This window comes from Sus scrofa, chromosome 11, assembly GCF_054392235.1.
Source record: "Sus scrofa isolate SSC_HxYL_T2T_F1_AM1 chromosome 11, Sscrofa_HxYL_maternal_Yorkshire_Landrace_v2.0, whole genome shotgun sequence".
NCBI lineage: Eukaryota > Metazoa > Chordata > Mammalia > Artiodactyla > Suidae > Sus > Sus scrofa.
Window position 1 is genome coordinate 56667405 of NC_139393.1, and position 288358 is coordinate 56955762.

Consider the following 288358-nt stretch of genomic DNA (forward strand, 5'->3'; position numbering starts at 1 on the left):
ATTTTGCTGTGAACCTAAAACTGTTCTAAAAAGAGTCATTTTAAAAGATAAAAAGACTGGAATTCTAGACACATCCAATTCGCAGTTGTGTGGTCTTAGGTTTTGTTTTGTTTTGTTTTTTGCCCCCTGTGATGTCAAAACAGCAGTTCCTATAATTTCTGTAGTTTGGGGTTTTTTTGAGGATCAAATAACACATGAAAAGCACTTAGCAAGGATTGGCACATACTTACACTATTGTTGTTACTTTTGTTATTGTTATTATCATCATTGGAATCATTATCAGCCTTGCCTAATCTCTGCTGGTTTCTTTGGGCAAGGGTAGCTGCCTATTTGGAGCATGAGGAAGAGTCAGAAGGCCTCTGAACTCAGGCTGAGTCCCCCCGATATTGTCTAGAAGGTGCAGGTACAGGAGTCCTGATGAAATAAAACTCATCTCTTCATCATAACTTGTCCAGGCAGTAGAGATTGATCCCATTAGTCTCTCTGCACCAACAAAGACGTGGACCTGAGGGTAAAGTGGGATTTGCCCATAGTGAGCAGTGGGTCTGCCCAGGTGATGGAACCCAGGTTCCTCTGGGGTCTCTGCTGGGCTCTCCATGGGTCTGGATTATGTGGGCACTTCAAAGTATATGAAGCAACCACCAGCTCTTGCAGCACCGGCAGTAATTCATTACTTCTGGCATCTGTCTACTCCCAGCCAAAGAGAAATGGTTGTGTAATTATCACGCTAATGATCGCTTGCTTTTGTTTCAACATGTACATAACATTTATTTTCTCCATCTGGGAGGAGAGTGGGAAGCCCTCTGGCTCTCAACTCGTCAAGGTCCCGGTATAACAGATTAGAAACTGTTAAGATGGCCTGTTGGTCTTTTTTGCATTGTCAGCATCGCTTTTCACAACTCTCTGGGGTGAGGCAATATCTTAGTCCATTCGGGATGCTATAATAAAATACCACAGATGGAGCAGCTTATAAACAACAGGAATTTGATTCTCCCAGTTCTGTAGGCTGGGAGTTCTGAGATCAGGGTGCCAGCATGGTTGGCTGAGGCTCCTCTTCCTGGTTTGTACTGTGTCTTACTATGTCTTTATGGTCCTTACAGGGTAGAAGGGGCTAGAGAACTCTAGGGGGGGTGTCTTTTTTATAAGAACAATAATCCCATTCATGAAGGTCAACCCTCATGAGCTAAGCACCTCCCAAAGGCCCTACCTCTCGACACTATTATCTCTGCAGGGTAGGATATCAACATATAAATTGGGGGAGCGGGGAACAAAAACGTTTAGACCATAGCAGAAGGGGAAAGTTTTCTGGGGGGTTTTTTGTGTGTCTTTTGTCTTTTCAGGGCTGCACCCGCAGCATATGGAGGTCCCCAGGCTAGGGGTCCCATCGGAGCTACAGCTGCCAACCTACACCATGGCCACAGCAACGTGGAATCTGAGCCTCCTCTGTGACCTACACCACAGCTCATGGCAACGCCGGATCCTTAACCCACTGGGCAAGGCCAGGGATGCAACCTGCAACCTTATGGTTCCTAGTCAGATTCATTAACCTTTGAGCCACTATGGGAACTCCTAATAGCAATTATTAAATGTATGTATGAGAAGTTCTTAGAACAGTGCCTGGCATATAGACAATGCTATATAATTATTTGCTATTTTCATTATTATACTCATTTTTGGTCATTTGTTTCATTGGTGACCACACATAGATAAGGCACAGTCCTTGTGGTTGCCAAAGGGGAAGGAGGAAGGAGTGGGAGGGACTGGGAACCTGGGGTTAATAGATGTAAACTATCGCCTTTGGAATGGATAAGCAATGGGATCCTGCTGTATAGCACTGGGAACCAAATCTAGTTACTTGTGATGGAGCATGATGGAGGATAATATGAGAAAAAGGAATGTATGTATGTATGTGTGACTGGGTCACCTTGCTGTACGGTAGAAAATGGACAGAACACTGTAAACCAGCTATAATGGAAAATATAACGATCATCAAAAAAAAAAAAAAAGTGCAGTCCAATGTTGGGAGGTAGGTTCAGCCAACACTCCCCCCATTAGAGACATGGGGCAGGCATCGCTAACCCTTCATGGCTGTCTCTATAAGTTCAAAGCTGCCTTACCTCATCAGATTCCCCCCAGTCAGCCAGCACCAAGCAATCATCGTTGGCACCCATGGTAAAACGTTTGCCACCTCAGCCTGGGAGCTCACATTCTAAAGGGACCTCAAGAACTATGACACAGTGAAACGGGTGTGGTAAAGCCAAGTTATTTGAAGCATCCTCAAAACTTCCCCGTTCAAAGTGTGAGTGAAACTAAGGCCAAACCTATTTGGCCACCTCCACCTCCCTGCATTCTTAATTGACCTCTTCAAATGTCAAGATCCTTAATTTTCAGCAGTCCTTGGCTGAATGTCTATTCAGAAATAAGGAGGCCTGAGTTTTGCCCAAGCATTTAGAATTAGTCCTTTTTTGAAGCAAAGATTTGGTTCTAAATAGAAAGATGCTGATGTGGCTTAGGGGTATGGGCTCGTGGTATGTAAAATAAAAGAAACTCTCAATTCCATGCAGATATAATTGCTTGGAAGCTCAAAAAGCCTTCAATATACCTTGGGCAATGTACTTCATTGCAAAGTAAAAAAATATATATTTTTCTGGTTCTATATTTTATGAATGATAAAAACATGCCTTCAAGCATTCTGTAACATAAGTTACTATCTGTCCCTACGAGCTGGCTCTGAAACTGTTTTAACCCTTCATTTTGGCTAAATGAATGCTGAATGATGCTGAATATATTACTTCTGTTTTGGGTTGAGTCAAAGTCATGTCTTGATTTTTCAACTTTCTCATCTATAGTATTAATATCCCGCTTCAATCCAATTAGCATTTGGGGGACATCACAGGCATTTAAAACATATTTTTAAATTTCTTGCACACAAAAGTCTATGAAAGCACTGAATAAACATGCACGTATATGCGACTTTTAAAGAACATTTTCTGTTTCAGATTTTCACATTCCTCAGTGCAGAGCTGGAGCACATGCAAAGAAGGGATGTCCCAGTTCCGGTCGTGGCATAGCGGAAATGAACCTAACATCCGTGAGGACGCAGGTTCGATCCCTGGCCTCGTTCACTGGGTTAAGGGTCTAGCATTGCTACAAGCTGCAGCATAGGTTGCAGATGCGGCTCCGATCTGGCCTTGCTGTGGCTGTGGTGTAGGCCAGTGGCTGCAGCTCCAATTTGACTCCTAGCCTGGGAACCTCCATATGCCACAGATGCGGCCCTAAAAAGACAAAAAAAAAAAAAGATGTCCCAGTTCATAGGGACATCCCACCATCGCCCATGCCGTCTAATCCAAATGTTTCATATCTCCTTATGGTCCCTTCTGTGACTAGAGCTTAGCTGGACTGTGCCTTTCAGGAGCTGTCTTGACACTGGGAGGATTTGGTTAATTATTGGTGTGACAGATGAGTAAGATGACCCAGGAAGCTCTAATAACTAGCTGCTCCCAGCAGTGTTCCAGATTCACTGAGCTTCTTAAAGCCTCACTGGCTGTCATGGAAGGGGAAGGTGCATTTCCGAACTTGTAAAAGGAGTCCCCACCTATCTGACTCTTCTGCACTCTTCCTTCTTCCCCAGGAGCAGGTATTGACGCCAGAGTCCACAGCTGCCCTCAGATATGAAAGAAGTTTCAAGGGTCGTTGTCACATTTTGGTATGTGGTGAAATCAGAAAAAGATCAGAGTTCTATTTCGGGATCCATTTTTCCTCTGAGAGTTTTACCAAAATTCCATGTGTAGAATTTGTGTAATGGATTCCTTTCATAGTTCTGGTCCTCTGGGTTCCAAAGGCATTTTCTCTCCTAAAAGATCTTGATTCCTACCCGCAGAATATTTCCTCTGTGTGGATCTGGTCCCCAGCCTTCTGGGTACCATGGGCTGATAAATATTCCTCCTACCTTGTTTTGTTTTGGTTTTTTTGTACTTTGATACTTTATTTTATTTTTCATTTTATAATGATTTTTATTTTTTCCATTATAGCTGGTTTACAGGGTTCTGTCAATTTTCTACTGTACAGCAAGGTGACCCAGTTACTCATACATGTATACGTTCTTTTTTCTCACATGATCCTGCTCCATCATAAGTGACTAGATAGAGTTCCCAGTGCTGTACAGCAGGACCTCCTACCTTGCTTTTTTTTTGCTTTGTTTTTAAGAAGAGAATTCAAAATAGGTTGGACACGTGGCACCTTGTGGGGGATAGAGCTGTGTGTATTGTTGATATCAATGAAAGGGGTGATAACAGGAGCACATATTTTTGGTCTACCAAGGTCATAAATTATAAGAAGAATTCGCCAAAGACAGCAGGTCTGTGAGTGAGCTGTTTTAATTGAAATGGTATTTATACCAGGTGACACCCTCTTCCTCACCACCCACCTCCTCCCTGGGTGACTCATCCACAGAGGGAGAAGCCTCTGATCTGTTCATTAACACAGGCAGGTGGAGGTGGAAACTACACTCAGTAAACTCCAGGTGCCCCGTCGTTTCAGCCGGATCCACCTGGGGGAATCACTGCAGGCTGTTTAGACCAAAAGTTCAGTTTTCTGCTCGAGAGAGGTAAGATGATTTATATTTGCAACCGTAACTACATCGGCTTTACTTGCATAACTTTCCCTGCCTTCTTTGCAAATGATTAAAATTAGAACTTCCTGTCTTAACTTTTTTTCCAGTTACATTTTAACAGCTTCCAAGGGGCGGGCTTTGCTGCTCCTTGACAGTCCCACTGTCTCTTGTTGTGAGTTTAGACGGTGATACTTTTAACTTTGCAATTGTACACATTTCTGGGCAGCAGAGAAATTAAAAGCTTATTTGAATTTTCTTGTGGGAGCTGTCAGCTGGTGAATCCCGTCACAGATAAGGATAGTATTTCTTTAAGGGACCAGCACCCACTGGTCTGTTTTGTCAAGTGCCCATAGAAACATTTTTTTAAAGGGAGCGCCCTGTTTGCACATATGATGCTTTTCCTAAAATGGTGAAGTCTATGGTTTTATAGATAAGAAGTCACATTTGTTTTTCTGGACTGCTGAAAACATTGCAGGCCCCTGAGCTGCAGGAGAGAGATGCCCAACCTTCCACCCTATCGTCCCCAAATAAGAAAATCAGGGAGTTCCCATTGTGGCTCAGAGGTAATGAACCTGACTAGTTCATGAGTAGATGGGTTCGATCCCTGGCCTCACTCAGTGGGTTAAGGAACCGGCATTGCCATGAGCTGTGGTGTAGTCACAGATGCAGCTCGGATCCTGTGTTGCTGTGTCTGTGGTGTAGGCTGGCAGCTGCAGCTCCGATTTGACCCCTAGCCTGGGAACCTCCATATGCCACAGGTGCAGCACTAAAAAGACAAAGAAAAAAAAAAAGAAAATCATATTTCTTGCATGAATGTACCAAGGAATCAAGCAGGGCAGGGTTGACTGGGCTTGTGCAGTTTTCCCACAGGGATCATGTGCTTTTTGATCAGCTTTGCTGTGTTGTATCTTGAGTTCTAACCCACAAGTTAACTGATGTCTTTGGGGGCACTTTTCAACCTCTATTCATATCCTGGTCCTGAAGAACCAGTTTTGGAAGCCCTTTGAGAAGAAGAGAAAAGTTATTTTAACCTGGCTTTCTTTTATAATTAAAAACGAAGTTGACTTGTCCAACCTGTGTTTTCTCCTCCACTGTTTCCATCCATGACTCAAAGCTGGGGGATTCAAACCCAGGGGATGCTCACACCTTGTGACCAGCCACCCTCTGTCCCCTGAGGGGCGCTTCCCACCCCATGTCTGGCTCTGTCTTCAATTCTAGAACTTTCCTTGCTTCCCATTGCTGAGCAGATTATGTGTCATCTCAGAGGAGTTTAGAGCTCAGTTCCCAAAGGTTACTAAAGACTTTTATAATAATTTGGCTTTCAAGCATTTATAGGAATTAGAAAGCCAAAGTATAGCATTTGTGGATTATAATTTTACTTTTCATGAAATGTGACCAAATTTTAAACTGCCTTGCTCTTCCACAGTTCGTTATGTGGAACTCCAATACTTGAGAATATTAGCACAGCATGTATGGAATGACTTTGACTTGATGAGAACCATTTATAATTTGTGGTTTGTGGGCTCGGTCTTGTTATTTATTGTATTGCTGGGTTTTAACCTCAGGAGCGCTCAGCCCCTGGATAGGAAAGCCATCAGGTGTGTGTGTGTGTGTGTGTGTGTGTGTGTGTGTGTGTGTGTGTGTGTGTGTGTGTGTGTGTGTAGGTTGTAGGTTGTGATGCACTCTGTCTGGGACAGCCTCACCTGGGCTGTCCATAGGTGCTGCTTACCTGGCTGTGTCCTCTAAACACTGGAATTGTGACTGAAGTAACCAAGCGGTTCATTTACCTGGGGACTTTGAACAAAGCTAAGAGCTGTTGTTCTGAATGGCTGAACGCAGACCATGGAATGAACTGCATATAATTCACTAAGCCATCAACTTAAGCAAACATGGTTTAACTGACAGCATCCCTGTGATTTGGATGTTAACACCAGGCATTCTTTAAGAGGGACGTGATACACCCCTTGGGCAGCCAGCAGTCCAGGGGAACCCTTTGTTCCTCCCACACAGCTTGTCTCCTGACCTCTTTCTGCTTCTAGGCTATGTGTTGATTCTTTGTCCTTTATTCTTACTGACAACTTTGAAATAAGCGTTTTATGTATTAATTGCTGTATGCTTTTCTGCACCTGCTCGAAGCTTACTTTCAAATCAAAAGTATGTTTCTTGGAGTTCCCATCATGGCGCAGTGATTAACAAATCTGACTAGGAACCATGAGGGTTCGGGTTCAATCCCTGCCCTTGCTCAGTGGGTTAAGGATCCGACATTGCCATGAGCTGTGGTGTAGGTCGCAGACGTGGCTCGGATCCCACGTTGCTGTGGCTCTGGTGTAGGCTGGTGGCTACAGCTCCAATTAGACCCCTCGCCTGGGAAGCTCCATATGCCCGGGAGCGGCCCTAGAAAAGGCAAAAAGATGACGACAACAACAGCAAAAAAAGTATACTTCTTAACCTGAATTGGGGAAATTCTTCTTCAAATGGATGCTTTGTCAAAGGACAGCTACATTTATTAGATTTGCATTTTATGTTAGTTGCTAAACTTTTTAGGGATATGAATCATCATTTTTATTGTGATTGTTAATTGGAAGAGTGCTTTTTATAACTATCCGCTAAATACAACTGGCTTTCTTCCAGTGCTGAATATTCATTGTAGTTGTATGCTCGTGAGCTCTAAGTATCTAAATAATTTATTCTGTGTTTCTAGACCCAAGTTGCCCTGGCCTAAAATGTGATTAAGTCTCCTTTGTATGGAACCTTCAGGGAGAAAGTAGTGACCTGTGCAGATTATGTTATATAGACCGTGCTTTATTTTATTTTATTTTATTTTATTTTATTTTATTCTATTTTTTTATGTTTGCTTTTTTGGGCCACACCCATGGCATATGGAAGTTCCCAGGCTAGGGGTCTAATCAGAGCTACAGCTGCCAGCCTACCCCACAGCCACAGCAACGTGGGATCCGAGCCACATCTACAACCTACACTGCAGCTCTTGGCAACACCAGATTTTTAACCCACTGAACAAGGCCAGGGATCAAACCTGTGTCCTCATGGATCCTAGTTGGGTGCATTACCACTGAACCACAACGGGAACTCCAAGACCGTGCTTTTTAAACTAGAATATACACATCCCAGGAGCCTGTGACAGTATTCCCCAAAGTGCACAGATGCCACAGGATATGCATGGTTCATCTGCATTGAAGGCTAATTTTCAATATTTTGGAGAAAACTGCCCTGCCTTCCATCCTACTCTCTTCCCTCCTCCTTCCCACTGTTCTCTCTTTTGTCACTTGGTAAACATGTGAAAGGAATTCATATAGAAAAAACTGTAGGAGGCTGGAATCCAGATAGACTTGGATATAATTATGACCCCCCCCCCGATCAAGTGTCCCTTGTATGATCATACTTATCTCACAGCACCTGCAAATAAAAAGAAAATTTAGGATTCCTCCTGAATTGTACATATGTATGTATAATCACATAAAAGGACATATTATATTACTATTTCTTCCACAATAGCACAAAGAAATGTAAAACATCAAGAAAATCTCCACAAAAAAAATGTGGGACCTAGATTAAGAACATAACCAAGATTTTCCTGCTGTGTAGCACTGGGAACTATGTCTGGTCACTTGTGATGGAACATGATACTGTGAGAAAAAAAGAATGAATACATGTATGTGTGACTGGGTCACCTTGCTGTACAGCAGAAAATTGACAGAACACCGTAAATTAGCTATAATGGAAAAAAATAAAAATCATTATAAAAAAAAGAATAAAATCACCAAGATTTACTACAAGACATAAAGACTTTTTTTGCATATGGGAAAAGAATCTGAAAAAAAAATAGATTTTTTTGAATAAAAGCTTCTTTGCATACCATTCCTGGATGGACAGATTGAATACCATCAATGTCAGCTCTTCTCAAACCACTTTACGGGATTCATGCAATTCCAGTCAAAAGTTCCAATAGAAAATTGGTTTGAAACCAGAGAAAATAATTTTAACATTTATCTGAAAGAAATGAATAAGTGAGAAGAGCTGATAGAAATTCTACAAGGGAAATTAAGGAGGAGTACTGCATTGGATGTTAAAATATCAAGACAATAACTAAAATAGTTTGTTTCTGTTGCAAGAAACTAAAGGCAGATTTCTGAGATAGAACAGTTAACCATGAAATACATTCTAGAATAAATAAGAATTTTACATGTAACAAAGTAAAAATAATCATATATCAATGGAAAAGGGATTCGTTCCACCGTTACTAAAGTAGATCCATGTGGATTAGAGCTTCCATGTAACAATAAGATTTTTTTAAAAATTAGGTGAAGATGAAAATAATTATTAATCTCATTTGTCCAACAAATATTCCTTTAGAATTGATTATATGCCATATACAATAATATTTGGAAATACAACTGCGGAGGAGGCAGTCTTAGTTACAGTTCTCAAGATTTATGTGTGCGTGTGCATGCGTGCGCGCGCGTGCGCGCGTGTGTGTGTGTGTGTGTGTGTGTGAGTATTGGAGGTGGAGGAAAACTTGCAGCCACCAAGGAAGTAACCTGTATGGTAATGCTGTTATGGAGACATACTCTTTGCTATTTGAAAACTTACCTGGGTCCTTAACTCAGCCTGTGGTGGTGGGGACATTGCAAGATGTCACTGAATGGTTATGGGAAGATATGTGATGTGTGACCTGACAAAAATGAATACGTCTTTCCTGAAAGGAGAGTAGGGGTGAAGAGAGGCTTAGAGAGAAGAACGCTTTAGGCATAAAGCACAGAGTGAGCAGTGGCCTAAAGGTGATGAAAGGATGGAGCTCTCGGGGATTGGAATGACTTAGTACAGCTGAAGCTGGAGTTGAGTGAGGGAGATGGGGGGTTAAATGAGGCCAAAGGTTTTGGACGTGTAAGCTTGGCTAAAAAGGCTTGGATTTTATCCTGACATTGTCCAACATTGAGGGGTTCTAGGCAAGGTGGAGACTACTTTGGCACTTGTGAGAATGGATTCAAAGAGAGGAGGTCTAGAGATTGCGAATACAGATAGGAAGCTGTTGGAATAGTAGGCAGATTATGGCAACTTGAATTGGCAGCTCAGATATAGAAAGAAAGACAGTCAATCATGTAGGAGGAAAGTTGTAGGACTTGGTGATCACTTGGATTTTGAGGTCAGAAGGAAGTTTCACAGATGGTCTACACAGATGTTTAAGGAATGAAAGAATTAATAAGGGGAAAGATAGAGAATTACAAAATTGGAAGCTTCTGATCACAGAAGACTCAGAATGAGAAGCTAAGTGAAAACTGGGAAAGTAAAAAACAAATATTTCTGCTACATAAAGAAAATAAAGCAGTAAGAAATCCATAATATTCATCAATGGATCATTCATAAAACAAGAAATAAAATAACCAATAAAATTATGAAAATATGCATTTGAGCCAAAATGATTCCACTTTCATCATTAAATCATTAAAAAGACTGACAAATGATAATTCTCAATCCTGGCAAATGTATGGACATTCATATGCTGCTGGTGGGTTATAAATTGGCATAAGGTTTATGGGAAGAGATTTGACAATAGGGATCAAGAACATTTTAGGACTTAGACCCCTTAGCAAGTAATTTCATTTCTAAGGACCCATCAGAAATGGATAAAAATAATTAGGGATGTGGTCAAAAAAGATTTGTATGGTTTTGTTAAAAAAAAAAAGTAATTATGTCACATTGATAGGTGGACTCAGGAGATGAAATATTTTACAGTTGCAAATTTAAATATTTTCAAATGGCATTGAAAAATGTGTACCAATATGCTCTAATGGGCAAAATAATAATAATGATGACAACAAAAACAACTTGGAAGAAAATAACGATTGATCAAAGTGTCTTACTTTTTCCTTCTTTGTGCTCTCTTATATTTTCCACATTTTCTATTGAGCATGTATTACTAATATAACAAGAAAGATTTTACTGTGTAAGTAAGATTGGGATAAAGAGTGACCACATGACAGAGCTACAGTAAATAGGAACTATGATTAAGAACTCAAGGTAACAGCATTTTGGTTCATGGTCTGTGATCAAAACGTGGATTTTTTACTCATTTAACAAACATTTTCAGCAAGAACTGAAAATAGTTCATCAGGGGTTCAGGTAATAGATAACTTTTATCAGACGGCGTTTTTATGAATGGATGTTAGACAAGTGTCTTTTATAAAATGAAGTTGATCATTATCCAAGAGAGTAGGATTCTTAATGCTAAAAGTTGATGTTCTCTATAATTCTGCAAAAAGCTTGGTGCAGAAACAAGGGCAGGCAAGGGCTCATGATAAGACCAAGAACAACAGTAAGAACATTTTATGGTCGATGGTTATCAGACTCAAAATTCGAGCATATAGACAACCGGCTGGCTGCAGGGTTTCCTTTGTGCTGCATTCTGAACTGCTTCGCCATCAGCAAGCAGGTGTCCTCATGCTAAGTGTAGCCTCTGAGGCTGTGTGACTAAAGAAATAGTACATTTCTAACCATCAGCTGGCTAAGTGAGTCTTTCCCAGGCTGATAATTATTGGATTTCCTTCTACGCTGTGTGCGAAGGCTAAACATAGTCCATTAATTTAAATCGATTTGTTAACATTTACACTTGGTAAAGCCCTGTTTATTTGCTCCTTACATAATATTTCATGTTCTTTTAGGTGATAATTAGTTCTTTGATGGTTTGTTGTATTTATCTTCCAGAAGCTAATGCTGCTGTTTATTGGTTTGTAATTATCAGGCCTCTCTTATTTTTCTGTTGAAAATGGTTTAATAGCATTTATTCTTTTTCAGTTTCTAGGGGTTTTTCCTGTTACCAGTAATTTCTGGGAAACAAGTACTAGTGGATATTATTAGGCATGAAACCCTCAAGACTCTTTTGTACGGAAGGTGAATATCACCAAGCTACATAGGCTATTCTAGATATTTTTGCTATATTTATTTCCTTATTCTCTCTTTGCTTTTATATACTTCCCATCCCTATAGAGACTTCTCTTTGGCAACTATTCATATTTGGTCTTTTCCATAAAGGTATCAATTTACATAAGTATATTAGCAGCTTGATACTTGGGGAGATTTGGAGCCATTTGAATACCCAGCTATCAGGAGTTCCCATTATAGCTCATCAGTAATAAACCCCACCAGTATCTATGAGGCCATGGGCTCGATGCCTGGCCCTGCTCAGTGGGTCGAGGATCCGCATTTCTGTGAGTTGTGGTGTAGGTCACAGACACAGCTCGGATCTGGCATTGCTGTGCCTGTAGCAGAGGCCGGCAGCTATAGCTCTGATTTGACCCCTAGCCTGGGAACTTCCATATGCTGTGGGCGAGGCCCTAAAGAGCATAAACAAACAAACAAATACCCAACTATCACTCTATGCTGATCTCATGATATTTTGGTAAAATGATAATGCTCCAAATCTCACTCTTGGTTGAGGTCCATCTCAGATCTCTATGGCAATTGAGACATTATTCTTCTCACCCTTTCTTTTAGCCAGTGACTTTCCACCTGTGGCCCCTTTTTGTTTCCTGGGCTTCTGGGACAGGAACTTGGGTATCAGGCCCATGTAGGCTGGAATCCCAGTTGTGCACTAGCCTTAGTGTGTAGCCTCAGGCAAACTACTGACCCTCAAACCTCTTTCCACAAATAACTAGTTTCATCCACTGCCTACATTTCCAACTCCTGCCCTCCCTTCTGCATAAAGACTCTGACTTCACTGGAATCATTCATCATAAAGCTTCACTTAGATATAGAATGAAGACAATCATAGTACCAGCTTTCAAGCTCTCTGTGGGTCATAAATGAGATAATACACACAAGATCTAAACTCAATATAGCTAACACTATCATGTGACCAAATACCAGCAGTGATTTCTTTTTTGCTCTTTGGTTTTTTCCTCTTTTCTTCTCTCATTCTTTCTCTCTCTCTTTTTTTTAGGGCCACACCCAAGGCATATGGAAGTTCCCAGGCTAGGGGTCGAATTGGAGCTGTAGCTGCTGGCCCACACCACAGCCACAGCAATGCCAGATCTGAGCCACATCCGCGACCTACACCACAGCTCATGGCAATGGCAGACCCACTGAGCGAGGCCAAGGATCGAAGCTGCATCCTCATGGATGCTGGTCAGGTTCATTAACTGCTGAGCCACAATGGGAACTCTCATCCTCTATTTTGTTATCCTATTTTCTACCCTGCATTTTTTTTTCTTTTCTGTCTCACTCTGCCTATTCTCTTTCATGTCTGTACCACCTCATTCCAGTTTCTTTGCTCACACAATCTTTCTTAAGGAGAGTTAGCAGGGAGTGGTAATACGTGGCAATTATTAGGTAAGTCAAGAGGCATCTTGTCTTTGGGTGAGAAAAGGAAGGGTGAGATCCACAAAGTCTTTTTGTCAAGAGGACACAAAAGATGGAGCACACTGCAGCCTGGCTGGGAGGTAGCCCAGGGAATTCTTAGACTTGGGACAAGAAGAGTTGGGACCATGGGCTAGGGGAGCACTGGACTACCTAATGGACCTAAATGCTCTCAGGGAAGTGCTATTATTCACAATAGAATTTGAAAAGACCACAGAGAGATGAAGAGGATCTGAAAAGGGACTAAGTTAAGAAAGAGGGAATGTTTAATGGTTTTAAATGCATCCAAAGAAAGCTACAAAACTTGATCGGTTTTGTGATTCAGAATTAAAACCTGAAAGAGAGAAGTCTTTGGGCAGAAGCTGTAGGTATTGGGTAAAAACTAGTATTTTCTAGTATTTGGCCACAAAGAAGGAAATGAAAGAGGGTCCAGAAGTTAAGTTTTTTTTTTTTTTTTGTCTTCTATATTTATTGACTTTGGGCGTCATGATTTCACATCATGAGTTTTCAACTCATGCATTCAGGTGCTTTAAAGGGAAAAGTTTTGGTAGTTCCCAGCATAATACAGATACATGTGTTCATACATCGCTTCCCAAATTTCGAATTTAAAGTACAGTTGCTGGTGTTTGCCATTGTTAGGTGTATGTATGGGTAATAGCATTTCGAAGAGCCAAGATGAGAATTTCATCTTTCTCGTGAGAAGTTAAAAACTTAATTGGAATGAAACTGAAGGACAGAACTTAAAAATAAATCTAACTGGCAGGACTGAGGCTATTAAAGTATCATTATTGGGGTGTTGAGTAAATTCCAAACAGGATCAACTCAATCTCTGAGATAGTAATTTCTTTAAAAAATAATATAGGGAGTTCCCATTGTGGCTCAGCAGGTTAACCTGACATAATGTCTGTGAGGATGCGGATTCAATCCTTGGCCTCTCTCAGTGGGTTAAGGATTGCCGCAAGTTGCGGTGTAGGTTATAGATGCGGCTTAGATCCAGTTTGCTATAGCTGTGGTATAGGCGAGCAGCTACAGCTCCAATTCCACCCCTGGCCCAGAAACTTCCATATGCCTCCAGTGTGGCTCTAAAAAGAAAAAGAAATATGTATATATATAAAATGTAATGCAATTTTGTTGCATGTATTTCTTGATATTACCAGTTTGGAAGGTTTGTAAATTCTAATCAACTCTACAAAAGGCTATTTTTTAACAAGAGTGTTATTCACAAGGACGTATATTGTTGATCCGTTTTTAATAACAGTACAGAAGATTATCTGTATATAAAAAATGTGGCTTTATATTCTGGTCAAGAAGGGAAATTGTTCTATTGCACTAAAATTTCTGCGGAATTAGAGGCTTGCACCTTCAGAGCTTTACATTGGAGCTTCTAGAAATGGTCTGGGGCCACCAAACGGGCTGACCTAAAGAGATGGTTAGGGTGACATGACCTAAGAAAAAAGGCGCAGGTAGCATTGAAGGAGGTTATGGAGGAAATGAAAGAGAAACATAGATTTTAAGGAAAAAAATTTGTTTTCCTATAATGTTAGTCATTTTCAATTAAAAAACTCCTGCTTACTTATTAAACTATAATCATCTAAAAATCAGGAGTTCCCACTGTGGCTTAGGGGAAACGAATCTGACTAGCATCCATGAGGACGCAGGTTCAATCCCTGGCCCTGCTCAGTGGGCTAAGGATCTGGCATTGCTCTGAGCTCTGGTGTAGGTCGCAGATGCGGCTCAGATCTGGCGTTGCTGTGGCTGTGGCGTAGGCTGGCAGCTACGGCTCTGATTCGACCCCTAGCCTGGGAACCTCCAAATGCCATGGGTGTGACCTTAAAAAGCAAAAAAATAAAAATTAAAAATAAATTAAAAAATAAAAAGATAATATATTTATATGTATGACTGATTCACTTTGCTGTATATCTGAAATGAATATGACAGTGTCAGTCAACTTTATACCAATAAAAATTAAGTTTAAAAAATAAAAATAATATGGAGTTCCCGTTGTGGCTCAGTGATTAATGAATCTGACTAGGAACCATGAGGTTGCGGGTTCGGTCCCTGCCCTTGCTCAGTGGGTTAACCATCCGGCGTTGCCGTGAGCTGTGGTGTAGGTTGCAGACGTGGCTCGGATCACGTGTTGCTGTGGCTCTGGCGTAGGCCGGTGGCTACAGCTCCGATTCGACCCCTAGCCTGGGAACCTCCATATGCCACGGGAGATGCCCAAGAAATGGCAAAAGACCCAAAAAAAATAAATAAAATAAAATAAAATAAAATAAAATAAAAATAATAAAAGTAGAATACATTATATTTTCCTGGCCCATTTACCTTGTGTCAATGGGCCGCATGGAGCTAGGAAGGAGTCTAACACATTATCTAGCCATCCAGCAGAGAGATAGATTCAGAGAAGGAATCCAGTCCGGGATAATTCCAAGCCACTCAGTGTGGCCACAGGAGAGGTGAGGCTCCAGGCTGGGCTGCCCAGGGCTGACAGAGCAGCTATTCACTACTGCTGCTCCTCCCACCTCCCCTCCCATTATTTTCCGAACCCCAGGGCATCGCCCTTTGAGTCTAAAGTTGGCTATGTCACATGGCACTCTGAGCAACATAAAGTATCTTCTACTGAAAAGACCCTGGCATTGCAGTCACATAGACCCAATTACGGTTCCTGGCTGGCACTTCCTGTGTGACCTTAGCCAGGTTCTTTAACCTCTCTGAGGTTTGAGTTCCTATAATTAGAGATCATAATACTCACCTGGAAAGATTAAATAAGATAATGTGCACGAAGCATGTGGCACAATCTGAAGCAATAGTGGAACTAAACTATTAGGAACTAAACACGTGATCCTTCTTGCTGGGAACATAGAACACACAGACATGCTGCAAGAAATAGCATTTTACTAATTTTAAAAAAAGTTTCTAATAGCTTATATTTTGCAGACTACTATGGGCTTTTAGACCTATTTGTTTCACAGTGGTCTTGTAACAGGTCAGAAGAGCATTAAGCTTGAGTAACAAAAATATAAAAGAGCAATATCCTGAACAAACTAGGAGGTTTATTTTTCTTTCACCAGAAGGTAAAAGAGAGACCATCCATCCAGGCCTATTTGGCAGCTCCTTGAGGAGCCAGGCTCCTGCTAACTTTCTGCTCTGCCATTCCTAGTGTGTGACTTCAATCCAGGGCTTGGTCCATGGGTCCAAGATGCTGCTCCTACCTTCTGCCTGCCAGCCTAGTTTCAGAGGCGGGAAGGGTGAAGCCCAAAAGGCCAGGTTCTTCCCAGGGACATTCATGAAAGAGGCAACAAGATAAGACTGGGGTGTCCCAGAGGAAACCAGTGAGTTCATTGGAAACTATGGCTAGAAATTATCCCGGAGACTGGGGTGGAGCCAGTGAGTGTGTATAGGACTCCCGAGGCTAGTTATTGGCAGGGAGAGAGCAGCAAGGGCTCTGAGCTTGTTTGGATGTCTTATCTCACGTGATTCCACTTAGCTAGGCCTCCTAGAGAGTACCTGGCTACCAAAGGCGTGAGAATACTGGACTCCTTGGGATCTGGATTGGAGCCAGCCCTAAATATAAGGAGAAGGGAGATAATTGCAATTCCCTTGGCAACTGCAAGAGGTGCTAACAATCTGGAAGTCCCCTGTAGAGAGGAAAAAATGATGAGCCTTGAGCTAGAAAGCCACCGGTGGAGTCCCAGCTCTGCCACTTAGCAGCTGCTCAAGCCAAGTCTCTGCTAGGTAGGGATTATATTACTCTTAGAACATGGTTGTGGAAATGATATGAGATACATTATAAATGACTATGAAATCATTCAAAGTATTATTATTGTTTGAACTCTTCCCCTTACCCAGAGGAGCCTAAAGGGGCCGCAGAAGCCTGGCTTGGAGGAGAATTGAGGAGGGATGTGAGCGGGATACCAGGAGAATCTAAAACAAGGAGTTCCTGTTGTGGCTCAGCAGGTTAAGGACCCAACTAGTATCCATGACGAAATGGTTTTGTTCCCTGGCCTTGCTCAGTGGGTTAAGGATCCAGCGTTGCCGTGAGCTGCAGTGTAGGCTGCAGATGTGGAATGGATCCCATGTTGCTATCTCTGTGGTGTAGGCCGGCAGTTGCAGCTCTGATTCCACCCCTGGCCTGGGAGCTTCCATATGCCATAGGTGCAGCCATAAAAAGAAAAAAAATTAAATTAAAAAATAAAAACCAATATCCATATAGAATCCTTCATATGTCATATTTTATGTCTGGCTTCTTTCATTTAGCATGTTTCAAGCTTCATCCATGTTGTGATATGTACTAGCACTTCATTCCTTTTTATTGCCAAGTAATATTCCATTGTATAGATATATGGTATGCCATGTATCCATTCATCTGTTGATGGACATTTGGGTTGTTTCCACTTTGGGGCTATTTTGAATAATGCTTCTATGACCACTCGTCTGCATGTTTTTGTAAGGACATATATTTATTCTCAAGGAAATATCAGGGAGTACACTAGAAGTCTGCTCCAAGAGGGTTTATCTGCTGCAATGATTCCTTGAGAAGCTGTCCTGGTTCTCCTGCCGTCACCTAGGGGTCGGGGGAGGTGGGTGGTCAGGCAGAGGTCATAGGACTTCCATAGAGATGTCAAGGGTCGGGCAGGGGCCCTGCTGTGTCTCTTCCCTTCCTCACTCGAATGCCAGTCTGCCAGCCCCATCTTGCAATGACTCGTGATGAGCATTATTGCTGGTTGCTGAGAAAGGAGCTGACTTTGGTTGAGAAGCCAGATCCTGCTTATTACCACCTTCGGCAAGTTACCCACTCTCCCTGAGCTATAGTTGTCTTCTCTGGGAGATGGAGGTAATAATAGCTGCCATGCAGAGTTTATGTGAGCAGGAGACGATGCCTGTGAGGTATCCTGTTGAGAGCAGGTGCCACTGCTATTGGCAGTTGCCCTGTGCTGTAGGACCATTAAAGACACGAAGGGCACAGCTCAGAGACAGGGTGGCACAGAGCTCTTTGAATGATTTAGCTGTTTTAAAAATGTTTACGTCAACCAACTATAATAGAAAAAATGAAAATCATTTTTAAAAAAGAAGTTTAAGTCACCTTTCCTATAAGTACTCTATTAGTTTGCCAGGGCTGCCATAACAAGCTACCACAGGCTAGTTGCTTAAACAACAGCAATTTGTTGTCTCTTCGTTCTGGAGGCTGGAAGTCCAAGATCAAGGTGTCAGCAGGTGTGGTTTCTCCTGGGATCTCTCTGCTCAGCTTGCAGATGAGACGGCCACCCTTCTTTCTGTCTGCATCTTCTCTCGGGCTTTTCTCTGTGCAGACACATCTCTGGTGTGTCTTTGTGTATCTGAATTCTTCCTCTCATAAGATCACTGGACAGATTGGATTAGACCTTACCCTAATGGCCTCAATTTAATTTAAACATGTCTTCAAGGGCCCTACCTCCAAGCATGGTCACATCTGAGGTACTAGGATATTAGGGCTTCAGCATATGAATTTTGGGAGGGGTTCATTTCAACCCATAATAAGCACCCAGAGAGCATCACGGTTTTTCAGATACTGCAAATAGAGAAGGCAAAGTCTTAGGTAAAAAACACCTGGAAGCATCTACTCTGTTCCAGACACAAAGAAGCCAAAGCCTTAGTCCTGGCTCATGGAACACTTAACTTTTGTGAGAGATAAATAAGCTAATAATTGCAGAATACTTTTTCTCCATTGATTCCACCTCGTGTTTCACAATTGAGTTTGCAATCTCTGCAAATGTATCACCAGATAGACATTCAGTTCTCTGACCACCTCAGAACCCCAGTTCAGTCATCTGGGAACCCTCCAGGTCTGTACCAGCTCAGGAAAAAAAGTTATCAGAGGCCATTTAGAAACAGGAAATAGGAGTTCCCATTGTGGTTCAGCAGGTTAAGAACCCGATGTTATCTCTCTGAGGATGCAGGTTGGATCCCTGGCCCTGCTCAGTGGGTTAAGGGTCTGGCATTGCCATGAGCTGTGGTGTAGGTCACAGAGGCGGCTCGGATCTGGCGTTGCTGTGGCTGTGGTGTAGGCCAGTAGCTGTAGCTCTGATTCGACCCCTGGCCTGGGAAGCTCCATATGCCACAGATGCAACCCTAAAAATAAAAAGTAAGAAGGAAACAGGAACTATATTAGCTAAGCACCCACAGAAATGAGGCCAGACAGAGGTGAAGTGAACAAATAGTTGAGATTGAAGCTTGTCCTTACATGCCTCTTTTCCTCCCCTTTCTGCTAAAGTTTTAGAGGCCACCAATCACAGCCAGCCAGGGGCTGCCCCACACTCATGCCCAGCAGCCCCAAATACAAGGCTGTTCCATCTCTTCCCCACACCCAACCACACCTCCTCTGTGTCTTTGCTTTACATTTTCCAAGGTGATAGAAGCATGAAATTAAGAATTATTGAGCACCTACTGTGTGTTGTGCAATAATTATATACCTTATCTCTGTCATCAGATTTGATCCTCCAAACAGCCACAATTCCCCTTCTTTTGTGGATAGGGGAGCTGAACTCTAACGTCCCCAAGGTGACACAGTCATAAATAGCACACTTTGCATGCAGATCTTTCTCATTTCACCAAGACCTTCAGACCCAGTGCAATGAACAGCTGCAGGTCTTCTGCTCGTTGTTAGTCTTAGGCTGGGCTCCCTAGAGGCAGAGCCTGGGAGGTTTTTAGGTGCTTGTGACTTGGGAAGTGTACATGCTCGGGAGAAGGGAGAAAGGGAAGTGTGAGGGGAAGACAGGGAAGATGCTGAACAAAGATATGCTCTCTGCTAGTCTAGCTTCTGCATTCCCAGGGTGGGCTGCAGCACCCATCACCTGCAGAACTGGCTTTATGTTGAGGCAGGGGCGACTCACCTTTTTCTTCCAAGTCAGTCAGTCGCTGGCATCGGGTATAATGGATAAGGAGGGTGTGGAACTGGCAGCCCCGCCAGCTAAGGACAGTTCCCCAGAGGAGACGCAGCCATGAGCCCATAGTACCAAGCCCCAGGCTGGCAATGTCACTGTAGCTTCCACTTCTTACCTCCTCTAGGGCCATTGATATTCTAAGTGAAGATCCTGGGGAAACCATGCCTTAATCCAAAGGAATGTATCTTTTCTACTTCAAGCCCCATGATAAGTTATTGTAGGAGATAATTTTGGACCAGAGGATGGGAGATAGGGGCTTTAGAATCCCCAGGTTATACCTTTATACTGCTATCTGATGAGACAGCCCTAAGTCCCAGTAGCATTTGTCGTTTAAAAGTGATTTTTCTATCCATAATTCTTGTGATCATCACAACTTTATGAAGAGGATGGCAGGTTCCATTAGCCCATTTTACAGGGACACTAAGTGGTTCAGTGACAGGACTCAGATGTCATAAAGCTGGACCTAGGACTTGCCTCTAACCTGTGATGGGGGCCCCTCCAACATCTAGTGGGATGCACTCTGCAAAAAACATAGTGCTCCACTTGGGTTGACCAGCCGTCACTGTTTGCCAAGAACTTTTCTGGATTAAACATGGAAAGTCTACACTCAGGGAAACTCAGGGCTGACTTCTCCAGTAAGCAGAAAAATCTACATCTGGGACTCATGATACCTTTAGGGACCTAGAAAAGGGTCCAAATTTTAACTCCTTTTACAACAGAAGAAAAAAAATGAATATAATAATAATAATGAATATGTGTTAATGAAGCCAGCTGGGAGTGTTAGCCATCTTTATATTAACACCATCATAAAGTATAGTGTCTACTTGTGCATATGCGTGCATGTGTATACGTGTGTGTGTGTGTGTGTGTGTGAAGGAAGAGGCCCACCAAGCAAAAAGCCTAAGGCTTATGAAATCCTAATGCAGCCCTGAATGCACCACCAGTCCCAGGAAAACTGGGGCCAAGCATCGCCTTCATCCCTTAGCAGTGTGGCAGGAGTGATTGGTCACAGCTAAGATCCTTAGGGCTTTCCCTGGTACTGATTGTCTGAAATCACCAGTGTTTGACCAGCTCTGTCATTTCCATGCTCTGGCTGCTTCTCTGCTATTCACACCTTGGTTGCCTGCATTCACTTTGGCTTCCCCCAGAGAAGGAGCTGATGATCCCTTCTGCATATTGTGCTGTGAATTCTGTGTCTTCATTTCCCTGTTGACCTGACCAGACACTGACCTACTTATCTTTTCGGTCCCCAGCTCCTGGCTTAGTGCCAGGCACACCCTAGGCACTCAATATATATTTATCCACTGAATAAGTGAATTAATTGGCAGCCTAATTTACCCAATTGCATGGCCAATAACATAGGGGACACTAAATACCTCTGGCCTCAACTTCTTCACCTATACAATAAATACATGGGAAGAGATGAACTCTCTCTCTCAGGTTCTTAGGGGGCACTTTATATTGTGTATTCCCTATACCAGATTATATGACTGTCAGTGTTATTGAAAAACCTGTCTCATGAGCAATGCGTCTCTTGCGGATTCTACATCAAGTCAATTGTTGTTCTTCCCATCCTCTTGTTTCTTTTAGGTCCTTACTGGAAGGCAGCATGTCCAATTTTACCTTGAGAAAAACATCTCCCACAGGAAATGGTAATGTAGATGATGTTTTCCTTACTCAGAAAACTTAAACATTTGGGAAAAACAATTCACAGGTCCTCATTCTTTTCTATAAAGATATAATGGTTAGAAGCAAAAGTCTGATTTAATTAGCATGGCCAAAGTTAGGCCTAAAGGGACAAAAAAAAAGAGTGTTACAGCTTTGACTCATCTAACTGCGATTCAGAGATTTCTTTAAAAAACCACAAAAATATCCTTTTGGGGTGTATGACTTTCTGTGCTTCTGGCTCCCATGGGATCAAAGACATTATTTGTTATCCAAAGCACAGGACTTACTGACAATTATTTAGTAGGTACTTTTAAAACAGTCCTCTGTGTCCTTCCGAGGCACATTTCTTTTTGCTCAAAACCCACGAAACCTTGTCTTGGTTTATGCTGGACCTGTGGTTCTACATTCCCAGGCGCCTGGCAGGGCTTCATGATGTGCACAGGCAGTTTCAGTTGGCACCTGAGCAGTTTTATATGTTATCTTCGATGATGGGGTGTGGGATCTGTTCTTTCTTGCTTGCGCATCCTACTTTGAAATAGTATTGGACGTGCCAGCCTGGAAGATTGATGCTGGCCAATCGGATGCGCCTCTCCAGGGTTCCAGATCGACAAACACACACTCAACTCCATGCAGCTACATCTCTCAATTCTTCATTTGTCCATTGCTAGATATGAAGAGTACCACTCAGGAGACCACACTGAGACAACAGGGTTTTCACGAGGTGAATAAGAGGAGGACTTTGTTACAGGACAACAGTTGGATAAAGAAACGTCCCGAAGAGGAAAGGTAAGAGGGCGTGGGGACTGGGGGTGAGTGGTTGTGTGTAAAGAGCCCTTCTCTGTTTGCAAAGCTAATGGAAAGTGACTGCTTTCCTTCTCAAGCACTTTGTTGCATGGCCTAATTTGTGGTAAGATTTAGTCAGCGCAAATTGGTTACATCCGATTTTCAAGAATACCTCTGCCCTTTGTAATATCCACGTGCCTAAGAGAATGGGAGTCATTAATGAGAGAAAGCAGGGTTTCCGTTGTTAGAACTAGATTAGACAGTGGTGCCAACTTGATAAACTAAAAAAGAAAACATGGCATTTCAGTTTCCAAAAAGGTAATAATATTTAATCCACAGTAGGGAGATTCCTGGTGTGTGATGATCACAGTTAAAAAAATGCATACGTGGAGTTCCCGTCGTGGCGCAGTGGTTAACGAATCCGACTAGGAACCATGAGGTTGCGGGTTCGGTCCCTGCCCTTGCTCAGTGGGTTAACGATCCGGCATTGCCGTGAGCTGTGGTGTAGGTTGCAGACGCGGCTCGGATCCCGAGTTGCTGTGGCTCTGGCGTAGGCCGGTGGCTACAGCTCCGATTCGACCCCTAGCCTGGGAACCTCCATATGCCGTGGGAGCGGCCCAAGAAATAGCAACAATAACAACAACAACAAAAAAGACAAAAGACAAAAAAAAAAATGCATACGATTAGGATTCCAAATTAATAAATTTATTAATAATGTATCTAAAATTTCCTCATGCACGAGCAAAATTGATAAATTCTCAACTCATCTGAGTCCTCACTGGGCATATACCTCTAGGTACAAAACGGTGGTAAATGCAATATCACTGTGTAAGGGAAAATACTTACAACCAAGAAAGCGTTGTCTGCTTTGAGCATTGCTTCTGTTAGCAATACGTTTAAAGATCTGGAAGACTATGACCAATGGCATATTGCCTCATTGCTCACATAGATTTATAGCAGACGTTTGTCTAGCCCATATGTATTTATTAGAAGTTATCTCTTTCTGTCATCTACACACATGGATACATTCTTAGATTCCCTCTTATATGTCAGGCTAGATACTAGGCACTTTATATTAAAGCATCACTAAATCTTACAACAATCATATCATGTATGTATGACATCCTCATTTTACGGAAGAGAAATCTGAGGCTCGGAGGAGTTAGCTGACTTGTCCAGTGACATGTGGCTCCTAAGTGGTGACGTTGAGGGAACACGAGCCATTGTCTTTCCATTACACCAACAGTTCATAAGTCAGGGGATGTTTAGCAAGGTCAGGAGTTTTTTTTTTTTTTTTAAGCTTTTTTAGGGCGGAACCCATGGCATATGGAAGTTCATGGGTTAGGGGTTGAATCGGAGCTGTAGCTACCAGCCTACATCACAGCCACAGCAATGCCAGATCCGAGCTGTGTCTGCGACCTACACCACAGCTCATGGCAACGCCAAATCCTTAACCCACTGAATGAGGCCAGGGATCAAACCTGTGTCCTCATAGATACTAGTCAGGTGTGTTACCACTGAGCCTCGACGGGAACTCCCAGGAGACATTTGTAGATGTCAAAACTGGAGCGTGCTCCTGACATCTAGTTGGTAGAGACCAGGAATGCTGCTAAACATGCTACAATGCACAGGACACTCCCTACAACAACAACAAAACAATCAAACCTATAATGTCAGCAGCACTGAGGTTAGAAGCCCTGCATTACAGGAAACTTACTTTAAATTTTTGACTAAACTGGCCATAGATGGTTATTTGAAGGGCAGACTTACTAAGTTTTAAGACAAAATTGTCCATTAAACTCTGCTATTAAATCTTATTATGTTAAGGAACTATAAGTGTATTTGGAGACTCACACTAAGTTTTGGAGTTTACACTCTTAAGCAACAATCTTTTCCTTCTGTAAAGCAACATTTACTGCTTCTGTTGGAGCCAAAAATGGCATTTCTCTTATTCCAAGGGAGTAGAGTGGTATCAAAGGTAGATCATAAATTTGGGGTTGCTGGAGTTCCCTTTGTGGCTCGGTGGTTAAAGAACCCGACTAGGAACCATGAGGAGGCGGGTTCAATCCCTGGCCTTGCTCAGTGGGTTAAGGGTCTGGTATTGACTTGAGTTGTGGGGTAGGCTGCAGACAGGGCTCAGATCCCACGTTGCTGTGGCTGTGGCATAGGCTGCCAGCCGCAGTTTCAATTCCACCCCTAGCCTGGGAACTTCCATATGTCGTGAGTATGGCCCTAAAAAGCAAAAAAAATAAAATAAAAATAAATAAATAAATTTGGGGTTGCTGATATTGGTACAGATGCATGGATATAAAGATGTCTAAGACAATTGACAGTTGGTAAGAGTGATGGTTTTATGCCAGACATGCCTCCTTCACAAGACCCAGGAATGCCAGCTTGGATGGTATGGCAGTGGATGAATGAAAGAGAAATAGGCTCTGATGCTTCTCCACACCTGCTGGCCCAGTTCCGGGCTCTGTGTTATGATTTTCCATCAGGCAAAAACATGTTTGGTGCCCACTGCTCTGCGAATTTAGAGAAGGGATGCCAGGGAGATGGAAAAGTTTAGGTTCTCTGGATCTTCCAGGGTATACCTTTGTTGGAATTGTTTCCATTTCACTGTTCATCTTTCTTTTTAATTATCTCCTGCAATTCTTTTATAGCTTTACGGTAAGTGCTTCCAGAGTGTTGAGTAACAGGTTAGTGGAGCAGAACTAGGAGAAATGTGGTATTTCAGGTTTGGCTGGGTTGGATTGAAAAAGATACAGAGAGTTACTCTCAGCCTTGGCTCAAAGTCAAAGTCTCTACTACCTGTTTTGACATTTCCTAACATTGCCAGGATTTTCAGGTCCACTGTACAAAGAAAGAAAGACATGGCTTGGGGATCTTATGTATGAAGTTCTATCACAAGGTCGACCAGGAGGAAGAGCAAAATTTGGAATAAAAAGATCTGGGTTCTAGACCCACCCCGTTGCTTGCTCACCTTTTAGCTTAAGGAAAGCCACAGATTCCTGGATCAATTTTCTCATCGGTGAGTTAGATATGACAGTGTCTTCCCTTCCTAATTTATAGGATTGTTTTAAGGACCAAATGCAACAAGCTATATAATCCCGTGGTTCAAAAACAGGCTAAGTCTCCCAGGAATGATCAATCCTCTGCCCCACAAATATTGGTACTTATTTTCCTACATTTTGGCAAGGAAAACTATCAAGGCCATCAAATGAAAAATTTTCAGATATAATGGGCTTAATAAATTTAAAACATGTTTGAAAAAACTTTCACCTTCCTGCAAGGGGGAAAAAAAAAACCTAAAATAATGAACAACAAGCACTCATTTTATTGTTGAATCACATGGAAATCCTCTAGGATAAATTAGAATAATGGTCCTTTGTACTGACAAACTTGTTTCTTTTCACCAGAATCTTTCAAGGAGTGACTCATTAAAATAAATACAGAGTTGTGTTCTGATGCCTGAAGTAAAATGAATTAACCTTGCCAAAGCATGTGGGCTCTTTCCTCTCTCCCTTACCTAATGCTTCCTAAATGCTGTGATAACTTTTCATGTGACTTGATTTTGTTCTGTCTCTGCAGAGATGAAAATTACGGTAGGGCAGTGCTTCACAGACATAACTCCCATGATGCCTTGGACAGGTGGGTGTTTGTTTCAGATGGGTTACCTCATTAGCAGAAACACAAAGACGGTCGTTTCTGAGAGTAGACATGTTCAAGACAGGTTGAGTGTTTGTGGCTAAGCCTCAGGCTCTCCCCTGACATTCTGGGCACGTGAAAGAGAATCTGTGATACTCTCAGAGGGTTTCACAGGGCCCGCTGTGCTTTTCTAGCTTTATGCTTCTGGAGTACAGCGTAGAGGTACAGAAGAATCAATTCTCTCTGCCCAGGTGGCCCCCCCGATGGGAAAGGGCTCCCACAGAAACAAGACGAGATGAAATGTCTCTGAGCCTTAGAGAAAAGAACCTGAAAAGGGAAATAACAGCGGAGTTCACTTGCTTTATGAGTTCACGTGCGTTTCTTTTAGCAACTCCTAGGCTTTGGAGTTTATCACTCCAATATCACTCAGTGATATTCAGTGGCAAATAGACTGCCCAAATGCAAATTGGTAGGAAAAGTCACACAAAACTTGTAATCACGGTGATGTAAATAATCCAAGATTGATCCAATAGACAGATCCTATTCTTATTAAAACGCATTCACACTCACATACATGCAAACAACCACGTCCTTTAGAAAAACCCAAGTATTTATCAGGCACAAGTTTTATCTGGTCCAGTAGCCAGTGTCTGCCACCAAGAGGTACTTTAGTGAAGACTGTGATTGTCTTTCATGGTGGAGCTTTAAAAAGTTAAGGAGACCCCTTGAGTATATCTATTTTGGATAATTGTATCTGTGAATTTTTCTAAACCATTTAAAACCTTTTCATAATTTTGGTCTGTTCTAGGGTTCTGAGTTCATCATCCCCCCACAAAGCATCTGATAGTTTTGGGGTTTCCAACCTTAGCTGTTCTGTGATTCAGCAGACTCTCCCCATGCTCTCTCCTTGGGTCTCCATGATTTTTTTTTTTCTTTTATGCCTCCCCTCTCCTGGGACATATGGGGTTTCCCAGCCAAGGATCAGAGCCACAGCTGTGACCTTCACTGCCACAGCCATGGCAATACCAATCCTTTAACCCACTGTCTCTGGATCAAAGCAGTGTCCTGGCGCTGCAGAGATGACTCCAATCCTGTTCACAATTTGGAAGATTACAGCCTTGTGCTCCATTGGCCCTCATCTATCCAATGAGGAGCCTGATCATTTGAGTCCAGGCACCAGTGGAAAATGCCCCCTCTATTTTATCCTTCTCTGTCTGGAACTGTTAAATAACAAACATACTTGTTTTGAAGTGTGACTGGGAAAATTAAGCTTATTGTTATTAATATGTTTTAAGACAATAGGATCTTAATGCCTTCTATGCTTATTTTATTTTATTTTATTTTATTTTATTTTATTTTATTTTATTTTATTTTATTTTATTTTATTTTATTTTGCTTTTTTTAGGGCTGCACCCATGGCATATGCAAGTTCCCAGACTAGGGATCGAATCGAAGTTGCAGCTGCCAGCCACAGCAACACCAGATCCGAGCCGTGTCTGTGACCTACACCACAGCTCACTGCAATACTGGATCCTTAACCCACTGAGTGAAGCCAAGGTTTGAACCCACATCCTCAAGGTGACTAGTTGGGTTCATTACTGCTGAGCCACATGGGAACTCCTATGCTTCTTTTGTATTTTAAACTATATGGGTTACCCAGACCCTTCCTGTTGGTGGACAGCATTTTGGCTAAAGCAGCACACTGAGCTTCTATCTTCAGTTACAAAAATCTGTGAGCCCGAGGCATTTCCCCCAGAACTATAACTGATGTCTCAGATGACATCTTCCTAAAAGATAGTGTGGGTTATTTTTCTCCTTGCATTTGCTCAAACAGATGCCCACGTGACACCTTTCTGCCCCTTTGCAGAGAGCGTGTCCACACTGGTGTTCACCCAACATGACTTTGGAGCACCTACTGTGTGCTGACATTGTGCCAGGTGCCAGGAATACAAGGATGCATTTGACATAGGCCTTAACCTTGAGGAATGCTCACAGTTCATGGAAATAGGTGGATCCCTAAGCATAAATACTCAAATTTACCGAGGAAAGTGCTTGTAGCAGTGCGTGCCAGTGCTACGGGAATGAGCAGAGGCAGTGACAAACTCTGCCTGAACGAGTGGGAGACCCCACCGAGGAGTTATCATTGATGTTGGTGCTGTGGCTTGAAGGACCAGGAGGGGAGTTTCCAAGTAGGAAAAGGTGGCTGGTGGATGTGAGGCAGGAAAAGAGGCATTTTCAGCAGAAGTGGTAATATGTCCAAGACTTCCATGTGAACGGAGACTGAAAATAAAGGAAAAGGAAAAGGAAAATAAATTATATATTCTAAGCACCCTAGAAAACAAGCTTTGTCCGTATGCACCAACTAGGAAATTTTGTGTCCTTCCTCTGCCAGATTATTAAAACATGTCAAATAAAGCTGAAAGGGTAAACAGTGGAGGTGCCCTTTGTGAGCCAGACATAATCCTAAAGTCTGGGAAACAGACAAAATCCCTCCTTCATAGAGCTTGCTTCCAAGTTGAAGGTGAAAAAGGGGAAGACTGCAAATAAATAAGCACAAATAACATGTTGTGTGGTGATAAATGCCTGGAAGAATAAAGCTGCAAAATGATAACGTCTACAAAGAGACTGTTCTTTGGAAGGGGGTCAGATGGTCCTGCAGCACTTATTTGCATTCATCCATTGTACACATCATGATTTCATTACAAGTTTCTTTAAAAACGTGGGGTATTGCATTAGACTTTTTTTTATTTATTTTATTTTTTTATTTTTTTCTTTCGTCTTTTTAAACTTTTTTTTTAAACCTCATTCTTGCCTTAACTAACACTACTCCCTCTACTTCTGTGTAAAAATATTCATGTCAATTAATCCTCCAAGATCCAATTCGACCTGCATCTCATCCAGAAAACCTTCTCTGATTCCTGCTTCTACAAATAAGCTTTCTTAACTTTGAAATTCCTTGCACTTGACTTGAACTTCTTTTATGACACTGACCACTTCCTATGCTTAGACATACATGTCTAATTTGTCCCTCCAGCTCTGAGCGTGTGTGTGTGTAGGGTCCATAGTTACTCATTCTCAACTTCCTCACAGTCATCAGCACAGTGCACTGTATTTTGTTTACCTCCAAATTTTTTTTTCTTTTTAGGGCTGCACCCGAGGCACATGGAAGTTCCCAGGCTAGGGATCTAATCAGAGCTGAAGCTGCCAGCCACAGCCACAGCATTGTGGGATCTGAGCTGTTTCTATGACCTATATCATAACTCACAGCAATGCCAGATCCTTAACCCACTGAGCAAAGCCAGAGATCGAACCCGCATCCTCGTGGATACTAGTCAGGTTTGTTTCTGCTGCACCACAATGGGAACTTCCTACCTCCAAATATTTGCTTTAAAAAAAAAAAACACTGCTTCAAGTTAAAAATCACATCTTAAATAGTATACTGTTTTGGTACTTTTTCTGATACCATTGACTTTGATGTGTCAGCTTCAAATGATGCTTTGAAATGCAAATATAGTAAATCATGGTATAATTCTCCAAAGAGCTTGCTTTTCCCCTGTTTTATAGGGTTATATAAAGTACTGAACGGGCTTCTGTTGCTGATTGATTAGTCTGATCAAGGTGTCACCACTGCTTTGATGATATGGTTCCTGCTACTGAAGCTCCCATCCTCTCTTTCCTTATTTTCTTGTCTAATCCATCTCCCTTAACTTTTTCCAGCTTCTCTGTCTTCCCCAGCTCTCTCTGCCTGTCTCTCCTCCCCCTTCTTCTCCCAGGAGCCCCCTCATCTTTTCTCTTCCCATCCATCTTTTCTCTCTTCTCCCACTTTCTTCTTTTCATTTCTTTCCAGAATCTCCTATTTCTCTTTTCCTTTTTTTCCTTCTCTCCCTCCCTCTCTTGGGCCAGCAAGCTGTCTTCTTTCAACCCTGTCCACGGTGCTGAACTTTTAATAAAGCAGTTTGTACATGGCCGTTGTGCTGGCATATGGTACTGCTGAAACTCTGCAAACAAAACGTAACTGATTATAAGGGAATGCGTCCCTGTTATGTAAAAATCGACAATGTTGATAAAAGTATATATTATTTATTAACCATTTTGCATGTTGTGTTGCTTGTTTTACGTATCCTTATCCCCAAAGTGAATATGTTACATGGTAGTTAGAATAATTGGGCCTAGAGGAGAATTCTTTTATTAGCATGGGGAATTGGGTCTGCTCTAATTTATCCTATCAAATCAAAGCCTGGAAAGATTTCAGTACTCCAAACATGTCTTTTCTTGGTAACATGTACATCTCCTACCTGCTTAGGCAGGTGTTTCCCAAATCTGTGATAGGTCATATCAACAATTTTTTGGTAATTGATTTGATCTTTCTGTAATTATTTTTTGCTACAGGAAAGCAAACGAGAGAGATGAGCCCAAAGCCACAATCAGTCGGTACAGATCTGATGACACTTTGGACAGGTAAGGTGTTTTGTACCATGCCAGCAGAATCCATCACATTTATTAAATCCTGTTTCTTATAGAGCATGAGGTATTCAAATGTTTACCAAAGTAAGTTTTGAACCATATTCTATCTCCGGGGACAAAAGAACTATAAAGATTGAAATCATCTTCTTCTTCAAAACTCACAAAACCTTGACCTGAGATACTGTCTTCCTAAAATCCCACTAATAGTAGATCAATAGGAAAAGTTCTGCAAAAACTGGTTTGAGTAGAAGTGGGGTGGCCCCTGCGTGGGACTATTCAATTGAAAATGGGGAGTATGGTTTTTTTGTGTGTGTGAATAGCCAGTTCTTGTTCTAACTTTGGTCTTTCCACCCCAAAGGCAGAGAAACAACAGTTTCAGTATAACTACCTTACAGAGAGACTGTAAATTTTAAAACGACAGTAGTTTTGAGCCCCTCTGGGATAAAGGCATTGGCTCTTTCCTTTAGAAAGTGAAATTGCTCTTTCACAGTGGAGTCACCACATGGCTGTAGAATGAATCCACAGCATTGTGCCTGTCATTGGCTCACTCTTAGATGGAAAGAGAAGAAGAGCTCATCCCTGTATCAAAAATTGAGGACTCTCTATTCAGGTTGAAGTGTAAATGCTCCAAGTCACATTTTAATCTTATATTTGATAGAGTGCTTAGTAGGCACCAGAACAAAGCTAACATCTTTATTTGGAGTCTAGACACAGTGAATCTCTGAGGCCATTAATAGCTGATGCCACTCCCTGTAGCTAAAGATGAGCTGTTCTTATAGACAGAAATGGCACCTGCTGTACTGGGCGCACATATACTGAAACTTACGGTATCTCATAGAGTCTGTATTCAGACCATGCCAGTTGTTAGTTATAGAGCAAATGAATGTGTTCCTGAAGTCTTTGTGGGTTTTCAAGGCAACCTCCCTAACAGCGGACAGATAGTTGACATCTCTCTTATCGTTAATGACCTTCACAAACATCAGTGTGTGAAAGTGTATATGCAGAATGCCATCTCCACAGCGCTGGGTGGAGAAAGGAGTCGCAGGACCTCTGTCCGTTCAGCTCGGCCTCGCAGACTGTCCTATTGCACTGTGAATTGAAGAAGGAAATCCTACTCCTAGGAATGAATTTGCAAATGAGATAATTATGTCCCAAGAAATGTGGGAGACCTAAGCCTTTGTCGGCAGTGTGTCTGAAAGTTTATATCAGACCAGTCAAGGTAGAGCCTTGGAACATTAGCAATGGACGAGACCAGACCTCACAGGCAAGCCAGTTGAGTCATTTTCAGACCCAGCAGCAAATGAGAATCACCTAGAGAGCTTTTCAACTTGACTGATAACTTGGTGCCACTGCCTCTCATTCCTTCAGTTCCATTTAATAAGTCTGCACTGGGACTCAGGCATCTTTTTTTTGGAGGGGGCGCACCTGAGGCATATGGAAGTTCCCAAGCTAGGGGTCCAATTGGAGCAGTAGCTGCTGACCACAGCCACATCAACGCCAGATCCTTAACCTGCTGAGCAAGGCCAGGGATCGAACCTGCATCCTCATGGATGCTAGTCAGGTTCGTTTCTACTGGGCCACGATGGAGACTCCTGGACTCGGGCATCTTTTGCAGCTTATGAAATGATTTTGAATTATGGCCGAAGCTCAGAACCACCAACCTGGCCCAAACCCTTCATTTTATACACTGGAAAATGAGACCAGAGATGTCCTGTTTGTTTACACAGAGGTTTGGCAGCATGTTTGGAAGAGTATCCTGGTCTGCTTACTCCCTGGACAGTGCCATCTGGCTTCCAGCAGGGAGCTCCATTTCTGTAAGGGCGGCAACAGATGTGAGGGAGAGAACACAGGAGTCAGTAAATAAAGCCATTCCCTGAAAACAGCAGTCAGACTCCCATCATCCAGGCCACTCCAAAATGTGAAATAATCTCAGGAGGAAGATGATCAAATATATCAGGCATGTGTGGGCCATTTCAATAATAATGCGTATGGTAAATGAATATGAGAAAAGTGTTTACATTTGACGAGTTCCTATTGATTGATTGATTGTCTTTTTAAGGCCACCATGGCATATGGAAGTTCCCAGGCTAGGGGTTGAATCCAAGCTAGAGTTGCTGGCCTACACCACAGCCACAGCAAGGCCAGATCCCATTGAGCAAGGCCAGGGATCAAACCCACATCCTCACAGATACTAGTCAGGTTTGCTATTGCCGAGCCACGACAGGAACTCAGAAGAGTTTCCTTTTAAAGTACACATCTGTGGGTAAAATATGACATGTTCTAAAGAAACATAAGTAAATAATAGTGTACATAGCATGCAATCTGGCCCAGTCCCTGAAAGTGGGCTCCTGATGTGGAAAACCTAGGTTATGGAGCCCTCTAGTGTTCTGTTGTGGAAGTGTAACTTTTCCTTTGGTTCTTTTGATCATGTTGTTAACTACGTAGCTTAGGTATTTCCTGTTCCCAAGACTGACTCCTATTAAAACAACCTATTTTATATCACACATTGGCAGAAAATTAGTTTCTAAGAGAATTACCAAGGTAATCTCTCAAAGTAATAAGAAATTGATGATTGCATTTGAATGACGGTTTGAGTTCTTTCCGTTATTGGTTATAGACATCCCCCTAGTGGCCTGGGAGAGATTGTGGATGCAAAAAAATAATAACTGAAGGAGGACGTGTTGATCATGAGTGTTGGAATAATTACACTACAGAATCAGGTTTACAACACTGGACCCTGCTGGAAAGACTTTGGAAATAGATGACATCCTGATTATGTAGCCAAGAGAAAGCGAGACACCTTCTCTGAGACTCCATCTCTTTATCTATAATGTGGAAATAACTATGCCTACCTTGTAGGGATGTTCTGAAGAGTAGAGAAAATTGTATAAGTGACAAAGAGTCCTAGGTAGCTCTTTTTATTATTGCAAGAATTATTTCCCACATAGATTTACACTGTAGAATTTTTACAAACTTCATTTGACTTTAACACCAGAACTCTCCTTTATTTAAACCTTGAGGATGTTTGAAATTGAGGTGCTGTTTGCTTTAGACAGATTGTTATTTTCAGTGTATCAGAGTAGCAATTTCCCAAGATTGTTTTTATTTTCTATGAGGATCTCATAGACAGCTAGAAACTTGGAGTAGTTTCTAGAAACATTTCAGATTTAGGATTACCTGAATCTTATTTATGGTATTCACAGTGGTTTCCTGCAGAGCGCTTTAAATATAAACATCAGGGGAGTTCCCGTCATGGCTCAGTGGTTAACGAATCTGATTAGGAACCATGAGGTTGTGGGTTCGATCCCTGGCCTTGCTCAGTGGGTTAACGATCTGGCATTGCCGTGAGCTGTGGTGTAGGTTGCAGATGCGGCTCGGATCCCTTGTTGCTGTGGCTCTGGCGTAGGCCGGCGTCTACAGCTCTGATTAGACCCCTAGCCTGGGAACCTCCATATGCCGTAGGAGCAGCCCTAGAAAAGGCAAAAAGACAAAATATATATATATATATATACACACACACATCAGGGGCTCAGGAGCTATTAGTGCAGGCAATATATTTATAGTCTTTGGCCTTATGACCATGATGTTGAGTGATCATCATGAGTTTTTAATACATGGATTCTCAGATTCTGTACAAGTTAAAACCTATTGAGAATATGGAGCTCTGGGAGAATTCCAACTTTCCTTCCTTTTTGCATTCAAGAGTTATCAGTTTGGGGCATTGTGTCCCAGGAAGAGCTTATATAAAACTGAACTAAAATTTATGATAAAAGTGAAAGTTTAGAGAAAGTTATAGTAGACCCATAGTACAAGATCTACAGAAGAATCTTGCTGACCTTTTGTTTTCCTGAGCATAATTTTGCCCCATCCTAGTTTTGTGCAAGGCTGCAGAATGCTCCGGAAGACCAGTCCCAGATCGTGGGAAGCACTTTCCTACCTGGAGGGCAGGAAAAGAACAAGGGTTGCAGTCGTGAGAGCCCCCCATTGGCATGCAGATTACAGGATCCCTAATTTGTCTTATGTCCTGAAGGACAGACAAACACCCCTTATCCAGACCCGCTCTCCTCGAGCAGACCTGAGGTTAGATAGATTAAAACCTCTGATGGCCTATAGAGCCTATTAACTAAATGACTGATCAAAGCAAACAAATTCACTAGGGTGGAGTAACTCTTGTACCAAGGCCCCTCTCCTGTCCCCCCAAATCTGTGGCTAAGCACGAAGATGACTGCTCGCTCTCATCAGAGTCCAGTGTGTTTGGCTAGAAAATTAGAGGATGTCTCAGCTCCATGAAAAGACTCAGGGACCTAAGTTCTTTTCATGTTTTAATGCTGTCACCTGCAACCTGTAGGCAGCATAGCCATGGTAGAAGAGAAAGAGCATGGCAGATCACATAAGATGTTTTATGATGAGTTTGGGAGTCACAAACTAACCACACTCCAACCACACTCCTTAGTTTAGAACTCAATCATACTGCAACTTAATTGCAGTAAAGATTGGGAAATACAGCTTTCCTGTGTGCTCAGAAGGAAAATAAACTGTTTGGCAAACATATAGCATTGTCTATGCCACAAAACATTTTTAAAAATTGTTAAGTCTTACAATGATCCCTTTTACTGATACAAGAAGTAGTCCTTGGCTAGATATGTTATTAAGCAGTATATATGAAAGTGTTAATGAGTTAAATGCTTCATGTCAGAGAGGCTTTAAAATTTAAATTTTAAGCGTTCCTTTCGTGGCTCAGCAGTTAACGAACCCGACTAGGATCCATGAGGATTCGGGTTCGATCCCTGGCCTGGCTCAGTGGGTTAAGGATCCAGCATTGCCATGAGCTGTGGTGTAGGTCGCAGACACAGCTTAGATCCTGCATTGCTGTGGCTGTGGCGTAGGCTGGCAGCTGTAGTTCTGATGTGACCCCTACCCTGGGAACTTTCATGCGGCTCACATGGAGCCCTAAAAAGACAACAAACAAACAAAACTAATAAAATTTAAACTTTAAAATTTGCATGGAGTTCCCAGGTGGTTTAGCAGATTAAGGATCTGGTGTAGCCACTGCTGTAGCTCAGGTTGCTGCTGTGGCAAAAGTTCAATCCCTGGTCCTGGAAATTCCGCATTCCACAGACCTGGCCAAAAAAAAGTTGCAAAACGTATCAAAATAGCCTCATAAATAGATTTTGTCATAAGTAGCTTTTTTTAATTATAAAAATTTCTAAAACATTAACACCGGAAAAGCCATTGTTTTTACTAGAGAAAGGTAATCTAGTGAACTGATTCTAGTTTGCAAGAGGTCTGAAAGGAGTTTAATAATCTAAATGTTCATCCAGACTTTTGTCTTGTTTCTTTATAAAGGATCTCAGACAGAAGCGATGCTGCTAAAACACATAAGGCCAATTCCTTGGATAACCGACTAACCAATAGGTACCGGTATCTACTAACTTTGGGAAAGGCTCAAGTACAATCTTTTTTTAATCATTACTTATTTATTTACCATTCTTCAATCCTACTTAATATCCTTCTGTAAATTTCTATCCTCTATTTTTTAAACAAAAAATAGTTCTGGCATTAAAAGCTTTACTCCTGCTCATAAAGAAAAGAAAAATAAAGAGAAATAAAATCTTGGAGTTCCCATCATGGCTCAGTGGTTAACAAATCTGACTAGGAACCATGAGGTTTTGGGTTTGATCCCTGGCCTCGCTCAGTGGGTTAAAGATCTGGCATTGCCGTGAGCTGTGGTGTAGGTCAAAGACGCAGCTCGGATCCCACATTACTGGGGCTGTGGTATAGGCTGGCGGCTGCAGCTCTGATTCGACCACTAGCCTGGGAACCTCCGTATGTTGCAGGTGCAACCCTAGAAAAAGACAAAAAAAAAAAGAAAGAAAGAAAATCTTTTTCCTGGTTTCAAAATCCAGAGAGTTCATTGCTTCAGGCCATCATTCTTGCCACTTTTATGTTTTTAGTGGCAAGATTTTGAAATACACATAAATGCTAATTTTATTGTATGGCAGAAATTATCACAACATTATAAATCAACTATAGTTCAATAAAACTTTTTAAACAATGCCAATTTTAAATTCCTATTGTTAAAGGAAATGACTGAGCCCAGCAAACAAAAACACTCTGCTTAAAAACTAATAAATTTTCTGAAGGAAAAAAACTCTTTTACAGTCTAATACACAAAGGTAAAAAATCCTGAAATCAACTTTTCATTTTAATTCAAATACTGTGCTTTCTTTTTCTTTCTTGCAAATAATGTCTAAACTTTTAGTAATAATAACTCTCAAGTCATGGACTCAAATTGATGCAAGAATTTTTTGCCACTAATGCTTCGCCTTCTTTTTTTCTTATCAGAAACGTGTCTACCTTCCAATCACTAGAAGCACGAAAGACGTATGTACTTTTCTAACTGACATTACATTTTAAGAATAAAGTGTATTTCTTCTTATGCATCCAAGAAAAATCAGGGTAGACTGTCCTCAGGTCAAAATTTCTTTGTAATACAGCCATGCCCCATAGCTTTGGCAGAGTTGAATAGTAGAAATACTGCAAAACTTCAAGTATTTTCTATCTGGGCTTCAATATAGAAAGTTTGCTGACTTCTATTCTAACTAAATACCAAAGCTTAAATCATTTTTTTTTCTTTTTTAAAAATCTAGATTCTTAACTTTTTTGCCCACAGAATTTCCTTTTTGGTTTTTTTCTTTTCTTTTCTTTTTTTCTTTTTTTTTGTGTGTGTGTGTGTGTGTGTCTTTTTGTCTTTTCTAGGGCTGCCCCCGTGGCATACAGAGGTTCCCAGGCTAGGGGTCTAATTGGAGCTGTAGCTGCTGGCCTATGCCAGAGCCACATCTGCAACCTTCACCACAGCTCACAGCAACCTCGGATCCTTAACCCATGAGCAAGGCCAGGGATCAAACCTGCAACCTCATGGTTCCTAGTCGGATTCGTTAACCATTGAGCCACGACGGGAACTCTCCCACAGAATTTCTTAATTTTTTTCCCTACTCCTCGAGTAACCCTTTCTTCCCATATAGTTCATTTGTCTCCCAAAACACCCATTGCATCTACAACTCAACAGAGTCATGAAACCATGGCTTTGCTAATAATCTATGTAGATGAAAGAGATTTCCCTTGGGATATGCTCATAGTGGTTATAAACAGCCAAACTAGGTAGATTTTTGAAAACTTAGTTGGTTTTTAAATTCGTATCTACAAATAAAGTAATTTTTGTACCAGACCACACCTCTCAGTACTTGAAGCAGTCCTGAGTGACTTCCTTTTTTTTTTTTTTGAGGGTCTGCATATATGCATAAATGCTAAATACAGATTTTTTTTAATGGTGTAATTCTTTTTTTTTTTATTTTTTTATTTTTTGGTCTTTTACCTTTTCTAGGGCCACTCCCGAGGCATATGGAGGCTCCCAGGCTAGGGGTCTATTTGGAGCTGTTGCCGCCAGCCTACGCCAGAGACACAGCAACGCAGGATCCAAGCCACGTCTGCAACCTACACCACAGCTCACGGCAACGCAGGTTCCTTAACCCACTGAGCAAGGCCAGGGATCGAACCCGAAGCCTCATGCTTCCTAGTCAGATTTGTTAACCAATGAGCCATGACGGGAACTCCTAATGGTGTAATTCTTAAATGTTTTCCTCAACAGGCTCATGCTTTTTATGCAAAAACTGCAAGATAATTCTGGTAGTCACAACATATACAGGATCAAAAAATATATGTAGGAATCCATAGCACATCGGAACTGATATAGTCTGGGTTTCGGACACACAATTCATGTCATATACGGAATGACTTCTTCATTCAGTTCCTTCAGTTTTAGCTATTTGGATGAAAGCTGGGCAATTTGTATAGTAAACTAAGGAAGAACTTTTTCTGTTGTTCTTTCCTCCTCAAGTGAAACATTTTGTGATGGGTTCAGAACCAGTGGGAATATGAATAGATCCTAAGACCTTTCAAAGGTGGGGTGGAATGGGAGAATTTCAGGAATGTGATCATTGTTTGTTCTTGTGATGAAACAGGCAACCTGGAGGCTTGTTCAGTGCAAATGCCACCTACACTCCAGCTTCCACCTCAGCTACGACTCCTGTAAAGAAAAAGAGGTATGATGGGCTCGTTGGGACTGCCTCTTGCTGCTCTTCTGACAGGGATTCTTCTTCTTCTTCTTTTTTTTTTGTCTTTTTGTCTTTTTAGGGCCGCACCCACGGCGTATGGAGGTTCCCAGCCTAGGAGTCGAATCGGAGCTGTAGCCTCCAGCCTACACCAGAGGCACAGCAACACCAGATCTGAGCCACATCTGCGACCTACACCATAGCTCACGGCAACACCAGATCAGGCCAGGGATCGAACCCGCAACCTCATGTTTCTTGGTTGGATTCGTTTCCACTGTGCCACGATGAGAACTCCCCAAGGATTATTCTTTATTATTTTCTGAACCACATCATCCACCAAGACCCCCAGGGAAGCATCCAGAAGTTGCTCTGCCCTTCCTCCCTATGCCCTCCTCCCCTGTCCAGGGATCAGGTGCCTGCTGGCTTCTGTTGTCCTCCGACCTCTGTCCTTTCCACCCCCACCCCCATCTCCTTTCCAAATAGGCCATCTTCCTCCCTGCTCCAGGTTAATTGAGAAATAATGGACATACCTTACTGTATAAGTTTAAGGGTATACTGTGTGATGGTTTGATTGACATATATTGTGCAGTGATCACCCCAATAGGTTTAATGAACATCCATCATCTCATATTAGCATCCGTCATCTCACATAACAACCATCATCTCTGTGAAAAGACCAAAAATTGGTAACACCCATTATCTCCATGAGAAGGGAAGAATAAAAATTTTCCTTTTGGGTGTTCTCGTAGTGGTGCAGTGGTTAACGAATCCGACTAGGAACCATGAGGTTGCAGGTTTGATCCCTGGCCTTGCTCAGTAGGTTAGGGATCCGGCGTAGCTGTGAGCTGTGGTGTAGGTTGCAGACGCAGCTCAGATCTGGTGTTGCTGTGGCTGTGGCATAGGCCGGCGGCTCCAGCTCTGATTAGACCCCTAGCTTGGGGATCTCCATATGCCACAGGAGTGGCCCTAGAAAAGGGAAAAAGACCAAAAAAAAAAAAAAATTCTCCTTTCGCTGAGGACTTTGCTATAAGTAACACAGCAGCGTCAGCTACAGTCATCATGTCGTACATTATATCCCTAGAACTTACTTATGTTAGAACTGGGACTTTGCTCCTTTTGGCCACCTCTCTTCACTCTTCCTTCCCCACCCCCTGCCACAAATCTGATCTGTCTTTTTTGTTTGTTTGTTTGTTTGTTTGTTTTTCAAATATGCCATCCTAGGGCCTTGCCTAACTAGGTAACGATGGTAGAACTCAGATATTAAGGGGCAAGCTACTTGGGGTCATGCATCTCAGCAGAGTCCCGTGGCAGGGAATGCCTCACGCTGCACAATGACTGCAGGGTGGCCAGATGTCACCTCGCTCCTGAAACCAGCCTGCACGACTGCCACCCCCTCTGCTCTGCAGATCAGGCTCCTTCCAAGCACAGGGTCAAAGGCTCTCCCTCACGGTTGTATGGCTATTACGTCTCCCTTCCACTTTCCCTGCATGGCCTCCCATTTTGGCCGGGGCTAAGTTTCAGTTATTTAGTGGGCACAGAGGAGTGGCTAGATCTTTGGTGTCAGAATAGTCTTCTTGTGACAAAACATAATGGTGGGGAGTTCCCGTCGTGGCTGAACAAAAAGGAATCTGACTAGTATCCATGAGGATTCAGGTTCGATCCCTGTGTTCTATTATTATTTTTTATTTTTTAATTTTTTTTGTCTTTTTGCCATTTCTTGGGCTGCTCCCACAGCATATGAAGGTTCCCAGGCTAGGGGTCGAATTGGAGCTGGAGCTACCGGCCTACATCACAGCCACAGCAACGCAGGATCCAGAGCCGCGTCTGCAACCTACACCATAGCTCACGGCAACGCTGGATCCTTAACCCACTGAGCAAGGCCAGGGACCGAACCCGCAACCTCATGGTTCCTAGTTGGATTCATTAACCACTGTGACACAACGGGAACTCCTATTATTTTTTTTAATAATGCCTGTGTTCTATTATTGATAAACAGTTCACAATCCCTTCTTAAACAAACAAAAAGAAGGTATTTTTCCCCCCAAACCCTCATATTTTTGGAGCAAGCTTTATAAACTCTTTGTTTCTTATTCCCATGACACTTCCAAAAACACGTAAGTATAAACAAAATTAAAAACCCATTTAAAAAAATGTGCTTGTGTTCCCATCATGGATCAGCGGAAGGGAATCTGACCAGTATCCATGAGGACACAGGTTAGATCCCTGGCCTCGTTCAGTAGGTTAAGGATCTGGCGTTGCCGTGAGCTATGGTATCTGTTACAGACACAGCTCAGATCCTGGCATTGCTGTGGCTGTGGTGTAGGCCTGCAGCTGCAGCTCCAATTTGACCCCTAGCCTGGGAACCTCCATAGGCCGTGGGAGTGGCTCTAAAAAGACAAAAATTACAAAAAAAAAAAAAAAAAAAAAAAAAGTGATGGTGGAAGTGATTTCCAGTGCCGGTAAATCATGATTCCAGTGGAAAACAAGCTTTCACAAACCTCAGTGCTTTTGAAATGCTCTGATTTTCTTTGCCTGCACCTTGGTCTCTGCTTGGTAGAGGGTGGGTGCTCCATGTTTGCCGATGGGCTGGCTGACTGTCTTGGTGCTGCTGAAGTCCTCCTGGAGAGAAATAGCTGCTTCTCTCTGTGTCCCCCTGCAGTCAGAATTTTGGTTTTATCTACAGAGTCTCAGAAAATGTGATCACTTTTCTCTTAGAACCAAATTTCCTATCCTCCTGATCCTTTGTCTGTTAGGAAAGGTTGGAAGGGGCATTTAAGGACAGTTAGCTCAGTCTCCTACCCAGTGCAAGAATCTTTCCTGCAACAAATTAGGTATAATTCAGGACTCCAGAAGCCCGCAATGCGATGCCCACTTTGGTGATATGGCTTGACTAGCTCTCAGGGGTAACATCTACCACTTACACAGCTGAAATCTGCTTTGATTTACTCCTATCCCATCTTATCTCTGTCCTGTGATGCCTCAGAGAATAGGCCTGCTTCAAGAATTTAAAGGGCTCTCCTGGGAGTTCCTGTTGTGGTTCAGTGGGTTATGAACCCGAGTAGTGTCCATACAGATGCAGGTTCAGTCTCTGGCATCGCTCAGTGGGTCAAGGATCTGGTGTTGTAGTGAGCTGTGGTGCAGATCAAAGATGCTGCTGTGATCTGGCTTGGCTGTGGCTGTGGCATAGACCAGTAGTTGCAGCTCCAATTCAACTCCTATCCCAGGGTCACAGGGGCAGCCCTGAAAAGCAAAAAAAAAAAAAAAAAAAAAAAAAAAAAAGGCTCTCTTGTCTTTATCCCTGACTTTCTCTAGGCTACATTACTTTCTTCTGAACATCTTCATTTAAATAAAATTTTTTGGAATATAGTTGACAAATAATGTTGCGTTAGTTTCAGGTGTACAGCAAAGGGTTCAGCTACACATATACATACATCCATTCCTTCAGATCCTTTTCCCATAGAGCTTATTACACAGTATTGAGTGGATTTCCCTGTGCTATACAGTGGGTTCTTATTACATATCTAGTTTATATCAGTAGTGTATATGCTAAGCCCAACCTGCTCATTTATCCATCCCTTCCACCCTTCCCCTTGGGTAACCATAAGTTTGACCTCAAAATCTGTGAGTCTGTTTCTGTTTTATAAATAAGTTCTCTTGCATCAATTTTAATTAATTCCAGATAAGTGATATCATATGATATTTGTCTTTCTCTGTCTGGCTTACTGAATATCTTCCTTTTTGAGCCCTACCTTAGTCTTGGTGACAGAGCCCTTAGCTCTCTCTACCAATTGAAATTATGTCCTGGTAACACGAAGACCTCTTTCCAATTGGATATATGTGTATTTGTATATATACATGTGCATCTTTCTATATAAAACATGGAGGTTAGTATTACTGTGGTGTTTATTTGTATTTTCAATATTCTTACTTTTCAGAGTTTCCTGTCATACAGTTTTTTTTAAAACTATATTTTGAATCGAGCCTAAGATTGTTATTATTTTTATTACGAATTGTTTTCAGAAATGCAAAAGCATAGAGAGGCGTGTTGATAACAAACATCCATGAACCTACCATCTAGATCTAACAAATGTTATTATTTTCCAGATTTCCTTCAGATGACTTTTCAAAGAAATGTCCACACTGTTTGGTGTCAAAGAAAGTGGGCTAAGGGGTTTACTTGGGGGACCAGGTAGCCTGGAATACAGACAGTTACTTCCTATGGCAGAGAATAAATAGTTTTCATTTTCTTTCCAAGACCTGGTAGGAAGGTCATCCATTGCCTCTTTAACTGTCAATCTATTTTCAGCTTTCGCTGGTAGATATGTGGGTGGGCTCAGACCTTTCAAACACCGCGTTTATCACCGATGTCATTTCCTTACAGGCAGTCCTGGTTTCCACCGCCCCCTCCAGGTTACAGTGCCGCCCCAAGCACAGGAGCAAGCAGCAGGTAAGAGAAAAGTGTCAGATATAATTGCTATGTAATTTGATGGAAGATTGTATTAGATATTGACAACGTATAGTTGTGGATGTGCTGGAATAAACCAGAGGAATTTTGTGCTGAATAAGACAGTGCCCAGAGGGAGTGAGGTCGGCTGCTGGCACCCCTGGTAGGAAATCTGACAAGCTTTGGGGAATAAGTACCTGTATCTATAGTTTCCTAAAGGTTGCTGTAACATTAAAAAAGAAAAAAAAAAAAAAAGTGTGTGGGGGGAGCTACTTAACAAGAATGTATTGTCCCACAGTTCCAGAGGCTAGAAGGCCAAGGTCAAGGTGTTAGCAGGGTTAGTTCCTCCTCAGGGTTGTGAGAGGGAACCTGTTCCACCCTCTCTCCTGGCTTTTGGTGTTTTCCTTGCAATTTCTGGCATTCCCTAGCTTGTAGAAGCACCACAACCTCGGCATATGGAGGTTCCCAGGCTAGGGGTCGAATCAGAGCTGCAGCTGCCGCCTTATGCCATGGCCACAGCAACACAGGTTGCAAGCCACATCTGCAACCTACACCACAGTTTGCAGCACAGCTGGATCTTTAACCTACTGGATAGGGCCAGAGACTGAACCTGCATCCTCGTGGATGCTAATCAGATTCATTTCTGCCGCACCACAAGGGGAACTCCACGCCCTCCTCTTTACATGGAGTTCTTCCCATGTGCGTGTCTCTGTCCAAATTTCCCCTTCTTAGAAGGGCATGAGTCGTATGGGACGTGGGGCTCATCCAGCTCCAGTGCGATTTCATCCTAACTTAACTGCTTGTGTTGGCAATGACCTAATGTCCAATTAAGGTCACATTCTGGGGCACTGAGGGTTAGGACTCCAGGCTACAAGTTCGGAGAGGACATAATTCAACCTGTAAGACTGGCAGAGACAAGACCAGAGGCAGGCACGAGGTGGGGCTCCAGCGTGGGCTTCTGGGGCATAACCAGTTGTGGCTGAGACAAGATCAGGTGCCCAGGTGGGAATATGCATGGCAAGTTCTTTGTAAACTTTAAGTGACAGATGGGTGTTTTTGTTTGTCTTTTCCTTTTTGGGTGTTGAGAGCAATAATTATACCCCAAATTATAGAGCATATGGAGAACGCCTTGTTCTCTAATTTCCATGCTGGGAATGTCAACAGCTACGTAACTTCATAAATATTTAGTATTTGATTTCTGTGTGCTAGGATCTAAGGATATATCAGTGAACAAAACCTGGAGCCTGAACTTGAGCTTCAAAGAAGCCAACACAAGTGTCTGCTTCCCCTAACCTATGTCCTCAGTAACACAGGAGGAAAACTAAGCCCTCTGAGTTTGCGTGGCTTTAGGGTATCCAACATCGTTTTCATGCCATCAAGCCCTAGAATATCTTCACCAAGTACTTCCTTGTTAAAATGGGATTTATTTTCCCAGTTCAGCAATTGGAAGAGAATTGCCAGTGTGCCTGTTTCATATTAGACTGTTTTATTTCCCCAAATTTTCATCTGTTGCACAGGCTTGTAATGTTTCTTTTATTTCCAAATAATAGGAATTTTTTTTTTTTTGTCTTTTTTGGGCTGCACTCACGGCATATGGAGGTTCCCAGGCTAGGGGTCCAAGCAGAGCTGAACCCTCTGGCCTACACCACAGTCACAGCAACTCAGGATCCGAGCCACCTCTGCGACCTATACCACAGCTCACGGCAACACCAGATTCTTAACCCACTGATCGAGGCCAGGGATTGAACCCACATCCTCATGGATGCTAGGCAGGTTCGCTAACCACTGAGTCACAATGGGAACATCCAAATAATAGGAAAATTTGTCATATTACATTTAGGTTGAATCGATAATGACATAAATAAAACTTTAGTTGACCAATAGACACGAAGAGCTCAAGTGGTCTTTTTCACACCTTTGACTGCATCTGTATGTATATGTGTATATATGTATTATATGTGTATAATACGTATATAATATTGAACCTGTGGGGCAATCTCCACTCGGAATTGCATCCACCTCTGTTCAAATATTTTGTCTTTAAACCTGTTCAGTTGGTGATTTCCGATCATATGAACTGCCAAGTATGGACCATATTTCTGGTTTAAAATCTTCTTTCCCTTCAGGATGTGTTTAGCTATTTCTCTATGAGTGATACCTCTTGCGGAACTATCTAAATGGAGAAAATAGTAACTATGGGTTTTGCTAGTTACTACTGTTTCCTTATGCCTGTAAGATCCATCCAATTTTGTCTTGATCAACAATAACTGATACATAGAAACATGTATTAATTCCAAAATAACTTCTTGTTTTTATCTTCTAGTCATTATTCCATGATTAACGTATATTATCATTATAATAAGCAACTGGTTATGTAACTGTAAAGAGACAGAAGGATGATTCATGAGTTAACATCTCAGGCATACTGTGCCCGTTGAGCTGCGAATCTCTGCACAGAACTGATGGTGCTTGGCTATATGCCCTGACAATTTATGCATGGCTGGATGTGATTTACATGGAAGATAAAATAAATTACAGTACTTCTATTTATGATTCCTGAGTCAGATCCATAGCACCAGAACTAAGGGAGAGAGAAGATTACTGGGCAAGGTTGATGCATTTAGATATCCATCCCTTTTTTTCAGTCACAGATTATTAATATAATGACTAAATGGAAAGTCTTCCCTTTGAGAATCAAAACTAATGTCACACCAAGCTTTCAGAGGAAGGAGAGAATAATAAAATATAGCAATGCCTTTGATTTCTAAGGTGCTTTCCTTTGGAAGAGCTCAAAGTACAGCTTCTGTTTCTTACCTTTCATGCCAGTGCATCTCTCAGGGCTGAGAAATAGTCTTTTTAGTAAAAGCTGGGAAATAGAAGTAATGATTAAATGATGAAGGGAGGCAAAGTCTTCACAAAGAGATCTTTGTCCCCAGAAGAACAAAAAGAAAATGAAAATAGGTCAAAAACAGGCAAAAATGGAGGACTGGGATTTTTAATACTAGCTAATAGCACAATACTAACGTTGTTTTCCCTTCATCCTTTACTTATCACTGGTCTCCTTCTCCCTTACTCTCCCCCCGCCCCCATCTTCTGCCAAAGAATTTCCCCTTAATACTAACTTTCTCACTTCTACTGCTGTTCTTCCTTTTATGAACCTTCATTTTCCTACCACCTAGTCTTTCCCAGAGATTTCATTTTCTCCCTCACCCCTCTGTTTGTGGAGCACATTTGAAAAGACCACTGGAGGTGTCCCCATCATGGCTCAGTGAACACAAATCTGACTAGCATCCATGAGGACACAGGTTCGATCCCTGGCCTCATTCCGTGGATTAAGGATCTGGTGTAGGTTGCAGACGTGGCTCGGATCCCGAGTTGCTGTGGCTGTGCCACTGGACTTCCCAGTCATTACAAGAATGAATCATTTTCCAAGCTTTTTCCTCCTTTGTCTCTCCTTGGTCTTTGATAACTGTCGACCATTCCATCCCTCAGTTGTTTCTTTCTTGACTTACATAGTGTGGAAGATCCAAACTCGGTTGTGTTTGGATTGAAAACTTGTGTCGGTGTTGTGTTTGGATTAAAATCTATTACCAGAATGGTGTAAGCTGTACCCAAAGAGTCTCACACTTTTTTTTAATCAACAGAATAACCCATGCTATTATACTTTTATCTATATTTATATGCATATCTATATCTATGACCCTGCAAGTCTGTGTTTATGTCTATATCTCTTCCAATATTTACATCTACAACTATAGCCACATGTATTTCTCTCTGTATAATTGATAAAAGGTTGGTGAGTTCAACTGGAGCTTAAATGAGCAAATTTAATTCTCTACAATAACTATACCTTAGGGCTAAAGAAAAAAAGCAATTTCTTCTTACTTTTTCTTTTTTCCTTTTATAGCTGCAATTGCAGCATATGGAAGTTCCCAAGCTAGGGTTCAAATTGGAGCTGCAGCTGCCAGCCTACACCAGAGCCACAGCCACACCAACACCAAATCCAAGCTGTACCTGCAACCTGTACCACAGCTTGCAGCAATGCCAGATCCTTAACCCATTGAGCAAGACCAGGGATTGAACCCACATCGTCATGGACACTAGACTGGGTTCTTAACCTGCTGAGCCACAATGGGATCTCCCTGCCAAAAGCAATTTCTTAAGATAGGTATTATTTTCTGGATGATATACATTGGTCTTGCAAAGAGAGGGTGAGGACCTGGGTGATCAAACAAAATTTTGGAGTTAAAGAGTTAAATATCTTCAAAAGCCTCCTGTGCCCTTTTTGATAAAACAAGATTAAAGAGAGAAGCTATGATTCATCATAGCCAGACATAGCAGGTAAATTCTGAAATTAAAACATTTTTGAGCCAATTTCTAAGGTAGCTGCTTGGTCCCTGGATATGCATGTTCTCTGATCTCTTGCTGAGAAGGGAAACCACCAGCATAGTGTTTTGAATGACCAACCCATGTCAGCAAGATTCTTTCCTCTGAAATCTTATTTTCTTCTCTTTTTTGTATTTTTAATTAAAGTATAGTTGATTTACAATGTTGTGCCAATTTCTACTGTAGAGCAAACTAGCCCAGTCATATATATATATATATATATATATATATATATACACATTCATTTTCTTATATTATCTTCCATCATGTTCTATCCCAAGTGATTGGATATAGTTCTCTGTGCTATGCAGTAGGAACTCATTGCTTATCCCTTCTAAATGTAATAGTTTGCATCTACTAACCCCAAACTCCCAGTCCATCCCATTCTCTTTCCCCTTCCCCCTTGGCAACCACTACGCTGTTGAAACCTTTTCAAATGCCATCAGAAACTGTAAGTTTGGAGTTCCCGTCATGGCTTAGTGGAAATGAATCTGACTAACATCCATGAGGATGCAGGTTCAATCCCTGGCCTTGCTCAGTGGGTTAAGAATCTGGCATTGCGTGAGTTATGGTGCAGGTCGCAGCCGTGGCTTGGGTCTGGTGTTGCTCTTGCTGTGGTGTAGGCCAGCAGCTACAGCTCCAATTCGACCCCTAGCCTGGGAACTTCCATATGCCATGGGTGTGGCCCTAAAAAAGACAAAGAAAAAAGACTTGTAATTTATTTTTATTTTAGTCAGGACCGAAATCAAGTTTTAGCTTTATAATTGCTCTTCCTCATTGCAGTGATCTATCTCTTCTCCTACCTCTATGATCAAACCCCTGCTTCACTGGTTCCCCCACTCTTTTCCATGTTCAAATCCCTTTCATCTTAAAAAAAAAAAAGCCTCCAAAACATCAATAGCCTAATCTTACAAATCTGTTTAACTGCTGCCCTGTCTCTCTCTCACAGCCACAGTTCTTGGAAGAGTTGATGGCACTGACCATCTCATTTTCTGGGTGATTCATGAAAACAGCTCTCCTCAAGGTCACTAGTGATCTTGCTGACAAGTTCCTGTTGCCATATCAGTCCCAATGACTAATCGACCTTTCCAAAGGCCACTATTCATGTCTTTAAAACTCTCTCTCTTATTGTCCTTTTTTTTTTTTCCTTTTTGGTCCTTTTAGGCATATGGAGGTTCCCAGGCTAGGGGTCAAATCAGAGCTACAGCAGTTGACCTACACCAGAGCCACAGCCACGCCAGATCCAAGCCACGTCTGTGACCTACAGCACAGCTCACAGCAACACCAGATCCTTAACCTACTGAGCAAGGCCAGGGATCAAACCCACAGCCTCATGGTTCCTAGTTGGATTCATTTCCACGGCGCCACAACAGGAATTCCTCTCTTACTGTCTTTTGAACCTCACCTCCCCGCCCCCACCCCAACATGCTCCTGAGTTTTCTTTTATAGGCATTAACTTGTTTAATCACAATTTGCTTTATCGTATTTTGCAGATACTGTGTTTTTTACAAACTGAAGTGTTGTGGCAACCCTGTGTATTGGTGCCATTTTCCCAACAGCATTGGCTCACTTCATGTCTCTCTGTCACATTTCGATAATTCTCACAATATTTCAATCTTTTTTGTTGTTATTGTATTTGTTACCATGATCTGTGAGCAGTGATTTTTTTTTTTTTTTTTTAGCAAGCAAAGTCTTTTATTACAGGAAAGCAAATAGCTCCCAGAACAGCTGGGAGGGGGGAGAAGAGCCCCCCTCTCTATTGTCTTATAAGGGTTTTTAATTCCTTAAAGATGGAGAGGTACCAGTGTGGGGTCCAGAAAGATGTGGTTTTCTCCCATTGGCCTTGTTCCATTACCTATATCAGTTCTTATCCAATAGGAGTTTTAGGGGTGGAAATGTCCAGTAAGGCTCACGGTTTCTTTGCCCTTTTCTTCCCATAAACCGAGTCACAGAGGATTAGAGATTAATATCCATCTGGGTATAGGTACACTCTCTATAGTCAACTAGGCCTGTGAGGCTGTAACTCCCTGGAGCCCTTAAGCCACAAATGTTCATCAATAGGCATCTCAAAGAATGCATTAAAGCCCTTGTTCCTACACTGACTGCCTGAGCTATGATTCTGCCTCAATCCCCCCTTCTAGAGTTGGAGACTCTAACTGCGGGGGAAAGGGGGCAACAACCACTCTGACTGCTTCATACTAAAAAGGGGTGTCGTTAGGGGAAAGCAGTTAGGTCTCCACTCATGGGACGGTCAAGTGGGCTTCAATACATTACATTGGGTACCCCTTCTACGTGAGCAGTGATCTTTATTGTCACTGTTGCAAAAAGATTACACCTTGTTGCAGGCTCAGATGATGGTTAGCATTTTTTAGCCATAAAGTATTTTTTTAAATTAAGGTATATATGTTTTTTTAGACATAATACTATTGAACACTTAAGAGACTACAGTATAATATAAACATAACTTGTATATGCACTGGGAAACCGAGAAAATTAGTGTGACTTGCTTTATTGAGATACTTTATTGGGGGTGGTCTGGAATTGAACCCACAGTATCTCTAAGGTGAGCCTGTGTTTCTCTAGCCGTTTTATCTCAGCTCCTTGGCTACCTCCCCATCCTCCAACAAGCCACTAAATGTTGATGATCCTAAAGCCTCAAAGTCCCTTTTCTCTGCTTGTTGTGTGCTCTGTCTTTTGACAAGCCATTCCTGCCCGTGGTTTCTGTGGCCATTTGTATGTTCCTGGCTCCTTCATTTCTATCCATGCCACCACTTCTCTGAGTTACCTTTGGATACTCAACTGCTTACGTGACATCTTTGCTTAACTGTCTCAAAAACATTACAGATGCAACAGGTTCAAAATGAAATTCCTAATTCTCTACACTTAACTTGCCCTCTAGCTCAATACTACTGTCCTCCAGCCAATCAACATCCTTGCAGTCTTGTTTTGTTTTGTTTTGGTTTGGTTTTTTGTCTTTTTGCCTTTTCTAGGGCCGCTCCCATGGCATATGGAGGTTCCCAGGCTAGGGGTCTAATCAGAGCTGTAGCCACCGGCCTACGCCAGAGCCACAGCAATGCGGGATCTGAGCCGCATCTGCAACCTACACCACAGCTCACGGCAACGCCGGATCCTTAAGCCACTGAGCAAGGCCAGGGATCGAACCTGCAACCTCATATCCTTGCAATCTTGAAGGTATATTTTATACCTTTCTCTCCTTACCCACCAGTCCCCAATCCATCAGCAAATCCTGGCAATTTACCTCCCAACTGCCTCTTAAATCTGTCTACCTCTCTCCATTTCTCTTATTTTATCTCCCCTGGACTATAACAATAGCGACCTAAGTATTCTCCCTTCATTCACCCTGATATCCACTCCCCTAATCTTTTCTCTGCACAGTTGCCAGACTGATTTTTCTGTCTTTTTTGTCCACAGCCTCAACATATGGACGTCCCAGGGCTAGGGATCCAATCCAAGCCACAGCTGCAACCTACACCACAGCTGTGGCAATGCCGAATCCTTAACCCACTGTGCCACAGTGGGAACTCTTGGACTGATATTTTCAAAAGGATAATGGAAACATAATACCCTCCTAAGAGAAAATATGACTTTTCATGATGCTTAGAATAAAGACCCAAATCCTTAGCACTGACTGCCTGCCCATTCTTCCCTTCCATGCCTTATAACTTCCCTTTGCCCTCTCTTCAGCTCACTTAATCTGTTTTGAATGTCCTGTCCTCCCAGCATCTACAGACCCTTGGCATATAAGGGTCTACCTGCGACCGTTTCTCCTCCCCAATCTGGGGCACTTATGTTCTTGTGGCCATGAGCAAATTGTCTTCAAATTTCTCTTCAGACTGACACTACTGATTGATCACTGTTCTGTTCTCTCCGCTCCACGCAAACTCAGACATGGAAGCTTCTTTTCCTTGGTTGGTCCAAATACCACTTGCATAAGGTTTTAATAAAGATATGGGATGAGAGGAGTGATAGCCATACATGGTAGAAGCCCAGACCAAACGATGTAAAGCATCCTATTAGAACTTCCTGCTTCTAAGTTCTTTGGCCACTCCTATTCTTTTTTTTTTTTTTTTTTGTCTTTTTTTTTTGCCATTTCTAGGGCTGCTCCAACAGCATATGGAGGTTCCCAGGCTAGGGGTTGAATCGGAGCTGTAGCTGCCAGCCTACACCAGAACTACAGCAACTCGGGGTCCGAGCCGCATCTGCGACCTACACCACAGCTCACGGCAATGCCGGATCCTTAAGCCACTGAGCAAGGCCAGGGATCAAACCCAAAACTTCATGGTTCCTAGTCAGATTTGTTAACCACTGAGCCACGATGGGAACTCCTGGCCACTCCTATTCTTGACCATGTCTCCTTGGTTGACGTTTTCTCTCTATGCCTGAGCTTATTGCTATTTTTCTCAGCAATATCCTCCTCCTTCTTTCTTCTCTCTCTCTCTTTCTCTTTTTCACTGTCTTTCTTCTCTCCTCCCCTCTGACCCCCACCCTAAGTTTTTATTATTTATGCCTCGCAATTTAGTTCTCTTTTGCTGTCCCGAGCTATCCTCAAAGAATCTCCTCCTCATGACCAAACATGATGACACAGTCACTCTTTGGGAAGTACTCTATGCTGCCTTTTAAAATAAAATTATTTTTATCATCCCCATTGTGGTGCAGCAGAAACGAATCCGATGAGGAACCATGAGGTTGCGGGTTCGATCCCTGGCCTTGCTCAGTGAGTTAAGGATCCGGCATTGCCGTGAGCTGTGGTGTGGGTTGCAGACATGGATCCTGTGTTGCTGTGGCTGTGGTGTAGGCCAGTAGCTGTAGCTCGGATTCAACCCCTAGCCTGGGAACTTCCACATGCTGTGGGTGCGGCCCTAAAAAGAAAAAAATAAAATAAAATTATTTTCTTGTGTCACAATAATGTAAGCATTCCATCACCCACACTTAAAACATCAAAACTGTCATCTACCTTTGTCTATCCTACTCCCCTAATTCAGTAGTCATTGTAGTGAGCAAGGCACTTGGGTGCTGATCAAGGAAAAAGATATGACCTCTGGGGGGGCAGTAGCAAGCTAAGAGCATTATTTTGGTAATGCTTGGCCAGCTTTGCCTGGGGAGGAAGTCACTCCCTGCATGAAATCTTCCCAAGGCAACAGCACAGGGGTCATGACCCACAAGAGGAGAGAGGCAAGGGAACTCTTTAGGGGGAGGAGGATCGGAGAGGGAGCTCACCTGTCTAAGTGGTGACACTCAGCAATGTGGTAGGCAGTTTCTGGGGCAGAGGGCTCTGAAGGGCAGCAGTAGTTTGGGGGCTTTTAGAGCCCCAGAAGTTGGGTAATATGGATGCACAAGTGACCCTCACACAAGATCAGCTCTGTCAACTTGAGAAAAGATCAGCGTTCTCCAGGAGCTCTGGTGTGATGGGGAGAAGCTTCAGGGGATTCAGGGGAAAAGAGACCCTGAAGGAGATGTGGGCTTGGAGCGAAGGAGAGGAGTTCCACAATGCCAGGTCTTCAAGCCCAGGACGAGTTTCAGCATAGTGATGCCACCAACCAATGTAGGAAGAAATAGGAGCAGAATAGAGATACACCATTGGCCGGAAGCTGAGTGTGCATTGATTTGGACAGGTAGCCTGGGATGCTGAAAGGATGTAGGTGTGGAGGCTAAGCTCCAAGCAATGAAACATGGACATGACCCTTAGGCAAAAGGTTGGTGCCTAAGATCCAGATTTGGGAATGATCCCCAAGACTTTAAATGGTGTGTCTTCAGAATGACGTTACCTTTGGAGAAAATATTAAATGAGAAGAGATGCAAAGTTGAAGCATGATGTGTCTACACATACAGGGGTAGAGGAGGAACTAGAAAACAACCAGTGCAATGAGTGGTGAGAGGAGGTGTAATGAGAGGTAGGCAGGGTGGAGGCAGAGTAGGTGGATGGATTCTCCCATCCCAAACCAGCCCGTCCTTCAGAGTCGGGTATGAATCTTTCTTCCACCCACACAGGGGTCTCAGCCCAGCAGGTTGTTTTTGTCCTTGAACTCAGGAAGTCAGTTTGTTGTCTGCAGTCCTCCCTCGAAACGTTACTTTTTTGGGGTACACTCCTCACCAGTGGGCATCATCTTATAACCCTTTAATCCATCGTAGAAATGTATCTGTAAGTACATATTAATTAATTGATTTTACTATTTCTTAGTGTTTACAGGATAGGGAATTTTCCTGTTACCTGTTATTGTATTTGCCTCTTTGTAATTAGGCTTTATTCTAGGTGCTTAAGATAATAATGACTGTTTAAACCTCTCTCTTTCTCTTTACCTCTTTCCAAAGCATTTGTTGAGCTCTGACTATGTGCTAGGAAAGGACTTTGCCAGACACCAGGAATACAAAGATGTGGAAGACACAGTTCCTATTTCAAGAGACTCAGAGTCCATCAGGGAGTCATTCTGAGCTAAATGTGAAGGCTGACCCTGACTAAAAGTGGGTCCTTGAGGGTAAGATAAACACTACGGTTGAGAGAGTCACAAGATATGGAACATGGAGAAGGAGGCAATAGAGGATGTGTTTGGGGTATAGTGGGGCCAAAAGGGGAGATGCCAGAGGTGAACCTCACAGATTGATATACCAGAAAGCCAGGTGCAGAGGTGAAGTTGGGATGGAGCCGTTCCAGACAGAAAGGAGAGGAGGAGCAAAGGTTCAGGGTGGGTGTGTGTGCACACACACGTGTGTGTATGCATGCGAGCTTGCATGTGCTTATGTCTATTTGTGTGTGTAGAACTATGGGATTTCTAAGAGCCAATCTCCACCCTCATCCTTTATCAGTGATGTTTAGAGGACGTAGCAAATCCAGTAATTGCCTTTTTCTTCTTTTTTCTTTTTTTGCTCTTTTATGGCCGCTCCCACGGCATATGGAGGTTCCCAGGCTAGGGATTGAATCAGAGCTCTAGCCTCTGGCCTACATCAGAGCCACAGCAACACAGGATCCGAGCCGCGTCTGCGACATACGCGACAGCTCACAGCAATGCTGGATCCTTAACCCACAGAGCTAGGCCAGGGATTCAACCCAGGTCCTCATGGATCCTAGTCAGATTCATTTCCACTGCGCCACTGCGGGACGCCCCCCGTAATTCCAAATTTGATTCCATGTAGAAAAATGCCTTTTCTCATAAGACGTTATAGATAGATATTTGTAATTTATGAAAAGTGTAGGTACTTTTTCAGAATATCACTTCTATTTTAAGAGTTGATGCTATGTAATTTGAGGTTGAGGTACTAAAGATTCTGAAATAGCTATGAAGGAACATATATATATGGAAAATCATTAGAAGATCAGAGCCAGTGAAAGTCTTCCCTTTCCCACTTCTTTAAGATTATCAGAAAGCCTGATGCCAAGCAGTGTGTAGCCACCACTAGTGTATGTCTTCAATTTTCAAGTCTTTAACCTTTTTCTCATCTTTGGGTCTTTCATAAGAGTGATAACATTTGCCAGGGCTTGAGCCAATCACATGACTAGTAGGTGTCATTCATGAGAAATGTTCGATCGAGTCACAATAAAATATAGACACAGCATTTCTAGGAAGTTGATATTAAAGTGGCTTCTGATTTCAGAACCCGCCTTTACATCTTGGTGTTCTGCTTCTTATAAATTCAAGTGCTTCTGACTCTAAATTTAGGTGACTTAGAGATGCTGTGCTCACATGACATGTGAAGCTCATTTAAGAAACTCACTGAAACCCAATTTAGGGAGTTATTTAAGAGACATTATGAACATTTATGATGGTACCCACGCTATGTTCAGGAGCAACAATGAAGCCACCACCACCAACAACAACAAACCAATATGTTTTTTTCTAATATCATTTCTAAAGACAGAATTACAACATCTGATAAAATGAAAATAGTGGAGCCACCTAGGAAATTATCACATTTTTAGTGCTTGCTATGTACTTGCATAGTTTCTCATCCATATTTGTTTCAACCTCTTTTCTTTCAGTGGTTTTTTCGCTTCCGCTCAGATGATTGGTAAATTTGAAGGAGAACAAAAAAAATCCTGATTGAGAAGTGGGTTGCCATGGCAACCCTGCACTACAGTTATATTTTTCTGTCTGTAACTATAAATGGTAAAATGTAGCTTTTCTAATTATGCTGCCACATTTTTAACTCTATTGGTACCAAACTCTCTGCTAAGTTTGCTCTCATCCTAAAATAAATCAATGTGTTTCATTTTTATCTCAACAAAAATCTTCTTACATAAACCAGAATCTCTTTTGAAAGATTAAGAGTCTGACTCTCAGTAAAATGTCCAAGTAGAGTGATTTTAAAATCTTATCGGAATGCCTGGAATACCCAACCTAGACATTCCCAGTAATTAGAACATTAACGTGAGTCAAGGTTTATTATTTTTGAAGTGTTTGAATAGAATGAGGAGAAAGCTAATTCAGAGTGTGGAGATGAAGGTCTTGACCTTTGGCAGTGAGTTGCTATTTTCTCAGTCCTACGAGGTCAACAGAGACAGTCTCTGATTTCCTAACACTAGTTTTAAGTTACTTATACATTCAAACAACAACCAAGAAAAACCATTCCTGCCCTACTCCTCTGTCTATCCCGAGGCCCCTGCCCCTCCCCCCCCTTGAGCCCCCGTTGCTGCCAAGGGAGCCCCCTGAAGTATGATGAAGTAGGGGGATCTTCAGGTTCAGAAGCAGGGGGAGCAGAAAAAGCTGTTAGAGTCAGGATGCCTAGTGTGTGGGCTCTGCCAAAAACATCACCCTCCAAGTTACAACTCTGCCCCAACCATACAAAACAAAGGGTTTGATTAAAATTTTATTTTGTTTCATCATTGAGTAGTACTGCCTGAAGGTCTGTCAACCAAGATGACACATCTCACCTCACTTAACAGCATGAAAGCTCTAACAGGTGAAAAGGGTTGTCTGTGATCATTCACGACTTAGAATCTATCACCTAAGTTAGATTTCCTTCCTGCCAGAACTGGGCAGGGTTGGAGCACTGAAAGGATGCTATTTGGATTCTGTGGGGAGGAGGAGGTGTTGGAGCAACAAGACTCTGGGAAGCAGGGAGGTTCCGGGGTCATGCAGTGTGTGTGACAGGAGCATACTGTGACATAGGGATTGGGCTTCCAAAAGCCTGGGTGGGGGATGCAAGGACCAATATTTTACTTAGAACTGTCTGAATACTCTTTGCTCCCTAACCACCTTCTTCTCTCAGACGTATACAGAATATTATACAAGTGGAGTCACACGGTAGATATGGACATACCCCCCTATTATTGCCCTTTTGTTTGTTGTACTTTGCAAATACTGTATTTTTTTTTTTTACAAGTTGAAAGTTTGTGGCAACCTTGTATCAAGCAAATCTCTTGGCACCATCTTTTCCAACAGCCTTTGCTCATTTTTGTGTCTCAGTATCACATATTCTTGCAATATTTCAAATACTTTGCCAGGAAAAAAAAATAATGGACTGAAGGCTTAGGTGATGGTTAGCATTTTTGTAGCAATAAAGTATTTCTAAATTAAGGTATGTGCATTTTTTAAACATAATGCTATTACACACTTCGTAGACTATAGTATAGTGTAAATACAAATTTTTAGATGTGCTGGGAAACCAAAAAATTCATGTGACTTGTTTTATTGCAATGTTTGCTCTAATGTGAAGATCTGGAACTGAATCTGCAATATCTCATCGGTCTGCTTGGGTAGCTCTTGAATCTGCTTCTTGTACTTAGCATAAAGCATGTGCAACTCATCCATACTGTTGCATGTGTTAATAGTTGATTCCTTTCCATTGCTGAGTAGGACTTCCATGTGTGGAGGCGCACAGGTCATCTTTCCATTTACCAGTTGAAGGACATTTGACTTGTCTCCAAAGATACTTTAAATCTTCACGTACAGGTTTTTGTGTGAACATTTTGTGTGTACATTTCTTTTCAGGTAATCACTTCTCTTGAAGAAATGCCTACAAGTGGGGTCGCTTTAGATCATGTGATAAGTGTATGTTTATAAGAAACTGCCAAATAGTTTTTAAAGTGGCTGTACCATTTGGCATTCCTGCCAGCAATGGATGACAGAGTTCAGGTTGCTTTATTTCCTCAGCATCACTTGGTATTGTCAGTTGTTTTGTTTGTTTGTTTGTTTGTTTGTTTGAATTTTAGCTGTTCTAATGGGTGTGTAAGGTATCTCATCCTGGTTTTAATGTGCCTTTCCCTTGAGACTAAGGATGTTGAGCATCTTTTCATATGATTATGTGTCATCTGTACATCTTCTATAGTGATGTATCTGTTGAAATCATTTGCCTTTTTTTTTTTTGATTGGTGGATTGTTGCTTGTTTTGAGAGTTTAAAAATATGTTCTGCTTACAAGTCCTTTATCAGTTATACAATTTGCAAATATTTTTTTCCCAATGTGTGGCTTGTACTTTCATTCTCTTAACAGTGTATTTTGAAGGGCAAAGTTTTTTTAATTTAATGAAGTCAAGTTTATCAAGTATAATTACTGTTATTACAAATTGTACTGTCATACCTAAAAACTCCTTGCTCAACCCATGATCACAAAGAGTTTTCTTCTGTATTTTCTTCTGAAAGTTTTAGAGAAGGATGATTTACATATAGAACTGTGATCTATTTTAGGTAGACTCCTTTCGAATGCTGAAAATTTTTACAATTTCATCTAATGATAGTTGTAGTAGTCTTATTATCTCTTTGAGAAAACATGTAAGGACCAAAGCTGCTATGAATTCTGCAAAACTGGAAAATTTCTATCCCAGGTTTATTTGTCCTCTTACAGAGCCAATCTGAATTATACCAATGTAAATGTTATTAGCGGCAACTGAGTTTACATACATTTAGAAAGTTTACATACATGAACACGCAAGGTACTTAATCAATATCAAGTGCTCAGGGCCCTGTGGAATTGAGGATTCCTTGCAATCACTCTGACTCCCATGGTCATGCGGTGGTTTGCCAGCTACCGATCTGGACCAACCTCATCCTTTTACAAATGAAGAAGCAGATTCTTCAGAGGGGATCAGTGCTTTTTCCAGGATCAAACTGAAAGTTAGTGGCAAACAACTCTAAAGCCCAGGCATCTGGGATTTTGGTCCAGTGCTTGCTCCACTGATGTGGTGTAGTTCAGAAACGGTCCCTGGCCAGGGAAAGAAAGATATTGGTACAGCAGTGGTTCTTTTGAACAAAGAATCCAGATTCTTTTGAATCTTTAGAATGCCTTATGCTCTGTAAGCTCTTTGAGACCATGGCCCACGCCACACCTTTTCTGGTCTCTGAATACACAGTTTCGCCTCGTATTGTTATGTATCCTGACGTTGTAAGTAGGGCAGTTGTAGAATAAGTGCTTTTTCTTTTTCTTTTTTTTTTTTTTTGCTTTTTTTTTTAGAGCTGCACCTGCAGCATATGGAGGTTCCCAGGCTAGGGATCTAATCAGAGCTGTTGCTGCTAGCCTATGCCACAGCTACAGCAACACAGGATCCGAGCTGTGTTTGTGACCTACACCACAGCTCACAGCAACACCAGATCCTTGACCCACTGAGCGCAAGGCCAGGGATTGAACCCGCAACGTCATGGTTCTTAGTCAGATTCGTTTCCACTGCGCCATGACAGGAACTCCATAGGTGCTTTCTAAACTAATGATGCCTTCCTTGAACAAGGCCATAAAGCAGGACAACCTATTGTTCTTAAATTTTCATTGGAAGTGCCTGGAAGGGTATTGATTTGATGGTCTGATATACAGGAAAAAGCATGAGATTTGACATACAAAAAAAGACAAGGTTAAAACTTTGGCTGGGTCACTTACTAGCCATGTGACTAGTAAAAAAAAAAGTACTCATGTCTTTCAGAATCAGTGAAAAGAAACAATATATATTCTACAGCATAGATACATAGATTGAATTAAATAAAGTCTGTGAGAACTTGGCCAAGTTGGCATGTTATTGAAGCTCAAAGAATATATAGGTTCTATCTTCTTTGCCATTGTTGGAATAAAAATTCTATCTGTGAGATGCAAAAGCTAAGCATTATGGAAAGTGAAAACAAAACTCACCATCAACTGTTAGAGTCCATTATTCTTTCAACCTTGACCTGTGCTGAGTAATAGAAACATTCTTCACAAAGTCAAGCTTGAGCAGAAGTCACAGAGCCAAGCTCGTTTTCCAAAAAAGAAAAAAAGGAAAAAAAAAAAAAAAAGCCCTAATGCAAAGATGTGATCTTTGTAGCAGCACAAGCACATGAAGAACTATAGACAGCTTGGCTGTGTTGTTTCTATTAGCTCTGCCCTTTGGGCTACAGTCTGCGAGTTTTCACATGTTGCCCGTGAAAGCTGTCTTTTGATTCCTAAAAGTTATTCTCTGTAATTATAGCCACTAGTGTGATATCACCAACCTGGCAGCAATCTTATAGGATTGAGGGAAAGAGAGAGGGGAGTCCCGGGGTCAACTCATCCACGCTTAAACGGTGTGTCTCGAAGTGGTGCTCAAATAGGATCATTCCACATGAATGTCTCTTGTTTTTGTCTCTTCAAAACATTCCAAGCCACAGCTTCCTGCCTCCCTCTGGCATTTTAATCCCCCTGCCTGGCATGGCTGAGAGCTCCTGGCGCAGCATGAATGACTTTTCTCACTGCCCACCCCAGGGCCAGGGGCTCTGTCCTCTGTGACTGTCACTGCAGAGATGCAAATTAAAGCTCCTCTGACAGTGTGACCTTGCAGGGGCTCAGCCCAGCAGGGGTATAAATGCATCACACTGGGAAATAAATATGCTCTTGGCTTTCCTTAGCCTTCTCAACTGCATGCCTACCTTTTCTTTCCCCCAAACCATAGCCTTACTATGCACCCAGATCCTCTTCTCTACTCGCCTCTGCCTCACAGGCACATCCAGACAATAATTCCCCACCTCTCTGGGGACTTAGCCCTTCTACATGGCAGAAATTTCGCTTTTCATCCGTGTGATTCTGGCATAAGCAAACTTGGACGCCATCCCACATCTCCTTTTTTGTAATCTTCCGTCCTATCTTGTTACCTCTCTCCTGCCTCTTTTCAGATATCCAGGGCCAGTGCAGACCCATTGTTACCCAGGCTAACCACCTTCTTACCCCTTGTCTCTATCCCCGGAAGAAAAGCATATCAATCAGCCAATCAACAGATGCATGAAATACACATTATCACTTGAATGACAGTGCATCATCCCCAACACAGGAGTATGTTCTGAGAAGAGAAGATAGTGGCAATACAAATAAAATAATATCTAATTGTACAATTTAACAGTCAGTCAATTTTTGTTTGGGGAGACTATTTTTGTGGTAATTTCTTTTTCCAGGTAACTCACATAACAACACAACTCACCCGAGCTCCCAGCACCTACTAGGTATTTGGCAGTAGAATCAACAATGAACTTGTATAGGACAGCTAATCTTGAATAGATTTTTTTTTTTTTAAGTTTTAGGTCTCTCTTCTGTGCCCATTTCCTTCCTCACCAAATAGAAATTCATCCAGTCCCTTCTCCTTTCAACACATCTTTATTGGCACCAACATCATGTATAATCCTAGTACTTAACTGTAACTATCCTGGTAGGGCTTTCAATCCAGCCAGGGTGGGGCCAAAAATGCTGTGTAATTCAGGAAGGCGTGGTACATGCTGTGAAGAGGGGGTGCTATGGGGAGACACAGGAATTATTCAGCACCGTGTTGGGTACTGTTATAGATGGTAACCCCCAAACCAGAATCTAAAGGGCAAGGAGGAGTATCAGATGAAAGAGAAAAGGAGGAACACCAGGGGGTACAGAGAATGTGGTATTGGGTGGGATGGGTTAGGAAGTACAAATGGTTTGGGCCAGCTTCAGCATTGGGATCCTGTGGGATGAAAACAGTGACAGCCAAAAGCACTTGCATTGAGCCAGACCCTGCTCCCATGCTCTGCATGCCCTTCCACTGGCTTCAGTGCCACCATCAACATAAGATCTAGGAGACCCACCATGCCCTGTGCCCACTGCTCCACTGCCTTGCACCCAGGAACTCACTACCACGCTCTACCTAAAAAGCTTCAGGATGAATTCCATCTTGTCCTCCAGTTCTGGGGCCATGAATCCCCATGAGAACCCTGGTCAGATCATCTCTTATCACCTGGACCACGCCCGCTCCCCAGTTCTGTGTATCACTGAAACAGACCCAACCTAATAGCATTCCATCCCTACAGACCCGTCCACTGAACCTCCCTGGATGTGTCATCTGTTATCATCGAAACACACCTCTTCACTCTCTGACTGATCACTCTGTTCTTTGCGGCGTTCTCCCAGAGGTCCCTGCTCCCACCGCCTCCTTCTCAGTAAGAGCTGTTTTTCTTCCAATCCCTTGTACCACAGGGTCTGGAGGAAGAGGAGGGGTCCTGTTTGCCCCTTATTGCAGCTTCCTATCAGTTTTAACCCTCTCCTCCCTGAAAGTCCGCATCCTCTTTGAAGCTGTCACGCCTTCCCTTTCTCACTGGAGTCATCCGAAGGTCTCTGAGTCACTCACCCTCACCCTGTGGCAACTCTGGCATGGGGCTCCTCATGTCTCACAAACACCCCTCCTGTCATAATGCCTGGTGGTTTCCAAATCCGTGTAGGTAACTACCCGTTTTTCTCTTCCCGCTTCACTGAAAGATGCCTTGAAAGTATCTACATCCATGCTTCTGCCTCCCATTTTCTCTGAAATCCACTCCTAGGTGTTTTTAACCCCTCCTCCATCACAACTGCTCTTATCAGAGTTATCAGTGGCCACTCTATTGCCAACACCATAGTACTTCCCCATCCCTGTTTTATTTGATCTGTCAGTAGCATTTTGGCATGGCCAATTTCTCTTTCTTGAGACACTTTCCTCTCGTGACTTCCTGGAGCCACACCTTCATATCTTTCTTCTTTTCTGCATGACCACTTCTCTTCAGACACTTCTGCTGTTCCCTTCTCATATTCTTGATGTCTAAATATTGCAGAGTTCAAGGTTCACCCTTGGCCCTCTTTTCCTCTCTACCCACAATGACTTCCTTGGTGTTTCAAGTATTCGATGCCATTATGAGGCTGATGATGCTGTGTTTGCATGCTCATCCTCCGATATCCTCACGGTTCATTGAGCCCCTCCTTCAGTGGCTCACATTTCATATCACCAACAAGTGTTCCAACACCATTACTCTGTATTCTCTTACTCTTCTTTTCTTAGTACTTCGCTTTTTTTTAGTACTTTTCTTTATCTGTCATGCACTTATTTGTGTATTGAAAGCCTTTTGAGGGAAATTACCACTTGGTAGAGTGCCTTGTGCCTAGAAAGTGACCAATAAATGTTTGTTAAATAAAAGCACGACTTCAGGAGTTGCCATTGTGGCTCAGCAGGTTAAGAACCTGACACTGTCTCTTGGAGGATGCGGGTTCAATCCCTGGCCTTGCTCAGTGGGTTAAGGATCTGGTATTGCTGCAAGCTGTGGCATAGGTCACAGATGTGGCTTGGATCCAGTGTTGCCATGGTTGCGGTCTCTAGCTCTGATTCAACCCCTAGTCTGAGAACTTCCATATGCCATAGGTGCTGCTGTAAAAAGCCCCAGCCATCCTCTTGGAAGGGTTATTACAGTCTAGGAGATGGAATCAGTTTAGGCCATTGTCACACAGCTGGCAATTCAGGCAGGTGGCCTCTGGAGGCTCCATCCTCCCCAGCAGACTGCAGAAGCTAGAGGGGTACAAAGAGTCTAGTTCACAGGGGTATTTGATGGAATTGATCTTGAGGATGATGAGGAACCACAGGGGTGGGAGTGTCGGGACAGGAGAATGTCATGCCCCAGATAAGTGCCAATTCCGTCACCAGCATGCCCGTCATTGCCCATCTACAGTTCCTGGGTGATCAAATCCTGCCAGCTCAGAGGATGCTTTGGCGCCTTGCTGGAGAGTGTAGGCTAACAGTGTATGTATGCTTTGCCAGCCTCAGACTGGTCTGTGCTGACAACATTTAAGTCAGATTCAGTGAAGAGCTTCACATCAACTTCACTTGCGGTCTGGTGGAATTGAAAACCTTTCTCGCTGTTTCCGAGCAGCTTGATAGCTGACATAATTCCTAAAGAAGCTTATATGTTAATGCCCAAGAACCATTTACTCCGCTCATGTGCTGCTGGCCCCGAATGTCACAACTTGAGTGTAATGGTCTAGTAAAATATTAAGCTGTTTAAAGAACCCATTATGTTTCCAATGATAGTTTTGGAACGAAATAACAGCATTTTTAGCAATGTGGATGCACCTAGAAATTATCATGCTAAGTGAAGTCAGTCAGACAATGAGACACAAACATCAAGTGCTATCAATTACATGTGGAATCTGAAACAAGGACACCATGAACTTCTTTGCAGAACAGATACTGACTCACAGACTTTGAAAAACGTATGGTTTCCAAAGGAGGCAGTTTGGGGGGGTGGAGGGATGTGCTGGGGGTGTGGGATGGAAATTGTATAAAACTGGATTGTGATGATCATTGTACAACTATAAATGTAATAAATTCATTGAGTAATAAAAAATAAATGATAATTTGAAAAAACAATGATAGAGAGGACAGGGTTTCCCCAAAAAATCTGATTAAATTAACCTGATTTAATCTGATTAAAAATACCTTTAATTTAAGTATTTGACTTCTTTAAAGTATAGAGCTCAAAGATCCTGGCCCTTGATGTAGCTCCTGCTTGGGGGTTATAAGATACATGAGATATTTCCATATAGACAATAAATCCATTTGGTGAATAGATGCTAAAATTGACCATGTTTCCATGGCGAAATGAACCGCTATTTTCTGTTTTAAAGGGAACCAACTGTTCACCCTCCGATACTTCCGAAGCCTAGCCTTCCTGTTCCATCTCCTAACCAGCTGAGGCAGGATAATAGGTAAGACGTAGCCCTCCAGAATTTCTTGCAAAATGAAGATGTTCGAGAGAAATGAAAGCAAATGAATTGTGACGTTTTGTGCAAAGCATGGAGATGTCTTGCATGCACATTCACTGAAAAAGTACTTGGAAAGCTTTTCTAATTCTCTTTGACCACACAAATGTGTACATATGTTTGCCTTAGAATACTTACGGCTATTACCTGTCTTATGGAAATATACCTTCAAGCTAGAGACCGAACAATAATTATGTCCTGAAAGTGTTCATACTCAGGCTTCCTCTCATTTGTGTACTAGGTACCAAAATGTATAGGGAAACTCTGTGTGTGTGTGAGTGTGTGTGTGTGTGTGTGTGTGTATACAAACATGTACATACTTGACATATACATACTTGACATATGTTATAGGTCATATAAATAGAAATGATATAGTTTTATTTATATAGCTATAGATTTATATTTACCCCTTGTTAAGATTCCCATTAAGAGCTACACTGTCTAACAAAAGATGTTCTTGAAACTGTCTTACTCTCAAACCTCCTTTATGTTAGAAACACCTTTGGATAGTTCTTCAGTCTTGAGAACGATCTTCAATTGAGGTATTTGTCAGTTATTTCAAAACTAACACAAGTTTTGAAAAATGTTGTCATTCACTTGTCTCCAAATCAAGAAAAAAGTACAGACTTGCTTTTCTACTTTGATTTCCAATGCGCTGTAACTAGTAATTAGAAACAGATTCAGAGATCTGAGGAGTTCCCGCTGTGGCTCAGCAGTAACGAGCACGACTAGTATCCATGAGCATGAGGGTTCAAACCCTGGTCTTGCTCAGTGGGTCAAGATTCCAGCATCGCCATGAGCCATGGTGGAGGTCACAGATGCATCTGCGACCCTGCATTGCCGTAGCTTTGATGTAGGCTGGCAGCTACAGCTCCGAGTTGACTTCTAGCCTGCAAACTTCCATATACTGCAGGTGTGCCCCCCCCAAAAAAAATTTAAAGCTCTGAAAATATTCCCATGTGTTCCTGTTATACCATTTAATAATTTCAAATTGTTTTTCAAGACCTACATGGCACATTTCCATTATTATTTAGGGATTTTCAAAATGGTGTCTCAATGAAGACTGAATAGATTAGATTCGCTTGATGGCCTGCCTTTGATTCTTTTGTGGTTTTACTTTTTGTTGGTGATTTTTTCGACAACATGTAAGACAACTCTAGCCCTATTCTTCTTTAAGAGGGTAACTTCAGCCAGAAAATGCTGACTGGGAGGCAGGGCTATCTGTATACATTTAGATGGTCAACGTAAGCAGTTAAAAACCCAGGTCTGAATTTCTATTCAGTGAAATTTCATAATATCTTTGAAATTTTGTCCTTAGGAAGAGAGGATAAATTTTTTTAATGTTAAGAAAACACTCCTTCACTGAATTAATTAAAAATATAGGTCAGATTTAGGACTTTTCATTTGTGCAATGGTTATAATTATACTCTTAAAAATAACTTCCCTGGCTTTCTATCTTACTTTATTTTTCTTTTTACTTTGATAGTTTTGGGGCATTAAATCTTAATTTGAATAGTATTTTTAAGGGGCTAAAAAAAATTGGTGTTTGTAACCACCTAAATTCTAATCTAAAACAAGGGACTCTAGAGCAGTGAGCTTGTATAGATTCAAAAGAAGCTAAATTTCATGGGAATTGGTTTAATCCATTTTTACTACTTTAATTTTGTTCTTCCATGAATGATCTTAAATATAAAATGAGGACAACTTGCATGTTTTAAACCCTGATTACTTTAATCACAGCAAGATGATGTTAATGAAAGAATATGAAAGGGAAGTGTTTCCTGTGTAATTAACACATGTCCTCAGGAGTACAAAAAAATAGTTGAATATAGTTTCTTGAGAACAAGCAAGAATGTCTAAGTAGGTCAATCAGATTCTTAGAAAAAGAGCAGAGAAAAGCTTTATGTCACAAATTGCAGCAGATCCTAACATTGTAACATTTAATTCTATCAACTCAATGCAGTCATTCTCTATGTGGTGTATTAGAAATATGACAGTGTTTCACATCTTATCTGAGCAAGTCTGTTTCCTGATGGTATTCAAGTGGGATAAGTCTTTCAGAAAAAAAAAAAAATCCCTCTGATACCTAGCAAAAAAAAAAGAAAAAAGAAAAAAACAGATTCCTATTATTTACAAAGATTGTGTTATTATCTATTGGAGATAAGTATAAAACTGCTTTATGATAACTGAAAAAGTAAATGAATACGAACATACAGAGATGTTTATTTCAAGTAAACACTTCAATCTTAACACTTTGATCTTAAACATAAGTGTTTTCTTGTTTAAATTTAACTGAGAAGTATTTTCTTACAGACACTATCTTTAACTAAAAATATAGGCAGATATGTCCACCTAAATCAAGTGTATATACAGAAACCAACAGATCTGCTGAAAGAAATATAAGGTACAATGATCTGTATCTATATATCTATCTATGTAATTATAGAAATGATAAAGTATGGTTTATTAGAACACTTAAAATACATAAATTTAATAATAAAATAGATAAAATCAATTATCCAGCTGACTTGAGTAGTAGGTGATACATAATTTTATATGTACCTACAGAACTTCATTCCTTTCATTTCTGTTCTAAGCATTACATCAAGAACAACCAAAACTGTCTGAACATAATAACAAAATAAGACAGGAAAACCCCTTAAGACAGGAAAATGCCTCTTTTTTTTCTTTTTTTTCTTTTTTTTTTTTTTTGTCTTTTTAGGGCTGCACCCATGGCATGTGGAGGTTCCCAGGCTAAGGGTCCAATCGGAGCTGTAGCCACAGGCCTACACCACAGCCACAGCAACACCAGATCCGAGCTGCATCTGTGACCTACACCACAGTTCACAACAACGCCAGATCCTTAACCCACTGATCGAGGCCAGGGATTGAACCTGCATCCTCATGGATGCTAGTTGGGTCTGTTAACCACTGAGCCACGATGGGAACCCCATGGAAAATGCCTCTTTATTCATAGAACTTGTCTTAAGGTCTTTTATATAATTAGTGTTGGATACAAATGAACAGGTAGAACTATAGTCATTTGATAGAACTTCTACAAAAGCTTTGCGTAGAATTGACTTCATACTAAGGTCACATTCAGCTCCACCTGCATCATCAGAAAAAGGCTTACAAATTGTCTGGATGTTTTTGAGCAAGAATCCCCTATGACAGACCTAATGTATGCTGTTGGCTTGCATTTCCCATCTAGGATATATTTGTTTTGAGTTTCCCTTTCTACCTTCCTTCCTCTCTCCCTCCCTCCTTGCTTCCGTCCTTCACTCCTTCCTCTTTCTCTGAAAAAAAAAAAAAAAACAAAAAAACACTCTTTTTGAAGTTAGCTCTTAAACAATGTTATTTTATAGGTCTATCAATATGATAAACCATTTTTATTACGGTAAAAAATTTTCCATCTTATAATACCACTATAATCAATTTTTAGACAAATTTTTTTACTGAAAGCATTTTTACAGTGCAGAATTTACATGCTTTTCATTTTCTTTATTATCTTCCTTAACTCTGAGACATACACCACACAGATACCTTACCTTTGGAGATGGTCATTTTTCCCTCGTACCTAGTAACTTAAGGTACAGTTCCGTCTCAGCATTTCCCAACCCGTGTCCCATGTGCCATAAGATGTCCATGCATGTTCTGAGAAAGAAGCGTTTAATGACTAACACATTTAGGAAACACAATGAAACAGAATTCTCTACCATGAACTTTATATATATTCTGAATCTCTGAAAGTCGGTTATGTTTCTCAGATGTATTTGACTATAAAAGTCTTATTTCATGGAACCCAATTAACCTTCTATAAGATATTGTTTATGAAGCACAGGTCTTTTGTTGTTGTGGCGGTTGTCTTTTTAGGGCTGCACCTGTGGCATATGGAGGTTCCCAGTCTAGGGGTCAAATTGGAGCTGTAGCCACTGGCCTACACCACAGCCACAGCCACAGCAACGCCAGATCCGAGCCACATCTGCAACCTACACCACAGCTGACAGCAATGCCGGATCCTTAACCCACTGAGCAAGGCCAGGGATCAAACCCTAGTCCTCATGGATGCTAGTTGGGTTCGTTAATCACTGAGCCACGACGGGAACTCCAAAACACAGGTCTTAATTGCACGTAAAGCTATGAGGATTTCCCCAATTATTCCTTTTCATGATCCAGGGAGATCAGTGAGGATTCAAACCCTCTATATGTCAGGTCCTTCCACATATCCTACAGTTTCAAATATGCTTGCTTTCTTTTGGAAGCCTAAGAAAACAGATACTTTTACCTCCTATAAGGGACTAATTGATCATCTGAATATGTTGTTTAATGCTCCTTGAATGACAGAAAAATTCCTGAACACATTCTGTGTTTATTTGTGCAGTTAATTGAATTTTCTTTTCTATATCGTTTTTCAAGTATATAACTAGGGAGCAGCCAATAGAAGTCTTTGGAAGATACTGTAGTTATTTCTGTGAACACTAGATGGCAGAGCCAACGCCCAGTTGGACTGACTGGGATGTGTGTGTGTGTGTGTGTGTGTCTGTGTGTGTGTGAGTGTCAAAGAGAGAATGGATGCCCTAAGCTTATAGGATAGTCTGTTTTATTTCTCAGTTTAAGTCATTAATTCCTGAACAACACATGGGCTTCTGCTTTCTTCTCTAAACACAGATAACATTTTAGCTCCTTCTAAGAGAGCTTTACGGTCATTAACTTGAGTTTATTTTTCATCATTTGAAGGAGTCAGGACCTCGAGAACATCATCCAAGTGGCCACTTCACTTCAGAAAACTGACAAGGGGTGAGAGCTCAGAGCTTTTGAACTTGTGTTTTTCTTCTCTTTTTGTTTCAAAAATTCTTAGTCAGTACCTTTCAATGCTCTAAATCTGAACAAAACTCCAATGCTGTTGGTTATATATACTTTGAAAGAAGAAAGACTCAGTCCCTCTGGATCAGTGTCCCTGAGAAATGGGTGGTACTGACATTCTGGACACTCTGCTTCCTCTGCTTCCTCTTCTGGTGACTAGTGCTCATCCAAGTCACCTCAGTTGTCCATGGTGTTGACCTTGTCTCAGACCCCCAGGCCCTTATTCATGCTACTGGCCGAGACCTCTGTTTATCCATCTCCCAGCACCCCCATTTAGAATGTCCTAGGCTATTTGCAACTTCCTTCCCACAGGTGCTATTTCCTGCCTTCTCTTTGTTCTTTCATTCAAGCAAGCTCACCTTTCTAGAATTTTTTTTTTTCTTTAGGACCACATCCACGGCATATGGAGGTTTCCAGGCTAGGGGTTAAATCAGGGCTGTAGCTGCTGGCCTATGCCACAGCCACAGCAATGCCAGATCCAAGCCAATTCTGGGACCTACACCACAGCTCATGGGAAACTCTGGATCCTTAACCCACTGATCGAGGCCAGGGATCGAACCTGCATCCTCGTGGATGCCAGTCAGATTCATTTCCTCTCGGCCACGACAGGAACTCCTCTAGAATCATTTCTGATTCTTCATATCTTGTCCTGTCTGTGTCGTATCAGGCACATGTGGATTAAATATATAAAATGCTCAGCACATGTATGTTCCCTCAATCCACTTCAAACCCTCATTGGTTCCATCACAGGTTATCAGAGTGGCCGCCCAGATTGACTTACAGTCCAGCCTCCCCCCCAACTAGAACATCACTACCCAGCACTGCCTGACTTTTCTTTCTATGATTCTGCTCAAAAAATCACTCCACCTGCCTCCCCATTACCTATGTAATTACTTATAACCTCATTCAAGGCCTTTGTTAATTTGGCTCCAACCTAACCCTCCTTAGCTATTTCTGACTTCCCCCTTACATTTACTCTACACGCAGTACCAAATGAAACCACTTCCTTTCTGTCGTTTCCAGAGCCTCTGCATTTATTTACACCATTCCATCCACATGGTGGCCTTTTCCAGCCTCCAGGCCACCACATCAATCCATCCAACTTCAACCCATTTTTGAAGATCCAGGTCAGAGACCATCTCCTCTGTGAACTCTTCCCTGAGTGATCCAGGGAGATGTGACGTCTGCCTCTCTAAGCTTTTAGAGCCCCATTATTCATGTTATATAACAACTAATGATATTGAGTATTGTTTCATGGTATTTACGTAAATGTCTCAATCTTCTTTGTTATCTCTTTAATCACTTAGAGCAGATATTTTGTCTTATTCACCATCTGTCATCTGCAGAGTCTGACACAATGCTTTGTGCAAAGTAGAAGTGTTTATATAGTACATTATTGTACACTAATGATGAACAGTGAGAAACCCTTGAGTACAAACGTTCCATGGTTTAAATCCTGTGCCTCCAAAAATTGTTCCTGGCTTAATGGAATTTAGCAGTGCTAAGAGTATTGTTAGGGACTGCAGTCTCCATCCAAAGAACTGAAGAGAGGGAACAGCAGTGATGCTTAGCTCTTCTCTGCACACTCATGGACAGACCAGAAGCTCTAAACCCAGATGGAGGTGGTTGAATGTATCCTGAACATCTCATTTTCATCTCTTCTATTGCCTACGTGCCTCGATCTCTAATTTTATCTAGTGTTTTGGTTTGAGGTAATAATTTATTTTTAATAGGGCTTCGAGAGCATTTGGGGCTGGATAACTTTTTGGTGGGTGATAGGGCGAGAAAAGTGAATGATTCCCAAGGGTAATTTTAGTTTTCTGTAAATCAAACAAAAACAGTGCGAGCTGCAGTGGGTTTAACTTTCCTGCCCCCTTTCCCTTGCCAGGATGCATGAATTCCACAGCCAGATGCCTTCTTCACGGCAAGAAGCTGCTGCTTTGATGGGGGCCAGGGAAATGTCTTTTCCATCCGAGTCAAGTATTATTACTGCAGCCTGTCTGTAGGGACTAGAACTAGCTTTGTTTATCCAAGACCCTCTTTGTAATCCTCCTTTGGGAAATGGACTGTTATTCCTTTGTTTTGGGGTTTTTTGTTTGTTTTTTGTTTTTTGCTTTTTAGGGCTGCACCTGCGGCATGCAGAGATTCCCAGGCTAGGGGTCAAATCAGAGCTACACCACAGCAACAGCAATATCAGATTTGAGCCTCATCTGTGACACACACCACAGCTCGTAGCAATGCTGGGTCCTTAACCCACTGAGCGAGGCCAGGGATTGAACCCGCAGCCTCATGGTTCCTAGTCAGATTTGTTTTCATTGTGCACAACGGGAACTCCTAGACTGTTATTCCTATCTGTCTAACAGTCCTTCATTTATTGTAAATGTAATGGTGAAACTTAATATCCAAAGGTTTTCATCAATTTAAGGTCATTTTAAAAGCTCTGCTTTGAGGTCCAGAGTACAATCTCCATTTTGCTTCATTTCCCACAGAGTGTCTTCTCATGATTTACACTAAGTTTCTTGGGAAACTCCAAATCCTGATAATCTCATCATTGTGAATCACACCAGTCAGAAGGGTTTGGGGCTAAAATGTACAGGATTCTTGGGTTTGCTCTTTCCCATAGGGACACAGAACAGATTCGTAGCCTCAGCATTAGAAAGTAGAATTTCGAACAAAAAACAAAAAACAAAAACCACCAACAGTGCAGCATTGTGTCAGGGGGCTGGGTAGTATTTGTCCCACACAGGGTGGAACATTAATCGACTTTTTATCAGGGTCAGCAACTTTTATATGTCAGGGTTTATTGTCAGTCTTTGATCCTACCATTGAATGCATAATGTTGCTTGAAAGGATTCCTCTCTGTGATGGCCATTGATGGGATGTGTTTTTAGGATCCCTAAGAGAACTGTCCCAGGAGCTCTTCTGGGCATCCATCGTGCCATGCATCTTCCAAGCACTTAAGTGACTTGGCGACCATACCTCTCTAAGGCTGAGCCAAAGTCTTGGTGCCTCTAAATTCAGTTTAAAAAATAAATATAATGAGCCGTTATTAAATGAAAAGAGTCATGTTGACTGAGAATGTTGACTACAATTGCCAAAATTAATTGAGAGTTGATGGCATGCCAGGCATCATGCTTATCACTTAATATTCATTAACTTATTGGTTCTTTTCTGAGGTGGGTAGAATTAATATTCATATTTTACCAATGGAAAAAAAATTGAGGTAGCAAGAGGTTAGTTAACCCAGCCAGTGTCACCAACTGAGAAGCAGCAAATCCTGGATTGGAGTCCAGGTATCCCTGATTTGGGGAATCTGAATGTCTAACTAGCGAGTTACTTGGTCTTGTGGGCCTCCTGATCAACACCAATGATGAGTCAAGAAGAAAGAGGAACATTAAGGAAGTGTGGGAACTATGAGATTCTAGAGCAGGAAGAAGGCAGAACCAAGAATTGTGAACTGGAAAACTAGATGAGGAAGGCAAGAGAAAAGGGGGTGAGGGGAGGTAGACAGAAGGGCCGAGGACAGGATTGCTGAGGAGAAAATAGGAACAAGAAACCACCGTGGCTGCCTTCTTGGCAGAAAGAGATGAGCTCCCTTGGTTCTAAGGAATATTCCAGAACCCAGGGGTCTAGCTTAAACAGGTGGCTCCTGAAAAAGTAGCTGACAGCATCTTTTTGGTTCTCAATTTCAGAAACAGGAGAGCAGATCTAGCTGACTTGGAAGGAGGGAGAGTAGAATTCAAGAAAGAAGCCACACTTATGGATAAACAATAGCGGCTTTGTTCCAATAGCTGCTTTGTGCCGGCACATTATGCAAAGACAGAATCCACAATTAGTCAATGGACCTGTATTTGTTGACTCAATTTAAACCTATATTAAGCATCTACTGTGTGAAAAACCCTGTATTAAACACGGAAGGGGATCCAATGTAAAATATAGTTCTAAATTTTAAGTGGTGTGCATGTGTGTCTGTGTATGTCTCTGTGCACACCTGTATGTGTAGGAGTGAAGACAGTAATGAGAGACAACTGTGTGATTATCTGTGACAAAGTGTAGCAGTGTAAGTACCATAAAACAGATTTTAAAAAAGCTAAAACTCTGCAAGTCTTCCCAGAATGCAGGGGCTCTGTTCACTTACTGGACTGGGGAAGATTTCTTGGAGAAAGAAGTATTTGAAGGGAGCTTTGAAAGATAGAGGGGATTTTTTGTAGATGATAAAGGTGGGACATATGTTGAACTTCAGAGAACCTGGAAGTTGTTTTATGCTGAATCAGCCCCTTGAGTCTGGCCAGGCTTTAATTGATGTGAGACATTTTTTTTTTTCCTCTCCCCAAAGTGAAGAATTGGATAATCTCATCAAAATGAACAAAAGCTTGAAAAGGTAAGACTTTATTTTTCTTTCTCTTTTGTTTTGTTATTCAATGAGTTTATCACATCTGTAGTTGTATAATGATCAACACAATCCAATTTCACAGGATTTCTATCCCACAACCCAAGCACATTCCCCCACCCCCCAAACTCTCTCCTCTGGAGACCATAAGTTTTTCAGTGTCTGTGAGTCAGCATCTATTCTGCAAAGTTCAGTCTGTGCTTTTTTCAGATTCCACATGTCAGTGAAAGCATTTGATGTTGGTGTCTCATTGTATGGTTGACCTCACTTAGCATGCTAATTTCTAGGTCCATCCATGTTGCTAAAAATGCCATTATTTCTTTCCTTTTAACGGCTGAGTAATATTCCATTGTGTACATGTACAACATCTTCTTGATCCACTCCTCAGTCGATGGATATTTAGCTTGTTTCCATGTCTTGGCCATTGCAAATAGTGCTGCAATGAACATCGGAGTACATGTGTCTTTGCGAGTCATGGTTTTGTCTGGATAGATGCCCAGGAGTGGGATTGCTGGATCAAATGGTAGTTCTATTTTGAGTTTTCTGAGGAATCTCCATACTGTTTTCCACAGTGGTTGCACCAATTTATAATCCCACCAACATCTCTTTTTTCTTTATTACTGAATTTGCTTTGTTACTTTTCAGCATTTGAACACAAGAAACACATGCTTTACTAGTCAAAGGTGTCCTACAAATCTTGAATAAGTTATCAAGCTTATAGAAATCATCACTGTGTTATTATTATGAATGGTTGTTACAATCTAAAGATACTAAGATTAAAGTATCTTTGATTTCTATTCTCCATTGTTTAGTAAGTCAGTTATTAAAAATAACCACATTCCTCTTTCTGAACTATTAGCATATTAGTATGTAAACAGTTTGCTTTGGTCACTGAATGATTTTGGCTTAGCCACGACGAAGACCACTCATTTTGGAAAGTTGCATGGTGGTTCAGCAGGTTAAGGATCTGGCATTGTCACTGCTGTGGCTCAGGTCATTGCTGTGGTGTGGGTAAAATCTCTGGGCCCAGAACTTCTGCATGCTGTGGGTAGGGCCACGTAGTAAATAAATGAATGAATAGAGTTGTTTCGTTTTTTTTTTTTTTTAAATCATTTTCTGGAGTTCCCGTCGTGGCGCCGTGGTTAACGAATCTGACTAGGAACCATGAGGTTGCGGGTTCGATCCCTGACCTTGCTCAGTGGGTTAACGATCCGGCGTTGCCGTGAGCTGTGGTGTAGGTTGCAGACGCGGCTCGGATCCTGTGTTGCTGTGGCTCTGGCATAGGCCGGTGGCTACAGCTCCGATTCAACCCCTAGCCTGGGAACCTCCATATGCCGCGGGAGCGGCCCAAGAAATAGCAACAACAACAACAACAAAAGACAAAAGACAAAAAAAAAAAAAATTAAAAAAAATCATTTTCTTATACTAATACTGATACTTCTTTCTCAGACTATCTTCTTATTTTGAATCATTGGTAATTGCATAATTTAAAAATCATATTCATCGACATTTGTGTTAGAGGTCCATGCAATTTTAGTTCTCTTTCTGTTACTTGTCACACTAACATACAAAATAGGCAGGGACCAGGAGTTCCCATCGTGGCTCAGTGGTTAATGAATCTGACTAGGAACCATGAGGTTGCAGGTTTGATCCCTGGCCTTGCTCAGTGGGTTAAGGATCCAGTGTTGCCGTGAGCTGTGGTATAGGTTGCAGACGCAGCTTGGATCCCATATTGCTGTGGCTGTGGCGTTAGGTTGGCAGCAACGGCTCCGGTTGGACCCCCAGCCTGGGAACCTCCATGTGCCTTGGAAGCAGCCCTAGAAAAGGCAAAAAGGCAAAAAAAAAAAAAAAAAAATAGGCAGGGACCAGACCAGAGTGAAGGAGAAACAAAGCCAGTGTCAAATGAGTTTCTTGATCTAAGGATCGAGAGAGGTGGTTTTTCATAACCTATTCTGACAATAATGGTCAACATGACTATCAACAACTGATGGCAATTCGCTGTTTTTCAGCTTTCTTATTTATAAAGAGAAGAGGTAACAGATCCAGAATCAGACTCTGTGGCCTGCTGGGCCAGGCAGGTGCCAAGGAATGGAAGAGCTGACTCTGAAACAGGGAGGGAGTGCCCTGTCCTGGGTGCCCAGCTCTTTTCCAGCTCCAGCTGATGTCACCACCTGAGAACTTGAGCCCAGGGTTTCGGGACACTTTCAGCAGATCCCCAAACGTCAGGTTTTTATGTGTCATGGCCTGCTTTGTAAATATTAGCTCTCATTAAAACAAAACACTCAGAGTTCCCCTTGTGGCTCAGCGGTAAAGAACCCAACTAGTATCCTTAAGGACACAGATTCAATCCCTGTCCTCTCTCAGTGAGTTAAGGACCTGGCATTGGTGCAAGCTGCGGCGTAGATCACAGATATGGCTTGGATCCCATGTTGCTGTGGCTGTGGCATAGGCTGGCAGCTGTAGCTCTGATTCCACCCCTAGCCTGGAAATTTCCATATGCTGCAGGTATGGTCCTAAAAAGACCAAAAACAAAAAAAACTCCGCGAACACAAACAACACATCCCTGGACCTATTAAAAAGCTTATGGGGAGTTCCCGTCATGGCACAGTGGTTAACGAATCCGACTAGGAACCATGAGGTTGCAGATTCGGTCCCTGACCTTGCTCAGTGGGGTAAGGATCCGGTGTTGCCGTGAGCTGTGGTGTAGGTTGCAGACGCGGCTCGGATCCCGCGTTGCTGTGGCTCTGGTGTAGGCCAGTGGCTACAGTTCTGATTTGACCCCTAGCCTAGGAATCTCCATATGCCGCAGGAGCGGCCCAAGAAATAGCAAAAAGCCAAAAAAAAAAAAAAAAGCTTATGGCTCTCCAGTTTGTATCTTTTCTTTTCTCTAATGTCCACTCCAGTTTAAATTTTGAATCTAGGAAAATACCTGTTTTGGAAAATGGTGATTTCAATCAAGGATTATGGCTTATCTTTCCTAACCAGCTTCTATTTCCTGTCTTAAATGGAAACCGATCTATGTTTTTATAAGAATTAAGTATCTGTCATTACCACTGTCAAGCTTTTGTATTCAATACATTTACAGAAACCAAGGTCTGGATGGTCTCTTCCGAGCAAATCTTAAGGCAGAGCCAACAGAGAAAAGGTAAGTCCCTCTGCCTCTAACCTGGAAATATTTTCTCTCACATTGCTGGTTTCATTTCTTCAGACATTAGCTGGAAGGGAGTGATATCTTCTGGCATACAAATGTACTAGCAGATGGGGCTGTGTGCTCTGTTTTGTACATTTAGTTCAGACATAATTGCCCTGAAGGATTTCTGCTCTTCTGTTTGGTAAATGAGCAAGTCATGAAAAATTGTTACTGTATCTGACCTTTCAAGATACTACACAATTTTATTTCAATGTGCAGTCTTATGTTTGAATTCTTGTGTGTTTTATAGAGCCAAAAGCCTTGAAAATCTCGTCTTTGTGAATACCCGGACAGACAAAGATGGCAAAGGGTAAGATTTGGCTGAGATTCTTACAGGCTTCCTTGATTGAGTCCTACACCACATACCATTTCCTGAGGGCAGCCTCCTGCAAAGACAGACATCAGATGGGCTGGTGGAACGGCCCTTGATCAGGGTCAGGAGATGCGTGAATGTCGTGGTGCTGGCTCTGTCACCAACATCAATTTGGGTGACCTTGGAGAAGTGGCTTGATCCCTGGTGACCTCTGGTTCTTCATTCTACATGATGAAGAGCATGTGCTAGATGACTTCCCTTTTGCATCTAAAAGTGGAAGGAGTCAAACTGGCTATCACACGTAGTGGACAATAGGCTACTTCATGAACAAATATATTCATTCTAAGTTCACTTTAAGATATTTTGATGCTGGGAGCATAGCCCCTCACCACTGAAGTCTTGTTTTTTTTTTTTTTTTAGGTCTGTACCTGTGGCATAGGGAAGTACCTAGGCTAGGGGTCAAATCAGAGCTGCACCTGCCAGCCTACACCACAACCACAGCAATACCAGATCTGAGCTGTGCCTGCAACCTACACCACAGTTCATGGCAATGCCAGATCCTTAATCCACTGAGCAAAGCCAGGGATTGAATCCATATCCTTGTGGATACCAGTTGGGTTCATTACCACTCAGCCACAATGGGAATTTCCACTGAAGACTTTATAAGAGAGTAAAGCATTTTTCAGTTGGATTCTTGATTGAGTCACTTCATATGTATATTTCTCAGATATATGTGTAAGGTATATGGTCAGAAGCCATGCTTTTATTTTATATCACAAAAAGTTTAATTAATGACCAGTACCTGAACTGATATTATTTAAAGAGATTAACTTAGACTTCTAGACTGATACTGATATACTAGAAAATGAGTAACCCGACTCATATTATTTTTCATGTTGAAAGAAACCAAACTCTTGACAGTTTCATTAAAGAAAATTCCAGAACAATCAAGAATGACAAAGAGTACAGATTTATGCCATCTCTACTGCTTTTTCTCCAGATTGACTGTTTACCTTGTATTTGGTTAGTCCTTAAATTTGCCTTCCTAACATAATAAGTATTTCTACTCTCCTGGTCATCTTTTAAAAAAAAAAACCCATTGATCTGTGCCAATCTATGCACAGACGGGTATTCTAGTTTTCCAAGTCAATCCTGGCAGATGCCTACTTAACCCTCTTGATGCAGAACACTTAACAAGGTCTGTGTAATGAAAAGAGTTGGCAGTCACAATGGCCATTCAGACACTGAGTGCTTATTAACAACGTATTACTATAATGTGAATTCACAAGCATTACTACAGGTGATTTTTTTTTTTTTAATGGAGAGCAGATGAAGTCGGAAAGTAAGTGGTTATAGGACATTTATGGGGAAACATGAGACCTCAGATTTTTAAGAAATGAAATGTAGAAGTTGGAAGTTAGGAAAAGTGGGATAGCACCCCAAATCAGCTGTTGTGTGGGCTGGGAGGGAGGGAACAGAGAAGTGATTTGCAATCTGGGGTAACTGGATGCAGAAATGACAGGTCTCTTTGGATGTATATCGGGGAAGGCCCATGGTCCTCCTTCCCATCCTGTGCCCTTCCTTCTTTCTTATGTGGAAAGAACCTCAAATGCCAACAGTCTTATCAGAGTGAAGGATGAAAATGCCATTGAACAATTGGGGGAAATTTAGAGAGATTAGCTTTCATATTCCTTAATTGTTTTAAGCTGTCAGTGGGTGAAAGTTTTACTGGTTGTGGTCAACTCCTATGGAGTTCTGGGGTCATCATAGAGTTAGTCCTACTTTTCCAAGGTTACTTTTTTATTAAAAATTACTTGTCTAGATCTTCCAATTGTTATTTTTTTTGTTTGTTTTTGTTTTGCTTTTTAGAGCCACACCCTCAGCATATGGAGGTTCCCAGCCTAGAGGTTGAATTGGAGCTACGGCTACCAGTCTACACAACAGCCACAGCAATGCCAGATCCTTAACCCACTGAGGGAGGCCAGGGATCAAACCTGCAGCCTCATGGTTCCTAGTCAGATTTGTTTCTGCTGCACCACGAAGGGAACTCCTAAATCTTCAAAGTGTTTAGGTTTAAAATATGGAGTGTCTGGAGTTCCCGTCGTGGCGCAGTGGTTAACGAATCCGACTAGAAACCATGAGGTTGTGGGTTCGATCCCTGGCCTTGCTCAGTGGGTTAAGGATCTGGCATTGCCATGAGCTGTGGTGTAGGTTGCAGATGTGGCTCAGATCCCGCGTTGCTGTGACTCTGGCGTAGGCCGGCGGCTCCAGCTCGGATTAGACCCCTAGCTTGGGAACCTCCATATGCCGTGGGAGTAGCCCTAGAGAAGGCAAAAAGACAGAAAAAAAAAAAAATGGAGTGTCTGCTTTCCACTCTTGATGTGAATGATTTCCATGTTTAAAGAAGACAATATTGGGAGTTCCCTGGTAGCCCAGTGGTTAAGGATTAGGCATTGTCACTGCGGTGGCACAGGTTCAATCCTAGGCCCAGGAAATTGGATGCCACCAAAAAAAAAAATAAAAAATCTCAAAACATGTATTCAAGTTAGTTTCTTACCAACCCACCCTCAAAGGACAAAGAGAGAAAAGGCTGAGATTGGGAGGGAACTTTTACTTTTAAATTCGTTTAATCATGCCTGAGTAGTAGATGGGTCCTCACTATAGGATATAGCCTAGCAGCACTTTGCATGAGAAGGGCCACTTGAATTAAAGACTTCTGGTGCTTTAGGTACTGATACACCTTACTCCTCTTGTAAGAAATCTGCCATAAGAAATTGAATTGCTCTTTCTCTCTGTTGCTCTGCCCTTCCCACCCCCTCCAATGTTATAAAGAAACCAAGGCCTTGAAAGTCTTATTAATGTTAATCAAAGGACTGACAAAAATGAGAAAGGGTAAGTAAAGCTCCTACATGATAGAGCTCTCTGTTTTCATGTTAACTTTCTTTTTTGTTTTTTTGCTTTTTTCCAGTCTTTTAAGGGTTACACCTGCAGTATATAAAAGTTCCCAGGCTAGAGGTCAAATCAGAGCTGTAGCCACTGGCCTACACCATAGCCACAGCAACGAGGGATCCAAGCTGCATCTGTGACCTATACCATAGATCACAGCAATGCCAGATCTTTAACCCACTAAGCGGGGCCAGGGATAGAACCCGCAACCTCATGGATACTAGTCGGGTTCATTAACCTCTGAGCCTCAATGGATACTCCCTCATGTTTTGTTTGTTTGTATGTTTGTTTTGTCTTTTTGCCTTTTCTTGGGCCCCTCCCGTGGCATGTGGAGGTTCCCAGGCTAGGGGTCTAATCGGAGCTGTAGCCACCAGCCTACACCAGAGCCACAGCAACTCGGGATCCAAGCTGTATCTTCGACCCACACCACAGCTCACGGCAAAGCCGGATCCTTAACCCACTGAGCAAGGCCAGGAATCAAACCCACAACCTCATGGTTCCTAGTCGGATTCGTTAACCACTGCACCACGACGGGAACTCCGGGACATTCTTGTTTATAGGAATTTCAGGGAAAATTGAATGTAACCTAATTTATATGAGGTTTTCACGTTTTTTTCAAAGAAGCCAGCTCTCGATACAATTATCAAAGTAAATACCAGGCCAGACCAAACTAACAGAGGGTAAGAATTGCTTTGATGTTTCTGAGTCTTGGTTACTTTCTCCCAGGTTAATTGTGAGGTCTTCTCCGTGTATGGAAGGGGTCACATCTTTGAGTTTGTCTGCTCTCTTCTGTGTCTGAACCCTACTGTCCTGCTCTTTACTTTGGAGACTCTGCTGTACGTTCTATCTAAATTTAAATGTATGCATAGCTCAATAGTGTCCTAGAGATTAGCTTAACTGTATTATTGATAGGTAATTTTTATAATTAGAGTGAATGTAATACCAGGATAATAACTTTCTTGAAAAGTTAATCATCAATGACATGGCGTGTGTATATAAGCAATACTTTGGGAATACTTTGAAACCAATCGAAACATTTTTTTTTTATGAGGTGAAGACCTCGATAATGTGAGTCCCAAAGAAAGTGAACAATACCACTGGGGAAGACTTACTTGTGTCTTTCAATCTGGTTTCTGTAAGTGACAGTGAGATAAAATGATTTGGCGTTTCCATTTCACACACATGTTTTACTAGCATGGACTTGGATAATAGTGATGGGCCACGTGACCTTTCTTCCTTGCTCCCAATAAAGTGCTTATTTTTGAAGCATTGTCACAACGTTTAAGAGTAAGTTGACTTTCATGCCAGATGTTGACTTGGTTTTAGGGATGGGATACTGAATTGAATTTCTTTGTGTCTAAAGAAAGCACAGGCTTGGCGATATTTTAGAAGTGGACCTCTAAAATGACAGACTAGTCAAGAGTGAGACTTGACTGAAACTCTTGAAAAGTGACTTCGTTAAGGATGGTAGGCTCAGAAGGCAGCCCAGGGGAGAGGCTGGGCAGGTGCACCCACTGGGAGTAAGAACTTCCCATCACGTCTCTTTCTCAGGGCTGGGTCCACATGGCAGCAGTACCCAGTCACGGTACTTCTGCCATCCTCTACTGCCCCCTTTGGGCTCCGGCTATGCCCCTTTTGCTATTACTCAGTACATTTTAATGGAGGTGGCATGTGTGTCCCCAAGAAGTGAGTCATTAATTTTCCTGCCATGTAAGGTATTCTTTATGGCACTTATAACTCACCACTATCTAATTAGATTTTAAAAGGCTTGAGTGGCACAAGGGGGGGACATGATTGAATTTATATTCTTCTTCTTGTTTTTAAATATTGTTAAACTATTATTTTTAAAATATTATTAGGAGTTCCTATTGTGGTTCAGCCGTTAACGAACCTGACTAGCATCCATGAGGACACAGGTTCGATCCCTGGCTTTGCTCAGTGGGTTAAGGATCTGACGTTGCCACAGGCCGCATTGTAGGTCACAGATTTGGCTCAGATCCCTCGTTGCTGTGGCTATGGTGTAGGCTGGCAGCTACAGCTCCAATTTGACCCCTAACCTGGGAACCTCCATATGCCATAGGTGTGGCCCTAAAAAAAAAAAAGCAAAAGTAAAATAAAATAAAATAAAAACAGAATAGGTTTAGGTTGAGGGGAATGGTTGAGTTTATATGAAGACATACAATCATTTTTTAAAACATTGTTAAACAATTATTACTATTTATGTTATTCTTATTATTTAAAAACAGAATAGGCATGGCAGTTCCTGTCGTGGCTCAGTGGTTAATGCACCTGACTAGTATCCATGGGGATTCGGGCTCGATTCTTGGCCTCACTCAGTGGGTTAAGGATCCAGTGTTGCCATGAACTAAGGTATAGGACGCAGATGAGGCTCAGATCCCATGTTGCTGTAGCTGTGGTGTAGGCCAGCAGCTGTAGCTCTGATTCAACCCCTAGCCTGGGAACTTCCATATGCTGTGGATGCGGCCCTAAAAAGACAAAAAAAAAAAAACAAAAACAAAAAAAAAAAAAACCTAAAAACAGAATAGGCAATTATATCGATTTGTTCGATGGACATTTATATTTTATCTAGATGTGGTACAGAATTTAACCTAACTTACATGACTTTGGGGCTGCCCACCTGGGGTGTGCTAATAAGATGTAACGGAGGGCAAAGGTGATTTTGTCAAAAAAAATTACATTTTGAGAACAAAACAAAAAAGATCATGTTTCTTGTTGATAAATTAGGAAACTTGAATGGTCTTCAGCTCAAGATGTAAAAGAAGAATTTTCATTTGCATTTAGAGCTTTAAAAATTATATTGATAGAGAACTATTTACCACTTCTTAATTTTTCTAATCATTGTTCACTTGATCGGTATTTATTTTAATGGCATTCATTAAAACTCATTTCTTTATTCCAAGGAAACAAGACCTCAATGGGCTTATTAAAGTGAACCTTGAAACAAATACAAATATCAAGAGGTAAGTAATTTAAAGCTTTTTATTTCCCCTTTGGCAATTATAAATACATCGGAATTCAGAGAGTTTGCATTCAGCCAAGCAAATTGAAATTCAAACCAAACTGAGCCCTTTTTTCCCCAAACACGTTATATTAAGCAAGTCTACATAATGATACACAGAAGTGATCTCTTGGATTTTATTCTCAGGTAACATTTGCTATAAGGTAGATTTTGAGAAATTAAATGGGGATTTGACTGTCCCTCTTTACTGAGCTAAATGATTTATTTTTATTTGTGTGTGTGCTTGTGTGAGTGTATGTGTAAGTAGTGTGTTGTGTACAACTGTGTGTGTGTATATATTAGTGTGTATGCATAAGTGTGTTGGTATATGTGTGTATTAATTAGGGTTCTCCAGAGAAACAGAATAATATAATATATATTATTAGGAATTCATTATAAGGAAATGGCACATGTCCTTATGAAGGCTGAGAAGTCCCAAGATCTAGAGAAGAGCAATGCCTTAGGTCAAGCTGTCAGGCAGGCAGAGTCTCCTCTTACTCAGTCTTTTTGTTCTATTCGCTCCTTCAACTGATTGGCTATGGCCCACCCATGTCGGGGCGGGGCCGGGGGGTAGCCATCTGCTTTACTCGGGTTTTGCAGCTTCAGATGTTCATCTCATCACAAAACGCCCTCATTAACACACCTACTGTAATATCTGACCAAATATCTAGGTATCCTGTGCCCCAACCAAACTGACACAGGAAATTAACCAGCACAATGTGTGTATATATATATAAATGCATGTGTGCCTTTGTGCCTAAGTGTACATATATGTGTGTGTGTATATGTACAAGTAGTGTATATAAAGAAGTGTATGTCGGCGTTCCCATCATGGCTCAGCAGTTAATGAGCCTGACTGGCATCCATGAGGACGCAGGTTCAATCCCTGGCCTTGCTCAGTGAGTTAGAGATCTGGCATTGCCGTGAGCTGTGGTGTAGGTCACAGACGTGGCTCAGATCCAGCGTTGCTGTGGCCCTGGCATAGGCTGGCGGCTACAGCTCCAACTGGACCCCTAGCCTGGGAACCTCCATATGCCCTAAAAAGAGAGAAAGACAAAAAAAAAAAGAAGTGTGTGTCTGTGGATGTGTAAGTAGTATATGTGGATATGTGTGGATGTGTTTATGTGCAGGCTCTGTGTGTCTATGTGTAGTCTGTATGTTGCGTGTGTAAGTGTTATGTTGTGTAGTATATGATTAAAGATGAAGAATTCTTTCTTAAAAGAATTACCCTACCTGGGAGTTCCCATCGTGGCTCAGTGGAAACAAATCCAACTAGGAACCATGAGGTTGCAGGTTCAATCCGTGGTCTCAGCGGGTTAAGGATCTGGCATTGCTGTGAGCCATGGTGTAGGTCACAGACGCGGCTCAGATCCCATGTTGCTGTGGCTGTGGTGTAAGCCGGCAGCTCTAGCCCTGATTCGATCCCTAGCCTGGGAACCTCCATATGCTGCGTGTGCAGCCCTAAAAAGAAAAAAAAAAAAAAATCTCCCTACCCATGAATTGTCAAGTAAATCTGGAAAGCTTATGTCCCCTTGCTTTTTACTTTTTTAAAAACAGATGGAACATATCTAAAACTGAGTTTGTTGGCGTGTTGCTGAAAACAGTGTATCAAATAATTCCATGTGGTTTCTTTTGAACTCCTTTCCATTGGGTTCACTCAGCAAATGATATGATGGGTTGGTTCTCTGATGTGTCACTGACGCCTGCAGGCCCGAGCAGCAGAGCGGGGCTGGGCAGGCGGAGACAGTGTGCACCATTAAGCTGGCCTGTTCTCAGCAGCACTGTGGTGTGGCCCAGTGACCTGATGAGATAGGGCTGTGTACAGTTTTGCAGCAAACTGACTGAAAAGAAAGCATGGGTTCCCTCTACTGCCTGAGTCTTTCAGGGAGGTATTTTGAGGTAGCTAATGGGAGCTGGGAGTCTAAAGGATCCGTGTTCAAATTCTGCCTCTGTGACTTGCTAGCTGTGTCCCCATGCTTCAGTCTACTCACCTGCAAAACAGGGGCCATGATACTATCATGCCTGGCACAGAGCAGTACAAGTAATTATTAGCAGTAACGAAGATCTAGGTGAATTGTGGGTTTTTTTAAATGATTTAGATACTGATCTAATTTTTAATTTACCTTGATTCTCCAAGAAAAGTCTATGTTTTTCTTTTTTAATTTTTGTTAAAGAGAGTAGTTCAAAATCATCATCTATTGTTTTTCATAGGTTGGGGTGTGTGTGTGTGCGCCTATGGGTGCATGTGTGTATACACATACACAAATGTTTGTGTGCATTCACGTGTATATGTTGTATGTGCACATGAGCATATGTGTATGTATCTCTCTGCCTTCATGAGTCTGCAAGTGCACGACCACATGGCTGTGTGTGTGTCTATGCAAATGCATGCATGTGTACACATCCTGGTATGTGCCTAAATATATGTGTGAGTTTATCTGTGTGCTTGTGTGTATACATGAGTTCATGGTTGTGTATGTGTGGGCACCTGTGTGTGCCTTGTGTGGGAATATTGCCATCTGGGCCCACATGCATGTTCATATGGGTATGCTTTCTTGGCGGTTTTAAGGACAATAGTTGTCATTTTTTTTAACGATGCATAATTAAATTTTGTATATCTCATTAAAGTAAGATAAGATCATCCCCCTCTCTTATTAAAAATATTCAATGTTCTCCCATTTCAGGTAGAATTAAATTCTCAATTTTAGCAATGGCTTTTCCTTTGTTTGGTAAAGTCCATCCAAATTGATCTTTTTTCTTTGTCTTTTATCTTTTTTAGGGCTACACTTGCGGCATATGGAGGTTCCCAGGCTAGGGGTCTAATTGGAGCTGTTGCCACCGGCCTGTGCCAGGGCCACAGCAATGCCAGATCTGAGCTACACCACAGCTCACAGCAATGCTGGATCCTTAGCCCACTGAGCAAAGCCAGGGATCAAACCTGCAACCTCATGGTTCCTAGTGGGATTTGTTTCCGCTGCGCCACAACGGGAACCCCCGATCTTTTTTCTGTTCCAGGCTCATTCCTGCTTTAACACTTCTGCACATGCTATTCCCACATTGGGAAGCTCTACTCAAATATTGTCACCTGCTCGAAGAAGTCATTTCTGACCTTTGAATGTAATTAAGTCACCAGCCCCTCCTCCAACTCCAGCACCACAGGCACTGGGCACTCCTTTCTACTTTCTTCATGACATCTATTAGTATCTGGAATTGTGGCATTTATTTATATGTTTGATTGTGCATTGCCTGCCTCTCCCCAAGTTAGAATGGAAATTTCATAAGGGCTAAGCCTGTCTGTATAGTTCATGGCTATCCCAGCCTTTGGGGCCCAGAGCAGGCTTTCCATAACTCTCGGTGGATTGGAAGAATCCATAAACATTGCAAGGATATGCTATGAAGCACTGCTTCACACAGTTTAGTTCAAAATACCATTCTACATTTCTACATTAATTAGCACACTTCTTTATTGATATTATGAACTTTGAAATTTCAGTAACCTTATATTGATATGTGCTTTGGTTAATATGCTTAAAAAGATCACGTTCTCAATACCACAATCAACACAAATATTGGAAGGGAGGCATTGCAGTGGTTAATGTTGTGTTTTGGGTTTGGTTTTGTTTTCTTTTCTCTGAGTACTCAGATCTGGAACCAGCATCCTGGGAATGTTTTTCTCACCTGCATTCAAAGCTCACATACTTTGGTTATGCAAAGATCAGCAGCATTGGGAAAAAAAAAAAAAAAAAAAAACTCAACCAAGGGTATTCTGTGGTAGAATGGTTGTTTCTCTCAGGGTTAACAGTTTCATTATTTGCATGAAAAAGTTCCAAACTTTGTATTGCTGCTTTTAGCATGGATGTACACATTCTCAGACATCTGCATGAAGCAAAAACTTGAGTCAACCTCTAGCTGCTTCCAAACATCTATGTCTTGGATGTTGCCTAGAGACTTTGTGATCCAGTCTTAATGGGGCCATGGCAGGACCTGGGGTACAGGGCATAAAAGTGCTTTCTGTTAGTGTTCTTTTTTTTTTTTTTTTTTTTTTTTTTTTTTTTTTTTTTTTTTTTTTTGTCTTCTGTCTTTTTAGAGTAGCACCTGTGGCATATGGATGTTCCCAGGCTAGGGGTCGAATCGGAGCTGCAGCCTCTGGCCTATACCACAACCAAAGCAATGTGGGATCCAAGCCTCATCTACAACCTGCAGCACAGCTCATAGCAACACCAGATCCTTAACCCACTGAGTGAGGCCCGGGATCGAACCCTTGTCCTCATGGATACCAAACAGGTTCAATAACCACTGAGCCACGATGGGAACTCCTCTGTCAGTGTTCTTTACCCATGTGGTATCCTCTGTAGAGTAGGGACACAGGGGCTGGCCCTGCATATGTGGAAAACACATGTAGAAGCAATAGGAAAAGCAAAATTCCATTAAGATCAGAAGCACATATACTAAAGGGTAACCTAAAGTAATGACATGTTTTCAGTGACTAGGTAGAGTTTTATATTATAGTAAATACAGCTTACATTTCAGAGCTTTATAGATTTTAATCTTCCTATTGTTTGTTGCCAACACAGCTAGTCAAATGTGTAGCTTTTACACACAGTTCTAAGTACCAGAAGCAGATACCAGATTTGTACATCATGGACTTTAACAAGTTGGTGTATTTGTCTTCATCCAGTGTCGTCACTAGAAAGTATACCAGTCAATGTCAATTTTACAAAATGTGGATTCTCCAAAGTTCAGAAGTCCCATAAAACGTTGGAAGCTGATGTGTAGAGAATTTGTCTTCTGGAATGCTCCATGAAATGTATATACAAACTATTACAAACATTTAGTGCACCTGGAAAAGTCTAAGACCATAGCATTCAAGGAATCAAAATAAAGAGACTCCTAGTTCAGTATTTCTTAGTGGCCTAATGGCTTCAAGATTAAAATATTGTCCTTCTGGGTCTCAGTGAGTTTCAGAGATGTATAAATCCCTACCTACTACTGCATGGTCACCTTCAACCAGCTTCAGCTCTTTTAGCATGATCTCAGTGAGTGTTTATACTATTTATTAGTATTAATTAATAGTTTTATCCACTTGGTGCTGATTTTTCATTAATTTCATTATTTTTTCCTATGTTTTAAAGGGGCCAGAGCCTTGACGATCTCATCAAAGTGACCCCTGAAGTAAACAGAAGTAACCCAGGGTGAGAATTACTTCCTATAAATGTGTGCATCAAATTCTGCATCAACTTGCAGCTCTCATTAGAGAAGTTATGTTGAAGAATCTGTGAACTGGAGTCAGAAAGTCTGAACGCCATTGCTTACCAGCTGGGAACCTTTGAGCAAATCCCTTAAACACTGAGCTAAGACTTCTTTATTTATAAAATGAAAATCACAATGTCTGTTCCACCTTGAACACTTGATTATTATAAGGATCAAGTGAAACAATAGATAGAAAATCTCTTTAAAGCAAAAAGGCTCTACAAATGTAAATTATTAACAAAATATAGTTTAGTTATAGCTATAGTCTTAGTGGAATATTGAAAGGGACTGGCCAGCTGAGAGATTTTGGCAAATAGTTTCTCAATTGATTTTTTAACTCAATCTTGCCCTAACTTTATGGTGTTATTTTGAGAGTAACTAGAAAACTGAACCAGTTTATCATTAATCTGTGTGAGGTTCAACGTTATTATTCTGTTAAATGAAGGGCCTAGACTGGTATTCATTTCTCTCAAAACTTACTGGTAAAATTCATCTTGAGGACATATAACCTTTATTTTTATTTTTTCATACAGCCTTTAAAGTACTTGGTTGATTTAATTCCTTTTTAAAAATTTTTTTTTATTTTTAGCGGCACACTCATGGCATAGGGAGGTTCCCAGGCTAGAGGCCGAATCGAATTGGAGCTACAGCTGCAGGTCTGCACCACAGCCACAGCAACGTGGGATCACAGCCACGTCTGCGACCTACACCACAGCTCACAGGAATGCCGGATTGTTAACACACTGAGCGAGGCCAGGGATCAAATCCACATCCTTATGGATACTAGTCGGGTTCATTACCACTGAGCCATGAGAGGAATTCCAATTCCATTTTTACTTACTGTGTTTTGTTTGCTTTTTTGTTTAAAGTTCCAAAGACCTTGATAACCTCATCAAAGTGAATCCAAGAACAGGAAAAAGTGTACAAGGGTAAGATTGAATACTCTCTTCTTTTTTCTTTCATGCTAACCAGTACTTAAAAAACATAATTAAATCATCACTTCAGCAGACCAACATTGCTATAGTATCAATGAATCAATAGCAGCTCACGAAAAGCCATGTAGCCTCCATGGCCTTCTACGTAGAAGAAGGAGGGAGGGAACTTTGATTCAGTGCACAGTTGTTTTTCCAGAATGGACAGGGCCCTTTTAATCATTGGTTTGTTCATTTTTCTTAAGCAGAGGGATGGCCCAGGAGAGAGGAGAGGGAACCAGACCAGAGCCCAGAGATGTGGGTCTGGGCCTCGCCCTGCTCCCACGAACTGTGTGAAGTGGGCCTGGCCGCTCCCCTGTTTGGGCTTCGGTTTTCTCATCCTCACAATGAGGAAACTGGGCCAGGTGCTCCCTGGTCACTTCCAATGTCAATGCAAGTTTCAGGTTCCAATAAGATGGTTGGTGTTCTGGAAGGTCCCATAATACCACTGGGGGGTGGGATTATTTAGCTCTAAAGTCTGGCCTTGCAATGACTAGTCATGTGGGAAAAACTTAAACCTTTTTGTGCCTCACTTTTTCCCTTGTGACATTGGATGATAATACTTCCTGTTGTTGACCTGAAACAAATAGACTGCCAGATAGTTCTCCAGCCAAGATGGGTTTATTCAGGATCAAGAGAGGATTGTGGTTTGGGATCTACAACCACGGCCAGCCACATGCAAGTCCCTGAAGGACAAAGGAAGAACAATTTCATAGATAGGAAAGGAAGTTGGAAGGGCTGTAGTAAACAAAGAGATCCTGACATTTCATTAGCTGAGTCCTTGCCAAGAAAGAAGTCTATCTTCTTGGGCTCTGCAATCATCACAGGGCGTGAGAGCACCCCTTTCTGTTTTCCCAATTCTATTTCATTGAGCTTTCCATTTATTAATTTTTTTACACTATTTCATAGGATTGATGTGAGGATTAAATCATATAAATCACCTAAGTCACTTAGAACAGTGTCTGGTACATCACGAATTTTCTAAAACTGTTAATTATTGTTTATTATTTCTATGCAGTGATAGTTAAGTCCATACATATATTTATTTCAGAGCCAGCACAGAAAAACTCTACCCCTTTGAGATGATCTCTGCTTTACTAAATATTGTATAATATTTTTATAGTAAAAGTGTTTCTCAGTTTTAGTAAACATTTGCAACCACTTGATGTAAGTTGACCATTGATCTGATCGTTTCTTCCATTTTTAAAGGGACCAAAGTCTTGACAGCTTCATCAAGGTAGCTCCTGAAACAAACAGAGCCCACCAAGGGTGAGATTTACAGAACTTTTCTATTTCTCCATTTTCTTCTATTCAACTTAGAAAATGGGATAAAATTCATTGTCTTACCCAGAGACAGCCATTAACGAGACCCCAAAGCAATAGCTCTGAGTCAGAAACCTGGTGTCCAAGTCCTTATTCAGGGCCCCATGGTTGTGGACATTAGTGGAGGAATTCCTTAAAATACTAGAATCATCTCTTATCCGTATGGGATTTGCGTTCCATGCTTGGGTTTCCTCAGAATGAATCAGGATTCCTTCTAGGATGAAACATCCTCTTCAAACAATTCCCTAGACATAAACAGCCTAAGAAAAGGTCTTTATGAGAAAAAAAATTCTTCTTTCTTCCTCCAGCATTTTTTTCCTCTCCTCTTACTGTTTACACTCCAATAATTCCTAAAGTTGGGAGGTCATTTTTTTTATTATTAAAAATTATGCCTGGTTCATTGAAATAATTAAGAATACAAAGAATGAAATTTGTCTTTTCTAAAGAAAATTTTCTTTATGGACATCATGTTGAGTAAACAAAGAGAGGTAGGAAAACCATGAATCTATAAACGTATATGGTTATGCCAGTTTGAAAGTGACTTAAATATGAAAATTACCAAAGTACATAACTTCTTTCTGACGTATTTTCTATCTTTCTTTGACTTTAGGAATTCTCTCTATTTTTACAGTAGGTAACTTTCATAAAAAGTGTATTCAACTAAATCAGGAATCAGAAACTTTTTGCATAAAGGGCTAGATAGTAAGTATTTCAGGTATAGGAGGTCAAAATAATCTCTGTTTTATCTAGTCAACTAGCAGGCATAGGTAGTGCATTGTAAACTAATAGGCATTGCCCCTGTTCCAATAAATCTTTATTTATAAAACCAGACTGCAGGCTGGATTTAGCTTGAGGGCCATTGATAAGTTAACTCCTAGATTAGATAGTATTTCCTTGGCAGGATGTGTGAAAAGGATCAACTCTGAATGTACTAGGGGCAGCTTCTAAAGCACAGCCTCCCTTATGTATATTCTTTCATTCATTTTATGGTCAGATCAAACATTTCAACATTAGTATTTAGTGCTAAATTGTCCTTAGATTTTATTCACTAAATAAAAACATAACGTATTGTCATTATCTGAGGATCAGATACTGAATCCAGGGACCTTGTAATATTTGAGATTGTAGATTCAGATTCAGAGAAGGACAGCTGTCCCTTGTCCCTCTTCCAGGATGTCTTGGTTTGTAAAGGTGAAGATGGCCTTAGTGGTATGACCTTTCTCATGCAACGTGTGCACCTGTTTCATACCCACATCACTGCCATGTATTGCATTAGTCACATGTCCATCTCTTCCACTTGGCGGTGACATTTTTGAGTTCAGAGAACACTTACAAGGTGTATGATCCTGGACAAATCGTTTAACCTCCTTCAAGCCTCAGCTTCTTTATCTGTGAAGTGGGGGTTGTAAGGATTGCCTTCTTCATGAATTACTAGAAAAATTTGATGCAAGTGAGCTTGCAAAACACTTATTGCTCAAGTACTTAATATTATCTATTGATATTAATATTACTGTTACTATTTTTCTGCATTTTGGGGTGCTCATTGCACCACTTGATGCTTAGCGCAAAGGAGATATCAAAGAAATTATCCTATTAGGTTGAACCTTATGAAACTGTCGTCATTCAACAATTTTTGATCCACGTGGAGTGCCCATCATGGTGCAGCAGAAACGAATCTGACTAGGAACCAAGAGGTTGCAGGTTCCATCCCTGGCCTCACTCAGTGGGTTAAGGATCCTGTGTTGCCATGAGCTGTGGTGTAGGTTGCAGACGCAGCTCAGATCCTGCGTTGCTGTGGCTGTGGTGTAGTCCGGCAGCTACAGTTCCGATTAGACCCCTAGCCTGGGAACCTTCATATGCCACGGGTGTGGCTCTAAGAAGACAAAAAAAAAAAAAAAAAAAAAAAAAAAGATTGAAAATATGTACAAATTATAATTGATTTGACCTGATTTCACCAACTATTGAAACTTAGAAAATTTTTTAGGAACCAAGACTTGGACAGTCTTGTCAAAGTGATTCCATTAGCAGACAAAAGGTAAGCTTATCAAGGTCATGAAAGACTTATGAGCCAGTCTTCAATGTATGCCCCAAAATAAAATTAATTATTTGGCTGAGGACATTTGAAAGGAGACACAGAAAAAACATGAGAACAAATTGATTTGCTGATGTGTAATAATGCTGTGTAGATTTTTCTTTTATTGTTGTTCCAATGTATTATATTATGATATTGCTTAAATTATAATATTGAAGCTAATTTTGTATAATGATTATCTGAGAAATTTATTTGACACAATAATAGCATAACTAGATTATTGCTGCAAATGTATAGTTAATAAACTATAAATTCAGGAGTTCCTATTATGATTCAGTGGTTTGAGGGCCTGACATTGTCTCTGTGAGGACGTGGGTTAGATCCCTGCCCTGGCTCAGTGGGTTAAGGATCCGGCATTGCCACAAGCTGTGGTGTCATTCACAGATGTGGTTCAGTTCTGGTTTTGCTATGGCTGTGGTGTAGACCTCAGCTGCAGCTCCAATTCGACCCCTCGCCTGGGAACTTCCATATGCCAAAGATGTGGCTGTTACAAAAAAAAATCAAGGTCATAAAATTGAATAAACCAAAGACTACTGGCTTTCTTCTCTTTCACAAGCCTAAGGATTACTTTTTAAATGACTCTTGAGAAAACTGGCAACATTAGATTCTTATACTTGATTAGAATATGTTTTCATGACGTTGAATATACTCTTATCTTCTTGAGAAGTTAAGACCCGTTATTCACTGGCGCGAAAGTTAAGAAAAGCATGACAGAGCAACTCCAAGCTACCTCTCAAAATGACTGTGATGATAATGTTGGTGAAAAGCATTGCACAGATGTAAGGAATTATTGTGAACAGAGAGGGGAAGAATGTTAGCAGGAGAGAGCATGTGGTTTGGGGTCCAGTTACTATGGTTTCAATCCTGATTCCCCCTCAGTCATTTCTTAGGTATCTGGCCCCAGGAGGGCCTTGACTTCTATGTAATGCAATTTATCTACAAAGGGAGTGTAGTAATATCTAATTCAGTTGTTTTGAGGATTTAAACAAGATAACTAGGGAGTTCCCACTGTAGCTCAGCTGGTTATGAACTCAGCTAGTATCCATGAGAACACAGGTTCAATCCCTGGTCTTGCTCAGTGTGTTAAGGATCTGGCATTGCCACAATCTGTGGCATAGGTCACAGATGCAGCTCAGATCCCACATCACTGTGGCTGTGGTGCAGGCCAGCAGCTGCAGCTCCCATTCAACCCCTAGCCCAGGAACTTCCACATGCGGTCGGTATGGCCCTAGAAAGAAAAAAAAAAAAGATAACTACTGTATATAAAGTACATTTATCACTTTTTATTTAGGATCCCATCAAATGATTCACAAGTGTCAAGAGAAAAAAAATGCCAGTCATAAAATTTGCAGATTTCGGAGTTCCTGTCGTGGCTCAGTGGTTAACGAATCCGAACAGGAACCATGAGGTTGCGGTTCGATCCCTGGCCTTGCTCAGTGTGTTAAGGATCTGGCGTTGCCATGACCTGTGGTGTAGGTTGCAGATGTGGCTTGGGTCTGGTGGTGCTGTGGCTATGGTGTAGGCCGGCAGCTGCAGCTCTAATTTGACCCCTGTCCTAGGAGCCTCCATATGCCTCGGGTGCAGCCCTATAAAGACAAAAGACAAAAAATAAATGAATGAATGAATTTAATTTAATTTTCAGATTTCCAACTGAATCTGACTTCATTTCATTTTGTTTTAGCGGTGACCATGGTCTTGATAAACTTATTAACGTAAGCCCCAAAGCTGTCAAAGACATGGCTGGGTAAGACAAAGAGGTTATTTATTTACTTTGTTCTGTTTCTTCTTAACTAAGCACAGTATGAATATAAATGACTATAATCATTCTATGGGAAAATTGCATATTGTCTTGAAAGTCATCACAATTTTTTTTATGTCCCTATAAACTTAGATATCTGTTTGCTAATAGAAAGAAATGCAGCTCAAGTAAAGCAATTGAAGGGAGTGATTGGGATAGAAACATAGCTAGTCTATGTCTTTTTTTTATGTTTTGTACTACTGATGTTAATACCTTTGTCTCTGGAATTGGTTAAATTTTATTAATGATAGTTAACTATTTTTTTAAAAAAAAGATCTGGACACATCATTAGGTCATTGCTAGCAAATACATCCACCTTGTTTTTGGAGAGTTTTCTGGTACTCAGGTTCATTTTTTCTTAGATGGTTGGCTGCTCCCAGCAAAGAAATGGACCTAAAATTTGATAACTCTTTAAGTAGTATCTATAATGATAAAAATGAAATTCATTTTTTGACTCTGGTTATATGAAGATTTATATATCATTATATACTCCTATTTATGTCATGATATACTACTATTATATATGCATATATATATTTAAGAGTGTTTTATGATTTCACTTTTTTGCATTTAGCTGGTAAATCGAAAAATTGCAGAATTTTGGAGATGGAAGGAAGGCACCTCCTGGAACTCATAGGCCAGTTAGTGTGAACAATTTTGCAAACCACTGTTCTAGTCGAACTGATTCAATGCACAGAAGAGGAAATCAAGACTCAGAGAGGTTAAGCGATTTGACCAGGGTCACAGAGAAAACTAGTGGTAGAGGAATAGGAGTTCTATGCTCTGCTAGGCCGTGAATAATTACTGAGCACCTACTGGGTTTGAAGCTTACAACTAGGTATCATTAGTTGCACATTAGATATAATTATAGGCCGTGGATGCCAAAAAGAGAATTCAGTAGACATACTCAATCTTATTAACAGCAGGCAATTACCATAGATTAAAGCTAATTATGTACTGGGGGCAGAGAGATGGGACTCCAAGACAATAACAGGTTGTCAATTTAATATATTCCATTTTGGGACGCTCATGTACTGCTTGCTGAATATAGACCGTATTGTCAGCGCGCTGCATTTACAAAGAAAAGGGGAGATGAAATCGCCAACTGAATAAACACAGCAGGCAGTAAAATTCATCTTCATAGATTCCTAAGAGTAGAAGATGACAGAGATGGGCAGAGGCTTAAAAATAATCCAATCCAGTCGCATCATTTTACAGATGAGAACACTGAGGTCAAGGGCAACCATCATGGAGTCTTCTATGAGTTCTCCCAACTCCCAGCCCACCTCCTAGTCTTTTTTAAAGAAATTTCTTTATTAAAGTATAGTTGATTTACAATGTTGTGACAATTTCTGCTGTACAGCAAAGTGACCCAGTCATGCATATACGTACATTTTCCCCATATTATCTTCCATCATGTTCCATCACAAGTGATTAGATTTGGTTCCCTGTGCTGTACGGCAGGACCTCATTGCTTATCCACCTTCTAAATGTCTTTAAACCCCAGCATGCAGACTTTGATCTTAAAATGAATGGAAGTAGATTGAGCACCTCAGGAAAAAGTGGAAACTATAAAGCTAGGACTTTTGCTCTGCCATGGGACAGCCAGGGGGTATTCTTTGTTGCTGTCACAGGATCCCTTGAACTATTACTTCACAGTCTTTGAAGGGACAATGACACAAATATGCCAATGACTGCAAAACATTTTATAACTTTTCAACTCATGAAAGCAATAAGATTTATATATTCCTATTCGCCCCGAAATCCTTAAAGCAGAAACTTGAGTAGAAAAAAGGTCACATTTTTCCTGGATAAAATTTAGATATAAGATTCCAAGTTCGTAAGATCCAGGACCTAAAAAAAGTGTCTATAAGGGTGCTGTTTTCATTTCATTGAGGTAAGCTGCATGATGCTATCAATCCAGGCCACTCGGGACTGAAATCCTGGTTTTATTAACACAAATCATTGTCTTAGGACAAGTAGTAAATAGCACACGTTTATACCATACATTTTCTAAGCCAGCATTTCTCAGATTGTGAGTCACACCCCATTCAATGGCCCTGTAATTAATTCAGTGAGTGGCAGTCGGCATTTTTTTCCCAATTAACTAGAATGAAATAAATAGGGTAGAAAATATGAGTTCTGTAGTGAGGGTATTATTTCATGATATTTATGTTTTATCATGTGTGTGTGTCTGACTGAAAAAGTAGAAGTGCTAGGCTGTGCTGTAAAATGTTTTTTTTTGTTTTTTTTGTTTTTTGGGGTTTTTTTTGTCTTTCTAGGGCTGAACCCACAGCACATGGAAGTTACCAGGTCACAGCTACAGCCGCCGGCCTATACCACAGCCACAGCAATGCGGGATCCGAGCTGAGTTTGTGACCTACGCCACAGCTCAGAGCAATGCTGGATCCTTAATTCACTGAGCGAGGCCAGGGATTGAACCTGTGTCCTCATGGATACTAATCGTGTTCCTTACCACTGAGCCATGATGGGAACTCTGATATACAATGTATTTTTTAATGAGCTCTATGATATGGACGTTTGAATATCACACTTTGAAGGTGTCAGATGAACCAAGTTTTCTGTGTTGAGCAGAACAGTGAAAGCAGAAGTTTTAATGTTTGCATTTACTTTTTTTTTGGTCTCTTTAGGGCTGCACCCATGGCATATGGAGGTTCCCAGTCTAGGGCTTCAATCGGAGCTGTAGCTGCCAGCCTATGCCACAGCCACAGCAACAGGGGATCTGAGCCACGTCTGCGACCTACACCACAGCTCACGGCAACGCCAGATCCTTAACCCACTGATCAAGGCCAGGGATTGAACCCCTGTCCTCAAGGATGCTAGTCAGGTTTGTTAACGGCTGAGCCACGATGGGAACTCCTGTGTTTACATTTTTTACGCAGCTTACTCTTCATTATTCTTGTAGGTGAATGTTATAGGTAGTTACACTAAAAATATATTGTGATTGATTTTATGTGTTGAAAGTTTGTGGCCTTTGAACACACTATTTCCTCTTCCGAGTTTTATTCTTTGTACTTTTTTCTTTTAATATAAGAAATTAACCTCATTTTTAAGATTGGCTTTCAGGCACAGTTTAACATTATAACAAATTTGTAATCAAATTATACAAGAAAGTTATTTTAGATAGTTCTCCCACATTTAGCATTCCTTTAATATATACCAGTTGATTATCTTTGTTTTGTTTGTTTGTTTGTTTTGCTTTTTTAGGGCCACACCTGTGGCATATGGAAATTCCCAGGCTAGGGGTTGAATTGGAGCTGCCAGCCTACGCCAGAGCCACAGCACCTCAGGATCCAAGCCATGTCTTTGATCTACACCACAGTTCACAGCAACGCCAGATCCCCAACCCACTGAGTGAGGCCAGGGATCGAACCCGCATCCTCACGGATACTAGTCCGATCTGTTTCCACTGCGCCATAATGAGAACTCCCCCAGTTAATTATCTTTAACTGAGAAAACTATTATTGAAGATAATTCAAAATATTGAAAATTCATTTAGGGGTTTTCTGTCTACCATGGAGACGGTAGAACAAGGATGAAGAGACCAAACTTAGAAAAGTCATGAGCTAGGAAGCACATTCAGGGAAAGGCTGAGGGGCTGGGGGGGAAATGCAGACCTTTTCTCTGACTTTTTGATGATTAGCCTCTAAGGACTTCCCTTCATTTCTCAACCTTGCATCAGTCTTTTCAAAGAGTAAACCATGTAAGCGTTCCCATCATTGCTCAGCAGTAATGAACCTGACTAGTATCCATGAGGATGTGGGTTCCATCCCTGGCCTTACTCAGTTGGTTAAGGATCCAGCATTGGGGTGAGCTATGGTGTAGGTCACGGATGTGGCCTAAGTTGCAGCTGCAGCTCCGATTGGACCCCTAGCCTGGGAACTTCTACATGCCACAGGTGGGGCCCTAAAAAACAACAACAACAAAATCAAAGTGTTATACTGAGGCAATGCATGATAGCAACCATGGGGAGGGAACAGTGATCTCTGATCGAGGAAGAGATAAGGCTTCGTCTAGGAAGTGGATGGTTTTCAGAGTATGTCCCTAATTTGATTATGATTTCAGCTTTTTAAGTCACCCTAGCGAAAAGGAAAATCACAATTTTGATGGATTGCTGCAACTCTCTTTGCCAAGCCTTATGTTATGTGTAACCCTAGTTTTTGAGATTGTTATTATTACTTTTTTTTTTTTGTCTTTTGTTCCTTTTAGGGCTGCACCCGCAGCATATGGAGGTTCCCAGGCTAGGGGTCCAAACAGAGCTGTTGCTGCTGGCCTACGCCAGAGCCACAGCAACACCAGATCTGAGCCCTGTCTGCGACCTACACCACAGCTCACAGCAATGCTGGATCCTTAACCCACTGAGCAAGGCCAGGGATCAAACCCGCAACCTCACGGTTCCTCGTCAGATTTGTTTCTACCGCACCACAATGGGAACTCCGAGATTATTATTATTTTCAAAAGATATCTTTAGTTGGTAAATATGATTTTTATTTATTTTTTAGTTTTTAATTTTATTTTTTCTTTTTAGTGGTGTACCCAAGGCATACGGAAGTTCCCGGCCTACACCACAGCCACAGCAATGCCACATCCAAGCCATATCTTAGACCTACACCACAGCTTGCAGCAACACCAGATCTCTAACCCACTGATCAAGGCCAGGGATCGAACCTACATCCTCATGGATTGTCAACCTGCTGAGCCACAACAGGAACTACAGAGTACGATTTTTAAAATAGCAGGACCTTAGAATCGATTTGTGTCTTTATACTGTTAAAACATTCCAGAGTTAAAAGTGGTTAATCACCAGATGTTTGCCGTGAACTCCGAGTCTGTGTCCTTGTAGACGTGCTCTGACAGTCAAGTGTGTGGAGTCAGATAACTTTTCTTCTGATCCAGCATAATTCTTCCTCCCCGAACTGGTTAGAAAACTTATTTCAAAGCTGTTCTGGAGTTCCTGTCGTGGCACAGTGGTTAGAGAATCCGACTAGGAACCATGAGGTTGTGGGTTCACTCCCTGGCCTTGCTCAGTGGGTTAAGGATCTGGCACTGCCGTGAGCTGTGGTGTAGGTCGCAGACGCAGCTCGGATCCCGAGTTGCTGTGGCTCTAGTGTAGGCCGGTGGCTGCTACAGCTCTAATTCGACCCCTAGCCTGGGAACCTCCATATGCCAAGGGTGCGGCCCTAGAAAAGGCAAAAAAAAAAAAAAAAAAAAAAAAAAAAGCTGTTCTATGCCAAACCATTGTGTCTCATACTAAATAAGACAGCTAATCCTTTCTTCTCGTTCCAACCAACTTAAACCTATAGTATCTCTAACACAAGCTGCTTTCATTTTTTTTTTCCACTCAAAGAAATCAAGGTCTTGATAAGCTCATCCAAGTGAATCCTGAAACTCTCACCAAGAATCACAGGTAATAGAAGTGTGTTAGTTTCTGTGCTTTGGGTAGGAAGAATGTTTTGTTTTACTGTTTTACTGTTTTTCAAGCAGATTTATAACCTTCATAATCTTACCAAAAGAGCTTTATAATTAACCTGCTGTCTTTTTATTTTTCTATTTAAAGAGACCAGGATCTCGAAAACCTCATCAAAGTGAGCCCTGCCGTGCTCAGAAGCAATCAAAGGTAATCAAACACCATCAGTCATTTCATGTTCTCCTGTCTGTTGCCCCTTGAGGGGAGGGGATTTATAATGCTGCTTATTGACCTAGCACAAGGAAAAATCTTATCACTAATCTGAGGGTTTTTTTTTTTTTTCTTTTTTTTCCTCTTTTGAACAGCCAAGCTTTGGACAATCTTATTAAAGTGAAACCTTCAGCGCTCAGAAACACTAAGCGGTAAATGACTTTGCTTGACTATTTTGACATGTTCTCAAGAGTCTAGGTTAAGAATTTTCTTTATTTTCTTCCTCCTTTCCTTTTTCTCTTTCTTTCTTTCCTTCTTTCCGTCCTTCCTCTTTCTTTCTTCCTGCCTTCCTCCCTCTTTCTTTCTTTCTTTTTTCTCCTTTTTTTATGAAGGCTCTTGTTGGAGCTCCCGTTGTGGTTCCGACTAGGAACCATGAGGTTGCACGTTCGATCCCTGGCCTTGCTCAGCGGGTTAAGGATCCGGCGTTGCCGTGAGCTGTGATGTAGATCACAGACCTGGCTCAGATCCCGAGTTGCTGTGGCTCTGGCGTAGGCCAGTGGCTATAGCTTCGATTGGACCCCTAGCCTGGGAACCTCCATATGCCGCGGGAGCGGCCCATGAAATGGCAAAAAAAGAAGGCTTTTGTTTATCTTTAGTGTTCAGATGAGCACATATGTATAACCCATGTGTTTCCTGTCAGCAAGAACATGCTGCATTCTTCTGGAATCAATTGCACTCTTTTGGACTCAGTTCTGCACTTCTTATTTGCATGAAGACAACTTAGAATCTGTTGCCTATAGGAAACAGAGTATCAGGACTGACATGCAAAAAAAAAAAAAAATAGTGAAATTAAATAAGAGGAAAATATATTTTGGAGAAACTGGACCAAACCAGTGATTTACATGGATGCCTATAGAGTAGTGGAAAGGCTATTTAAAGTCTTCAAAATTACATTTCCACAGCTTGTGTGGGCTCATAAAATATTCCAGCAGATTTTAACCTTGAATTTCCATTTTGAGTTCTGCAAATATCATATAATTCACTGTCTTTATGTCATATCTATCACCGAAAGAATTTGTTAATAGGTAACAGATAATGCAGCAGAGTACATTGTATTAGAAGTCCAAATGGTTCTGCTGACCCAGAATTTTGTCATATAAATATATAGCTGGGAATCATAATCTCAGAACTCTGGGATGATGAAAGCAAATTTACAAAGTGAAAACTGCTTTGAAGCCACTTGGAGAAAGAGGACAGTGTGATATACTGATTGGCCTAGCTCTCACATCTTTTAGTTTGTTTTCCACATTAAGTGTTTTATTTTGCTTTTTCTGTTTGTGTGTGTGTGGTTTTTTTTTTTTTTTTTTTTTTAATCCCAAGATGTTGGGATGTCTGAGGTGGGAAGTTACCAATGCAACTGAAGAGCAATTGCTGATTAGGGATGCATTTACTGAGCACCTCTGGTGTGCCTGGCAATTTGTATCCATTTAATTCTCACAACAACCAACCCCAGGAGAAATATTTTCATGCATTCTACCTTAGAGAAGAGGAAACTATAGCTCCAAGATCTGAAATAAACTTCTTAAGAAAGAAAACACATCCTGGATCTAAAGTCAATTCTTTTTCTTTTTCTTTTCTTTTTAGGGCTGTACCTGCAGCATACGGAAATTCCCAGGCTAAGGGGTCAAGTCAGAGCTACAGCTACTGGCCTACACCACAGCAATGCGGGATCCAAGCCACGTCTGCAACCTACACCACAGCTCACGGCAACACCAGATCCTTAATCCACTGAGCAAGGCCAGAGATTGAATCTGCATCCTCCTGGATGCAGATCGGGTTTGTTAACTGCTGAGCCATGAAGGGAACAACCTAAATTCAGGTCTTTCTGATGTCACTCTTAGAAGAAGAAAAGATCTGCAGCAAAACAGCTCAGACTCTCCCCTTCTGTCCGTCCTTCATGCTCCCTAGAGGCCCTGCCTTTCCAATCCCCCTCCCACCCTGCAGTTAAAGGACTATGATTAGACATACTTCTTCTAGAACATTATTGTTGAAATGACAGGGAGGAGAGAACGTCTTTGTCTCATAGAGATCTTCTAGTAACCGAGGTAGCAGTGGGCTTTGGGGGCTGACTCTGCCACTGGTAAGCATTTGGAAATATCTTTGTTAAGTAGAAGCATTTCTTCATACTATCATAGAACCATTTTATCATAGTAGTATCGGTTGGCTTTTTAGGGCCACACCCATGGCATATGGAGGTTCCCAGACTAGGGGTGGAATTGGAGCTACAGCTGACGGTCTACGCCACAGGCACAGCAACATGGGATCCGAGCTGCATCTGCAACCTACACCACAGCTCATGGCAACATCAGATCCTTAACTCACTGAGCAAGGACAGGGATCAAACCTGCCACCTCATGGATACTAGTCGGGTTTGTTTACCACTGAGCCACAATGGGAACTCCTGATTGTTCTTTTTCTTAGGAACAGTTTTAGGTGGCTCCCAACCCATCTTGAAAGTGGCGAAGTGTAACAACCACCTTTGGGAATCTAACCGTGGCTGCTGTAACCAGCTCCTTCCTTAGTGGCTGCTACCCTCAGATGTGGCCCCCCACCCACCCCCCACTCTTTCTTGCCTTCCCCTTCCTTCCTTCCACCCCCCTCATTTCCCCCTTCTTCTGACTTTCTCCACCTTGCCCTTCTCCTTCTGGCAACTGCACTATATTGATAGATAATGGTAATTTTCTCAGAAGAGTTTTGCCTTTCATTTCTGAGGGGAGGCTAATTTTATAAAAAAAAGTTGTTTGCATTGCAGCAACTTCTAAACAAAGTCCTATAAAAAGAGCACATTTTCCTTCTAAAAATGGGATTATTATAAAAAAGAAATTTAAAAATATTGACCATCATATTGTTTTCAGATGGCAGCTTCTTTTTTAAGGATTTTTTTTTTTTTTTGTCTTTTTAGGGCTGTGCCCACAGCATATGGAGATTCCCAGGCTAGGGGTTGAATCAGAGCTGTAGCCACCCCAGCCACAGCAATGCGGGATCCGAGCCACATCTGCAACCTACACCACAGCTCATGGCAATGCCGGATCCTTAACCCACTGAACTAGGCCAGAAATCGAACCCACATCCTCATGAATACTAGCCAGGTTTGTTAACCACTGAGCCATGACAGGAACTCCTTAAGGATTTTTTTTTAAATTTTTATTGAAGTATGGTTGATTTATATTATATAAGTTACAGGTATATAATATAGTGATTCACAATTTTTAAAGGTTCTATTCCATTGATAGTTATTATAAAATATTTGCTATATTCCCCATGTTGTATAATATATCCTTGTATCTGATTTTACACCTAATAGTTTATATGTCTCGATTCCCTGCCCCATCTTGCCCTTCCCTCTCCCCACTGGTAACCACTAGTTTGTACTCTATATTAGATGGCAGCTTGATCCACTAATAAAACCTAAGTGAGGTCTGAGTATTCTTTAGCAGTTATACCAGATTGGATGATAATCAATCAGGATTTTCAAGATTTATTGCAGAACACACAGGAAAGACTACGCTGCCTATTTGAAAACAGATCTGAGCCTCATTTATGACCTACACCACAGCTCATGGCAACCCTGGATCCTTAACTCACTGCGTGAGGCCAGGGATCAGATCTGCATCCTCATGGATGCTAGTCAGATTTGTTCCCACTGAGCCTCAACGGGAACTCCCAGCCCACTTGATTTTAATGGGTAAAGAGAGGAGATATTTTAACATGCCTCCCAGTAGAAACAAGAGCCACAGGCACTTCTACATCCAATTCAATGTGACAGGAGCACTGATTATTTAATAGTATAACAGCAGTGAATCAGAGTCCTTTTCCTGTGACTTTGCTGACATTTCCAGCAGCTGTGTATTTATTTCACAGTTAGGGGGTGGAATAACCTTCAGTCATCCATCAGAGTATAAGCAGGTGTCCCTGAGCTCTTTCTAGGAACACAATAACCTGAACAAATGCAGATGTGCACAGAATTTTTATTTATTCAGGAAGAAACTGTGTGACTTTTAGCAATGACAGTTTCATATTTTCATAAACCAACATTCAAGAGAGATTATTTCATTATCTGTGGCCTATACACTGCTCCCATATGAAAATTAAAAAACATTTGGTGATACAGGTCTTTACAGTGAAAAAAGGCATCTTTCATCTGAAGTAGAAAAAATACTCTGAACTATTTGTCATGTTATATTTCCATCTTTGCAAGGGCTTCCTATTTGCTGAGACGTGCCTTGTTAGGAGTCCAAAAAGAGGAGAGCTCCTTCCTAGCCTCCTATTGCGTATTCCTCAGATTTCTGCTCATGACAGAAAGCTGGGGGTAGGGGATGGATACCCTTGACTCTTTCTCCTGCTTCGTTCCGCAGAATCAGTAGGTCACTGTGATGCTTCTCCTCATTATCTCAGGACCTGAGTCACTTCATCATCTCCACTGCTACTCAAGCAGCCCGGATTACTGTTAAGGCTCCTCATGGGTCCTTCTGCTGACAGTGGTACCTTCTGCCCTTCAATCCACCTGCCACACCATAGAGTGATCTTAAAACACAAATCTGATCACATCCTTCTGATGAAATTCTTCAGTGGCTTCCTGTTGCCACGGGACAACAGCTGTACTCTTCACCTGCTTCCCGGAGCCCCTGATCTTGCCTCCACAGGCCTTCCAACCCCCTTTCCCTATCATGCTCCAACCACAAGCAAAGCCCACCCATATACCCTCTGATCTGCACACACTTCGCTCCTCTGCTGCTCCACCACGGCTGTTGCATGGATAACAGCTACTTATCCCTTAGGTATCAGCCTCGGTGTCTTCGACTCATGGTCTGGGAAGCCCAACCTGACCCGCCACATCCATATCCACATCAGGTCCTTCCAAGTGTCCTCAAGCTCTCTGTTCTTCTGTCCCAGAATATTTGTCTCTTAGAATTGTTATTTAATCATCTCTCTTCAACTATAGGATTTTTAAGGGCAAGGATTGGGTCTGTCTTGTTCAATTCTTTATCAACAGTGCATTGCACAATGCATGGCACATATTAGGCTGCTTGATAAATATCCTCTGAGTTCTAAGATAAGTTTCAAAACTAATCATCTGCCTAGATAAAGCCTGTTGCCTTCTAGCTCTATCCTTCTGAGCCCCCATGAGTGAAACCAATTGGAAAGATCTGATATCTCATGACCGGTGTCCTTTCTTGAGCCAATAACTCTTTTTTTTTTTTTTTTTTAAGGTGACATCTGCCACATATGGCAGTTCCCAGGCTAGGGGTCAAATCAGAGCTATAGCTGCAGGCCTATACCACAACCACGGCAACCCCAGATCTGAGCCAAGTCTGCTACCTCCACCACAGCTTGCAGCAACACTAGATCCTTAACCCACTGAGGGAGGCCAGGGATCAAACCCGCCTCCTCATGGATACTAGCCGGGTTCTTAATCCACTGAGCCACAACGGCAACTCCCCCATGACTCTATTTTGAAACATAATCTCAATGAACCCTGGTAAGTTATAGCTGCTGAAATTCTTGGTCATACCTTTGACTTAAGAGACCTAAATTATTTATTTTTTCTCTGGCCTCATCTCAGTAATTTCTTTAATATAAAATCTTTAAGACTCCCTCATTGAAACAAATTATAAAAATAGGTAAAATGGGGGCCCATTGGTGATGTCAATAGAGTTGGGGAATGACAGCAGTTATCTCACTCCATTATATACTCCTTTTAGAAAAAGAAATATGCCTTTTGAAATAAAGCTTAAAGCCTAAGATTTAGTTCTTGGCATAAAAGAAGTACCATAGTAAATTTTTTATATGGAGGCTTTTAATTTTGCAAATGTGCTAGATACTCTGCAAAAACAGTTTAAATAAGCTGTAGAGAGGGAAACATATTGTAGCCTTTAATAAATACCTCCTACACCCTCATAAGAGAGGAAGAGCAGTTGGAATTGAGCTAACTTTTCTCTCCTAGGAAAACTGTATAAGAAGAGACATCATAATACCTTAGCTGCCAGAATCTCTATTTTTTTCCTTTATCTGCTGTGTAAAGGAGTATTATATTCCTTATTGGGACAGTAGGGAATCAAGTACAGGATTACAACATAGATAAATGCTTATATTTGAAACATGTGCTGTGGCTCTTCCTAACAGATAACTCCTATTTCCTCCTAAACATTTTGAAGTCTACCTAAAGAAAGACATTTTTAGTTGTGATGGTTCACAGATTTTCTTTTTCGCATTTCTTGCCGTATCCACGGAGCATTGGTGGTTTTTCTTGAAGTTAATTCCAGCTGCTCATAAAATCACAAAGTTGTAAGGTTGTCCTTCCACTGAACTGCCGCAGAAAAGGTTGGGAATCATGCTTTTGTTTGACCCTGCAGCATTTGGCTGGGCTTCTATAAAAATCTATTTTTCACACTTTGACTCACAGCTATTCATCTTCTACCACAGTGTAAAAGACAAGATGCAATAGCTGTGGTCTTAATTAAAGAATGAAAATGTATTTTTACATGCTTCCACTTTGGAAGTTTATGGACAATCTGATCTTTTATTGGATCTCAAAATCTAGCTGATGACATCAATCAGGGTGGGGCGGGGGTCGGGGGAGAACCAGAGCAAATCCACATTTTGTACTTTTCATAATTGGAACTTTTATATTAGTTTTAAATATTAGTACAGAGTAGTCAGAAGAAACTTTTAGAATCCACTCTACCAAACTTGTTATGTGACACTATTTAACAAAAACAGCAAAAATTCTATGAAATCCCTAATAGCATGGCTTATTGGATGATTCACAGTTATATCCTTTGGGAGACTGCTTCTTTGAAGGCACAGCACAAGTTCCAATTTTAAGCTGTCTACCTACAGTGGTCGGATTTGTAAGATTCTGGTTTCTCCTGGCCTAGGTCACATTTCCTCTCTCCCTCACAACTGCTAGGGTCCAAAAGATTTGGGTCCTGGGATCCAGATCAAAGATGCAGTAGCTGTAGCTGCCAGGAGTTGAAATTGCCAGAACAGGTGAGGACATCCAGCATCAGGCTGAGAAACTAAATATAATCATTTGGGGAGGGCTGAAGCAAATGTATATTATTTTGCTAGGGCTACCATAACAAGTACTAAAGCCTGCGTGGCTTAAAATAGAAATTTGTTATCTCACTGCTTTCTCAAAATCCAAGGTCAAAATGTCAATAGGGTTGGTTCCTTCTGAAAGTCCAGAGAGAAGGTTCTATTCCATTCCTCTCTCCTTGACTTGTAGAGGGCTGTCTGCCCTGTGTCTTCACACTGGCTTCCACTGGCTTCTGTGTGTATCTGAGCCTAAATTTCTTCTTATAAAGATACCAATCACATTGGCTTAAGGTCCACTCCAATGACCTCATTTGAACTTGATTACCTCTGTAAAGACCCTATCTCCAAATAAAGGCATGTTCTGACACATTCGCCTTAGGACTTCAATGTATACATTTTGTGGGAGGGCAAATTTGACCCATAAGAAGATGTCTAAGAATAAGGGAACAAAGCCAGGATTGGGAGCTGTGTGAAAAAGGAAAGAAATACTTGCAGTTCAGGAGGGAAGCAAGGCAGGGTCTGGGTGATTGAGGCAAATGGAGATGAAATGTCCATCGCTGTCTCTTCTGAGCTTTTTCTGTGTGGTCATGGTGTGTGCACACTCTGTGCCTAGATGTGGGCAGAGCTGGCTGCCTTAAAGGCAGCATGCAGGCTTCAGATTCATTCCCTAGCCTAGGAACTTCCTTATGCCATGGAAGCAGCCATTAAAAAAAAATAATAAAAATAGGAGTTCCCGTTGTGGTGCAGCAGAGATGAGTCCAACTGGAAGCCATGAGATTGCAATCTGGCCTCGCTCGGTTGGTTGAGGATCCAGAGTTGCTGTGAGCTGTGGTGTAGGTCGCAGATGAGGCTCAGATCTGGCATTGCTGTGGCTGTGGCTCTGGCAAAGGCTGGCGGCAACAGCTCCAATTAGATCCCTAGCCTGGGGACCTCCATATGCTGTAGGTGCGGCCCTAAAAAAGACAAAAGACAAATGATAATAATAATAAAAGAAAATTAAAATATATCAAGGTCTAGTATCTTTCCCTTGGAGTCCCTTTGTCTTTTCCCAAAGCTGGGTAAGGTGGCCATAGATTTCCACCAGAGAAAGAGAAAGAGAGAATTTAAATTTATTTAATGCCACAAGTATTTTTAGAGCAGCTTCTGCATGCAAAGCTGTGTTAGGCCATGGTAATGTGATTTTACTCTCAAGTCATAATGAAAAACACAAGCTTCCTTTAAAAATGTCACTCAGTTCATCCAAGGTTAACTTTGGAGGGAGAACCACTTCCTGGGACAGAATTCTCATTCCCCAAGACTCACATTTCCCGGTGATCTCACCACTTGCCACTGCAACCCAACCCAGTTTGGCAACTGGGGGAACTGGATTATGGCAGACCATGATAACCCATTTAATTTTATTCCATTATCCATGAGTATGTGGTGAAGCATTTTTTTTTTAAATGTTAAGGGGAGGATCATTTAATGCTTAGGCTCTTAGGATGGTGTGGTGACTCCTGAGGTCAAGAAAGTGACTCTTGTAATTAAGGAAGGACCATCGGGTGTTTGGCAAATGGCAAAGCCTGCTGTGTCTGTTTCTAAATCTGAAGGGTGCCATCTGGGAGGTCTCACACAGTCCTAGAGGTTATGTTGAGAAAGTCAGGTGTGAGTTTTATATCATTCAGACTGCATTATCAAATGATTTTGATACTTCCAAGCTACTTCTGAAATCCTGTACTTTTTACATATATAACTGGCATATTTCCTACTATCACTCACATTAAAAAAATGATTCAACTAATTTTTACATTTTCAAAGATGTGCAGCTAGTGTTTTAAATGTGAGATTTAAGCGTAACTATGGTTTGATGCCTAATTAGCATATTTTTCAATTATTGATGGTTCAGAAGGTATATAAAGAGTATTGAATCTCATCCCACATAAATGTGAAGACTTTTATATTATTTTTCATCCTTATCAGTATTAATTTTGTGAGCCAGACTCCATGCACCAATTCCATGGAAAAGAACCTTACTTGAAGTCTTCTATTCAGGATCAAAGAAGGGAGATTTATGAAAACCAGAGTTAATACTAAAGATGTAAATAGGGCAGAAATAAAAATGAAAATATAGTCCCTCAAAATTTTGGCATCAATAGTGCCTTGCACTGTGTCACCACACTTCTATTAACTATCCTTATTCCCATTCAGTTCAGTCGCAACTGTTGTCATTGTATTGCAATTTTATTTACATTAACTCATTTATTCTCTGCAACCTTAGGGAATTAGATATTATTATCCTAGTTTAAAAAAGGAAGCTTGGAAAGGTTGACTAACTTGCTGAAGGAAGCAGAGAAAGCAATGGCCTCGCTCTGATTTCCAAACAAACCTCCCAGCTGAAAGAGTTGGTGACAAAGGCTGTTCCAAACTCACCAGAAAAAATTAAGAACTACCAGTGTTATAGCAAATATATAAATAACTACTATATACATAACATAGCTGAGGGCATTGTGTCTCATGAAGGTGTGCAAATCACTATCATAGCCCAAGATTTAAGAATCTAAATTGTCCCATTTATCCTCCACTTTAGCATTGCTTATTCAAATTTGGGGTTGACGTCTCATATTTGCATCGTGCAAAAAGCTGGAATGAAGTCTCTAATTAAATATTTAAGCATTGACTTCAGATGGACAGGTGGCTCAGCCTCAAATCTTGACTCTTTTACAAATTAGTTAATTGACCTTGGAAAATATTCTTAGCCTTTCAGAGCCCCATATGCTGTCCTACAAGATTCTGTGAGCTCTGAATGAGACAATCCATGTGGAAACACACAAGATAATACTTTGTGATACAAAGTTAGTACTCATTCCATGTTAGCTGAATGCGAATACCAGTTGGTTCTTCCCAGACCAGATTTCGCAAGCCTTCCAAAAATTAGTTTTTATTTCTCTTTCATAATGTAATCATGGTCATACTTGAGTTATATAAATCACATTGTTCAATATCAGATTTTCAATGTCCCATATTCTTTAAAACCACATGACAATGTTTAAAATTAGGTACTGGTTTTTAAAAATTTTATTCTTATGTTTATTCCCTAAAATTATATGTAACTAAATTGTGTGTGTGTGTTTTCTTTCCCCCTACAGAGACCAGGACCAGGAAAATTTAATTGAAGTAAATTCCAGTGTGCTTAAGAATAAGAATGGAAGGTAAGGCTTATTATAATTTACCTTTTGGTTATGTATTCCATATGAGCCTGCATAAATCATATAACCTTGGAAGATTTTCTGAGAAGTGGAACTGTATGTAAATATAAATAAATAAATTTAAACATAAATACTGTGTGAATACAAAAATCGATGTGCAGGATGCTTACAGCTGATTTGGGGAAAAAAAAGTTGACAGAAATCAAAATTCTGTTGGAATTTCTGACTAAGGGCCTGCTGTTCCATGGCTTAGTGTAAAAGGCATCATGGAAATTCAGCTCTCTACACTTGGGCTGTGAAGATTTATTTTTACCTACTGTTGCTTGGTAGGTTTTCAGTGGTGCAGAAAGCACTCTGGGAATCTCTTCCTTGGATACCTTGTGCTAAAAGAATGCGCAAATTCACCACAGCCACAAAACAGGACCTAATTTTGGAATTTCTTTACACCCCAGATTTTACTGTCTTTAAAACTGTTGTACTTAGTTTCTTTTGCAGGGAAGGGGATAGAAGCTGTACTTCATTGTGGTTACAGATTGTTTAAATTAGGAAAGAATTTTAAAAGTCTTCCATGTTTAGCAGTTCTCCTCCCCACACATGGGAGTACCCTTAAAAAAAAAAAAAAAAGTTTCTATTTTTAACCTTCTTTAGGTTCAGCTGCCTGTTCTGTTTAAAAAAATATTTATGTAAAGAAATGATAAAGTTGAAATTGTGTGCAGAGAGTAGAAAAGTAGGGAAAAGGTTGGCTCACTCTTTCCTTTGTTTGTTTTTCATACCTACTAACTGCTCTTGCATGTAAGAGGTAATTAGTTTCTTTCTTTCCCAAATCGTCACCTGCCTTCTCTTTTTTGTGATCCCAAGCAAGCTTTTGATAGAGTAAGGGAGGATACATTTTTCAGTAAGATTACTGAAAAACATCCAGTATTTTGGGAATAGTGCTGGGCTTGCAATTAACCAATCTCAATCAAATATTATTTGGAAATGGTCAAAGTAAAAACGTTTACTGATCAAATGATCAAAGTTGTGGCTCAGCGGGTTAAGAACCTGACATAATGCCCTTGAGGATCCGGCATTGCCACGTGCTGCAGTGTAGGTAGGTCACAGATGCGGCTCGGATCCAGTGCTGCTGTGGCACAGGCCTGCAGCTACTGCTCTGATTTGACCCCCAGCTCAGGAACTTTCATATGCCCAGGAGTGTCTGTAAAAAGAGGGGAAAAAAAATGACAAGTAAATGATAAGTAAGGAACTTCCCATTGAATATGACTTGAGAGGTGTTCTGCTTTCAGTGGGGCTTTTCATAAAACAGGGTTTTGTTGGAGGAATTAATGAGGAAATGGAAATTCAAGAGCAGGAATGGCAGCCTGGCAGGCGTCACAGAGGCTTGCACCAGAAGCTTGTTCTTTATTGATCAGAGGATATTCCAACAGGAATACCCAGATTTTTTTTTTCTTTTTTTGCTATTTAGGGCTGCACCTTCAGCATATGGAGGTTCCCAGGCTAGGGGTTGAATAGGAACTACAGCTGCCAGCCTACCCCAAAGCCACAGCAACATAGATCCGAGCCGAGTCTTCGACCTACACCACATCTCACTGCAACCCACTGAGCGAGGCCAGGGATCGAACCCACAATCTCATGGTTCCTGGTGGGATTTGTTTCCACTGTACCACAATGGGAACTCTGGGAATCCACAGATGCTAAGCCTAGTTCTTTGTCGTTATTGTAGCTCAGCTTCGTCCTGAGTCTTGGTTTCTGCCGATTTTCCTCCTGCTCTTCTCTCTACCTATTGGCCTCCTTTATCTCTCTCTGCGGCTGTTTGATAACCAAGAACTAGAGCTGCCTCCCAGGGGCTTCTTCTTCATACCTTCACCTTCTTCTAGCTTTCTGTGGTCCCTGACTGGCCTTCAGTCCTTATTGGACTATAATTCACTATTGAGAAGAACACTGCTATAAACATTCATATATGAGTTTTGGTGTAGAGTGTCTTTGTTTCTCTGGGTGTGTACCTAGGGAGTGGAACTGTTGGATCCTATAGTAACTCCATTTGAGGAACTGCTAGACCTGTTTTTCTTTTTTTTGTTTTTTGTCTTTTGTCTTTTGTCCTTTTTGGGGGGGGGGGCACACCCTCGGCATATGGAGTTTCCCAGGCTAGGGGTCTAATTGGAGCTGTGGCCACTGGCCTATACCACAGCCACAGCAACACCAGATCTGAGCCGTGTCTTCGACCTATACCACAACTCACGGCAGTGCTGGATCCTAAACCCACTGAGCAGGGCCAGGGATCAAACCCACAACCTCATGGTTCCTAGTCAGATTCATTTCCGCTGTGCCACGACGGGAACTCCTAGACATGTTTTTCAAATCAGCTGTCCCATTTGATGTTCTCACCAGCAGTGTATGAGGTATCCAGATAGTTAAATTTTCAAGGGGAACTTCCACTGCAGAAGACAGTTTTTTCAAGTGTAATTCCATTTGGAATTTTGTGAATTCCAACACAATATTTGGGTTTTATAGCTTATGGAGTTATTTAATTAAAAAACAAAACTGTGACCATTGATTGGAAGTTAGAGTTCAGCAATTTGTTTCAATGAAAGATAACCTCTTTTTTTTTTCCATCTTTTATCTTTTTAGGGTCACACCCATGGCATATGGAGGTTCCCAGGTTAGGGGTCAAATCAGAGCTGTAGCTGCCAGCCTACACCACAGCCCAGCAACTCAGGTTCCAAGCCATGTCTGCGACCTACACCACAGCTCACGGCAACACCGGATCCTTAACCCACTGAGCAAAGCCAGGGACTGAACCTGCATTCTCGTGGATCCTAGTCGGGGTCATTAAACACTGAGCCACAGCGGGAACTCCTTTTTTTTTTCCGATTGTACTTATTCCCAAATTTTATTTACATCAGAATCACCTGCTAGTGATCCTGAGCCCACACTTGGAGAACCAATGCTGTTTTGGGTAAGAGGTTGGGCTGCCTCTAAGTTAGTGGTTCTCAACCTTGACTTACACTTCTGACTCACTGGAGAGGTTTTAAAAGAATCCAAGTGTCCAAGCCATATATGAAACCAAATCAATCAGAATATTTGGATGTGGGATCCAGTGGCATTTTAAATAGCACTAGAGATTACTTCATTGGTTGCCAAAGTACGATTCTCTCATTCTGTGGTTCTAAATAATAAAAAAAAATTGTGTTACCACTTATTGGCATCAAGATAGGATTCCCTTTGTAAAATCTACCACCATCTTTTGAAAAAGCAAGACTTAGCAACTACCACAGACTCTAGGATAGTAAAGCGACATGGTGATTATATGAATGTTGTATCCTGATTTGGATGTGGAATTGAGAGAGAACATCAACGGGAAAACTGGGGAAACATGAATAAGGCTGTAGTTCTATTCATCACATAGTACCAACATTAATTCCTTAGTTTTGACAAATGTACCATGGTTATATCAGATGTTAACGTTATGAGAAGCTGGGTGAAGCGTATACTGGGATTCCCTGTACTATCATTGCAATTATTCTATATCTTTAAAATTATTCCACATCACACTTGGGGTTAGAGCTTCAATATAAGAATTTTGTTGGGACACAATGCAATCCTTATCAGGTCTCTTTGCAAATTATTTCCCTCCCCTATCTGCAGATTTTCCAAACTGGTGATATTTGATTTTTCCCTTTCTGAGGACAATACGAATGTATTTCACATTCATTGACAACCTTTCCCCGTGCAACTATTTGCTAAAATTGGGTTTTGTATTGAATCTCAATTCTATGCTTTAAATATTTCCAAACAATTCATACTGAGTTTGACTGTTCTGGAATGACATAATCGAATGATCACATTAAAGAATCCTCTAATAACATAAATTCTACTTTCTCATTACTTAGTATCATTTAACTCAGCTGTATGTTTTATGAAACATCTGTCTTAAAACTAGAAGGTGGGAGGAGTTCCTGTGAGGAGTTCCCGTTGTGGCACAATGGAAACAAATCCGACTAGGAACCATGAGGTTGTGGGTTCAATCCCTGGCCCCACTCAGTGGGTTAAGGGTCCGGCATTGCCATGAGCTGTGGTGTAGGTCACAGATGTGGCTCCGATCCTGTGTTGTTGCGGCTGTGGCGTAGGCTGGAAGCTGTAGCTCCTATTCGACCCCTAGTCTGGAGACCTCCATATATTGCGGGTGTGGCCCTAAAAAGCAAAAAAAAAAAAAGAAGAAGATGGGAGTTCCCCTCATGGCTCAGTGGTAACAAACCCATAACAAATCCAGCTAGTATCCATGAGGACTTGGGTTCGATCCCTGGCCTCGCTCAGTGGGTTGGGGATCCAGCATTGCCATGAGCTATGGTGTAGGTCAGGACAAACCTCGGATCCCACATTGCTGTGGCTGTGGTGTAGGCCAGCAGCTGCAGCTTTTATTCAACCCCCAGCCTGGGAAGCTCCATATGCCACAGGTGCAGCCCTAAAAAGACAAAAAACAAAAACAACAGCAACAACAACAACAAAACTAGAAGGTGATTTTCTGTATGCCAGAGATGACAATATGTGAAAAGTGTTTTCCTCCTCTTTAAGAGCTACCTGAATGAAAATGGAAGGAATAGGCCAGCCAAGAATGATAAATGATGATTCCATTCTAAATTCTCCTCTTGGTTTTTATGTCTCTCCTATGTCAGAGTTTACTAACATGCGGGAGGAAAAAGAGCTAAAGCTTTTGCTCTCCCTGCATTGAAATTTCCCTCTGTTTCATAGGAAAAAGCAAATATGCCTGCACTTTGTTAAGTGCAGTGACATTTTTAGATTAGCAGAAATGTGGGTCAAAGTTCTTTTGCAATCTTCAAAGCACTGCTTTCCGTGAAAAACAAAACAGAATCTTGAATTTCTCAAAGCAACCCCTGGGTAATTTTCATTAAACTGATAAACTCTCAGATATATTGTGCATGAAAAGCTTTCCAAAATGGCATTACTGCTGTGCAAATGTTGCTGGAATCAGTTTGAGATGCTCTTGGTGGAAAGGTATTCTGTTCTAGCATTTAGATAATGTGACACACGCCTGTAGATTATTCTTATAGGTAAGACAGTGGTCTCTGGGGAGGAGTAAAATAGTACCTGTATCCTATTTGTGTATCTGTGCAGAAACCAGGAAAGCATAGAGAGGCTCACTGTATGTAAAAAAATGTGAATGGAACAGAATGTTAATAAAACAAAAATCTTCTAAGTGGCCTTGATTTTAAGTGCCAAATATTTGCTTTTTCAGGCTGGATGGCCAAGTTAATGGATCCGCTGGTGCTTTAATCATCCCATCCTCTAAAACAACTGCCTATTCTCCTGAAGCCAAGAGGACTCTCAGGTACTGTGGTCAGTTATAAAACAAATGACAGAGCACTTCTCCTTCTTTTTTTTTCTTCTTCTTCTATTTTTGTTTGTTTGTTTGTTTGTTTTTTAAATACGCACATACATCCTTCCTTTGAAATGCAGAAATTTAAAATTTTTGTCAGTGGCTAAACAGGCTTATACAAAGGTGTTGAGTAAACAACTTCGATGTTGGTAAATTGTGGCTTCTGGATAGGAAAGTGAAAAATGCGATTTTTCCCTGAAAAGTCTACCATGTTTTTGAAGCATGACTGTGACATTGGCATTGTAGATTTAAAGAAGTTTTCATTAAATCAGATGTTATCATATTGGTTAATTAAGGTCCACTCTTTGCTTGAGATTGTTGGGGAAAGTTATGGTTTGGAAATATGAAAAGGACATCCGGGAAACAGACACTGACACATATTACACAAATATTCCAAATGATCCTTGATTCATCAGGGATCATGGAGCTACAGATGTATCGTGACTGATTTTCATAATAGCGTTTTGGAAGTTGGCCAAGACAGTGGAAATTAAGACAAAATGGGAGATGTAAATACCTTCTGCAGAAGTGGATAATACCACTTTAACATTTATATTTCAAAGGTTATAGTTTAGAAGGAATATTTGAGCATTATTTTTTCATTGGATTGGATAATTGCCTTGTTAATTTGAGAGCTTGTTTGGAGGTTCTAGCAGGGGAGAGCAGATACTCGTATACCCTTGACCGAAGAACGGTCCTCCTCTATCAGTCATGGTTGTCCTCTTCCACCGAGCATGTAGCTTCGGGAGGGATGCACATGGAGCGGTGAGGGAGGAAGGGGACCCTCGCCTAGCCAGCCAGATCAGCCGAATCAACCCTGGCGATCAATGGGGTGACAGATGTCGCAGCCAGATCGCCCTCACATCCATTGCCTTGTTAATTTCAATATCCTTGGAATTCCCGTTTTGGCCCAATGGTTAATGAATCCGACTAGGAACCATGAGGTTGCGGGTTTGATCCACGGCCTTGCTCAATGGGTTAAGGATCTGGCGTTGCCGTGAGCTGTGGTGTAGGTCGCAGATGCGGCTCGGATCCTGCATTGTTGTGGCTCTCGTGTAGGCCAGTGGCTACAGCTCTGATTCGGCCCCTAGCCTGGAATCTCCATATGCCGCAGGTGTGGCCCTAGAAAAGGCAAAAAGACAAAAAAAAAAAAAAAAAAAAAAAAAAAAGAATATCCTTGTAAACAAACTTTAAACATGAAGTAAAATGGTTTGTATTGCAGCTCTAGTACTGAAACCAGGCATGCAGGACCGAAGGATACTGTCGTGTACACAAGGACGTATATGGAGAAGAGGTACTGGAAACTTACTTGAAGTATTTTGCTATATATATATGTTTTATAATTGTGAAATAATCTATATTTAAGAAGAGATACTATTGTTTCAGAATATTCTTGCTTTTTTAAAATAGCAGACAATTTATGAGTTCTAGGTATACAACTTCTTTATCCTTTCCAGTATTTTTTTTTTTTTTTTTTGTCTTTTTGTCTTTTCTAGGGCCGCACCTGTGGCATATGGAGGTTTCCAGGCTAGGGGTCTAATCGGAGCTGTAGCTGCCGGCCTACACCAGAGCCACAGCAACGCCAGATCTGAGCTGCATCTGCAACCTACACCATAGCTCACGGCAACACCAGATCCTTAACCCACTGAGCGAGGCCAGGGATTGAACCCGCAACCTCATGGTTCCTAGTCGGATTCGTTAACCACTGAGCCACAACGGGAACTCCTATCCTTTCTGGTATTAAGTAGCTGTCAATCATTCAAAGTCATTGGATGGACTAAATACTTAAAATAATACATGTATACATAATAGGATAGTTATTTGAAAGCTGTCAGAGAAACATACAGACTAACAAACTTTATAAAATTACACGACTATTTCCATGCTAATTTGGAGTCGTACTTTATCTCGGTGGTTCTGTCTACTCTTGTTTACCTCTAATCTGAAATAAGGGGTATGGTTTTTAGTAAATATGTGCAGGGCCACAAAATCTGCTGCTTGATGTGATGGATACTGAGGAAAATGTCCACCAAGATCAGGGATTCACAAGTCATTTGATTTTCAAGGAGTATAGAAACAAGAATGAGCCTACTTGTAGAGCAAAGTAAAGGGAAGCCATGGAAATGTGGATATAGGTACGTGTGTTAATCAGAACCTGTTTCAAAGAGGCCAGAGAGTAGAATATGGGGGGTGGGGCTCCCAGAAATCCCAGGTGTTTCAGGCTTTGAGCAACCTTCCCCTCCAAAAGGATTTCTCAAACCTGCAATAAGTTACCTTTTAAAATGCAACCTCAAGTTTGATTTTTCCGCTTAATCCACTTCTCCCTAAAATCTACACTGATAGTACAGTAGACAGCATAGGGGCCCTAGAATCTGATTTGGGATTGAATCTTCGTTTGTCACTTATCAGGTGCCCTCAGGAAAGCTGCATAACTTCAATTTCCTGTCTCAGTTCAAGTCTCAGTTTTCTGACCCATAAAATAGGCTTAGTGGTAGACATATCATACATAAATATGTGCAAACTCTTATTTAGCATTGTGGGCTACGTGTTCTATAAAGTGGATTCTATTTCTGACAGCAGTCTGCCTATCAGCAGTTTGGAGGGAAAGAAAGATTTCTCATTAAAAAACCCCAAGTGAGGGCTCTGAAGTTCTCTCTCACTGTGTGAAATAATAGGAACATTTTGCTTCTGGTCCTAATATGCTCCCAGGTAGCAGAAGGGCTGGAAAAGCAATTAGGAGCTGTCAGCTGGTTAGCCCATTGCAGACTTCATTTGTCTCCAGGAAAGAGTGATGTTTACAGACTGGAGCAGTGTAAGAAAGGGAACAAAGAGGACTTTTGAAAGTTACAGGGAGCTCCCCATCGAGGCTTAGCAGTTAATGAACCCGACTAGCATCCCTGAGGATGCAGGTTTGATCCCTGGCCTTGCTCAATGGGTTGAGGATCCGGGGTTGCCATGAGTTGTGGCGTAGGTCACAGACACAGCTCGGATCCCGTGTTGCTGTGGCTGTGGTGTGGGCTGGCAGCTGTAGCTCCAATTCGACTCCTAGCCTGGGAACCTCCATATGCTGCTGGTGAGGTCCTAAAAAGACAGACCAAAAAAAAAAAAAAAAAAAAAAAAAACAATGTTCTTGTTTTTATTCCAAACCATTCTGTGATGTTTTCAAGTGAAAATAAGAACTTCTGTAGTTCTCTTTGAAAGTTCAGGAGTCCTTGTCTGTGTGAATGGTCTCTGTCTCTATTGGCATGCATGGACTCGTGCTTTGTGTGTGTCTTTTACTTATATGAGACTGCAGATAGCTTTCTTTCAGTAAAAATGAGGGAGGTGTAAGTATAAAGTTCATGAAAAGTAATAACTGCTCTTCCTGCTTATGCTTGTTCTTGTGCTCTCCTCGCCCCATTCTTGCTTGACTTGGGGAGAAAAGTTAACTTTAAGTCAACTTGGAGGTGTCTGGCATATCCACACTTCTCCAGATGAAAAAATAAGTGTTGGGAGTTCCACTGTGGTGCAGCAGTAACTAACCCAACTAGTATCCATGAGGACGTAGGTGCGATCCCTGGTCTCGCTCTGTAGCTCAGTGGGTTAAGGATCCAGCATTGCCGTGAGCTGTGGTGTAGGATGCAGGAGTGGCTCAGATCTGGCATGGCTGAGGCTGTGGTATAGGCTGGCAGCTACAGCTCTGGTTGGACCCCTAGCCTGGGAACTTCCATATGCCATGGGTGTGGCCCTAAAAAGACAAAAAAAAAAAATCAATTTAAAAAATAAGCAACAAGTGTACTGTCCTGGCTTGTAACATCATGAAGAATAATAATGAGACTGTGTGAGTGGAGAGGTGTGTCTGTTTCCTAACCTGCACAGGGATATATAGTTCGATACTAGGAAATAACCCAGTTCTCACATGTCTTTATTTGTATTTATGTATTTATGTAATTATGTATTTATATGTATTTATGTATTTGTTTCTAGTAAATCACCAAAGGATAGATATCAGGAGAGTATCTCTGGAAAATACATACAAACCGTTTATTCGACTTCAGACAGGTGAGTACTTCAGTACTTCCGTACATAAAAGTATACACACACATATGTATATACGTGTATTTTCTTTTAGATTATTTATACATATATATGTCTATATATACTTTTGTCAATAATACATATTTCATTATATATGTGTATAGGTATCTGTAATATATAGTTTATATATTTTTATTATGTATATATATTATATAATAGCATTGAAATAGATTTACGTACAGAAGAAATTGATAGAACACTGTAAATCGAGTGTAATAAAAATTTTTAAAAAGAAATATATATTGTTTTCCACTGAACATGGACACTCCCGATAGTAACTGTTATATTGGTGATTGTACAAGTGAAACAAAATACAATAACCTCAGAGTTCCCATCGTGGTGCAGCAGAAACGAATCCGACTAGGAACCATAAGGTTTCGGGTTCGATCCCTGGCCTCGATAAGTGGGTTTAAGGATCCAGCATTGCCATGAGCTGTGGTGTAGGTGGCAGACACGGCTCGGATCCTACGTTGCTGTGGCCCTGGCGTAGGCCAGCGGCTACAGCTCCAATTAAATTCTTAGCCTGGGAACCTCCATATGCCGTGGGTGCGGCTGTCAAAAAGACAAAAAAAAAAAAAAAAAAAAAAGACCAAAAAAGAAAAATGCAATAACCTCTGCATCCAGGAATTCATTCCTTGGTCTTCTGGCTGTTCTTTGATTTGATTCATTTTATTCCAATAGCTCTTTCTGTGCCTTACAGCTGCCACCCAGGCCAGTGTCTCTGCTGGGGGTGATCCCAGGCGTCCCCAGAGCTGCCACATTATCAGCATCTAGGCTTCACTGCATCCCGAGTCTGGGCCCTCGGCACCCCCTCCTTGAGGCCTTTCAAAGTCAGCTCACCTTACACACAGCTGCCTGGATATGCTGCTCTGGCCCACGTGGGCCCATGCTCAGTTTCTAGGAGGGGGCTTATGATGAGCAGCAATTCAGTGCTGGTAAACTGACCCCAAGCTTTGGCTTTTGATTATTTGCTTTGACCATTTACTATTCAGTGGGGGCACCAGTTAGGTGACCCTTGTGAGAGCGTGGCCTGCAGACTTCCAGCAGAAGAAATGAAAAGAAATAATTAGCATCTCAACCCAACCACTGGAAACCAGCTGTAATCAAAAGTCTGGTATCCTATCGATGGTGTTTCTCTGGGGAGGGCTAGAAACTTGACTCACTGAGGGGTCGGGACATATCTTTTTTTTTTTTTTTTTCTTTTTATAGCCACACATGTGGCCTATGGAAGTTCCTGGACTAGGGGTCCAATTGGAACTGCAGCTGAGGCCTACACCACAGTCACAGCAATGCCAGATCCTCAACCTACTGAGCGGGGCCAGGGACCAAACCCACATCCTCGTGAAGACTATGTCAGGTTCTTAACCCACCGAGCCACATCAGAAACTCCAGGACATATCTTATTTTTATGCACAGCCTCAGCTTATAACACAGTTCTTGGCACCTAACAAATACTCAATACATGACCTCTGAAAAGACAAACCAATGTCCCATTTGCTAGGAGAAACATGGACGTCACTTTCTTAAGATCTTGTATTACCAGCGCTCTTCTGAATGTCTTGCTTTTAAGTCATACTTCTTTGGTGTGACCACAAAAGCACCACAGATACTGTCTAGATAGCCAAGAAGACAGAACTGGGCTTTTCACAATGCCTGCAAAGATCTTTGGCTAAATGATCTTAATAAGGACAACACCAAGATCAGAGCTTTCCCTGGACTCATATTTTTACAGTTAATTTAAGAAAGGAAAACATTCTTCGTTAAAGTATCGCTCTTAATATGGAGAATTCCACTCCTGTTCCTAAGTGATCCTTGAGATTTTTTTTAGTTACCAGAGAAAAAGTCAATTCTCCATGAGAACCAGTCAGTCAAGCCAACATTTTCTGCTGATTTTTTTTTCCCACTGTACAGCAAGGGGATCAAGTTATCCTTACATGTATACATTACAATTACATTTTTTTCCCCACCCTTTGTTCTGTTGCAACATGAGTATCTAGACAAAGTTCTCAATGCTACTCAGCAGGATCTCCTTGTAAATCTATTCTAAGTTGTGTTTGATAAGCCCAAGCTCCCATCCCTCCCACTCCCTCCCTCTCCCATCAGATGATTGGATTCGGAAGATGTGGCATATATACACAATGGAATACTACTCAGCCATAAAAAAGAATGACATAATGCCATTTGCAGCAACATGGATGGAACTAGAAAATCTCATACTGAGTGAAATGAGCCAGAAAGACAAAGACATTTTCTGCTGATTATTGCGTGAAATTAGCTGAGTCCCCACAGTTCTTATCTAAGCACATCAGTCCCATGTAAGGTGGCCGGTGCACTTTGCAGGATAAAGACCAAATTGCTGTGCACGTGGCTTATGGGCCTTCAGAACCTGGTCCCGCGGAATCTTGACTGGAGTTCAGTCACTCCAGCCACCGTTGTTGAGTGGCACCTTGGTACGTCCCACCCTCTGCTTGGAACCCCTCCATCACGCCCTTCCCCACCTCCTCTTGAGAGCGCCTTAACCATCAAACTTTAACTCATGTGGCACCTATGCTGACAAGCTTTTCCTGACTTCACCTGGGGATCAGTGGCTCCGCTGACTGTGCTCTACTAGCTCTTTTCACGATCCATAATATGTGGTGATCATCGAGTCACACACCTTGGGTACCCCGATGGAAGGAAAGCTTCTCATTGGAGGAGACCATCTCACTCTTCTTTATAGTCCCACCTCCTGTCTCAGTGTCAGGAAGGATGCTAGAGCATGCCTGTTTTCTACTCTTCGATGTGCTGTCTAGTATGGGAAATTTAAGTGTGTGTGTACATAGGTATGTATATATATATGAGTATGTATATATATGAACGTATATGTGTGTTTATATATGTGGATAGATAGATGGATATATGGATAGATAGATGGATAATGCATAAGATAACATTATTATAACATTAACATAATAATGCATAACATTATTTTTCCAAAATAAATAACAAAGCTCTATTTTTTTCCCATCAAATTTGTGGTGAGGCTATACGATATTGGAGAATTTTTGTCATGAGAGGGACCCCAAGATTCTGAGTCTTTTTTTTTTTGTCTTTTGTCTTTTTAGGGCCACACCCATGGCATATGGATGTTCCCAGGCTAGGGATCGAATCTGACCTGCAGCTGCCATCCTATGCCACAGCCACAGCAATGCCACATCCAAGCGGTGTCTGTGACCTAAACCACAGCTCACAGCAACGCTGGATCCTCAACCCACTGAGCGAGACCTGGGATCAAACCCTCAACCTCACGGTTCCTAGTCAGATTAGTTTCCACTGCACCATGACAGGAACTCCAAGATTCTGAGTCTTACAATGACACCAAGAGAGGTGGCATAAGGGAGCATTTTGGTGACTCTAGGTTCTAGAGTCTAGGGTATCCATCATATGTGAATTTGCCAACACACCCTTGAATCAATTTCTATTTTTGTCCTACTGAATATTTTGGGAGTTAAATTTTTGTATTAATCTGCAGTATAATTTTTCTATGCTATATGTACATTAATAATTCAAAACTCTCTTCTAGCTTCAAGGGGTACTTAATGACCTGTTTCAATTAGGAAAACTATAACCGTCTTTACCCTGCCCAGATGCACTCTTGATTGCCAATGAATTAATAATTTGCAATTTTCCCTCATGTTAATTCTTTGATATCATTTTGAGATAACTAGAAGAATTAATTCTATCACTAGAATAAGTGAGTCCTGAACTTTCCTTGATTTTTACACAATTTACTAAAGTGTCAACAAAATTAACATATCATTTCCCTATGACTTTATGGGAAATACATATGTCTTTGGCATGGTGACAAATTTAATTTTAATTGCTTACATCTGTATAGGTCTGTCATTGAAAGAGATATGTGTACTTACTGTCGAAAGCCCTTGGGCACAGAAACTAAGATGATTTTAGATGAATTACAAATTTGCTGCCATTCCACTTGCTTCAAGGTAAGGATATGTTTATTACATTTAATTTGATAAGAAATTGCATAATGACTGGAATTAAAAAAATTATGTAGTGAAGTACATGAGATGAAGTTAAAGCTTTCAGAACACTCCCATGCACATTAATAATGCACTATTTAAACATTTCTCGAGCGTTCCGCAGCCTAAACCTCCAAGGTTTATAATTAAGCTTTAGGCTTAGAGTTGATTACTGACACATTTATAACTCTGACCCTACAGATTTCAATCTGTAAAACAATAAACACTTGTTCCTCTTTAGAAAAGTTTTTGCAGCACTTTCATAAATCATGCAGTACCTGAAATGTGGAATGAAATCCAAAAAGGAAAATAAATTGTTGAGAGGAAAGCTAGCAGCTCCTTATATCATGAAATTAGGACCGATGGGCTTAACAATAGTTGAAACTCATTTTGCTTTTGAGAGCATGGTGAATTATAGTTAAACATGGCTTCGTATAATAATAATAAAGCATATATAGTAGAATGCTTTATAGTGTGTATCTTCATATTGCCATGTCTTTTACTTCTCACAAAAACATTGGATTGGTCAACATTACACTTTTTTATGTAACTAAATGAATACTTAGCCGGGAACCTGAAGACCTGACTTGGAGTTCTAACTGATTGTGGTTAAAATTAATTGTGGTCTTGTCACTTTGGACCATCCCCTAAATTAGCTTAGTCTTGGTTTCCTCATCTGTGAAATCAAGTAGCTGAATAAACCAGTGGTTTTCAACCCTGGATGCACATTATAATCATCTGAGATTAGAAGGAAAAATAGAATGCCGGGGACCAACCCCAATTAAATCCAGGATCTTAGAGATGATTCCTGAGCACTGGTGTCTTTGCAAGCTCCTTAGATAGGTCTGACGGCCAGTTTGAGAACGACAGCCTAAACCCTTCGGAGGAGTTCCCGTCATGGCTCAGCAGTAACGAACCTGACTAATATCCGCAAGGACACAGGTTCAATCCCTAGCCTTTCTCAGTGGGTAAAGGATCTGGTGTTGCTGTGGCTGTGGTGTAGCTGGCGACTGTAGCTCCAATTCCACCCCTAGCCTGAGAAGTTCCATATGCTGTGGGTGCAGCTCTTAAAAAAAAAAAAAAAAAGACATAAACCCATGGGGCCTTTCTAGTGCTGGTATTCTCCAGTTGATGCAAATTATCTAATTCAGTCAAGTTGAAGTAATACTTTGACAATTGATTGCTTCTCTTTTAATTGGTAACAGACAGTGACACAAAGCAATTGGAAAGATGCCTTACTTTGAGTAAAAGAATAATCCAGTTTTAGGCCATCATGTATAGAATTCTATAAAAAAGTATATGAAAATGTCATAATTATTGAATTATGAGACAGTGAAATTTCCTTTTAGTTATTAAAATTTACTCACGGGCATCACTCTCCCAGACTTCAAGAAATACTACAAAGCCACAGTCATCAAAACAGTGTGGTACTGGTATCAAAACAGACAGACAGACCAATGGAACAGAATAGAGAATCTGGAAATTAACCCTGACACCTATGGTCAATTAATCTTTGACAAGGGAGGCAAGAACATAAAATGGGAAAAGGAAAGTCTATTCAGCAAGTATTGCTGGGAAACCTGGACAGCTGTATGCAAAGCAATGAAACTAGAACACACCCTCACACCATGCACAAAAATAAACTCCAAATGGCTGAAAGACTTAAATATACGACAGGACACCATCAAACTCCTAGAAGAAAACATAGGCAAAACACTCTCTGACATCAACATCATGAATATTTTCTCAGGTCAGTCTCCCAAAGCAATAGAAATTAGAGCAAAAATAAACCCATGGGACCTCATCAAACTGAAAAGCTTTTGCACAGCAAAGGAAACCCAAAAGAAAACAAAAAGACAACTTACAGAATGGGAGAAAATAGTTTCAAATGATGCAACTGACAAGGGCTTAATCTCTAGAATATACAAGCAACTTATACAACTCAACAGCAAAAAAACCAATCAATCAATGGAAAAATGGGCAAAAGACCTGAATAGACATTTCTCCAAGGAAGATATACAGATGGCCAACAAACACATGAAAAAATGCTCAACATCGCTGATTATAAGAGAAATGCAAATCAAAACTACCATGAGATACCACCTCACACCAGTCAGAATGGCCATCATTAATAAATCCACAAATAACAAGTGCTGGAGGGGCTGTGGAGAAAAGGGAACCCTCCTGCACTGTTGGTGGGAATGTAAACTGGTACAGCCACTATGGAGAACAGTTTGGAGATACCTTAGAAATCTATACATAGAACTTCCATATGACCCTGCAATCCCACTCTTGGGCATCTATCCGGACAAAGCTCTACTTAAAAGAGACACATGCACCCGCATGTTCATTGCAGCACTATTCACAATAGCCAGGACATGGAAACAATCCAAATGTCCATCGACAGAGGATTGGATTCGGAAGATGTGGTATATATACACGATGGAATACTACTCAGCCATAAAAAAGGATGACATCATGCCATTTGCAGCAACATGGATGGAACTAGAGAATCTCATACTGAGTGAAATGAGCCAGAAAGACAAAGACAAATACCATATGACATCACTTATAACTGGAATCTAATATCCAGCACAAATGAACATCTCCTCAGAAAAGAAAATCAATCATGGACTTGGAGAAGAGACTTGTGGTTGCCTGATGGGAGGGGGAGGGAGTGGGAGGGATCGGGAGCTTGGGCTTATCAGACACAACTTAGAATAGATTTACAAGGAGATCCCGCTGAATAGCATTGAGAACTATGTCTAGATACTCATGTTGCAACAGAAGAAATGGTGGGGGAAAAACTGTAATTGTAATGTATACATGTAAGGATAACCTGACCCCCTTGCTGTACAGTGGGAAAATAAAAAAAAAAAAAAAAAAAAAAAAAAAAAAAAAAAAAAAAAAAAAAATAAAATTTACTCACGGAAACAAAAATTAGTCTATATCTCTTTATGTTACATTCTTATGCACTAAACTTTTTAAAAGAAAAAAATTCCCCTGAAAATTCTCTTGCTGTTGGTAAATAGGAATAATTTCCATTTATTATATTTTAGATGGTTTATTTCCATTTTCAATTTAATTATAAAATGCTACTAACTGAGAACAAAAATGTCCCCACACTCGTAGGAAAAGACAGCTTATTCTATAGTCATAATAATAGAGAACCATCTGAACTGGCTTAAGTATGTCTAACGGATCTATGACAATTTGCATCAGTAAACTTGAAAGTCAGCCAATTGGCAATGAACTTGCTCCAGTGAGCGCAAGTCTAAGGCAGATGTCAACCCTTTCCTGCCTTCTTCACCAACACAACTTGAAACAAACTTCCCTCTAAACCTTATGTAGGATCAGAAGCCTGTTTTGCTCAGGGACCCTATTCTTGGACAGCATAGCTCTCCCTTAGTAAGCAAATGACAAGTATTCTTTGTATTTTTGTTTGTGATATCCAGTGGTGATCTTGTCTTTGGCATAACCTTTTTTTTTTTTTTTTTTTTTTTTTTTTTGCTTTTTAGGGCCACACCCATGGCATATGGAAATTCCCAGGCTAGGGGTCAAATTCGAGCTACAGCTGCCAGCCACAGCCAAAGCAATGCCAGATCCAAGCCGTGCCTGTGACCTACAACACAGCTCACAGCAACACTGGATCCTGGACCCACTGAGCAAGACCAAGGAACGAACCTGCATCCTCATGGATACTACTGTTCCCACTGAGCCACAGCAGAAACTCCAGCATAAGCAATTTTTGAAAATGTCTATCCATTCTATTGTGAGTGAGGGAAAAACTTTAGTGTATGGATTAAAGACAAGTATACTTCTACTTTTCCTCTGGGTTTTTCTTGAGGCTTCATTTAAGTGTTTCTATGGAGGATGGTACCAAATGAATTAAAAGGTTGTTTTTTTTTTTAATACTGTTACACCAAGAATCTAAACTTCATATATAATGTAAACTTTATATATACCTTTTATTTAGTGTGAAATCTGCAAACAATCTTTGGAAAACCTACAAGCAGGTGACAGTATTTGGATTTATAGACAGACAATACATTGCGAACCTTGCTACTCAAAAGTTGTAGGTAAGTGTTAAGCTCGGTAAGCACCCATCACTAACATTAATGAGTATTTGATATTGCTGAAAATGAAAGATTTCAAAAGTAAAAAGTGTTTTATTAAAAGTTCAAAAAAATTCAGCTGCAGATAAAGTGGTAGCATTTTGTTTTATGGTATAAAATCCGTCAACATTTATATTTTCTTTTGATATCAGATCAGCGTTAGATACAAGCAAAAGATCTCTTCTTTTAGGAAGTGCTCCATTTTTTTCCAAACGCAAACACATCTTCTCTGCTCAAATAATTGCTGGAACTGAAGTTCATTTCTGTGCATGACTTTTTGCATTGCACTGGAATATACTTTTTTAAAACCTAATTTGGTTATTACACTAAATGCCTTTTAATGTTATTTTTAAATGGAAAATGTAGAGTTAATGTTGTACAGTTCTATATAAAATATAGCACCTAAGCATTTTTTTATCAGTTTAAGACCAACGTTACTATAATGCAGACATTTAATTAGCATCAATAATGTCAAAAGAAGCATTAAGGAACAGCATCTTTAACATATTTTCAATAAGCTTAGTGTGAAAACTGTAAAAGTTGATTTAAAAGATGTACACACATAGAATCCCTTCATGGCGCAGCGGTTAATGATCCCGACTAGGAACCATGAGGTTGCAGGTTCAATCCCTGGCCTCGCTCAGTGGGTTAAGGACTCAGCGTTGCCATGAGCTATGGTGTACGTTGTAGATTCGGCTCGGATCCCGTGTTGCTGTGGCTGTGACATAGGCTGGCAGCCGTAGCTCCAATTAGACCCCTAGCTTGGGAACCTCCATATGCCACAGGTGCAGCCCTAAAAAGCAAAAATAATTAATTAATTAATTAAAAATCTTGGCAATTCTCACCTTTAAAAAAAGATGTACGTGATGCACAGTTATTTAGCAAAATAAAATCCTATGAAACCTGATTTGTTATTAAAGCCAGTATCAACATTTCATTTTTACTTCCATAGTAAGTAGATGGATTAATCAAGATGATATTGGGGAGCTGGTCAACTGCTCTGTGTGAAGGGCAAGTTTCCTGATGTCCTGCTCGTGGTGAATGAAAGCAGAACAGTTGTGATTTTTACACAGGATCCAAAATATGGAATTTAATGACAAGTGTGTGATATTAATGAGGTGCGGGGAGGCTAGATCTGGAAAATGCTCTGAAAAATATTCAGAAACCCACATTCCATCAGGCTGCAGAATCAATTACAAGAACAAACTAATTATATTTGTACTTTGCCCTCTATTTTCTGCTTTCCTCAACCAGTTCTCATACTCCTTTTTCTTCCTAATTGAGCAACCTTATCATGGCCCAGTATCAAAACAAGGGGCCTTCCATGTGCCTGGTGGCCGCTTTGAAACTTTCAGTCCCATGTGTCCATGATACAGTTTCAGAGATGCAGTCACCAAAACACTCAGAAGTCTGTGCCTTCCTCTCTGCCTATGTGCATTTTCACAGTACATATAAGTTGTCAAGACATGACTCTCAGTCACGTCATAAATATGAGTAGAGGGCATCAGTACTTTGTATTTATGATATGACCAAAAGCCATGCCACAGTGATGAATGCAGTAGGAGATAAAAGTAAAATGCTTAGTTCACCACTACCTGCTTGATGAATAATTATTTTCAAAACTTTAGTTATAGGCTCATTTATTTATTTTTTATTGAATTTGGAGATCTAACTGTTATTTTCTTTAAATTTTTCAGCAAAGTGGAATCAGTAATTCTGGCACATGAAAATCAAGATGAAAATGTTCATTAAGGAATTAAGATTTTTATTTTAACAGCATATACTCTAGAAAAGCTTTTACATCGAAGATTGAACTCTTGTATAGAACTAACAGTTCTACTATGGCATCAATAACCTAATTGCCTTCAAGAAGGTCACATACATAAAGGGACCATCTGGTTAGATTTAGTGATCAAAAATTCAAAAAAAAAAAAAAAAATCCGAGTGGTTCTAGTTACCATGGTCAAAGGAAGGATGCCTCTGATAGCCATGAGTGTTGTCAACCTTGACCGGGGCCATCTCTGCTCCATATCAGGCTGCATGTCATGATTTCCGCTCTAGACAAGCTTGGCATTTTCTCACCTTTGTTTCCCTAAGAATTTGGATTTTGGGACATTATTGACATCTTGGCAAAACTGTCAAGGAAGCAAGGTATGTTTCCTTTATGCACAAAAGAAATGTTGATAGGAATTTTGGCAGAAAGATGTTAACATACCAAGTTGTAAGGACTTCAGAATATCACTTGAACTTCTCAGATTTCTGTGCTATTATGTGTAACATGAGGGGCACTGGACGTGATTTCAAAGGTCCCTTTCTGCTCTGAAATGATCAGGTTCTAAAGCAAGTTTCTGTTTGCTCTTTAGAAAAATATCTGCATATGTGTTTATTAAGCATATTGAGCTAGATAGGCTATCTAAACAATTTAATCATAGTGTCATCATTTTATCACAGATGTAAGTTTTATAGAACGTGTTTTAAAAATGTATTACACATGTATTTATGGGTAATGGGTAAAATCATATGACGTGCCTAGTTTACATATTATAATTTGTTAAGTTTTCTTTGCATGCACTTCAAAATCTAGATTTACAAATTATCTATGAGAAATAATGGTTATGGACTACAAAGGCATGGTCTTTAGCATGTTACATCTGTTCTTATTACATAGCACTTTATATTTACAGATGGCTTGTAAAAATAAATTGAACCGTCAGTTACCCAGAATCTTTTTGTGCAGTGTTTATAAATATCACTCCCTGACATTGATATTGACAACTATAGTGATCATAATTTATTATATTCTGTGCCATGCTGCTTAACTTGATTTTTTAACTGTTGAAGCTGTAACTTTGATTTTTAAGGAGCTTTTTTTCAAGAAATTGAAAATTCAATAATCTTGTGAGGAACTATTATTATTATTCAAATTGAGACATTGCACTTCTAAACTATTTTATATGCACATAGCAACTGCTTCACAAAGGAAAGCATCTGGAATATTGAGAGAAGGTGGAATTCTAAGGGAGTTTAAGGCAGCTGTACAGAACTGACATAACCTAGGGAGATTAAAAGATAATTATGTATTTTCTAAATGTTGATAAATGTAAAAAAATCCTTCTCCTGTATAATGATTTCCACCACTCTTCCTCTCAGACACTGGTCCACGAAGTGTTAAACGCTAAATGCTTATCAAAATCCAGCAATGTGTAATCATTGTCCTATGGAGAGGGAGGCAGAAAAACAATTAATAATAATTGGATATTCATTAATTCATGCTTGATGAGAAGCAGTGGTAATCGAGCCATATGTTTTATTGTTCTTTTATTACATGCTATCAGAGTGGATCAAAAGAAATAATTTTCTTAGAATTGGAATTTGTGGCAGAAAAGGACAAATGGGATAGTATCCCTCCCTTTTATATAAAGTGTATTAACATCTCAATGCCGTTGTAGTAATTAAAAATCATTTGAACATCATTTTTAAAGTAGTCTACAGTTTAATGCTTCATTTAAGGAAACCTAAAAGGAATATAATTCTCACGTTTCTGTAGCTGTTTAATGGACCCTTTCTTCTACAATAATGTGTTATATCAAACCAAAAGCTGTTGTAAAAATGGAATAAATACGGAGTGGAGGGAGAAGGGCTTCTGATTTCCCAAGTTCACTTCATTCTGTCTGGGATTATTCCTAAAACAACTTTGAAGATCTCAGTTTTTGCAGCCAACTCATTATGTTATGATTGGCATATTTTTCCTGGACACAAATGTGTAAATCTCAGGATACTAGGCCCTGAATTCTATTACTAATTAAGAGATGCTGCTAAAAAATAACTAATGGCTCCACTCTGAGAGTATCTGTCTGAAAAAGCAAAACAAAAAACTATGTAGTAATCTTGGAAATCTTGTTTAAAAACCTCATTCTTTCTTTTAACAAGGCCAAGAAATAAAAATGTATTCAAGAAGTAATCTGCACATCTGAAATTGGTTGATTGCAATGACTCCTCTAATTAGATAGGAGTGCAGAGGTGGTCCGGCTCTCAGTGCTGGTGCGCTCTCTGACTTGTTTACTCCCCGAGAAAATCATGAATGTTTGGAACATTTTCCCACCCAGCTTGATTCAGAGCTCTCCCAAAACAAGTGACTGTTTGGTCTGCATGAGGCAAACTAACAATGATGATGTTGATTGATTTTTTTGTTGCTGTTGTTGGTGTTACTACTGAATATCCTGCGTATCTGGTACAATGTAAATAAATTGTTTTTAGAGTTTCACTTATTCCAAGGGCAGGCAACAGTTCCCAGAGGCACCCATAAATATTTGCATTAACTTGGATAGGCCACTTCCCTCCTGGATCTATTTTCTGCTACCTAAAATGTGAGATTTAGCACATTGGGCAGTGCCCATCACGCAGTGGTGAACGAATCCGACTACGTTCGTTCCAATCCGTGAGGTTGTTCCCTGGCCTTGGTGGGCTGGGGAAATGGCATTGCCATGAGCTCTGGTGTAGGTCGCAGACGAGGCTCGATCTATTGTTGCTGTGGCTGTGGCGTAGGTTGGTGGCTACAGCTCCGATTAGATCCCTAGCCTGGGGACCTCCATATGCTGTGAGAGCGGCCCTAGAAAAGGCAAAAAGACAAAAAAACAAAAAACAAAAAAACATTGGCTTGCTGTGGCACCCACCAGCTCAAATACTGCCTGGATCTGTGAACCTATTCCTGCTGCTTACCCCATTCTTAGATTCTGTCTTTTGTTAGATGCCTAAGAGTTGTTGGGTGATTTGTATCCTATGTACTTCAGAGTTGCATGTTGACTTTGTCACAGCACAAATGTGGGGGACCATTCTGAATCGTATTTGCTGGATCTTTGTCCTGCCATTTGAGAAGTGTGGCTTCTGAGATAGAACTGAAATGTCTGAATGCCTCCTGAGTGAGGTAATGCTTTCAATTTTTTTTTTTTTTTTTTTCCACTTGAAGAGAGGAAACTGATCATCATCATGGCCTTAGAAATGCCATCTGGGAAAGATCTTTTAACTTCATTGCCTCTTTGATACATTCTTCTCATTAATGGAGTGAGTGCTCAATCCTTCTAAACTCTGTAGGAAAACAAATGCATGTTTTATAATCTACTGTCACCCATTCATTCATTTTTTTCTATCATTCCGTAACCTAAGAAATCTTCATTTAGAATCTATGTTCCAGATCTTTGACAACCAAAATAGCCATGGCTCCTGCCTTCCTGGAAATTATGTTCTAAAGGAAGGGGGGGAGGAGCCATTTGAAAGGGAAAAAACAAACATGGTAATTTCTGAAAGTAAATAAGGTCATGATGGAAATAAAACATAGTGACAAGATCAATTAGTAGTTGTTAAAGTCAGAGGCTATTTCAAATAAGAGCCGAATGGTAAGAAGGCGCCATCATTCAGAAGGAGCCATCAGAGAGGTGTCTTCGTATTGGCCAAAGTCAGACCACTTTCTGGGCTAAATGGGTCCTTGTTTCTCTTAAACATGAGACAGAAGTTCAGAGATGCCAGGAGACAAAGACCAGTTTAAGCTTCCTCTAGTTCTCCTACAAAACAGTATTCAGATATTACTCGGTTTTCAACTCTCTGCCCAGGAGTGGGTTACACCAAGTGGCTGCTTGGTCCTGGTCATCGGGCCAAAGTTGCTCACTTGGATAAAGCAGTCACAGGCGCTCTCTGATGACTGTCACAGGTGGGTCTACACCTGTGCTCATGGAAGTGGGAACAATAAGCCAGAAATGATGTTTCCTCACTGCATTTGAGGCAGCACTCAGGGTCAGATCCCTTTCTGTTTTCCAAATAGAAACAGGCAAGAGTTAAACAGCATCCTTTCAGATCTAGGAGGGACTATGCACAGGAATTGTATAAATGTTACATCGTCTCTTCCCCTGTTGCAATATGAATAATGTATCTAGTAGGATGAAGCATTCACATCTTGGTATGACTTTCTTGAGAGTCACAATTGGTTAATTTTACCTCCTTTCCCAAGAGAAAAGGAATGATCACGAGCTTCAAGGACTCTTCAGGCCTAGAAAGGCAAGACTCCACAAGACAGCATTTAGGTCCCAAGGTAAGTGCAGCTTTGGTGTGATTTAAAGAAATCACAGAGGAGTTCCCGTCATGGCACAGTGGTTAACGAATCCGACTAGGAACCATGAGGTTGCGGGTTCGGTCCCTGCCCTTGCTCAGTGGGTTAATGATCCGGCGTTGCCGTGAGCTGTGGTGTAGGTTGCAGACGCGGCTCGGATCCCGCGTTGCTGTGGCTCTGGCGTAGGCCAGTGGCTACAGCTCCGATTCAACCCCTAGCCTGGGAACCTCCATATGCCGCGGGAGCGGCCCAAGAAATAGCAACAACAACAACAACAACAACAACAACAACAAAAAAAAAGACCAAAAAAAAAAAAAAAAAAAAAAGACTGCCAGGAAGCTGGAAATAGTGAACATGAAGAGATGAAGTTGAAGGAGTTCCCGTCGTGGCTCAGTGGTTAACGAATCCGACTAGGAACCATGAGGTTGCGGGTTTGATCCCTAGCCTCGCTCAGTGGGTTGAGGATCCGGCATTGCCATGAGCTGTGCTGTGGGTTGCAGACGAGGCTCAGATCTGACGTTACTGTGGCTGTGGTGTAGGCTGGCAGCTACAGCTCCGATTCGACCCCTAGCCTGGGAACCTCCATATGCCGCAGGAGCAGCCCAAGAAATGGCAAAAAGACAAAAAAAAAAAAAGAGAGAGAGAGAGAGAGATGAAGTTCAAGAAGCAGGTGAGAGACAGGCTATGGTTGTTTCATAATGGATTATTAAAAATATATATCATAAAATGAATGGTGACATTTAGAAGAATTCATTTATGCCTTTTAAATTTGTCATTAAAATGTTTTTGAATATTATTGACTTCATGAACAGATTAAAATCATTTTGAGACAAACACAGTAACTAATTTTTGACAGAAGCGCAAAGGCAGGACTTCCCCTGTGGTGCAGCAGGTTAAGGATCCAGCATTGTCACTGTCACAGCTCAGGTCACTGCTGTGGCACAGGGGTTTTTGGTGTTTTGTTTGTTTTTGTTTTTTGCCTTTTAGGGCCTCACTCGTGGCATATGGAGGTTCCCAGGCTAGGGGTCAAAAAGGAGCTGTAGCCACCGGCCTATGCCACAGCCACAGCAATGCAGGATCCAAGCAGCATCTGTGACCTACACCACAGCTCACAGCAATGCCAGATCCTTATTCCACTGAGCAAGGCCAGGGATTGAACCTGTGTCGTCATGGATACTAGTCAGATTCATTAGCCCACTGAGCCACCAAGGAAACTCCTGTGGTGCAGGTTTGATCCCTGGCCCAGGAACTTCCATATGACACAGAAGTGGCCAAAAAAAGAAAAAAAATAAAAAAAATCACAAATGGAGTTCAGCGGAGAAAGAATAGTCTTTTTCAACAAATGGTGCTGGAACCATTGGACACCCATATGCAAAAAGAGAAAAAAAAGAAGCTGGATAAAAACTTTATGTCTTTTATAAAAATTAACTCAGGATTATAGACTTAAATGTAATCTGCAAAATCCTAAAACTTCCAGAAGAAAGCATAGGGGAAAAACATGATCTTGAACCTCACGAAGAGATTTTGGCTATAACACCAAAAGCACAATCTATAAAAGAAAAAAATGATTTAAGCTCAACTGTATTAAAATTAAAAACTTGTGCTCTGGGAAAGGCACTGTTAAGAGAATAAAAAGAGCAACCACAGAGTGAGAGAAAATATTTGCATAATACATATCTGATAAAGAACTGGTCTCCACACCAAAACCAAAACAATAATAAAACTTAAAACTAAATAATAAGAAAACAAAAAACTTAATTTAAAAAATGGGCAAAACATCCAAACAGACACTTAACCAAAGAAGACATACAGCTGACAAATATATGAAAGATATTCGACAGCACTTTTCATTAGGGAAATGCAAATTCAAACCACATTGAGATACTGCTTTATGCCTCTTAGAATGGCTAAAAACTAAAACCTGACAATGACAATCGCTGGTAAGGATGCAGAGCAACAGGCATTCTCATTCATTGCTGATGGAAAGACAAAATGGTACAGCCACTTTGGAAGACAGTTCGACAGTGTCTTACAAAGCTGAACATATTCTTATCACATAATTCAGCAGTTGTGCTCCTAAGTTTTTACTCAACTAATCTGAAAACTTATGTTCATATAAAAGCACGAATGGGAATTCCCATCATGGCTCAGTGGTTAACAAATCCGACTAGGAACCATGAGTTGCGGGTTCGATCCCCTGGCCTCACTCAGTGGGTTAAGGATCCAGCATTGCCGTGAGCTGTGGTGTAGGTCGAAGACATGGCCTGGATCCCACATTGCTGTGGCTCTGGTGTAGGCTGGCAGCAACAGCTCCGATTAGACTCCTAGCCTGGGAACTTCCATATGTCTCAGGAGTGGCCCTAGAAAAGTCAAAAAGACAAAAAAAAAAAAAAAAAAAAGAAAAGAAAAAGACACAAATGCTTATAGCAGCATTATTTATAATCATCGAAAACTGGAAGAAACCAAGATGTCCTTCAATAAACAAATATCTTGGAGTTCCCATTGTGGTGGTACCAGTTCAATCTTCAACGCTTTGTAATGGGTTAAGAATCCAGCATTGTTGCAGCTATGGCCTAGGTCGAAGCTCCGGCTTGGATTTGATCCCTGGCCCGGAAATGTCCATATGCCACAAGTGCCGCCAAAAAAGAAAAAGAAAATAAATAAATACACAGATGTCTCAACAAACTGTGTTATGTCCATACAATGGAGTAGTATTCAACAAGGAAAATGAATGAACTACCAAATCTGCTGAAACACAGATCCTTCTTAAATGCTTGTTGCTAAATGGAAAAAGCCAGTCTGAAAAAGGTGCAATTACTGTATGATTCCATGTATGTGACATTCTGGAAAAGGCAAAACCATGAAGACAATAAGCAGATCAGTGATGACTGGGGCTTCAGGAGGAGTGGGGCTGAAGAGTCTGAGAGCTGAATGGATGAGGCACAGGACATTTTTTAGTGCAGTTGGACTGTTCTGCATGATACTGTAATGGTGAGTACATGACACTATGTGCTTGTCAAAACCCACAGAACTTGGCAGTACAAAGAATGGATATTAATCCAAGCAAATTTAAAATCTCATTTACGTGTTCAAGGCACGGGATCCCAGGATGGAATGCAGAATGTTGCAAGAGAATCTAATGGTCTTGAAAGTGTATGAAACTGCCTCAATAAAGGGGGTGAGGAGAAAAGGTGCTGACCTTAGTATCTTTGGAAATGAGTGGAATATTTAAAGACCAAAGACTCAAGTAACTGTACTCTAGCTGATCAGGTTGTTTTTCACTGAGTATAGGCTCACAGTGCTGAAGCCACTCTACATAGATGCTAGAATTGAATAATTCAGTAAATAGTGAGAACAAAATTTCTCACAGTTGGAGTAGAAAGTTAAAGATATGGAAGAGAGGAGATCCATGTGGTGATGAATGTGTTGGAGACATTAAAGTTCACATTTAATTTAGTATGTAGATACAGATGGTTACATACAGAATTTTTTTTTTTTTTTGTCTTTTCATGGCCACACCTGTGGCACATGGAGGGTCCCAGGCTAGGGGTCCAGTCAGAGCTACAGCTGCCAGCCTACACCACAGCCACAGCAATGCGGGATCCTAGTCACATCTGCGACCTACACCACCGCTCACGGCAACACTGGTTCCCCAACCCACCAAGCAAGGCCGGGGATCGAACCCTCAACCTCATGGTTCCTAGTCGGATTTGTTTCCACTGCGCCATGACGGGAACTCCCAGATCTTGATTTTTAAAATACCATTCTCCAATAAAAGGGAGCAAGACTTCTTGAGAGATGGCTGGTTCTAAGACTGGGGCAGGATGTATAGAAGATGAACCTGGAGCATCTTACAGTGCCAGAAAATAAGGAAGTGGTCAAAGCTACACATGCACCCACATATGTACACACAATTGATGTGGACATGTCAAAAGGACATAGGAGTCAACTGGAAGAGCTCTCAATGGCCAAAGCTGGTATCTGAGCAACTGAATAATGTAGTATTGAATTATAACCCAAAGTACAAAATAGAGATTTGTGAGTCCCTGCTGGCAGTAACTAAATAATTGAATAGATAAATAATGGAGGCAACACAAATCCTCCATGCAGAATTCCAAATAAATTATATAGCTACTCCATCCTCAAGGAGGAAGGGCATAACTCTTCATTTCTGGGGTGTGGGCTGCATGGTGCATATCTTCCAGAGCACAGTGTGGGATAGGGCACAAGAAGTAGCTTTACAGAGGAGGAACCTGACAAACACTACCTCAGACAGATAATCAAGACTAACGTCAACAATAAAGTTTGTCATATTACTCGCATGTGCTTGATGGGATGTGGTGAAAATGGCACAGTATCTCTGTAGCCTTCTTCCCCCAGACCATAACCCCAATCTAATCATAAGAAAAATACACATCTTAGTGGAAAGGCCAATACTTCTCAACAACTGTCAAAGGTATCAAAAAATGAAAAAAGTCTGGAGTTCCCATCGTGGCTCAGTGGTTAATGAATCTGACTAAGAACCATGAGGTTTCAGGTTCCATCCCTGGCCTCGCTCAGTGGGTTAAGGATTCGGTGTTGCTGTGAGCTTTGATGTAGGTTGCAGATGCGGCTCGGATCCCGTGTGCTGTGTCTCTGGTGTAGGCCGGTGGCTACAGCTCCGATTAGACCCCTAGCCTGGGAACCTCCATATGCTATGGGTGCAGCCCTAGAAAAGGCAAAAAGACCAAAAAAAAAAAGTCTGAGAAACCATCATAGCAAAAAAAGAGCCTGAAGAAACATCACAACTAACTGCCATGTGGTTCCTGGATGAGATCCTGGAACCCAAAAAAGGACCTTAAGTCAAAACTAAAGAATTTTAGTAAACCATAGGCTAAGTTTTATTTTTTATTTATTTCTTTTCTTTTTTTCTTTTAAAAGAAGGCAGACTGCCACATGCAGAGATTTGTTTGGATGTGTCTGGTGTCTTGGGAGCACAGCTACCCTATGTTCTCCTACAAAAGCGCCTTGAGATCTTGTGTGCATGTTCTGGCAGGGGAGTGTAGCCACTTGTATACCCTTGACCCAGGAACCGTCCTCGTCTTTAGGGGAAGGTCGCCCAAGTGCACAACTTTGGGAGGGACACACACAGAGCGATGAGGGAGAAAGAGGTCACCTCCCTGGCCAGCCAGATCCACCCTGGAGATCAAGAGGGTGACAGATGTCACAGCCACATCACCCTCACATCCAAGGCTTTAGTTATAATTGATTCATTAATTGTGACACAGTTACCCTACTAATGTAGGATTTAATGATAGGTGAAACTCTGTGTGACATATACAGGAACGCTGTATTTTTTTCACAGTTTTTCAGTGTCTAAAACTACTTCAAAATATATCAATTTTTTTTTTTGTCTTTTTAGGGCCACACCTGAAGCATATGGAGGTTCCCAGGCTAGGGGCTGAATCGGAGCTGTAGCTGCTGGCCCACACTGCAGCCATAGCAATGCCAGATCCAAGTGGCATTTGCGACCTACACCACAGCTCACAGCAACACCAGATCCTTGACCCACTGAGCAAGGCCAGGGATGGAACCTGCATCCTCATGGATACTAGTCAGATTCATTTCCGCTGAGCCACGATAGGAACAGTAAAATATATCAGTTTTTACATAAATTGAGACATTATTAGCATTCTAGGCTAGTTCACTAAAGCTGGAGACATAAACATTGCCAAATGATAGATACTGTGCTAGAATACAAAATAAGCTTCCTAAAAATGAAATCCAGAAAGACAAGGGTTCCAAACATAAAGAAATGTATGACTCTTCCACATGACAGCCCTGAGTTAGGTTGTGGTCCAGGAAAGGTGATCAGAGCAGCTCTAATCTAACCCAGGGATGCTCTTCTGTCTTGTCATTCCACCATCCATCCCCTAGGGGGCTGCTTTTCCTCCAAGATCAAAGCAGGCTCATCAGCATGGCTTCTGCTCTCCAGCTAAACAGAAGGGGGCGTGGAGGCAGCCATGTTCCTTTTTAAAGATGTGACACCACACTTGCACACAACTGTCCCGCTCACATCCCTCCCTTTGGGACTCAGGCTAGCTGGATTACCCAGGAGGATGAACTGTAATCTCCAGCATTTGTCCCCATTAAATTGGAAGGGTTGCTATTACTAAAGGAAGAAGACAGAAAAAAACTAACATCTGTTACAAAGCTGTCCTGGCTCCCCACTCAAGTATTCGAGTGCACCTTTCTCCCCCCCGACAGAACACACCCCTCAAAGGGGTACATCCTAAAACCCTGTTCAATCACTCATCCAGCTCAAAGGCCAGGCATTCTGGTTGACTCTCAGTGCCCTCTGTCAGGTCCTGAAATAACTAACTCCAGGGCAGGTACCTAGGAACGGAAAGGGGAGTTACCCATTCCCCAGGACAGCCAACACACAGTTTTGGAGTAGAAACCCAGTGATCACAGTTAAAACTCTCATTCAGCAAAGGAAAGAATGGGACCAGTCAGGAGTCCATGGCAGTTGATAACGGTGGCTGGGCAGCAGTTGCCCCAACGTAATTGCCGGCCCTGCAGTGAAGTTCCTTGATGTGACCTGGTCTGTTCTCAGGGAGGCATTCCCTCATCCACTGTCCACCATGGTCACATCCGAAGTGGGCGTTGGAGGTACGGATCGGGGACCCCGGGTGGCTTCAGGGGTGGGAGGGCGAATGGCAAACTGTCATAGACATCCCTAAGCCTGGCTTCCGTTTTCTTTCTCAGCAGTATAATTGTCTCAGAAACGTAATAGGCTCCCAGTCTATCTGCTTCCAGTTAGTGTCATGTGACATTAACATTCGTAAAGGCCTTGGGTGGTCATTTTTCCATCTGCTGCTTCCTCCTCTTTTATGTACTGGCCTCTGTGCTTGGCTTGTCTCTCTCTCCTTCAACTAAATGATCTTTGCAGTTGAGTTGATTCCCATTGTCTGAGGAAGAGCATTTATTGGAAGGCCTGGTTTGGTGTCTGAGACACATGGCTGTCTTCTGCTCTTCATCATAAAGTTACAGTTGGCTTTTCCAGCTTGATTAAGCCCTCAGTCACTGGATTCCTAATCAATATAGATTGCAGCTCTCAGAACAGGACAGCAAGGCCTAAGCATTTATGCTTGCAAACTGGCCAATGTACACCTTGCTTCATCTCTTTCATGGCACCTTGTTAAATGCCTTAAGGAGCAGCAAATGAGTACTAACATTCTGAGTTTTTTTTCCCCAATCTCTTTTCCTAGAATCATGGGCTCCACAGCTAAAGTAAGCAAGAACTTTGCCCAGTGTTTTGCCATGGCATACAAGAGGCCTCAGATTTCCAGCCTGCAATATTTCCTCCGTCCTTATTACACAAGAAACTGGCCCATGCTACTTGTTTTAGGCTTTGACTTGACAGCATCCTATTTCCAGGGCCAGTTTCTAAATAAGTTAGGGCACAGCTAAATGGCTGTAACAAAGAACCTCAAAAATACAGTGGCTTGACCAAGATGGCTTTTTTTCTCTTTCTCATAGCAAAACAGCAGCAGGCTCTGTCCACGAAACTGTCTAAAGTGTATTGTACTGCCATCCTCTCGCATCTCATGACCCAAGCTGGCTCTCGTAACAGTGCCACTGCATGAGGGAAGAGAAATGGAAAGGACGTGGTGAAGAAGCTGGCCCCATTCCTGTCACTTACACCCAGCTGGCCACTCTTAACTGCAGGCAGGTCATGACATGAAGCTTTCCTCCAAGCCCCTGCTAACACACGTGGAGGCTTCTAGAGGAAGATGGAGAAAAGGGTGGTGGGAGCAGGTTGGAGTATTGGCACAGAGCCTAGCTGGGGCTCCTGGCTTGTCCCCTGTGGGAGCTTATCGGTGGCTGCTAACGTAGGATCTCCTGTGAAACCTGTCTTTGTGTATAAAGACGTTGTGATTTAGGACACCGCCCTGCCAATCATCCAAATCGCTTTTAACAATGTCTGTTCCTGACTTGTGGTTGCCAAGGGCGGGGGGGAGGGAGGGGGCTGGACTGGGAATCTGGAGTTAATAGATGCAAACTCTTGCCATTGGAATGGAAAAGCCATGAGATCCTGCTGTGTAGCACTGGGAACTATTTCTGGTCACTTGTGATGGAGCTTGATGGAGGATAATGTGAGAAAAAGAATGTATACACATGTGTGTGTGACTGGGTCACTTTGCTGTACAGTAGAAAATTGATAGAACCCTGTAAACCAACTATAATGGAAAAAATTAAAATCATTTTTTAAAAAAAGAACTATGTCTGTTCTGAAGGAACAAAGGATTTGAGATCTGTGTGGTCATATGAGAGTGATTCTGACCTGCTGCCCTCAACTAACAGGAGCCGGAAATGAAGAACATTGGAGAGCTGAGCCCCTGAAGATGCCCATAACAGAGGCCGTCTGTCAGTGGCAGAGCTAGGATTGGAACCCCACATGCTGAAGTCTCTTGTGCTAAATATGGGGTTTTAAAATGAATAACAATAATCTAAAAATGATCTCACCAAAATAGAACACAGTAACACAGTGACAAAGATTCACATGCCGTTTTCTTATTTAGATAACTTGGTATTAACTTTTAGAATTACAATGACACCCTGCTAACTCCTACTTAACTTGTGGTTTGTATGATTCCGGATCAATTTATGCCATACATTTGCAAAACAAGTTCTGTCCTAGCTTGCATTTGTATAGATTTCCTCTATTATGAGTTACTTTTTTGTTCTGTGCACATGTCGCTATTGAATTAGTTGAATTTATAAACTTTTTGGATCTCATTTAGCATGAGATGCTTTAAAGAGTCAAAGCCTGACACTGAATAACAATTTTACTAAAGTTAATATGTATTATATTCATTATATTCCCCCAGTTTACTATGTTGATCACTACTGTAAAAAAGTTAGATCACAATTTACTGCCAAAAGCCATGTTGGTTTCCATATTTAGCTATTTTGTTGGGTTTTTTTGTTTGTTTGTTTTGTTTTGTCTTTTTTAGGGCTGCACCTGCGGCATATGGAGGTCCCCAGGCTAGGAGTCAAATCAGAGCTATAGCCACCAGCCTACACCAGAGCCACAGAAATGCTGGATCCGAGCCACATCTGAAACCTACACAACAGCTCACAGCAATGCTGGATCCTTAACCCAGTGAGGCCAGAGATTGGACCCACGTCCTCAAGGATATTAGTCATGTTAATTAACCACCGAGGCATGATGGGAACTCCCATGTTTTGCTACTTTGAGTGTGTATTCTAATATTTCTTCTGGAAGCATTGTTTATTTATTTTTTATAGTTGCACCTGCAGCATATGAAAATTCCTGGGCTAGGAACTGAATCTGAGCCACGACTGCAAGCTATGCCATAACTGCAGCAATGCCAGATCCTTTAACCCACTGTGCAGGGGTCAGGGAGCAAACCCACACCTCCACAGCAACCTAAGCCACTGCAGTCATATTCTTAACCCACTGCACCATAGCAGAAACTCCATGGAAGTATAGTTCATTGGTCTACAGTTTTAGGCTTGTTCCCTTCTAAATGCAGTTCCCTTTTTTACTGGTAGGCTTTTCTGTCAATCCTCTCATCTTACATTCGTGTGTAGAAATATATTTCACCACGCCCATCTGCAAAGTTTGTGAATCTCCAAGACTTCAGACACCAAATGTGAGTTCAAGAGCTCTCCAAGTCCACCGTCCAGCTTGATAATTCACTAGGACTCCCAGAACTCAGAAGAGCTGTCATTCTCATGGCTATGGTTGATTTTAGTGAAAAGATACAGATTAATACCAGCCAAGGGACACACACATTGGGCAGTATCCAGGAGATGCCAAGCACAGGTCTTCAGTTGTCCTGTCTCAGCCGATGTGTGTGGACTATGCCTGTTTCTCCCAGCAATGATTTGTGAGAATACACACCGAGTGTGACATCAGGGAACCTCATCTCAACCTTGGTGTTGAGAGTTATTACTGGGGTTTGATCATAGTTGACCTTGGTCTCCAGCCCCCCTTCTCTCCCTGTGCCCCTACTCCCACCCCCCTGGGTAGAATTGATACTGTGTGGCCCAAAGCCTTCATCATAAATCACAGAGTTAGCATAGACTATCAGGAGTGGCCCGAGGCCTCCAAGCAAGCAAAGACACACTTAGCAGGGAGGACATTCCAGGGATCCCCCAGGAGCCAAAGGCAAAGGACACACTCCTCTTTGGACAATGTTAATTCTTCACTACACATCTTTTAAGTACATAATATCGTGAACCCTGACATTCAGGGTTCAGTCCCATAGCTGTGCTGCATTCCAGAAGTGTAGTTCAACTCCTGAAACATAATTAAGAAGAATTCCATCTTTGGCTGGTGACTCTCAGAAGACATTCAGGAGGATCCAAATAAATGCTCCATATCCACTTTTATTAAAATCCTCTTCCCTCATCCCCAACCTTACTTTCCCTCTAAAAAAATACCCTCTTAAACTCCCAGCCTACCTAATACTGCCCTCCTCCTTTTCTTTCTTTTTCTTTTTTTCTTTCTTTTTTTTTTGTCTTTTTGCCTTTTCTAGGGCCACTGCCACAGCATACGGAGGTTCCCAGGCAAGGGGTCTAATCAGAGCTATAGCCCCTGGCCTACGCCACAGCCACAGCAATGCTGGATCTGAGCTGCATCTGCAACCTACACCACAGCTCAGGGCAACGCCAGATCTTTAACCTACTGAGCAAGGCCAGGGATCGAACCCACAACCTCATGGCTCCTAGTAGGATTTGTTAACCACTGAGCCATGATGGGAACTCCTCTCTCTCCTCTTTCTCATCATATTTGTGTAGCTTCATTTAGGCTTAAATTCAGCACAGAATTACCCATCCTTTTTAGGACAGGGTAGAAAACTGGACTTCCCAAGGCAGATTTCCCTTGACAGTCAGGGGAAGGGAGACAATCCAAGCATATGCCAATATTAATATTTTTTCTGACACAATAATAATGACTTCTAGGCATCAATTGTGTTTCAGACACTTTATATACGTGTGTTTCTGGATCTAATATCTTACCTTTACAGAGATGTCACAACCTAGAGAATTTTTCAGCAGTTTTAAGTGGAGGCAAAATCATTCAAGAAATACTATAGAATTCCAGCTGAATTGCTTTGTTCCATGATACTTTGATTTGGTAAAGGAAATATGTCCCACGGGGGAAAAATTATATAAGTAAGCATCAAAATATTCAGCTTCAAAGATTCCTTTTTCTTTTTTTTATTATTTCCTTACTCTTACAGTTGTCTTCTTGCTCAATAGTGGATGATTAATTTAGGGAGATAAAGGGAAAAATATCTTAGGATCCTGCCAACTTTTTTTTTTTTTTTTTTTGGCCTTTTTTAGGACTGTACCTGTGGCATATGGAAGTTCCCAGGCTAGGGGTTGAATCAGAGCTACACTGCTGGCCTACACCACAGCCACAGCAACTCAGGATCTGAGCCACATCTGTGACCTATACCACAGCTCATGGCAACACTGGATCCTTAACCTGCTGAGCAAAGCCAGGGATTGAACCCATAAACTCATGACTGCTAGTTGGATTTCTTTCCACTGAGCCACTACAGGAATTTCAGATTCTACCAAATTTTAACAAACACAGAATACTACAATGCAGGCACATATATTTTTTAATTCTTTCACTGGGTATTGAGACTCCTATTCTGCAAACTCCAATGTATGTGAAGATGCTTAAGTCTGTTGTGAAGTTTCAATACACTTCCTTTAGGAGAGAAAGATGCGCTAGAGAGACTTTTTCCACTCTCCATGTACCTTGACAATATCATGGGTTCACTTGTTAAACTGTTCATATACATGCTGAATTTAAAATACAAGTTATAGTTTATTCTTTGTGCAGAAGGAAGCAACAAACTTTCCTTTTTCACCTGCATGAGCCTTCCTCTCCTCCATCCCTGTCCTATTCCCACTTACTTCCAGCCTCAGGAGATTCATTCAATATAGCAATTTACTATGCTTACTTTTTTAAAACATGACCCAATATCACAAATGTATCTTCCTAATCATCTGTAATTTCTTTCCCTCTCTCTCTCTCTCTCTTTCTCTCTCTCTCTCTTTTTATCCTGCACCTGCAGCATTTGGAAGTTCTCATGTTAGAAGTCAGATTGGAGCTGCAGCTCCCAGCCTATGCCACAGCCACAGCAATACCAGATCTGAGCCACATCTATGACTTATGCCACAATTCAAGGCAATGCCAGATCCTTAACCCTCTGAAAGAGGTCAGGGATCATACCAGCCTCCTTATACAGACGTTGCTGGGTCCTTAACTCGCTGAGCCACAACTGGAACTCCAGTAATTCTTGAATCTCCTCAAATATCCAATAGTGCTCACATTTCCCACATTATACTATTAAATGTTCTCTAAAGTTGTTCGAATCATGATTCCAAAATCTCCGTACATTGCATTTGATTAATATGCTCTTGTCTCTTAATCCATAGGTTTTTTCCTTCATCTCGTTTGTTTTTTTTTTTTAACGCCCCTTGCAGTTTTGTAGTTGTTGCTGTAGAAGATTTAGAGGAGGAAGGGGAAGAGAAGGGGATGGAGAGAAAGAAAAGTGAGTCACCTGTCTTATAAAGTTTCCTACAGCTCATATTTTTGTTTTACTTTGTTTTATACATGTTTTTGGCCCTTGCATTTCTATGTCTTGAGGTGTGGTTCAATTCAGGTGGGGTAGTGGTGTGTGTCTGTGTATATATGTGAAGATGACTTAGTAAGTGATATGGGTGCTTCCATCAGACGCTCATACTGCCTTTCATTTTGCGGTATTAATTTGTTGGGGATTTCAAAATGTGATGTTTTCATTCTACTTTTCCTTTTTCATTTATTACCTACCATGCATCTATGAAAAGATACTTTCTCTCATCCACAATTTGGTTACTTTGAATTTGTATAGAAAAGGCAGGATGAAGACTTTATCTTTGGAGGAGTTCCTGTCCTGGCACAGCAGAAATGAATCTGACTAGAAACCACAAGGTTGCAGCTTCGATCCCTGGCCTTGCTCAGCGGTTAAGGATCCGGTGTTGCCGTGAGCTGTGGTGTAAGTCACACAAGTGGCTTGGATCCTGCATTGCTGTGGCTATGGTGTAGACTGGCAGCTGTAGCTCCAAGTTGACCCCTAGCCTGGGAACCTCCATATGCTGTGGGTGCAGCCCTAAAAAGCAGAAGAAGAAGAAGAAGAAGAAAGAAGACTTTATCCTTTATTTACCAGTTTCCAAAATAATAACTCAAAGCTCTATTATTCTCCAAACATGATCTATGTATTTAAGTATCATTTTGAACTCGTGGACTTAGACATATTTGGTCTATTGCAATCATGGCAGTTACTGTCCTTGTTAATAAATTGTCTAATCTGGGGACAGTGGGAGCTTATTGAAGTTGCCTCCTGAGTCCTTTTCACACAATCCTACTAGCCTTCGATAAAAAGTTTCAAGCTTATCACGTACATTCCTTACCATAGACCTCCCCATCAGCCTCTTCTTTCAAGGCTCTAAATCTCTTTTGGAGGAAAATGATATTTAAAGACCAAGTTCTAGGCACAAGGATAACTCATTCCTATTGGGGTGGTCGATATCACCAGGCCATTTCAGTGGATAGTACTAAAAAAATTTTTTTTTCACTAAAAAATATAAGTGAGTTTGTACTGACATTCCAAGTTGATTCAGAATTATAAACACATTCATTTTAGGGGACATCTCTTTTCTCCCAAAGGGCACACACTGCAGTCTCCAAATAACTATATCGACACCGCTATCAGCAATATGTTGCTAGTTAATTTCTTCCACTCACATAAATGTATCTCCAGGAAAGGGATGGAAAATGCAAACTGACAGTATGACTCATTCTTTCCTTGCTAAGACTAATTGCATGCCTTAAGCATATTTATTTGGTGTTATCTGAGATCTGGATGCATGTGTTAAAGTACTGTAGCATGTATGCAGGTTTCACTCAGGAGGATGGTAGGATTTTCTTGGCAGAATTAGCACCTTATAATTCAGATGGCTGGCAAAAAGTCTATAACTAATTCTTACCTCTGCTGGGCATTAACAGGAAGGCTGACATATTTGCAAAGAAACTCTCTTGTAATGTGACAGGACTCACAATGAGTTGGTCTCTCTCCATGAGAAAGACCCAGTAGGGGTCAAGCCATAACCAATTATACCTCGGTTCTGGCTGGTAGTTACCATAGCCACGTGGAAGCACTGAAGCAACAGATGGTACATTTAAAAGAACAGCTTTTAAAAAAAAATGAAACAAATCTCAATGCAAACCTCCCTCATCATCTCCATTCCACTCTTTCCCAAAAAACAGGGGCACAAAACATCACCGGTACGATTCTGAGATGATTATTTTTAAAGTATCCTTTATCCTGCATTTCAAAATCCGTTACAACCCGTATTAAACAGTGGCTTGTCGATGTTGTTGGTGCTGCTGTTTTTTGGTAAGGTAATGCCTCATTTTATCCATTTGCCCTTGTGGATGGCCAATACATGGAAACTAGAGTTATGAGGCTAAGTATTTCTAGGAGGCAGTGGCAGAGCAAGAGGGGCATCCAGGCCCAATGACTCTTCCAGATTAATGCAAGAAATCCTGTCATGATACCTGAATGAATGTGGACATTTTTCATCTTTATTTTTATGAGAGAATATTTTATGTTATTTGTCTGTCAGTTTTTATATAATAAGAGAGGGAGAGAAGTTTAAAATCACTGTGGCTTCCATTCATTATTTGCTCAGGGAAGGGACACACTGATTTTTTTTTGTCTTTTTAGGACCACATCCTCAGCATATGGAGGCTCCCAGGCTGGAGGTCAAATCAGAGCTGCAGCTGCTGGCCTGTACCACAGCCACAGCAATGCCAGATCCTTAACCCACTGAGCAAGGCCAGGGATTGAACCCGCATCTTCATGGATACTAGTCAGGTTCATTTACCACTGAGCCATGACAGGAACTCCAGGACACACTGATTAATGGTGTTCAGTGTGAGGTGCACAGGCGGCCCAGTGGAGCAGTAATAGGCAGAGAGAGGAAGCACACAGCCAGTGTGGGGTTAGGAGGTACTGCTTAATTCCAGAATTTTTTTTTTTTTTAAGGGCCACACACCCTGCACATGGAAGTTCCCAGGCTAGGGGTTTAAATGGAGCTGCAGCTACCAGCCTACACCACAGCCACAGCAATGTGGGATCTGAACTGCATCTGCAACCTACACAGCAGCTCATGCCATCGCCAGATCCTTAACCCACTGAGTGGGACCAGGGATCAAACCCCTGTCTTCATGGATACTAGTCAGGTTCATTACCACTGAGCTACCACGGGAACTCTGAGGGATATTTTTTAAGCAGATAATAAAAGAGTGTAGCCCTCTTGTAAAAATGACATTCAAAGTTCACACTTTGAGCCCCTCACATACTCCATATCCAAGAGGAAAATATCTAAGCATTGGGAGAAAAAAATGTAAAACTGTGTAAACTGGAAACTGAAGAGAAATGTGGGTCTGTCTGAAGCCACAAGACCACCATTCTCATCAGCAGGTGTGCAGATACAGTGAGGGTATAATCTGCCTGGTCCATAAAGAAGTAGGGCAGGATGGCGAGTCATTCTCCTCCCTCTAGCCTGGGAAGAGAGGCAGAAAAAATGTGCTGCCATTTGCTGTCCAGAGCTACAGCTTGTAAGAGTCTGAGTGCCAAGTCAGATGCCAGGGCAGACTCTACCTTCATGACAAAGTCCAGCCAACACATCATCTGACTTTAAACTCTTCCCAATATCATGGTCAAATAAGAACCCTGAGCATCAAGAGAAGACCTAGTTTGGGACTAGAGGTCCTAGGGGCTGAGCGGAGGCAACCATGATACCTCTTAACAGAGAGGAGAAAGAGAGAGAAAAAGAAAAGTAGCACCCACTCAAGATAGACCTAAAAGCCAAAAAAGAAAATTAACACCAAGAAAGGCACCAAGTAAAGTCAAATATTAGGAAATGAAATCATTTTAGACAAAACTAAAATAAATGCGCCATCTTAAAAAGACTTTAAGGAGTTCCCGTCGTGGCTCAGCAGTTAATGAATCCAAATAGGAACCATGAGGTTGTGGGTTTGATCCCTGGCCTTGCTCAGTGGGTTAAGGATCTGGCATTGCCGTGAGCTGTGGTGTAGGTCACAGACGTGGCTCGGATCCTGCGTTGCTGTGGCTGTGGTGCAGGCGGGCGGCTTCAGCTCCGATTTGACCCCTATCCTGGGAACCTCCATATGTTGCAGGGGCGGCCCTAGAAAAGGCAAAAAAGAAAAAAAAAAAAAGACTTTAAGATAAGTATGTCTGGAGTTATCAAAGAGAGGCAAAAAGGAAGGGCATCATCCCAGAGAAGTGAGAAATTAGGCAGAAAAAAAAGACACTTTTTAAAACAGTAAACTGGATAAACTCTACACTGGAATGATCAAAGTAATACAAATAAAATGGGAGCTAATATAAGGCATTCACCTAGAATACAGCAGAAAGGTAAAAAGAGAGAAATGGAAAGATCGGTTAAGAGATATGGAGATAGATTGGTGAGGAGACAGTTAAAATTGAATGAATGAGTGAATGAATGAATGAACACACACACACAAATTAGGAATCCCAGAAGAGAGTATAGGAAAAGGCAGAAGCAACAAGCAGGGAGATAATTGAGAATTTTTAGAGTTGATAAAAGACATGGGCTGTCTGATTGAAAATATACTCCTGATAAATATGTCTAGACACATTAAAATGAGAGTGAACACAAAGTTATTCTAAAAATCTACCCATGGAGAAAAGATCAGATGGCCTACAATTAGACTTATTACTACTAGTCGTCGCCAGAAGAAATAAAATTATATCTTCAAAGTTCTTAAGGAAAACACCTATCTATCCAGAATTTTATACCTTATGTAAATCACTTTCAAAACAATGGGAGTTCCCAGGTGGCTCAGTGGATTGAGAATCTGGCATTGTCACTACTGTGGATTGATTGACACAGGTTTGGTCCCTGGTCTGGGAACTTCTGCATGCTACAGGTGTAGCCAATAAATAAATAAATAATAAAGCAAAAACAACACAGTAAGATCAGAAGATTAAAAATACTACTAGGTAACTCAACAGCAAAAAAGTCAAAATCCAATTGAAAAATGGGCAAAAGACCTGAATAGACATCTCTCCAAAGAAGATGTATATATGGCCAACAAGCACATAAAAAAAATGGTCAAAATCACTGATTATTAGAGAAATGCAAATCAAAACTACCGCAAGATACCACCTCACACCAATCAGAATGGCCATCATTAATAAGTCCACAAAAAGCAAATGCTGGAGAGCGTGTGAAGAAAGGGGAACCTTCCAGCACTGTTGGTGGGAATGTAAGCTGGTACAACCACTATGGAAAACAGTATGGATGTACCTTAGAAAACTCTTCATAGAACTACCACATGACCCAGCAATCCCACTCTTGGGCATATATCCAGACAAAACTTTCCTTGAAAAAGACACATGCAGCCGCATGTTCACTGCAGCACTATTCACAATAGCCAAGACATGGAAAGAACCTAAATGTCCATCACCAGATGAATGGATTAAGATGTGGTATACAGACACAATGAAATACTACTCAGCCATAAAAAAGAACAAAATATTGCCATTTGCAGCAGTATGGATGAACTAGAGGCTCTCATACTAAATGAAGTCAATCAGAAAGAGAAAGACAAATACCGTATGATATCACATATCTGGAATCTAATATATGGCACAAGTGAACCTTTCCACAGAGAAGAAAATCATGAACATGGAGAAAAGACTTGCAGTTGCCAAGGGGGAGGGAGAGGGAGGGGGAAGGAGGGGGAGGGAGTGGGAATTTGGGGTTAATAGATGCAAACAATTGCATTTGGAAGGGACAAGCAATGAGATCCTGCTGTATAGCACTGGGAACTATATCTAGTCACTTATGATGGAGCATGATAATGGGAGAAAAAGGAATGTATAATGTGTATGTATGACTGGGTCACCATGCTGTAGAGTAGAAAATTGACAGAACACTGTAAACCAACTATAATGGAAAAAAATAAAAATCATTAAAAATTTTTAAAAATACTACTTGATGATAAAGATACAAATAAACCAATGGGACCTAATTAAACTCAAAAGCTTCTGCACTGCAAAGGAAACCATTGAAAAACTAAAAGACAACCCACAGAATGGAAGAAAATTTTTGGAAATGACTCACCTGACAAAGGTTTACTTTCCAAAATATACAAACAACTCATACAACTCAACAACAACAACAAAAAACAACCCAATTGAAAAAAGGGGAGAAGACCTAAATAGACACTTCACTGAAGAAGATATACAGATGGCCAGCAAACACATGAAAAAATGCTCGACATCACTAATTATCAGAGAACTGCAAATCAAAACCACAATGAGGTAGTACCTCACACCACTTACAGTGGTCATCATTAACAAGTCAACAAATAACAAATGCTGGAGAGGATGTGGAGAAAAGGGAACCCTCCTACACTGGAGGAATATAAATTAGTACAATCTATGGAAAAGAGTATGGAAATACAGAAAACTAAATATAGAACTACCATATTACCCAGCAATCCCACTTCTGGGCAAATATCCAGACAAAAATTTCATTGAAAAAGATACAGGCAGTCATAGTTCATCACAGCACTACTCACAACATCCAAGACATGGAAAAAGCCTAAATGCCCATTGATGGATGCATGGATTAGGAAGATGTGGTACATATATACAGTGGAATACTACTCAGCCATGAAAAGGACAGAATAATACTGTTTGCAGCAACATGGATGGAACTAGAGACTCTCATACTGAGTGAAGTAAGTCAGAAAGAGAAAGACAGACACCATATGATATCACTTATATATGGAGTCTAGAATAGGGCACAAATTATTTATCAAACAGAAAAGATCATGGACATGTAGGACAGACTTGTGTTTGCCGGGGGTAGGGAGGGGGAGGGAGTGGGATGAGTTGGTAATCTGGGGTTAGTAGATGAAAACTCTTGCATTCGTAGTGGACCAGCAATGAGATCCTGCTGTACAGCACCAGAAACTATATATCTAATCATCTAATCACTTGTGATGGAACATGAGGGAGGACAATGTAAGAAAAAGAATGTCTATACATGTATGACCGCGTTACTTTGCCATGCAACAGAAATTGACAGAACATTGTAAATCAACCATAATAAAATTTTTTAAAAGATGAAAAAATACTGCTGGGATGAAGGGAACATTAAATAATAATAAACTGAATTACAAAGAAGATATAAATCATGAACATATAGATTTAGATAAATATTTATTTTATATAAGTTAGAGATTTATGTTGATGTAAATGATATAATGTATGTGTATCTTGCACCTAACACATAGAATTACACATATTATTCAGGTACACATGGCATATCTCCAAATTTTGGCAGTGTCTTAGAATAGAAAAAAGGCTCATCAAATTTCAATGAATCAATAACTCAGGCAGAAAAAGACAAAGGCTGTATGATTGCATTTATGGGCGGAATCTAAAAACGAAACACAAAACAAAAACAAAAAATGTATTCACATATATAGAGAGATCAGTGGTTGCCAGAGGCAGGGGCGGAGGGTGGGCAAAATGGGTGCATGTGATCAAAAGGTACAAACTTCTGGTTACAAAATAATTAAGTCATGGGGATGAAATGTTCAGCATGATGACTATAGTTTAAAATATCGTGTCATATATTTGAATGTTGCTGAGACAGTAGGTCTTAAAAATTCTCATGACAAGAAAAATATTTGTAAATATGTATAGTGATGGACATTAGCTAGACTAATTGTGGTGGTCATTTCACAGTATGTACAAACATCTAATCACTATGTTGTATGCCCAAAACAAATATATCTCAATATATAAATTATATCTCAATAAAAAAGTCAATGAATCAGATTTATAGAGATAATATCTCTACACAAAATGCCATTGAAATAGGAATCCATAGTAAAAGATAATGCAAACGTACATACAAACTAAAACTGTATTTTTAAATAAACACACTCAAGATGTAATCACAATGAATTTCTAGCCAAACAACCACAAAAGGGAGAGATTCCAAATTTAAGGCACTCAGCCCAAATATCTCAGGTAGCTCTTAGCCTTAAGTTTATTTAGTGGCAGGAAACATTTACATAAAAGCAATAGTAGTAGATAGTGCTGTACACTAAATATTTCCAGTTCTTCTTCTGGTCACAGGGTACCACTGCATACTCCTGATGCTTTGAAGTTATAGGGAACCATATGACTTGCTTTGGTCAATGAAATGTGAGTAGAAGGAGTTGTTGCCACTTTCAAGCTGAGGTTTTAGGAGCCAGCAAGTAGTTGGCCAGGTTCTTTGTTCTTACTTTGGTAATGATAAAGGCGTGGAGATGGAACCTTCTTTAGCGCAGGTACCTGAGTAAGGACCACCCCTGCCCCCACCCCACCCCCACTTCCTGTCAGTCTATGTGTGCAGCTCAGCAGCATCCTAGGGGAAGTTTGCCACTGTCTCATTTCCAAGTTAGTTTTCCACCATTTCCTCTGGATTCCTGTCTTCCACAAGCTAAATCATTTTAGATTTTTCTGCTTTGGATTTGCATTTGCAACCTATTCACCTAATCACCTACTGAGTCTGATCTTTTCAAATGGTATTTTATTGTTTGTCTTTTTCTGTTTCCAGGTTTTGAGTAGCATGTAGGAGCTTTGAGGCATTCTTTTCCATGGATTAATGAAAACTGCTTACGATCACTGTTAAATAAACCCCAGAGTCTGAAAACAAGAGGCTTCAAACTCGTTATAAAGCTGGAAAACTGTCCAGTAATTAATTCCTCCCATCCTACCCTGAGAACATTCATCTCTGAGATTTTTTTGCATTCTGTTTTGATGAAGGCAGCCATATCTTTTTTGTTAATCAACAATTATTTTTTAACTGCCCCATGTCATATGCCATTAAACTAAACTGTCCTGAAACTAAACAAACATTCCTGAAGATAGGAAATAGGAATCTATCCGCAAATATTTCTTTTTGGGGCCGCACCCAAGGCATATGGAGATTCCGAGGCTAGGGGTCCAGTCAGAGCTGTAGCTGCCAGCCACAGCCACAGCAACTCAGGATCTGAGTCGCATCTGCGGTCTACACCACAGCTCACGGCAACACCGGATCCTTTACCCACTGAGCAAGGCCAGGGATCGAACCTGCATCCTCATGGATACTAGTTGGGTTTGTTAACCTCTGAGCCATGACAGCAACTCCGTATCTGTAACCATAATGACACAATCCTTCAGTGACGTGATTACAGCCATTGTCTCTGGGAAGAATCTAGGTCAAGGGAAATATGTTGAAACACAGATAACTCCATTATGATATAATTACTACTATTTTCTTAAAATTTATTGTGTGCACAGACCATAAACAGGCATTCATGGGAGAGGTTTCTTTGAGGCTGGCTTATAATTTCTAGAATGTGATGACTTGACTGAGAGAATGCTGCATTATTTTCTGTTTGCTGTCTTCCACTGCCTTTCCCTTTGATCGCAATCATGTCCTTACAGCTATGCCAAGAACTTGAAGAACTAAAGGTTCCGCTCTCGTAGGAGGACTTCTTGCCTGGCTGTGTCAGATTTCCAAATGATTTCCGACTTCGGTTTGTAACACTCCACTGTGACTACAATTTTTTGCTAGAATTTTTGTTTTTTTATAAACGCTCTGGAGGAGTTCCCGTTGTGGCTCAGGGGAGACAAACCCAACTAGAATCCATGAGGATATTGGTTGGATCCCTGGCCTCGCTCAATGGGTTAAGGATCTGGCATTACCGTGAGCTGTGGTGTGGGTCACAGATGCAGCTCAGATCCCACATTGCTGTGGCTGTGGTGGAGGCCGGCAGCTGTAGCTGTGATCTGACCTCTATGCTGTGAGTTTGGCCCCAGAAAGATGAAAGAAAGAAAGAAAGAAAAAAAAAAAGATTAAAAAAATCTTCTAAAATTATAATTTTATGTAATTGTTTTTTATTTATTATTATTATTTTTTGTCTTTTGTCTTTTTGTCTTTCCAGGGCTGCACCCACAGCATATAGAGGTTCCCAGGCTAGGGGTCTAATCAGAGATATAGCCCCTGGCCTATGCCACAGCCACAGCAATGCTGGATCTGAGCTGCATCTGCAACCTACACCACAGCTCACAGCAACGGCAGATCCTTAACCCACTGAGCGAGGCCAGGGATCGAACCTGCAACCTCATGGTTACTAGTTGAGTTCGTTAACAACTGAGCCATGACAGCAACTCCTAGAATTATAATTTTTTAAAAAAGAACTATTTTAAAGAAAGAGAACTCTACCATATTGACTTTTACGATGAGAGAAACGTGAAGAAAACAAGAAAATAGATTGTTCAAAATCCAAACACTTTCAAAAGCCCTAGAGTAACACTCAGTGCGATGGTGAGGTAAGGTACCACTTTTTTGCCAGCAAGATTCAAGTCATACCAGATTTATTTTTTTCTTACAAAGTTAAATTTGGGGAAAAAGGTAAAAATGCTTATTATTGAAGTTTTAAGTCTGACATTTTTCAAGGCTTAAGTGATCATACATGCTTTTTTCCCAAAGAGCATCTCCTGTCCAAAAATATCTATTTGTTTTAGGTTTTTTTTTTTTTTTTTTTGGTCTTTTGTCCTTTTAGGGCCGCACCCGAGGCATATGGATGTTCCCAGGCTAGGGGTCGAATCAGAGCTGTAGCCACTGGCCTACACCACAGCCACAGCAACCCAGGATCCGATCCGCATCTTCAACCTACACCACAGCTCATGGCAATGCCGGATCCTTAACCCACCAAGCGAGGCCAGGGATCACACCCTCAACCTCATGGTTCGTAGTTGGATTCATTTCTACTGCGCCACAATGGGAACTTCCCTATTTTAGTTTAAGAAGTTTTAGGTTTTGAAAAAAGTTTCTAAACTTAAAAAAAAAAATTGTTTTAATATTTTTGAAATTTTAAATACCTCCAAAACCATTCTGGGATCTGTTCAGGTTCAACACAGGCTGTGACTTGGTTTCTCCTGAGTATTCTGAAGAGTGCTATTGGCATTTGAAGAATCTAAATGGCTAGAAATACAAAACAAAGCAGGGATAGTTTCTGCTGTTTTGTCATCTGCCCAGAAATAAGCATGGAATGAATAGCCTTTGTGCTGTCAGAAATGTTGTACCAGCACTGGCAACTTTGTTGATCTTGGAAACCTACTGTTTTCTAATCTGTGCTTGTGACTTTTTAAGTTTCAATAATATTTGCTTGTTAATGAATCAGACTTTGTTCAAAGCATTCCTGGCTATTGATTTTGCATAAGTCAATAGTTCTTACTGATAATCCATTAAGACCAGAGCAGAGTATTCTGCTAGGTGCTGCCGAAAGCCAGAAAAGAGCTACTGTATCCTGAAGCCAGACTGCCTAGCTTTCAAATCCTGGCTTTGGGGCTCCTGGCAGGGTATCTTTGGGTACACTGACTTCCTGTGCCTCAGTTTCCTCGTTTATAAAACAGGAAAAAATACAGAAACCTCAAAGGGCTGTGTAATGACTAAATTAGTTACTGCGAGTAAAAGATTTAGAACAGTTGCTGGCATTTAGTCAGCACCAATAGCTACTATTAAGAAAAATTTTTAAAGTTTCATTTTAATGGGAGTGATAGGTGTGTGAGCAATTCATAAAAACAAAGCAAACTGACCACAGAGGAAATAGTATTTTTTTGTTTGTTTTCAGGGCTGCACAGGTGGCACATGGGGGTTCTCAGGCTAGTGGTCGAATCAGAGCTACAGCTGCTGGCCTACGCCACAGCCACAGCAACACCAGATCCGAGCTGAGTCTGCGACTTACACCACAGCTCACAGCAATGCCAGATGCTTAACTCACTGAGCAAGGCCAGGGATTGAACCTGCGTCCTCATGATTCCTAGTCGGAATCATTTCTGCTGCGCCATGACAGGAACTCTGAGGAAGTAGTATTGACTAGGAATTAGAGCTGAGTGCTGTATACTAGTTCTATTATTGCTTTAATACATCCTATATTAATAAATAAAGGGATATTTTCTGATAAATGAATATCACAATACTTGTCCCAATGCGTCACAGCTTGGTAAGGAGAAGAACCAAATGAAATAACTGACGTTTTCTACATGAATTCTTCTCAAAAATTTTTAGCCAAAATTAATTGCTCCTTGTTGGGCACTCCCTATGCTGTTGACTTATATTTTCATCATGACATCTAACACACTAAGTCTTGTACAATAATCCATTGTTTATATGCTTCTTTCTCCAACTAGATAAGGACTTGGTGGCAGAGACACTGTCTTACTCAACTTTTAAAAAGTCATCTAGCACTGCGACTTGAACATGTAATAAATGTTTATTCAAAATGGCTCAGACAAGGATTCCTTGCCAAATCAACAGAATTATTATTACTATTATTGTGATAACTACTACTGTATGTGATTTTACAGGGTATAATTACATGGGTTTTGGCATGAATTCGAGATGGGTGGGGTTTGAATGGAGCAACCTACACAGGCATATATTTATATAAATTCTGGCTTCATATATTTTTGTTTTCTCTCTGCATTATTTCCTTACGCTAAAATACACCCATTGGAGTTCCTGCTGTGGCTTAGCAGTTAGCAAACCCAACTAGTATCCATAAGGATGCAGGTTCGATCCCTGGCCTCGTTCAGTGGGTTAAGGATCCAGTGCTGCCATGACCTGTGGTGTAGGATGGCAACTATAGCTACAATTTTACCCCTAGCCTGGGAACTTCCATATGCTGCAGGTGCAGCCCTAAAAAGACAAGACAAAGCAAAACATACACATTAATGCAGCAAGTATTTTTCTAGCTTTTAGTTGGGTCAGATGTGAAATAATTAATTTGGAGTCTGCAAAAAGGCTTCTAATCCTCCCTGTTGTAATCATATGACAAATGAGGCTTAGAGAAATAACCAATGAGTTTCTTGCCTAAATTTCGGCTAGTACTTGGGAATTTATTTATTCATCTATTTTTAAAAATTTTTCAGGGAGTTCCCGTCGTGGTGCAGCGGTTAACGAATCCGACTAGGAACCATGAGGTTGCGGGTTCGGTCCCTGCCCTTGCTCAGTGGGTTAAGGATCTGGCGTTGCCGTGAGCTGTGGTGTAGGTCTCAGATGCGGCTCGGATCCCGCATTACTGTGGCTCTGGTGTAGGCCAGTGGCTACAGGTCCAATTCAACCCCTAGCCTGGGAACCTCCATATGCTGCAGGAGCAGCCCAAAGAAATAGCAAAAAAAAAGACAAAAAAAAAAAATTTTTTTTTTCAGTGTGTTTTTGCTATGTCTAGACACTTGCTGGGCACTGGACAAGAGTAGCGGTGACCCATAATATTCAAGACTATTTGTATGGATAAACAAGAATGTCAATTAAGAGACAAAAAAAAAAAATCAAATAGTATGGTCCCTTCGAATGACCTTGAAAACAGAGTTGAGGATCTTTGTTCTTAGTTTAACTCAGTAGGTGATTTTTCTCTCCTTATGGTAATTGGATTTATTAACTTGGATGAATGTAGTGGTCGTATTAGTGTCTGTCCGCTGCATTGATGGAAACTTCTTTAAAAACATATGGGGCTTATTCTCAGAGGAATTTCACTCTGAGATTAAGGTATAGAGAGTGGTTGGGCCACTAGAAACTATGATAAGATTTCACTTCATTTTCATGACTGAACTTGAGCAAGTAACCTAACTTTGTTCGTTTATCTGTAAAACTGGGATAATAACAGGGCTGTTCCTAAAATTCCCTGGAGAATTAGATTGACAAACTCTGGAAGAAACTATGCTGTCTTTGCAATTCTGTGGCTGGATCAATTTGACATTCATGCATACTAGAAGAGGTATATGTGAAAAATGCAAATTGAAGCAAGTTATTTTCTCTCCTGAAACTCACTACAGTGATCTAGTGACCACAGTTCTGAAGTATAGGGATGGGGGAGCACTAGGGGAAAATGTATTTCTATATCTGATTTTGAATGTGTGATATATGGGTGTTTCTCATCAATTTATGGCATTTCAAATGTATCCTCAAAGCATAAAGTCTTCTATGAGACATACCCTTTCCATATCTTCTTTGTAAACCTGTGAAATCACCTCATGAATTTATCTAAAACAAAAATACTTTAAAATTGAGAAGCTATGCGTGCAATTTCTTTCAAAACACGAAGCTTACTAATTTGCATCAAAATAAGAAATCAAGACTGCTTAATTGAAACCTTGACACCATCAACCTCTTTAATTATGTGTTAAAGAGACAGGCATCCTGGGGATACCAACTTAAAATCAGGGTGCATTTTGATTGTTTCTGGTGTGGGACATATGTAATGTACAGAGGGAAAAAAAAGAGGTGCTTTTATAAAAGAAAAAGATGATTTAAAATTTCTCTAGACACCAGTTTCACACTTTAAAAACAGGAAGAGGGCAAATTTGTTTTTTCGGAAGAAGAATGCACGATTGAAATTTAAGACACAATGTTTCATCTCTTTGCTAGGTCTAAATTTCAATGAATGCTTGCTCCTGAAACAAAGTTGTTTGTTTTTTTTTCTTTTTAAAATAGTAATCATTACTTAGAAAACACAGTTCTAAGGCTTGACTACTGGTTGCTTGGATGTATTCGATAGCCCAAGCTGGGTGAATGAGGGAGAAGCGGGATGTTTATTTCTCTGCTTCTCTGGAGTATATAAATGTTGCAGTAAAATGACTGCCTTTCTTTACATCTTAATTCTTGTTGTCTTAGCTGTTGGGTGCCGGTTCTCAATTTCTTTCCTAACGTGAAACTCAGCAGCTCTTTGTTCTCATTGTGCCTGTTGTCTCCCTTTCTTTGTGTTGCAGGAATACTGCTCTCCGCATCTGCCACTGAGCATGCGGAAAACCTTCAATAGATTCTTTACTTAGGACTTTCGGCAGTATTACTCCACTTCTCCAGGTTTTAGTAATAACCAGCACATCTAAAGGATGGACCAAAACTTGGAAAGGTGGTGGGTGATACAGGTGGTTAAGTGGTTGACCCAGATAGGAAGGTAGGGGCAGCTATCCCACACATTTATCTCATTTATGGAAGTGCTCACCAAGCAAGTTAAATGCGGATCACCCAACTGAGATTGACAACTGAGAAGATACAAGTGTTTCTGAGCAGGAAGGCACAGAGTTGGTATCCAAAACCAACAGATACAATGTGCTAGCAGTTCCAGAGGGATATGGTACATTGTCACAAAGGTTGGTATGTATAAAGTGCCAGAGCAGGGAACTTCCCTAGATAGTATATCACCTGAGGATGAGAACAGTTCTGTGGACTTTTCTCATAATAAAATCTCGGACTTTTCTGTGTTAAACACCCCCAAATGCTAAGTCAATATATAGCGAATGAAAATATTCAATTCGTCTGCTTTAAAGTCCTCCTTCACCCCCTTTTAAAAGCAGATTTACCAATAATTTCCAGAATTATTAGAAACAGCAGGTCTGTACGTGAGATTGGGGGTACAGGGCAGCGTTCTGAGGTTTTGCTTTTCTTCTCCACCCCCACCCTAGCAAGTCTGACCTAATAGCTCGTAAATTATTTAACAGATGGAGCACCATTGAATTTTACTCATGTTTCTCCTATAATGATTTACGAGAGAAACATGATGGTAATGGTGGTAACAGAATAGTTCGAATCGGACGATTTTAGAATAAACTGAACACTTGTCTCTGGCGGCTGGCCACTTTCGCTCTCTTGGGGTTCTCCTTTCCCCTAGGCTGCCTCTCTCCCACCATTTTATTTCTGCTTTACTTATTAGGGGATTGATACCATCATCTCAAAGCCCTTCAGTTCTGCGTTTTTACTTTTTAGTTCTGATGCCCTGCCCTTTGGTTTTCTATAGGTTTCCCGTTAGCTAGTGGCTAGGAGATGACGTCATTAAGCACAAGCACTCTCGGAAGGTGGTAAGCTGGCTGGCGAGGGATGCACCCCCGCCCAGGGTAAGCACCTGCAGCAGCTCTTTTGGAACCCAGCCCCTGACTTTGAGGTCCGCGGGATTTGAGAGCTCTTCAGCGACGGGAGGAAGTGCCTGTGGCGGGAGAGTGCAGGCCAGGTCCAATCAGGCACCTGGGATTGGGCAGCGTGGGCGGGGGCGGAGGCCGCAGGACCCCAGCCTGCGCTCCCGGCCCCGCCCCTCGGGAGCGCCTCGCCCCCGGGCCGCTCCTCCACCCCGGCACCGCCCACTTAGCGTCCGTGCCCCGCCCCGCCCGGGGGCCGCGGCTAAAACCCGGATTCGCCGCGGCGCCCTGGAGATTGGAGGGACGCTCTGAGCATGTGCAGAGTAGCTCAGAGGCTGCTGCCTCGGCCGGAGGCTGGGGCCCGGCGCTGATGCACACAGCCGGCTCGGCCTCAGCCCCAGAGAAGTCAGCTCCCTGGGCTGGGGAGGCTGGAGAAGAGCCGTAGCCTCCCCGAGGCCCGAGGAGCTGGAGCGGCGACGCGCATCCCCCGTTCCCCCTCTTCCACCCGCCTTGATGACCGCTGCGCCCTCGGGGCCCACGATGATGGCGGAGCAGGTGAAATGCTCCTCGGCGGGGGGCGGCTCCGGACCTGGCTCCGGGCCGGTGGTAAACGCGGAGCTGGAGGTGAAGAAGCTGCAGGAGCTGGTGCGCAAGCTGGAGAAACAGAACGAGCAGCTGCGGAGCCGGGCGGCCGCCGCCCCGCACCTGCTGCTGCTGCCGACGCCGCCGCCCGCTGCGCCACCCCCCGCCGGGGCCTGCAGCCCGTTAAGTCCGCGGAGCCCACCGGCCGCCACCCCCTCGGGGGGCCTGGGGCTCGGGCTGGCGTTGGGCGCAGGGGGAAGCGGCGGTGGTAGCGGAGCCTCCAGCCCCGCTTTCCCGGGGCCCTATTGCCTGCCCAACCCGGCGCCCTCCTCGCTCTGCAGCCTGGCGCAGCCCCTTGAGGCGCCCTTCGTCTCCTTCAAGCCGGCGGCTGGTTTCTTCGGCGCGGGAGGCGGAGGGCCGGAGCCGGGGGTCGCGGAGACACCGCCGGGGACCGCCGCCGCGCCGCCCTCCCCGCCCCCCACGCTGCTGGATGAGGTGGAGCTGCTGGACCTGGAGAGCCTGGCGGCTTGGCGGGACGAGGACGACTACACTTGGTATTGCTGAGCTCCACTCCCTGCCCTGGGACCCTCGCCTGCGACGTCCGGGGGAGGGCGAGGGCTGGAAGGGAGTGGGCAAGTCTTAGCCATCGCCCCCCGGACGCGGTGGCCTGGCAGGTTCCGAGCCGGGCGTTGAGCGGAGGCTATTGACCAGGATGGAAACCTGTTTGCTAAGAGCTCAGGCTGACCATCTGGAGATGAACTGGTCCTCTCCATCTCCTTGTTTTCTTTCTGCTGATGACTGAGTCCCAAGGTCCTCGTTAGCATTAACTGCAAAGTCCAAGCTCTCTTGTCTTTTTGTCACTCAATTCTGTTCTTTTTCTCAGCCTTTTTTTTGGGGGGGGGTGAGGACGGGGGATGGGTAGGGGTTGGCCTCCGTCTGCTACTGTTACTGTTTTCTTCCCAAACTGAGGTTGATCAGTGTTTGCGTGCTGTCCCTACTTCCTTGGCACCCTCAAGCCGCCTAGTGATATCTCCTTAAGAGCTTCGTTCTTACTGTTTGAGTTGTGCAGTTATTTGTGTCATTCGCGGCATCTTTTCTGATAGCTTCTCAATTAAGAGACTGTCTGGCTTTCCCAATGTACTGACCTCACTGGCTTTTCTGTCAGTAATAGTGGGGGTAAAAAAAATGGGGGCTCATCAGGGAATGGAGAGAGCTGCTTGAAGATACTCCATTATCTATTTACCAAGGAACTTGCATTAATTTTCAAAATTAAGCTGGCGATTGAAGGAAACTTTTTTTAATTTTTAGGAGCTTCAAGTTGGTTATCAGAAAACTTGAGGCTGCCGTCATTCATTAAGTTCAAATCTGGTTACCTCTGTCTTCCCATCAGTGAGCCGCTGGTGGGAGTTCTAATTCCTTTACTTGTTTTTAATGCTCCTTGCTCATGGGGTAGTCAGCACTTTGACTTCTTTTGGTTGATTCATGTTTTTCTCAGGCATTAGAGGTAGTGTGATGTCAGATGAGTCCAAGTCCCAGCTTCAGATAAGGTGGCACTTAGGTCCGTGCAGGAAGAATGAACAGCCCCCACGCAGCAGTGGAATGAAGACTAGCTGGAGCCTTTTTGATTTAATCTGAGGTCTTTTTATTTAGGACCCTTCCTGTTTGCCAAGCTGGGTTTTCCTCACTTTCTTTGTTTCTGGTGCACAGTTGCCCAGGAGGGCATGTGAGATGGAGAATCTTGCTGGCTTCCCATTGGGAATTGTGGTGTTGCTTTTTCCTTGCACTCTTGAGAACTCTTTAACTGTAGAGTACACTAGTTGGCTCAATTCTGAGAAGCAAAATGTACGAAGCTGTAATAAGGCATAGTCATCCTCCTTCTCAGTACTTTTTAGCAACTGGGCGGGTAGCTCAGGTTGCAAAAATCAAAACAGCGCTCCATTTCCTGGAAATATAAGCCATTTTTGAGAAGCTGCACCTTTATTTTGGTGAAGCTAAGGCTGTATTGTAATATCAGATTTAGCCTGAATATGGTGCCAGAAAAATGATCACGTGATGGTTCTTACTAATAGCGGAAAGTAAGCCCTTATGCCACTTTGAAATTATTTTAGATTGATATAGTCCCAGCTTGGCCTTTCCTGGAGATGTGTACATACGCAGAAGAAGGAAACTTGCTTTATTTTGGATGGGGATCAACCCTGTGTTTTAAAAATATTAACATTTTAAACTTTATGATGATATACTTACAATTTCATAAGTGTATGGGATTGGTGGCCATACGTAGGTAGCTAATAAAATTTTTTCTTTTATGATGATATACTTACAATTTCATAAGTGTATGGGATTGGTGGCCATACGTAGGTAGCTAATAAAATTTTTTCTTCTATTGAAGGGACATCTATCATATTTAGCTATCATCTAACTATTGCTGGTTTTTAACATCTAGGCTTTCCCTTTGTAGTTTTTGTGTGTGTGTGTCGAATCAGCATTAAATAAACTTTAAACATCATTTAGTGAGATGAAGCTATTAGCACTTAAGGTGATTTGCAGCAAATCTGAACTGTAGCAGGTTCTGCTAATTTCACTCACCAAGTACCTAGGTGAATGAATAAATCAATGCCTTGACACTTTACAGATGTTTCTGTAGACAAATGGCACTCTTGTTTTTAGAGTATCTTCCTCAAAACAAACCTAAGATTCCAATCCTAGGTGGAAAAACAGGGAGGGATCATTAAGTGGGATAGATTAAATTTTTTTTTAAGGTCACTTGATTTATGGAAAACTTCTATCAGAGCATTTTTATATCTTAATATAATGTACATATTAATTTTCTACTTCATTAATATAATTTTCTACTGCAGTATTTGGCCTGTTGATGACCAAACAGTCTCCAGGGTTTCATTTCAAAACTAAACCTACTTGTTAATGTTTGCAGAGCCCTCTGACACCACATGTCCCTGTCCGGTGGCCTCACAAATAGTGTTTTTCATTTGGATGCCCTGATACATTTGCAGGAAGGCAGCTCATTTTCTTTTTCCTATTTATTAAGTAATAATTGTGTAACAGTTGAAGTGGATAATATGTACCTGATTATTTTTAAAAATATTTTAAAATAAGTTTTACATTTTCATTGTAAAAGACAACACACAGAAGTGAATATAAAGTCACAACTCTCTTCCCTCTTGTCCTCCATATACAACTATGACTCGGAGTTAACTCTGTTAACCTTCTCTAGATCCTTCAAGGTAAAAACATAATTACACAAATCAATATGCAGATACATAGAGTTCAGCTTTTTTTACACCTGCCTTTCATTGAGCATATGTTGGGCAGCTTTGTCTCTATGTAACAACCGCATCATTGTTAAAGTAACTACTAAGCACCAACTTACTGTTAACTGTATCACCTGCAATTTTTTGAGCATGTTTATCATTTCATCCTAATGGGTTAAAATTGATAACTTATTTAGAATAGTACTTCCTGCTCTAATGCCGTATCTTCAGGAAAGAAAAGTTCACACATGTAGGTTAATGATGGACTATTTTAGAAGTTCTTTGATGTAAGTCTATTTTTTCTAATACTAGAATATAACTACTCACCTTCTATTACAACATGGATAACACTTGATTCAAGAATTACATGTAGAAAGAAAACAGTGAATAGGGTAGTAGCTGCTTGATGGTAGTTCATTAGTTAGTGAATGATGAATCAGTTCTCATAGGCCTTTTTTACCCAAACAGTTATTTAACCTATAAGTATGCCTATTAAAAAAAAAACACTTTGGCTTAAGAAGAACGATGTGTTTTTTTTGTTTCGATGAAAGCCTTGAAACAAAACAAATTGTCTTAAATCTTCAAATGTTTATCTTAGTTGAATTTAAAGTATTTAATTTTGCCTTAATACAGTCTGGTCATCTTAGCACAGTGCTGCTAGAATTAAATGTCTTAGAAAATTAAAGATGATTGTGGTTTCAGAACCTTAACTCCAATTATTATAGTCCCATAGCAAACTTCACATCCTGCTGTAATGATTCTTCAATTATCTTGCTTTTAATTTGACAGCCTTAACTTTCCAGGAGACCATAGGCCAGAAAGTAAAGGGAAACTGAGTATCAGAAGCAAATTCCTTAGCAACATGGATACACCTAGAAATTACCATGCTAAGTGAAGTCAGTCAGACAATGAGACACCAACATCAAATGCCATCACTGACATGTGGAATCTGAAAAAAGGACACAGTGAACTTCTTTACAGAACAGATACTGACTGACAGACTTTGAAAAACTTAACGGTTTCCAAAGGAGACAGTTTAGGGGGTGGGGGGTTGCGCTGGGGGTGTGGGGTGGAAATCCTATAAAATTGTGTTGTGATGGTCATTGTACAACTATAAATGTAATAAATTAGTTGAGTAGTTAAAAAAACAAAAGCTGAAAAGAACTGACATCTTGATGCACATGTGGGTCATGGTGTGACCAGATGACTTTTCAGTCTGTACAGAAGGATGTTTCAAAGGTCCCTGTCCCACTGTTGCTAGGCTGAGAAGTACCAGCATATGAGGAGAGGGAATCAGATTGGAATGAAGTGGCAGTGGGAGCAGTAAATCACCAACTGCTTAGTAGACCTTTCTTTGAGCTGTTTTAGCGCCCTTATTTCAATGTTAAGGGACTGACGCTCCAAGGAGAAATGACTTACATAAACTTCTCCAGTTATTTACTGAAATAATTGACTAAAGTTCAGGTTACTTACATGGATTCAGAAGTGTTTGCACCATTGGTATTTTTCCCCCAAGGGTGGCTGTGATGCATTAGTGAGTTATAAAGTCAGTTTAGTGGACTGACAAGTATTATTTTTTAATGAAGTGCAATAGAATATAAAGTCAGAATCAGTGCAGTTTTTCCTATACTACAAATTTGTCTTGATTAAACGTATTTCAGTTTTAGATGTATAGGTCCTGGCTCGAAATAGTAAATGTATTTGTGCATTTTGGCTAGACTTAGATTAGCTCCAGTTTGTACTGTTTGAAAGCAAAATGGACTTGAAGAAAAAAGGTAGAAGAGCACAGCTCCTCAAAGATAGTTTAATGCTGGGGAAAGTCAGGACCTGCACACCTTAGCCAGGAGGACAAGTCTATATGCACATAGTGTGAAGATTAAAACATGCAGACTGATACAAAATACAGCTGTATAAGGAGCTATTTATTCTAGTGGAGTGGCAATTAGCAGAATATTGAGATTTACATAAAAAGGATGTGGCAGAGATTTTAACGCGCCCAACTGGAAAGGACAAGAGAAAAGTTCTTAATTATACAAGGGGAAAATGGCGGTATGAACAAATTAAGGGAAATTTAATGAATGAGATATTCATCTTCCATGTGAAACACCAAGACCCTGGACAGATGGCTAAAATCATTGCCGGTTCTTCATCAAAGCTGTTGAACACCTTGTACTATACATATGGCATAGCTAAATCAGACCACCTAAACTGATTTTTTTGCATAATTGATTTTCAGGGAAAAGACCAGAGGGTGCTTCACTTTCTGACAATGCTAATTGAAAATGTGCAGTGTTTTTTAGGAGCAAGTGGAGCTGACTGAAGTCTGTGCTGAGGTGTCTTTTTTTTTTTTTTTTTAATTTTTTTTGATTATCTAGGGCTACACCTTTGGCATATGGAGACTCCCAGGCTAGGGGTCTAATCGGAGCTGCAGCCCCCGGCCGACGCCAGAGCCACAGCAACGCGGGATCCGAGCCGCATCTGAGACCTACACCACAGCTCACGGCAACGCCAGATCCTTAACCCACTGAGCGAGGCCAGGGATCAAACCCGCAACCTCATGGTTCCTAGTCGGATTCGTTAACCACTGCGCCACGACAGGAACTCCTAAGGTGCCTTTTAAACGAGTAACTTTGAACACTGCTATGAGACACTGAAATAGAGTTTAGATCTAAATGTGGAGGGGCGGGGGGAGAGTCCGCTATATGACTGTTTAATAGCTAATACTTAGACTTAACTGAAACTTTTAAATAGCTTAGTGGGGCTGTTTCTTTTGCAGCAGCTGACCAGCTTGACCCTAGCAGGTGCTAGAGAATCTAAGCTGACTAAAAAGATGGATTGATTATGCTAATCAGTGCTGGTGTTTTACCTTTCCTTAGAATAAAATTTTGGTCATTGAAGGTTCTTAAAATGACTTACCTGAAAATTGACACATGCTACTTTTCAGTGACAGGACTATGATATAGATGTCATTATTTTTGCTATGCCATTTGTTTTTGTGTTATCTGCAAAAGGATGACCTTAGAACCAAAAGCTGAGAATAGCTAAGATTATTTTTTTCTAGACATTTTGAAATACCTCTTGTGAAGCATTCGGGGTTATTATGATGAGCTTTGTGTTATTTCTGACTTCCCAGTATTAGTGCACTTATTCAGTCAGGGGTCCAGAAAATGAAGCGGATGGAAAAGGAGAAATTCTATGAGAAGGACAGTAGTTGCTAGTCAAGTGCCTTTGGAAGTTTTGAAGAGAAGTTAAGGAACACTAAAGTGTGACATTTTAATGGTAGCTTTTCTAATATTTGAAGCATATTCAAGTTTTAGACTAAGTCTGTTCCGGTATTCTTGCTAGATTCCAATATACCATCAATGAGACTGTAGAAGGTGAAAGAGCAGTTAGTAGGTGGTATATTGGATTAATTGTGGCAAAATAAGACGTAAATGTTGCTGACATTATAATGACAGTGAATGGGGTGATTTTTATGACTAATTTTTTTTTTCTTTTTTTAGGACCTCGCCCATGGCATATGGAGGTTCCCAAGCTAGGGGTTGAATCAGCTGTAGCTGCCAGCCTATACTACAGCCCCAGCAATGCCAAATCCAAGCCGCATCTGCGACCTACACCACAGCTCGCGACAATGCTGGATCCTTAACCCACTCAACGAGGCCAGGGATCAAACCTGTGTCCTCATGGATGCTCATCGGGTTCCTTAACTGCTGAGCCACGACTGGAACTCTAATTTTTATGACCTTTTAGAAGATGAGAACCACTTAGGAGAAAATCGAAGTTTTGCCTTGATGATCTAATTTTTTTTTTTTTTTTTTTTTTTTTTTTTTTGGTCTTTTTGCCTTTTCTAGGGCCACTCCCGTGGCATATGGAGGTTCCCAGGCTAGGGGTCTTATTGGAGCTGTAGTCGCTGGCCTACACCAGAGCCACAGCAACACCAGATCCAAGCCACGTCTTCGACCTACACTACAGCTCATGGCAATGCCGGATCCTTAACCTGCCGAACAAGGCCAGGGATTGAACCCACAACCTCATGACTCCTAGTCGGATTTGTTAACCACTGTGCACCATGACAGTAACTCCTTGCTTATCTAATTTTGGAGACATGTTATACTGAGACAGTTTGTAGCTACATGATCTTTGTAACCACCTGCCCTTTTTCTCTAAGTCTAGTTCTAGGCCTAGCCAGAGATACAGTAGACTTGAAACTATCCTGGGAGCATTATTTGGAGACTGACTTTAAAGATGATCCCTTCTGGGAGTTCCCTGGTGGCCTGGCAGTTAAGGATTCGTCATTGTCACTGCTGTGGTTCAGGTTTGATCCCTGGCCTGGGAACTTCCGCATTCTGCAGGCTTGGTCCCCCCCCCCAAAAAAAATTGTCCATATGTTTGCATAGTGCTTCTAAAGTTTTATCAGACTAATAAAATAAATAGGATGTAAATAGTTCAAAGACTCATCTATACCAAGGCTAATTACCGAAAACAACAGTCTTCTCAACTCTTTCCTCCCCGAGTCCTCCATATAGATATCACTTTATACTCCTTTAGCTCTTCCTTTTTTTTAAAAATTTTTTATTTCTAAGCAGCCTTTATACTACATGATCTTAAACACCTATAGACTTGTCTTGGAAGCTGAAGACTATGATATCTTCATCCTCCAACCACTTCATCTTCTTTCCACTCTCATTCTCATAATGGTTTTCTCCTAAGTCCTATCTCATGTCTGTGTTAATGATTATTAACTGTTAGCTGAGCCCTGTTAATAGTCTGTTACCTTTATTTTCTCTAGTCTTTGTTCCTCCAAGAGTTAATAAGGGCCCCTCTCCTTCTCTTTTGCTTTCTTTAATCCCTTATAACTAATTATTTCTCTAAATACTGTATGGGAGCCATAACATTTCTCGAGAAGGTCAAACATTTGACAGTCTCTTCAATCTACTTTGAAAACCTTATTTTGGGAGTTCCCGTCATGGCTCAGCCATTACCAAACTGGACTAGCATCCATGATGATGGGGTCCGATCCCTGGCCTTGCTGACTGAGTTAAAGATCTGGCATTGCCATGAGCTGTGGTGTAGATCGCAGACATAGCTTGGATTCTGAGTTGCTGTGACTGTGGCTGTGGCATAGGCCAGCAGCTACAGCTCCAATTTGATCCCTAGCCTGGGAACCTCCATATGCCGTGGGTGGGGCCCTAAAAAGACAAAAAGTAAAAACTTTATTTTGGGGAGTTCCCTTGTGGCTCGGTTAAGGATCCAGCATCGTCACCGCTGTGGCTCTGGTTATAGTTATGGGGTGGGTTCCATCCCTGGCCTGGGAACTTCTGCATGCTGTGGGTGCCACCAACCAAAAAATTAAGTGGAATGACTTTTAAAAAATTTATTTTGTAGTCCCATCCCTTCTAGAACCCTTAATCCCTAATGCTCCAGTCCTTAATGTTTATTCCTTAGGTTAGTGTGCAGTGCTGTTGTCATGGAAATTCCTTTGGTTTCCAGCCAGTGTTGGATCTCCAGTTTCATAAATCCTTTGTCTTTGAATTAGATTTATTTGCACAGATGGGGCACAGCATCACTAGCTTTCTGAGGAAGGGACATGTGTGAGAAATACGCTTTGAAATCCTGTGCATTTGAAAATGTCTTTATTCTGTCCTCATAGATTTATTGTTGGGCTGGGTATGAATGTCTAAGTCAGCTATTTTTCCTCATATTTAAGGGCATTGTTCCATTTTGTTCCAGTTTTTATTATCCTAAAGTGCACTGTGCTTGAATATTGAATCTTTCATGACTTTTTCTTTCTTTATCCCTAGTGTTCTTTTTAAAAGTTTTATTAGATTATAATTGATTTATAATATTGTGATAATTTCTGCTATACAGGAAAGTGATTTAGTTATGCACATATCCATTTTTTTTAAGATTCTTTTTCCATATTGGTTATTACAGAATATTGGGTAGAGTTCTCTGTGCTATATATAGCAGGTCTCTATTGACCATCCATTACATATACAGTAGTGTGTATATGCCAATCCCAAACCCCAAATCCTTCCTTCCCTGCCACCTGTCCCCTTTGGTAACCACAAGTTTGTTTTTGAAGTCTGTGTCTGTTTCTGTTTTGTAAATAAGTTCACCAGAATCATTTTTTTTTCAGATTCCACACACAAGCAATATCATTATGATGTTTGTCTTTCTCTGTTTGACTTACCTCACTTATTAGTATGATAATCTCTAGTACCATCCATATTGCTGCAAATGGTATTATTTCATTCCTTTTAATTGCTGAGTAATATTCCATTGTGTATAGATACCAAATCTTCTTTATCACTTCTTCGGTTGATGGACATTTAGGTTGCTTCCATGTTTTGGCTACTGTAAATGGTGCTGCAGTGACCATTGGTGTGCATGTATCTTTTCAAATTGTGGTTTTCTCAGGATAGATGCGCAGAGGTGGGGTTGTCAGACCATGTGGTATTTCTGTTTTTAGTTTTTTGAGGAATCTCCGTATTGTTTTCCATTATGGTTGTACCAATTTACATTTCCACCAACAGTGTAAGAAGGTTCCCCTCTTCTCCATAGCCTCTCAAGTATTTATTGTTTTTAGTCTTTTTGATCCTGGCCATTCTGACCTGTGTGAGGTGATAACCTCAGTGTGATTTTGATTTGCACTTCTCTGATTATTTAGCAATGTTGAGCATCTTTTCATGTGTTTTTTGGCCATCTGTATGTCATCTCTGGAGAACTGTCTATTTAGATCTTAGTTTTTCATTGGGCTTTTTGTTTTTTGGTATTGAACTACATGAGTTGTTTGTATATATGGGAGATTAATCTCTTAGCAGTTTCCTTTGCAAATATTTTCTCATTCTGTGGATTCTGTGGGTTGTTGTTTTGTTTTGTTTACTGTTTCCTTTGCTGGATAAAAGCTTTTAAGTTTAATTAGGTTGTGTTTGTCTATTTTTGTTTTTATTTTCATTACTTTAAAGGTGGACCCAAAAAGTTACAGCTGCAATTTATGTTGAAGAGTGTTCTGCCTGTGTTTTCCTCTAAAGAGTTTTGTAGTATCTGATCGTAAATTTAGGTCTTTAATCCATTTTGAGTTTATTTTTGTGTATGGTGTTAGAGAATGTTCTAATTTCATTCCTTACATGTAGCTGTGTAGTTTTCCCAGCACCACTTATTGAAGGAACTGTCATTCCTCCTCTGTATGTTCTTGCCTCCTTTGTCATAGATTAGTTGACTGTAGATGTGTGGATTTATTCTGGGCTTTCTATCTTGTTTCATTGATCTATATTTCTGTTTTTGTGCCAGTACCATACTGTTGTGATGACTGTAGCTTTGTTGCATAGTCTGAGGTCAGGGAGCCGGATTTCTCCAGCTCTTTTTTTCCTTTCTCAGGATTGCTTTGGTTATTTGGGGTCTTGTGTGTCTCTATACAAATTTAATTTTTTTGGTTCTGTTTCTATAGAAAATGTCATTGGTAATTTGATAGAGATTTCACTGAATCTGTAGACTGCCTTGCATAGTATAGTCATTTTGATAATATTGATTCTTCCAATCCAAAACCACGGTATATCTTTCCATCTGTGTCATTTTCAGTTCCTTTTAATACTGGCTTATAGTTTTTGGAATATAGATCTTTTTCCTCCTTAGATAGGTTTTTATTCCTAGGTATTGTATTCTTTTTAATGTGGTAAATGGAGTTGTTTCCTTTATTTCTCTTTCTGATCTGTCATTGTTAGTGTGTAGAAATAAATACAAGATATTTCTGTGTATTAATTTTGTATCTGAGTTCTGCAGATTCATTGATGAGCTCTGGTAGTTTTCTGGTACTATCTTTAGGGTTTTCTATGTATAGTATCATGTCATCTGCAAGCAGTGATAATTTTACTTCTTTTCAAATTTAGATTCTCTTTATTTCTTTTTCTTCTCTTTTTGCCATGGCTAGGACTTCCAAAATTATGTTGAATAAAAATGGTGAGGGTAGACACCCTTGTCTTGTTCCTGATCTTAGTGGAAATTCTTTCACCTTTTCACTGTTTTGAATGATATTAACTGTGGGTTTGTCATATATGGCCTTTATTATGTTGCAATAGGCTCTCTCTATGCTCACTTTCTGGAGGATTTTTTTTTTTAATCATAGATTGGTGTTGAATTCTGTCAAATTTTTTTTTTTGTATCTATTGAGATCATCATATCGTTTTTATCCTTTAATTTGTGATATGTCACACTGATTGATGTATAGATACTGAAAAATTCTTGCTTCCCTGGGATAAATCTCACTTGCTTATGGTTTATGATCCTTTTAATGTGTGGTTGGATTTGGTTTGCTAGTATGCTTTTTTTGTGTGTGTGTCTTTTCTAGGGCCACACTCGAGGCACATGGGGTTTCCCAGGCTAGGGGTCTAATTGGAACTGTAGCTGCCAGCCTACACCAGAGCCACAGCAATGCCAGATCCGAGCCTCCTCTGCAACCTACACCACAGCTCACGGCAATGCTGGATACTTAATCCACTGAGCAAGGCCAGGGATCAGACCCACAACCTCATGGTCCCTAGTTGGATTTGTTAACCACTGAGCCACCACAGGAACTCCAGTTAGTATTTTCTTCTCTTTTTTTAGGGCCGTGCCTGCAGCATATGGAGGCTCCCAGGCTAGGGGTAGAATTGGAGCTGTAGCCACCAACCTACACCACAGCCATGGCAACACAGGTTCCGAGCCATGTCTGCGACCTACAGCATAGCTCACGGCAATGACAGATTCTTAACCCACTGAACGAGGCCAGGGATCAAACCCGCAACCTCATGGTTCCTAGTCGGATTTCTTTCCACTGCACCACAGCAGGAACTCCTGCTAGTATTTTCTTGAGAATTTTTTCATCTAAGTTAAACAGTGATATTGGCCTATAATTTTCTTTTTTTATGATATCTTTGTCTGGTTTTGGCATCAGGATGTTGGTGGCCTCATAGAATGAGTTTGGAAGTGTTCCTTCCTCTGCAATTTTTGGAATAGTTTAAGAAGGATAGATGTTACCTCTTATCTGAATATGTGATAGAATTCACCTGTGGAACCATCCAGTTCTGGCTTTGTTTGTTGGAAGTTTTTTCATCACAGTTTCAATTTCAGTACTTGTGATTGATTTGTTTATACCTTCTATTTCTTCCTTGGTCAGTCTTGGAAGATTGTACCTTTCTCATAAGAATTTGTTCATTTCTTCTAAGTTGTCCATTTCATTGGCATTTAGTTGCATCCTTTGTGTTTCCATGGTGTCAGTGGTAGCTTCTTTTTCATTTCTGATTTTAGTGGTTTGAGCCCCCTCTTTTTTCTTGATGAGTCTGGCTAAAGGTTTATCAATTTTGTTGATCTTTTCAAAGAACCAGCTTTTATTTGATTGATTTTTTTTGTTCTCTTTGTCTCTGTTTATTTCTGCTCTTTATGATTTCTTTCCTTCTACTCTATGTTTTGCTTGTTCTTCGTTAGTTGCTCTAGGTGTAAGTTTAGGTTCAGTTTTCTCTTGTTTCCTAAGGCAGACTTGTATTGCTGTAAACTTACCTCTTAGAACTGCTTTTGCTATGTCCCCATAGGTTTTGGATCATTGTGTTTTTGTTTTCCTTTGTCTCTTATTTCTCCTTGCCCCCCTTTTTGGCCACCTTGTGGCATATGTAGTTCCTCGGACAGGGATCAGATCTGAGCTCCAGTTTTGACCTATGGCACAGCTGGGGCAGCACCTGTTCCTTTAACCCTCTATGCCAGGCTGGGGATCAAACCTGCATCCTGGTGCTGCAGAGACTCTGCTGGTCTTGCTGTGCCACAGTGGGAACCCTTGTCTCTAGGTATTTTTTGGTTTCCTCTTTCATTTCTTCAGTGATCCATTGGTTGCTTAGTAGCGTATTGTTTATTAGTCTCCATGTGTTTGTGTTTTTTGCAGTTTTTTTCTTGTCATTGATTTCTAATCTTACAGTGTTGTGGTCGGAAAAGGTGCTTGATATGATTTCAGTTTTCTTAAATTTACTGAGGCTTGATTTGTGGACTAAGATGTGATCTATCTTGGGGAATGTTCCATGTACACGTTAGAAGAACGTGTGTTCTGCTTTCTGATAAATGGTCTATAAATATCAATTAATTCCACCTGGTCTAATGCTTCATTTAAGGCCTGTGTTCCCTTACTGATTTTCTGTTTGGATTATCTGTCCATTGCTGCAAGGGGGGTGTTAAAGTCCCCCACTATTATTTTGTGATTGTTGACTTATTTTTTTACGGCTGTTAGCAGTTGCCTTGTATGTTGAGGATCTCCTGTGTTAGGAGCATATATATTTACAATTGTTTCATCTTCTTGGATTGATCCTTTGATCATTATAGTGTCTTTTGAGTCTTGTAGCCTTTTTATTTTGAAGTCTATTTTGTCTGATAATGACTATTGCTACTCTGGCTTTCTTTTGATTTTCATTTGCCTGGAACAACTTTTTTCAGTCTCACTTTCAGTCTTTCCCTTTCAGTCTGTACATGTCCCTAGATTTGAAGTGGGTCCCTTGTAGACAGTATATAGATGGGTCTTGTTTTTATTTTTTATTTTTTTATTATTGGTTTTTTTTAGGGTTGCACCTGTGGCATATGGAGGTTCCCAGGTGAGGGGTCCAGTCGGAGCCATAGCTGCTGGCCTACATCACAGCCACAGCAATGATGGAGCCCCAACCCACTGAGCAAGGTCAGGGATTGAACCTGCATCCTCATAGATACTAGTTGGGTTTGTCAACCACTGAGCCATGACAGGAACTCCCTGTGGGTCTTGTTTTTATATCCACTCAGCCAGTCTATGTCTTTTGGTTGGAGCATTAGTCCATTTACAATTAAGGTAATTATTGATGTGTATGGTATTTTTTTTTTTTTTTTTTTTTTTTTTTTTTGTCTTTTTGCTATTTCTTGGTCCGCTCCCATGGCATATGGAAGTTCCCAGGCTAGGGGTCTAATCAGAGCTGTAGCTGCCAGCCTACGCCGCAGTCACAGCAACTCGGGATCCGAGCCATGTCTGCGACCTACACCACAGCTCACGGCAACGCCGGATCGTTAACCCACTGAGCAAGGGCAGGGATCGAACCTGCAACCTCATGGGTCCTAGTCGGATTCGTTAACCACTGTGCCACGATGGGAACTCCAATGTGTATGTTCTTATTGCCATTTTGTTAATTGTTTTGAATTTGTTTTTGTTGGTATTTTTTCTTCCTTTCTTTTCTTGTTCTCTTTTGTGATTTGATGACTATCTTTAGTGTTTCCTTTATTTTATTTTATTTTTGTCTTTTTAGGGCTGCACCTGAGACATACGGAGTTTCCCAGGCTATGGGGTCATATCAGAGCTGCAGCCACAGGCCTACGCCACAGCCATAGCAACACCAGATCTGAGCTGCATCAGTGACCTATGCCACAGCTCATGGCAATGCTGGATCCTTAACCCACTGAGTGAGGCCAGGGATTGAACCTGCGTCTTCATGGATACTAGTCAGATTTGTTTCCACTGAGCCACCACAGGAACTCCTAGTGTTGCCTTCAGATTTCTTTTTCTTTTCTTGTCCGTGTGTCAATTGCAGATTTTTGGTTTATGGTTACAATGAGGTTTTGATATAGAGGTCTGTGTATATAGAAGATTGTTCTAAGTGACTTGTCTCTTAGTTTTTTCCTTCTCCACCTGTTGTTAATCTTTGTGTTTTGCATCTGGGAGACTGCTTCAAATTGCTTTTACACAGTTACTTACAATAGTTTAAAAGGTTCATTTGCCAAAAAAGAATAACTTTTTTTTTTAGCCATCCTATTTTTGTTTTGTGAATACAACATTTTCTGTCAGATGATAACAGTTTTAATTGTCTTGGATTTTTATCTGTTTTCTGCTTGTATTTCTCCTCGGTTCTTTTATTTTTTCCTTCTAAAAGTCTCAGAGTTTTATTTAAAGGGAGTATTCCAGATATCTGGTGTCATTGGTTTTCTGTTCATGCCCAGAGGCAGTATTAAAGTTGATGCAAGGCTCTGTGTGGGTGGTGCTCTTTGACTGGTAGACTTTACAAGTGATTGGGTGGGTTGCCAGCTCAAGTTCCAGTATTTCTAGGTCTTCTCTTGGGTTCATCTGTTTCTCTGGACCTAAACCTTTACTCCTGGGAGACAGAAGTAAGGAAGTGAGTTCTAGGAAGGTAAAGGGGAAAATGGAGCGAGGATTCTAACCCTTCAGCAGGTGGACCTGCAGTGTTAGTCCCTCTAGTTCAGTGAAGTATTTCATTGCTCCTTCAGCTCACTTCACTTTGCCTGAAGTGGGAGCTTTTCTGGGTCAACCTTCTCTGATCCTCGGTTGTAGTGGAGGAGGGGTGGTGGGACTGGCTGGCTGAAGTAGAGGAGGGGATCTGGGGTCCCACTTATTCCCTATGCAGATTTTCAGCTGAACTCCTGGTTTCATTCACATGATCACACCTATATTCTATGAGCCGCATGGTAGGGGTGAGGCATAGTAGCAGATAGCATGGATGGATGGAGTATAAAAGAGAGAAATCCCTGTATAGGAATACAGCAGAGTGGATCACGTAGCAATTAACTGTGCCTGCAGGAAGCAAGCACTGCTTTTGCGTGTGCTGTGAGGCTGTGTGGTCAAATGAGAAAGCCATATGATGCAGGCCCGAAGAGATTAAGGACTTCTTCCTAAAGGGTTCCCCTGCAAACAAAAAGCAAAACACTTTACAAAACAGACTGATGGGAGTATGTGAAATCCTGATGCAGGCTCGTGGGTAGAAGTTCTTAGCAGCAGGAAGATATGGGATGCTAGAGGTGATAGGCAGAGCACTACTTCAGATGGTAGCTGAGAGAAGTCTGAGAATAAGCAAAGGCTCAGACAGTGCATGAATTTGTGTGTGCATATTAAACAGTGAGGACAATTTATTTAGAAGTGGACAGATAAGGAAGTTCCCCAGTTGACCAACATTGTGGCTTGTTTATGCTGAAACTGTGGCACCTGCTTAATGCTGATTCGCCTGCCTGGTAGATGGCAGCTCCAGGCTCTGGTCTTAAGAACATTAAAAGGCAGAAAGCAGTCAGTTACTTACTGTCTTGGGACTTTTTTAAAATAAAGCTTCATTAATGGTATAAGTGAAATGTAACTGCATAGATTTAAAGTGTACTATCTGATAGCTTTTGACATATGTATACACACCCATGAAACCATCAGGACAGTCAAGATAGTGAGTATGTCCCAGTGCTTCCAGCTTGCTTCCAGCCCCTTGTATTTCCTTCTCTCCTGATCCTGCCTTCCTCCCACTTAGGCAGCTGCTGACCTGTTTTCTGGCAGTCTAGGTTAGTTTACATCTATACTTTTATATCAGTGAAAGCACATATTTGCACCCTTTTTCATTTTTGGTTTGCTCTGGCTTCTTTTAATCAAGGTAGTTTTTTTTTTTTTTTTTTTTTTTTTTTTTTGGCTTTTTATGGATGTACCTGCAGCATATGGAAGTTCCCAGGCTAAGGGATGAATTGGAGCTGCAGCTGCCAGCCTACACCACAGCCATAGCAACACGGGATCTGAGCCGAGTCTGCGACCTACACCACAGCTCATGGCAACCCTGGATCCTTAACCCACTGAGCAAGGCCAGGGATTGTACTCATACCCTCATGGATACTAATCGGGTTTGCTACCGCTGCGCCACAAGAGGAACTCCAGTCAAGATAATTCTTTTGAGGAGTTCCCTTCGTGGCTTAGCAGTTAACAAACCCAACTAGGATCCATGAGGATTCGGGTTTGATCTCTGGCCTTGCTCAGTGGGTTAGGGATCCCGTATTGCTGTGAGCTGTGGTATATGTTGCAGATGAGAGGCTCAGATCCCAAGTTGCTGGGGCTGTGGTGTAGGCCGGCATCTGTAGCTCTGACTAGACCCCTAGCCTGGGAATCTCCATATGCCACGAGTGTGGCTCTAAAAAAACAAAAAACCAAAACAAACAAAAGATAGTTCTTGGGAAATTCATCTGTGTTGTTAACATGAATCAGCGGTTCATTTCTTTTTGTTGTAAGAAAAGCTACTAGATTGTAGGGACACAACAGTGATTTGTTTATCCATTCATCTTTTTGTGAATATTCGAGTTGTTTTCAGTTTTGCGCTATTACAAATAAGTCTTTGTGTGGACACATGCCTTTTATGTTTTTCAGGTAAATTCTTTTTGGCTTTTGAGTGGCTGGAACAGAAAGTAGATGTAGATTAATTTTTAAAGAGACTGCTAAATTTTTTTCCAAAGTGTTGATACTATTTACATTTCTGCTGGCAGGGTAGGAGAGTTTCAGTTATACCATATCATTACCAAGACTTGTTATGGCAAGTCTTACCTTTAAGCATTCTGATAGCTTTGACTAGTATCTCACTGGGGCTCTGGTTTGCATTTCCCTAGTTACTCACGATGAGACTCTTTTCATACACCTGTTTACCATCTATACATCATTATCGGTGAAATACCTGTTTAAATCTTTTGCCCATTTTGAAAAACTGGGTTGCTTACTGAGTTCACAGAATTTCTTATATATTCCTCTTAAAGCTTTTATCAGATAAATGATTTTCAAATATTTTCTTCCTGATCTATGGTTTGTCCTTTATTCTGTTAATAGTCTCAAAGAGCAAAGTTTTTAGTTTTAAGTCTAGTAGATACACTTTGTTCTATAGATCACACTTTCAGTCTAAAAATTGTATCTAATAAATATTTGCTAACCCAAGGACAAAAAAACTTCTGTCTCTGATTTCTTGTAAAACCTAAACTATAAACCTTTTACATGTTTGTGATCTATTTTGAGTTAACTTTGGACATTCTGTGAAGTATGGATGAATATTCACTTTTTGTAAATGGATATCTATTTGTTCTAGCACCATTTGGTCAAAGGACTAGCTTCATTGAATTGTGTGTATTTATCAAAAATCAGCATTCTACATGTTAATATATCTATTTCTAGACAGTTTATTTTTCCCCATTGATCTGTTTATCTTCATGCCATTGTAAATTAATGGTCTTTATTACTGTAACTATTATTATTTTTTTCTTTTTTAGGGCTGCACCTAAAAAAATTTCCATATGGAAATTTCCAGGCTAGGGGTTGAATCAGAGCTGCAGCTGCTGGTCTACACCATGGCCACAGCAACAGCAGATCCAAGCAGCATCTGCAACCTACTGTACAGCTGTGGGTTAAGCTGGATGTGGGTGTGATCCCTGGCCTCACTCAGTGGGTTAAGGAACCGATCACACCCATATCCTCAGGGATACTGGTTGGATTCATTTCTGCTGCGCCACAACGGGAACTCCCCACTACTGTGACTTTTAATTTATGTTACTACAAAAAATTTTTTTTTTTTTTTTGTCTTTTGTCTTTTAGGGCCACACCCGTGGCATATGACTGTTCCCAAGGGGTTTAATTGGGGCTACAGCTGCTGGCCTACGCCAGAGTCACAGCAATGCCAGATCTGAGCCGCATCTGTGACCTACATCACAGCTCATGGTAACGCCAGATCCTTAACCCACTGAGCAAGGTCAGGGATTGAACCTGCAACCTCATGGTTCCTAGTCGGATTCGTTTTTGCTGGGCCATGATGGGAACTCCCCATTACTACAGAAATCTTGGTGAGATTTTAATTGATATTTTCTTAAATAGATCAATTTTGGGATAATTGACATCTTAATATTTAGTTTTCTGACCCACGAACATAGTCTGTCTCTCTATATCTTTTAAAGTTTCTCTTAGAATGTTTTTTAGTTTTCAGTGTACAGGTCTTGACATCTTTTGTCACATTAATCCTTAGGCATCTTAGGGTTTCTCTTACACCATTAAAAATAGGAAGTGACATTTCAAAAGTATTGGTTTCTGCTAGTATAGAAATACTTTTGTATTTTGATCTGGTATCCTACAGTCTTGCTACTAAACTCACTTATTTTAGTATCTTTTTTGTAGATTCCTCAGAATTTTTTATATAGATGATCATGTCATCTGAGGATAAAGACACATTTACTTGTTTCTTCCCAAACCAAATGGTTTTATTTCTTGTCTAATTGTCCTGGCTAGAACTTATAGACTCTTTATTGTTCTTGGTAGTAGGGGAAAAGTTTTCGGTCTTTCACTGATAAGGATCCTTTTTTTTATAAATGCCTTCAGTAAGATTAAGGATGTTTCCTTCTAGTTCTAATTTACTGAGGGTTTTTTTAGGTATGTTTTTTTCTTTGTATATTGGGATTATCACATGCTTTTTCTCTTTCAGTGTATAAGTTACAGTGATACTTGACTGTTAAGCCAACCTTTCATTCCTGGGTTAAACCCCCCTTGGTGATGAAGTATTCCTTTTGTATATGGTTGTTCTGAATTTGCTAAAACATTTAGACCTTTTGCTTTTGTTTCTTGAGGGGTGTCGATCTTTAGTTTCTTTCCTTGTAACGTCTGTGTTTGGTGTGAATGTCAGGTTTTCATTAGCTATGCTCGTCTCGTAGACTATGTTAGGATGTGCTCCCTTCTTTCTTTCTCTTTCTCTCTCTTTTTTTTTTTAAGACTTTGTGAATAATTGGTATTCTTTACATATCTGGTAGAATTCCATAGTGAAACCTTCTGGGCCCCCCTGGGTTTTTCTTTGTGGGTTTTGTTTGTTTTTGCTATGTTTTGTTCATTTGTTTCTGTAGTGTTCTTTGCTTTTTAACTCCTGTCTTTAAAGTGCACATGTTGTGAGAAGCATATAATTGAGTCTTTTATGCCCCCTTTAAACATGAAGAGAAAACTTGCCCACATGCCCATCAGAATATTTCTCCTTGGTTTTTATTGGCTACGACTGTGTCCAGCCCTTGCGCCTCAACCAGTTATTGGGCACAAGGGATTCATGGAATTGCCACAGTTGGCTCAGCCCAGTGCATCCATTGTGGTCCCCAGACAGCAGTATCAGCATCACATGGGAACTTGCAGACATTCAGGTTCTTTGATCTTACCCCAGACCTACTGAATAGGGTAGCTTAGAGCTGCCTGCAATCAGGTGTTAGCAATTTGTGTTTTTAACAAATCCTCTGAGCAATTGTTATGTGGTAAAGATTGGGAACAATTAGCTTAGATGAAACTTTACTTGGGGCTCTAGAGAGAACTGTGCAGTAACAGTTCACAGGTCTGATGGCAAAGAAGGATGAAAAGCAAGGATCTATACAGGTTGGTAATGATCTTGCTGTAGAAGACCATGATGCCTCCTGGGAATAAGCATTCTTAGCCACCGTATTTTCAATAAAGGCAGAACTGTTGTCCACTCTCTAAGGGAGGAATGATATATTAGAATTACTATTAGATTGAGTAAAAGAGATATTTTAGAATCTTCGTCTCTAACAGGAGTCAGCAGACTGTGTGGGCTCACTGCCTGGTTTGTATAGCGGATTAGCTCAGATTTTTACATATTTATTTTTTTGTCTTTTGTCTTTTTTTGCCCCCCTTTTATTTATTTATTTATTTATCTATCTATCTATTTATTTATTTATTGTCTTTTTGCCATTTCTAGGGCTGCTCCCGCAGCATATGGAGGTTCCCAGGCTAGGGGTCTAATTGGAACTGTAGCCACCAGCCTACAGCAGAGCCACAACAACATGGGATCTGAGCCGCATCCGCAACCTACACCACAGCTCATGGCTCGCTGGATCCTTAAGCCACTGAGCAAGGCCAGGGATCGAACCCGCAACCTCATGGTTCCTAGTCGGATTTGTTAACCACTGCGCCATGACAGAAACTCCTGTCTTTTGTCTTTTTGGGTCTCACCCGTGCCATATGGAGGTTCCTAGGCTAGGGGTTGTATTGGAGCTGTAGCTGCCAGCCTACACCACAGCCACAGAAACTGGGATCTGAGCTGTGTCTGCAACCTATGCCACAGCTCCCAGCAACGCCAGATCCTTAACCCACTGAGCAGGGCCAGGGATGGAATCTGAGTCCTCATGGATACTAGTCAGGTTTGTTAACCACTGAGCCATGACGGGACTCTGATTTTTACATTTTTAAATGATTGAAAAAAAAAGAATACTCTTTTTCGATGTGAAAATTATGGGAATTTCAGCTTTTAATATCTATAAATAAAGTTTATAGGAACACAGCCATACTTATTTATATATCATCTCTGATACTTTTGGGCTGCAGAGGGAAAGTTAAGTATTTGTGACAGAGACTGTGTGGCCACAAAATCTATATATTTACTAGCTGGCCCTTTACAGAAAAAGTTTGCCAACCCTGAAGTACAAGAATAATTTTCTAAGTAGTACATTCCCCAACCATCTGGGATAAATTACTCAACTATGTGGGAGACCAGACTATAACAGTAAAAGAGTGAATAATGAAATCTTATTATTTCAAGAATAAGTGCCTAATTTACGGTAACTTTGTTGGAAGGAGTATTACTTCAATGAGATTTGTAATTAGAATACAGCTTTACATAGCAAGGGTCAATGACTAGAGCCCATAATTGTAATTTTCTTTCCTCCTTTTTTTTAGTCAACTGTTGGTTAATTCTCAGGATAAACCTTTTTGTATAACCCTATCACTGTAAATATTGTAAAATTTACCTTAGAAGAGTTATCAGTGAGAGAAAACCTTTATCATTTGCAGTACCCCAGAGTGGATTCCTGCCCACTATTGTGTCATGGTGAATTCTTCCTAAAACATATCTTTGAAAGCTGCTTGGCTTTCATGAGAAAGAAGCATATACTAAGTTTATCATAGATTTGAGAGAGGGGGAAGATGAAATTATTTAAGGGTGGAGAGAGTCAACAAACAGTTGACTTTTACTTTTTTTTTTTTATTTGTTTTTTGTTTTTTTGTTTCTTTCTTTCTTTTTTTAGGGCCACACTTGTGGAATGGAAATTCCCGTGCTAGGAGTCAAATCAGGGCTGCAGCTGGGACCTACTACAACTCTTGGCAATGCCGGATCCTTAACCCACTGAGCGAGGCCAGGGATTGAACCCACATCCTCACGGATACTAGTCAGGTTCTTAACCCACTGAGCCATAATGGAAACTCCTAGACTTTTTTTTTTTTTTTAAAGTGTAAATGAGGTTTGCCTTATCTGCCATATAATGTTTATATACTTTAGCCCATGTGAGAGATGAAAATGTTCATTTCTAGACATATAAGTGAGGTGGTCAGACCATCATGATGCCCTCCAGCTCTCTGAGACATTGTTCCAGAGTATTTTGAAGTCCTCCTTGCCACCAAGCCACAAAAAAATGTATTCTACTACTAGGTGATATTTTCTGTTAAAAGCGATTGTGGTATTTGACGTAATCAAATGTGAGTTCTGTTTTGCTAGAAACTGTTAAATACATATTGTTTTCTCTCAAGTAGAAGAGAGGTAATCTCTATATAGCTATATAATCCCTATAATGTAGATTTCTTTTTTTAAGGTTATACGTTGGCTCTTCAAAGACATTCCTGTCATCAGAGAAATCCCTGAGCCCTTTGCAGTGGTGTAGACATGTCCTAGATAATCCGACTCCGGAGATGGAAGCGGCAAGGCGTTCCCTGTGCTTTAGACTGGAGCAAGGTAACTGCAAACCTGTGCATCTGCATCCTCAAACTCCTGCCACAGTCCACTCTGTTTTGTTGCTGGTTTGGGAATAGACACTTAAATTGAAAAACCTTACCCTGAGATGCAGCTATCGCATGCGACTCACTTCACATGTTTGTATGTCAGGGTTTCTCAGTATAGAGTATATTTAATTTTGTGCTAATTTTTAGCCAGTTACTCAGCTGCTTTTACATTGTGTTGTAGGAATACATATTATTTTTCTCTCTCTTTTTAAAGGTTCTGTTTAGAAATGTTCAGCAAATAGAATGGGCTAGCCTTATCCCCAGGTTCTCTGGGGATAGTTACATGATTATATGGCTCAATTCCCAGATAGCAAATTGGGGTTCCTCTGGGACCTGAGTACTTAGCTTTTGAGTTCCCCAAATGTTTACTTGGATGTCTAACCTGAAGTCCTCACCTCTATAAACTAGGAGATAATCTTCATATTGTAGGTAACATTATTTAACATAAGTTTAAGTCCAAAAGAAAATGAGGACAGTTGTAGCAGGGAAAAAAAGCAAAAGGAATGAGTCGTACTCAGCTCCATGGTATTTTGACGAAGTAGACTGATACTTCCTTAAGGCTGTGTCACTTAGGCTTTTGCTTGTCTCTTAACCTCTTGGCCCCTGTTTTGTTATCTAGGAACACTTCATTTCTGTTCCATGGTTCACTCACATCGAGATCAACTCGAGTTTGAGCGTAGAGATCCCTCCAGAGGAATGTCTCAGGGGAGCTGGGCGGAGGGCCAAGGGCATCTGCGATGACAGGTCCACCAGGGTGATTCGTACCCACACTGAAGTTAGAGAACACTGGCCATGATGCTCTTCAGGGATAATGAAAGCTTAGGAAATATGTGGACATGATAAGACATAGTTCAGTAGGTAACATGTCTTGAGCTCTTACTTCTGAGCATCAGTACATTAAGATCTTGATGTTTTTCATTTTATTCTGTCTAACTGCACTCATCTGAAGTAGGTACTCCACTCCCTTTGAGAGGTGAGAAAAACGAAGTTGAGAGAAGTTCAGAGGATCACCAGGGCAGAGTGAAACTTGGAAGCAGAGCCAGGGCCTGGGTCTCGCTGACACCGAAGAGTGTCCTTAACCCGAATTTTGTGCTTTATTGGCCCAGTCAGCAGTAAACATGAACAGAAACAGTTTTATAGGGGGAAGCCCAAACGAAACATTAGCATGTTTTATTAACCTTTTGACTCAAACGAAATAAGTGATGTAGTAAAAGAAAGTGGAGTGGGAACAAAGTATTAGGGTTAAACCTTGGATGACAGATGGGTGTCTAAGAGAACAGCTAACTCAGAGCCAAGACTCTTCATGCTGCTCCCATTTCCCAGTGACCCTGTGCAGACATGACATCCCTCAGGACTTTTCTCTTTCAAGGGTTATATAGGCCTTCCCTAAGGTTCCTTATTCAGACACTCCTGATTCAAGGATTTCTAAGTGTGTGTGTGTGTAAGAGAATTTGGCCTAATTTCATGTGGGATATAATTCAAATGAAATTTCAAATTAGTCTTTTAGTTCAGGGGTCAGCAAGCCTTGAAACTATCTGATAGGCACCTGATAGTAAATATTTTAGGCTTTGAGGGCCCGTACAATCTCTGCCATCACTGTAAGGCATCCATAGATACAAACATTAATGAATAAGGCTGTGTTCCAGTAAAACTTTATCTGTGGAGAGAGATGAGTTTCATGTGACTTTTGTTTTTTGTTTTTTGTTTTTTTTTGGTCTTTTTAGGGCTCCATCCATGGTATATGGAGGTTCCCAGACTAGGGGTCAAATTGGAGCTGTGCCACTGTCCTACACCATAGCTATGACAATGCCAGATCCGAGCCAAGTCTGTGACCTACACCACCGCTCACAGCAACGCTGGATCCTTAACCCACTGAGCAGGGCCAGTGATGAAACCTCTGTCCTCATGGATACTAGTCATATTGGTTGCCACTGAGCCACAACGGTAACTCATGATTTTTTTTTTAATGTGTCAAGAAATATGTTCTGCTTTTGATTGATTTTTAGGTTTTTTTAAATGGTTAAACAATATTTATAGTTGGTTAGATAGTACGGTGACAGGGGCAAGTTGGATTTGAGGCACTCAGGCCAGAGGTTCGCTGACCCCTGCTTTAGTTCATTTGCATACAAGGTAGATTTACAGATTGTTTTAAAAAATAGAGGCGAGGCTTTGTTAATTTAATGTGATGTAGCATAATGTAATGTAATTTAAAAATAATCATGATTGGTGGTACTTTTGAGATTTTAGACCAAGTGTCTGGTTATCTAATTTTCCTTCCATTGGCAAGAGACTAAAGCAGAATCGTGAGGTCGTGAAGACGTGAACTGAAGTTTTATTCATAGTGTAATTTAACTCATAGAAAAGAGTGTGAGCACAGAACTAGCTTTTCAAATCCAAAATTAGCCTTTTACTAAATTTGTGTGTAAATCTAAATCCTCTTTTGCCATGAGGCCAAATGCTTTTGTTCCAAAGACCCATAATCCATAATCCCATTATGAGATAAGTAATGGATTATTCATTGGATGAAAATTATTTTCGCAACTTAACATGTTTTGCAAAGCAATATATCTATAGTTTAGAAAGTATTAGTCTTACAGATACTAGAAGGAAAACAGCAGATCCCACCCCATCCTTCCATGCCTCATTTTATTAACCCGGAGGCAGTTACTTAACGAAAGCTATTTGTTCTGGTTTTGCTGTCTATCTCTCTTTTTAAATTTCATGCTCTATGGCGGTTGCTTCAGTTCTCAGCTTTAATCATGATCCGTTGAATTTCTCCCTAGGGTGGTAAAGGTTTCATTTTTAACACCCTTCCCTTTATCTTTTTTCTCTACGTATTTGTATAGCTTTTTACCAATTTTAGTTATGATAGATCAATATTGATCATGATGGCAAGAGTCATAGCTAATCCGTGCAGTATTTTATCATTGTGTTTCATGTTTTTTAGTCCTGTTTTTTCTAGAGTTAGTTGTAAAAACATACTTGATCTTCCTGATCTTGGTTGTTAATTTATCTACAGACTTTCCAAATGAACTGTGGTCTGTGCATTAGACAATGACGCCCAACCCACAGAGGGTTTTTATTTGTATTAACTCCCCCCCCCCACCCCCCGCCCCGGGCGCTGCTTTCTGTTCTCTTTGTGCCAAGTCTTACCTCCTTGGGCCTGTGCGCAGCTGGCCTGGTCCGGCTTCTTTTCTCATCCTAGGAACTCCCTATCCTATCTCCTGCGTTGTATTGCCTGTGTCCTAAATGCCGAGACTTCATTTTCCTTAGCTCCCCTACTTTAGCAGAATACAATCTCCTGTTGCGTTTTGTGGTGGGTAGGAGAGGAAAGAGGATATGTGGGAAATAAATTTTGAGATTCTCCTATGTCTGAAAATGTTTTTCTTAAATCTTTGTTCTTACACTTAATTGTTCTTTGGGCCTTTCCAGCAGAGTTTAGAGGGTAGTATTGTGTTATAGTTTAGCGTCATGATTGCTATTGAAGTCCTGTACCATTCTCATTTTTAATTCTTTTGATCTTTGTGCTTAAAATACTCTGGATAGTTTAGAATCTTTTTTTAAAATTTTACTGGAGTATAGTCGACTTAAAATGTTGTATTAGTTTCAGATGTACAGCAAAGTGAATCAGTTTTATACATACACACACACACATTCTTTTTTCCCATAAAGGTTTTTTTGTCTTTTTTTTTTTGTCTTTTTAGGGCCGCACCCGAGGCATATGGAGGTTCCCAGGCTACGGGTCTAATCAGAGCTGTTGCCAATGCCCTACGCCACAGGAACGCCAGAACCGAGCCATGTCTGTGACCTACACCACAGTTTATAGCAATGCTGGATCCTGAACCCACTGAGCGAGGCCATGGATTGAACCTGCAACCTCATGGTTCCTTGTCGGATTCGTTTCTGCTGTGCCACGATGGGAACTCCTCCCATATAGGTTATTACAAACAGATTTCCCTGTGTTATACAGTGGGTTCTTGTTAATTACTTGTTTTATACAGTGGTGTGTCTTGTTCTTCCTGGTATTTTGAAATTGCATTTTTTTTTTGTGCGAGACAGTTAATGGGCACTTGTAACCCAGAAGCTTTAGCTCCGCAAAATTTCATGCGTTAATTTCTTGGTGATCCCCACCCCGCATTTCAGTTTGCTCTAAATTCTTTCGTTTCCTTTTAGTCAGCTGTTGAATCTCCTGAATTGATGTTAAGACTCCATTAAGTCATAATGTTCAAGTCTCTTGAACAATCAGCACCTTCAAGTAATAGATATTGAGCATTTTCTTTGAGACCAGGGTTGTACATTTTTCTCTTGTTTATTCTTGATTTTTCGGATATCCTTTTTTCTTGAAGGTTAAAAAAAAAAGTTGTCTACCAAATCATTTTGCTGCATATTATTAAGCCTCTGTTCTGTGCCAGGCACCATTGTAGGTTAAGTCCCTGCCCTCACTGAGTTTACTAGTTTATGGACTTTCCTTTAATCCTGCTGTGGTGTTTGTTTTTGGTAAGGTACCCTTCTTGGTGTGAGGTATCTTAAAATCTAGTAGCTTTCTGTTTTAGTATAAGTAATAAAACCTATCTTTGATAAAAGCAGGAGAGGAGCAGCTGCTTGGGCTGGGGAGGGAGCCCAAGGGTTTTGGTACTCTCCCCATAGACTTTGCAGCGTTCATCTTTGTGGGGGACATGGCTCGGATCGTCAGTGTGGGAAAATGAGACACATGAACACGGGGAGATCTCGACAAGGCTCTTGACTTCTGCAGAAGGGCGCAGGTGCTCAAAAAGTGCACGCAAGGAAGAAAAGACCCTCCCTGTTTATCCCTAATGCAGGTGACATACCTGTCCCCTTCCCATTGGTCAGGTCAGGGTGCACATTCTTCTCGGTTGGCTAATTTGAAACAAATTGTTACTGAGAGGAAAGGAAAAGAGGAGGGGGTTGGGGGGGTGGTCGCAGGAAGGCATTTCAGCCGAAACCGGAGCACAATTGAGTAACCAAGATTTCCTTTGATAGAAAAGACGTGTTACTTGCCAGAATTCCCCCCTTTCATTTTTTATCAAATATTCTTTTCTTCAAACTCTTTGAGCCTGTTCTTGGTTCTCATGGTCTGTTGTGTCCATCAGGAGTATGGCGGGGAAGCTTGCTTTGTTAGGGCAGTTTCTATTAATTTTTGTTTGTTTATTTATTTATTTTTGTCTTTTTTGCTATTTCTTTGGGCCTCTCCCGCGGCATATGGAGGTTCCCAGGCTAGGGGTCCAATCGGAGCTGCAGCTGCCAGCCTACGCCAGAGCCACAGCAATGCAGGATCCGAGCCGCGTCTGCAACCTACACCACAGCTCACGGCAACGCCGGACCGTTAACCCACTGAGCAAGGGCAGGGACCGAACCCGCAACCCCATGGTTCCTAGTCAGATTCATTAACCACTGCGCCACGACGGGAACTCCTCTATTAATTTTTGAACAAGTCCCCTGGCACAGGGAATTATGCAACATGCAACTAAGACATGGACACTAACTACAGCAATTAGAGGGGTAAAGATTGAAGCTCTTAGTCCCTTCTATTTTTTTTTTTTTTAAACCAATTTTCCAAAAGGTCTGTGAAGGGGTCATTAATACTGGAATTCTCCGCTTAGGGCCTTGGTGATGGTGCTGTCTGGGGCAGTGTTTTTGGGAATGAATGTACAGCACTGGATATCAGTCATTACACATGCTCCACCCTTTTCTGCCAGTATCATGTCTAAAGTCTGTTTTCCCATGCCTTTTGGCAAGGTGGCCCTAGCTGTTGAGCTCTTTTTTCAATGGCATCTCTAGTGTAACTAATGAGTCTTTGTTGATTGTAATAGCTGTAGTTTATCCAATCAACATTTTTGTTTATGGTTGACCACCAAAAGAGAGCAGATTCAAACCTGGCAGCTACCTGATTTCTTGCCTTAAATTTATTTGGAAGACCTATTGAGTCAATATAGACCTGGGGGTCAAAGGACCCCCTCCCCCCTCCCTGGGGGGTGGGTGCTGCCTCGTTTCCTCAGGATTGACTGAGTTTGAGATTGAGGCCTAAATGCCAGGGTGAAAGGGCTGGCCAATTGCACCAAAGTACAGGTGTCACTTTGATTTTCCAGAAGGATGCCATTAGTGGCCTCCCATAATACCACCAGACATCTGCCCAGGGCCCTTGGAACTGGGAGTTATTGTGGGGGTGATGTAGGACCCGCTTTCACTGTACCTGGTCAGGTTGCCTAAGAAAGTCGCCTTTGCCTCTTGCCATTTTAGGCATGAGGAGAAGTTGACAATTTCGTTTGGCTGCCGAACAGTTCTCAGGGGCTGACCTGCAGAACCTTTGACCTCAGGGAATAGCAATGACAAAGTCCAACTGGATTCATTATTTCAAGCTGTTTTGTCCTGGAAGAGGGCCACCACACACTCAAGACCCTGTGGGTCTGACAACCATCCCAGAGGAAAGGGAACCTCTTGGGCCTCTGGTTTCCCTGTGGCACAAGTGTAACAGCTGCCTTTGTGTAGTGTGTCCACAGAATATTTTATCCATTTCAACCAGGCATTTGTGTCCCCATATCTTGTTTTTATACTTAAAGTCATCCTTCCTCCAAAGGTGAGGTTTCTGTTTCCTTCAGTTAATAGGGCAGTGGCGACTACCGACTGTATGTACTCAGCCATCCTCTGGCGACAGACAGGGTCCAGGAGGCAGGAAAGGAAGACCACCAGTTGGTGGCTTCACCCATGCTTCTGTGTGAGGGCCCCTAGAGACGTTCTATGCCCCATGCTTATAAATAAAGGAAAAGGTTTTTCAAAAGGACGGTAGAGCCAGAAGAGGGGCACCTGTCAGCGCCTCTCTTAAATCCCTAAATTGTTGTACCTCCTCCTGGCTCCATAGTAAGGGATCGGGGTCTTCCTCTACAAGCTTGGAAATAGTCCTTTTATATTATGTCTTTTTTAGTATGCGCAGTCCTGTTGTTGTAGGTTTTGGGGCATCTGGTCTTTATCCAAAAATAAATTACTGAGATAAACTTTAGAAACAAGCTTAGAATGTTCTTTTAGAAGCTCAGTTAAACTTTGCAGAAATATAACGTAATAGCAAAGAACTATTTAGGAAGTAAGTCTTAGTGATACTGACCACAATTAAAAGAAAGAGATTAACAGATTTAGCAAGTTTTCATTGAAACATCTCTTTCTCTCTAATTCTCATTTTTATCAAATATTAGCCAAACCCAGACTAATTTATTTGTCAGTTAAGTCTGGTAAACAACCTTGGCCTGATGGTTTATGTGAATAAAGTTGATCGTATAGGTTTTTGTTTTTTTTTTTTTTAAATTGGATTTGTTAGAACCTTATGAGGAATCTTAAGACTAAGCTTTTAAAAGGCACCTCAGGGCTAGGAAAGTCTTGCCAAGGGTTTGTCTTAAAGATCTCAGTGAATTCCTTCCCTTTAAAAAACCCAGATACCTTGAGGTTTTTACAGGCTGCATACAAGGGACCTTCCTAATTATCTGATAAAGCTTTTGGGAACCTGAGAGTTTCCATTCTCTGAAGAAATCAGGTAGAGAAGAGAGAAATGTTTCAGTTCTGCTTACAAAGGTATAATTTACCAAATTGCTTGTTGGGGAGAATTTCTTTATACTTGGAAAACACAGATCAAAAGCCAGTATTTTAAATAGAAGCCATAAAATTATAGCCATATTCATCAGTTCACACAGTCCAATGTAACCAATCCTTTTTGTGTAACTGTTTATGAAATCATCAATTTCCCTTTTAGAATTTTTTTTTTTTTAATACTCAGCTCATCATTAAGGTCTGGAAGTGAGAAACGTGTATTTCTTATAAAAAAAGTTCTTTCTATACGTCTTCTAGAAAAGGAAACATTTTTGCAAAGTTGTGGAGTAAAGCCACTGAGTAATAGTGACAAAAGACTTCAGGCACATTTTAAATCTTATTGCAATGCAAATTGACAATGAAATTTTGTAATTGTTGTGACATATAACAATTTGAACTAACTAGAAAAAAAAGAATTATAACATAGTACCAGTATATATCCAAGTTTCAGAAACTGTAAAAGTTCTAGAATATCTATATTAAAACATCTATTTATATAATCTGAGGTTTATCACTCATTTGATAACACTCTCTGTATTTTAACATTCCAAATAATTTTAGTAAATTTAACATTTTTTTTTGAATGCTTCAAGGATCCCATGAAGCATTTTAAAGTTAGCTGAGTTTAAAGCACTTTAATTAGAATTTGATAGAGTTTATAAATAAATCATTTTTTTAATTTGGTCAGATAGAATCTTAGGTTGCTGTGGGTAATACTTTTTTCTTAAGTTGTTGTGGATAATACTTTTTTCTTAACCAAAGTTACAAGAGATCTTAAAGTTATAAGAGATCTCAAAAGCAAATACAGCAGATCATTTAAAAGAACATGATATACTCTGTTATCAAAGTAGCATTCCAAGGAAACTTTGTCTTAACAAAGAAAAGCCAAGTTCCAGTTTTGCACCAGCTTATTTTAAAATTAATTTACTCAGTTAAACTTATTTTAATCTTAGTTCTGGCAATATATAACCCTTCTCTCAATGTCTACTTCCCACAAACCTTCCAGCACTTTCTGTATCCATTAGTTTGTCCCATATTTTCCATTTGAAACAAGCCAGAAGACAGACTTACTCTTTTTTTCCCTTGATAAAATAGAATTCCATTCCTCATTTCTTCTCACATATACCTTTTATGTCTCTCTTAGTAAGTTCTCTAATGATTTATCTTTCCAATCCTTTTTTTTTTTTTTTTTTTTTTTTTTTTTACTTACTTTGTCTTTTGAGGGCTGCACCCGCAGCATATGGAAGTTTCCAGGCTAGGGGTCTAATCTGTAGCTGCCAGCCTATGCCACATTCACAGCAATGTCAGATCTGAGCCGCATCTGCGACCTGCACCACAGCTCACAGATCCTTAACCCATTGAGCGAGGCCAGGGATTGAACCCGAAACCTCATGGTTCCTAATCCGGATTTGTTTCCGCTGTGCCACAATGGGAACTCTCGACATTGTTTTAACTCTCGCCTAGGTCTGGAATATGGTCCTGCCATATCCTTTGGTTTTGTTGAGGCAGTGGGCTTTGATCCCATGGGCCAGGGCAGCACGCTTATGCCTGCAGCCCAACCCTCCTGCTCTGACTCTGCGAGCAGCGGCAGTGCACTTGCACCTGCGTGGGGCTCTGCCCCCCACCCCCCTCCCGTGTTAACTCCACAAGCAGAGGCAGTGCGCTTGCGCCTGGGGGGTGGCCTCTGCGCCCCTCCCCTTCCCGCGCTCCCCGGTGGCTGTGGCATTTTGGGGATTGTAAGGTGGCAGCAGCGAGCCAAGGGGGTCCCATGGAGGGGAGGAGATCCCAGAATGTTCTTGGGTTTTCTCCTCATTTCCCTTTTGGTCTTGTGCTCTGAGGGGAAATAAGACCAACGGTTCCCGCCGCCAACAGCATAATAAGTTCCCTCCTGAGACCCCAGTGACTTGTCCTGGACAAACTGAATGAGCAGCTGACAGATCCAATCCTCGTCCCATCTGAACTTTGGCCAGAAGATGGATGGGGCAAGAAGAGGTGTCTGTGTCCAGATAAAACAGTATTTAATCATTCTTCCCTTCTTTTTGTCCTTCGTCCCCACTACTTTAATATCAATCCCAGAGGACTGTCTGGAGGAATCTGATCCCCTCCCTCATTCGATCCTCCAAGTGGAGGTACAGGTCAGGAAGACTGACTTCCCATTTCCCAGGATCGTGCTCTGATCCTCCGGTTTCATCCCAAATCACCAGTCTCACCCAAGACCTTTTGGGTGTCATGCTCCGATTTTACGATTTCACTGGAAATCGCCGGTCTCACCTGAGACCCTTTGAGGCTTACCAACCCCCACTTCCCTGACCACCAAGGAGGTACTGGATTGCACCCTCAATCTTTCCTACCTTGGTCCATTGACAGAAGTTGCCTGGTCATGGCGCGACTTCCCCCATTGTCAAGAACCCTCCATGGGTTTGAAGTTCACAGGCATGGACTTCTCAATTTAGGGCCACCGCAACAGGCCATGGGACATATCTCCCCTCCTCAAGAATCCACGCTCCAGTGGACCCCAAATCCCGGACGAGCCCCCAAATCTGTTGGGGACATGGCTCAGATCATCATTGTCAGAAAATGAGACAAATGAACATGAGGAGATCTTGAGGCTCTTTACTTCTGCAGAAGGGTGCGGGTACTCAAAAAGCACGTGCAAAGAAGAAAAGACCCTCCTGGAATTCCCGTCATGACTCAGTGGTTAATGAATCCAGCTAGGAACCATGAAGTTGCCGGGTTCGATCCCTGACCTTGCTAGGTGGGTTAAGGATCCGGCGTTGCCGTGAGCTGTGGTGTAGGTCGCAGACGCAGCTCAGATTGCACATTGCTGTGGCTCTGGCGTACGTAGGCCTGCAGCTACAGCTCTGATTAGATCCCTAGTCTGGGAACCTCCACATGCTGCAGGTGCAGCCACAGAAAAGACAAAAACCCAGGAAGACCCTCCCTGTTTATTCTTAATGCAGGTGATGTACCTGTCCCCTTCCCACTGGTCAGGTCAGGGTGCACATTCTTTTCAATTGGCTAATTTGAAACAAATTGTTACTGGGAGAAGAGGGAAAGAGGAGGGGGTCACTGGAGGGCCTTTCAGCGGAAACTGGAGCAAAATGGAGTAGCCAAGATTTTCTTTGATAGAAGAGACATTATATTACTTTCCACAATCTTGTTTTTGCTTCACCATAGAACTCGCTACCCTCGGTGGTACCTTTACCTTCAATTTCAGAGCTTTTCCAGGTCCTTGTTCACTTATCCCCATGTTGGGCCCTCAGAGCAGAGAATGCTGAAATTCAACTGGGTCCATCACCTAATGTTTGTTTTTTCATTTTTACATAAAATGACTCCTTAGTCTGATAGTGTCTGTTTGCCTATTCAGTCTTCATTTAGCCTTGTAAGACTTGAGTTAGCTGTCATTCTGGTGTGGTTTTGTAAGAGAATAGAGAGGAAATCCTATTAGTCTCCATGTCAAAGAATTCTTACCAGCTTCCAATTAAGGGATTCTCCGTCAGTGACAGCTAGTTAACTGGTATCAGAAGTTACCATTGTAACTTAAACTTTATTCCTAATGTATCATAAATATTTAATTCAAATAATGTGAGTATTACATATTTTAAAGTTTTCAAGTAACTCCCTAAAAAGCATTTTTTTGGGGTTTGTTTAGACTTCATTTCTCTTGAACAATGAGTACCTTCAAGTAATAAATATTAGTGGGCATTTTCTTTGAGACCAGGGTTGTATCTTCCTTTGAATATAAATTGCCTAAGGACGGGACTTTGTTTTGTTGGTCATACCAGTTATAGAAGGGAACCTGACATATAATAGACACTGTTGCTAAAGTAAATGAATTATTTAAAAATTCTTTATGAACTCAGTGTCACAGTTACTCCTGTTATAATTTCGGTTGTGCTTTTGGCAGAGTGGAGTCTTTGCACCACTTTCCTCACCAGCCGCCTCTTTCTTTCAGAACAAAGATTGGCGTCACTTACAGTATCTGCTTGCAGCTTGGTTTTTCATTCACAAACGTGTTTACTTTAAAATAATCGGTTTTCACTTACCTTACTACATTTTGTTGCAAAATGATTACTGATTGATTTTACATGCTTCTCCCAACCACTCACCCAGAGGATGGCTTCATTAACACCAACCACTCTAGGACAAGGAGCAATTAGAGGTGGGACGTGAGGAAAGGCAAAGTTAGTTATCCTCTGTCTCTGTCCCTCTTTGACCAAGGGATAGGTAAATGTTCTGTAATGTTAGCCTAAAACTTCAGATAAGATGCTGCTTAGCAGAGAGCAGATATTTTAGATATCTTTTTTATTTCTTGATCCTGACACTGCAAGGAAGACAACAGTTAAAGATGAACTCCCTGAAAACACATGGAGAGGGGCCATAGTTATGAGCCAAGGTTTCTCTAGTGGGTGGACCTTATGCCCTCTCAGGTCCCTCGGTCTTACAGCTCCTATGTCTCATTCCCTCTTATATCCTAGGAACTTAGTCTGTGCTGTTTTCCTGGTTGCAAATAAACTGTCTTTCCTGCTTAAGGCCTAAGCATCCTCAGGAATACATCTGAGTCAGGGTTTGTCAAAGTGGGTTTCTGAAGATACCCTGGGTAGCATTTCTCCCAAGACTGTCTCTAGTGGTATAGTTGCTGACGAGCTCATGTGGATTTTGACTTCTGGAAGGGCCTGACTCTCTCCCTGCCGCCTGCCGTCTTGATTTGGGAGGGTCTTCAAATAACCTCTGTGCCAAAGCTGACAACTTTGTGACCCTGGATCTAGATTACAAATCTTGGTGAATTAGGGGAGAATGTATGGGAAGGGGTTCAAGTCTCATCAGGAGGTAGTGAGAACAGGCTTATTAAAATCCTGCTCTTTGAAGGAAGTTTGTCTTTCTGAAGAAAATGAGGGAAAATGAATGTTTTGTAAAAGTTAATTTTATAGGGAGATGGCACCCACATTATGACTGTTTTTAAGTTACTGCTCAAAGGAAAGCTTTGTTGTCACAGTTGTAATTTTGCCAACTGGTCAAGTGCACACACGTTTTGTGTTTAAAAATACAATAGGGTATTTATTGGGTATATATATATATTTATATTTATATAATAGATGACCAATATGTATCCAATACTCTTAAATTTCCATGGGGACTATGAATTGCCTTTAATTAAAATGTTAATACTTGAATTATTAAATTAATTGCAATTTTGTGGATCCTGAAACTCACCTTGCCCCTTTTCCACACTGGTCTTAATGTTCAAATTGTATGCTTTATAAAGTCACTTATGTATCAAGTAGTCAGCACAGGCAAGTCACTTAAGCTCCCTCAGCCCCTTCTACATTTATGTTATTTTATAGAGTTACTGTAAGCAGTTAAGTGAAGATGTTTGTAAAGCAGACATAATAAAGACTTAACTATTTGGTCTCTTTCCTAATATATTTGAATAACATAAATGGTTTATTTGGATAATGTACAGAGAGTAATATTAAAAGTAAAGTAACTAGTTGCTGAAAGTTAAATCTTCTAGCACATCTAAATCTCCAGTCTTTTTTTTTTTTAATTAAAAAATTTTTATTTTATTTTATTTTATTTTTTTGCTTTTTAGGGCTGCACCTGCGGCATATGGAGGTTCCCAGGCTAGGGGTCAAATCGGAGCTACAGCTGCCGGCCTACACCACAGCAACGCGGGATCCGAGCTGCGTCTGCGACCAACACCACAGCTCACGGCAGTGCTGGATCCTTAACCTACTGAGCGAGTCCAGGGATCAAACCCGCAACCTCATGGTTCCTAGTTGGATTCGTTTCCTCTGCTCCACAACGGGAACCCCTAAATCTCCTCTTTTGATATAACATTTTAAAAACCTAGAATGATATTTCCTCTTTTTCTTGGCTGATTTTTCCCTATTGAAAATGGTCCTAACAGTGTTTGCTCTGTTCCATTTGGAAGTACCCTGTTTTTTAAGCATCTTTTTATTTAATTTTTAACATGTGTATGCCTTTTCCTCAAATAGATTAAGCATCTTAGGCCAGGGGACCTTTCCTCAATTACCTATTGAATCATCAGTGCTTACCAAGTCTTCAAACATATTTTTAAGTTCTGAATGTCTGTTTTTTTGTGATTTACTGAGCACATGTAAATCTCTTAAAGCAAAGAAACGAATGGAACATTTGGCATTGTAAATGGCATCCAATTAGTCAAAGCCAAAAAACATGTATATAGTGATGTTCATTGAACTGTTAGTTCTGAGGGTGGAGCTTTTGGTCTGTTGTGTTCCCTGCTGTCACCCTCCCAGTGCCTGGCAGAGCACTATCCTGTGGAAGGCGCTGAGTGCTCATTGTTGAGTGGACGGATTTGGTGGAGGAGTTTTTAATCTAATAGTTAGACTTCGTGTCCCTTGTGCCTCAGCCCTGCTTATCTCTGTGATTAAGCGCAAGTCACTTGTTTCCAGGGTCTTGTCTGTGAGGACATTCAACAGATTTCACAGGGCTATTAGAAAGGTTTCAGGAAATGATGAATATGAAATTACTTTGAAAAATGTGAAGTGTTGTGTAAATATATGGACACATTCCTAATAGGCAGTTCTTTATTCAGAAATGGAACCAAAAAATACAGGGAATCCTCTTAGTTTGGCTAAAGCAAATAGCATTTTTTTCTTGCAGGGGGCAGATCTGTTTTATAAATAAAGATACTTATTAGAGCTAGGGAATCTCAAACTGAACTATTTTATGAATAGTTTATTTAAGAACACAGAAAATTCAGGAGGACCTCCTTAGTCTTCCTTTTCTTCTAGTACTTCTTAAATCACATGATTCCATTTGACTTGCTTTTCTTTATTCTTTCTGGCTTCCCCCACGCACTTAGAATATAAATAACAAACACCCTTAGAACTTTCGTGGGCAGCATTGACTCACACTATAGCTTAAATTGGAATAAGGCTAATATAGAACCTTTTGGTAATTACAGGTGTCATGAGGCTGGGGTGTTAAATAACCAAATAATGATCAAAAAGTTTATCTAAGTAATTTGAAACACCCAATATGTGGCTCAGTTAATTCGGGGCCAGTTAATAAAAGCCTATCTTACCTTCAGATTCTTGAATGTCCATAACTGTTGAATCAGGACAGGTCACGTTTGAGGAGCGTGGGGGATAGTTTTCACAGACGGTGTAGTCTTGCACACTTAGCTATCTTGGGTCGTGTTTCCCTGTGACCATCTCCCATCTCCTCTGGGATTATATACAAAGCGAACGTGAATAGATATTTTACCTCTATTGAATTTTTCTTTTATCAGCATATGACCCCAGTTCCCATTCTTGTCTCAGTTGTCATGATGGAGTGTTTCTCTAAATTTAGCCGAAGAAGAAGAAGAACGTCGTCCACTAACCCAGGGCTCTGAAGCTGGCCTTTTCATTCGCAAAAAGCCATCAGATTGAACTGAGACGTTGAGAAGCTTATCGAGTGTCTGTCTCCTGGAACCTGTCCAGTCTCTCCTTGCGCAGCCCAAGATGGTATCTCCATGAGCTCGTGTTTCCAGTCTTGAGGTGCCCTGTCAAATTTGGAACACAAAATTAAAACTTAGTCTGTGCAGTTCATTTTAAGTAAGCTCTGTAAAGGATTCCCTTTCTCACTGGAAAAGTAATCGGGAGTCACTGAAATTTCTTTGCAGAGACAGGGTCTCTTGACATTGACTGTTATCTCCGTGTGGAAATTGAAGATGCATTGTCATGGCTATGTGTTTCCATCATTTCTGTGCCTTGCCCTTATGCTCAGAATAGCCTAGGTGCATTTGCTCAGTATTGGGAATGCTGTTGAGTCCAGTAAGTAACACATAATTAGGGGTTGCATTCCTATGTAGTTCACAGTTTCTGTCCCATTATAACAGCAGCATGGCTGTGTATTTGCCAGATATTCCTAAACAGTCCATTCTTTTGCCAGTTATGCATGTGTTTCTGTGTGGGATTTTTTCATTTTGTTTTTTTGTCTTGCATTTCTACCATGATTTGAAAGGTGCTTATTAAAATATGCAATAATTATGGCAGTTCATAATTTTTTTTTTGTCTTTTCAGGACCACATCTGCAGCATATGGAAGTTCCCAGGCTAGAGGTCAAATTGGAACTGTAGCCGCCGGCCTACACCACAGCTTCAGCAAAATCAGATCCAAGTAGTGTCTGCCACCTACACCATAGCTCATGGCAACACCGGATCCTTAACCCACTGATCGAGGTCGGGGATCAAACCCACGTCCTCATGGATCCTAGTCAGGTTTGTTAACCACTGGGCCACAGCGGGAACTCCCATAATGTTTGTTATAGAGAATATGTAATTGACATGCTATTGAGTTACCTACTATTGGGGACATGGCTCAGATCACCAGTGTGGGAAAATGAGACACATGAACATGGAGAGATCTCGACAAGGCTCTTGACTTCTGCAGAAGGGCGCAGGTGCTCAAAAAGCTCGAGCAAAGAAGAAAAGACCCTCTCTATTTATCCCTAACGCAGGTGATGTACCTGTCCCCTTCCCATAGGTCAGGTCAGGGTGCACATTCTTCTCCGTTGGCTAATTTGAAACAAATTGTTACTGGGAGAAAAGGGAAAGAGGAGGGGGGTGTCTCGGGGAGCAGGAGGGTGACAGGAGCAAAATGGAGTAACCAAGCTTTCTTTTGATAAAAGAGACATTATGTTACTTTCCACACCTACTCCCATGAGAAAAAAAATAAAACAATAGAGATTCTCCCAAAGCAGTTGTTTACTTTCACATTCCTCTGATGACTGATTGCATTTACTTTGATGGTAGTAGAAGTTTATTTTATTTGTTTCTTGGAACTGCTATGAAACAATGAATGCAAAAATTTGTAGACACCTTTTCAGAAACACTAGGCCTTGATCAGAGAGATGAGTCAGATGCTAAATCATGGAGTCAGTATCTAGAGTGCTTGCTGGATGCAGGCACAATGCTGGGGACTAAGGGTATGGTGGCAGGATAAACTCAGTATCTGGCCTTTGGAGCATGCAGTCTGGCACAAGGACAGATGCATGAATAGCAGCTCTTGTTCCTTTTTTTCCTTTTCTGTTAAGTGTGATGAGGAGTTCCCGTGGTGGCTCAGTGGTAACAAACCCGACTAGTATCCCTGAGGACGCAGGTTCCATTCCTGGCCTCAGACAATGGGTTAAGGATCCAGTGTTGCTGTGAGCTGTGTTGTAGGTCACAGATGTGGCTTGGATCCCTCGTTGCTGTGGCTGTGGTGTAGGCCGGCAGCTGTAGCTCCAATTTGATCCCTGCCTAGCCTGGGAACTTCCATATGTGGGGGGCACAGCCCTAAAAAGACAGAAACATAACAAAAAAAAGATGATGATGCTCTCGGGCCTGAGTCTTGAGGGGTATATCCAGGAAACGCTTTCCTGTGGATGTGACATGTCGAAAAGCCAGTAAGAGTTCAGTGGGTAACTGCAGGAGAGCAGGGCAGGGCCGCGGCCCGCACATGGGAGGGCCCTGAGATGGGATGAGCCTGGTGGAAAGAGGAACCGGCAGGCCCTTGCGGTGGGAGTGGAGTGGAGGGAAGTGGAGAGGGAGGATGCGTGAGCAAGTGGAGCACGTTTAGAAACTAAAGTGTGCATGACTCTGGACAGGAAAGTTACAAGGCACTGTGTGAACTGTCTTCTAAGACAACCTTTTTTGCAATCTGGCAAAACTTGGAGGGTGAAATAGTGATTTTAGGAATTCTTTGGAATGTGAGTAAAGCTCAGCTCTATAGTGTTTTTTTAAGGAGGATTTTTTAACTTAGTGAAGCTTGGAAGTGTTTTCTCCTGCTTCTGTCATGCCTATCCTGATTTTCTTACGTTACCTCCCGAGAAGTAGTAGTTTAAAATGTGGCCAAAGTCTTCATGATGCTTAATTTACCTTGAAAATATAAGGTTTTGATAGTCTCATTTATTTATGATACATGGAGCTTTATTTATTTATTTTGTCTTTTTGCCATTTCTAGGGCTGCTCCCATGACTTATGGAGGTTCTCAGGCTAGGGGTCGAATCGGAGTTGTAGCCGCCGGCCTACGCCAGAGCCACAGCAACAGGGGATCTGAGCCGCATCTGCAACCTACACCACAGCTCACGGCAACGCCGTTAACCCACTGAGCAAGGGCAGGGACCGAACCCGCAACCTCATGGTTCCTAGTCGGATTCGTTAACCACTGAGCCACTACGGGAACTCCATGGAGCTTTAAACTTGTGTGTGGTAACAAGTTGCCTGTGTTTGAATTTTGGAGTGCTTGTCATTTTGTAGCTGTGTGTTTATGATGTGTGTGTAAAAGTATCAATCTTTTGAAATTGGGGTTTTAGTCATCCTGTGTATGGGCATGTGTGTACATTCAGTGCACACGCCGTGTGATCACATGTGACTTTCCATCCTCCTAGCGTTTTCAGATAAGGAAAGCTGGATCAGGAAAGGGGTTTCCTGGCAGGAGGAGTTGCTTGCATGTGCTGAAGATGATGATGGCCAGTGGTGGGGATGTCTGATCTTCTGCATAAAACAAGATCGCTATTTTTAAAGTAGTCAAACTAAGCGTGGGATTCCTATGGCTGAGTGAGAAGCAGAGGTTGAGGTGTCTTGGTATCCACATTAGACCGAGCGGGGGTGGGAGGAGTGTTGCTGCCCTTCTAAAGCCCTCGCTCGTCCACCTTCAGCATAAAGACCTCCTTCCTCTGCGCCGCTGGGACCTCACCTGCTCCACTGCTGCATGTCCGGGCACTTCTGGGAAGCTCGCTCATGGCATAGTCCACCTATTTATGTGGTGCTTGTGGTCAGTTTTTTTAGAGGCCTTTTGGGAATAATCCCTATACTGGTGTGGAAGAAACTCATGCTAGTTACCTATTCAGATTAACTTAATCTGGATTCATAAAAAGGAACCAGCAACCAAGTCTCCCTTGCTTTTTTCAAAAACTAATAACTAGAACAAAATAAATGGATCAACCGACTTTGTAGAAAAAAGAGACTAGGGGAATAGAGAACTCAGTGTGCTCAGATTCAAGAGAGTAAAACATCTTTAAAACGAGCAGCTTGCTGAGAAGAGCAGTGGTCAAATTACTACTATTTTTAGTCATTTTTAATTCCTTGGAAGTACTGAAATAAGGGAGAGGGCTGAGAACCAAATTGTTTGTCAGAATTAGAGGAATTTCCCAAAAGAGAGAAAATATGAGAGAAGTTAGGAGACGTGGAGGACAGATCCAGAGCCTCTAATCTGTAACAGTTTTAGAAGCAGGAACAAAGTTTAGAGGAAGAAAGAATAAATAACAGACGAAAATCTCTATGAGCTGAAAAAAGACAAGCCCTCAGCATGAACTAAGATGTAAAAAGATCCACATCTAGACATTTTAGATGATGTTCTTATTTTCCAGCGTTGAGAAAACCTAAAAATGTTCAGAGGAAGAAGTAGGTTATTTACAGCAGTAAAGAAACTCAGACATTTCATAAATAATAATGGCTGCTGGATGGAAAATACTGTCTTGAAAATTTTGAGGCATAGTTACTTTCAGACTATAATTTTGTAGCCAGGCAAAGACTAAGTTGTGGAGACAAGTGGAAGAGGTTTTTTGGATCTGCAAAGATGTAGAAAATTTTACACTCTGTACCCTTGTAATAGTGGGAAAAGTACCAGGAGGAAGATCCATGAGATCTAGAAAACACTGGCCCCTGAGATAATGCAGGAGAAGCCAAGAGAGATGAAATAAGAGCATGAGTCGACCCTGAAGGCTTGTGATGTCCCTCCCCTCATTGTTGGGGGTCTGAGTGCCAGTTATTTTCCGTGCCTTGGTCCTTTCACAATACTCAGTTCTCTAGTTAATGATGCGTAGATAACGCCAGCACACTGAAATCACGTGTTTATGTGGCTTAACATCCAATGATCACCTTAAAGTTGTTGTAAGCTCAGCTATGGCAAGAAGAAAAATATGATAAACCTTGACCGCATAGAGGCAGAACTGTCAAATCTAGAGATGGGAGTGGAATAAAAAGTGTGAACGTGCGCCAAATGTCGCAGCTTTTCACTGTGAAGAGTCAGATGCCAACAGGCTGGTGTTGGTTTGTCTACGTAAAGTTATACTTAAAAACTAATTATATTCTTGTCCCCAAATTCCAAAGCGAAACTCCTGGAAAGTGGATCTGGCTGTTTTAGACCTTTGTGTATATTTTAATGTTCTTTTGTGTGCAGGTTTTTTTGAAATATCAATGAATATTTTTAATTTTTATTTTTCTATTATAGTTGGTTTACAGTGTTCTGTCATTTTTCTACTGTACAGCAAAGTGACCCAGTCACACATGTATATACACATTTTTTTCTCACATTATCCTCTATCATGGACTTGATATAGTTCCCAGTGCTATACAGCAGGATCTCGTTGCTTATCCATTCCAAATGCAATAGTTTGCATCTATTAACCCCAGATTCCCAGTCCATCCCACCTCCCCACGCTTCGCCTTGGCAACCCACAAGTCTCTTCTCCAAGTCCATGAGTTTCTTTTCTGTGGAAAGGTTCATTTGTGCCATATACTAGATTCCAGATATAAGTGATATCATATGGTATTTGTCTTTCTCTTTCTGACTGACTTCGCTTAGTATGAGAGTCTCTAGTTCCATCCGTGTTGCTGCAAACGGCATTATTTGGTTCTTTTATATGGCTGAGTAGTGTTCCATTGTGTATATATACCATATCTTCTATTTTAATAAAATTATGGAAGTGGTTCATTTTAGGGCCAAGATAACATTTTGCCTTTTCAAAACTCTTTTGTTTATATATTTATCATCTACCACCTGGCAAGATAAGTCAGAGGCCTTTTCTGCCACTGGAATATAGCCCACATACATTGTATCCCTTTGTCCAGGAGATGCTAAATAGGGAGGATGGTCGAAATTGCATTTCTATCACTCTTTTATTCAGGAACTTACCGTGCTTTCTGTTGGCATACTGGGCTTGGATTCTTTCCACACTCTGCATGGTCAAGGGCGGGAAGATTAATTAGTTACCTAGTCTACCCTAGTTTCAGTGAGGGAGGGGGAACCAACTATATTGAGACACGAGCTTACCTAGCCTATTTCTTCATTGAATTAAGTTCTGTAGCGTCGTCTTAACATATCTCATTACTGCAGTGTGGAACTTGGAAGTTATTCTGGCTGCTCTCACGGCTTACACTGGCGCTGTAGTCTAAACCAAGAGCAGCTGTCCCCAGTCCACATAAGGACATCATAGCCTTGACAGATTCTTAGGTCACTTTTCTTCCCTGTTCTTTATAGGTTATGATATAACCTGCACATAGGCCTTCTTCTCATATCTGTGGCCATTTTCACTGTCCTCAAATTTGATGTAAGCCATAGCAGTCAGGCCTCATGGTAAAATAATGTTATGTGCAAGGGAATTTTTTTTTTGTTTGTTTGTTTTTTGTCTTTTTAGGGCACATGGAGATTCCCAGGCTGGGAGTCTAATCAGAGCTACAGCTGCTGGCCTACACCACAGCCACAGCAATGCCAAATCTGCAACCTATACCACAGCTCACAGCAGTGCTGGATCCTTAGCCCACTGAGTGAGGCCAGGGATCGAACCCACAACCTCATAGTTCCTGGTGGGATTCGTTTCCGCTGCACCAAGACGGGAACTCCTGTACAAGGGAATTTTTAAGCATGGCTTCGAAGTCGAATCACTACTAAAGTTAGATTTTTCTCATCTCTCCTATTAATTGCAGATGGGAAGTCTGATGACAGTGATGACGCATGAGGTAGAGCTCATTCCAGTCCTGGCTCACACTGGGTTTGGTCCATGTGTGCTTAAAGCTGGCAGCTTATCTTCAGCTGTGACCAGTGATTAAGTGGAAACAAGTTGACAAGCCACAGGATTCCCATTTTCCAGCTTTACTTTTAGACCGTTGTCCTGGTTAGAGAAAACCCAGGGAGGCCCCAGTAGTAGCCGGGAGGGAAGAGCATTCAGCTTGTGGTCTCAGGTTAAGGTCTGAGATGTAGAAAAGGTTTAATGCCTTAATCATGAGGATGAGACGCTTTAACCAGCGAGATTACTTAACGGTGAAATTCAGATCAAGAATAATTATGAAACTCTGATCCCTACGGGATAAATGTTATTAAATAATACTCCTTTGTGGTGAAATTTTGTAATTCTTATTCAACAGTATTAACCACTTATCTGCCAATCATTGGTGTATACACAATCTTTTACTTTCAAACCTTAAGATATTTTAAAACTTAATCCTAACATAAGTGACTTTCTTACTTAGCTCTAGTTATTATTTATATGGGTAAATGAACTCTTTTGTTAGATGTTTCTTAAAGGTGGTACATAAGTCATGTTTTTATAACTTACTACATTTTGAATATAATTAGAAGTTTACATATTGAGTACCTACAATTTTTTGGCATCATAGGGGTGTGTGTGTGTATATAGATATATAAAAAACATCATAATTTTAAATTATTATACTTGCTGTCATAGGCTGAATGAACTGAACCTGTGGGAAAAGATCAAATTAACCTAGCGGATTTTTCCAGCTGTAATTTGAAGACTGAGAGACTTGGGGTGATGACTAACTTACTCTGATTAAACAGTCCCTAAGAATACAAATTAAGGACATCATTTACTAGCTCTTTTAGCCTTTCTCCTCATATGAATCCACTGGCAAGTGTATACTAGTCGAATCCTCTTTACTTTGTATAACTGGGGAAAAGCACTCTGAATACCTGTTTTAAAATAGTAGGAGTTCCATCGTGGCACAGTGGAAACAAATCCAACTAGGAACCATGAGGTTGCGGGTTCGATCCCTGGCCTCGCTCAGTGGGTTGGGGATCCGGTGTTGGCATGAGCTGTGGGTAGGTCACAGATGCGGCTCGGATCTGGGGTGGCTGTGGCTGTGGTGTAGGCAAGCTGCTACAGCTCTGATTAACCCCCTAGCCTGGGAGCCTCCATATGCTGTGGATGCGGCCCTAAAAAGATAAAAGCCAAAAAAAAAAGTAAAAACACGTGGCACAACCCCCCTCCAAAAAAAAAAAACAATTAAAAGTAAAATGAAATAGGAGTAGGACCTTCTGTATCCCATATGCTTATTTATCAAGTTGTGAAGAGCTGTGGAGAAATTCATGCTACTCAAATTTACCCAATAAAAACAGTGGATCAGATAAGCTGCAAGCCATGTGTTAACTCCCAGGGGCCTTGCGCGGGTTGGAGCCAAGTCAGCAGTGCATCCCTCCTGTAAACTTATTCCACAAAACCTGTACTTCTGTGCAGTCAGGGTTTCTAAGCGTGAACTTATGAAATACTGTCTTGGCCTAGGGTTCTTAATTCCTTTGTTTAAGCTTAGTCTAAGCATCCATGTGCCCAGCATTTCTGCAGGCTGTAGGTGTGTAAAGATGTAATATCACGTTTATACGGAGAGGATGGTTTATGAAATGAAGGCCTTCTGCCTGGTGGTGTGTGGGCTTGGGTCGAATGCTGTGGTCTGGATACAAGTTCCTGCTGCTATACGGGAGAATAGAGAGTCTTAAAAGAGCTGATATCTCCCATCCGGCCTGAGACCACTCTGTAACTGGTGGTGAAAAGGGCCTTGTAGTTGATTCCTCTAATTTGGCTCAGAACAGAGGCCTGCCTACCTGTTGTGTAAAAGAATAAAAACAGGAGGTTTGGACGGTTGTTAATCTCTCCTTGCTTCCTTTTCCTTTCCTTTCCCGGATTCTTTCTTAAAGACCATTATTGTTGAAGGGTCAGAGATAGGAGCCTGTGGTTTTCAGGAAACCGTATTTCTTAAAAATGTGTCATTTGGCACATTTGTTTCCTCTGAGATAGTCTTTGGATGAATAAGTGAGGACTGTTGACCTATCCTGGTCAAACTGTTGAAAGTTCAAGGTTCAGACTTTGCCTCCGAGTTGGAGACAGCTGTGAAACTGTCTAGGCGAGATGTGACATGAAAAGCATGCCCATCATTTTGAGAAGCTAAATTAAACTGCCTCAGTATTAGGAAAAGTGGGTCATTTTTGCACTCTCTTTTCTCCCACCTAGCTTCTAGGACATTTTTCCTTACTGGGAAGTGTGTGAGGTTTTGTTTTTTTTCTTTGCCACAACTTGCTGTAACTTTCCCGTCTTTGTCTTTAAAAAATGCTTTGTAGTTTGTGAATTCACGTTGCAAACTTCTGTCTTCTACTCATCACAGCCCTGCATATTACCCTCAGACAGACATGCTTTCTTTTCTGAGAAGAACTCTGCAGCATTAGGATGTTACCTTCATCTGCTTCAGATCTGAGAATTAGCCTGTGGCAGGATGGAGACTGGAACTCTGTGCCCAGTGGCTTTTTAGTCTTGTGTTAGTCTTTATTATATTATGAAAAATTACAGTAAAGAAGTATGCCATTGGCCACCATTGTTATGCTCAATCCCCAGTGTACCCTTGCAATAGAATTCTAATCCTATGCATTTGTCCGAGGGAACATTACAAAACTGATATGTATGTTAGTTCAAGGGTTGGCAAAATACGGTTGTATCTGGCTTTTTGCCTGTTCTTGTATGACCTCTTTCACATTTTTGAAGTGGTGAGAAAAAATTAACAATAATATTGCATGACCCATAAGTTCTTTGAAATTCAGTTCTTGGTGTATATAAATAAAATATTGATGTTGGAGTTCCCCTGTGGCTCAGTGAGTTAAGGATCTGGTATTGTCACTGCAGCGGCTCTGGTTGCTGCTGTGTTGGGGGTTCAGTCTCTGGCTTGGGAACTTCCCCGCATGCCGCAGGTGTGGCCAAAAACAAAGTGTTGTTGGCACAGAACTGTATTCGTTGATGTATATATTGTCTGTGATTGCTTCAATGCAAGGAGGGCAGAGTTGAGGAATTAGAACAGAGACCATATGGACAGCAAAGCCTAAAGTGTTTCCTAGCTGGCCCTTTACAGAAGATGTTTGCCAATTCCTGGGTTGGCCTGTTGCCGTGATCTCCGACTTTCACTGTCTAGCCCTTCCAGAGGCGAATCTAACTCTTCTTACCAAGATCTTACCCTAGATCTCTAGAACTCCCTGGTGGCAAATAACCTTCGGTTGCTAGGTTTTTTCCCTTCCCCTGACTTTTTAATGACAAAATTGGCCACTTTGACATTTCCTCGAGTAATGTGACCCCCACACTCCCAATATCTAAACCTAGACCAATAGGACATAAGTGCCCTTTAGAGACTCATAAAACACACTCGCTAACGTCTTCGTGTTTGTTGGGGCCTGCCTGTTGAGATGAGTATTGCAACAGAGGCCTGCTCTCCAGACAGCAGGCAACAACTTGTACTCATCCCAGGGGTGACCGGGCTGTTACAACTTCACAAAAGGCCTCTGCCTTCTCAGCATGTAAATTGCCTTCTGATAAACAGACAAGGGGCCACAAAACCCAGCCTTGTCTCCAGTGTTCTCTCTATTCCCACTGTCTTTGCCTGCCTGTTTCAGAGGAAGAAGCAGTGCTCCCTTTCCAAGGCTGTCCCCTCTACGTCACCTCTTCCTGGGACCTCACCTGTGTCCCATCCTTCTGATCTCTGGGATCAGACTCCAGCACTCTCCCCTTACTGCAGATGCTTCTTCATAGGGTCCATTCTCATTCTCTACATATTACAGCTCTCCCTTATCCTGAAAACTCTTCTCCTGTGAGTTTCATTTCTTCTTATTTTTATAGCCCAGTCTCTTAAAGAATCAGGCCTTCTTCCTCATCTTCTATCTGCTTGACCTCTTAACTGGTTTCTGCTTTAACTACTCTGTTGAATCTGCTCTCGTGAATGACCCCTTTGTCCTAGCCAGTGGCTTGTTATCGCCTCATCCTATAGAACCTCTCTGTAGTAATTCCCACTCTTAACTCTCACTTCTGGGTTGAAACATTTCCTTTTCTTTGTTCTTTCTGAGCACACGGATCCTGGAGCCTCTCTCTGCATCACCTTTCTCAGCCTCCTCTACTGATTCTTCCTGTACCCGCTCTTTTATTTTTTTGCTTTTTAGGGCTGTACCTGGGGCATATGGAGGTTCCCAGGCTAGGGGTCCAATCAGAGCTGCAGCTGCCAGCCTACCACAGCCACAGCAACGTGGGATCCGAACTATGTCTGCAACCTACACTGCAGATCCTTAACCCACTGCACGAGGCGGTGGATCAAACCCACATCTTCATGGATCCTAGCTGGATTCATTTCCGATGCGTCACGACAGGAACTCCCCCTGTCCCCACTCTTGAATGTTCCTTCCGTAGCCCCTTCCCTTTTCCTCCTTTACATTCTCCTTGGGTGATTTCATCCATGCCTGTGGCTTCATCTAACACCTACTCCCTGCTGTGCCCTGCTCTCTTTCTCTCTCGCCCTCTTTCCTGAATTCTGACTCCTTACTGGACGTCAGCACATGGGCACGTCCTATAACTATCTTGAATTAATTCATTTTTTTCTTTCACTTAAGCACATTTATCTCATGTTTCCTGTCTTAGGGGATGGCACCCGTATCTTAAAATCCATGTTGTTAGCTTTGGCTTCCTCCTCTTCTCCACTCCCTGTTCATTGGGTCACCAGATATCTCCATGTTAGCTCAGATGTGGCTTAACATGTTCTCAGCAAATGTTCTGCTAAGATTTTAGTTCCTTACCTTGTGCTGTCTCACTAGCTCTACTGTGAAGCCTCCTAACTGGTCCCCCAGTCATCAGTCTCTGCCCAGTTAGTCCATCATCTATATGTCTATTTCTATCATCATAAAAAACATATCCGATCACAACTTGCTCAAAGCCAAAACACTGATTGAATATTAAAGCCAGTATTGTATATGACAGCACAGAAATGGATCCTACCCACCTCTGCAGCCCTAACTCTTCTCCATATGTCCCAAGCTGCGGTCCTAAGATTTGCCAGTCCCTGAATGTGCAGGGCTTGTTCGTGCCTCCATGGCATCATGCTGCAGTCCAGCTCCATTAGCCAGGGTATTCCTGCAGGGATGGACGGTGTCGGCGGATGCACACGGAGACAGCCTCTTTGTCCCTTCTTTCAGGGCGCTGGGCTGCTCAAATTTTATTAGCATAGGTAGCAGTTTATATAGACAGCTTAACTGTAACTCACATCACAGTGCTTAGATTGTATTTTTAAAGGTTAAACTTTTAGATTACCTTGTACAGTAGATATACATTGTGTTCTAAGGATTTTAATTAAAACTAATGGATACAATACATCATGGGTACAAAACATCATGTGGAAAAAAACATTATATGAAAATAAGGTGATTCGGTACAAAACGCTTTGTGGTTACTCTTAGCAAGCACCACCCATTATTGTTTTAAGCTAATCTTTAACAACTAGAAAGGTCACAAGCACAAGAATTGGACATTTACAAAAACTCATTTTTTAGATTAAAGCCTGGGGTACTAACTTTAAAGTGTTATGGTCAGGGGACATTATGAGAAAATATTTTTTATATCAAAGCAACTTAATTTCCTAAAACTTAAAAGCCTCCTACAAAATTCATTAAAAGCAAAATTATTATTATGTTTTCCTATCAAGAGTAATGTATGTCTAACCTATGCTAACCTATTGTACATTCCACAATTACCTAACTCTAAAACCTATTCTTACTTGTAACAAACCTATGAACACTTTGTTTTTGCTTACATTAGATCTGAATAGGGGGAATTTCACCAAGGTGAAGCTCTTACTATTTTATTACTGTTCCAATTTTTGTTGTTCCAATTTTGTTGAATCACAAAACAATATAGAAAATAACAAAGAATAGAAATAACAAAAAAGACTAAATAATAAGTAAATAACAGGAAAGACTGATTTTTCCAAGAAGCGATTTTTATTTTTGCACTGTTGTGCAAAGCCTTCATTTTGTTATTATTGCCATTGTTGTCGGGTTAGCAGGTGAGCCTCATTATTTTTAGAACTTGCCCTTGGAGCTGTGCTGCCAGGTAAGCCCTTTTCCCTATTTTAAAACCTGCCCTCGGAACTGTGCCGGCGGGTAGGCTTTTTTTCCCTCGGTTAGAAACCCTGCCTTAGGAACTGTGCCATCAGGTTAGTTCCCTTCCTTGGCCTCCTGCATCTCCTCGGCTCCTGGCAGCGTCACGTGTTATCGGGAGTGAATATGTTGAATGCACTGTATCCTGGGAGGTGAGCTCCTCAGCCTTCAAGGGCCATGTTACACATCATGTCTTCTGGCGAAATCTTTGGATCCCTTCAAAGTTGACTGTTGTCCTCACTTTGCACGCACTTCATGCTGTCTGGGCACTTCCTAGGTCCCATTATACTCATGTTCATTGCCTGTCTTCTGCGCTAGTTGGTCTTTAGAAATTGGAGTGGGAAGGAGGGGAGACTCCTAGTAACCAAATTTTACTCTCTCAGTATCTGTGGCAACTGGCAGATGCCATGGTGGGTACCTACTCAAATGAACAGAAAAATGCACTTTAAAGCACAGGGGCCAGGCAGATTTCCAAGGATGACTGTGGAGCAGGGAAAGAACTTTGTGCTGAATGTGCCCATGAGGGGACCTGGAGAGCCACAGGAGACTGACCTTAATTTTTTTGGTATCTGTTGGTAAATGTTGAATGAAGGAATCAATCAGGATGTGGTCTATAAAGGTTGGATGTCTGAATTATTGTTCTGGAGCATTTGACTTTTTTTTTTTGTTTTTTTGGTTTTTTTTTTTTTGCTCAGGAGTACACAGCTAATTGGCAAGTTTCTCAAAGTGGATTCTAATTTAGGGAATGATGGAGAATATAAAAAGAGTTACGAGCAAGGAGATACAAAACTCTTAATTTATCGGAGTTCTCCTGTGGTGTGGTGGGTTAAGGATCTTGGCATTGTCACTGCATGGTGCAGGCTCGATCCCTGGCCTGGGAGCTTTCACATGCTGCTGGTACAGCCAAAAACCAACAACAAAAACCCCTAAAACAAAAGCTATGACTTAGAGGGCAGTTCTGTGAATTTTAGTAGAACAGAGCTCAGATGTGCTGCTAATGAGTTTACGTTAGGCTTATTAAACACTGGAGAAAGAAAAGATTTCTAGGTCTGCTTTAGACTAATTTCTTCACACTGCTGGGGTCATTCCAGCCCTCTGAGTGATGGTCCTGCATCACTGTTTTGTGTGCGAGACAGGTTAACAGGATGTGGCCGGTTAGAGTGAGCTGTAGTCTCTGCAAACTGCACTTTCGCCTTTTAGAGTCTTATTCTTACATGAGGGGGGAAAAAAAGATGAGAGAGGCAGAATAGGGTTTGTTTTCTAGCTACAACAAAATCCCACAGACTGTGTTGCTTATAAATGGCAGAAATGTTGCCATGAGCTGTGGTGTAGGTCGCAGACGTGGCTCAGATCTGGCGTGGCTGTGGCTGTGGTGTAGGCTGGCAGCTGAGATCTTATTAGACCCCTAGTAGAAATGTGTTGGCTCACAGGTCTGGAGGCTGGACATCAGGGCTCACGGAGCCAGCATGGTCTGATGAGGGCCCTTCCCCCCTCCCAGGCTGCAGATTTCTCCTGGTACCTGCACTTGGCAGATCTAACAGGAGCCTCTTTATAAGGCACTACTCCTATCCAGGGCTCCACCCTCCGGACTTAAGCACCTCCCAAAGGGCCCACCTACTAACCCATCATCTTTGAGGGTTAGCATTTCACCATATGAATATTGGGCAGGGGAGCACAGAAATTCAGACCATAGCATCTGATTAGAAATGCAGCTGTACTGTTAGAAGCTTTTACTAAAAAGAGCTAGTATTGGCCCCCAGGACTTCCTCACCCCACTCAGACCAACTCAGAGCTGCATTATTGACAGTAGAGTGTATAGAAATTCCACCAAATACACTCTTAGTTGTTTTCAATATGATTTCTTTAAGACATGGGAGCATCTCAAGAATTTGACCAAGTTTTATAGCCATCTTGCATAGTCTACTGCCAGCTAGTGGTCCTGGCACAGTCGTTCACTTGAACTGTGTAACACAGCATCATGAGGAACTAGCTTGTCTAGACGGTGATGCTTGTTTCATCTTGATGTGTCCGTTAACTCCGCTCACAGGTCCTAGCCATTGGTGATATAAAGTCATTTAGCTGGAAACCAGAAGAGTCACGTGCATAAAGTTCAGCAACTCAGTAGTTACTGTAAAGTATTAAGAAATTGCTCACACAAGTGATAGGTCTTCATTGAACTTCAGGCTGGGCTAAAATGTCTAGATTCACCCTTGTCTTCAAAGATACACTAAAGCATAATTATATTCAGTTGAAGAAATTTGACAAAATCATGTAGATGTCAAGGTAGGAATGGTAGAATGATTTGAAACAGGGAAATAGTGAACCTGCCAAGATTTTGACCACATTCAACATTTATCAATTATATGCTCTGTTTCAGACATTGTATTAGGTATGGAACTGGCTCTGTCTATAATGAGGGGAAAGTATGAAAATGATTGTTTCGAGAATAGATAAGTGTATTGCATTACTTTGAACTCTTTTAGCTTGATGCAATACTGTCCTTTTGAGGATTATCACTAAGATTTTCATTATTAAGTCAGTTACTCTTTTTCCCGTTATGTGAATTAAGCCATACTGCATTCTTAAGTTATATTTTGATTATATACATGGGTATATACATTTACATATATATTCAACAGAAATTTGAATATTTACTATATTTACTGTGACTCTTGGCACAGATGATAAAGGCATTGTAGGAGATGGTATAGGAATATCATTGTTCCTGGGACCTTTTTTGTTAATAATTTTTAATGTGGAAAACTAAAAAAATTTAGATTCTTTCTTAAACCGATCCCATTACCTATCCTTTATGCTTTTTCGTGATATTACCATCACTGTAGCATGTATCAATTGATTCTTTTGTAGGAGGGCATCATACTTTGCTTAAGGATGTACAAAAATGGCTTCACAGATAACAGTAATTTAAGTTAAACAACTTTGAAGGTGTACAAAAAAATAACAATAGACCATTAGACACTCAGAGTAGTTTCTTGCAGAAAGGTAAGTCCACCACTTAGTACTTTGTCACATTTATTTCAATACAACATGCTTACTAGACAGAAGGAGGCAAAGTTGAAAGTTAACCAACACCAGTTGTCTTCTTAACAAGGCAGTTTCAGAAACACTAGGGATGTGGGCAGTGGATGAGGGTACGAGGTGGTCTGGCCTACCTTTCAGATGCGCTGATGAAAAGCTACTGCACTGCTTTGAAAAGGAGGAGAGCAGCACAGTTAAAATAATCAGCGACGGACACACCCTTGGTTGTGAAGCCCAGAGCAGGCTTGCTGAGGGCCGTGTTGGTGGCCGGGAGTCTGTCGAGGAATACGTTGCAATAATCTAGACGGGGAGGGTCTTGACGAAGAAAGTTGCAGTGGGACCACAGAGAGCAGGCAGGCAGAGGTGTCCCAGGAGGAATATTTGGGAATGAAAGCCTTGCCCGGTATGATACCTTTGATCCGAGTTGGAGAAGCCCTTTATTTGCAGATGGAGGAAAGGCACATTTAACTGCTCAGAAGGTGATCACCCATCTTCTCCTTTATCAGAAATTGTCTTACTCCTTTCTTAGGGGCAATTTGATCATTACCAGGCTCTTCAACAAATTTGACATCCTTATATGTAGAAAATCTATTAAATTAATTAATTGGAAGAAACAAGGAATTCCCCATCATGGCTCAGTTGGTAACGAACCCAACTAGTATCCATGAGGATGTGGGTTCGAATCCTGGCCGCACTCAGTGGGTTAAGGATCTGGTGTTGCCATGAGCTGTGGTGTAGGTCACAGATGAGGCTTGGATCTGGTGTTGATGTGGCTGTGGTGTAGGCCAGCACCTGCAGCTTCTATTGGACTTCTAGCCATATGCCAAGGGTGCCACCCTAAAAAGAAAAAAAAAAAGAAAAAAAAATGGAAACAGAACTGTCCTATGGAAAGTTCTTTTTGCTTGTTTTTATTCTTTATGAAACTGTATCCTGTTACAGTTCTGTTCTTAAAATCCTCCAGCCACAAAGTGAAGCATGACTAGGATGCGATGGCTTCCTCTCCTCTCCCCTCTCCTCCTCCACCACAACCTCCTGCACTAATACAGCAACGTTGTTTTGTCAGCCTGCCTCCCTCCGCAATAAATCTCCTCCCTCTTCTTAAAAGCCTCCAGGCCAAAGGACAATGTAGAGGATTCTTTCCGGCAATAGATGCTAATTGTGTTCATAGTTGGGATCTTGCTGTCATAGCCACAATCACTGTGCCATTGTGCTGGGAGGCCGGGTCACAGTAGCCATTGTGCAGAGGAATGAATGCTGTTTAGTTGTGATGTGTTGTCGCCTGCATCTGTGGGTGAGAACACGCAGTCACTGTAATTTGCCTGGCGAGTGATCACACTGGTATAAAATAACATCATCTGTTGAGCAAGTTATCAGTCACAAAGAACTGTTGATCTTTTTTTAATACAGAATTTTTAATGAGAAACTTTGAGTAATGCTGGAGATGTGAGAAGAGCTACCTAGTGTGTGGTGCCTATTAACCCCTATTTTTCAGTGTGCTTTGGGATCAGGTTTGCGGGTCTGGAGTTTTGGGGACCGAGAGGGCCAGCTGTCTCAGTTCTGGTGCAGCTTGGGAAGGACTGCTTACCCACAGGGAACTGGATATTGGATAAGTGACGTGACTGGTGTCAGGGACTAATCTTCATGGAACTTGTGGATTCTGAAGTGTAATCACTGTGAATGTAGCTTCCTCCACTGGTTCTTTCAGCTGCATAAGGGAAAGGCATTTCTCCTATAGCGTTTGAATGGGATAGTCTCCTCCTCAAGAATTCTTGCTGAACTAACAGGAGGCATTTTGCTCTTGTAAAAATCGTTGGTGCTAGTTTTTGCAAGGATCTTACCAGTCCCAGAATCAGAGCTTATTACTTTCTTGCCTGTCCACAGCCCAGTGTCTTTTTCTCCACCCCAGCTGCCCATTTTTAGCTATTTGCTCATTAGCATCGCTCATTAAAAGTGATCTGGGGAGTGCATTTCAAAGCAGTCCTTTTTATACTTGTTTCTTCAAGTTTTGTCAAATTTCCAGCAAATATAATGAAGTTATTGCTCAAAGTGAAGCTTAACCTAATTTATATTTTTTGTCTATTCCCTCCTGTCCTGCTTAGGACACGTCTAAGAGATTGCTTTTTAGAAAAGTGGTTTTTGACTAGTACAGTAATTTGTATCCTGGGAAGAGAGAATAAGTGATTTTTGGAGTGACTTACTCATGTTTTTACAGTTTAGGGTCTTTTTGTAATCGCAAGCTCCAGAGGGGCTGGTAACTTGGGGGAGGGAAATACATTAATTAGACCAGGTGAGATAATTGAAGAATTAGATCATAGTCCCCTTGCAAGTGAAATTCCTTTTTGTTCCTTATTTTATAGTATTAAAGTAGTAATATGTATAATCTTACCTTTAAAAGCTACATAAGTAATAAGTGATCAATGCAGAAAATTTGGAAAATATTTTTTATAAAAATCTGGCAGATTATCAATTATCCCCATCCCTGCTACCTAAAATAACTATCGTTACGTTTTGGTTGTATATACCCTTCTGTGATTTTGTAGATCGTTTTTCCATAAACCTTGTTTTGGACTCAAGTCCATTCCGAAAGGCAGTAGTCGTTTTAAGTTTCCTCTGTCTTCCCAGAACAAGTTTCCATAAAAAATTTTTGATCAACGTTTACTAGTATTCAGTGGGTCGAAAACAAACATTAGGAAAAAATAGAGAACCATGAACAGTTAATATTAAGAACTGTTTCCCACAATTCTAAACATAAGTTTCCTTTAGTTCTTTTGACACTAACATTTTATGTTATTCTAAAATAGGAGAAAAATAGCAAACATTTGTAATGAGGAAATTAAAAACAAATTTTCGTTGTTATATAGACAAAAGTGAATGTAATTGAGCTGATGCCAATCATTCTTAATGAAGGTATAAAACAGGACCCTATTGCACACATGGCCCATTTTTACATTTTTTTTCTCTTAGCTAAATGGAAGTCAGTTAAGAATGAAAAATTGCTTTGTCTCCTTTTTTTAACCTCTTCCCTTTCTCCCTCTGACAAATCAACATCTGCTTCTGTATCGCTAACTGCTGCTGTTTGTTTTCTGCTTCTGTGACAGCTAGCCGATGGCGGTGTCTCTTCCCTTCAAATGTCTCACTGGCTTTTCCTTATAGTCCTGCGGCAAGACTCAGCCCTTATAGCAATGGCATTAATACTCCCAGCTTCTCTAAAACCTCAAGCAAAGCAATACTAACACCTGAAAGAACAGGTAATATTTCAACTTCTTGACTAGCTGCTTGCTTTGTAAATCAGTCACTAAACACAGCTTAAATATCCACCTTTCATTGAAAAGCTTGAAAGTAATCTTATTAAAATGGGGAGGGGGCTGCATGCTTCCTTCGGGTATGAAAAAGGCTAATTTGTACTTTAACACCGTTAATCTGCCTTTAATTGTGTACAGGATGCAGTCGTCCCTCTTTATCAAATGCATATGTATGTAATTATGTTTCCAAATGCTTAATGTGCTTGTAAAAGTGACTGTCAAGTACAGGTACCATTCCTTATGATTCAACATTATAAGACTTGTTTAAAATTTTTTTCATAGCTTTTTGTTGTCAGGGCTACGTAAAAAAAATAGAGTAGCCTTTTATGAGATGACGGTCTCACCATTTCCTTAGTGTCTCAGCAATGGTGTGATTCCATTCCTATGACTTTTCTCCCTAGATACTTTCATCTTTGGTTCTTTTGTCTCAAATGTTACTCCTTTCTCACTTTCACGAGTGACTACAAGTCTCCTGTTGACAATTCTGAATTATGAAGGTTTCGGAGTTCCCAGCATGGCTCAGCAGTTAACGAACCCGACTAGTATCCATGAGGACGCGGGTTTGATTCCTGGCCTTGCTCAGTGGATTAAGGATCTGGTGTGGCCGTGATCTGTGGTGTAGGTCGCAGATGTGGCTCGGATCCTGCGTTGCTGTGGTTGTGGTTTAGGCCGGCAGCTGCAGCTCTAATTCAACCCCTAGCCTGGGAACTTCCATGTGCCATGGGTGTGGCCCTAAAAGAAGAAAACAATCCTGAAGGTTTTATATTTGCTTCCCTGTATGTGCGCCTTTTGTGTGGGATATTCTTATCCATGAATAGCACTACTGTTTGTACCTGTTTTAAAAATGGACCAGATTGAAGTTTAGTTTAAAATATGTAAGTAGTAATTACCAGAGACAAGCATGTCTGATTATTAATTGAAAGTGTATAGGCTGTGTATCTTTGTATCATGCCTTTAGGTATATACTTAAGCTAATGGTACAGATTTTAGCATTACTGATTTTTCTTGTCTTATGGTGGTTAAAAAAAAAACATAAAATTTACTACAATCAACTCTCACCAATTTTTTAAGTGATTTTTTTTTTGTGAAAGTTGAATTTGGAAAAAAGAAACAAATGGGTCTTTTAAATATATGAATTATGAATACATGAAGATATTAGAGGGTCCGAGCACTGTGGCATGTTGGCTGTTTTTTGGTGGCTTATGAAAACGGAAAAAAAATAGAGACAGGTCTTGTTTTATTATCCACTCAACCACCGGATGTGTTTTGATTGGAGGCTGCCATGAAGTGCTGACTGTTGGTGTATGAACCGTGAAGCACCTACAGAGGTTGGTTTTTTAGACTAAATAACAAAAATGTTTCCTTGTTTCTAGGTTACACATCCAGGGGCTCCCCTCTTAGTCCCCAGTCATCCATAGACAGTGAGCTGAGTACTTCTGAATTGGAGGACGATTCTATCTCCATGGGCTATAAGTTACAGGACCTCACTGATGTTCAGATCATGGCTCGTCTGCAAGAAGAAAGTATGTCCTTCTTTTTAAACTAGACACCTGTTTAAACTAGAGGCTTCTACTTGAAATATAAGGGGGTGGGGAAGTTTCAAGCATTTCTCCCCCGCTTCTCTCCCGCCCCCCAGGTAATAGGCAGATAATTCTGTCTTTTCTCTCAGACCACTCTACTTTGTAGGTGGAGCAGGTAAGTGCTTCTCACACACTCATGACCATCATAAAGTTTTAGGACATACTCTGGCCACAATATATGGATGTAAAGACACTGCCAGTACAGCCACTGTGGAAAGAATCAGTCAGTTTCTTAAAGAACTAGACATGCAGTTTCATAAGGCCCAACACATTTTAACTCTTGGGCCTTTATCCCAGAGCAGTGGAAACTTGTGTTCAAAAACAAAAAACCTGTGCATGACTGTTCACAGCAGCTTTATTTATAATAGCAAATGCCAGAATGAGCTCAGATGGCCGTCCATAGGTGAGTGGTTATTCAAGCTGGGGTATCTCCTTGCCAGGGGGTACATCTCAGCAGGAAAAGGCATGGATTTTGATAAATGCAGTGTCTTGAATGAACCTCCAGGGAATTATGCCAAGTGAAAAAGATGATCCCAGGAGATTGCATACAATTCCATTTATATAAATTTATAAAATATATAAATATATATAATTTATATGAATATATAATTCAAATAACAAATTTATATGAATATATAATTTATAGATATATAAAATCTAAATATAAAAATATATAAATGTTAATACATAAATATATAAAATTCATATAAATATGAAATATATATAAACACATAATGGAATTGTATAATTCCATAAATTATACAATTCCATTTATATAACATTTTGGGATGAGAAAATTTTAGAAATGGATGACAGATTTGTGGTTGCTGGGGCTTAGGAACAGGGTGAGAGAGCTCAGAAGGGAGGTGCATGTGGTTATAAAAGGGCAACATGAGGGACTTCTGGAACGTTTTGTTTTTGGTTCATGGTTGGCATATAATCCTACAGGTGATAGGATTGTATAAAATTTAAGGCTAAAAACACATATACACATACACAGGTAATACTGGGAAGAATCCAAAGCAGGTGGGCTTATGTAACTGCCAGTATCCTCCTTGTCCTACTGTTCTGAGATTTTGCAAAATGATACCATCCAGGGAAACTGGGCAAAGTGCACAAAAGATCTCTTATTCCCTAGAACTGTGTGTGAGTCTGTAGTTATTTTAATAAAAATTCAGTTTAAATGCATTATACACTTTTCAAGATACATAATTATGGGAGAGGAGAGAATTGGAATGGGACAGTTTATTACTGGTTCTGTAATAAACAGCACATAATCTTGAGCATGAACTACTTCAAGGGTATTAAAGGTATCAAAAGGCAAAAGCAGGTGTAGATCACAGACTAAGCATATTTTGAAGTTATCTTTTCAGGCCAAGTAGCATTTAAACATAACAATTTCCTGCTTTCAGAATTAGGCAAGGCTACTATAAGAAACATTGTAATGCTTATGCAGGATTTAGTAAGGTACATTTTGAGGGGAAAATGATTATATCATTATTTAGCAAAATTAAATTAGTAATAACTCCTTCTGAAAATATATATGGCTAAAAAGATTCCATGTCAGTCTCAGAAGCCCAGTAGTCAGACATAGACTACTTAAAAAAAAAAAGTGTGGATTGGCAATGACATAAATAAGTAAAAAATTCTAGTTTGGGAGTTCCCATTGTGGCTCAGTGGTTTACAAACTGTACTAGTATCCATGAGGATGCGGGTTTGATCCGTGGCCTCGCTCAGTAGGTTAAGGCCCTGGTGTTGCTGTGAGCTGCAGTGTAGGTGACAGGTGCAGCTCAGATCTGGCATTGCTGTGGCTGTGGTGTAGGCCGGCAGCTGCAGCTCTCATTTGACCCCTAGCCTGGGAACCTCCATATGCCGCAGATGCAACCCTAAAAAGAAAAATAAAACAAAACTTCTGGTTTGACTATTTTTAGATGGCTGTCATTTAGGATGACCCAAACTATTGAAGTTTTGAAGTGTCATGTGTTTTGAAAAAGTTAATATTAGTAGCAAAGAATTAGAGAAATGACGTTGTTAGAAAATACTTTTTAAAAGTTGGGGTGGGGAACAGGAGAGGTTCCTACTTGGGCAGCAATTTGCTTCGATTGTCTGATTCACAGTTACCTACACATGATGATGATGAATGGTTTTTCCTAAGTCGCCTTCCTGAGTCTCTCTCTAGATTTCAGAAGGCGTCGCTTGGGAACGCTGACAACCATTGACTGATGAACTGTAGCGGTGTATTTAATCTTCACTGAAATTGGGGCAATCTTTTTCCAAAACAGAACAGTCTAATATTAGATGTCTGTCTGGTCGGTAAATGCATCTGTTTTCTCGGGATTTAATAAAGTGGGCATCCGGGTGAGTCATGTGTGTGGCACAGATTTTCCTCAAATATTTGATTAAGTGCAACTGAGTGATTAAGCCAGACTGAAATGCCTCCTAAGATGATACCATTTCTTCTTGTTTTACTAGGTCTCCGGCAAGACTATGCTTCTACTTCAGCATCTGTGTCGAGACATAGTTCCAGTGTGTCACTGAGTTCAGGAAAAAAAGGGACGTGTAGTGATCAAGAATATGATCGGTTCAGCCTGGAGGACGAGGAGGAATTTGATCACTTGCCACCACCGCAGCCTCGTCTGCCAAGATGTTCACCTTTCCAAAGAGGAATTCCCCATTCACAGACTTTCTCCAGCATTCGGGAGTGTAGGAGGAGCCCCAGTTCCCAGTATTTTCCTTCAAATAATTACCAGCAGCAACAGTGTTACTCACCTCAAGCCCAGACTCCAGATCAACAACCAAATAGGACCAACGGAGGTAGGTGGTTTTCCCCCCTGGGATCCGATGTGCTTGATCTTTCATCCGTGGTGCAGCAATAGTCGTCAGGTCAATATCAGTAACTGGTAAGCGGTTCTCAGATTTATTAAGTACATCCTCCCGCCTCTATCAGTTTGGTGTACATTTAAGGCTATAATTGACCAGCCTCTGATTTATAGATTGATTGCTTCAAGAAAACCTCCAGGATGTGGCCAGCATGGCATGAGTCAGAGGTGAGGAGCCACCTTTGTGTTGGTGCTAGGAGGGCAGGGTCATGGGTGTGGAGGAGTTCCTTCTGGAGCTCCGTGGTGTCAGAAGCACCAAGTACCTTCCCCCATCTTTCCGAAGGCCCCCGGTGCCTGACTCCTGGCCCCTAGCACAGTGTGAGGGACGGTGAGCATGGACGAAGGTGCTGGGGGAAGATGCTGCAGGCGGACATCCAGATTGAAGGGACGACTGGAATGTGCCTTTTCCTCTGGTTTCTGGACACCTAAAAATCAGATCTGTGTGGCCATAAGGGTATGGAGATTGCCACGCTGGTATTTGGCATGTCAATGGCAAGTGGACTGTCCTGATGTCAGCAGGGTGGATTGAATGTGTGTCATTCTCTTTTGTATTTTTTCCATCTCCCTCTTCATTCTTTATCTTTTCTTCCCCACTCCTGGGAGTTAAAGATCCTGACTTCCAAGAATTACAGGTAGAATAGTCACGTGGTGTGGCTCTGCTAATGACCAGTCTGACCCAGGAGTTCCCATTGTGGCTCAGCGGTTATGAACCCGACTAGTACCCATGAGGATACAGGTTTGATCCCTGGCCTCACTCAGTGGGTGAAGGATCCAGTACTGCCGAGGGCTGTGTTGTAGGCCGGCAGCTACAGCTCCCATTTGACCCCTAGCCTGGGAACTTCCATATGCCTTGGTACGGCACTGAAAATACAAAAAAAAAAAGATTAGTCTGACCCTTGCATACAAATCCCGTATGGAGAAGCAAACCTTATTTCTGTAGTTACAGCTTTAAATTATTATATGGCACCATTTCTCAAACCTGGGCCCAGAAGGAAGATCAGACAAGTTACTAAAAGATAGTGCAAGGCCAAATACAAATTGTATTAGTCATCACCTGCTATCATGTTTTTAGTTTTACCTTTTCTTCCTGTGCACTTACATTATTCATGCTAACTGAGAGATCATTTGAAAGTATTTAAGGTTGTGTAGTCAGAATTTCTCTTTTTAATACTCACAGATTTTGATCCCTGGCCTGGGAACTTCCATGTGCTGCATGTGTGTCCCTAAAAAAAAAAGATGGTGAAATAAGAACCGCTGACTATTGACAGATCAGTTTGAATGTTTTTCTAAATTATTAAAATAAGACAGGAGAACATAATTGATTTATCCACTTTAAAATAGAGATAAAAAGTGTGTTAGTATTTACTGTTTGCGTTGCTTCCACAGTGCCTGTGTTCCAAAGAGCTGGCTCTTAAAAGTTCTTGGAGTGTTTCTGGGGCTCATGGGATTAAAAGGTGCATATAGTAGTCCCCACTTCTTACCTGTAGCTTCAGTTACCCCTGGTCAACTGTGGTATGAAAATGTTAAATGGAAAATTTTAGAGGTAGACGACTCATAAGCTTTAAATTGCACATTGTCCTGCGTGGATGAGGAAACCCTGGGCCTTCCTGCCCTTGTCTCCTCTGCGATGCAGAGCATCCCTTTGGCATTCACACTGTGCGTGCTGCCTACCTGTTAGTAGCTGGATAGAAAAAATATGGTACAGATAGGTTCATACTATTAGTGGTTTCAGGCATCCACCAACCGTCTTGGGATGTAGCCCCTGCTGATAAGGGGCGGGCGCTACTGTATTTTGAATAGTTTGCCATATATGGTAAATGATGCTATCTTGCAGAATATTTACTGACCGTAATTTTAGGGTATGACAGAGGTTTCGAGGTATGATATCGTCAGTGTTATTAGCCCAAGGATCTCCCGTGGACCCTGTATTGACTGGCAGGCTAGATCTAGCTGTTTGGTGGGTAACTGACTGTTGCCTTTATTCCTTCAAGGATTCTTAATGGCTGGTAATGGAAGAAAGGCTTGAGAAAGTCATCTAGACCACAAACCCAGTGAGAGTCCGCAACTTACCTAACACACTGTGGTGTCTCCAAAGTGCCAGGCATGTAGTATATTCACACGAAACCCTGGTTCATGCATTCATCCCACAGAGTGGGGAAGGGTGTCCAGGTGGAAGGACCAGCATTCTCACGGGTGCAGGGATCACAAAGTTTTGCGAAACGCCGCTCCTCACTCTGGTTTCCGGTAGGCTGCGTGGCCGGGGCAGCAGGAGCTGAGGCTGGGAGGTCTGTAGGGCTGGCATCTTGGAGGTGTCTTTCTCTCGGTGCCCAGGAGTGTGGGCTTTCAGAGGAAGGGGAGGGAGAGTGAGTGGTGGGTTTTAGGCAGTGACTAGACGTCACTGGGTGTGGGGAAGATGGGGGCAACAATATAGGGTGCATGGAGACCAATCAAGAGGATGTTGTGAAAATGGGAATGACAATTAATAATGAAGTCTGAATGGTAGGGGGAGATCTGTCAAATCTTTACGAGGCAGAACTGATGGGACTTGGAGTTGAGGGTGAGGAAGGGAGGTGTAACTTGGGAGATTCTGTAGCTTTTTGGGTTAGGTGTCTCCATGGGTGGGGCTATAATCTACGGGTTTAAGTAACAGATCTGTGTGTGATAAGGGAGGAAAAATGGATCTGGTTTTGTATTTGCATGGGTTTTTGCTTAATATTCAAATATATCCTTCATTTTCTGAGCTGGAAGGGCCTATATAAGTCCTTTAGTTTGGGGGTGGGGTTAGGGGGATGTGTGTAACTGTCTTGTAGGGTTGCAGTCTTGTGGCTAATTTGCAATCGCAGCAGCACTCTCTGTGCATGACTCTCAGTTGCCCCTTAGTGGAGGAAGATGTACTGGGCAAGGGAAAAGAGAGGGAAGCCTTTTCTTTTCCAAGTCTCCAAAGGTTTGGTGGTACACTCATGATATTTAGAACATCCCAGGAGTTAATGTGGGCATGGTGATGGGCTGAGTGGGTATCTCAAAACACCTCAAATTAGAATTTTTAGAATTTCTTCCCTTTTGATAATGCTAGCAAAACATTCAGTAATTGTTGGTTTGACTTGATTTATTAGCATGTAATAATTTCTAGCATTTTTAAAAAAAAATAAATGGCTGTAAGATTATTTTCTCACCTCTTTTTAATCCACGTATTGAGTAGGGACAGATAGCTAATCCCTTCTATTTTATGTAACAAGTGCTTTCCTTTAGCAGTCTGCTTGATGGAACCTTTTTGGAGACATAGAGTGTTTTTCTGAACAGGGGTAATTAGCTGGTTAGAGTTCATAACACACATGATAAATTCTATTTGTTATTGAACACAAGTATGATTTCTAGTTATATTTACTTTTTAAAAACTCCGTGAAATTTATTATAGTTGTACAACCATCATCACAACCTAATTTTACAATATTTCCATCCCAAACCCCCAGCCCATCCCTCCCCTGCAACCTGTCTCCTTAGGTAACCATAAGTTTTTCACAGTTTGTGAGTCAGTCAGTTTCTGTTCTGTATGTAAGTTCATTGTATAATTTTTTTTAGATTCCACATGTAAGTGATAGCATATGATGTTTGTCTCTCTCTAACTGCACTTAGCATGGTAATTTCTAGGTCCATCCATGTTGGTGCAAATGCCATTATTTCATTCCTTTTTGTGGCTGATACTCCATTGTGTATATGTACCACATCCTCTTTATCCACTCCTCTGTTGATGGGAATTTAGGTTGCCTCCGTGTCTTGGCTAGTGAATATAGTGCTGCAAAGAACATTGTGGTAAATGTACCTTTTCAAGTCATGGGTTTCTCTGGATAGATGCCCAGGAATGGGATTGCTGGATCAAATGCTAATTCTATTTTTAATTTTTCCGAGGAATCTCCATAGCGTTTTCTACAGTGGTTGAACCAATTTACATTCCCACCAACAGTGTAATCGGGTGCCTTTTTCCTCACACCCTCTCCAGCACTGATTGTTTGTAGCCTTTTTGATGATGGCCATTCTGGCTGGTGTGAGGTGGTACCTCAGTGTAGTTTTGATTTGCATGTCTCTAATAATGAGTGACGTTGAACATCTTTTAATTTTTTTTTTTTTTTACCATTTATATATCGTCTTTGGAGAATTGCCTGTTTAGATCTCTGCCCATTTTTTTTTCTTCTGACCATTTTTTCATAGGTTTTGGTGTGTGTGTGTGCGCGCGCAGTGACCTGAGGAGGTGTTTATACATATTGGAGATTACTCCCTTGTCAGTCGATTGATTTGCAAATACCTTCTCCTATTCTCTGGTTTGTCTTTTCATTTTGTTTAGGGTTTCCTTTGCTGTGCAGAAGCTTTTAATTAGGTCCCATTTGTTTATTGTTGTTTTTATTGTCATTAATCTAGGAAATGGATCTGAGAAGATATTGCTGTGGATTATGTCAGAGAGTGTTCAGCCTGTTTTCCTCTAAGAGTTTTATAATATCTTGTCTTATATTTAGGTCTTTAATCCATTTTGAGTTTATTTCTGTGTATGGTGTTAGGAAGAGTTCTAATTTCATTCTTTTACATGTAGCTGTCTAGTTTTCCCACAGCACTTATTGAAGGGACTGTCTTTTCTCCACTGTATTTTCTTGCCTCCTTTGTCATGGATTAGTTGGCCATAGGTGTGGGGGTTTAATACTGGGCATTCTATCCTGTTCCACCAATCTGTATTTCTGTTTTTGTGCCAGTACCATATGATTTTGATGACTGTAGCTTTGTGGTGTAGTCTGAAGTCCAGGAGCCTGATTCCTCCAGCTTCATTTTTCTTTCTCAGGATGTCTTTGGCTATTCTGGGTCTTTTTTGCCTCCAAACTTAAAAGTATTTTGTTCTAGTTCTGTGAAAAATGCCATTTGATAATTTGATAGGAATGGCATTGAATCTGTGAATTGCCTTGGGTAGTATAGTCATTTTGACAATATTAATTCTTCCAGTCCAGGAGCATGGTATATCTTTCTGTCTGTTTGTGTCATCTTTGATTCCTTTCATCAACGTCTTAAAGTTTTCAGAGCACAAGTCTTGTCTCTTTAGGTAGGTTTATTCCTAGGCATTTTATTCTTTTTGATGCGATGGTAAATAGGATTGTTTCCCTAATTTCTCTTTCTCATCTTTTATTGTTAGTATATAGAGATGTAGAAATGCAGTTGATTTCTGTGTATTAATTTTATACCCTGCAACTTCAGCAAATTCATTGATGAGCTCTAACAATTTTCTGGTAGTGTCTTTAGTATTTTCTAGGTATAGTATCACGTCATCTGCAAACAGTGATAGTTTTACTTCTTCCTTTCCAATGTGGATTCCTTTTATTTCTTTTACTTCTCTCATTGCTGTGCCTAGGACTTCCAAAACTATGTTGAATAGTAGTCACGAAAGCAGACATCCTTGTCTTGTTCCTGATTCCAGTGGGAATTCTTTCAGCTTTTCACCACTGAGAATGAAGTTAGCTGTGGGTTTGTCATATATGGCTTTATTATGTTGAGGTAGGTTCCCTCTATGCTCACTTTCTGAAGGTTTTTCTTTTTTAATCAGAAATGGATGTTGAATTTTGCCAAAACTTTTTTCTGCACCTATTAAGAGGATCACATGGTGTTTATTCTTCAGTTTGTTAATGTGCTATACCACACTGATTGAGTTGTGGATATTGACGAATCCTTGCAACCCTGAGTTAAATCCCACTTGATCATGGTGTAAGATCATTTTAATGTATCCTTGGATTTGCTTTTGCTAGTATTTTGTTGAGGATTTTGCATATATGTTCATCAGTGATATTGGCCTGTAATTTTCTTTTTTGTGGTATCTTTATCTAGTTTTGGTATCAGGGTGATGGTGGCCTCATAGAATGAGTTTGGGAGTGTTCCTTCCTCTGCAATTTTTTGGAAGAGTTTCAGAAGGATAGGTGTTAGCTCTTCACAGGAGTTAGGACCTGTGAAACCATCTGGTCCTGGACTTTTTTTTGTTGGAAGTTTTTTAATCATAGTTTCAGTTTCAGTACCTGTGATTGATCCATTCATCTTTTTACTTTTCTAAGAATTTATCCATTTCTTGTAGGTTGTACATTTTATCAACATATATTTGCTTGTAGTAGTCTCTTATGATCCTTCATATTTCTGTGAAGTCCATTTTAACTTCTCCATTTTCATTTCTAATTTTATGATTTTTCTAATTTTATGAATTTGAGTTCTCTTTTTTTCTTGATGAGTCTGACTAAGGGTTTATCAGTTTTGTTGATTTTTTTCAAAGAACCAGCTTTTCATTTCATTGATCTTGTCTATGGTTTTCTTCATTTCTATTTCATTGATTTCTGCTCTGATCTTTATGATTTCTTTTTTTCTGCTAACATTGGGTTTTGTCTCTTCTTCTTTCTCTAGTTACTTTAGGTGTAATGTTAGACTGTTTATTTGAGCTTTTTCTTTTATCCTGAGGTAGGCTTGTATTGCTATAAACTTTCCTCTTAGAACTTCTCTCTTTGCTGCATCCCATAAGTTTTGGATTGTTGTGTCTTTGTTATCATTTGCTTCTAGGTATTTCTTAATTTCCTCTTTGATTTCTTCAGTGATCCATGTGTTGTTTAGTAGCATGTTCTTTAGTCTCCACGTGTTTGTGTTTTTTGCAGTTTTTTTCTTGTTCATTTCCAGTCATGTAGCATTGTGGTCAGAAAAGATGGTTGATATGATTTCAGTTTTCTTAAAGTTACCGAGGCTTGATTTGTGGCCAAGAATGTGATCTATCCTAGAGAATGTTCCACGTGCACTCGAGAAGAATGTGTATTCTGCTGCTTTTGGATGGAATGTTCTATAAATATCTATTAAGTTTATCTACTTTAATGCAGCATTTAAGGCCTGTGTTTCCTTGTTGATTTTCTGTCTGGATGATCTCACTATTGCTATAAGTGGGGTGTTAAAGTTCCCTGCTATTACTGTGTTATTCTCAATTCCTCCTTTTAGGATTGTTAGCAGTTGCCTTATATATTGAGGTGATCCTATGTTGGGTGCATAGATATTTACAGCTGCTGTATCTTCTTGGATTTATCTTTGATCATTATCTAATGTCCTTTTTGTTCTCTTATAATATTCTTTGAAGTCTGTTCTGTCTGATATGAGTATTGCTACTCCAGCTTTCTTTTGATTTTCTGTTTGCATGGAATATTTTCTTCCATCCTCTCACTTTCAATTTGTATGTGTCCATAGAACTAAAGTGCGTCTCTTGAAGACAACAAATACACGGGTCTTATTTTTGTATCCATTCAGCCAGTCTGTGTCTTTTGGTTGGGGTATTTAGTCCATTTAGATTTAAGGTAATTACTGATATGTATATTCTTATTTTATTAACTATTTTGCATTTGTTTTTGTTGGTCTTTTTTCTTCCCATCTTCTCTTTTCTTGTGGTTTGATGACTATCTTTAGTGTTGTATTTGGATTATTTTTTTGTGTGTATCTATTGTACATTTTTGGATTGAAGTTACCATGAAGTTTTTATATAGGAGTCTATATATATACAAGGTTGTTTTCAGTTGTTGGTCTCTTAATTGTAAATGAGTCCCCAGTTTCCTGCATTTGTACCCTCCTTCTCGTGATTTCTGGTTTTGGTAGCATATTTGTTTGTAGATGATTTCCTACCTTTACTGTATGTATGCCTTTACTGGTGAGCCATGTCATTCGTACTATTTTTGTTTCTAGTTGTGGGCTTTTTCTTTTCCACCTAGAGAAGTTCCTTTAGTATTTGTTGTAAAGCTGTTTTAAAGTTGCTGAATTCTCTTAGTTTTTGCTTGTGTGTAAAGCTTTTCATTTCTCCTTCAAATATGAATGAGAGCCTTGCTGGGTAAAGTAATCTTGGTTGGAGGTTTTTTCTTTTCATCACTTTAACCATTTTGTGCCACTGCCTTTGGCCTGCAGAGTTTCTGCTGAAAAATCTGCTGCTAACCTTGTCAGGGTTTCCTCGTATGTTATTTGTTTCTGTTCCCTACCTGCTTTCAATATTTTCTCTGTCTTTAATTTTAGTCAGTTTGATTAATATGTGTCTTGAGGTGTTCCTCCTTGGGTTTATTTTATATGGTACTTCCTGTAGGTGAGTGAGTGATTCCTTTCCCACGTTAGGGAAGTTTTCAGCTATTAGCTCTTCAAATATTTTCTCTGGCCTTTTCTCTCTCTCTTCTTCTGGCACCCCTAGAATACAGATGTTGGTGTGTTTATTATCCCAGAGTTCCCTGAGACTGTCTTGATTTCTTTTCAACCCTTTTTCTCTTTTCTTTCTGCATCAGTGATTTCCACTAGTCTGTCCTCCACCTCGCTTATTCATTTTTCTGCCTCCTGCATTCTGCTGTTGGTTCCTTCTAATGAATTTTTTATTTCAGTTATTGTGTTTTACATCTCTGCTTGCTTAATTTTAAATCTTCTATGTCTTTTTTTTTCTCTCCAGGTAGCAATTATTTTTTTATTATTTTTTTAAGTCACTGTTTTATTGTTTTTAAATACCTATCTTTTTTAATTAATGAAATTTATTACATTTATAGGTATACAACATTCATCACAAATTTTAAGGCATTTCCATCCCAAACCCTCAGTGCATCCCCCCTACCCACCAACCTGTCTCATTTGGAAACCATAAGTTTTTCAGTCAGTATCTGTTCTGCAAAGAAGTTCATTGTGTCTTTTTTAGATTCCACATGTAAGTGATAGCATTTGATGTTGGTGTCTCATTGTCTGAATGACTTCACTTAGCATAATAATTTCTAGGTCCATCCATGTTGCTAAAAATGCCATTATTTCTTTCTTTTTAATGGCTGAGTAATATTCCATTCTGTGTATGTACCACCTTTTCTTTATCCACTCCACTGTTGATGGGCATTTAAGTTGTTTCCATGTCTTGGCTATTGTATATAGTGCTGCAGTGAACATTAGAGTACATGTATCTTTTTGAGTCATGGTTTTCTCTGGATGGATGCCCAGGAGTGGAATTGCTGTGTCAAATGGTAATTCTTTTTTTAATTTTCTGAGGAATCTCCATACTGCTTTCCACAGTGGTTGCACCAATTTACATTCTCACCAACAGTGTAATAGGGTTCCTTTTTCCTCAAACCCTCTCCATCACTGACTGTTTGTAGCCTTTTTTATGATGGCCATTCTGGCTGGTGTAAGGTGGTACCTCATAGTGGTTTTGATTTGCATTTTTCTAATAATGAGTGTGATTTTGAACATCTTTTCATGTATTTTTTGGCCATCTGTATGTCTTCTTTGGAGAATTTTCTGTTTATATCTTCTGCCCATTTTTTGATAAGGTTGTTTGTTTTTTTGGTATTGAGCTGTAGGAGGTGTTTATAAATTTTGGAGATTAATCCCTTGTCAGTTGATTCACTTGCAAAGATTTTCTCCCATTCTGTGGCTTGTCTTCATTTTGTTTAGGGTTTGTTTTGCTGTGCAGAAACTTTTAAGTTTAATTAGGTCCCATTTGTTTATTTTTGTTTTTATTGTCATTACTCTTAAGAGGTGGTTCTGACAAGATGTTGATGTCATTTATGTTGGAGAATGTTTGGCCTCTGTTTTCCTCTAGGAGTTTTATAGTATCTGGTATCTAGGCCTTTAGTCCATTTTGAGTTTATTTTTGTGTATGGTGTTAGGAAGGGTTGTAATTTCATTATTTTACATGTGGCTGTCCAGTTTTCCCAGCATCACTGACTGAAGAGGCTGTCTTTTTCTCCATTGTATATTCTTGCCTCCTTTGTCATAGACTAGTTGATTAGTGCATGGGTTTAATTCTGGGCTTTCTGTCCTGTTCCACTGATCTTTAATGTCTGTCTTTGTGCCAGTACCATGCGTTTTAATGACTGTAGCTTTGTAGTATAGTCTGAAGTCAGGGAGCCTGATTCCTCCAGCTCCTTTTTTCTTTTTCAGGATGTCTTTGGCTTTTCTGGGTCTTCTGTGCTTCCAAACAAACTTTAAAATATTTCGTTCAAGTTCTGTGAAAAATGTCTTTGGTAATTTGATAGGGATTGCATCATTAAATCTTCTGTTTCTTTGCTCAGTGTTTCTTGCAATTTATCAATCTTTGCCTCCAGTTTATTTCCCAGATCTTCAGTCATCTTCACTATCATCAGTCTAAATCTTTTTCATGGATAATTCCCAGATCACTTAGCTTTTTTTCTGGTTTTTTGTCTTGTTCCTTATGTGAGTCATAATTCTCTGCTTTTTCATTTTTGGTGTGGTTTCCTTTATGCAGATAATAGGGTTGTAGCTTTCCTTACTTCTGATGTCTGCCCTCCTTGTGGCTGAAGTTGGTATGGGAGCTTGCTTAGGCTTCCCTGATGGGAGAGACTAGTGCCTGCCCACTGGTAGGTGGAGCTGATTCTATCCCTCTGGTGGGTGGGGCTTTGTCTCTGGGTGTGATTAGAGTGCCTTGGAAGTCTTTAGGCAGCCTCTTTGCTGATGGGTGGAGCTATGTTCCCACCCAGTTTGTTTGCCTTGGGGTTTCTCAGCCTCTATGGATGATTTTTCAAAAATGGCCACCTGTAGAGGAATTCACGCTGATGATTATTCCCAAGACCTTTGCCTCCAATATCCCTCCCCCACAACGAGCCACAATCATGCCCTTTTTTTCCCAGGAGAGCCTCCAAGAACCACAGACAGGTCTGACACAGATTCCTATGGAGTCTTTGCTTTGCCCTGGGACCCAGTGCACATGGGCACCTCTCAACAGTGGAGTCTCTGTTTCCCCCAGTTCCACGGCGCTCCTGAGCACAAGCCCTGCTGATCCTCAGTGCCAAATGCTCTGGGGGCTCCTCCTCCCAAGAATAGAGTCCCAGGCCTGGGAAACTGATGTGGGTCTCAGAACTTTCACTCCTGTGGTTGAGCCTCTGCAATATACAGTTACTTTCCAGTCTGTGAGCCACCTCCCTGGTGGGTATGGGGTAAATCCCCCCTACCAATTTGACGTGGCCTTCTCTTTGTCTTCTGGAGTAGGTTGATGTGGCCGCCTCCTCTGTCTTCTGGAGTAGGATATCTTTTTTGATAGTTGCTAGTCTATTTTGTTGAAGGTTGTTCAGCAGTTGGTTGTAATTTTGTTGCTTTTATGAGAGAAGATGAGCTCCAGTCCTTCTGCTCTGACATCTTAATCCCCTCTCCTCTGTATTTACTTTTGAAAGTAGGGGTTTTTTTTAATTTTTTTTTTTTTTTTTTTTTTATGGCCGCATGTATAGCATATGGATGTTCCCAGGTCAGCAGTGAATCAGAGCTGCAGCTGGGGCCTACAAGAGGGCAACACCAGATCTGAGCTGCATCTGAGACCTAGGCAGCAACGGATCTTTATCCCACTGGGCGAGGCCAGGGATTAAACCTGCGTCCTCAGGAGAAAACATCTTTACCCCACTGAGCCACAACAGGAACTCCTGAAATACAGTGTTTTAATTGGTATAAAACCTGTGGTTGTTAACTTAGTAAAATTCTTTTCTCTTATAGATAAGCTCCGAAGAAGTATGCCTAATCTAGCCCGGATGCCAAGTACCACTGCCGTTAGTAGCAACGTTAGTTCCCCAGTTACCGTGCGAAATAGTCAGAGTTTTGACTCCAGCTTGCATGGAGCTGCAAATGGAATTTCAAGAATACAGTCTTGTAGTAAGTATGACAACTTTTCACTCTTTTGTAATTTTTAATCAGCTATAACACCATTAGAAAAATACCTTACTTTTTCATTTCTCTTAAGAACATAAAAGGAAACTTTTTCTTTTTGACTTTTTTGTATTTCATTATTATAATTGAGTAGTATTTCAAGAGTGCCTATGTCACTGTGAGTAAATTATCTGTAATCCTTTATATCCAGAGACAGCAGAAGCACCAAATGGTGATTGATTGATTCGTCCACTCATCATACAGAAATATTTTCTTTGCAGATCTGCCTCGTTCTAGCTGTTTACTTGATATTTTTACTCTGAAGAAAGTACACTTACTCTGTCTAGCTGTCACTTTGGCCTTGTTTGCCATCAGTCCATAGCCTTTCCCCACAAATGAAGTTATATTTTTGTGTGTCTAAATTAGGACTTAACTACTTCATTTTGACCCTCAGTCTGTCATTCATTCTCCATCTGTTCTACGCAGTAACGAGCAGCTCAGTGAGTTCAGTCTATGTGCATTTTCACTTCTGTGGGGCAAAATTCCCATCTTCCTGCTCATATTGTCAATATGGGTAGTTGGGCTTAAGTCTGAGCCTGACCCCCTGGGAGGCAGAGTCAAGGTCACAGTCCCAGTATTGACACACCTGAACCCGAGAGGCCTGAATGTGTTCAGAGGGTGCTGGCCAAGGGCCAGCAACCTTAAATCTGCACCCAGAGTGAGTGGTTTGTAGCCCTATTCACTTACAACTTATTTTTTGAGCACTTTCAGGTTTACAGAAAAACTGAGTGGGAAGCATATCATTCCCATATAGCCCCCACATTCCCCCTTCCTCTCCTTCCATTGCCCCCATTTTAAACAGCTTACACTAGTGTGGTACGTTTGTTGCAACTGATGAGCCAATATGTTGAAACAGTCATGGCTAGAAAGGATCCTAGAGATGACATAGCAACCAGCACAAGTTCACTGTGTCCCCCAAACTTTTTTTTTTTTGCTTTTTAGGGTTGCACCTGCACCATATGGAAGTTCCCAGACTAGGGGTCAAATCAGAGCAGCAGCTGCCAGCCTACACCACAGCCACAGCAACTCGGGTTCTGAGCTACGTCTGCGACCTACACCACAGCTCATGGCACCACCAGATCCTTAACCCCCCGAGCAAGGCCATCCTCATGGATACTAGTTGGGTTTGTTTCCGGTGAGCCACGACCTCCCTGTGCCCCAAACTTGATAGGTTTCAGAGCCAACTCTTCCATGGACCTCATTTTTCATTGAATGTTTGGGTACTATACTCATACATCAGCATTCCTACATGTAGATGTCACTTAATACATACTTGAGCAAAACTAATTTAAGGAAACATTTTCAAGAGATATTAAGTAAAACCACAGACGTTTTGTCTTTCTCCCCACTTCTTTTTATAGAAGAGATACCTAGTGTATATTTTATGCATAAGTTCAAAACCAGTTAAACTATTTGAGAAAATAGGGTCCGGTCTGTTTCTGTTTCATTTGAACCACAGCTGTACTTGGCAGCAAAGGCTAGAGTGATCAGTAAGCAAACAGCAGCATTGTATGTACAAGTTTTTGTTAAATTTGTGATTCAGATTTTTTCCTCTGGAGAAGAGCATTATAAACATTAAAACAAACAAACCAGTTCATTATTTTCCAGTGTGAAATAGCGCTCAGTGTTGGGCCAGCATATTGATGAACTTTTTAAGGGCTCTTCCCCAGAGAGCTCCCTTCATTTCACAGGTTCTGCTGCTGTTTTCAAGAGAATAATAGCAGCACTTGTGGAGAGTCACTAAGCGCCAGGGGCCGCTACAAGGCGTTCTGTGGATTGACTCATTTAGTCTTCCCACCAACCCTTCGAGATAAGTGAATGTCATGGTGAAAATACTCTAAGAACTATTCTGTTATAAGCTTTTTGTACCTACTGAAGCCACCTCTGTCTTCCTTTCTGTAATTATTGCCATGACGTTGTCCCCTTATTTTCATGAAACATCCCCAGTGCACCCATCGAGAAATCCCAGTGTCTCCCAAGCGAGCAAGAAGGAAATCCTGGGAGAACTCAGAGATGACCGCGTTTGTCAAAGGCAAGGAAGTCGTGGTTCCCGCTGGCTTCTGAACATAGTCAGGCACTCAGATATGTTGCTGACATAGTAGACTCTTGTCAAGAAGTAGAATTTTCCAAAACAAGATGCAGTCTGGAGCCCGTATTGCATTTGTCTTTACACACACAGTGTATACACACAGTATATACTTATGCACACGCATAACCCTTGCAGACAGGTAGTCTCAGCTTTTTTGAACGTAGCCCAGTGTAGGTAGTGTAGACATTTTCTCTCATGTGCATGTTCTTTCCTCTCCCAGTTCCGTCACCAGGACAGCTTCAGCACAGAATCCACAGTGTGGGGCATTTCCCAGTGTCTGTCCGACAGCCTCTTAAAGCCACAGCCTATGTGAGTCCAACTGTGCAAGGCAGCAGTAGCCTGCCTTTGTCCAACGGCCTCCAGCTCTACTCTCCCACGGGGATTCCCACCCCCAGCAAAGCCGCAGCTTCTGGCATAATGGGCCGCAGCGCACTCCCAAGACCCTCTCTGGCAATAAATGGGAGTAACCTGCCTCGGAGCAAAATTGCACAACCCGTCAGAAGGTGAGAACCCGTGTCCTTTTCCGTACCCTCACCTGCAGTGTGCGATTAGAATAGAAACCGCTCTGGGAACCACCTCACCTTCTTCTCTGTCCCAGACCAGCCCCAGCTGTCTGTCCCGCCTCTGGCACACTGGGGGGTGGTGGGGAGGGGCTGTCCCTGTGGGGTCCGCCCCTGTCTGATCCCACCTCCCCTTGCTCCTGCAGCACTCCACTCTTTGCTTTTGCTTTAACTTCCCAGCTAGCCCCACCCGCATGGCCCACTGTCCCTCCTTCAGATCTTTGCTCAGGTGGTGCCTCCTTCCAGGATTGCAGCTCCTGCAAATTCAAATTCCTCCCTGTCCCCTTCCCCATCTGTTACCCACAGCCTTTATCACCACCTACTTAACGACTTTGGGCTGACTTCCCAGTAGCACGGAAGCTGCAGGAAGCGGGGTAGTTGCTTCTGGGACTAGTGTACACCCCTGATGCCAAGGACTATTCCCAGGGCAGGGAAGAACTGCTCATCTTTTTTGAATCAATGTTCTTTTTTTTTTTTTTTTTTAGGGTGGCACCTGCAGCATATGGAAGTTCCCAGGCTAGGGGTCAGTTCGGAACTACAGCTACCACCTAAGCCAAGCAACTCAGGATCAAAGCTGTGTCTGCAACCTACACCACAGCTCACAGCAACATTGGATCCTTAACCCACTGAGCAAGGCCAGGGATCGAACTCGCAACCTCATGTTCCTAGTTGGATTTGTTTCTGCTACATCACAATGGGAACTCCCAAATCAATTTTTTTATCAAAATAGGCAAACATGTTGTTAGGCAAATGCACATGCCTGCACCTTTCCCCTACACTCAAGATTTTTAAAGCATCTTAGTGATGTTTAATTGGGCTTTCTTATTGTTGCTAAGTTTGGTGTGTTCCAGGGAACTTTTTTTTTCAAAACTCCACAGAGTTTGCAGGGCACGTGTTAAATGAGCTCATGGTCCTGGCGGACCCTTCTTGAACTGGATATCCTGAAGTGCTTTATGATTACAAACAGTTCCTTAAAATTGAGTTGAAGGCAGATTAGAAGATGAGAATGAGGGAAGTAAATTCACAGGCTATTACAGGAAATTAGGATTTGAGGGAGGAGGGGGAAGGGAATCATGGTCAAAAGTTTTAAAGGGATTGTGGGAAACAAGTGGCTTCTCTTTATGCATTGGGTAAGTATAAATAGCTTTTATTTTCTGATAAATAGGTTCTCAGATCAAAAAGTAAATTTGGAAACTACTGTAAGACACAGAAAAGTAAATAATCCTGCTACCCAGATAGAAATCATTTTGGCGCATGTTTGTTCAAATTCTGGCTTACTCTTCCCCAATAAATGCAGGGCTGTGTTGTGTTTATGGCTGAATTTTCACAATAACTTCTGTACATCAAACATGCACAATTATTTGATGTATTGTGGACAGTCCATTTTATCTTTGGATATATGTCTCCACACTAACCTGGTAGAAGGCTGCCACTGCCAGACTATGAGAAGGTCTGTTCCCCCAAACTTAGGCAAACACTGAGTATTACAATTCCTTTCAAATTCGATGCCAATGTAGTAGACAAACCTTTGGCTATTGGTACAACTGAAAATTTTTCCATGTAATTCAGTGAAGGAGCCATTTATGTCCTTAGGCCATTTTTCTATGAGCTGACCTTTTTCTGATTTAAAAATATTCTTTACACACTACGAGTATTGATCATTTTCCACATACGCTGCAAATCTGCTGGTACACCCCATAACGTGGGCGGCGGCGTGCCCAGATCTGGGTTTCCAGCAGACGAGCCTGTTGAAGGCTCAGACACACAAGGCATGTTTGGGAAGTGCCAGCCTGTTGTCACCTGGCGCAAGCATCGGAGAGGCACTCTGCGGGGGTGATGTGCCTCGTGGGATTCCTAACAAGTTGTTTCCTTTTTTTCATCCCTTTGTAGTTTCCTTCAGCCTCCAAAGCCCCTGTCTTCACTCAGCACTCTGAGGGATGGGAACTGGAGAGATGGTTGCTACTGATGCAGTTTTCTGTACCCCTGATGCGCGGGAAGGGAGTGGAAATGAGGGTCGTGTTACCCAGCTGGCTGGGTAACAGCAGATGTCAGGATAGTCTTTCCCTTTTGCATTTTCACATACTTACTGCATTGTTTTTCAACGGACCAATCACCAGAGACTAATTATTGCACTTAAGTATTGGCCTGAGATACTGCAACAGTCACCAATCCGTGGTTGCAGTATTGGGACGCTTAGAGCTAGGAGGTTTTGGTAGAACTGCTATGTACCTGAATCCTTTTTGAGAGAATTGAAATGTATCAACAATGCTTTCTTTGCCATATGAGTTTGTTTTAAGGTTAACTCGTTCAATTTACTTACGTGTTCTAAACATCTTCCCCTCACATGTTCTGTATTTTCATACATTGCACATTTACAACTAGGTTCTATAATGTATGCTTTGAAATTTACTTTTTTATAGTTTACAGGAATTTTATTTTTTGTGCCTATTTCTTTTTACACCTCTGTGAACCACGATGGAACAACTTAAATTTTGTGCCATAAAAATATTTTTGTGGTAAGGTACTATTTTTTTAGCTCTAGGGATCTATCATCAAAAATCCATCATACAATTTGAGAGACATAATTTTATGTTGAATGAGCACAACATAATCTGAAGCCTTGCAAGGAGACAGCCAGCCAGACGGCAGAGTGAAATGGTCTTGTTTTCATCGTTAATTTATTGTCATCCATGGGTTTCCTATTTGTAATAGCATCACGGGCTCATTGCACTTAATACCTGCAATGTTTGCTACTGTACCACTTGATTTTCAATACTTTATTACAAAGGATGAAACTGTAATGTTTTATTAACAATGCTTCTGGAAATGAATGCATTTTAAAGCAAATAAATCTTTTTGATAGACCTTTTACAAAATCCAGTTGCACTAATGAATGCTTTCTTATGGTAAATGAGCTAATATTTGTTACTGTGTACACCACTGTTTTGGAATGTTCCAAAATAAAGACTATTTCAGCAATATCAGGTCACGCATGACTGTGCAACATCAACAGTACAAATGCCATGTCTATACACTTCTCCGTTAGGAAAGCTTTGTTGCTGTGCTCCAGCACAGCGTTTATTTGTGTCTTGTTTTACACATGTGAATATTCTGCCTTCCCTCTTTCTTTCTCTCAAAGACTCGGGATAAGAGATGCAAGGTTTTCGTTTTGCAGTGGGGTTTGGGTCCCACTTAGGAAGGTCACTAAAAACCCAGGGAGCAGCTTACCCAGAAACACATTTGTGGATGAATACTGTCAGTGGCTATTTCAGTATTTTATGAGGGTTGAACTTGAAATACTTTCTCAGGGTCAGTAAAATAGAGTATTAGCATTACACTATAGTTGATATATATTGGAACACTTTTCACTTGAAAGTGCCATGGAAAGGTTAGAGGCTTTAATGTTAAGTTCTAATGTTGACCTTCTCTCAAAGGTCATTAGAGATTATTATTTTTTAAAAAGCATGCCTCAACATTGCTAATTATTAGAGAAATGCAAATCAAAACTACAGCGAGGTACCACCTCACACTGGTCAGAATGGCCATCATTAGAAAGTCTACAAATAACAAATATTAGAGAGGGTGTGGAGAAAAGAGAACCCTCCTTCACTGTTAGTGGGAATATAAATTGGCACAGCCACTGTGGAGAATAATATGGAGGTTCCTCAGAAAACTACAAGTAGAGTTTCCATATGATCCAGCAATCCTACCCCTGGGCACATATCTGGAGAAAACTATCATTCAAAAAGATACATGTACCCCAATGTTCATAGCAGCACACCATTCTCAATAATAGCCAAGACATGGAAGCAACCTAAATGTCCATTGATAGACAAATGCAGAAAGAAGATGAGGTGTGTGTGTATATCATGCACACGTATACACACATATAATGGAATACTACTCAGCCATAAAAGAAAATAAAATAATGCCATTTGCAGCAACATGGATGGAGCTAGAGAGACCCATACTAAGTGAAGTAAGAGAAAAACAAATACCATGTGATAATGTGGAATCTAAGATACAGCACAAATGAACTTATCTACAAAACAGAAACAGACTCACAGACATGGAGAACAGACTTGTGGTTGCCAAGGGGGATGGACTAGGAGTTGGGGGTTCGTAGATGCAAACTATTACATTTAGAAAGGGTAAGTAATGAGGTCCTACTGTACAGCACAGGGAACTCTAATCTCCTGGGATAGACCAGGATGGAAAATAATATAAATATAAAAAAGTAAATAAAACATTTCTATATAGTTCCATGGAGTACTGAAATTCTGACTTTTAATTAGCCTGTCTTAAATACAATGTGAGCCAGAAGAGGTGAGATATCAAAGGAGAAGCAATTTGGGGCACTTCGTTAGTGACGCGGACTGTGCTGGGTACGTTGCATATATTTGTCAATTTTAATGATCACCTCCTGTTACTACCATTTAAAAAATATAGACCCCGAGCCCAAGGGATGTGATAATAACCTGGTGTAGATATTTATCTAGTAAATAGTGTATCTGACTTTTAAATCCAGGTTATCTGATCTCAAAAGTCTGTTCACAGGAAGAACACAGCAGTGGGAAAAACATACATAGTTAGTACATTTTTTAAAAATGAATTCATATTTTGCTGACAAAATACAAGGATTCAACTCATTTGCAATCCAAGTATTTCATTTATATTAAAAAAAAATCTATTCAGCCCTTTGAATAAAGAACAAAGATACCTGCATTTGGAATTTACATGTTAGTTACAGGAGAGAGACAGTAAACCATATACAAGTAAGGAAATCACAGTGCAATAGGATAGGTGTTAAGTGCTAAGGGAAGAAAAGGAGATGAAAATAAGCTAAGCTGAGAAAATGGAGAGAAGGAGAGACTGCACTATTAATACGGTCATCTGGTCAGATCTCACCAAGAAGTTGACACCAGAAGAAATCCATCCTAAAGCTGCTTCACAGCCTCTCACCTGGAATTTGAGCACACAGTGGTCTTAGGGGTTATTTTCACAATTCTCCCTAGGTTGGTACCATAACAATTACTCTAGATGCATAGGAAAGAATTTGATGTACTATGTAAATAGACGCCCTAGGGTAGTGGTTCTCAAACAAGCAGCAGCAGCATCTCTTGGAAAATCATTAGAAATGCAGATCCTCAAGCCCACCCCAGACCTATGGAATCAGCCCTCTGGGCGATTTACAGAGCCCGCTTTGAGAAAGGCTGCTGGAAACCAGAGAGAAGCCTAGGCAAAGGCATGAGCAGAGCCTAGCTGGGGTTCTGAGGACAAGCAAAGAGGCCAGTGTGGCTGCAAGCAGAGGAACAAGGAGGGAAGTGGCGGAGATGAGGTCAGAAAGGACTTCGGGAAAATCGTGTGGGGCACGTGGCCAAAATAAGGACTTTGATTTTACTCTGGAATGGGAGCTATACATGGTTTAGATTTTTTTTTTTTTTTTATCATTCTGCTTTTCTCTATTTTGAAAATGACACCCTAACCCTCCTTTGCTAGGCTTTTACTGATTACCCAAGAAATGACCATATGCATCCTTAACCTAGTGAAAGAGAACATTAATCTTTATCATCCTCCTAGGCAACATAAGGACCCACTAATCTTACATCTAATCCTTAAATTGTATGTGCAGTTATGATTCAGCCAGGGATTAGGGAGGAGAGACCAGACACAGACTTGTGTTGGGGGGGGGGGCTCTCTAAAATTCAGAGAAAACAGAATTAGCCATGCAACAATGCAAAACCAGGTGATAATATTTTAGAAAGAGAAAGAGAAGTAGAAATGGATGGGATGAAGGGAATGATCAGCTTTGGGGAGGTGGGCAACCTGATTTTTTTTTTTTAATCTTTTTGCCATTTTCTTGGGCTGCTCTCGCAGCATATGGAGGTTCCCAGGCTAGGGGTTGAATCGGAGCTGTGGCCACCAGCCTACGCCAGAGCCACAGCAACGCTGGATCCGAGCCGAGTCTGCAACCTGCACCACAGCTCACGGCAACGCCGGATCCTTAACCCACTGAGCAAGGCCAGGGATTGAACCTGTAACCTCATGGTTCCTGGTCGGATTCGTTAACCACTGCGCCACGACGGGAACTCTGGCAACCTGATTTTAAAGCAGGTCCTGAGTTCCCTCAGCCAGCAAGTATTTATTGAAAGCTTACTCTTTGTTGGACTTGATGCTAGATGCTGAAGATATCAGAGCCAACAAGTCAAATGTGGCCCTTACCCTTGTGGAAGTGACTTTTTTTTTTTTTTTGTCTCTTTAGGACTGCACCTTCTGCATATGGAGGTTCCCAGGCTAGGGGTCGAATTGGAGCTGTAGCTGCTGGCCTACACCACAGCCACAGCCACACGGGATCCAAGCCATGTCTGCGACCTACACCACAGCACATGGCAACACCGCATCTTTAACCCACTGAGCAAGGCCAGGGATGGAACCCATGTCTTCATTGTTACTAGTCGGGTAGTACTTAACCATTGAGCCATGACAGGAACTCCGGAAGCGACATTCTTGATTCGTGTAAGAGAAACAGGTTCAAATCAAACAATGCCACATCCTTCCGATAAAGGACTAGCCAAAGACGAGTCTGAGAAGAGGATATTTAAGCTGAGGATGTGTGGGAATTAATCAAATGAAGAGAAAAGGGAAAGATGATTTCAGGTGGAGATGGCGGAAAAATTTGGAGCTTATAAAGGGCCAAAGAAGGTTGTGCGGCTGGTCCTTAGCATCCCAGTGGCCTGATTAGCTTCATGATTTTGTGGGGCCCAGGACAAAATCTACACTGAAAATGTATTAAGAATTTCAGGAGAGTTTCTGTCGTGATGCAGCAGAAACGAATCTGACCAGGAACCATGAGGCTGGGGTTCGATCCCTGGTCTCGCTCCATGGGTTAAGGATCTGGCGTTGCTGTGAGCTGTGGTGTGGGTCACAGACGTGGCTCAGATCTGGCGTTGCTGTGGCTCTGGTGTAGGCCAGGGGCTGTAGCTCCAATTCGACCCCTAGCCTGTGAACTTCCTCGGGTGTGGGCCTTAAAAAAAAGAAAGAAAAAAGAATTTCAGGATGGCAATAGCCGAGCATTAAACCAACCATGAGACCCTTCTGAGCATGGGGCTATGTGCCACTGCCCAGGACACAGGACCACCAAGCCACCCCTCGCTGGAAGGACAGGCAGGAGCCAGAGCTTGTGGTACCTCAGGTAAGGAAGGACTTTGAATTTCATTCCAAGTTCAGCGGGAAGCTATTTATTAATAGTAACGCTAACACTCAAACGTTCTTCCTGTGTACCAGACACTCTGCTAAATTCTTCAGAAGTTTATACCTATTTAATCCTCATACAACCTTATTGTTCTGAAACTATACCCCTGGGCATTTAATTTGTGGAGGTGACTAAGTGATGACATCAAGAGGTTGATGCCATTGAAAGAAGACTTTGATTGCATTTCCTGAGAGGAAGGGGCAGAGCACAGCACACAGAGCCACATGAGAAGCACCAGGTTTGGGTCAGGATGCAGAAGCAGAGTGAGGAGAAGGTCCAGGGCAGAGCCCTGGCTGGGGTTTCTGCAGGAAAGGCGAGGCAGGGTGGAGACTAGGAGTGGCTGATTTGAATAATTCCAGGGGGCTTCGAGCTAGAGGGATGGTCTTTGGTTGCCTAGTACTTGGCCTTGGGATGATTCAGGGCTGGGAAAATATGGGAAAACTCAGGTACAGGAGCTCCAGTCGTGGCTCAGTGGTTAATGAATCCGACTAGGAACCATGAGGTTGCAGGTTCAATCCCTGCGCTTGCTCAGTGGGTTAAGGATCCAGCGTTGCCGTGAGCTGTGGTGTAGGTTGCAGATGCGGCTTGGATCCCACATTGCCGTGGCTGTGGTGTAGGCCGGTGGCTACAGCTCTGATTAGACCCCTAGCCTGGGAACCTCCATATGCTGTGGGAGTGGCCCAAGAAATGGCAAAAAGACAAAAGAAAAAGAAAACTCAGGTACAGAGAAATTAAACAACTTACTCAAGGTCACAGAACCATGAGGGGCCGAAGCTTGGATTTGAACCTTGGCTTTTAATGAAAAAGCAATAGCTTGAATAAATGTGAATTTTAAACTCACTTTCTACAGAGAAAGGACTAATGAGCCTAGGACGGAAGCCGGACCAAGGTGGGTGGCATTCCTTGCAGCGGAGGCGGTACATGCGAGGAAATGGAAAGAACAGCTGTTAAACTCCTTGGTGCATCTGGTGAACTGTTTCATGTGGCAGCCCTGCAGGGTGCCAGGGAGTGCTGTAAGAAACTAAGCTGAAGGGATGGGCAGGAGCTAATCCTGGGACATCCTTGTAGCCCATGCAAAGTAAGCATGGGGAGGCAGCTCTCTCCAAGGGAAGCCTGGAAGGCAAGGATGCCGTCTCATCCCATGTTAGCCAGGGTTCAGTGCAAAAAGCACAAACCACTCTAGCTATTTTGAAGCTGAAGGAATTTGATGGAGGAAATTAGGGTCTGGACAGGTGGGCCAGCCCAGCCTGGGCCTCTAAGAAAGACTCTTCACACAGCATCACAGACCAGGAGATGGGCTAATGGTGCCAGATGGGACAGCGGAAATCAGAAGCTCCCCCCAGAACCCCTGGCTCCACTAACACACTACACTTGCTAGGGTCTTGGGACCAGGACACTGCACCCAGGCTGTCACCATGCCCTCCAGATCTGTACCAATGACCATGGATGGGTCATGGCTCCACATGTCCAATCTGGGAGAGGAGTGACCAGATTGGGGACCTCTGCTGATGCACCCAGAGAATAAAGCCAGCTCCTCCATGGCTTGCCAATGGAGCGTCAGACGTCCCTGCACCGTCACTTTTCCCTGTAAGAGCATCTGATCAGTGGACCCTTGGCTGCATCTGGAATCCTCTTAGCATGGAAGTCTGAGGAATGAGGGTTTTAGCTGTCCATCCTCTGCAGTGTAGGGAGACACCCCCACACACACACAGGGCACCCACATCCACCATGGAGATGACTGTACTTGCCCCGAGGACAGTGAATAGATGGAAAGGAAAAGACCCGAGAGACTGAGAGACGTGGCGAAGGTAAAACAGGCAGGACATGGTCACTTACAAGAACAACTTTGGTTTAAACAGAGCTAAGTCAGTTTCACACGTGTGCTTGGCACTTGTTCTACTGAATGTCCCGTCCAATGACTAGACGCAGGTGAAGGCTGTGGTCTGCCGTCCCATAGCCTCCCAGCCACCGAAGTTATCACAGATGTTTTGCCACGGCAGAACACGGGCCATCATTTTCCTAACGACACTGCTTGACTGTTAAGCCGATGGCACACAAAGCACTCCACTTCTTGCACTAATAGCTGTGTTACTAAGGACAGATATGTTAGTTTGACCTTCTCCAGAAGCAGATCCTGAGACTATAACATTATCATCCATCCAGCAATGCCACCTCTAGGTATATACCCCAAAGAGTTGAAGGCAGGGAGGAGTCAACCAGATTCGTATACCCATGTTCATAGCACCTCAAGTTACAATAACCCCAACGTAAAAGCAATCCAAGTGACTATCTGCAAATAAATAAAATTCCATACAATAGAACACCATGCAGCCTTTTTAAAAAAGGTAATTCTGATGCATTCTATAGCATGGATAAACTTTGGGGACTTTTTCTTTTTTTGCCTTTTCTAGGGCCGCTTCCCAAAGCATAAGGAGGTTCCCAGGCTAGGGGTCTAATCGGAGCTGTAGCTGCCGGCCTACCCCAGAGCCACAGCAACGCGGGATCTGAGCCAAGTCTGCAACCTACACCACAGCTCATGGCAACGCCGGATCCTTAACCCACTAAGCAAGGGCAGGGATCGAACCCACAACCTCATGGTTCCTAGTCAGATTCGTTAACCACTGTGCCATGACAGGAACTCTGGGGGGACATTATGCTAAGTGAAATAAGCCAAATGTTCTACTTATATGAAGTACCTAGATTAGTCAAATACACAGTGACAGAAAGCAGAACGATAGTTGCCAGTGGCTGGGGAGCTTCTCCTTGAGGAACAATGGGTTTGGACTCTGTACTGAGCACCCACCCTCTTAAGATCTGCACCTCAGAGACAACCCCTGAAACACCTAGCTTCTGAAAAGCAATGGGGCTTCCACCCATGAGACCCATACAGCTATTGTGCACTGCGAAATGGCTCTTAGAAAGCTCACGTGCTCTTACTCACTTGCCCCAGGAACCAGTGTACAAGTGGCTGATTGAGAGATGCACAGACCTTACATGAAAAAGGCTTATCTGCTTATCTTAGAGCATCAGCTTGAGGGGCAGGCACCTCATTTAACACACATTTAGGGGTCTTCTGGGGAAAGAGGCTGTTGGGTGCCATCTTCACATGCTCTCTCCTCCTGTTCAGAGTGCCAATATCTTCCAAAAGGAAGCTTTTACACACATCTTGTGCCCTGGTTTTCATGTCTAGTGCCACAGTTTTTATGGCTGTAGGCTGGAGGGCTTGCATTCCTGGATCCCATGGGACTGTAACAATCAAAGACATAGTTCTTGGCCAGCTACCATGCTCAGGGCACTCCAGAGACAACAGAGTAAAATATAACCCCAGTCTTTCTGTGAAAGATGCGTTTTGCTTTTTCTGGAGCTTTGGTGTGAGATGTAGGCATCTGGTTTGGCACACATCTAGCAGCCTATTAAGGCTCCTTCAGGAGGAAAAGGCTGGTGGACGTCATCTTTGAACTCTCCTTCTACCTGGCTTCAGCTTGCCAGTATCTCCCAGAAAGAAACTTGTGTACATTTCTCCAGCCCCCTGTTTCTTATGGCTGTCCCCAAGGAACACTTATAGGTCACTTGGCTGTGGTGGCCAGCACGACTTATGCTTGTGGTCCCCCAAAGTGTATGTATCTGCATAATTTAAAAGCTGCTGCCTGAAGCTTCTGATCAAGGTCCTGACTTAGATCCTCTTCTTTGGGACACTGATGGGTCTTAGCACACCCATAACTACTGAGAGCCATTAAAAATAAAATAGGCAACTTGGGCAATCACAGAGTTTGAGTGACAACCAATAGCTAAGGCAGAATTGAATAATAAGGTTCATTGCCTACACAAGGCCACTCTTTCAAGATTGGGAGAGGTGGCTGTTTTATCTAATGTATAGAAGCAAACACAGACAAAATGAAGAAACAGAGCAATATTTTTTTAAACAAAGAACAAGACAAAACTCCAGAAAAACTCCTTAATGAAATAGAGATAAGTGATTTACCTGATCAAGAGTTTTAAAAAATGCTCATACAGATTCTCAGTGAACTTGGAAGTGATTTACCTGATCGAGAGTTTAAAAAGCGCTCATATAGATTTTCAGTGAACTTGGAAGAATGGATGAAAACGGTGAAAACTTCGACAAGGAAACAGAAAATACAGGAGAGTATCAAAGAGAGGTCATAGAACCAAGAATACAATAACTGAGCTGAAAAATACTCTAGAGGGGTTCAAAAGCAAACTAGATGAAGCAAAGGACTCATGAACTTGAAGCCAGAGCAGCGGAATTCACCAATCAGAGAAGCTAAAAAAATGATTAAAAAGTAAGGATAGCTTAAGGGACAACATCAAAGAGACCAACTTTCATATTAAAGGGGTCCCAAAGAAGGAGAAAGAGACAAAGGGGAAGAAAACTTACTTGAAAAAACTCCCCTAACCTGGTGAAAGGAATGGACATTCAGATCCAGAAAGGCCAGAGAATTCCAAGTCAGATGAACCCCAAAAGACCCAAACCAAGACACATTATAATCAAAATGTCTAAAGTTAAAGGACAGAATCTTAAAACTAGCAAGAGAAGAATAACTTGTTACATAAAAGAGAACCTCTATAAGACTATCAGCAGAATTTTTTTAGCAGAAACTTTGAATATATCATGACATTCCTTTCACCTTCCAACCAAGGAAACTCTACCTAGCAAAGATGACATGCAAAATTAAAAGACCAGAGGAGGATCAAGATGGCAGAGTAGGAGGACACAAAGCTCCCCTCTTCTCATGAACACATCAAAAATATTTCTACGCATAAAACAATTCTCACTGAAAACAAACTGGAGACTGGTAGAAAGACACATACGAATAAGATTGTAAGAAAAATCCACGTGGAATTGGGTAGGAAGGGAAGAGAGGCTATTAGATTGATTGGGACCTGTGCCCTTCAGAGGGGACACAGAAGAGGAGGATTTCATGGGCTTGGAAACCCTTCTTGGGGAGTAGTTTGAACCATCTATTGGGAATCCCAGCCCTGGGTTCTGGCATCAGGAGGATAAGTCACTCTGACTGGTTTAAAAAACAATGGGACTAACGGCAGGGCTATACAAGAAAGCTGCACTCCACTTGCGAAGAGTGCAACCACATTTGCTTTACTCACAAAACAAGGTGAAGGAAGCAGATTGAAACTATTAGACTGTCTTTGAGTTCTTTTGCTGAAGATTTTGTCACTTTCTTCTTGTGATATTGAATTAGTCTGGTTTTCATAGTATTTGATGAAATGTGCTTCTACCATCACACTTGAAAGAGTGAACACCTTTCTTATCTAGGGAAGGCTCTCTTGACATTAAAAGTTCACCAGATTAGCAACTAGTAATCTCTCTTTTGCTTTCCAGAAGGTGGTGCTAGAGAACAAGTTTTAGGTTTGTGTTACCAGAGCTCTCTTGCTGCTAAAGTTGGATCATGTTAATAAGAAAAAAACAAAACAAAACAAACTGCAGAGTTGAGAGAATGTGTAAGTTTAGCATCTGGGGCTTTGGGTGTGTCCATGGCCTGGTAGAGGGATCTTCCAGCTACTATGAGGGTTAAAAGACAAAAGTAGTAAAAATAGACTATAACAACAACAATCAGTTAAAGGATATACAGGTAAAAAGATGTAAAATATGACACCAAAAACATAAAATGTAGGAGGTAGGGCGTAAAAATGTAGCACTTCAGAATGCATTCAAACCTAAGTTGTTATCAACTTGAAAGAGACTGTTATAATTAAATTATCATATGTAAGCCTTATGGTACCCACAAAGCAAAAACCTATAGTAGATACACATAAGATGAAGAGAAAGAGGAGTTCCCGTGGCTCAGTGGTTAATGAACCCAACTAGGAGCCATGAGGATATGGGTTCGATCCTTGGCCTCACTCAGTGGGTCAAGGATCTGGCATTGCCTTGAGCTGTGGTGTAGGTCCCAGACGTGGCTCGGATCCTGAGTTGCTGTGGCTGTGGTGTAGGCCGGCAGCTGTAGCTCTGATTTGACCTCTAGCCTGGGAACTTCCATATGCCATGGGTACAGCCCTAAAAAGCAAAAAAAAAAAAAAAAAAAAAAAAAAGGGAAGAGAAAGCAATCTAAGCATGTCACTAAAGACAATCAAATCACGAATTGGGAAGAGAAGAAAAAACATAAGAACTACAAATCAACCAGAAAGCAATTAATAAAATGGTAATAATTACATATTTATCAACAACTACTTTAAATGTAAATGGACTAATTCTCCAAACAAGAGAACTAGAGTGGCTGAATGGATTTTCTACAAAAAGGACTCACGTACATGCTGCCTACAAGAAACTCACTTCAGATGTACACAAAGATTGAAAGTGAAGGACTGGAAATAGATATTCCATGGAAATGGAAACCAAAAGAAGCTAGGGTAGGTATACTTACATCAGATAAAATACATTTTAAAACAAGGACTGTAGGTGATGTCAGAATCATGTTGGTGTGAGACATTCATTTTTTTCCCTCCATTTGACTTACAATTAATTGGCCATTCATGATTGAAAAAAAGTGCCTCTATGTAGCTCATCAGGAACCAAGTGATCCATACATCTGTGCATCTGTAAATGAGTGGATTGAATCTTGGAAAAGGCTATGGAGCAAAAGGAGTTGGGGTCGGGGCAGTAGCAGGAGATGACAGCTGTGGCAGGGGTCGGGGCAGTAGCAGGAGCTGGCAGCTGTGGCAGGAGTCGTGGCAGAAATTTATCAGAGGAGGTAAAGGGGACCCAAGTACTCATTGTGATGGAGGGGAGGGGAAGAAGAGGGCAGAAGGCAGACAAAGATAACCAAAGGAACATTTTTCTTGTTGGCTGTCCTAAAGCTTCAACAAAAGCTCTGCCAATTAACCTCTGGAACTCTCCCACTGCAGCCTCCTCCTACCAGGCCATGGGCACACCTAAAGCCCCAGGTGCTAAACTTACACATTCTCTCAACTCTGCAGTTTGTTCGTTTGTTTGTTTTTGCACACTAACATATGCATTCCTAACTTTAGCAGCAAGAGAGCTCTGGTAACACAAACCTAAAACTTGTTCTCTAGCACCACCTTCTGGAAAGCAAAAGAGAGATTACTAGTTGCTGATCTGGTGAACTTTTAATGTCAAGAGAGCCTTCCCTAGATAAGAAAGGTGGTCACTGTTTCAAGCGTGATGGTAGAAGCACATTTCACCAAACACTGTGAAAACCAGACTAATTCAATATCACAAGGAGAGGTGACAAATCTTCAGCAAAAGCATGCAAAAACAATCTAACTGATAGAGAATTCAAAAATAGCCATTATGAAGAAATTCAACAAGCTATAAGAAAACTCAGAAAGGCATCCACTGAATTGAGCAATAAAATTAAACAGAGGAGTAGTTTACAAAAGAGATTGAAATTAATAAAAAAACAAATTCTAGAGCTGAAGAATTCAGTAAATGAAATAAAGCATCATTAAATATCAGGAGTATAACACACCAGATGGAAAAGAAAATAAATGAGCTGAAAGACAGAACTATAGAAACACTTCAAGTAGAAGATGAGAGTGAATTAAGATTTTTTAAAAAATTGATGTTACCCTGTGAGAGTTATAAGACTCCATGGAAAGCCATTCTAAGGATAATGGGTGTATCAGAAGGAAAATATAAGGAGAAAGGGGCAGAGAATTTACTTTAAGAAATAATAGCCAAAAACTTTCCAAGCCTGGGTAAAGAACTGGACATAGAAATTGATGAAGCTAATAGAATATCTATCTCCATAAAAAGAAAAAAAAAAACCTCAAGACACATTGCAATAAAACTGTCATAAGTCAATGATAAAGAAATAATCATAAAGGTAGCCAGGAGGAGGAGGAGAGCAACTTACAAAAGTTACCTCCATTAGGCTAGCAGTACGTTTCTCATCAGAAACTCCCTACACCAGAAGAGAGTGGAACGGCAGTCAAAAAATTGAAAGATAAAAGTTCTAACCAAGCATACTATCAGGCACAGTTATCCTTCAGCTATGAAGAGAGAGACATTCTCAGACAAGCAAGAGCTGAGGGAGTTCACTGCCATTAGATGTGCCTTGCACTGAATACTGAAAGGAGTTCTTCAAGCTAAAGTAAACAGATGGCTAGGTAGAGAACCAAAAATAAATGAAAGTACACAAAAACCTGATAAATATAATAAATAGAAAACTGTACTCCATTTTAAAAGTGTGTTAAAAAATTAAGCATAAACGCTGACGGAAAAGAACATTTAAAATAAATATAATTGGGAGTTCCTTCTGTGGTGCAATGGGATTAGTGGCACCTTGGGAGCACTGGGACACAGGTTCAATCCCCAGCCCGGCACAGTGGGTTAAAAATCTGGCATTGCCACAGTTACTGTGGATCAGACTTGATCCCTGGCCTGGGAATTCCATATGCTGCAGGGCAGCCAAAAAAGAAAAACTATAGTTACTACAATTTATTAATGAATTTATAGCATAACAATAAGAAATTTGTGACACCAAAAGTATAAAAGGTGAGAAATAAAAGTATGTAAACTTTATGGGCTAAAGAAGACATATTGCTATTAACAGAAGATGGACCATATATATCATCTATGGGATGTTTTATATAAGCTGCATGGTAACCACAAATCAAATGTCTACAGTGGGGGGAGAAAAACATAAAAAAGGGGAGACTGAACACATTAACATGGAAAATCACCAATTTATAAGGTAAACTGACACAGAAACAAAAAGGAACAGAAGATTTAAAATAACCAGAAGGCAAAAGATAAAACAGCAGTAGCAAGTTCTTATATGTCAATAATTTCTCCAACTGTAAATGCCTGAACTCACCAATCAAAAGGCAGAGTGGCAGAATGGATTTTAAAAAGAACCAATTATATACTGCCAATAGGAGACTCATTTCTCTGCCCAAGACACACATAGGAACAAAGTGAAGGAATGAAGGGATATTCTAAGCAAACGGAAACTGAGAGAAAGAGGGTGTAGTCATGCTTACATATCAGACAAAACAAACTTCAAGCCAAAAATCGTAACAAGAAATAAAGAAGGTCATTATATAATGATAAAAGGGTCAATACATCAAGAATATATGACAATCATAAATATATATGTACCCAACATCAGAGCACCTAAATATATTACTACTAACAGATCTGAAGGGAGAACTGACCCTGCTATTAGGAAATGGATAGGTTATCCAGAGAGAAAATCAACAAGAACATGTTAAAATTTAAACTTACTTTAGAACAAATGGACTTAACAGACATATTTAGAACATTCCATCCAACAGTATCAGAATACACATTTCAATCAATATCCAGGATCAACATTGCATATGACGGGACGTGTAATAAAACGTAGCAAATTTAAGAAGATTGAAATACCAATTATTTTTCCAACCATAATGATATAAACTAGAATCAACAATGGGAAATAAGATCTAAAAATATGTAGAAACTATATAAACACACTTCTGCACAAAAAAGGAGTCAAAAAAGAAAAGAAAAACTAAAAAATGACCTCGAAACAAACAAACAAACAAAATGGAACTCTAACACATCAAATCTTATGGGATACAGCAAAACCAGTTCTTAGAAGAAAGTTTATAGCAATAAATGCATATGTTAAGAAATAAGAAAAATCTCAAATAAGCAACCTAACTTTACATCTCAAGAAAAGAACAAATTAAGCTTAATGTTAATAGAAATGACATAATAAAGATCAGAGTAAAAATCAATGAAATAGAGATCAGAAAAACAGAACTAAGAGCTAGATCTCTGAAAAGATAAAATTGACAAATTTTAGCTATACTGAGAAAAAAAGACTTAATAAAATTAGAAATGAAAAAGGAGAAATTACAACTGATATTATAGGAATACATAGGCTCAAAAAGGGCTACTATGCACAATTATATGCCAACAAATTACAAACCTGGAAGAAATGAATACATTTCTAGAAACACAACAAATCAAAACTAAATAAGGGAAAAAATAAAAAATCTGAAACAGACCAATGAGTAAAGAGATTGAGTCAGTAATAAAAAACTTCCCAATACACTGGATTAAGAAGATGTGGTATATACACACAATGGAATACTACTCAGTCATAAAAAAGAACAAAATAATGCCATTTGCAGCAACATGGATGGAACTAGAGACTCTCATACTAAGTGAAGTAAGTCAGAAATAGAAAGACAAATACCATATGATATCACTTATACCTGGGAATCTAATATATGGCACAAATGAAACTTTCCACAGAAAAGAAAATCATGGAGATGTAGAATAGACTTGTCGTTGCCGAGGGGGAGGGGGAGGGAGTGGGGTGGATTGGGACTTTGGGGTTAATAGATGAGAACTATTGCCTTTGGAATGGATAAGCAATGAGATCATGCTGTATAGCACTGGGGACCATATCTAGTCACTTATGATGGAGCACGATAATGTGTGAAAATAGAATGTGTCCATGTATGTGTAACTGGGTCACCATGCTGTACAGTAGAAAATTGACAGAACGCTCTAAACCAGCTATATTGGAAAAAATAAAAATTATTATTAAAAAAAAAAAAACCTCCCAACACAGAAACCCCCAGAGCCAGATGGCTTCACTGGTGCATTCTATCAAACATGTAAGAAGAAACAACACCAATTCTACTCAAATTCTTCTAGCATTTGACAAATGCAACATATCTTCCTGATAAAAACTCCTTAATGGATTGGATATATAAGGAGTATATCTCAACAAAATAAGGTCACATATGACAAACCCAGAGCTAAAATTGTATTTAATGGAGAACAATTAAGTTGAAAAAGAAAAGGTAGCTAAGTTGGAAGGGAAGGAGTAAAACTGTCAATTTATGCAACTGGTGTATTTTATATATAGAAAACTCTAGAGACTACCAACAAACAAAAACCAAAAACATTAGAACTAATAAATTCAGTTAAGATGCAGGAAACACAATCAATGTACAAAAATCTATTGTTTCTATACACTTATAAGGAAGTATCAGAAAGAAATTCGGCAATTATATTTGCATTTGCATAAAAATAATACTTAAATAAATTTAATCAAGGGGATGAAAAACCTGTACACTGAAATTACAAGACATTAAGAAAGGAAACTGAATAAGACATAAATAAATGGAAAATATTCCATGATCATGGATTAGAAGAATTAATATTGTTAAAATGTTCCTACTACAAATTGAAATCTAGATTTAATGCAATCTCCATCAAAATTCCAATAGCATTTTTCTCAGAAATAGAACATTCCTCAAATTTGTATGAAACCACAAAAGATCCTGAATAGCAAAAGTGATCTTGAGAAAGAAGTATAAAGCAGAATCATTATATTCCCTGATTTCAAAATATGTTACAAAGCTATAGCAATCAAAGTAGCATGGTATTAAACATAACAAGACCCAAAAAGACAACCCGCAGAAAGGGAGAAAATCTTTGTAAACAAAGCAACTGACAAGGGAATAATCTCCAAAATATACAAATATCTCATCCAGCTTTATTAAAAAAAAAACAATCAAAAAGTGGGCAGAAAATCTAAATATTTACATTTCTCCAAAGAAGACAGGCAGATGGCTAAAAAAAAAAAAAATCACACACACAAAAAGATGCTCACCATCACTAATTATTAGAGAAATGCAAATCAAAAATACTCTGAGGTATCACCTCACACCAGTCATAATGGCCATTACCAAAAAGTCTACAAACAAAAAATGTTGTTTTATACAGAGAAAAGGGAACTCTCCTACACTTTTGGTGGGAATGTAAGCTGGTGCAACCACTATGGAGAACAGTATGTATCCAGAGAAAATCTTAACTCAGAAAGATACATGCACTCCAATGTTCATTTATAATAGCCAAGGCATGGAAGCAACCAAAATGTCCATCAACAGAATGGATAGGAGAAGATGTGGTACACACATGTATAATGGAATATGATTCAGCCATAAAAAAGAATGAAATAATGCCACTTGCAGCAACATGGATGGACTTAGAGATTATCATACTGAGTGAAGTTGGACAGTGAAAGATAAATATCTTATGATACTACTTATATGTGAAATCTAATAAAAATGATACAAAAGAACTTATTTATAAAGCAGAAACAAACTCACAGATTTCAAATCCAATCTTAGAGTTACCATTGGGGAAACTGTGGGAGGGAGGAGTTGGGAGGATGGAAGTAACATATACACATTATTGTATAAAACAGATAACTAACAAGAACATACTGTATAGCACAGAGAAATATACTCAATAGTTTGAAATAACCCATATGGAAAAAAGAATGGAGAATTATATATATATGATTTGTACATATATGTATGTATAACTGATTCACTTTGCTATACATCTGAAACTAATACAACATGGTAAGTCAACTATATTCCAATAAAATTTAAAATAGTAATGGTATTAGCATAATAACAGGCACATAAATCAATGGAACAAAATAGAGAACTGAGAAGTAAATCCCCACACTTATGGTCAATTAATCTATGATGATGAATTTACAAGGGAGTCCCACCTGCTATAGTGTCCTCTAGCCCCATCTGATCAGAAAGGCTGGCAACAACTTGAGGAAGCTGTGTGCCACAGTGGTGCTCCAGCCAAGAGATGGTGGAGCAGAGCCAACTGCCACCAGAAGAGTCAGTATGGAGTGTGGAAAGTTTCCACTGATACACACAGGCAGAGGAATTAATTTATAGCCAAGGTTGAGGGTAGCTCCTGACCCTTCCCAAAAGGAAAGCACGTTTGGGAAACAGAGTAGCCTCGAGCTGTCTCTCCCCTTCCTGTCCAGGCAAGGGAGCTTAGACACAGCCCCACTCACTATGAAGGGTGTCTTCTAGCCACAAATGGCCAGAGGGCTGGCAACAACTTCTGGAAGCAGTGGAGTCCCATGGTACTTGAGTCTATAGATGGACAAGAAGAGCCAATGGCTTCATTTGGCCAGAGAACTTTGGGTACAGGCTGGCTTAAATTAAGACAACAAACAAAGAGCTTTACTAGCTTTCTAGCTTCTTCTCCTACCATACTCTGGTCAGGGAAATCAAATTTGTAGCCCCAGTCATCACTGAATTGTCTTCAGCCTGTCCAACCAGGGAACCTAATCAAAGTACAAGTGCATGTGAAGCTGTTCAGCCCATTTGGCAGCCCTGTGTTTAGTGGTACTTAAACAGAGAGCAGAGCCTATGACTTCCCCCCTTCTGCAGAGAAAAACGGTGGCCTCACTTGACTAGGGGTGTCTATTCATATTCTGGCCTAGTCAAGTCCCCAAACAATAAGCTGTGTGGGCCCTGGGTCTGGTGGCGCTGTTTTGCCAGGGCAGGGGAGCTAATTTTATAGATAGCATCATCTATGGCTGAATATAAGATCCATTTCCAAGCATCTATACTTATCAGTATAACTGGAGAATCCAGGTAAATGCAGAGCCCATCCTGTAGCCTCATTTGGGTAGGAAACCGAGCTAGAATTCCTATCCCACTATACTTAGCTGGAGGCATACCTCACCCCCCATTCTCAGAACTTGAGCAGTTCTCTTCCTAAAAAATAGAGCATAATATCAGGTACCACCTGTCCAAAGACATTACCAACAGACACATTCTGAAACCCAGTTTGAGCAGAGATGAAAATCTGTCTCTGCTAAACCAAATCTGTAAAGTGTGGAAGAGGAGACCAATCGCTCAAGTGCAGACACCAATGTAAGAAAATAAGGATCACAAAAAATCAGGTAAATATGTAGCACCAAAAGAAACTAATAAATCCCTAACCCTAACAAAATGGAGATCTAGAAAGTACTGCACAAAGAATTCAGAATAATCCTCTTGAAGTTTAGTGAACAATAAGACAACACAATGCATGAACAAAATGAGACGTTTGACAAGAAAATAGAAAATACCAAAAAAAAAAAAAAAGTGAACAAAAAGGTGAACGGAAATCCTAGTTTTAAAAAACAATAATTGAAGAATTAAATGAGGAGTTTCAAAAGTAGACTCAATGCGCAGAAGAAAGAATCAGTGATAATGGAAGATACGACATTAGAAATTACCCAGAGAAGCAAAAAGAAAAAAGGAGAATGAAACAGAGTAAAGAAAGTCTATAGGAATTATGGGACACAATGAAAAGGAGTAATATTTGCATTTTGGAAATTCCAGAAGAGAAGGGAAAGGTATAGAATGTGTATTTAAAGCAATAATGGCTGAAGACTTCCTGAACCTGATAAGAATGGACATCCAGTCCAATGAGACCCAAAAGACCTCAAACAGGTTGAACCCAAATAGCTTTAGACTGAGACATAATCATCAAAAGTCAAAGCCAAAGAATTTTAAGAGTGGCGAGAGACAAGAGAAAAGTTACATGCAAGAGAATCTCCATGAGACTATTAGTGACTCTCTCAATAGAAACAGTTTGGGCCAAGAGGTAATGGGATGACATATTCAAAATATTAAAGAATAACTTCCAAAGAATTCTACACCTGCTGAAGCTGTCTTTCACAAAGGATAAAGTCTTTCTCAAACAAAAGTTGAGAAAGTTCATTACCACTAGACTTGCCTTACAAGAAATGCTAAAGCAAGTTCTTTGAGTGGAACAGAATGCTAATTAATATCATAAAAACATAAAAAGTTAGTGTAAATCTCATTGGTAACGGTAAATATATAGTCATAGTTAGATTCTGCAGTATGGTACTAGCTATGCATAACTCAACTCTAAAAGTTAAAAGAAAAAAGAGGGATCTAGTAAAAATTATTTTTATAGCTACAATAATAGTTTAATTATAATTAATTATATCACGTAATTATAACTACATTACTATTCTTATTTATAACTATATCTTATTAGTTATGCAAATGTAAAAACCTGTAATTTATAACAGCAATAACCTAAAATGTGAGGGGAAGACAAAGTAGAATTGTGAATTTTATGAATTCTATTGAAGTTGTTATTAGTTTAAAATAGGGTGTTATAAGTTTAAGATATTTTATGTAAGCCTTATGGTAACCACAAGGGAAAATCCTATACTAATTATACAAAAGAACATGAAAAATAACTCAAAGCACTCTGACACCAAAGGACAAAAAAGCATAAAGAAGGCATCAGGATAAAAAAAATGCAAAAATTAGTAAAAAGAAATTTCAATTAAATAGAATTGGGGGACCAGAGGGTGAAGTTCTCATACCCTGCAATGACAGCAGGGCCCAACAAAAAGAATGAAGACTCCTTGTATTTTCTGGCAAGGATTCAGCCAATGAAAGCCATGGGTTCTTTACTATAACCCTCTCACCTTCCTTTTCCCGTGCAGAAAATAGTTCTTCCCTTGCCATGCGGAAACTCGTATGTGGCTTGCCATGGTTACAGACCCCAAATTGAAATTCTCTGCTACTCCTGAATAAAGTAATTTCTTCTTTTCTGTAGAAATATTTGGCAGTCTGTTTGTCTTAAGTCAACAATAACAATGGAGCTACAGAAAAACCCAGAAAACAAAATGACAGCAGTAAATCCTTATCTATCAATAACTACTTTAAACATAGATTAAAATCTCCAGTTAAAAGACATAGAATGTCTGATGGCTTAAAAAATTCGGAATTCAATAATATGCTGGGGGGAGATGAGCTGAGTAGAAGGAGGTGGATGATCATTTCCCCACACAAACACATCAAAAATTATATCTACATGTGGAACAATTCTCACAGAAAAACAACCGGAAACTAACAGACAATCTCTTATACAACCAAAACTACAAGAAAGGTTCCCAAATAACTGAGTAGAACAACACTAACGAAAGACCCCATGACGGGACTGGCACCTCTGGGTGATCTGTGAAGGAGGGAGTGTTCACACAGGCAGGTCTTTGCTCTGCACCCCCTCCCTGTCTGCTGGGAAGTCCACCAAGATGGATAGGGAGCTGGAGAGGCCTGGACTCTGGGAGTAGTGTGTATGTGCTGGCTTGCTAGCATTCAGAGCAGAGCAAGACTTGTGCTGACAGCTGCCACCTCACAACACTTCCCAACCCAAAATGCATGCTGGGAAGGGTTGCTGGTGTGTGCAGCACCTAGATGCTCTAACTAGGGTGGAGCGAGCCTGGGAGTGGACTCAGTCTAGCTCTGTGGAGACAGCCTGGAATGTGGTCTGGGCTGCTACTGTTAGCACATGGAGGATGGAGCATGGATCCAACATCAGAGCTCTACTATCAACACAGTGCAGGATGGGGCACAGGTCCACCAGTGGAGCCCCATTGTCAGCCTGCTCACATTAGGGAGCAGGGGTGATATCTGAGACCATTATCAGCCCTCCAATAGCAGGGGAGGGTCTGACAATGGCAGATTCTGTTGGCCTGCACAGTGGGTGGTAGGTGGCATCACAGAATCACATATCCCTGGTGGACAGCCCCTGGAGAGTACACAGTGGTTCCTTTCCTTGCAGGTGCGCCTACTACCACCCACCTCACACAGTAGTTTGGAGTGGATCTGGGGTGGACAGGTCTTAGGAGAGGCCTACCATACAGGCAACCTAGATCCCAAGCAGTGGTGCAATTTCTGCAGCCGCAATGCCCTAGCCCCAATCACCAGCCCAACACTAGGTCTGGGATGAATACAACAGAGAAAAAGATTCAACCTTGGGCTGCTTCTGGGCAAAACAGAAGATGCTGGCATGACCAGCACATATGTTCACTGTGATCATGTAGCCCTTCTTGCTTTAGCACTTACCACTTTTGGGACAGAGCACACATTTAAAGGCAATGGAGTCTTCTTGAACCTGACCCTCAGGATTTCTAGTCCAACAACTGAGGAGTAGACTCTGCCCCCAAAAGGGTTGTGACAGCCAGAGAGAAAAGAGGAGGCTCTGCCTATCACCAGTGCAGGCACTGGACACCGCAGCACCAATCACACCCCCAAACAAGTGGATAACGGCTGGCACACTCTGAGGAAAGACTTGGTATGAATGCCTTCCAGAAATAGCTCTTGCACTAAAAATACTGGACTGACACTGTATACACAGGGATGCTCTCACAAAGAGCCCTTCAAGACCATAGAAGATAACTATTTCATCTAAATTCAGATACAGAGAAATCTAAATAAAACGAAAAAGCAGATGAACAACTCCCAATTAAAAGAACAAGAGAAATCCCTCGAAAGAAGAAACAATGAAACAAACCTCCAGTCTACTTGATTCTGAGTTCAAAAAAAGAGATATAGCTGAGAGGACAAGATGGCAGAGGAGTAGGGGGACACGCTCGTCCTCTCCCACAAACACAACAAAAAAAGCACATCTACAGAATAAATGACTCGCACAGAACAGCAACCAATTGCTGGCAGAGGAACCTAAACTCCAATAACGGCAAGAAGTTCGTGACATTACTGGGCAGAACGGGAGAAAAGAGGAGAGTGAGAGAAGGTGAATCCGAGCGGGACGGGTGCTCCCGAAAGGGAACTGCGGAGGAGAAAGGGATCCCGCACCCTGGAAAGTCACCTACACAGGGGAAAGATCAAACGAACCGGAGGAATCTACAGATGCAGAGAAGAGTGTAGCAGTAAGTTGGAGTATGGAAAAGCCGATCAAGAACCCAACGGACCATCTGAACTACGGGCACAGTCACCAAAAATTGAGACGCCTGGGTGGGGGCTGGGCACCGAATCCTTGGCTCCAGAGGTTAGTCCCCAGGAAAGGGCCGGGGGACGCCTGGGTGGGGGCTGGGCACAGAGACCTGGGCTCCAGAGGTTAGACCCCGAGAACAGGCTGGGGGGGGGGGGGCGGGGCGGAGCGGAAACTGCTTGGGAGGTCTAGAAACCATTTGACCGGGCAGAGACTGCCTGGGAGACTAGAAAACAAAGCTGTCGCAGAGGAAGGGAGCAATACTCTAGGGGTGGGGAAGTGGAAAGCCGCATCAGAGGGAACCTGGGAGAAGAGCCTGGTCTGCGCCCGTGCTGGGGAGGGGAGAGAAGAAGGGGTGGGTCCCCATAGAATACCCCCCACGCCACAGCAAGCTTACAGGCCCACTAGCTAGCTGAAAGCTGTGCTTCCCAGTGCATCCCCTCCCCCCACCCCCGCCAGCCCCTACGCTCTCGCCGAACCTGGGGCTGCCTGCCATCCAGGAGGGATGGCCTCAACAATTGCCTGAAGCCTACCACTGCAGGGGCTGTCCCTGCACAGGCCTGCTTGCTCTTACACTTCCACAGAGCAGCACCAAACACCACCAGCCCCCGAGAAAAGGCCTGCAGCCCAGAAAAGCTAGAACAAGCCTAGCCAGGTCGTGAATAGATCTGCCTAATTCTCGGACGGTTTTTCTGAGTCGGGTTGCCCCGGGGAGGAGCCTCTTGGATTTCCAGCGGCCCTGCTACCCACCCAAGCCCCCAGGGGGTGCCCTAGTGGATCAGCTGCATAGGACTGCCAGCTCCAGGCAGGACCCCCTGCAGCCCAGAAAAGCTGCAACAAGCCTGGCCGAGTTGGGAAAAGATCTCAGACGGTTTTTCTGAGTCAGGCTGCCCGGGGGAGGAGCCTCTTGGGTCTTCAATGGCCCTGCTACCTTCCCAAGACCCCAGGGGGTGCCAAGACCTACTGGATCAGCTGCATAGGACTGCCACCTCCAGGCAGGACCCCCTGCAGCCCAGAAAACCTGCAACAAGCTTGGCCGAGCCGGGAAAAGATCTCAGACGGTCTTTCTGAGTCAGGCTGCCCTGGGGAGGAGCCTCTTGGGTTTCCAGAGGCCCTGCTAACCGCCCAAGCCCCCAGGGAGTGCCCCACTCCCGCGGAATAGCTGCTCAGCACCACCAGCCCCCTGAAAGAGCCCCTGAAGCCCAGAAAAGCTGCAACAAGCTCGGCCAGACTGTGAAAAGATCCGCCTACATTCTCAGGCTGTCCTTCTGAGTCGGGCTACCCTAGGGAAGAGCCTCTTAGGTTCTCAGTGACCCAGATAGCTGCTCCAGCCCCCAGGGGGTGATGCACCCCTGAAGAGCAGCTGCCCAACACCGCCAACCCCCTGCAAGAACCCCACAGCCTAAAAACACCAGAGCAAGCTCTGCATGGCCAAGTGAAATCTGCTACCATCGTGGTGTGGACCTCCCAGTCCTGTCTGCCCTCAGGAAGCCCTCCTTTGCTCCAAAGAAACACTGTTAGCCCCATCAACACTCCAGAAAAGCCACACTGCCTCAAAAAAGATTGACCAACAACGCCAGCCCTCAGGAAATATTCCACGGCAGTGACAAGGCAAACACTGCCCGATAACGGAGAGTACAACTCCCTCAGGAGAAAGAAAACAACAAGCAAGATGAAGAAGCTGAGAAAACACCCCCAGTCAAACCAACAGGAGAACTCACCTAAAACAGTCAACAATGAAACAGATCTCTGCAGTCAGACAGACCTGGAGTTCAAAAGAGAAATAGTGAAAATACTGAAGGAATTAAGAGAAGATATGAACAGTAATGCAGATACCCTCAGAAAGGAACTAGAAAATATAAGGAGGAGCCAAGAAAAACTAGAACATTCATTTGCAGAGATGCAAACTGAACTAGGGGCAGTAAAAACTAGAATGAATAATGCAGAAGAACGAATCAGTGATATGGAAGATAGAATAATGGAAATCACTCAATCTAGTCAACAGACAGAAAACCGAATCAAAAAACTGGAAAGCAATATAAGAGACCTATGGGATAATATAAAGCGGGCCAATCTACGCATAATAGGAATTCCAGAAGGAGTAGAAAAAGATAAGGGGATGGAAAATATATTTGAAGAAATTATCGCTGGAAACTTCCCAAATCTAAAGGATACTGGGTTCAAGATACAAGAAGCACAGAGGGCCCCAAACAAACTGAACCCAAACAGACCCACACCAAGACACATCATAATAAAAATGGCAAAAGTTAGTGATAAAGAGAGGATCCTAAAGGCAGCAAGAGAAAAACAGAATGTTACCTACAAGGGAACCCCCATAAGAATATCAGCTGATTTCTCTACAGAAACACTACAGGCCAGGAGGGAATGGCAAGAGATATTTAAAGTGCTCAAAGGAAAAAATATGCAACCTAGAATACTCTATCCAGCAAGAATATCATTTAAAATAGAAGGGGAAATAAAAATTTTTTCCAACAAACAAAAACTTAAAGAAAACAGCAACACAAAACCCAGGTTAAAGGAAATATTGAAAGGGCTTCTCTAAACCAAAAAGAAAGGAAGGGAAGGGAAGAAAAAAGAAAAAAAAAAAAAAAAGAAGAAGAAGAGGAAGAACTAGGACTGAGGAAACTGCAATCAGAGAGCAGTCACTCAAATAAGCCAGCATACAGATTTAATCATGAACATGCTTCAAACAAAATAAAATTAAAAAGAAAAAAATAAAAAAGAGTCATCAAAACCATAAAATATGGGCAAGGGATGTTAGGAGGTAAATAACCCTTTTTGTTTGTTTGTTTGTACATTTCTCTTCTTAATTTTAATATAGTAATGAAGTGTTTGAACTTACAGGACCATCAGGCTAGAACACACAATTATGGGAAGGGGTTAGCATACTTAAAAAACAGGGCAACCACAAGCCAAAACCAAATATTGCATTTGCAAAAAATGAAAAAAAATACACTCAAGCGGATAATAACAGGAGACCATCCAACCAAAAAAAAAAAAAAAAAAAAAAAAAAAAAACAACAAAAAAAACAAAGGAAGAATGGAGAACCATAGAATCAACTGGAACACGAGGTTCAAATGGCAATAAATAATCATCTATCAATTATCACCTTAAATGTCAATGGACTGAATGCCCCAATCAAAAGACACAGGGTGGCTGAGTGGATAAAAAGGCAAAAACCTTCAATATGCTGCCTACAAGAAACTCACCTTGGACAAAAGATACATATAGATTGAAAGTGAAAGGGTGGGGAAAAATATTTCACGCCAATAGACATGACAGAAAAGCAGGAGTCGCAACACTCATATCAGACAAAATAGACTTTAAAACAAAAGACATAAAGAAAGACAAAGAAGGACACTATTTAATGATTAAGGGATCCATCCAAGGAGAGGATGTGACTATCGTCAACATATATGCTCCAAATACAGGAGCACCCAGATACGTACAACAAATATTAACAGACATAAAGGGAGATATTGATGAGAATACAATCATAGTAGGAGACCTAAATACCCCCCTCACATCAATGGACAGATCCTCTAGACAGAAAACCAATAAAGCAACAGAGATCCTAAAGGAAACAATAGAAAAGTTAGACTTAATTGATATCTTCAGGACACTACATCCAAAAAAAGCAGAATACACATTCTTCTCAAATGCTCATGGAACATTCTCAAGAATCGACCACATATTGGGACACAAAGTGAATCTCAATAAATTTAGGAGCGTAGAAATTATCTCAAGTATCCTCTGTGACCACAATGCCATGAAATTAGAAATCAACCATGGGAAAAGGAAAGAGAAAAAACCTACTCCATGGAGACTAAACAACATGCTACTAAAAAACCAATGGGTCAATGAGGAAATCAAGAAGGAAATTAAAAACTACCTTGAAACAAATGATAATGAAGACACAACCTCTCAAAATCTATGGGATGCTGTGAAAGCAGTGCTCAGAGGGAAATGTATAGCAATCCAGGCCTTTCTCAAAAAAGAAGAAAGATCCCAAATTGACAACTTATCCTTCCACCTAAACGAATTAGAAAAAGAAGAACAAAAAAGTCCTAAAGTCAGCAGAAGGAAGGAAATTATAAAGATCAAAGAAGAAATCAATAAAATAGAGACTCAAAAAACAATAGAGAAAATTAATAAAACCAAGAGCTGGTTCTTTGAAAAGGTGAACAAAATTGACAAACCCCTGGCCAGACTCACTAAAAAGAGGAGAGAAAGAACCCAAATCACCAAAATTATAAATGAAAAAGGAGAAATCACAATGGATACAGCAGAAATACAAAAAACCATAAGAGAATACTATGAACAACTATATGCCAACAAGTTTGACAATCTGGAAGAAATGGACAATTTTCTAGAATCTTACAGCCTGCCAAAACTGAATCAAGCAGAAACAGACCAACTGAACAGACCGATCACTAGAAATGAAATTGAAGAGGTCATAAAATCACTCCCTACAAATAAAAGTCCAGGACCAGATGGCTTCACAGGTGAATTCTATCAAACATGTAAAGAGGAATTGGTGCCCATCCTCCTTAAACTCTTTCAAAAGGTTGAAGAAGAAGGAATACTCCCAAAGACATTCTATGAGGCCACCATCACCCTCATTCCAAAACCAGACAGAGATACCACCAAAAAAGAAAACTATCAAACAATATCTTTGATGAATATAGATGCAAAAATTCTCAACAAAATCTTAGCCAACCGAATCCAACAACATACCAAAAAAATTATACACCATGACCAGGTTGGGTTCATCCCAGGTTCACAAGGATGGTTCAACATACGCAAATCAATCAGCATCATACATCACATTAACAAAAAAAAGGTCAAAAATCATATGATCATCTCAATAGACGCAGAAAAAGCATTTGACAACGTCCAACATCCATTCATGATCAAGACCCTCGCCAAAGTGGGTATAGAGGGAACATTCCTGAATATAATCAAAGCCATTTATGACAAACCCACAGCAAATATAATCCTCAATGGGGAAAAACTAAAAGCCTTCTCACTCAAATCTGGAACAAGACAGGGATGCCCACTCTCACCACTGCTCTTCAACATAGTTTTGGAAGTCTTAGCCACAGCAATTAGACAAACAAAAGAAATAAAAGGCATCCATATAGGAAGAGAAGAGATCAAACTGTCACTGTATGCAGATGACATGATACTATACATAGAAAACCCTAAGGACTCAACCCCAAAACTACTTGAACTGATTAATAAATTCAGCAAAGTGGCAGGATATAAGATTAACATTCAGAAGTCAGTTGCATTTCTGTATACCAGCAATGAAACATTAGAAAAGGAATACAAAAATACGATACCTTTTAAAATTGTACCTCACAAAATCAAATACCTCGGAATACACCTGACCAAAGAGGTAAAGGACCTATATGCCGAGAACTATAAAACTTTAATCAAAGAAATCAAAGAAGATGTAAAGAAATGGAAAGATATTCCATGTTCCTGGATTGGAAAAATCAATATTGTGAAAATGGCCATACTACCCAAAGCAATCTACAGATTCAATGCAATCCCTACCAAATTCCCCATGACATTTTTCACAGAACTAGAACAAACAATTCAAACATTTATATGGAACCACAAAAGACCCAGAATCGCCAAAGCAATCCTGAGAAACAAAAACCAAGCAGGAGGCATAACTCTCCCAGACTTCAAGAAATACTACAAAGCCACAGTCATCAAAACAGTGTGGTAGTGGTATCAAAACAGACAGACAGACCAATGGAACAGAACAGAGAATCCGGAAATAAACCCTGACTCCTATGGTCAATTAATCTTTGACAAGGGAGGCAAGAACATAAAATGGGAAAAGGAAAGTCTATTCAGCAAGCATTGCTGAGAAACCTGGACAGCTGCATGCAAAGCAATGAAACTAGAACACACCCTCACACCATGCACAAAAATAAACTCCAAATGGCTGAAAGACTTAAATATACGACAGGACACCATCAAACTCCTAGAAGAAAACATAGGCAAAACACTCTCTGACATCAACATCATGAATATTTTCTCAGGTCAGTCTCCCAAAGCAATAGAAATCAGAGCAAAAATAAACCCATGGGACCTCATCAAACTGAAAAGCTTTTGCACAGCAAAGGAAACCAAAAAGAAAACAAAAAGACAACTTACAGAAGGGGAGAAAATAGTTTCAAATGATGCAACTGACAAGGGCTTAATCTCTAGAATATACAAGCAACTTATACAACCCAACAGCAAAAAAACCAATGAATCAATGGAAAAATGGGCAAAAGACCTGAATAGACATTTCTCCAAGGAAGATATACAGATGGCCAACAAACACATGAAAAAATGCTCAACATCGCTGATTATAAGAGAAATGCATATTAAAACCACCATGAGATACCACCTCACACCAGTCAGAATGGCCATCATTAATAAATCCACAAATAACAAGTGCTGGAGGGGCTGTGGAGAAAAGGGAACCCTCCTGCACTGCTGCTGGGAATGTCAACTGGTACAGCCACTATGGAGAACAGTTTGGAGATACCTTAGAAATCTATACACAGAACTTCCATATGACCCTGCAATCCCACTCTTGGGCATCTATCCGGACAAAGCTCTACTTAAAAGAGACACATGCACCCGCATGTTCATTGCAGCACTATTCACAATAGCCAGGATGTGGAAACAACCCAAATGTCCATCGACAGATGATTGGATTCGGAAGATGTGTTATATATACACAATGGAATACTACTCAGCCATAAAAAAGGATGACATAATGCCATTTGCAGCAACATGGATGGAACTAGAGAATCTCATACTGAGTGAAATGAGCCAGAAAGACAAAGACAAATACCATATGATATCACTTATAACTGGAATCTAATATCCAGCACAAATGAACATCTCCTCAGAAAAGAAAATCATGGACTTGGAGAAGAGACTTGTGGTTGCCTGATGGGAGGGGGAAGGAGTGGGAGGGATCGGGAGCTTGGGCTTATCAGACACAACCTAGAATAGATTTACAAGGAGATCCTGCTGAATAGCATTGAGAACTATGTCTAGATACTCATGTCGCAACAGAAGAAAGGGTGGGGGAAAAAACTGTAACTGCAATGTATACATCTAAGGATGACCTGACCCCCTTGCTGTACAGTGGGAAAAAAAAAAAATCATTAAACGCAGGGAAGGAAAGTAAGAAAACCTAGAGTCTTTTTTTTTTAGAAATGTGTTTGAGCTTGTATGACTATCATGCAATAGCAAGCAGCTATAGGAAGGGGTTAACATACTTGAAAAACAGAGGAATTACAATTCAGAAACAAAAATAAACATTCACCTTGTTGTACAGTAGAAAATTGATAGAACACTGTCAACCAGATATAATGGGAAAAAAATCATTAAATCCAACCCCCCCAAAAAAAAAAAACCAAAAAGAAGAGGACATAAGCATAAAATAAAAGGAACCCATACAACCAAAAAAAGAAAAATAAAGGAACAGAGGAGAAACACAGAATCAACTGGAGAACAAAGTTTAAAATGGCAATAAATACATATTTATCATTAATTACCTTAAATGTGAACGGACCAAATCCTCTAATCAAAAGACACAGAGTGGCAGACTGGATGAAAAAACAAAAGCCTACAATAAGCTGCCTACAAGAGACCCACCTTAGGGTAAAAAACATATATAAATTGAAAGTGAGGGGATGGAAAAATATATTTCATGCAAATAGAAGTAACAGGAAAGCAGGAATTGCAATACTCATATCAGACAAAATAGGCTTTAAAAAAGGCTATAGATAAAGGACACTATTTAATGATTAAATGATCAATTCAAGAAGAGGATATTATAGTTGTCAATATATATGCCCCTAATATAGGGCACCAAAATACATAAGGCAAAGAGTAACAGAAGTAAAAGGAGAAATTGATAGGAATACAATAATAAGTAGGAGACTTTAACACCTCACTCATTAAAAAGGACAGATCTTCTATACAGAAAAATCAAAAGGCAACAGAGATCCTAAATGACGCAATAGGACAGATTAAATTGTTATTTTCAGGAAGCACATCCCCAAACCCCAGAATATACATTCTTTTGAAGTGTACATGGAGCATTCCTAGGATTGACTACACACTGGGGCACAAAACTAACCTCCACAAATTTAAGAGTATAGAAGTTACTTCAAGAAACTTTTCTCCTGGGAACTATATCTAGTCACTTATGATGAAGCATGATGGAGGATAATGTGAGAAAAAGAATGTATATATGTATATGTGATTGGGTCATTTTGCTGTACAGTAGAAAATTGACAGAACACTGTAAACCAACTATAATGGAAAAAATAAAAATTATTTAAAAAAAAGAATATTTTCTGACCACAATGGCATAAAACTTGAAATCAACTACAGGGAAAGAAATGAGAAAAAACAACTACATGGAGACTAAATAACATGCTAATAAAAAACAAGTCACTCAACAAGGAAATCAAAAAGGAAATTTAAAACAATACCTTGAGACAAATGACAATGAAAACACGACCGTACAAAATCCATGGGATGCTAAAAAAGCAGTTCATCCCAATACAGGCCTTCCTCAAAAAACAAGAAAAATTGCAAATTGACAACTTAATGTACCATTTAAATGAAATAGAAAAAGAAGAACAAACAAAACCTAAAGTCAGCAGAAGGAAGGAAATCATAAATCTCAGAGAGGAAATCAATAGAGATTAAAAAAAAAAAATCAGTAAAACCAAGAGCTGATCCCTTGACAGGGTAAACAAAACGGATGAACCTCTGGCCAGACTAACCAAGAAGAAGAGAGAACCCAAATAAACAAAGTAAGAAATGAAAAAGGAGAAATCTTAACTGATACTACAGAAATATAAAAAACCATACGAGAATATTATGAACAATTATATGCCAACAAATTTGACAACCTAGAAGAAATGGAAAAGTTTCTAGCAACACACAGACTACCAAAACCCAATCAAGGAGAAATAGGGAGTTCCCTCGTGGTGCAGTGGTTAAGGAATCCGACTAGGAACCATGAGGTTGCCGGTTGGATCCCTGCCCTTGCTCAGTGGGTTAACGATCCGGCGTTGCCGTGAGCTGTGGTGTAGGTCGCAGACTCGACTCGGATCCTGCGTTGCTGTGCCTCTGGCATAGGCTGGCGGCCACAGCTCCGATTCGACCCTTAGCCTGGGAACCTCCATATGCCGGCGGAAGCGGCCCAAGAAATGGCAAAAAGACAAAAAAAAAAAAAAAAAAAAAGGAGAAATAGATAATTTGAACAGACCAATCACTAGAAATAAAATTGAATGTGTAAACAAACAAACAAACAAAAAAACCCCAAAATCAAAACAAAACAAACATCCCTGCAAACAAAAGTCCAGGACCAGATGGCTTCACAGCTGAATTCTACCAAACATACAAAGAACTTATACCAATTCTTCTTAAATTATTCCAAAAGATTGAAGAAAAACACTCCCAAAGACACCCTAATACCAAAACCAGACAAAGATCTAACCCTCCCCCAAAAAATTATAGGTCAATATCTTTGCTGAATACAGATGCAAAAAATTCTCAACAAAATTCTAGGAAACTGAATCCAACAGCACATAAAAAACATCATACACAACAACCAAGTGGGATTCATCCCAAATTCATAAGGATGGTTCAACATACACAAATCAGTCAGTATCATACACCACATTAATAAAAGTCAAAAATCACATGATCATTTCTTTAGATGCAGAAAAAGCATTTGACAAAATTCAACATCCATCATGATAAAAACTCTTACCAAAGGGGGTGTAGAGGGAACATATCTCAACATAATAAAAGCCATTTATGACAAACCCACAGCCAATATAATACTCGAACAGAGAAAAGCTGAAAATCTTCCTGCTAAAATCTGGGACAAGACAAGGATGCCCACTTGCACCACTTTTATTTAACATAGTATTGGAAGTCCTAGCCACAGCAATTAGACAAAGGAAATAAAAATTTATCAAAATTGGAAGAGAAGAAGTAAAACTGTCACTCTTAGCAGATGACATGATACTATATATAGAAAACCCTAAGGACTCCACGCAAAAAAATACTCAAACTGTCAATGAATTCAGCAAAGTGGCAGGATACAAGATTAACATTCAGAAATTGGGGGCATTTCTGTATACTAACAATGAAATATTAAAAAATGGATAGTTAAAAAACTATACCTTTTAAAATCACACCAGGAAAAAAATGCCTAGGAATAAACCTGACCAAGGGGGCAAAAGACTTATATTCTGAGAATTATAAAACTTTAACAAAGGAAATTAGAGAGGATTCAAAAAATGGAATGATATCCCATGCTCCTGGATTGGAGGAATTAATATTGTTAAAATGGCTATAATCCCAAAGCATTCTATAGATTTAATGCAATCCCTATCAAACTACTAGTGACATTTTTCACAGAACTACAATAAATAATCCAAAAACTTATACAGAACCATAAAAGACCCAGAATTGCCAAAGCAATCCTGAGGAAAAAATACTAAGCAGGAGTATAACTCTCCCAGACTTCAGACAATATTATAAAGCTATAGTAATCAAGATAGTGTGGTAGTGGTACAAAAACAGACATGGATCAATGAAACAGAATAAAGAGCCCACAAATAAATCCAGACACCTACAGTCAATTAGGAGGTAAGAATATATAGGAGGTAAGAATATAAAAGGAGGTAAGAATATAAAATGGGAAAAGACAGTCTCCTTAGTAAGTGGTGCTGGGAAAACTGGACAGCTGCATGTAAATCAATGAAACTAGAACACACTCTCACACCATGCACAAAAATAAACTTGAAATGTCTTGAAGATTTAAACAAGACATGACACCACAAAACTCCTAGAAGAGAACATAGACAAAACATCCTCTGACATCAACTGTACAAATGTTTTCTTAGATCAGTCTCCCAAGGTAATAGAAATAAAAACAAAAATAAACATGTGGGACCTAATCAAACTTACAAGCTTTTTCACAGCAAAGGAAACCATTAAAAAAAATTAAAAGACAACACACAGAATGGGAGAAAATATTTGCAAATTATGCAACTGACAAGGACTTATCTCCAAAATATACAAACGACACATACAGCTTAACAACAACAACCCAAATTAAAAATGGGAAGACCTAAACAGACATTTCTCTAAAGAAGGCATACAGATGGCCAGTAGGCACATGAAAAAGATGCTCAATATCACAAATAATTAGAGAAATTAAAATTAAAACTACAGTGAGGTACCATCTCACACTGGTCACAATGGCTATCATTAGTAAGTCTACAAATAACAAGTGCTGGAGAGGGTTCGGGAAAAGGGAACCCTTCTACACTGTTAGTGGGAATGGAAAACAGAACGGAAGTTCCTCAGAAAAGTAAATGTAGAACTATCATGTAATCCAGTATTCCCACTCTTGGTAAAACTTCATTCAAAAAAATACATGCACCCCTGTTTATAGCAGTACTAATTGTAACAGCCAAGACATGGAAACAAGCTAAATGGCCATCGACAGGTAAATGGATTAAGAAGATGTGGTACACGTATACATGGAATATTACTCAACCATAAAAAGAATGAAATAATGCCATTTGCAGCCACATGAATGCAACTAGAAATTGTCATACTAAGCGAAGAAAGTCAGAGAAAGAGAAAGACAAATACATATGTGATCACTGATATGTGGAATCTAACATATGGCACAAAGGGATCTAGCTGCAGAACAGAAACAGATTTAGACATAAAGCACAGACTTGTGGTTGCCAAGGGGGAGCAGGGAGGGAGTGGGAGGGACTAGGAGTTTGGGGTTAGTGGATGCAAACTATTACATTTAGAATGGATGAGTAATGAGGTCCTACTGTATAGCACAGGGAACTATATGCAATCTCTTGGAACAGACCATGATGGAAGATAATATAAGCAAAGGACTGTTTGTGTGTATATGATTGGGTCACTTTGCTGTAGAGCAGAATTAGCACATTGTAGGTAAACTATACTTTAAAAAATGTAATAAAAACAAAAAACAAAACCAAACCAGACAAATAGACCAATGGAATGAAAGGAGAGCCCAGAAATAAAACCAAGCATATATGATTAACCAATATTTAGCAAGGGAGTCCAGAAAACTCAATAGAGAAAAAATAGACTCTTTAATAAACAGTGCTAGAATAATTGGATATTCACATGTATAAGAATGAAACTGAACATGTATCTTACACTACTTACAAAAATAAACTCAAAATGAATTATAGACGTAAATGTAACACCTGAAACCATGAAACTCCTAAAAGAAAACATACAAATAAAGTTCCTTGATATGGATCTTGGTAATGATTTTTCGGGGTAGGTCACCAAAAGCACAAACAATATAAAAAAATAAACAAGTGGGACTACATCAAACAAAAAGATTTTGCATAGCAGAATAAACCATCAATAAAGTGAAAAGACAACATGCAGAATGAGAAAAATATTTGCAAACCACATATCTGAATATTGTAAAGAACTCACACAACTAAATTGCAAAAAAAAAAAAAATTCAAAAAAATCCAATTTATTTTTATTTTATTTTTAAAATGATTTTTATTTTTTCCGTTATAGTTGGTAGGCATTCTGTCAAAAAAACCCAATTTAAAAAATGGGCAAAGAACCTAAAAGACATTTCTCCAAATAAGATATGTGAAAGGCAAACAGGTATATGAAAAGAATCTCATCACTAATCACTAGGGAAATGCAAGTTAAAACCATAAAGAGATTATCACCTCCTATCTGTTAGAATGGCCATCATAAGAAAAGAGATAACAGATTTCCCATCGTGGGCTCAGCGGGTAGCGAACCCAACTAGCATCCATGAGGACTCAGGTTTGATGCCTGGCCTCGCTCAGTGGGTTAAGGATCCAGCATTGCCGTGAGCTGTGGTGTAGGTCGCAGATGAGGTTCAGATCCCAAGTTGCTGTGGCTCTGGCTCAGGCCAGCGGCTATAGCTCCAATTGGACCCCTAGCCTGGGAACCTCCATATGCTGCAGGTGCAGTCCTAAAAAGACCAAAAAAAAAAAAAAAAAAAAAAAGATAGCAAATGCTGGCATGAACATGAAGAAAGGGAACACTTATGCTCTGCTGACTGTAAACTGGTACAGCTACTATGGAACACTATGAAGGATCCTTAACAAAAATTAAAAATAATGCTATCGTATGACCCAGAAATTCCCCTTCTGAGAACATATCCACAGCAAAAACCCAGTAACGTGAAAAGACATCTGCATCCCCATGTTCATAACAGCATTATTTACAACAGCTGAGACCTGGAAACCACCTGAGTGTCCATGAATGAATGAATGAACAGAGAAGTACTGTTACAAAAAATGAGGAAATCTCACCATTTGAGACAACATGGGTGAATCTCATTACACAAACTGAACAAGTCAGATAGAGAAAGGAAAAATACTGTATTATCTCACTTGTGTGTAGAAGAGAACAAAACCCCCAAACCCCAAACCCATGGGAAAGTACATCAAACTTGTGGTTACCAGAGATAAAGGGTGGTGGGAGGGGAAATTGAAGGAAGTTGGTCAAAAGTTACAAACTCACAGTTCTAACATAAGTTCTAGGGACATAGTGTACAAAATGATGACTATAGGTGACACTGATGTATGACACACGTTAAGACAGTAAAACCTGAGTTCTTACCACAAGAATTTTTTTCCTTTTTTTTTCTTTTTAGGGCCACACGCTCTGCATATGGAGGTTCCTAGGCTAGGGGTTGAATCCAAGCTGTAGCTGCCAGTCTACACTTCAGCCACAGCAACACAAGATCCAAGCCGCATCTGTGACCTGCACCACAGCTCATGGCTATGCCGGATCCTTAACTCACTGAGCAAGGCCAGGGATTGAACCTGTGTCCTCATGGATGCCAGTCAGATTCGTTTCTGCTGAGCCATGACAGGAACTCTTTTTCCCTTTCTTTTCCCTTTCTTTTTATTGTATCTATGTGAGAAGATGAATGTCAGCGGAACCTACTGTGGTAAATATTTCACAATATATGTAAATCATGCCACAGCACGATTTAAGGCCTACAGGCCTTAAACTTATTCAGTGATGTATGCCAGTTATTTCTCACTAAAACTGGGAGGAAATTAGCTAAATGAATTCAACAATATATTACAAGTATACACCAAGATCAAGTGGGATTTCCTCCAGTAATGCAGGGCTGGTTCAACATCCATAAATCAATGGGATACACCTTATTAACAAAATGAAGGATGAAAAACATATGATCACCTCAACAGATGTAGAGAAAACATTTGACAAAATTCAACACCCATTTATGACAAAAACTTTCAACAAAGCAGGTATAGAGGGAAAATACCTCAACACAATAAGTGCCGTATATGACAAGCCCACAGCTAACATTATACTCAGTGATGAGAAGTTTAAAGCTTTTCCCTTAAGATCCAGCATAAGAAAAGGACGCCCATTCTCACCGTTTTTATTCAACATCATATTGGAAGTCCCAGCCATGGCAATTAGGCAAGAAAAAGAAATAAAAGATATTCAAATTGTAAGGAAGAAATAAAATAGTCACTATTTGCAGATGACATATAGAAAACTCTAAGACTCTACCTAAAACTGCCAGAACTAGTACATTTGTTGAAGGATACAATATCAATACACAAAAATCTGTTGCATTTCTGTACACTAATAATGAACTGTTAGAAAGAGACATTAAAAAAAATCCCATTTACAGTTGCATCAAAATAACAAAATACCTGGAAATAAATTTAACCAGGGAGGTGAAAGACCAGTCCACTGAAACTACAAGACATTAAAGAAAAAACTGACAAGGACACAAATAAATGGAAATAAATTCTGCGCTCATGGATTGGAAAAATTGTTAAAATGTCCATACTACCCAAAGCAATCTATAGATTCAGTGCAACCTATATCAAAATTCCAATGGCACTTATTATGGAAATAGAACAATTCCCAAATTGGTATGGAACCACACCAAAAACAAACAAACAAACAAACAAAAAAAAAAGAGAGAGAGAGAGAGAAGAAAAAACAAAACCCTGAATAGCCAAAGCAATGTTGCGAAAGAATAAGAAAGCTAGAGGCATCACACTCTCTGATCTCAAATTTTATTACAAGGCACTAGTAATTAAAACTGTATGATATTGGCATAAAAACAATGCACAAATCCATGGTACAGAATAGAGAGCCCAGAAATAAGCCCACATATATTACCACAAAGGAGATCAAAATATGCAACGGGTAAAGGACAGTCTCTTCAAAAAAATGGTGTTGGGAAAACATCACAGGGAAAAGAATGAAAGTGGGCCACTATCTTACACCACTCACAAAAATTAACTCACAAGGATTAAAGGCTTGAACATAAGATGTGAGCTCATAAAACTCCTATAAGAATGCATAGGTGGTCAGTTCCTTGACCACCTATGGGTGATGACTTTTTTGAATCTGATACCAAGTAACAAAAACAAACAAGTTTGACCACATCAAACTAAAAGACCTCTGCACATCAAAGGAAACCATCAATAAAAAGGCAACCTACTGAGTTCCCACAATGGGTTAAGGATCTGGCGTTGTTGCAGCTGCAGCTAAGATTCCATTCCTGGCCCAGGAACTTCCACATGCCTTAGGCATGGCTGTTAAAAAACAAAACAAACCAAACAAACAAACAAAAGAAAAGAAAAGAAAAAAAAAGGCAACCTACTGACTGGGAAAAAATGTTTGTAAACCCTCTATCTGGGAAATGGGTTAATAGCCAAAATATATAAACCTCCATAGCAAAAAACCACAGTCTGATTTAAAATTGGGTAGAACATTTGAATAGACATTTTCCATAGAAGATATACAAATGGCCAACAGGTACATGAGAACATGCTCAATATCACCAACCATCAGGGAAATGCAAACGAAAGCCGCAGTGAGATATCTCATACCTGTTAGAATGGCTATTAGCAAAAAGACAAGAAATAACAAGTGTTGGTGAGGATGTGGAGAAAAGGCAACACTCGTGTACTATTTCTGGGAATATAAACTGGTACAGCCAATATGGGAAATGGTAAGGAGGTTCCTCGAAAAAATTAAAAATAATAGAACTATCGTATGATCCAGCAACTCCACTTCTGTGTATGTATCCTAAGAAAAATGAAAACACCTAATTCAAAGAGGTATATGTACCCCCATGCTCGTTGTAGCATTATTTGCAATAGCCAAGATATGGAAACAACCTAAGTGTCCATGACTGTACAAATGGATAAAAAAATGATACACACACACACACACACACACACAAAATGGAATATTATTCAGCCTTAAAAAAGAAGGAAGTTCTGCCACTAGGACAATATGGGTAGACCTTGAGGTCATTACGGTAAGTGAAGTAAGAGAAAGAAAGATAATGTTTGTTCTCTCTTATATGTGGAATTAAAAAAAAAAAAGCCATAGATACAAAGAGATTGGTGATTGCCAGAAATGGGAACGGGGATATGGGGTGAGAGAAATTGGTGAAGGGGGTCAAAAAGTTTAAAAAAAAAAAAGATATGGCTTTTCACATATTAGCTTATTTAGCATGAAAATCATATAAAATATGTCTATGTATGTCAGAAGAATTTTTCTATTGCTGCATAACAAATTGTCATAAACTTAGTGGATTAGAACAACAAAAGGTTATTATCTCACTATTTGCATAGGTCAGAAGTCCCGGTTCAGCTGAACCGGGTCCTCTGCTCAGTGTTTCTTAAGGCTGAGATCAAGGCGTCCCATTGGCTACCTTGCTTTCTGAAACTCAGGATCTTCTATCCTCATTCGTGCTGTTGGCTGAATTCATGTCCTTGCAGTTGTGGGCCTGAGGGCCCTGTACTGGTGGCCATCAGCCTGGCGTGGGTCCCCTCTCCTAAAGCTCCTACTTTGCCGAGTGGCCCTCTCCTTATGCCTCAAATCAGCCTTTGAGGAGAGGCCCGGGTCCTCTCCTTAAAAGGAGAGGGTTGACTTGATTAGATTTGGTCTCCTGTATAATCTCCCTTGGGACTAGCTCAAAGTCAACAAGTTAGGAATCTAATCGGGGGAGTGATACTCCACTTTAGGCACCTGTTCGGGATGCACTCAAGAGGAAGTTATACAAAGCTTGTACACTAGGGGGCGGTAATCTTGGGAAGCCACCTCTGAATTGTGCCTACCACATTCGTCCATTACACTGAGGGTCAAATTCGCTATCGTGTTGTCAGAAAATTAAATGAGATACTAGTGAAGAAAAGATCAATAGATCTTTCTTAGCTAAGACGTGCATTTCGCACGTTATTCCGTTAGTTGAGTCTTAGACTCACACTTCACAACGAGCATTTCTTAGCGTGCCCTGGTCTTGCTAAGGATCTATGCTGTCTTGTCTCACATTTTCTACTTACTCTTTTCTAACTTTTAAAAAAGTTTATCATGATTCACAAAATGAATTTCAAAAACTGATTTCATGATCCATGATTTGAAAAACATGACATTAAGGGACACATTTTAATTGGTAACCAGGAAACATTTTTATTTATGGAACAAAACACTTAAATATGCAAAAAATTATTTATGAAAAAATTAATATAAACTCAATAACAGGCGCAGATGGGTCAACAGACGGGTAATCTTTCGGGAAATCTTCAAAAGTTTGCTTAAAATTATTACAAGGCAATTCGCAATACCACAGCAGTCCACAGGAGGGCAGCATCAGTTCTAGGTATATTTTAAGCAACTTAATATGCTCAGTTTTTTCTAGTGACCAGGAATTCCGGTAAATGAATTATTTAACGTGTACTAGTGTAAGCAAAAAGTGGTTTGTGTGGCAATGGATAATCAGTCTTGTCAAAACCAAAAGAGCTACAATTTATTTTTTTAGTCTGATCCAAAAGAATCAGTTGAATTTTCTATCCTCTTTCATTTCTTCATTTTCTTTCCCCCCTTTTCTTTGGTGTCCTCTGTCCATCTTTGGCCTGTGCTCTTTCACAGGTGGTCCATGTAAACCCTGGTCATCACAGACCCCAAGGAAATGGAGTCATAAACGTTGGATGCCGACTTGGATTGTCAGGTCCCTTTTCTTAGCCCCCTCACTCCACTACCTCGCTTCCTACCTCTGCTAGACGGTGGCTCTTGTGGTGTCACTTTTGTGAACCAACATCACACTCTTAACCAGTATGAGAGGGGAGCCTTGTCTGGAGAGGAGTCGTGGCATCTAATCAAACATTCTGTGAGGTCTTTTTAGGCTTAAATCTAGTGATGACTATAGGAAGAAACACTATTTTGAATCCCGTCTCACCTCCGCTCTGGATCCACTACAATCTCACCTTAAAATTGTGGTCTGATTTGACAATGTGACTCAATCAATAGGACACAGGTAAAAAGGAGAGAATATTCTGGTTAGATTTGGGACAAATCCCTTGCCTTTTGTTTCGCTTTGGCTTATATTGTCATAGGTGATGACAGTGGCCCTTAGTGTGTATTTATTTCAGATGAGTCTATTTTGGGAGGGGGGGGTTAACCAGATTCTGTTCCTACATTTTTAAAGGGCCTGAGGGCACTAAATACAACTACCTAGCGGCTTTCATATCTTTTCTTCTTACCAGCATGCCACTTGGAGGGTTTTTTTACTCTTGTTTCTTTGTGCCCCCTCTGCTCAAACTCATGTTCTCCCAACCTTTTCCTTGTCTCCGTTCCCCACTTCAGGACTCACTTGAAACCACTTCTGGGGAGTGTGGCCTGAGGCTGGTGTGTCTCATACCCTTCATTAGCTGGACCTGTAGATGCCTGTTAACTTGTGGGTCTCTCTGAACCTCAAAGACCAAGGCTGTGCCCTCTTCCTAGACCTGTCACAGTGCCAGGCACCTCGTATGTGCACAATAAAACTTTTTGTTGTTGTTGTTGCTTTTTTAGGGCAGAACCTGCAGCATAAGGAAGTTCCCTGTCTAGGGGTCAAATCGGAGCTACAGCTGCCAACCTATGCCACAGCCACAGCAACACAGGATCTGAGCCATGTCTGTGAACTGCACCATAGCTCACAGCAACGCTGCATCCCTGACCCACTGAGTGAGGCCAGGGATTGAACCAGCATCCTCATGCATCCTAGTCAGGTTTGTTACCACTGAGCCACGATGGGAACTCCCCACAATAAAGCGTTTTGCATGAAGCAAAGTCAAAAGAAATAACTGCTTACACTGTTGTTGACCTTGAGTTGACAGATAAGGTACTTGACAGACAGGTGGTTGGTCAAGATCTTGTAGGGAGAAGGGGTCAGCATAGCTGAGGTTGGGGGGATTAGATGTGTTTGGATGGAAAAAGTGTCCAGTGCGGGGTAAGATGAGGTCAGAACGCTGCGGGAAACTGGAAAGTGAAGCTGATAATGGCATCGCCCGAAGAGTGTCAAGAGGTTTGGGCCTGTCGTTTGCACATCCAACTGAATGCTTTGTTCTGGAAGGGACAGGCGACAGGCCTCCTGCTTGGTGGCCTTTATTTTGGTTGCCATGACCTTGGGCAGCACAGGAGTCCAGCCGGCTGCTTGCGGCTGGGAGGAGCCTCATATTCTGGAGGTGGGGGTGGGGAGCGAGGAGCAGAAGACAGAGGTAAGTAACTCACTGCCCAGTGGAAATCCCGCAAACTACAAGTTTGCTGCAACTATGCATTCCTGGTTTTGATTTTACTCCAAAATGCAGGCTCCTTTTCTTTTTCTTTAAAAAAAATCTCACTACATGGAGTTCCCGTCGTAGCTCAGTGGTTAACACATCTGACTAGGAACCATGAGGTTGAGGATTTGATCCCTGGCCTTGCTCATTGGGTTCAGGATCTGGCGTTGCCGTAAGCTGTGGTGTAAGATGCAGATGGGGCTCAGATCCCGTGTTGCTGTGGCTGTGGTGTAGGCCGGTGGCTACAGCTCCGATTCCACCCCTAGCCTGGGAACCTCCATATGCTGTAGGAGCGGCCCTGGAAAAGGCAAAAAGACCAAAAAAAAAAAAAAAAAAAAAAAAAAATCTCGCTATAAACTCCGAACCAAACCAAACCCAACCCAACCCTTACTGTAATTCCTGTAATTCTTGAGCATCGTACCGGTCTCTTCATACACCCTCTCCCGAGAGACCAGCTGTCAGCTCACCCAGCGGCTCAGGGACAGGGCTACAGACACAGCCTGGCCACACCAAGCTCAGCTTCTCCTCTTTCCCAGAAGTCACCCCAACCCCCAGCGTGGCTGTGGCCCAGAGCGTCCCAGCAGCTCCAGGGAGATGACTGTCGTTTCCGTGCTTGAAACAGAAACAGGTGTTTGTTTGAAGGACAGCAGTTCAGGACCCGCATGTAAGGGGCATCGAGTGGTGTGTGTTGCCTTGTTAGGGGACCCACAATCCACCATTTTTAGCCACAGATAGGAGATACCGTGGGAAAAAGAAAAAAAAAACTTCTTATTACTAACCCCAGAAATGAGCTGTATTCTGGAAATTGGAGGGCCTCTCCCTTTGATCATGGAACCCTTAGAAAATAACGATCCCGAGAAAGTTACTAAATGAACGCTTGGTTGCCTTGCTGCTCTCACAGATGGTACTTCAGCTGCTGTAAACAAGTGCAGTTTTTCTTAATCCAGGATAAGTGTTTGGGAAGGCACAGAAGGTTGTTGGTTCCAGATGCGTAGGTAAACGTTAGGTGAGGTGAACATTTCTCCTTTCAATTTTTTTTTTTTTAATTTTAGTTCTCATAACTGTTCCTACAAGGAGGAGACTTAACTGTCTAAAAAGGCATATGTATGATGTATAAAAAAGATCCAAATAGAAGAACACTCACTGAGGTGTTTTCATAACAATGAAAAACAAGAAATAATCTAGATGAGCATCAGTAGGCATATGGGTTAAAAAATACTATGGGACACAGTGGAAGATGACATGGTGGTTAAACTGAGTGCGCTGCGTTATGTGGAATAACGAGGAAAAAATCTTGAAACTGTAATCTTTTCAGCTATATTGAGATATAATTGCCATATAATGAAAACAAATTTTTTTTTTTTTGTCTTTTTGCCATTTCTTGGGCCGCTCCCGCGGCATATGGAGGTTCCCAGGCTAGGGGTCAAATCAGAGCTGCAGCCGCCAGCCTACACCACAGCCACAGCAACTCGGGATCCGAGCTGCGCCTGCGACCCACACCACAGCTCACGGCAACGCTGGATCGTTAACCTACTGAGCAAGGGCAGGGGTCGAACCCGCAACCCCATGGCTCCTAGTCTGATTCGCCAACCACTGCGCCACGACGGGAACTCCCCGAAAGCAATTTTTTAATGAAGAAAACAAGTGGCAAAGGATTCGTGCAAAATGGTAACGATTATGTAAATGGTAATATTGGAACAAAGTGATAAATTGTATAATTTGTATATATTTAGAACAAGATTTAAAAGTACTTACAAGGAAGGAAAAATCCCAAATTCAGGGTACTGATTTCCTAGGGGCTAGGGGAGGAAGCAGTGGAGGATGGGGATTGTAGCTAAACTATAAATGTCGTATGCTAAAATTCTGAAGCCAAAATGGCAAAATATTAAACGTTATCAAATTAGGGGGATATGTCTACTGGGCACTATTTTGTTCCTTTTGATGGTTTTGAAATGCAAACACAGAATTAAGGAGACGTAAGAGTGTAAGCTTCTAAAAATTAAGCCTCAGATCAGAATGACTGTGAAGAGACTCAATTTACCAATTTTCCACCTGTCGAGATAGGAACCCCATTTCATTAAATTGCGTCTGGTGGATGCTGCACCTCTGAGAAATCACCGGGGGAAAGGGGAGGCTGCAAGAGGGAAAGGAAATGCAAACCAACCAAGTCTTCTCGGCAGCCAGGAGGTTTTTATTTCCTGCCGAATGGGGACTCTTTGAAGGGAAGGGTAGCCTTTGATTTTCTGGTACCAATCCAGTGTATCCAGCCAAGTGCTAGGAACACAAAGGCAGCTAAAAATATCAATAACAAAACTTTTGGTTGTCTTTCGAACAGCTCAGAGCAGGTTCACATGGATTCCCTCCTGTCACCTGGCTGGGGTCCTGGGAATCGGATTCAGATCACGTTATCAGCACCACTCTGCCTAATCACTATGGGCTCGTGCTGTTCACTATGGGGCCAGAGGGGCTTTGTTCTAAGCCAGATGACCTGGGAAATCCTTCAGAGGTAGGTTGGTCTGGATGGCACTGGGCTCTTCTCATCACTGGGTTGATAAATGCCCAGAACAATGACAGTGTGTTTCTCCGTTGGATTGTATTGAAAGGAACTTGCATGCAACACTTCTGTGATGGAGCTTTAGCATATGTTTCTCAGTGCCTGCCATACGATTTTGGAGGGTTTTCATGGTTCCTCTCTATAAACTAGCATTTTGAAAATTCTCTGTGAAAGATGTAGTACGAGCTGCATCGGGGTGATTGAGGAAAATAAGACGTCTATGTTCCTTGGGCCCAAGGAAGTCACTTCTCTAGGCAAGAGAAGGCCAGAATATGAGTTTGGCTCAGCCCTTTCAGAGCTGATGGTCTATATGGCAGGTTGGCTCTTAAAGCAGGCAGCCAGGGAGGACCAGCACAGGTTGCCTGATACCCTGTAGAGACCTTTCTGCCATTAACGACCTGATCTCTGATTACTATCTTTTGATCCATAGCAAATGGTTTCTTTCCAAAGGATTAAGAAAAAAAGCCAGATATTATTCATGAAAGTGTGATGGCTTCTTTAGGATGATGACTGGTGGTCTAGGGAATGTGGGTTTCACTCTTGGCTTGGCTACCTCACCAAGAAAAATGATTCTAAAGAATGCAGAGAAATTAGAGACATCAGTCAATCTCTCGGTTGATGGTAGGATGCAGATTATGATGTAGGGAATGACCTCTGTGGGGGCTAAGGAGGCACGAATGAAGAATGGAAACCCAGAGCCCTTCGAGGGGAAGCGCCTCTGCATGGTTTTTTCTCAGAAGGGTGGAGTCAGGTAGCAGGTTGGGCTGTGATGGGAAGCAAAGAGAGAGATGATTTGGAGGAAGGAGGAAGATGAGGAACTCTGTTGTTCATGGCTACAGACATTACATGTCAGCTAAACTTGACTTTTAATTTTGGTGAAAAGGCAAGAGAAAGACACAGATTTCGAGTTCTCCCTATGTTCTAGGCACTCCCTTGAACATTTGAAAATGAATTTTAAATTCTCTTGTCAACATGTCATGGTATATTATGATGTTACATTTTTAGAGGAGAAAACCAAGCCTAGAGAGATTTACTCCCCCAAGGTCATGTCCACTAAATGGGGAAGATGGAATTTAAATCTAGGTTTGTACTTGAATTCAAAGCTATGTTTATTCTACCATGCACCACTTTGACCATGAAGAGGATTGTAACACAAATGAGAGCATCTGTGTGCATAAACACAACACACACCTTCATTCATTCACATGCTTTCGTTGTGTTTACAGAGGGCATTTCCAAAGTGCAGGGCATGACCCCCAGAAGGAACACAGGTTGACCAATTGAAAGTATGGAAAGAAAATATTAGAACCTTCATTTATAGCTTTGTCATAGCTTTAAAAAATTACCACTTTGTGTACATGTGATATAAATACTACATTGGAGTTTTCGTCATGGCTCGGTGGTTAACGAATCTGACTAGGAACCATGAGGTTGCAGGTTCGATCCCTGGCCTTGCTCAGTGGGTTAAGGATCCATCGTTGCCGTGAGTTGTGGTGTAGGTCACAGATGCAGCTCGGATCTGGCATTGCTGTGGCTGTGACATAGGCCAGCGGCTACAGCTCTGATTAGACCTCTAGCCTGGGAATCTCCATATGCCACAAAAGCGGCCCTAGAAAAGGCAAAAAGACAAACATAAGTAAAAAGAAATACTACATTATGTGCATTACTTATACGTATATACATGCGTGTGTGTGTGTGTCTGTGTGTTTGTATGTATACATAAGATGTGTGATCAGAAATGTTTGACAAGTGATAATATAGACGGGGGGGTTGGAAATGACAGCCCATGGACCAAATCCAGCCCATCACCTGATTTTGTAAATAAAGGTTTAATGGCTCACAGCCAGGCTCATCTGTTTACATACTGTCTGTAGTTGAGTTAAGCAGTTGCGACAGAGACCACATGGCTCACAAAGCCCTGAATGTTTCCCAAGTGGCCTTTTACAGAAAACATTATCCGCCCCTAGATTTATACCATGAAGTAGACGTAGACAACATGTTTTGAAACAAAGGCTTTGCCCTCAAACATAATTGATTTTTCATCACTGTTCTGCCTAGAAGCTAAGTAGAACCTAAGAGACATGGATAAAACCTGATGGCTCATCCCAGTGATCATAAGTCAACTTTTTAGTTGGTACTTGCTATCTAATTACCTAAGAGCCTGACTTTATCCACCTCTTCTGTGCAAGAGAGGTTAAGATGAACAGGCAAAAGTCTAAGGACAGAAAACTCAAGGGACATGTACAATAATGAACAAAAAAAGGATGATGTCTATGAAAGCCAGCAACAATCTACCGGCCTGCGATGTGGCTCCCTGGCATACTGCCTCTCATCTCCCCCAACTGCTTGGTACTTTGTCAATCCTTGTTAGGCTTCACTTCAAGACCCCTACAAGGAGATTAAACCAGAAGCCTCTGGCCAAGAAAAGAATTACCAGACCCTTACCATCGCCCCACCCGTCTCCTTGTTAATGCCCCTCCCCTGACCTTGAGGAACCAGACCTAGCAGACTTGACATCTAGGGATGCTCCAGGGAATTTCCCTATAATCTGTCCTCCATGCAAATGAGGTATCTCGCTGAGACCAATTAGAAGATCAAATATGCCCCATACAAAGACCAATCAACACTCAGCCCTTACGTAAGCACTGTGGGCTGGTGCGGGCAGAATCAGTGGGCCGAGATAGGGAAAATCAGGTCCCTGCTTAGGTCCACAGCAGGGGGTATAAAAACTCGAACTGTAAAGGGGGCAGGTCCCTACTCAGGGAGTGACTGGCTCTCTCTGGAAATGTACTGCCACCTTCATAAATTTGTTTGTAATGGGCACCCAA

At 41.1% G+C, this 288358-nt stretch overlaps 2 protein-coding genes across 20 annotated transcripts; both read left to right on the forward strand.

Moving 5' to 3' along the window:
* Nucleotides 1-4475: 4475 nt before the first annotated feature.
* SCEL (sciellin) lies at nucleotides 4476-132007 on the forward strand. 18 transcript variants are annotated; one of them, XM_021065753.2, is made up of 29 exons: nucleotides 4476-4606; nucleotides 21493-21554; nucleotides 22239-22356; nucleotides 25942-26001; nucleotides 30388-30456; nucleotides 35809-35877; nucleotides 36808-36846; nucleotides 38484-38564; nucleotides 42955-43020; nucleotides 64230-64310; nucleotides 69102-69161; nucleotides 73564-73608; nucleotides 76703-76762; nucleotides 77058-77117; nucleotides 82988-83047; nucleotides 88218-88277; nucleotides 89205-89264; nucleotides 90516-90575; nucleotides 94403-94465; nucleotides 99888-99947; nucleotides 100098-100157; nucleotides 100313-100369; nucleotides 110381-110443; nucleotides 115692-115784; nucleotides 117055-117126; nucleotides 119799-119873; nucleotides 123787-123895; nucleotides 127908-128010; nucleotides 129744-132007. In XM_021065753.2, exons 2-29 carry the CDS (start codon nucleotides 21512-21514, stop codon nucleotides 129758-129760), a joined length of 1863 nt encoding a protein of 620 aa, XP_020921412.2. In that variant the 5' UTR covers nucleotides 4476-4606; nucleotides 21493-21511; the 3' UTR covers nucleotides 129761-132007. The 18 variants fall into 18 exon arrangements, with proteins under 18 accessions (XP_020921412.2, XP_020921417.2, XP_020921415.2 ...); XM_021065758.2 differs by lacking the exon at nucleotides 94403-94465; XM_021065756.2 differs by lacking the exon at nucleotides 69102-69161.
* A 30520-nt stretch (nucleotides 132008-162527) lies between these two features.
* On the forward strand, nucleotides 162528-241261 carry SLAIN1 (SLAIN motif family member 1). Of its 2 annotated transcripts, XM_021065765.2 has the most exons (8): nucleotides 162528-163373; nucleotides 185472-185611; nucleotides 219368-219517; nucleotides 220945-221094; nucleotides 223624-223965; nucleotides 235527-235682; nucleotides 238046-238328; nucleotides 240276-241261. In XM_021065765.2, the coding sequence occupies exons 1-8, from the start codon at nucleotides 162751-162753 to the stop codon at nucleotides 240349-240351; spliced, it is 1920 nt and encodes a 639-aa protein (XP_020921424.2). In that variant the 5' UTR covers nucleotides 162528-162750; the 3' UTR covers nucleotides 240352-241261. The 2 variants fall into 2 exon arrangements, with proteins under 2 accessions (XP_020921424.2, XP_020921425.2); XM_021065766.2 differs by lacking the exon at nucleotides 219368-219517.
* The last annotated feature ends 47097 nt before the right edge of the window (nucleotides 241262-288358 follow it).

Bases quoted from the DNA above. Each gene is read 5' to 3' on its own strand.
- SLAIN1 (XM_021065765.2), top strand. From the start codon at position 162,751: ATGACCGCTGCGCCCTCGGGGCCCACGATGATGGCGGAGCAGGTGAAA. The intron at 185,612-219,367 runs GTAACTGCAAAC...CTTCTGTGACAG, and splicing joins GTGCTTTAGACTGGAGCAAG to CTAGCCGATGGCGGTGTCTC. The intron at 238,329-240,275 runs GTGAGAACCCGT...ATCCCTTTGTAG, and splicing joins ATTGCACAACCCGTCAGAAG to TTTCCTTCAGCCTCCAAAGC.
- SCEL (XM_021065753.2), top strand. From the start codon at position 21,512: ATGTCCAATTTTACCTTGAGAAAAACATCTCCCACAGGAAATG. The intron at 30,457-35,808 runs GTAAGGTGTTTT...TTCTTTATAAAG, and splicing joins TCTGATGACACTTTGGACAG to GATCTCAGACAGAAGCGATG. The intron at 38,565-42,954 runs GTATGATGGGCT...ATTTCCTTACAG, and splicing joins ACTCCTGTAAAGAAAAAGAG to GCAGTCCTGGTTTCCACCGC.